This window comes from Zootoca vivipara, chromosome 3, assembly GCF_963506605.1.
Source record: "Zootoca vivipara chromosome 3, rZooViv1.1, whole genome shotgun sequence".
Taxonomy (NCBI): Eukaryota; Metazoa; Chordata; class Lepidosauria; order Squamata; family Lacertidae; genus Zootoca; species Zootoca vivipara.
The window spans coordinates 73,822,425-74,110,782 of record NC_083278.1 but is presented as its reverse complement, the minus strand read 5'-3'; the positions used below and the strand labels follow the sequence as shown (position 1 = coordinate 74,110,782).

At 42.9% G+C, this 288,358-nt stretch overlaps 4 protein-coding genes across 6 annotated transcripts; 1 reads left to right on the top strand and 3 right to left on the bottom strand.

The window, feature by feature from the left end:
• Positions 1-35,336: 35,336 nt before the first annotated feature.
• KCNK1 (potassium two pore domain channel subfamily K member 1) lies at positions 35,337-56,055 on the bottom strand. Its single transcript, XM_035108429.2, has 3 exons — positions 55,114-56,055; positions 38,898-39,293; positions 35,337-37,440 (listed from the first exon to the last, which is right to left on the bottom strand). The coding sequence occupies exons 1-3, from the start codon at positions 55,466-55,468 to the stop codon at positions 37,181-37,183; spliced, it is 1,011 nt and encodes a 336-aa protein (XP_034964320.1). The 5' UTR covers positions 55,469-56,055; the 3' UTR covers positions 35,337-37,180.
• A 58,449-nt stretch (positions 56,056-114,504) lies between these two features.
• MAP3K21 (mitogen-activated protein kinase kinase kinase 21) lies at positions 114,505-151,468 on the bottom strand. 2 transcript variants are annotated; one of them, XM_035108442.2, is made up of 11 exons: positions 149,965-151,468; positions 134,056-134,236; positions 132,501-132,649; positions 130,575-130,750; positions 128,656-128,896; positions 127,683-127,805; positions 124,076-124,192; positions 123,418-123,568; positions 121,910-122,004; positions 119,351-120,109; positions 114,505-118,239 (listed from the first exon to the last, which is right to left on the bottom strand). In XM_035108442.2, exons 1-11 carry the CDS (start codon positions 150,770-150,772, stop codon positions 117,854-117,856), a joined length of 3,186 nt encoding a protein of 1,061 aa, XP_034964333.2. In that variant the 5' UTR covers positions 150,773-151,468; the 3' UTR covers positions 114,505-117,853. The 2 variants fall into 2 exon arrangements, with proteins under 2 accessions (XP_034964333.2, XP_034964334.2); XM_035108443.2 differs by lacking the exon at positions 124,076-124,192.
• PCNX2 (pecanex 2) lies at positions 151,102-270,883 on the top strand. Of its 2 annotated transcripts, XM_060272854.1 has the most exons (35): positions 151,149-151,284; positions 157,127-158,021; positions 159,166-159,365; positions 159,704-159,821; positions 161,389-161,425; positions 161,854-163,146; positions 164,216-164,366; positions 164,472-164,617; positions 165,929-166,022; positions 175,971-176,103; positions 179,968-180,110; positions 181,033-181,186; positions 181,282-181,314; positions 188,229-188,400; positions 194,879-194,989; positions 195,876-195,967; positions 200,385-200,494; positions 203,120-203,216; positions 208,371-208,463; positions 209,735-209,885; positions 213,286-213,427; positions 217,576-217,753; positions 223,342-223,462; positions 225,869-225,998; positions 237,668-237,726; positions 242,312-242,527; positions 244,476-244,729; positions 250,071-250,304; positions 251,276-251,379; positions 260,773-260,917; positions 261,739-261,969; positions 262,821-263,095; positions 263,996-264,174; positions 267,485-267,945; positions 269,724-270,883. In XM_060272854.1, the coding sequence occupies exons 2-35, from the start codon at positions 157,869-157,871 to the stop codon at positions 269,895-269,897; spliced, it is 6,384 nt and encodes a 2,127-aa protein (XP_060128837.1). In that variant the 5' UTR covers positions 151,149-151,284; positions 157,127-157,868; the 3' UTR covers positions 269,898-270,883. The 2 variants fall into 2 exon arrangements, with proteins under 2 accessions (XP_060128836.1, XP_060128837.1); XM_060272853.1 differs by lacking the exons at positions 223,342-223,462; positions 225,869-225,998; positions 237,668-237,726; ... (8 more) ...; positions 267,485-267,945; positions 269,724-270,883 and having other exon boundaries at positions 151,102-151,206; positions 217,576-219,764.
• Positions 270,884-278,818: 7,935 nt separating this feature from the next.
• NTPCR (nucleoside-triphosphatase, cancer-related) lies at positions 278,819-287,818 on the bottom strand. The gene is made up of 5 exons (XM_035110639.2): positions 287,463-287,818; positions 284,146-284,308; positions 283,347-283,443; positions 281,405-281,614; positions 278,819-278,982 (listed from the first exon to the last, which is right to left on the bottom strand). Exons 1-5 carry the CDS (start codon positions 287,494-287,496, stop codon positions 278,914-278,916), a joined length of 573 nt encoding a protein of 190 aa, XP_034966530.1. The 5' UTR covers positions 287,497-287,818; the 3' UTR covers positions 278,819-278,913.
• Between the last annotated feature and the right edge of the window lie 540 nt (positions 287,819-288,358).

The following is a 288,358-nucleotide window of genomic DNA, read 5'->3' as shown; positions in this document are numbered from 1 at the left end:
ATATATATATATATATTGTGAACCTTCCCAACCGTTTGTTCAAAAGAACCCTCCTTACTGTCCCCTAGCACTTTAATAGGAATAGCATGCTCCTCTCTGCCATTCTTTTCTCCTGCCACAAGACTGTACACCAGTGTTTCCCAACCTTGGGTCTCCAGCTGTTTTCTGACTAGTTCCATCATCCTTGACCACTGGTCTTGCTAGCTAGGGATGATGGAGGTTGTAGTCCAAAAACAGCTGGAGACCCAAGGTTGGGAAACACTGCTCTATACCGAGGACCATCCTGCTTCTCCTGTATAATGTACCTTTTCACTTGCTTGAGGTTATGGGAAAGATGTTTCTCAAGATCTCAAATAAAAAGTGATAATACTTCAGCCAATTATGAACCTTTAGAACAAAAGGGAGAACCTGCATCCCTCCAGAAGATTTGGATTCCCAACTCCCATCAGCCCCAGTCAGTATGGCCAATAGGAACAATGGGAGTTGTAGTCCCAACAACATTTGGAGGGCCACAGATGCCACACTGTTCTCAGAAGAAGGATAAATACGGTAGATATATGCTAGAGGTGTGCAAAGGATGTGAATGAATCCTAAACCTAGAACAGGAGCACAGCCAGTTCAAACAGACATGGGGCATATCAATGCCAGAACAGGATATCTCCTATGCTGCCTGTACCAAAGTTCACTTCATGGTGCTTCAGATATCCAGATTAAAACACACACACACACAGAGACCCCTAAAGACAGTGTGTCCTCAAAAACTGCAGCATTTCTTCCCAAGCTTGCCATATAAAGAAAGTGCCAGGGTGGATATAGAGGGAAGATTTCTGCAAGACAGGTCTAGCTGTGAATAAGAGGACATTCTTGTGCCAAGGCTCTCCAGTCACAGAGTGCTGGGGTATCACCTTTCCCTTGTCTATCCTGGGCTCTTTGCTAGTTCTGCTAGTGATGCTTGCTTGGGATGCTGGATCTTCAAGTCCTTTTTTTGTCTGTGCTGCATGTCAAAACACTCCTGTCAAATCAGCTTTCCACTTATTAGTTGCTACGACCTTTGGCACCAATTGAATGGAACACAAGCTTAAAGTGGTTTTCCTCCCCCATCCATCATAATTCCCTAGCTCCCACGCCTAACCTTCTGAAACTGTGCAGGTTACGTTTTTCAGGGCACCTCTGTGATATATGTCATTTCATAATAAAATAGTTGTGCCAAAAACACAGGGAGGGAAGGAAACCCCTTTTAGTTTTTCACACACACGCACACACACACACACACTCCAATTAAAGGTGTGTAGCACACAGACACACACACCACACCAACCCCTGAACCTAATTGTAATTTGGCAACCTTGGGTGAGAATCTTGCTCTTAATGCTTCAGAAATGCATCAAAGTGGGATCTGAACTTGCTTGTCATGATGGAATTATTATTATTATTACTATTATTATTATTATTTATACCCCACCCATCTGGATGGCTTACAGCATATCTAAAGACATAATAAAAAACATTCAGTATTAAAAAACCTCCTGATACACAGCTGCCTTCAGATGTCTTCTAAAAGTTGTCTTATTCTTAATCTCCTTGACATCTGAATGGAGGGCACCACTACTGAGAAGGTCCTCTGCCTGGTTCCCTGTAACATTGCTTCTTGCAGTGAGGGAAATACCAGAAGACCCTCGGAGGAGAACCTCAGTGGCTGAGCAATGTTGGGTGGAATTATTGCCTTAGTGTGATGCTGAATTCCTCCCTGTATCTTGAGGATGGTGTACACTCCTGGGAGTGGCATTGCTGCCATTTTCCTAGATGGGCAGTGTCAGGGGATTGTTGCAGCTACTCTCGAGTAAAGACGCTCCAGTCCGCTCTGTCTTTCAGAGTTTTATTGTGCATATTATTTATAGTGCAGAGGTATCAGAAAACATGACTGCCTAGTCTGATTCAGAACACGGCAATGGCTGCTTCCGGCTCTTCGGCCAGCATAAAAGCCTGAGCACCCCAAAGCGCCTCCCCCTAGCTCTGCGTGTGGGCGCATGCCTCAATTCGGGCGCCGGAAGTGGCTGCGTTCCTTTTCCCGTCCTTCGGCTGGAGCGTTGCAGAGGCTCCAGCACCTCGCTGCGCTGTCCTTCCCCCTGTGTCCAGCTGGGTTAGTGCGTAGGCTCTGACACGTCTGAGAGACCTCTCTCTACCCAGCTCCATTCCTCATTCCCTCCTCCTGTCCCTCTGCTAGTGCTGTCACTGGGCAAAGTGCTGGTCAGGATGTCTGGGGGAGGGTCACTGTAAAGAGTCCCCATGACAGGCAGGGTGGGGGCAAGGTCAAAGATGCATGAGCACACCCAGAATTTGGCATTGTTGTTGTTTAGTCGTTTAGTCGTGTCCGACTCTTCGTGACCCCATGGACCATAGCACGCCAGGCACTCCTGTCTTGCACTGCCTCCCGCAGTTTGGTCAAACTCATGTTTGTAGCTTCAAGAACACTGTCCAACCGTCTTGTCCTCTGTCGTCCCCTTCTCCTAATGCCCTCAATCTTTCCCAACATCAGGGTCTTTTCCAAGGATTCTTCTCTTCTCATGAGGTGGCCAAAGTATTGGAGCCTCAGCTTCACGATCTGTCCTTCCAGGGAGCACTCAGGGCTGATTTCCTTAAGAATGGATAGGTTTGATCTTCTTGCAGTCCATGGGACTCTCAAGAGTCTCCTCCAGCACCATAATTCAAAAGCATCAATTCTTTGGCTTTTTTCTTCAAAAGCATCAATTCTTTGGCGATCAGCCTTCTTTCTCACTTCGATACATTATGGTCCAGCTTTATGTGGCATCTGTGGCCCTTTATGGTCCAGCTTTATGGTCCATACTTTATGGTCCAGCTCTCACTTCCATACATCACTACTGGGAAAACCATAGCTTTAACTATACGGACCTTTGTAGGCAAGGTGATGTCTCTGCTTTTTAAGATGCTTTTTAAGAATTTGGCATAAATCTGATATTTATGAAGTGTGAAAACTCTCAGAAACAAGCTTTTTTTAACACTAGGAAGAGGTCTCTCTGTTTCTGACATTTTTCTACAGTGGACAAGTTTACTATCTTCCAATGTGTCCACATTAAAGAGATCATAGGAAATTAATTAAGTGTAAATATTTGTTGACTGAGAGATGTTTGCTGTATAAGAAGGCAGGCTTATGCAATGTAAACTTGTGAAGATGTTCCAGAAGGCCTGTAAACTCCACCTTGGTTGTCAAAATTACCCCGTGACCAATTGGTAGTTGTGGCAAGAATGAGCTCATATATGTTTATTCACTTGCTTTGATATATGCTAATTGGCCTGCTTTGATGCTGTGCATATCTGTGGCCCTGGGATGCTGGGCTCTGACCATAAAAATTGGATGTTTGCCACCTATGCAAACTAAGTTGCTAAATTACAACTTATTACTAAACTGAAAACTATGGAGAGACCTGGTCTTGGATTCTTGTCTCATTACATATACTAAAGCTATTTTTGGTCATCTGCATACCATCCCTTGCTTTTTCCTGTAGGACTAATGGCAGTCGTTAACAGTCGTCAACAGGTTTACCATACCCATTTGGTCAATCACCCATCTCCTACTACTCTTCTGAGTAAAACCCCACCCCACCCCCACCCCACTATATATAAGGGTCTGGTGACTTCTGCTTCAGTGTATCTGAAGAAGTGTGCATGCAAGTGTGTCCGAAGGGGGGCTGCTCTCTGGGGGTGGGGGAACTGCGTGGCTTTGCCGGCGGCCTCCCCTTTCCCCTTGTAGTTGTGAGCGGGCTGCATGGCACGCACTGTTGTGTGCATGCACACGAAAGATTACACCCAGAACAAACTTAGTCGGTCTCTAAGGTGCTACTGGACCTTTTTATTTTTTGTTTATTTTGACTGCATCAGACCAACACGGCTACCTACCTGAATCTGCCACCTATGCAGGTGGACTAATAGGAGGTTCTGACCCAACTGACACATGCTTTTTTTTTAAAAAAAGTAATGTATAAACATTTGCTCAGGCACAGACAAGTCATGACGGTGGCTTGCTGTTTCAGTGTCTGACCCGAATCTGTAATGGCAGCACAGGTTATGATAAAGCACTAGAATTGATCACTCTGGCATTTTTGACATCCTTCTTTGGTAACTCTGCACCAAACCACTCCCAGGGGCCCTCCGTCAGCAAAATGTAATTATATTGCAACTATATTGAAGCAAGTTCTTGGTTCTCTGAGAAAATCTTTCCAGGAACATTGTGCTGGAGTCCAAAGAAGTTATGCTTTAGGTGCATTGAATCTGTTGCTTGACAATTCTTGTGGATTCTGAGCAGAGACACCAATGAGTGAGATACACATGCTGCAGCCCCCTTTTCTGCACAGCTAGCAAGGGAACAGGAAGCAGGACCTCTTTCCCACCATAATCTCCGTTTGTGGGGTCCACTTCCACCATTTAGTTTTGGAAAACAGCTTTCCACTGATTTGATCTTTTTGCCTGTCGAACAAAAAAATAAAATAAAATGCCAAGATGCTTCATTAACATGCTTGGCACTGAGCTGCTTTGGCGGCAGCCTGCTCTTGTTCTGCCAAAGGGCACAGGCTGTGGAAATTCAGGAAGCTTGGAATCATGTTTGTTAAAGTTAAGTCAGGAGCAGGTCACCTTCTGAGAGGACCTTGATTCTAAGGTATCCTGATGTATTTTCCCTCCCCTACCACTTCAGAAGATGCTTAACAGGCAGAACAAAAACAGCAAATAGCAGCCAAGTTTATTATTTTGGTTACCAAAAGCATCTTACTGAAATTCACGTCTGGTGTATTTTCTTTGCCCATTAAGATCAAAATGCAAATTCCAAATCTCCCACCAGTAATCCTCTCATGATTAGTAATATGTTTAGCATGCATTGAAGCCATTAATATTATAATCTTAACATCCCAACTCTTAACTGCTACACTTAAACGTATAAAAATAAAAGTTAATCTGATCCTCCAGTTCGATGCCCATATTCCTAAAGGATATTTCCTTCTTAAAGACCATTAAGCCTGATTCACATATCCATGTTCATCACTTGATTTAAGAAGGATATCAGGAAACTGGAACAGGTCCAGAGGAGAGTGACAAGTGTGGTGAGGGACCTGGAGACCAACTACTCCTATGAGGGAAGGTTGGAGGGACTTATTTAGCTTGGAGAAGAGGCAACTAAGAAGAACAGGCAGCCTCAGTTTCTCCTTCGTTAGTGAACTTTAAGCAGAGGATAGATGGTCATGGAAGCTGTATAAGTGAGTTTCCTGCATTGTCAGGAAACATTGGCGTAGATTAAATCTGAGGTCCTTTCGGCTTCCGGGTTCAGCGCCAGCGCCGATCGGCGGGGTTTCGTCTCGTCTCCGAGACGGCCCGTCCCTGCTAGGAGTGGGGAGGGCAGCGAGAGCGACGCTGCGCCCCTTAGAACCTCGGGAAGGGCGTCCCGGGGGCTAATTTGCTCGGCACAGCCCCAATCCGGACTCCCCAACCCTTCGGCTAGCTCTAATAAGAGCTCCGGAGCGAGGGGCCATTTTGAGCGGCAACGTTATTCTAGCAGGGAGAAGCTTCAAGCCGAAGGCGGAGAGCGCTGGATTCTTCCGAAAATAAAACGATTGGAAACAAGACTGTAAGTAACCTCACGATTTGGACTATAAAACAATTTGGATCTGGGAGAGAGGGGAGAAAAGAGGAAGCCACCCCCCCCCCACGGCAATAAAAGAGACAGTAAATAGAAACCCGAAGCCGTAAACAGAAGATTTGCAATTCAAAAGGATCCCTCAAAGGCATCAAAGAGAATCTCCCCTTTGATGCAGGGTGAAAGGGGAGAGAGACTGTGGTTGTGAGTGCCCTGCAGCAAGAGGTAATGATTAAGAAAAACCTTTCTTTTCCTCGGGAGCCGGCAGCCCAGACAACCCAGTGAGTTGATCAGGATTTATAAGTCAATTTTTATTTCACTTTGTACTTCTGGACTTTGTGGAATTTCTTTTTGGGTTTAAATGTCTGTGAAATGTGAGTTCGAACTTTATTGTTAATAAGACTTGAAGAATGCAGCCAGTTTGTTAAAATGGAGTCGAGAAAATAAACTGTGATCATACTCCACCCCACGTGACAAGTTTTGACCTTGGCAGGATTGAACTATGTCAACAAAAAAGTGTTCCCCTGAGTTCCAGCGGTCTGTTTTGACCTTAATGTGGGAAACAAGAATAGAACTATGTCAAGAGGAGATACGACGGCAAGAGTTACAGCAACAATTTCAGATGGTGATGGCAGAATATGATTTTTTAGCAGATGAAGCTTTTGACACTGAAAAAGATGAATGTGAGAATGACAATGATGGTGACTGTGATTTGGAAGGAAAAGATGAAGATGAGGACTGTGATGATTCAACACAAAATGAAACACACCACGGAAAAAATGATGACTTTACCCTACAAAAAGTTGGATGGAGTGCCCTGCCTTTGAGGAGGGCACGATTGGTATTACTGGAACTCCAGAACGCCCACAGGGAAGAAGGAAAAAATATGCAGAGAAGAAAAGAAATTCAGGGGTCTTGTATGGTGGCCTGGATGGCAAAAGACTGTAAACAGGGGGTGGGGTGAAGGGAAAGTGATGTTGTGATTATAAGGATGGATTAACAGGTTTATAACTGGTCTGCTGATTAGGGAATTTGCTGGATTGGGAGGGTGGAGCCGGTAATCGGGGATGTAAGGTTAAATTGAGAATAGTTTTAGTTTTAAAAGTGAATGGATTTTGGAAAAATGTGAAAATATGGAGGCTTACAGAGGGAGTAAAAATTAGGCACGGGAAGATAAAATGGGAGTTTGATTTTTCGGTGATTTGAATATTAGATGAAAATGTTAACAATTGATTTATAAGTTGTATAAGATACAAAGGTGTATTTTTATAAAGTAAGAAACTGTTGCAGATGATAAAAAAGGGATGAAAACCGGGGAAGGGGGGGGAGGGGAAGCCCACAAAATATGGTTTTACAATTATGAATGTAAGGAAAATTTTTCTGTTTTGTATTGTTTTTTTCTCTCTTTTTTTGCCCTTTCTTTTTTCTCTTTTTTCCTATTTCTATTTTTTTCTTTTTTTTTGGCATGACAATAGATGGTTGGATGGATGGCCTCCTGCGTACTGCCCTGGTTTGCTGGAGCTCCCTGGTGGCAGGGGGGGGGGCTTTGGGGTCAGGGGAGGGGGAGGAGGACAGAAATCCAAGCATAAAATGGACCATCTCGGACTGTTCACATACATGGGATACTTCTGTGGCAGGGGAGGACCCATGTGGGTGGGTAGGAAGGAGGTGGAAAAGGTGTTTATGTATGTACCGTTTTTTGTATTCTGTAAAATTAATAAAAAGTATGTTGAAAAAAAATAAATAAATCTGAGGTCCTTTCTAACACTATGATTCTACACTCAACATTTAGACCAGGTTCAGATACAAACATTCTCAAACCCTTCGTGCAAGCTCAGGTGATTAGAATGTTTCCTACCTGCTGTATGCCATGTTTTGAAATCTTTAAAAATAATAATGAAAAGTCAGTTTCCAGGGAGAAAGTGTTGGTTTTTACCTATAAAGCCTTAAATGGCTCAGAACCACAATACCTCAAGCACCAACTCTCCCCATATGAACTGGCCCGGACCTTGCAAACATTATTCTGGAACGTGTCCAGAAGAGGGCAAACAAAATGGTCAAAGGCCTGGAAACGATGCCTTATGAGGAACGGCTTAGGGAGCTGGGTATGTTTAGCCTGGAGAAGAGAAGGTTAAGGGGTGATATGATAGCCATGTTCAAATATATAAAAGGATGTCATATAGAGGAGGGAGAAAGGTTGTTTTCTGCTGCTCCAGAGAAGCGGACACGGAGCAATGGATTCAAACTACAAGAAAGAAGATTCCACCTAAACATTAGGAAGAACTTCTTGACAGTAAGAGCTGTTCGGCAGTGGAATTTGCTACCAAGGAGTGTGGTGGAGTCTCCTTTTTTGGAGGTCTTTAAGCGGAGGCTTGACAGGCATATGTCAGGAATGCTTTGATGGTGTTTCCTGCTTGGCAGGGGGTTGGACTGGATGGCCCTTGTGGTCTCTTCCAACTCTATGATTCTATTCTATGATTCTATTTGAGGCACCTGGGATCTCATGCGCTCTTGCCACGACTTGGCAGAGACAGGGATAGGCTTTTGTAACAATTTATTTAGGCACCAGGCAAAAACGTTCCTCTTCAACCAGGCCTTTGGCTAATTAAGCATTCCAGGCCTTTTAAACTGGGGTGTGTGAGTATTGTTTTGGTTTGTTATTATGGTATGTATTTTTTCTGTTTTTATGTTGTAAACTGCCCTGTGATCTTCGGATGAAGGGCAGAATAGAAATTTAATTAATAATAAATAGAAGTACTGTATAAATGGTATTCAGCTTACCTTTTACAGCTTATGGCTTCACTTTTTATCATCATTATTTTATCATCATTTCGATAGTGTTTATGTTATCTGAAGTGCTATGTTCTTGGTAACATTGCCTCAAAGTAAAGCTTCATTCCACTGATTTTTACCTAGAACAGAAGACATCGAAATTGAAATTTAGAGCTACTTGAAGGAAGGTCATTTTAGTAGCTAGTACCCCAACAACTTTAAAAACCTTTTAAAAAATGTTGCAGATGCTTTTTACTATTCTAGCTCACTGCAGACAGTACATTAACCCAGGCGAGTAATCAGTTCAACCACCCCTGGCTGCAGTTATGAAGAATGAACATACATAACAAAGGCAGAACTGCTGCGGGGATATCCTAGGGTTGTGCCATATTTCACTGAGGGATTGGACCTTTGCTGTGTGCGCTCCTCTGTGTGGAATTCATTTCTTCCCGACATGCACTTCTCTTCCTCTCCCATAATGAGAAAGAAAGTGGCTTCTTAGATGATATGCAGATTCCTTTCCAACTCTGTGATCCTGTGTTTCCTCTAGAAAACTATGGTGGTTTACAAATGCATGACAGTAAAGTATTTTGCCTAACTCACACCTTTTCACTGATCTCAGCAATTCTGCTCCAGCCAAAAATTGTGCCTCTTGATGAGATTGTGGGATCAGAGTCTTCAATCAACACAGCACTCATAATAAATCATACATAACAGGCCCTGCCAGACACTCTCTACTATCAACACTGAATTCGTAAATTATGTAGGAAGAGCAGAGGAAGAATAAAGCTCTGGATCCCAGCAGGCCAAAAAGAGAAGAATGACCTGTGGCTAGAATGAGAATGTCTTGCCTGATTCTGTCACTGGTTTGTAAACACAGCTGGCTCTGCATTCCAGCAACAGCTCTTTATCACTGATTCACAGTTCATGGAGCAAATGCATCTGCTTCCTTTTCATCACATAATGCCGAGGCTAAACACCCTCATCTCCTTTAATATATAACTGGGAGTGGCATCTCTGTAACCATATAGTGGAATTTACATGCAAGCAATGGCCAATTGTATGATCCCACTATTGTATGATCCCACTATTATTGTATGATCCCACTATTTGTACCCATATGTTTGCCATATTTTGATATTTTGATGAGCAAAAAGGAGGACACACCTGACAGTTTCTGGTTTTAACTATAGATCGCTATGACAACTCTCATTTTACACACCCATGAAAAAGAGGACATGTCCTGGAAAAACAGGACATATGGCAACCCTACTTTGCAACTGCAAAAAAGTATCATTTATACAGCAAATGTGTTTTCTGTGTAAAGCATGAATCAGCTGTGATAATTATGAGCTTGGGAAGCCCAAGTTTAGACTCCTGCTTATCTATGCAACACACAGGGTGAGCAAATCACCTTCTCACAGCGTAGTCTCATAGCAATCCTATGATGTCAACTAATGGCCAGACGAATAGCAGCTGCCAACAACATTCAATGCCAACTTACACTTACAGTCATGTTCAGTTTGGCCTTAACTTGATCCAGTCTGAGGTGGAGTGCAGATATAGTCTCTGTTTTAAAAACTTTTTATCCATGTAGTTTTATAATCACTTCTTGGAAGTAAAAAGGTTTCTTGGGATTTTTAAAAAATCCCCAGTGTTGCTTTCTCTTTCAAGTTCAGTGCTTCAGATCTTGAGGGCTGATAAAGCTCAGACTTGTGTTGCTGTTTGTTGATGGTATGCCATTGCTAGGTGTTCTCAAGTCAGGAGTGTTTGATGGCTCCTTTCATCTGCAGGGTGTTTTTCACAAACGCTGAGCTCCTACAGATCCCAACCAATTCTGAAAACAGCTTTAAATATTTGGCACCTATGAAAACCAATTTGGTGGAGGCACTAAGTGGCAATCATGAGATGTCTTTTAAACAGGGCAAAATAAAGATTAATTAATTGATCAAACCTTCAGAAATCTGTATGCAAATTAAATAATAGTTATTTCAAAAAAACAACAACACAGTGATTATTGTGCTTTTTTGTGCTATGCTATTATTTCCTTATGGGACCCAGGTGGCGCTGTGGGTTAAACCACTGAGCCTAGGGCTTGCTGATCAGAAGGTCGGCGGTTCAAATCCCTGTGACGGGGTGAGCTCCCGTTGCTCGGTCCCAGCTCCTGCCAACCTAGCAGTTTGAAAGCACCTCAAAGTGCAAGTAGATAGATAGGTACCACTACAGCGGGAAGGTAAACGGCATTTCCGTGTGCTGCTCTGGTTCGCCAGATTGGCCATTTTTGGTGCCCATAGATGGGTGGAGCGACACCGGAAGTTACGTCGACGCAACGTCCGGTGTCACACGGCTGCCAGTCCCGGATTCTGCAGTCCGGGACTTGGAAGGTAAGGTGATAACCAGTGACAAAGTATGTACTTCCACAGGACGTTTTCCAGGGATACAGTGTTAAGTTCCATGCGTAACGCTGTATTACTTACACAGCTGGGCAGTTTCAATATCCTTCTTAGAAACTGATTTTGAATAACCTCTAGGTAAGATAGGTTGGCAAAAGTCCCCCAAGTTGAGATGGCATAAGCAATTGTCGGGATCACCTTGGCCTTGAACGCTTTCAATGCCGATGGGATGTGAAGGGCCGCATCGGTGAAGAAGAATCGCAAGATCGCCAAGGAGATAGCTTTGGCTCTGTTTGTAACATAAGCTACATGGGCCTTCCATCTAAGGTTATGTTGTAACCAAACTCCCAAGTATTGAAATCTATAGACTTGTTCAATGACCCTCCCATCAATTCTCCAGTCATGGAGTTTCCGGCTCTTAGAGAAAATTAGGATCTTAGATTTTACATAGTTAATTGTAAGGGAATTTGTGTTACAGTATGATCCAATTTTTTTAATGCCCTCCTGAGACCTACTCTAGAAAAGGAAAGGATGACTGTGTCATCCGCATATAGTAATAAAGGGCAGCGATAAAGTGCTAGGCGGGGTGCATGAATCCTTTCTTGAGCCTCTATTAGGGGAGTCCTCATATCGCTTATGAACAAATTGAACAGGAAAGGAGCCAATATACAACCCTGTCAGACTCCTCTGTTAATGGGAATTGAATTGGTGAGGTCACCCTCCAGGGTGAGTCTCACTCTGGCCGCTGAGTTCTCATGGAGTTTGATTATTAGCCAGAGGAGCCTTCTGTCGATGCCCCAGCGGGCAAGTTTTTCCCAGAGGATGCTCCTGGGGATACTATCGAATGCTGCCTTTAGGTCAATGAAGGCCACACAGAGTTGGCCACCCTTTGGGGTGGAATATTTCCAGGCAAGATGTTGTAAAATTAGAATATGATTAGTTGTTGACTGTTTTGGACGGAATCCAGCTTGTTCAGGCCCAATTAATTTTTTCTCTTCGGCCCATTGGGTAAGTCTGTTCAACAGGAAGAATAATAAGAAGGAGAAGAATAATCATATTTTTGTGAATCATAACTTTGAGCTTTTATTGAGTTGTGCTGAAGTTTCAGAAAGTGAACCAACAAGGATTTCATTGATTCTCACAGTGGCTATTAATGTGGTCTGAGACATACTGTAGTTGTCTCAGTGTCATTATATTGCATAGAAGTCAGTGGAGGTAAACAGCACTTTGGGCAACAAATCCTTGGTGGCTGCATTTGAGAAACCACAGATTAGCCTGTTAGCTGTGACATTTTTCACTTGCCAAACATTGTACCTCAACAGCTTGCTTCATGCAAATTTCATAATCCTTCAAAAAGAAGTATGTTGCTAGGTGAATGGTAAGGCATTTGCCAATTAAATAAAGTGCACAGAATTGTGCTTTCCTGTTAACAACTGTGGCTCTGCAGCCAATTTAAACAATACACATTGAAAGAAACAATTTCCCCTCCTCCTAGTTAGAGAACTGCAGAGCCTGTACCTACCGTGTTTCTCCTAAAATAAGACGGTCCTCAAAAATAAGCCATGTCAGGCTTTTCGTTAGTAGAATAAATATAAGACATCCCCCGAAAATAAGCCGGGGGTGGGAGCCGCTTGGCTGCAGGTGAAGCCCGGGATCTGCGTGGGCGACTGGGGGCGAACACCCTGAGCACTGCGGCGGTGGCGAAGAGGCGCCCGATCAGCCCGCTTCTCAGCTGATCGGGCGCCTCTTCGCTACCGCCGCAGCGCTCAGGGCGCTCGTCCCCAGTCGCCCACGCAGACCCCGGGCTTCTCCTGCAGCCGCAGCTGCCTCTCACCAGGCTCTTCGCGCTGCCGCTTCGGGGAGCACAGCGCAGCGCGAAGAGCCTGGTGAGAGGCAGCTGCGGCTGCAGGTGAAGCCCGGGATCTGCGTGGGCGACTGGGGACGAGCGCCCTGAGCGCTGCGGCGGTAGTGAAGAGGCGCCCAATCAGCCCGCTTCTCAGCTGATCGGGCGCCTCTTCGCCAGCGCCGCAGCGTTCAGGGCGTTCGCCCCCAGTCGCCCACGCAGATCCCGGGCTTCACCTGCAGCCGCAGCTGCCTCTCACCAGGCTCTTCGCGCTGCGCTGTGCTCCCCGAAGCGGCTCCCGTGCAGCCGCCTCTTGCCGCGGGGACCGTGCAGCCGCTTGGACTTGGATCGGATTTCACAGCGTGAGTAGGCACCGGGCGGGGCGTGAGTGTAGCTTTCGCGCATTTTCCAGCCCAAGTGCCGGCGGAGAACATTAGCTGCGAATGGACAATCGCTGCCTGCCTCCTGGCGCCCTATCAGTCAGCCCTGTGTGCTGCGCGCGAGAGCTGAGGGCTGTTGCCTGCCGGCGGCGTGAGACCTTAGGGGAAAAGAACAGACAGCTCGGCTCGCTGTGCACAAAGCGAGGGCGGCGGGTGGGAAGGGGAGAGATGTGTGGGGAGAACCCTTTCGCTGTTTGGAGCAAGAGGGGATGTATGGAGGTGTACTGCGGAAGAGGCAGCTGCTGTCGCCGCCTTTCCATACTCCTTTCTGTGCAAAGGGAGAGCGGGTTTCTTACAGCCGCCGCGTTTCTTTGGACATTGCTTACGAGCGCCGAGAAAGAGCCCTGTGTCATCCTCAGCAGAGCAGAACAGACAGTGCTGGCTAAGAGAAAAATGACTCGCGGTGCCCTTGTTGCGCCCAAAGGTATTGCTCTTGTGAGTCTCCCCCCCCCCTCCGCAAAGACAGCAAAAAAAAAAAATAGACATCCCCTGAAAATAAGCCGTGCTGTGTTTTTTGGGAGGAAAAATAAATATAAGACGTGTCTTATTTTAGGAGAAACACGGTACATGTCAAAGTGAGTTTCCTTTATATTCCTGTTAGTTACAAACCAGTTTTTCAGCAGCCAATAATCAACCAGTGGAAACATCCAACTGTTACTTTTTGCTGCAATTCATTAGGCAACAAAGCAGTGATTTAACAAACTCCTACAACATTTAGGAGAATAGGCTCCATATTTCTTAGTCTTTTAAGATATGTTGATGATGCTTAGATTTCTCTCTCCCATCTCTCTTGGCTTTGGTCTTCTGTATGAGTTTTAAAATCATGTAGGATTGTGTACGATGGTGGAGGAGTGTGGGCAGGCAGGTATACTGACAGCCAAGAAACAGTTTGTGAGTTGCATGGAGTCCATGAAATGCTCTTAGGCAGTCAGCAGTCAGAATCCCGATCAGCATCAGCCAGAAGGATGAACAACAATAAATGATAAGAGGAGACTTGAGTGACACCACTGAGCCTTGCTGTCCTTGAAACTGGCCTTGCTATTTTGCATATGGTACCTTTACCCACATAGTCACTGAGGGGACACCAATTGGCTGATTTATCATTGTAGCGCTCAGCCAGGACAATGGGAAATGGTCCAGGGACACAAAGGGACATCCTTGCACAACTTCCCTGAACTGTAAGCCAGGCTGCTGAGGCTCCTTAGAGTGCAATAAGACCAGTGTCAGCAGATGAAACCTTCAGGAGGATGAAGAAGAAGGAGAAGGAGAAGGAGAAGGAGAAGGAGAAGGAGAAGGAGAAGGAGAAGGAGAAGGAGAAGGAGAAGACAACACCACTGCAGCCCTCTCTAGCCTTTTCCTTTTGCTGCTATCAGCCTCCTCTAGAGAGGAGATGAAGAAGACAGCTGAAAGGCACCTAGCCTGGTGAGAAGACCCCTCCCCTATGAACTGTATTTAGACCAGGGTCATGGGTGTACCCAGCGAGGGGTGGGGGAGCAGCTGCCCCCCCCCCGAAGCAAAAAAATTACCATATTTTACAGACCATAACCCACACCTTTTCACTCCGAAAACTGAAGGGGGAAAGTCACTGCGGGTTATGGAAATCGGGTTGTTTTTGCCCCCTCCGTGGACAGGAACGTGGGGAGGGTGAGAAGCAGCCTGAGATTGGACTGTTTTCGCCCCCTCCGCGGCTGCAGCCATCAACAGGAATGTGGGAGGGGGGGAGGAGCAGCCTGAGCTGGGGGGGCGGTGGATGGGAGCTCCATCCTTCCTCCCCCCCCTCTTTCTTTCTTTCCTTCCTCCCTTCCTTTTTTCCTTCCTTCCTTCCTTCCTTCCTTCCTTCCTTCCTTCCTTCCTTCCTTCCTTCCTTCCTCCCTCCCTCCCTCCCTCCCTCCCTCCCTCCCTCCCTTCCTTCTCTCTTCTCTCCCTCCCTCCTTCCTTCCCTCTCTCTTCCCCTCTCTTGCCCCCCCCCCTAGTTTTCATCCTGGGTACGCTCCTGACCAGGGTGCTGAGGTTTCTTGGAGTGCAGCAAGACCAGCATCAGCCACTGGAGGCTTATTGGCTGTTAACTCTTTTCTTTTCACTCAGTACTTTTATATTTATTGTTTCTTTTGAAATATTGAAGTTATCCTATGTTGGTTTTTCTCCTCTTTGAATTTATTGATGTGTTTCTCCCCCCCCCCTCCCGCTTAATATTTTGTTAAGTGAATGCTTGTTGTAATCCCCTTTGGGCACATTTCAATGTGTGAAGGTGGCATATAAATCAATCAGATCAATGAGTGGGGAACTGACTGTGCAGACTGTACATTCCATTTCAGTTTTGCAATCAACTGCAGCCAAGATGGGCTGAGAAGGGAGGAGGGGAATTTAAATGTGTGAAATATGGAAATCATGTGAATTCCTCTGTTCCTTGAAATAAACAACATGAGGATGTGGCTCAGGAGAAGAACTTTTCTTTGACACCCAATTCTTCTTCTGTGGCGATCACTCGTAACCGAGTAAGATTGTATTACATGAACAGTAAGTGTAGGCCAATTCTGGATCCACACGTCCTTCCACAGTGCAGACATAGGTTTCCAGGTGAGAGTTTATCATGGTGTAGGTTTGCCAAACATGCCTTTCTCTTAGCACATTTCTCCCTTTCAGCCTGAGTTCGAGCATCTTCAAAGTCCATGACACCTTTGGTAAATGCTGTTCTCCAATTGGAGCGCTCACAGGCCAGTGGTTCCCAGTTGTCAGTGTTTATAGTTTTCTTTGAGACCTGTTGTCCATTTACTGCCTGATTGCTTGTTTTATGCAGCAACATTTGCTACCATGAAATTCCCTGCCTCGCCTCACAACATCTGCTTAGGGACCCCCATTTATTCCTCGAGGTTTGTGTCTTTCCAGACTTTCTAGACTTTCCACTCTGTAATTGACCAACCAGCCAATATTCCTTTGAGAAATACCAGCGCATTTCTTCGAAAACAACTTCCTTTGAAGCTTCTTTTTGGTAGATGGCAAGAGCTGTGGCTTGATTCTTGATTCTTTATTTTAAACACATTTATTGCATATAATACACATTTCCTCTGCAAATATATAGCCTTCATTGAGGGAAATGAGCAAGGCATCAAACTGACCATTGCCCTTAATATCAGGGCAAAGAAATACAGACATTTACACCCAAATGTTTCCTCTGGACATTGTATAACACAGGGTTTGGTATGCCTGTTCTGGTGTCACAGAACTGGAAGTAATATAGGTGAGTTCCAATTGCTTAAGAATTTGTGTGTAAAGGAAAAGATGCCAGGTTTTAAAGTAGACTGACCTTGAACTTAAAAAGGAAAAGGTAAAGGGACCCCTGACCATTAGGTCCAGTCGTGACCGACTCTGGGGTTGCGCGCTCATCTTGTATTATTGGCTGAGGGAGCCAGCGTACAGCTTCCAGGTCATGTGGCCAGCATGACAAAGCCACTTCTGGCAAACCAGAGCAGCACATGGAAACGCCGTTTACCTTCCCGCTGTAGCGGTTCCTATTTATCTACTTGCAGTTTGACGTGCTTTCGAACTGCTAGGTTGGCAGGAACCTTGAACTTACCTCCATGTAATTGTCCTGTTGTGGTGGTTCTTTATATACAGGTTAGCTCCAGCGGGCCAAAGCACACTCTCTGTATGAACACCTGTCCTCTCCATGGAAGAGGATGTAGAAGCTTGCAAGAGAAGCAAAAGGGATAGTTTGTCAGTAGAGCAGTAGACTCTTAATCTCAGGGTCATGGGTTTGAGCCCCACATTGGGCAAAAGGTTCCTGCATTGCAAGGGGTTGGACTAGAAGACTCTCGCAGTCCCTTCCAACTCTACAATTCTAGGATTCTATCATTCTGCATTCACACTGCAACATTGTGGACCTCTTTGCACGGCAATGTATTGCAGCCTTCCCCAAACTGGTGTCTTCCAGATATTTTGAACTATAACTTCCTCCAATTTTTAACAGTTCTGAAAAACTGCAAAATTCAAATGGCAGAATTGCTTGTAAGAACGTGAGTCATTTTGCTACTATTATTAAATTGCATTGACTTGAAATTGTCATACATATGTAACAGATATTTCTCCCCTTTCTTAGACATAGAGAAACTCAGTCCCTGTGGGATACGATGTAAAAGTTTAATTAATTGAGGGAAAGAAAACTAGAAAGAATATTCATTGACTATCATTGGGGTGGCTCAATGTAACTGTGGTGGAAATGAGGCAAAAATGAACGGTGAAATCGGCAGCTTCTCTGCATACCCTACTAGTATCATCATTGCCTGCTTTCCAAATGCTAATTGGTTCTCTTCAGAGAAAAGAAATTATCCCATCGATATAGCCATCTCCTAGGGAATAGCCACCCAGACCACAAAAGCACTTGCATATTTCACTCAGATGGGATATGAGCTGGGCCGGATTTAAGTTTGATGAGGCCCTAAGCTACTGAAGGTAATGGGGCCCTTCATAGCTGTCTTTTGTCACCAACAAATTGTCGCTGTTTTTTGTGTTGAATATGTGCTATATTGTAATTTATGTTGTTGTTTAGTCATTTAGTCGTGTCCGACTCTTCATGACCCCATGGACCAGAGCACGCCAGGCACTCCTGTCTTCCACTGCCCCCCGCAGTTTGGTCAGACTCATGTTGATAGCTTTGAGAACACTGTCCAACCATCTCGTCCTCTGTCATCCCCTTCTCCTAGTGCCCTCCATCTTTCCCAACATCAGGATCTTTTCCAGGGAGTCTTCTCTTCTCATGAGGTGGCCAAAGTCTTGGAGCCTCAGCTTCAGGATCTGTCCTTCCAGTGAGCACTCAGGGCTGATTTCCTTCAGAATGGATAGGTTTGATCTTCCTGCAGTCCATGGGACTCTCAAGAGTCTCCTCCAGCACCACAATTCAAAAGCATCAATTTATGGACCTAATAGGTATCTAAAGCCATTTGCACATAACAAAATATGTATTTTATCAAAGTAACTGTTGAACTGAAATACAATTAGGAAGAAGCATATTAATATTAATATTTTTAAAAAATCATTTAATTTTTTTGCCCCCACCCCAGAGAGTGGGGCCCTAAGCTATAGCTTGTTTAGCTTATATGTGAACCCGTTATTGGATATGAGCGGCTCAGGAACCACAAAGCCCCCCAACAGCCAAGGACTTTAGTAGGCTGCCACCTACTGCCCATGGTTATTACTACAAGTGTTGTAACTTATACTTTTAAGGAGCCGTTTCAAGTATTGGTCTTTGGGACCTACAGATACAGATAAATCTTCCTCATTCCTTGCTATTCTCCTCTTGCTGCCTTGTCCACAGAGATTCTTAAGCAAATCCCAGCATCACAGTATACAAAAGGACGGATGCTCTAGTAGCAAATGGAGAGCGTGAGGAAATAACATGTTGTACTTCCAAACCTTATGGACTATTTCAGCCAGTATGAGCATCTATCAAACAAGACAATGGGCCTTAGGATAGCTGATAGCATCACTTCTCTCAAAGAGACTGTAGCAGATGCCTCCCATTTTCAGATTAGGGGTGCTTGAAGATAACCACAATATAAATCTGCATGGTTCTAACAACTGCACCATTCATACGATTAGGGGCCATTTTCATTGAGATGATGGTAGTTTGGCAGATGATTACTGTGCAAGTTAGGAATACAAATGACTTGACAGAATAGGACAGAAGGCTCTATTCTTATTGAACGCATACATGTGCAAGATGTATGAGAACTGTAATTAACAGCAGAGCCATAATTAACATTTGAATCAGGTATGCACCAGATTGAAAATGAATTCTATAGTTATCACATACAGATAAGAAAAAAACACCCTCATTATTTTAATGGGTTTTTTTGTTTTGTTTTTAGAGATTTCAGTGGATTAGGAACCATGTTTAGCTTAAAAGGGAAGGATTTGAGGTGGGAAAACAAGAAGGGTATTAAGAATTTAAGCCTGATTTCTAAGATATAGACCTGGCTCTCAAACTCAAACCAAGTATTTCTACTTTGCCACAGCAGGTATCGGGGTGGGGTGGGGTGGGGAGATGTTTGCACAAGACGACAGAACTGCAAAGGGAATGGGTTGAAGGAGCCACAACTATATCTTCTCCCACTCTATCATGGTATTTTAAAGGCGAGGTATGATATTATTGTTGTTATTAAAATTTATATACCACCCCTCATCCAAATATCTTGGGGTAGTTCACAAGATAAAAATACTGGATAAAAGCACAAAATAAATAGTTAAAACAGAACCAAAACAAAACAATAACCCCTGTCCCACAAAAACATTTAGAACTATGTAGAATATTTATCAGTATGAGGCCTGGGTGAAGAGAAACATTTTTGCCTGGTGCGTAAAGATGTATAATGAAGGTTCCAGACAAACCTCCCTGGGGAGAGCATTCCACAAATAGAGAGCCACTGCAGAAAGGGCCCATTCTTGTGTTGCCACCCTCCGGACCTCTCATGGAAGAGGCACACGAAGAAGAGCCTCAGTTTAAGATTGCAGAGTCCAGGTCAGTTTACATGGGGAGAGGTGGTTCTTGAGGTATTGCGGTCCTAGCACTAAGAGATGGCAACAGAAGGCCATACATGTATATCTAACTCTGCCGTCATGAATATTCAGGAGGAAGTCCAATGTGGCTACCAGAGACATTATTACAGATTTTTAATAAGTCCCAGCCAAGAAACCACCAGCTATTTAGAAACATAGCCACGCTGATTTTATTAAGATTCAGCTCGATAATGAAAGTTGCTGTTCTCTTTATTCCATCTGCATAACAATGGAACTTGTTAATGAGGGCCTGCTTTAACTTCAGCCTACAAGAGCCGTTAGCCACATAATTAATGAACCTGTCTTCTAAGCTACAAAGTGTCATGTATGGCTCTGAAAAACTTTTGAACCCGAGGCTAATCCTTCTTATTGAAAGCACTTTTTAAAAAATAATAATAATAATGAACTGTATGTGGTACAGTTTATAATGAGTTATCTACTCGTGCTGCATGACATCAACAGATCTTCTTCCCACGATTCCTATTAAAAAACTAATTAGATATATCAAAGGGGGAGGGAAGCCTCCCACATAAACTCTTATGAACTCATGTTCAAAGGACACCCACTTATGTACGGATTTATTGCTAAAAATATTTCAAAACTGGAGCTGGTTGTGAAATATTTTATTTATTACATTGATGTCTTGCCTTTCATCTGTGCAATGCAAGAACCTACCAGCCAAGCACAGCTCAGAAGTGGACCTGCTTAGCTTGCTGTGAAGTGGTTTGGGGCAAAAGCCCCTGTTCCTGGGGTGACCTAAAAGCCTGTGTCTCTTCCTACCTAGGCTCCGATTCCTGTCCTGTGCTGCTCAGCTGCTCGTACACATCAAATGCAGCAGGCAAACAAGGATTCAGGTATATTCTCCTGTCCATTCCCGTCCATTTCTCTTACTCTGATTCCGTTCATTAAGTGGCAGCCATGGGAAGAGAGTGATCCCCTTATGTTGTAATGTGGGGGGGTTGGTCGAGTCTGACCTTACTTGATAATGGGTTTCCAGGTTCAGAATATGCTCCCAAATTGGGCTGAGAGTAGCTTTTTCACATGTGTCCAAGAGGTTGTCTCTAAAAGCATGTCTTCATGCAGCTGCCAGAGGCATCTCATCTCATCTCCGGCTCTACAGGGCAAATATTGCAGAATAATGTTCACGACACGTAGCGTTGAGCTTCAATCAAAAGAGCAGGCTCAGCTGAAACACATTTAATATAATGCATTTAGTAATATGTTGTTATAAAAATGGCTCCAAAATGTGAATTGTGTTGCAGTGTAAGATCTCTTCACAGGTGTGAAAAGTGAACATAGCCAATTCCTATTTTCACCCATCTGAATGCCACACAGAGTCACAGTGTGTAGCCCACTACAGAAAAAAGGGGCGTTCTTACCACATCAAGGTACGATCTACTAGCTTTATGTTTGCGTCCTGAGGCTAATGTAAAATTGTACAAAAAGATCCATACTTCTCTTTCTTAATCTTGTCTTTTTCGTAGCACTATGTCCCCAATTTCCAGTGAGTAAGATAGCAGAGAGCGAGAAGGAAAGATAAATTGTGACACCAACAAATGGAGAGGAAGGTCTAGATACAGACTTGCGAAGAGAGTTCTAACTGCTTGTAGAGGGAACAGAGCATATTGTCCAAAGCAGAGCTGGGAAGAAAGAAGGGCAGACAAACTATCAAATATAGCTAAACTGTGAATCAAACACTGAACACTCAGTTATGTCTTGTTTAATATGTCACACCAGCCATGTAGCTCCTGCTGAGAATGTGAACCATATGGGTGACACTTATTGTGGTGAGCTATATATAATCTTTTTTTAAAAAAAACCACACACCCACAACTATGCTTTAAAAAAAATCCAAAGAAAATGAGCATCCAATTATTTGCCCTTACACCATGTCCTTAATAGGTCTGTACAATATATCAATATATCATCCAAAGACGGTTTGAAGTCCATATTGTGATATCGGTTTCATAATTTTTGACCTGGCAATGTATTGCGAATCATGGGGTGTGTGCGCACACACACACACATGCTATGCAAAAATCACAATGCAGGAAAAACCGTAAAGCCAGCCAATGCCTCTACATAGTTCCATCCTTATTCCCCATCCTTATTCCAGACATCGTGATATATCAGTATACAGTAACATGATGCTTAGATGGTGATATAGCACAATGTGGAAAACCAGATATTGCTCAGCCCTAGTCCTCAGTTCAAATCACATGCACATTTATAGCTTAAGCCCCAAAAGATTCCCATTTAAAAATTCTTATTTTATTTCATGTATACACCAACCCACACTGTTTTGTCTTGTTATTAAATTGTTCATTTAAAAAGTAAATAAGGGAAGTGGGATGTGGTAGAAGGGGGAGAATCAGGATTCCAGAAAGGAAGGGGGAGGTAACTTCAGAGAACATAATGCTTCTGCAGTTTCTCTTTTCTGTAGTTCATGCAAACGTTTTTCAAAATCTGTTGACAATGTTAATAAGATAAAAACATGTGCAGACCACACATGCTCATGTCATCACCAGGCTCCCATCAGACCCCTCATACACATGCAAGGCAGAAAAACTGGGAAAAGCTAAACAAAAACGGTACCGTAATTATGTTGAACAACTAGGGTTGGGCACAAGTCTTTTGCCCAGCAACAGTAGTCTGAAAGGGTTGGGATATTTATTTTCCCCTCCCTTTGGTTTAGAATCTTCCGTCTATGCCTGTTTATATTTATTTCATGCCTGTAATTAAAAAAAACATTAGATTTTATGCTTCTTCTTTTTTGTAATACTCCTAAATGCTATGAACCCTAGAATTAAGGACCCCTGGGGACTGTAATAGTTGTCAAAGGTCAGAAGCTACATTATATGGTTTGCATAATAATCTGCAATCCCACCCCCTCAACTCATGACATATTAGATCATCCTTTGTCAGAGAATCGCATCCTTGGATACCACAGACAGGGATTCTGAGATGAAAGGCACTCAAACTCATACAGCTATTAGGAGGATGAGCCTGCCCCAGGTAATAGTTCAGATCCCAGCCTGTCCCAGAAGACTGGGCAAACCCCAAACAAAGGGGGAGCACTTCTGGGAAAGGCAGCTCAGAGTTGACTCAGCCCTATGAAGAAGGAGCTTGAAATCACCACCCAGTCAAACCACCAGCTGCTCCAAGGCTCTCAATTCCTAGCTCTCTGCATGTGTTACATGATAAGATTTTGAGGTATTAACAATATTAATACATCAATGAATGACAACATTCAAATTGCAAATGGCAAAGCCATAAGAGTGTTTGGAGCAGGCTCAGGAATTCTAAGCAGCTAGCTAAGTAACAAAGTGAAACAGAAACCCTTGCAGCAATTATGTATGTTCCAGAATTGAACTGCAACATACTAAATGTATCTACTTTGGACAGAAACGGTTTCAGTGTGTTGTTTTAAAATGGCAAGTGTCACATATTCAGAGATGGGGAAATATTTCCTGAAGCACATCTTATCAATGGTGTATATGAGACTAATCTTTAAGAACCCCAGTCTGCATGTGTCTCAAAACCCGCCAGAAGGATGAGATGGACCCAGACTTATGGCACAGAAGACTTGACCACAGAGACACCAAAGCCATCAAAGAACTGCGATGCAAAGACCTTGCAAGAGGAATAAAGGTAACCCAAGATGCCTCAACCACAGCAAAGTGCGTAAGTTGCGTTTCAGAGAAAAACATTAAACCTTATTTTCCTTCATGCACTGAGCAAAGAAGCATTAGAGTGCTTGATATGGTCTATAGTGATGTATGTGGTCCACTGAATATTCTCTCAATAGGGAAAAACAAGTGCATTTTAATATATTTAATGGTTCATACAAAAATGCAAACCATTCAAAGGACCTATGAACTAGGGGGTGTATCTAACAAAGTCATTGTGTGGGTGGAAGAAATTCTGCTTATGCAATGGAACTTCCCTTCCCTCTGCTCCCCTCTCCTGGAATCCATCCATTTAAAAAACCATCAAGTTTTGCCATTATAGGAAGAGGGAGATGCTACATGGAAATACCAGCTTGTGTTCTATGAAAGTGAATGCTATGGAAGTGAAGAAAGAAAATCTTATTGTGTGAGCTGCGTGTAACGAGAAGGCAAAAAAGACTGAGTTGTGGTGTGTAGCATGTGACACAAAGTCCTAAGTGAAGAGCAAAAAGAATAGAATCATTAACTGGAATCAGAGCAGAGATGAAATGCAAACTGACAGTGGAATTAAGGCTGATTTGCAAACCACAGGCTAATTATATAGCACTTAAAATGATTTTTTTATTTTTATTTTTTGCGACAAACTTAACAGCAGGCAGCAGAACAGAGCAGGCAAGCAGTAGCATTCAGGGAAGAGTCGAAGACAGAAAGACAAATATTTTAATAAGGAATATGAAATTCATGCTAGGAAATACAGGCACCATATTGAGTGTATGACTATGGCAAAATGAAAATACTTGAAAAAGAGCTTCCTGTTAATCAGCATATAGTTAACCTTTCATTGAAAGGTAACATGGAACTTGGCAGTAACTGGAAGGATGTCAAGTTTTCCTGAGCCCTTACCTGTCAAGTAGAAATATAACATCAGCAACCACTGAAACAGATTTAAGAGTGATAATGCTAAGGGCTATGTTGTGCTTTCATATTTCAGAAAACTGGGAGCGGGGGAACGTTTTCCTCAGCTTTTGGATAAAGAACAATAGGCTGTAATTTATTGCTGGACATGTTGCCTCTATCTTCTCTTCCATGATGTTACCAGTGTTTGTGGGACAAACAAGGCATTTGGGGATAGCTGATATTGGAGAACAGTTTGCTAGCCTTATTTCCATAATTCTAGATTCAGGTAGGTAGCCGTGTTGGTCTGACACAGTTGAAATAAATAAATAAAATTGTCCAGTAACACCTTAGAGACAAAAAAAGTTTGTTCTGGCTATAAGCTGGGTATCTGAAGAAGTGTGCATGCACATGAAAGCTTAGCCTATACCCAGAACAAACGTAGTTGGTCTCTAAGGTGCTACTGGACAATTTTTTTAAAAAACTTATTTCCATGGTCACTAAATTAGGATTGGTCCAGGTTTCACTGAAGTCAGTGGCATCCAGCATGCTGCCCTCCAGATGCTGTGAGCTACAATTACCACAATCTCTGGCCATTGCTCATGCTGTTGGCTACCCCGACTTGAGTAGAGCAGTTGCATTGCCAAACTCAAGCAATGTGGAGGTTCCACAACTGGACAAGACTTGGGGGTCATTTCAAACATGGTTTGCTCTCACATAGGTATGATGTCAATGAAAAGCTCTTTCCTGCAGAAAAACTCACTGCAGAAGTGGCAATCTGTAAGCAGTATATGCCTGTGGCAACATATATAGCCTTTGTATGCCAGTGGCAAAGTGCTGCCTGGATGTGTCTGCCTGGATGTGTGAGCTGAGAATGGTTGTGCTCATGTGGGGCACTATCTTGAGCAAGAGTCTGGCATAGAAACTTGTATGGTACTCTCGCCTTATCATTTCTGTAATAAGAATAATCATTTCGTGCAAATGACTCCTGATCACCTTCCTCATTAACCCAGACTCTAGGTATCCCTTGTATTGCTGGTGTACGTGCTGTAGAGGATAATGAAAACCATGCCTGAGGGCCTATATGATGGGGAATGAATGGGAGTTGGATCAAATCAGAAATTGGGAGGGCGTCTGTAAATTTGAGGCTGTTCCTGGAAAATAGGGACACTTGGAGGGTCTGCAATCAGAAGAATATGTGGATCCTAATATCTATATCTAGCTATTTCTTAAGTGTTGAATGTCAGGGTGAAGAAGTGGTAAATTTATAGCAGTGTACATTTATGTATTTTTTTAGAGAGAGCAGAGCAGTGCACATTTATCTGAGAGCCTTAAAAGTTCTGATTTTAATTACAGTCAGTCAGTGGACAATTTTAAATTTGCTGCATTTAATGTGCACGCAGAGAGCTGTGACTGTTTTAACACTGGAAAGGTGGGAACTAGCTGTGGTACAAATGGTAAAAACATTCACGTGAATGTGGAGTGGCAGCTGGAAAGGTACAGCATGCTTGTTTTCAAACGATTGAAATAATATTTGTCCTGAACATATAATAAAATATGTCAGAACTGAACAATAGAAAGATGGAGCAGCATCACTGGGCAGCAGATAGTGAGCTGTGTGTCTGTTGTTCGCCAAGAGTTATTTTCTCCACTGCTTTAGTTTTAATGCTTTCAGGTGGCGTATCAATCAAGGCAACAGCAGTGATTACTCAAGAGTTACAGCAGTATCAGTTCAAATCAATCTTTAAAGAGGTTTGTGGAATATGGGTTTGATAGAGTACGAATGACAGTGGGACTACATTAGTATTTCTTTCCTACAATTTTCCCTCATAGCAAGTGCCTGGGGGAAAGAATTGCAGTTCTTGCCCCTAGCAGGGTTTCATCACTCTCCTGGTTTCTGCTGCTAAACACAGAGAGACCATGGCAAGAATTCTTCATGAAATAACAGCGCAACACTCTGTTTTTGCCTCTTCCTTCCCAAATCAATGAGGAGAGCAATGTGTTGCTGTCTGGGTGACAGGTAAAAAGGCCAGTCACCTGAGGCCCCCTGAGCCTTGCTTCTTTCAACCATCCATCTTCCTTGAAGTGTCAAGTCCACTACTGTGAAAGAATTCTTAACTTTCTTAAACCCCAAGGAGTTACTTCTTTTTTTTACTTCCTCAACTTTTATGAGAGAAGAATGGGAAGACCTGATGCACACAGCTGGGCTCAGCCATCATATTTGCTTTTGGCGGGGAATATCTCCTGAGAACAAGGACAGCCTCCTGTTTTAATTCTGAGAGAAACTGACAGGCCTTGAGTTACCTGACAAGGGCAATGTGCTGGGGTGTTTTTGAGGCAGGCCTTGGGCCTTTACAGCAGGCTCATTTTTATCACCTTGTCACTCCTGGTGGCTCCCTCCATTTGTTACCCATTGAGCTGTTGTGACCCCCACCCCATCCCAGGTTGGCCTTTGGCTTCATATTTTGCAGAAAATACCACTTGCTCCTCATTCACAGCTGGTATTTAGGGCCAAATCAGATGAGACATTATAAGATGTGATACACACACACTTCATGTAAAGGGGTGGGGATTTTTGTCAGGAGCATGGTAAAGAGGGCAAATGGGTTAAATTCTCCCTTCCCAGCCCCTACAGTTCTGATGCTGCTTATTTTCCCTCACACCCACCACAGCTGCTATTTACATCTTTTAAATGTGCAAATTAATTACATTCATGATAGCAAGTCTAGTTTGAGCCAGCCTGAGGCATCTTGCTGGTAGATAAACTGGATTAAAAGGCTCCAGGCTATTATTGCTTCACATTTTATATGAAAGCAGAATAGGAAATTCCAGTGGCTCATACATATTCTGTTTCATGCTTCCTGTGAACTATTCAGGATGGGAATTTGTATTTCACAGTGTGATGTGAGAGGATATCAGAGGAACAACAAGATGTGACTTGAATTGTGCTAATGCAATTAAACACACCTGTTTTTAAAAATCTGTAAATAGGAACTACTAGGAAGCCTGGGAAGAGGGAAGTTCAACTCTTTTCCTTCTTGCCATAGCCCCTCCCCCCCAAAAAATTACTTCTCTAAAGATGATATTTGCATTTCAACAGAAGCTCTGGTTAATACCAAAGGGGTGACTTGCACTTTCTTTCAATTTTTCTGTTAGGTAATGAGCAAAATTGCCCAAGTGGATGATTACTTAGACAGCTAATGGGTGACTTTGATTTGAGGATTTATATTATCTGCAAATTAAATATAGCATCAGATGGCAAGCTTAGTTTTAGGATCCAGCGCCACATTTCTTAGATGAGCTAAAGGAAAATGAAAACCCAATCCTGTGTTAGAGTTGTTCAGCAGAATCCTTGTTCTGGACCTTGTGAAGAAATCAATTCTCTCCACCACAAGAATGCATGTCAAGGCTTTACTGCAGAACAGTCTGAAATAGTGCTATTTTTCTAGAAATAGGATGCCGGAACTCATCATGAACGCCTCCCTCATTCTCTTACAATGGCAATCGCACCCACCTGAGAGGTGCCAGAACTGAGTTTTGGCAAGATCTGGCTAAAAAAATAAGTCCTGGTCTTAAATACTAATTGCAATAAGATAAATGTTAAAAAAAATTATGGGAAACAGCCTTACTAGGAAAGCTAACAATCAGACTGAAACTGACCCCAGTATGGCTCCCCTTCGTTACATACCCAGCCCAACAAGACAACAACAAGAACCCACTGAAAGCACACAAATTGATATGGCTAACCTCTCCCAACAATCCCCCCCCCAAACAACTCTCACTGCAGTCAATTAAAAACCAGCAGTCATTCCCTGTCCCCCCACTGCCAAGAAAAAAAAATGAATAGAAAGAGCACCTACCCAAGTGACGCTGACACAAAAGCCCCCCCCACATACACTAAATAAAAGAATACAGTGGATGCTCGGGTTGCGAACGTGATCCGTGCGGGAGGCACGTTCGCAACCTGCAGCATTTGCAACCCGCATCTGCACACATGCGGGTTGTGCTTCAGTGCTTCTGCACATGTGCAAAGCGCGATTTAGCGTTTCTGCGCAGGCATTTGCCGAAACCCGGAAGTAACCCATTCTGGTACTTTCGGGTTCGGTGCAGAGCGCAACCCGAAAATATACAACCTGAAGTGGCTGTAACCTGAGGTAAGACTGTATAAGCTTTATCACCCCACCCTTCTCCCCCTCTCTTCTTCCCCAACCTTATACTGTATGCAACTCTAATGTCTCACATTCAATGTAATGAATCTGTAGAAAAGATTCTACAACCTGAAGAAAGAGACAATGCATGCACTTTTGTAAACCAAGAAAATCTTTAATAGTTTTTTCTTTAATTTTTTAATAGTTTTTTCTTTAGTCCACACAATACAAGCAAACAATGGGGTTCATTCCTTTCTGAAGTTCAGTAAACTTTCCTCTCTCCGGTCCCAGAGGGAGATCCCAAAAGTTTGTGCAGCATCACAGAACTTTTCTATCTGCCAAACTTTGTTGAAGCAATTACAGTGCAGCCATTACATACTGTATGATTGTAGACTTCTGCCATAAAAAATTTCCCTAATTTGTCAACCAGCAGTCTCTAAGGCTGTGTAAAAAGTTAACCTGTTTTAAACACACACAGCTGCAAAAGCCTAATTAAAGACCCCATCCTTCTACCTGTTATTCTTGTTATCCTGATTAGGTGGCAGCCTTAAAACTTGTCCCAAATACTTTTTGTGCAATTCCCTTGACAAGGATTTTACAGGCCTGTGCATACTGTGTTAAGGACTGAATACAAATTAGACCAAGTTTTATGTGTACGCTGCCGAATACACACAGGACTGGAAAGCACGCCAACTGTGCATCTGGCCTGCAAAATTAACCACATCTAAACGAGGGAGGAATTTAAAGGAGGGACCTTATAAAATTGTTTGCTTAAAGTGCAACACATATGAAATACATTGGAAATTTGCCCCATCCCTTGATTACGTTGGAGATCACACCATATATTGCCTCATTTTATTCACCCTCATTCCTCTTTGCCCCCCACTTTCTTCTTGCTCAGAAAGGGCTATAGAAGAAACAATCCCTTTTCAGATGCCCAACCCATTTCCAGTATGCATCTGAATACCAGTTGCTGGAAACCACAGGAGGGGAGAGCAGCTGTTGCACCTGAGGCCTGCTTTTGGGCTTCCACAGGCATCTGGCCATTGAGAGAACAGGATGCTCAATTAGATGGGCCACTGGCCTGATGCAGTAGGTTTTTCTTACATTCTCATTCTTTTCCCCTTGGTTCCTTGGTTCACAGTGGTACCTTGGTTCTCGAACTTAATCCGTTCTGGAAGTGCGTTCCAAAACCAAGACGTGCTTTCCCATAGAAAGTAATGCAAAATGGATTAATCTTTTAAAAACAACCCCTAAAACAGAAATTTAATGTGAATTTTACAAATGAGACCATTGATCCATAAAATGAAAGCAATAATCAAAGTAGTGTACTATAAAATAAAGAAGACAGTATTGTAGATGATAAAAATTAAAATTACATTTTTTCTTACCTGCGCTGATGATAGTCATTGTTTGGATGGGGGGGGGCTTTTTATCCATTTCCACGGTCACACAATCAATCAATCAATCAATCAGTAGCTGACCTGGGTTCCATGGAGTCACAAAAACAAATTAACCGAAAAAGCCTCAAAAACAAAAACGCAAAATAAATAGCAAAAACAAAAGCACCAAAATGTTCGAAAACCAAGGCACAGCTTCTGATTGGTTCAGGCGCCCCAGAAACAATAGCTGACAGCCACATTGAATGTTCAAAAACTGGAACACTTCCAGGTTTTCAGCATTTGGGAACCAAGGTGTTTGAGTACCAAGGTGTTTGAGAACCAAGGTACCACTTGCATAAGAAACAAGCAAGCAAAGGAAGGAAGGAAGGAAGGAAGGAAGGAAGGAAGGAAGGAAGGAAGGAAGGAAGGTATTGGTATTAAGTACAAATTCCACAGCATATTTTGGAACTGGGTGTATCTGATTATTCCAGCTCAACTTTCTTACCCTCCTAGACTGTTTCCCCAAAATTTTATAAATGGTGCCCCGGACCTTTACTTGGAGTTGAGTATCTGATATATTGTCCTGGTGTGGACCAAAGACAAGGTGTCTCCTCTAGGCTCTGAGCAGACCCACCTCACCATTTCCCATGTTCTCTCTCCCCATCAAGTTGGGCACAAAGAACTCTTGCTAAAGGGCAGGGGGTTGGATATACCCATATTGTTAATATGGACCTGTTACATTGTTAATGGACCTGTTACATATTGGGGGACTCATAGGGCTATAGCCAACCACCTTCTATGCAGTCAGTGACATTAATGGACCTGTTAGTCATGTTCATTAATTTCAATGGATCACTCTTAGCAGAACTAATGTTGGATGTAACCCGTAGTATTTTCCCATTCTGACATCATTCTCCTAAGCAGCACCTTTGAGTTCACTGGTTCTTTCATCTTGGCTTTCTAAAGTGTGCCATAGATAGTGTTTCACTGGCAATGCATCTGCCACCAGCATGTTTACTCTCTGATGTGAAGCAAACATCTTGTTCCTGCCTCAGGCACACACTAGGTCTAGGGAGGATAGAGCAGATAAAAGGTGCCTTATCGCTGCCATCAGAAGTTACTGCCTTTTGGTATCAGCACCAAGAATTTTGAAAATGTTAATACAAATATATTCTTCTAAGCAGATCTGTCACCCAAAGAACTTATGACTTGCCACCACAAACTTCCTTTCCCTTCTCACTTCAGCAGAATAGTCTTGCAGCCATGGCTCAGATAGCTTGCAACTCTTAAATGAAATGTCAGCAAGTCTTCGCCAAGACATTCATTATCATCCTGACTTACAATCTCATCCCAGGAAGCCTTCACATCGTGCCACTCAACTGGATTGACTGTCAGCTTTCCCCTATGTTTTCATCCATATTTGCCGCCTTCATTATCGAATCTGTCACTTCACCAACATCCATACAGTGCAAGGTAGTTTAATTTTGTCACGCATGCAATGGCTCTAGTGCACCTGTCTGGTAAGCTGAAAAATGATATTATACAACAATGTGGCATTTCTCTGCGGACACAAACACTGGTAAATCAGTGTTTTGCTGTGCCTACATGAGCTTTCTATGCTATGTACAGTGCAGTAGCCATATGAAGTCAGTGATGAAACCCAAGCAGCTGGGTAACCAAAGGGAGAACGGAAACTATGCATAGCTGTATGTGTGTTAAGGGAGATGCAAGTTGTGTGGTTAATGTGCAAAACAAGCAGCCATGAGTCACATTCACCCAGCCTTCTTGGGGTGCAGACTGTACATTTCTGAACAAAAGACAGAAAAAAGGCATGTTTCTTGGAGACTCTGCATACTGACCAGAGAATATGCACATTGCCTAGAGAATGCACAAACTGCAGTCAAGATCTGCACAATCTATCTGTTGGGGATTATGCACAATGACTGGAAAATGGATAAAATTCCCCAAAGTCTATTGGGGATTGTACATCCCCCAAAGTTTATTGGGGATTGTACATAATGGCTGCAGAAAGTACAAAATTCAGTTGATATAGGCACATTTCCAAGGTCTGTTGGAGATTATATATATATATATATATATATATATATATATATATATATATATATATATATATATGAGAGAAAATGTGCACAATTCCCTTTTCATTTATGGTTTATATGCACATTCTCCTAGAGGCCTGCTGAACATGTCCAAGGCTGGTTGTTACACACATTAACTGCTCACCTTACATATCACCTTAACATATACATTACATAGTATAGGAACAGAGGAAGCTGCATTACACTAAGCCCTTTCAAACCATGTCCATCATAGCTTATAAAAACTAGCTATAGTGATAATCAAGGTACTCAAAAGAATGGAGGTGATCCAATTACAGATACTGTGACCCATTTTAATTTGGCTTTAGCCCTGCCTTAAACTGCCTTGGTCAACCATGTTGATTGCCTTTCTTCAGAGAGGAATGGGGGAAACAATCAGTAATCACTAGGGGCATTGGGCTTAGCTGTAAGTCAGAAGTTTCCTTTATATTTTCTGTTCTTTGAGAGAGAGAGAAAATAAGTTTTGTGCAGTTTCTTGGCTGGTGTGTCCACAAATTCTTCCAAGTCATCAGGACGTATGTTATGTTCTGCAAGCAAATAGATTCCAAATTTTTGTTTGTATATGACTGAAAACCATAATAACCTATTAACAATAATATTAAAAATGGGATGCATTAAAATTGGGATGCATTGTGTATACTCTCAGAAGCTGTTCAGTGTCATGTTGCTTCAGAATGTATCCTCATCAACTCAATTTGTAACCTCCCTCTGCCCCAAGGGATTCTGTGGGTTTATTCTGGCGCTGTCTCAACAATTTTTTATTTTGTAAAAGACTTTTACATTTTGGATGCCTAGGCACTGATTGGACCAAAAAAATTATTCCATGCACAAACACCCATGTACAATATATAAATCAAATTAAGAATAACTCTCAGAATAACTGTTGAGAAGTATAAAGGATACAAAATTCTAAAACATGGATAATAAAGCAAAATGAAGCCATTGCAGATGACAGTTTAGGAATACATGACTTCAAAAATAATCCAAGGTAAATGTAATGCAGATAAAGTCTAGGACAATAGATTGCAAATGAAAGCAAAGATATGGCATTTCTTTTTGGTTGTCAAAGTGACTGGAAAGAAGACTATGTCAAATTAAAATATTTCCATTGGGAAGTAGCACTCATTAAAGTAGGTGGTCAAAAACACTGGGATCTGCAAGCAAATTTGCTCCTATTATAAACTGATGAATAAAATATTTTACAGAAATTTCAAAAAAATGCCCTAAATAATTCATTTTATTACACTACCAGTGAACAAATCACACCTAGCTTATAATGTTCCAAACAAATACATGATCTGCTCATTGCATGGATTATTTCATCCTAGGGTCAGACACTTAAGTTGGAGAACAGCCTTTACCAAAGGTGTCATGGGCTTTGAAGAAACTCGATCTCAGGACACAAGGGAGAAACGTGCTAAGAGGAAGGCACCCTTGGCAAATCCACACCGTGATCAACTCCCGCCTGGAAACCAATGTCCCCTCTGTGGAAGGATGTGCGGATCCAGAATTGGCCTCCACAGTCACTTACGGACCCATTGTTAAAACCGTGTTTATGGAAGACAATCTTACTCGGCTATGAGTGATCGCCAAAGAAGAAGAAGAAGATTAACCACATCCCCACTTGCATCTCACATGTGACCATCTGGTCTCCAGAGCTTCAGCATTTTGACAGAGCATTTGACTTAAGAGTTTAGAAATCTTCTCATATGAATGTTCCTAGAAAAAGGGGGTTAATAAGTCAAAGTACTACTACTACTACTACTACTACTACTACTACTACTGTTAACACTGTTAATTTACTAATCCAGTAAGGTTCAGATGCACTTAAGCCATTGCCATTACACTCTCTGGGCAGGACAAAAAACATTTTGTGATCTCTATATAATATTGACCATTTCAAGAAAAACAAGGTTACAAAGAATATGGCATCTATTCCTGAAAGGACTGCCACACTGTCTACAGCAGATAAGGTTAAACATTAAAATAAGCTCCCTAACTTTTAAAGTAGCTTTGCCAAGTAAAAAAATTGTTTTGGAATACCAGGACCCCCCCCCCTTCTTTGGAAGTTCAAAAGGACGCATGAGACAGCCATCAGACAAACATGCAATATTCTTTAAGGACAGATTGGATATTGTGAAGGTGATGAAGCTGGGTAAAGATCTAACTTGCAGTTCTCTGTCATATGCCTGAACTGACAGAGCTCAATTTTGTCCACCTGCCTTTGCCCTCCATTTCAATTTACACTTGTCAGCTTGGCTTCTGATTAGTTTCAGCAACACAATACAATTCCCATTTATACGGGCAATTTTTCCACAGAGTAATCTCCTCTCTTTCCTTTAATCTTGAGACTAGCATCAACATGTTGATCCCTTATGTTATTACACTTTTGGCTTCAAAGGTGGATTTTTTACACTGGCAGGAGCTAGAACTTATTACCATAAGCTGCAATGATGCTTGAAAATAAGAATTTCAGCATTACACTCCCTAACTCTGTCCTGATGAAACAAACTCCATGTTATTTCACTGCCTTGAAGTTATTACTAGCATCTCAAACATTGGTTTTTGCCAGAACTTAGACAAGATAAACTAATAAGGGTTTGGACTGAACAATCTTGTCTAAACTGGAGCGCCAATACCACTGCTCTGGTAAAGAGGGCCCAGCAGAGACTTTATTTCCTCAGACTTTTAAAAAAGAACAAGCTGAGTGAGTGAGAGACAGTTTTTATCCAAGAGCTCCTGTATAACCATCCTAAATGCTGTAACTAAATAATATGATATTGGGGAGTTGCGATCTGTGCGTATGTATGTGTATATGTGGCTGTAATTGTGTTTTTGTTTTCATGGGACGACATTCAATTTGGTTGTACTATGTACAATGACAATAAAGTTCTATCTATCTATCTCTATCTAAGTAACTTGCACCATAAGTCCTAAGCCATGGCCAGGAGCAGGGAAGCAGAGCAGAAGTCCCACTGGCTTGCACTGGTCAGGGTGGATGGTAGGGATGGTGGGGGCTTTGTGCCATTCTCTCCCCCCCCCCGCATCAGCTGGACTGGGTTCCTTTTCCAGATGTGAAGGAGTTTAGCAGCCAGCACATCCAAGGCTAACTCTGCTCCACCTCCATAATCCGACATTTTGGGGCTCTACATTGCCTACTGCTTAGCATCATGGGGTACAGCTGCCAATAGTACCGTACTAAGCATATTAGAAGTGTGCATTGACTTGTGATCTTTGGATAGCTATTTTTTCTTAAATATATTTTTTCTTTTTTCCAAAATCCAGTGAGGATGTATTGTGAACAGAAACCTTGTCCTGCACGATCAAATAAGGTGGTCAACACTGCCAGTTCTGGTGATCTATTGGCAGGAAATGGGTGAGGGATTATTGAGCACAGCAGTGAGTGTGCAGTCGTCCGAAGACTTTAGATACGTCTGGTCAATTATGAAAAGAAGCAGTTAAGACATCACACGAAAAGACAACTGGAGCCACACTTTTATTTATTCAACTTTGAAATGCCGATTAGCTAATATATAACATGGTATGGTATTCAGCTTGTCCATTATCAAGTTCTGTGCTTTAGTATTAATAATCATTGCTAATGAGCATACTCTTGAAAAAAGAGAAAGTCTGAAATTAATGCAACTTGTCCCTGTTTCCCAGAATCGACTGTCATTAGAATTTCACTGAACAACAGGATTCCATGATACAGTATACTATGAAGGCCACAGCAGACAAGCTACTTACCAGCAGCCTCAGCGAGATGGGTGGGCTGGGCCTATTAAAAAAAATAAGAATTTTAAAATTGCAGCCCTACAGACTTACCCTTCCACATTCATTTGGTCAGGAGTTAAGTCATTTTTTTTCAGCGCCACAGTTCTGAGTTTTACTTCTCTATAGAGAGAAATCTGTGGATGAAGATACTTTTTAAAATTTCAAAGCCAAGTCAGTTAAATTCTGGTGATCTACAACATATGTACAGTTTATAAATATATGCATTTATGTACACAAACAAAGGTTAAAACATTATAAACAGAACCAACTTAGGCTGTACAAAAATAGCCGCTTGGATGAGAACATGCAAATACACTATGCTTCAAATCAAATTTAAAAAGCATCTCTGAGTTGTGTTTTCTCAAATATAAACTTCAGCTCACATAGATTTTAAAGCAGATTTATCAAGAGAGTCAACTTTCCTAGTAAAGGTATAAAATCTATTAATAAACACTAGGTATTAACTAAACTCATATACAGTGCTTTTAGGTGATCAAGTTTCAAGTATTTTTCTTTTCTCACAGAAGTCTAGATACGCCAGTGCTCGGCTTGACTACTACTTTGAACAGATAGGACCATATCTCTGAAACCACTTGACAATAAATGGTTTGAGACTCACAGCCTATGGGGTAAAATGGTGTCTGAGAGTGCTAAGGAAGATTGCTTTCCCCTAAGCTGTGCCTACAAGTGCTGTATTTGCTGGTGCTCATGGGTCCCTGATCCTATATATCCACTGAAATCAGTTGCAAAAACACCCCTTTAGCTATTTTATTTTATTTTTAAGGCCAGGAAGAAAGCACCCAGTTTGATTTCTGACAGGAAGCAGGATATAGAATTCTTGCTCAGTAATGATGACTGTAGTACACTTGAGAGTGAAATCAGATACATTCGAAGTGTGATTGGCATACAACAAATAATGAGTTCAAACCACTTCCCACCACACTTTATCTGTCTGCCTTTATCCTTTCTGAGCCAGGCTTCAAAGGTAAGCAGCTGAGCTTTAAAATAGCTGCAGAACTGATACAATGCACTTGCTCTGGATCTTTCCACTTTGGGGGTGTATGTGTGTTTAAGTACAAAGATAGCGCAGTGTGCACGAACCCGGTCATTTGGGAATCTCATTGAAGGAGACATGGCAAGAGACTATTCCTGTTTTCTGGGCTACAACAACAAACCCTTCCAACTCAATGCTTCGGTCCCCCATTCATGTTTCAAAACCAGAAGTTGCAAATAGCACCAGAAAACTCCTATTTCGTCAATGAGCCACAACATGATTTTCAGGGTGGCGGGAGGGGACTTAGGGGAGCAGGCTGGGGAAATGAGAACTGAATTGTTGATCAAATCTAGAGTCCCCAATGTATGCTCTGTGTATGCACCATTAATCCAGGGGTTCCCAAAGAGAGCTTTATTTGGCTCATACACTTTAAAAATATTCCCAGCAATGAGTACTTGATAAAATAGCATAGCCTTCTGCCTCTATGGTTTCATTAATGGTACTAGTTCTAACTGAAGGGATGTAAGTGCACGCTTGATATTGAAACGGAAGCCCTTGGTTAATTGTTTATGCAGCCGTCACAGTTAACTGCAGACTGTGGGGTCACAAAAGGTTCATTTATTTTCTGATCTTCCTTCAAAGAAGCCGCCTGGTCTGAAATTGAAGAGAAGGAGAGCTGGTCGTGTTCTACTATGTGCACTCGGTCCTCTTCCTTGTCCTTCTTCACATAGAACATTTTCCTAAACTTTTTGAGCTCATGAAGTTCACAGAAAGTCTCTAAAACCACCAGCATTGCAATGAGGCCCAGCAGCAGGTAACCTAGGAAGAAATTGAAACAGAGTTTAAAATGTGAACTGGTAATATGTTTGCTACAATGTTCCAAGTCAGAGAAGTCCCCAAAATGGAAGGGGCTCTATCTCTCCAATTAGAACTATATTTCCACACAGGCTTTCGAGTATAAGAAGTATCAATGCAATTTACAAATAAAACTGTAAAACAAACAAAGTATAAAATACAGTTAACAAAACAGCAGTATAAAAAAAATTGTCACCCACAATTAAAACCGCAGCTTATAAAATATGAACCAGAAACGTTATTCAGTTATGAGCAGACTGGAATTTTAGGTCTTTAAAACTCTTTTGAAAACAATGTGTGGCATTCCTGTAAATAGTTGCACATGCGCAAAGATTACTACCAATGCAACAGGACTTTCCTCCCTCAGTGCACCCCATGCCACTCCCAAATCTGCTCAGATTTAGGGGGAGTGCAGGGGGGAAGGAGAATGTTTCATTGCACATGGAAAAATCTTTCTGCTTGTGGAACCAGCAACTTAGCACTATGTTGAATACAGCCCAGTAAGTCATTCTGCACCAGCTGAAGCTTCCAAAAACTCTTTATCCACAGTGTCATATGAATGTTACCAGGTAGCTTGTGCTTGAGTCACAAGCTATTACTAATTCCACATAGAGAGGTGCATTTTTAAATATCTGTATGGTAGACACTTTGTAGCCCACTACATAGCTACCAAGTCTCCCGTTTTTCGCGGGAAACCCCCAGATTTCAATCCGTTTCCCGCTGTTATCACGAATAGAAAAAAATCCCAGAAATCCCCCGGATTTCCTACCTGCCAGGGAGGCTCCATTTCGGGTGCCACTCTGCCCATGCCTGGGCACCGGAAATCGGGCAGAGCAGCAATGGAAGTTGCTTCTACGCATGTCCAGACATGCGTAGAAGCAACTTCCATTGCTGCTCTGCCCATGTCTGGGCACGAGAAATCGGGCAGCGCCGGCACCAGAAGTTGCTTCTACGCATGTCCAGACATGCGTAGAAGCAACTTCCGGTGCCGCGCCACTGCTGATCCCGCATTTTTCAGTGGGAGACTTGGCAGCTATGGCCCACTATGTCCTTACATACACATTGATTTTTGTTTATAATGTAGTATATTTGCATCTTTGCATATTTGCATACAACATTGATTTTTGTTTATAATGTAGTATATTTGCATCTTATTCTTTCTCCAAATCATTCAGAATGGTGTTTTGGATGAGAGTTCCATAGCAACTAGGAATTGGGAGCACCTCTGAAACATGTGATTCCACACCTTAAAAAAGCAAACATACTTAACAGGGTTTTGATGCACATTTCAAAAAACCAATCTGGATTTTCCATTTACTTCTGCTATATGAATGGCTGGACTCAATGGGACTGCTTTGCAAAAGTCACAAAAGAAACACAGCTCTAAAAACTATTACTTGTACCAGTAATTTGCTACTCACATGTAATTCCTATTTTATACAGCTCTCTGAATTTTTGGTTGTAACCTTCTCCTGGAACATAGTCACCAAGGCCAATGGTGCTCAGCGAAATGAAGCAAAAGTAAAAAGATTCCAAGAAGTTCCAGTCATCTTCAAGGACAGAAAATATTGCTGCTGGGATGAAGAAAAAGCACGAGACAGTAACGAAGCCCAGAATCACCGCATGGATGATGGCAACTATCTGCTTAGAGAAACCCCAGCGGACATGGAAATACAGCACAGGCCGCCTTGTTACATAGACTATAATGCGCTGCACCACTGCTGTCAGGAAAAGCAGTGTAAAGGGGATTCCAATGACCGAATAGATGATGCAGAAGGCTTTCCCTCCATCTGACAAAGGCACGGTGTGTCCATAACCTGTTAACATAAAAAGAAAGACAGGAGTAAGATTTGGGGGAAAAAACAGTCTGACCTGTGAATTGCTCGTTTTTCAGGAGTGGACTGATCAGAGTGGAAGGAAGAGAATGATTTGCACCTGGATCTCCTGACTGAGTGTGCTTGTGGGTGTTTCTTCTTTTCATTCATTCACTAACCCCACCTCCCGCTCAGTATAAATTAGCAATAAGAATGTCGACGACTTTTTGCCTAATTCCAAGGTGGAATCTAGACACATTAAAAATGCTGTGAAAATGCTTTTTAAAAAATGTTTTGAAAAATATATTGAATTTTCCATAAGCTCACCATGTACTGTCACATTTGTATAATGTACTTAATATGCACTTAAAACATTATATTTGCAGCAGTATAGCTGAGTCCGTAGACATACTGCTGCCTGAGGTGAGGGGCGAGATTTCACTTAGAGGCACTAACCAGACAGACAGCAGGCTACAGGGCATAGCTGTTAAGTTCTCCCTTTTTTAAAGGGAAATTCCCTTATGCTGAATAGGCTTCCTCATGAGAAAAGGGAAAACTTGACAGCTATGCTACAGGGCTGAAGGGCAGGTGTCATGAAACCCAGATTTGCACCCTGCACCTGTCACCTCAGGCAAATACCTCACTTTGCCCAATGACAGAGCTGCCAAACACAATTTCCTCTTCCTTTCTCTTTCATTATTCACCCTACCCCCCCTTTCCTGACACTATTTTTCTGCAGGTCAGGCGTGAAGCTGTATAAAAAGCAACTTCTTATACACCAGCATCAGATTATTCCTGTGTGTTTTGGGTCTCAGGTTGAGATTTTAACCCAATATATATTTGCCAAGGCAGAAATAATTGGAGTATTAGCTTGCAAGACCTCTTAAGACATATACTGTACAGAAACACACAAAAAGCCCCAACACAATTTCTTGACTATGGGAAGGATGCAAGTTCCCACACTATGTTCTGAGTGCTAAGGCCAAAACATTTGCTATCCTTATAGACTCAGCAGGCTAGTACTGTAGATTGCAATTCGTGTTCCTTTTAAGTGCCCTGCAATTTCCATGTGAGTTGTAAGAAGTTATTACAATGCTTGGTGATATCTGGCTTTGAAGTTCAACACGAATCAAAGCTATCATTCTCTTTGTAAACAATGAATTTTCAAGGATTATTCTCCTTTGAAGTTGAATTAATTTGCAAAGAAAGAAAGAAAAACGTTTCGCCTGTATTGTTATAGGTCCCTCAGGTATCACAAGCCCTGGAGAGCACAGGCAAGATCATGCTTGCTCTCACCTGGGTGGCAAGACTCTGACCCAGGAGCAAGTTACTTCAGGCGTTAGTCTGTTCTTCTGTCTTGTTACATTAGATCAATCTAACAAAATCCCCTCTCAAATGTGACTCATTTCAACACGCATTTGAAGATTGCCTTTCAGCCCAGTTTCTAGCTCACCAATAAGCATGCTAAACCTAATTTATGGCATTATTCCTTGGAGAGCCCATTAAATCAACGTTCAGGATAACTTTATATAGGCCTGCTTTTTGTTGGCATTTAGATAATCCATTAGCCAGATAATTTAACACCCCCTAGGACTGATGAGTTTCTTTTCAGCCTCTTTGATTGTTTGGGCTCATTTTGCAAAGATTACAAATAGAAGGTTTTTTTTAAAAAGCAACACTGTAATAATTCATGAAGCCTAGAGAGGACTTAAGTTACTTGTTGTCCCTCACTCTAGGCCTGTTTCTCAGCAGATAAAATATTCCATGGATGAAATAAATTGTCAAAATGCCATCCATCCATATTGACACAACTGCTGTTTTGATGAACAGTTTGCTATGTAACAGTAAGAACTCCTCTAAATTGGATGCACATGAGATTGTATGAGTGTAATTTGTGAATAACACAAGACGAAACCTGTTGCATCAGATCAAGGATCCTCCTAGTTCATCTGTTTTGAATACTGGCCAGACAGATACTCCAGGGAAAATTACATACAGGGCTTTAAGGCAGCAGTTCTCACCCATTCTGTGACCCTGGCATATCATATTCAGAGCAGAGATGGACTGATCAATCTGTTTCTGATTTGTGTTATTTCTGCATCTGTTAATTCAGTGATTGAACTCCACTGAAGTTGTCATCTGTGCATGCTTAACTGCACCTTCCATTATCCAACAGCTGATTTGAGGGAAAGTGCATAAAACAGGGGTATTTATCAAGAACCTACAGGATACAGATGGATTGTGACCAATATTGTGTATACACAACTTTGATTGCCAGCTGTGGGAGCACACTGGAACTGGAGTAAATGGCAATGTGTGCACCTGGGAAGTGTATGGAGTTTGCAGGATTGCTATCCCATTTCTGTCTCTCTTTGTGCTTCTATTGCTTCATCCCTCTGTGCATATTGCAGATTGTCTGCCCCCAGTTCTAACTCCTCCATAGAAAGATGGATTAGAAGGTACCAAGATTATGAGCAACATGAAATTATTCGGGATGGTGAAACCAAAACTTTCCAGCAACAAAAACTGCACCAGGATTAGTTAATATAACAATGGCAAACATACCTCTCCCCAACCCCCTTGTCAGCGTCAACTTGACCACCTACCAAATCTAGTGGAAAGTAATGCATTTCTACTTAATAAAACCTAATAGCTAGAAAGTTAAACTTTGGGAAGTTTCTTTGAGTATTCTAACTAGAAAACTATCAATTTACTCAGCTGTCTGGTTTACCCACTTGCTAGGCAATGAACAATCAAGAGCAGTTATTAGGGTGAGGCTCCAGCTAGCAATCTCTGGATATGTCAGGCACAGCTAAATTGATAAACAGCTGCAAACTATCACCATATCTACAAAGAGTGGTATCCAATGGCATCTGTCCACCGATGGCGAGAATCCACCAGAGGGAGGCATTCTGGGGCATACATGCACCCCCTGCACTCTGGTGCAGATATAAAGGGATGGGGGTGGTTTGCGGGGGGAGGAGTAATTGCTAGAGGTTGCCTCTTTCCCTTCTTATGCTAACAAATATATTCCAGCAGCAGATGGACACTGCTGGATACCATCCAAGGAGCATAAATGTGCTCTTGCAAGGGCTGGATTGGTAGTGCTTCCAGTTTTCAGATGAACTGCTTATTTCAACTTGCAGTGTGCTTACCTGAAGGGCTCTGGGTGTGCAGCAATATTTTATCCTCAAAATATTACATGGAATCTTAATAAAAGTTACTAAACTGTATTCCAAAACAGGATTTAAAAAGAAAACTGCAAATGATTGTGGACTATGTTCTTGCGCTATGACTATTACATCTTAGTTGTGCCTCCTACAAAAATGTGAATGTGTTAATATTAAGCTATTAATTAGCAGCATTTATCTTGTCTGCAGAGCAGAACATAAAAAGGAATATGGTAAGTCAAGTGTCTCTCTGAGGCAGAAAGATGCGTTTAACGCTGTGCTTTTTCATTTTCTGTAGCAGCATTTAAAAATGGGCATCAATTTTTAATACTCATCCTAATTAATCCAAGCTCTTGAAAAACACTGTTTATTCCTAGTGCACTGTGGCGACTGGCAGGTGTGGAGATAGCTACTGCTGAGTAAAGCACCTGTGCAGGATGGTGACTCAGCCTGAGAACAAATGTCATTCGCAATTAATCCAGAACAGGCTTCTAAACACTGGTGGACTGCATCTGTCACTATAATGCCAGCAGTATGATTTGGTCAACAGCAATTCATTGCCATCTACTAATCTCTCTCTCTCTCTCTCTCTCTCTCTCTCTCTCTCTCTCTCTCTCTCACACACACACACACACACACACACACACACACACACACACCTAACCCACCAAGTAAGGAATAGGTTATGTATCTTGGGAAATTTATTTCTTCCTGTTAGATAAGCAGCCAAAATCCTGGAACACAGGAATATAGGAAGCTGCTTTATATCAGATCAGACCATTAGTTCATCTAGCTCAGGCATCCCCAAACGTCGGCCCTCCAGATGTTTTGGACTACAATTCCCATCTTCCCTGACCACTGGTCCTGTTAGCTAGGGATCATGGGAGTTGTAGGCCAAAATATCTGGAGGGCCGCAGTTTGGGGGTGCCTGATCTAGCTCAATAATATGACCATCAGCACAACACCCTGCCTGGAGATACCAGGAATTGAACTTGGGAACCTTTTGCATGCAAAGCATGTGTTTGGCCACTGAGCTATGCCTCTTCCCTATGATCTGCAGAAAATAAGCCTCATAAAAGTAAGGAGCAGGAAGAGGAACACAATTTTCTATTCTTCCTTTAATAAACCAGGAATACTTTGACTTTGGTGTCACAGAGAGGAAACATGCAAAACAAAAGCTGCTGCATTGACCAATATTGGCAAACAACTTCCAACCAGGAATGGCAAATGAAAGAAGATAAAGGTCAGAATCCTGCTCCATCTTTATACTCCTTTTGGACCAGGCCTTGGTAGGTTTCTCTGCTTGGGCCAACTAGGTCTCATGTACTAAGGCTGCAGATATATGCAGGGGTTGGGTTTTCAATAAATAATGGGTAGGAATGGATGCCCAGGAGCAGGATGAAAGGTGGATACAAATGTGGGTACCTAACACATGAAGATTTAAGAAGTAGTGAATTGGCACCCTACAGTTCATGGGAGATAAACTCAGTGAAGTATCCATGCTGAAAAAATTCCAAATGTTAAGAATGCACCATAGCAGAGAAAGGAAGATGCAGAAACTCTAGCACTTAGGTTTCAGAATAGACAGACTGGCTCAGCATTTTGCAGATGTCAAGTAGTACATCTTTTCAAAGATACTGCTTCATTTGAGAAGTATTAACTCCAAAACCTGGTTGCAAAAATCCTTGTGCAACGACTGCAGTTTTTGGAATCTGACACCTAGCCAGCTAGGAAGTAGCAAAATCTATCTGCATTAATAGGAGGTTATACTACCACCAAAGGATCATGGAATGTTGCTCCATGCTTAAAATACAGTGGTACCTCGGTTTAAGTACACAATTGGTTCTGGAAGTCTGTACTTAACCAGAAGCATACTTAACCTGAAGCGAATTTCCCATTGAAAGTAATGGAAAGTGGATTAATCCGTTCTAGACTGCTCCACGGAGTACTCACCGTGAAGCGTACTTAACCCGAGGTATGACTAATTGGTTCTGGAAGTCCGTACTTAACCTGAAGCATACTTAACCTGAAATGAACTTCCCCACTGAAAGTAATGGAAAGTGGATTAATCCGTTCCAGGCGGGTCCGCGGAGTACTTATACTGAAAGTACTCAAACCGAAGCGTACTTAAACCGAGGTATGACTGTAATTCTACTATTAGACATTACCTCATCTTTTGTCCTCTTGGGGTGTTTCCAGATGAGGTGTATACAGTGGTGCCTCGCTAGACGAATTTAATTCGTTCCGTCCCCTGGAGCCGAAGCCCGGCGGTGTGAACGCGAAAAGCCCCCGCACCACTGCACTTCGGCTCTGGGGAACGGAGCCGAAGTGCGGCAGTGCGGGGGCTGCTTTCCCCCAGCCGCCTGGCACACAGCTGCTTGCCTTCGCAGCCCCCGCACCACCGCACTTCGGCTCTGAACCCAAGACGAAGCAAGACGAAGCAGCAACAAGACGAAGCAAGACGAAGCAGCGGCCATAGAAAACCTTGTCGTCTTGCGAGGCAACCTCCGATCGCAAAATCCATTCGTCTAGCGAAAAATCCATTTTACAGGGCATTTGTTAAGCGAGGCACCACTGTACTCTGTAATTATTACTCTTTGTTCACTCACCTTTGTTCACTCACCTTTGTTCACTCACCTGTAATTATTACTCTTTGTTCACTCACCTTTACACATGGCACCACCACCAGCAATTTTTTGCCCTTCTATGTTTTCCTCATGTCCCCCCACCATTTCTTAAGATCATGGGAAATTCATTCACTTCTTTTTATGGAAACATAGTGGAATTTCTTTGATGTAGGGTTGAGAAATAGTATAAATGAGGGACAAGAAGTGAGCTAATGATTACATGGTTGACGATATTCTACTGTTCCTGTTTGCATTGTCACTTTGCAATGATCCTCCCTCCTTTATTTTTCAGTAAGGAATGGAGAAATTTGAGGTGATTCTGAGGGAAAGAGCAGCTAGGAATCCCACACCACCAACTCTCCCTTATTCCTCAGAATGCACCTTTGAATGAAAAGCTGACATACCTTTTTATGTACAGAAATATTACAATATGCACATTAATCAGAACTTACTGCTGGGCAAGGGTTGTAGAAACAGAACAGAAAAATGCTCTAAACTGCACCCAAGATGTAATGCAGGCAGTGTTTCTGTGTATGTGTGCATATGTTTGAGTTAACTATCAGAGGTCATGATATCAGGTCATGATACTTGCTAATTTGAATATTTTAACCAATGTTTAGTCATAGTTTTAATTTCAAGAAAAAGAGTCAGTATTGCATGTGACGTTGGCTTCCTAGCTGCAGTTTTAGCTACTTTGCTAACAGTCTGGACCTCTCCAGGTCTTAGAGGGGGCCTGGTTTCATTTGAACTGGGAATCATGGTTTACATTAACTGTAGTCAATTTAAATAAGCCAGCTTCTGGATAGATAGCCAAGCGCTGGGATAAATATTTAATAGGAAGAAAAGAAAACACACACCTACCACTCATGGCCACCTTGCAATGAAAAACCCTATGTATACTAAAATTCCCAAAGAAATTTGAAAGCTCCTTGGAAATGAAGGAGAAAAACAGAAGCATCTTTCACCACTTGTCTTATTATGCAACCCTGTGCATATTTACTGAATCCCAAGTGTGTTGTTTATTTATTTAAACAGTTTATATACCACTTAACAACAATTGTCTCCAAGTATAGTGGTGCCTCGCAAGGCGAATTTAATTCATTCCGCGAGTTGCTTCGTATAGCGAAAAATTCGTTTTGCGAAGCGGCTCCCATAGGAACGCATTGAAGTGCGGTTTCCCATAGGGTGCCTCGCAAGACGAATAAAAAAAAATTGTCTTGCGAGGCACCCTATGGGACAAAAAAATTCGTCTTGCGAAGCACGCCATAGGGAACGTCGTCTTGCGAGTCTCCCTTGAAATCACAAAACGCATTCGTCTTGCGAAAAATTCGTCTTGTGAGGCATTCGTCTAGCGAGGTACCACTGTAATATACTGAAAATACAATATAGAAAAAGGTAAACATTGGTTAAAATGATAGAACTAGATTTTAACTAAAATGCCTGCTGAAAGAAAAAAAGTATTCAGTAGATGCCGGAAGAATAACAGGGAAGGGTCCTGTCTGACTTCTACTGGAAGGAAGTTCTCTAAAATGAAGCTCACAATACTGAGCCTACAGCTCATGACGGATATGAACCGTGCACTGAAGCCATGGGGTATCACTGACAGTGACTCCTTCGAAGCTCTCAGTGACCCAACAGGAATATAAGGGATTAAGCCAGACATCCCCAAACTTCGGCCCTCCAGATGTTTTGGACTACAATTCCCATCTTCCCCGACCACTGGTCCTGTTAGCAAGGGATCATGGGAGTTGTAGGCCAAAACATCTGGAGGGCCGCAGCTTGGGGATGCCTGGATTAAGCAGTCCTTAAGGTATTCTGGACCAAAATTGTTAAAGGCATAGTAAATACATACAAGAATATAGAGCATTGTAGCCTAGGGCCAATTGAACCCAGTGGGGCTTACTTCTAAGTAGACATGCATAGAATTATACTGTAAAATACAGTGGTGCCTATAATTAACATTTTTCAGAAATAAACAAAGTGCTTACATGTGAAATAGTTTGCTGTTAATTCTCTATTAATAGGCATCATCTATAAATGCATCTGCAATGAATATTTCATGTTGTTGTATAAAAATGCAAGCAGTGAAGAGAAGAAGCCCACAGATCTAGGGCTGTGAAAGTCTGGGTTATAGAAACTTTGTTAGTCATAACAAAAATGGAAGCTTTCATTGTTTTCAACCAGGAGAAGTTGTTAAGTTAAATGTTTTTACAAGAGACATATTCATTATTGTCTATTGGCAAACACAGCACAACCTGTATGATGATGCCACATACTTTTTTATTTGTATTAAGCAACATGATTTATCAGTCTTACAGAATATATTAGTAAAGCTACCTAAGAAGTGTCCCCAAGAAACCGTGTAGGGAAGCTTATGAGAACTGATTTCTTTATGACACAAATTCCTGCCATTGGTACATTTAGGCAGGTGAACTAGAATAGGAACTTTGGTGAACTTATCTGCAAGACTGTATCAGTCAACCTCAAGGGAGAAGATTATTGCAAAGGGTTGGATTATATGTCCCTTGTGGTCCCTTCCAAATGTACAATTCTATGTGTCTATGGCGTGTTTCAGCTTCTCTTTCAAGGAGATAGAAAGGAACAAAACCCACAGATTTTAATACAGCAGGTTTCCACTTCCATGTTCTAAAACATATCACTGCTTTTATTCAGATGTGGTGCAATGGAAATGTGAAATGCTTTCTAAGAAGTTGTCCCTTCATCGTCACAGACGCTTGCCAAATACCACTCTGAAAGTCAACAGTTTCACTTGGGGCACTGTGATATGTGAGTCAGTTTTTTAAAAGCACCTCATGTTTATGAAAAGAAACCTTGTTAAAATGTTTCAATGACTCACTTTCCTGCACATTTAATTAGCACTCGAATTCCACCCATACCTAAGCTGTGTCCCCCCCCCCGGTCTTTCTTTTAAAGCATTAGTGTCAATACTGCCGTGTTTCTCCGAAAATAAGCCATACCCCCCAAAATAAGCCATACCCTGAAAATATGCCACACTCCGAAAATAAGCCATAGTGATAGGCAGTTTAACCTTGTAGGTTATTATTATATAATAATAATAATTTATTATTTATACCTCGTCCATCTGGCTGGGTTTCCCCAGCCACTCTGGGCGGCTTCCAACAGAAAAATAAAACACAATAATCTATTAAACATTAAAAGCCTCCCTGAACAGGGCTGCCTTCAGATGTCTTCTAAAAGTCTGGTAGTTGTTTTCCTCTTTGACATCTGTTGGGAGGGCGTTCCACAGGGAGGGCCCCACTACCTAGAAGGCCCTCGCCCTGGTTCCCTGTACCATACTTAATAATAAAAAAAATAAGACATCCCCTGAAAATAAGCCACCGTGGGGTTTTTTTGAGGAAAAATAAATATAAGACAGTGTCTTATTTTTGGAGAAACACGGTACTAGTCTGCACAAAGGGAGATTATTTTTTAAAATAACAAATAACTGAAGTCAGTGATATTTTTACCACCCTTATGACAATTATTCTATTCAGTGGCCAATGCATTAGTCTGACAAACTGAAAAGGAAAAGGAAAAAAAAAGATGAGAAATTACCCGCCCATAATCCATACAAGCTATAACTATATCAGCATCTCTTGTGAAACAAAATGAGGTAGAGCCATCATTCTTTCCATAGCTTGCTGATAGAAAACACCTTCAATTCCTCTTGCTACACTAATTTGATTCTATGCTTTGTTGTTGCCATACAAAAGAGCACAAAACTGATCTTCTATACCCTGATCCATTCTTCCCCTCCCCAATTTAAATAGTTATGGGCTTCCCAGCCTGAAAACACTTCCTTGACACTTTTATTCTGCTTAAAAGCTGTTTCCTACATCCAAAGAGGCCACGGTAAGGCTATTGCTCCTGTGCAAGATTGTTTTGCCAGCATCAGATAAAAGAGTCTTTTGCACTACCAGCATAGAGTCTCAGAACCCGAGTTTTTCGAGCTCAGTTTCTAGTTCACAGTTTTTGGAGTACACTGTCACTGAGTCCAAAATATTATAGCATTGTCACCATGTATTAATTGTGACAGACCTGGGACCAGGGCCGGCTCTAGGTAGAGTCCCGGTGGTGCGGGGCGCCAGGGTAGGCTGGGCGCTGCGCGGCAAAGCCATGCTGTGCCCTGCGAGGGCGGGACCCCCGGAGCGATCTCCGCCCCTCAGCGCCAGGGCACGCGACCTGCTTGAGACTGCCCTGCCTGGGACATTCCTTAGGCATATATAAACATATTTGCAGGGCTTCCCTACCCATGAAATGGGGAGAAACAGAAGGTCTCACAAGGTTCCACACTCATGCCAGCTGCCTTTCCACCTCCATCGCTGGCAGAGCATTGATACTAATTTCTAGTGAGATCTCATGGAGCATGAGAGATTGCTTGAATTTCTCTCGCTAGAAATCAGTGCTGATCAATGGCAGTAGCAGAGACAGTGCTGGTGGAGCCAGGCTGTGCGGAGACAGTGCTGAAGGAGGTGGGTGACCCAGCTGGGGGTTGGGGGCGGGGAGTGGGCAGCATGGCAGAGCAGCACTTCCTGTTTTGCCTCAAGTGGCAAAACAGCACTGCCCTTGCAACATTTGTAAATTTTAAACCCTTTACAAAACCCTAAGAAGGACATATGAGCTTCCAGGGCAAAGGTGTCAGTTGAGGGATGGAGGATACTGATCATGATCATTAGTGTGTTTGGAAAGAAAATTGGTCAGTTCAAGCCCCTAAGAGTTTATACTGTAGAAAGTGTCCTGTATAAGCACTGCAAAGGGATGTTTTCGTTCCTTACTGTCAAACCTCAAAGAGCCTCAAACATGTGCCCTCCAGTGTCATATAGCACAACAGAGGAAGGCTTCAGGAGGGCAGACAAAAAAATGTCTCCTTTCCTTTCTCCGTTCCTGAAACTCCCTCCCCTCTAGAGGTCTTAAAAACAAGGTTCTTGTTTAAGATTGGTTGGAATCTTGAAAATGAGCACTCCTCTTCTTAGGGGTTGTTGGACATATACTGCCACATGTTATTACAGGTTCTACTTGTTCCATATGGTTGGGACCACATTTCCTGTTTTTCACAACATGTCAAGATATACACCTGTCATTGTAACTTAACCCCTTAACGGCATTCCCGCATTGCATTATGATGTGGTGCTTGAACAACAACAAACTACAAACAAACAACAATTGAAGCTGCCTAAATTGTGAAGTGGTAACAAGCTTTGATGTTCACTCAGAAAGAAATGGTAAAGTTTAAAAAGTTTCAAGCAATGAATAGTGCCATTTGATGACAGCTACGTTGTGTGCAACCAAAAAGCCATCTTCTGAAACTGCAACTGCTTAAGCTTTACATACAGCAGGTGCAACTGATTCTTAAACTTGACCCGTGCCATTCATTTTGCTCAGGTTACAGGATGTGATATGAGTCATGATGGGCAGAGCTGCAGTGACCTTATGTCACATTAAGCAGTTTTACCTCAGTGACTTCAACAGACCTGATAAGTGATTAACAAAGAATATTTGATCTCTGGAAAGAATCTGTATTCAGAACTTTAACAAAACCTAATTAGGCTGCTTAGGACACAGGAGAAAACCATAACAACATATATTTAGAGCACTGAAAACAGTTCACAGTAAAGTAGCTACAGAGACAACAAGCTACCCAGATTGGGAGTGCATTGTGAATTAGTTATGGGTGTGCTTTTATCTCTCGACCGCACATGATGAGCAATCGGTTTTTCCATTGTAAGAGGAAATGTAATACCCACTTCTCCCCACCAGGTCACCTTATTCAGAAAGCAAGAGACACACAGTAGCAGACTTGCATTCTCTCAGCTATCTCAAAAGCACTGTGATCTTTGAGGAGACTTGCAAAAACTTGTGTCCTCAATCTGCAGAAACAAAGCTTCTGAATTTTCCAGTTCTACCAGTTAATAAGACTGAAAACATATAAACTAAGCATACTAGACCCCCTTCTCTGATGCTGGGAAACTTTAACTTTTACCTTTACCTTAGGGACCCAGGTGGTGCTGTGGTTAAACCACTGAGCCTAGGGCTTGCTGATCAGAAGGTCGGCGGTTCGAATCCCTGTGACAGGGTGAGCTCCCGTTGCTCGGTCCCAGCTCCTGCCAACCTAGCAGTTCGAAAGCACATCAAAATGCAAGTAGATAAATAGGAACCGCTACAGCGGGAAGGTAAACGGCGTTCCATGTGCTGCTCTGGTTTGCCAGAAGCGGCTTTGTCATGCTGGCCACATGACCTGGAAGCTATACGCCGGCTCCCTCGGCCAATAATGCGAGATGAGCGCGCAACCCCAGAGTCGGTCACGACTGGACCTAATGGTCAGGGGTCCCTTTACCTTTACCTTTAGGCTTCTCTTAGGCAGAAGGTAATGAATGGCAAACTTGATACCAAGACCATAATCTGATTTCAGAGAACCTTGAGGTTTAAATGGAAATTAGGAACCAAAGGTAAGGGGGGGAAGGTCCATCCTCATTTTGAAAACTCAGGTTTATGAACTAAAAAGAGAACTGTTGGTCCGTGCTTTTTAAGTCATTCAAGTGGGACCTCAGAAACAGGCACACCAACTCTAGAGGGCTAACATATCTACAGCCCCCTCAATCTTTGTTGGAAAGGCACTGGGTCCCCTCAATGTTGAGAGGCCTGGCACACATCACACTCACACACGACATCACACACTTTGCAGATTCAGCAGCCGGTTCCTCCAGAGCACTCAGCCTCCTCTAGACAATGCATGACATCACACACACACACAACGTGCACCGGGCCCCCTCAATCTTGGGGGCAACCTGGTCCCTCGGCTCAGAAAACTGATCCAGAGCCTATTGACTGCCCTGAAATAAGAGAAAATCATTTTATTGTGCATGTATAACCACAGTTCTCAACTTTTTGAAAACTGTGCCCTTATTGCTACTTTTCTGCAAAGATAATAATAATAATAATAATAATAATAATAATAATAATAAATTTATTTATACCCTGCCCATCTGGTTGGGTTTCCCCAGCCACTCTGGGCGGCTTCCAACAGAAAAATGAAATAAAATAATATATTAAACATTAACTATTAAACATAAAAAACTAAACAGGGCTGCCTTCAGATGACTTCTAAAAATCTGGTAGCTGTTCCACAGGGCGGGCGCCACCACCAAGAAGGCCCTCTGCCTGGTTCCCTGCAACTTGGCTTCTCGCAACAAGGGAACCGCCAGAAGGCCCTCGGTACTGGACCTCAGTGTCCAGGCAGAATGATGGGGGTGGAGACGCTCCTTCAGGTATACTGGACCGAGGCCATTTAGGGCTTTAAAGGTCAGCACCAACACTTTGAACTGTGCTCGGAAACGTACTGGGAGCCAATGTAGATCTTTCAAGACCAGTGTTATGTGGTCTCGGCAGCCGCTCCCAGTCACCACTCTAGCTGCCGCATTCTGGATTAGTTGTAGTTTCCGGGTCACCTTCAAAGGTAGCCCCATGCAGAGTGCATTGCAGTAGTCCAAGCGGGAGATAACCAGAGCATGCACCACTCTGGCGAGACAGTCTGCAGGCAGGTAGGGTCTCAGCCTGTGTACCAGATGGAGCTGATAGACAGCTGCCCTGGACACAGAATTGACCTGCGCCTCCATGGACAGCTGTGAGTCCAGAATGACTCCCAGGCTGTTCACCTGGTCCTTCAGGGGCACAGTTACCTCATGCAGGACCAGGGACTCCTCCACACCTGCCCGCCTCCTGTCCCCCACAAACAGTACTTCTGTCTTGTCGGGATTCAACCTCAATCTGTTAGCCACCATCCATCCTCCAACCGCCTCCAGGCACTCACACAGGACCTTCACTGCCCTCACTGGTTCTGATTTGAAAGAGAGGTAGAGCTGGGTATCATCCACCTACTGATGAACACCCCCTGGTGATACCCCTGATGATCTCTCCCAGCGGCTGCATCTAGATGTTAAAAAGCATGGGGGAGAGGACAGAACCCTGAGGCACCCCACAAGTGAGAGCCCAGGGGTCCGAACATGCCATGCCATGGTTATACATATGAGGGTAAAGCATCCATCAAGTTGTCCTGACAGAATGGAACCTGTTCTACAACTCTTTCTAGCATGTCTTCGCAATTATTCCTAAATTCAGTTCAACATACAACTTTCACCCAACCATTGTTAAAATAAATACTTTAGAGTTGCAATTTGATGCACACTTATCTGTGAGTAAACCACAATGAACACAGCAGGACTTGATTAAATGTGCACAGGACAGCACTGAATTCTTTCCTAATACTACACCCCCCTAAACTGTTTATGTCAGTGGGAATAAGTTTCATTAAATCAGATTATGCCATACATCTTTTATAGCATTTCAAGGTTGCAACTGGTAGCTCTAGTTTATATTTGTTTATATTACATCACAGAAGCAGATAGAGAAGGTCTAGTAACATGGTTGCCAAGTTTCATCAAGGGGGGTCCTATGTTCAAAGTCCAGCTCCACCTGTGTAACAGACCCTTGAGAACACACACATGCTACAAGATACAAGACTCAAATATTCACCCATCAATTAGCCCTTGCTTTTCCTAACTTCCTAACTTCTGAAAGCTGTGTTGACATGACACTGCAACATGCTTTTCTTTTTCTGACTGAACATGCAGCTCAAAGGCTTGCTTCAAAAACGTTAAACACTGGTTAATTAGAAACCTATAACCTACGTCTTGGCCCTGTTCTCCATGGGAACCAAAGCAGTTCCATAAAGTTACTTTCACAAATAATGCTCTTTTTTTTTCCTGGAATGCATCATTTGTTAATGTGGCCCAGAAAGCTGAAGAGATTACTGTATAAAGTTTCAAACTGGTGTACATTCTCACCAATGCATTTTTTTTAATTCTTGAATTACAGATGCAGGAAGTGTACCATCTTCACACCATCTGAGAACTTACTGCAAGCATGTCTGCTTTGAAGTAAGCTCTCGGTGGTCACTTTCTGGTGTGTTTAGGACTGCAGCCAAAAAGCACCTTTGAGTGTTTTCAATGTACATTTTAGAAAACATAAGCATCACATCCATATTACTGCTGAGCTTTTTTCTTTTAAGGTCATGAAAACAGCATGTGCGAAAAGGCCCTCTGAGTGCTTCTTACACAATCTTCGCATTTGTGTACACTGTCAGGGTTGGGTAAAACAACCATTTTAAAATTGAACAACCAGTCCAGCCACGGTTGGTTCTACTCACCTATTTAAGTAAATATCAAATATAAACACCATAAAAGAATGCACCCTAGGACTCTGCCCTGTGCGCTCTCTCTCTCTCTCTCTGTGTGTGTGTGTGTGTGTATGTGTATGAATGAGAGAGAGGTTCTGCAGCCATAGGCATGACCAATAGCCACATAAAGTGCCAGGGAGTGGACGCTTGAACTTTTAAACCACGGGAGGGGCAGAGTGGACAGCCTGTGGTTCCTTGGTGATGCTGGATGAGCACTTTTCAGTTTCTATTATTATTCTTATAGCTTCGACGACTTCGCCCAGGCTTGGTCCAGAGATCTGCTTCAGGAGCTCTCGGGAGCCCTTGGCGCAGACGAAGCCCCGCTCTCTTCTGCAGCGCCCTGGACCCGGCGGGAGTCCCGCACGCAGAACGCGAATGCAATGCGGCGGGATGGAAAGGGCGGCAAGCGGGGCTTCCAAGAGCCCCTGGAGGAGGACGCGCGCAGAGGGAGAGGAGGGGGGAGGTGTGTGGAGAGAAGGGGCTGCTCGTCGAGCGAGCGGCGCCTGGAAATCGGCCTCGGCCCTGGGGGGAAGTCATTGGCCCTTCAGGGTGGCCTCTCGGAGGGCGAGGGAGAGGCACTCGCTCCTCGGTTCCGGGGCTTCATTGACTCCCTGTGAGGCCCCCCGACTGGAGCTGTGAGGGAGAAAGAGGAGCGGGGTCGGGGGTGGGGGCGAGACAGGAACGGACTGGGGGGGGGGGCGGCGGGGAAGGGAGACGCGCGGCGAGGCCTGGTCCCGCCGTGCCCGCGTGGCGCCCGGCGCCCTCCTCCTTACCGGTGGTGGAGAGAACGGTGCTGGCGAAGAAGAGGGCCGAGGTGAAGTCCCAGTTCCAGTTGCCGGAAGCGTTGCTCAGCACCGACACGCCGTAGTTGCTGGCCTCCAGGACTCGCGCCAGGAAGCTCTCGAGCTGCTGCTCGGAGAGGCACTCGTGCTCCTCCACGAAGCGCCGCTTCAGCTTGCGCAGCTCCTGGCGCAGCAGGTCCTCGTAGGGCAGCTCCACCGACGAGAAGACCACGGCGCCGAAGACCAAGTAGAGCGCGTAGCCCAGCACCAGCAAGCCGAAGCACCAGGCCGAGCGGTGCCTCTCCACCAGCCGCACGCACGAGCTGCCGGCCAGCGACTGCAGCATCTTCCCCCGCCAGCGCCTCGCGCTCGCACCCGGCGCCAGCCCGCCGCCGCCGCCTGCCCTCAGCGCTCGCGAGGCTCCGGTCCCTGGGGGAGGGAAGGAAGGCGCGGGAACCTCGGCGCCCTTTTGACGCGCGCGGAGGAGAGGAAGCGGGACGCGGGCGGCGCTCGGTCGAGTTTCAGCCCGAGGCGGGCGACGGGGTGGGGTGGGAAATGAGCACCGGCTCGGCCCCGGAGCACCGGCTCGGCCCCGACGCGCGTCCCCTGCCTGGAGGCTCAAGCTCCGCCACTCATTCAAACGAGCCCTTCTCCGGGCGTCCGGCAGCCGGGTTTCGCTTCGTTCTTTTCCTGTTTCCTCCTTTCGGTGACTTTCCGTATCAAAAGCCCAGATGATGTGGCGCTCACGTGGTTTCCCGGCTCAGGTAACCGGGAACGGGTCGCGCGTCAGCTGCTGAACTGGTTCCAGCTGGGCAGCTCACTAAAGTGAGCGGGGGGGAGAAAAAAAAGGAAGCACGCATACCTATAGATTCTTTCTCTCTCTCAAAATAAAGGACACATCTGGATATCTGGAATGGCCCACACTCTCACGCACCTACCCGTATTCAATCTCTTTCTCTTTCTGCACGCAAAGGGCACATCAGGAATGACCATGGGGAGGGGGGAGAGATGGAAAAGTTCGTTTTCATTGTAATTCCACCGTAAGTGTTAATTTGTTCTGCCATTTCATCCTGTGGTTTTGCTGTTCTGAATGTGGACCTCACCGCTGGTCTCTGCTCAGTGCCATTCCTTTTCAGGACTGGGACTGGCAGTAGCTTCTCCATCTCTTTGCAGCATGAAGACAGGACTGGCAGTGGTGGCGGCACAGTCCCTCACATAGAACTGTTGAGTTGGAAGGGGCCATGAGGGTCATCTAGTCCAACCTCCTGCAAGGTCATGGAGAAGACCTCTCTGGAACCAGAAGCTTGTGGCAGTCGGCTTCAGGAATGCTTAGAAGTTGGTTATTCAGACCCATTTCAATCTGGCACCAGGCCTGTGTTTGGCCTTGAAACAGTTTCTTTGATCACCCTGCTTTATTATACCTGCATTGAGATAAAGGCAAGGGGAGTGCAATTGACGCTTGATGCCATCTGGCTCCATGGGTTGGAAGTTGGAAGTATTTGTTTTGCAGTTGTCCTTCTATATCTCTCCTTTCCTTCAGAATCAGGTGAAGCTGTGCAGGTCTTTGGCCAATGCCTAGTTGGCCGCAATAAGCAGAAGTCATATGCTGACAAGGTGGAGGCTGGGGGGTTCCTATGTCCAAAAACTGGGCTCATGGCTTGTTGCATTCCTCCTAAAAGATCCAAGAATGTAGCCTGGGTCTACTGCTTGATTCCACCTTGTCACTGGAGACTCTGAATTTGAGGTTCGCACTGAAAACCTCTACTTAAACGGACAAAAGAGTGCCTTTACCTTCTCTATACAACTGTGCAGGACTTCTGAAAACCACAAAGCCAAATCTTTGTCCATGTTTAATAAAACCAAGGCATTCCTGGTATTGTCCATCACAGGGGTAGCCAACATGGTGCCATCCTGATTTTGCTAAACTACAGCTTACAGCTCTCACTGTTCCTGACCATTAGCCATGCTGGGTGGAGCTGATGGGAGTTGGAATCCAACAACATTTGGAGGAGACCATGTCGGCTACCCTTGATATTGTGAGTGTGCTTCCCAAGAAGTAGTGCAAAAGCCCACCACTTTTGTTTTGTTAACCTGCACATCGTCATTCTAGAACCACCCAACACTTTTGTGAATGTTAGTAATCAAGGCTGTAGCTGACTCAGAACCCCTGAGCTACAGAAAACTCTCTAAGAATCCTGTTCCTCAAGGCTGCCCAGTCTTTCAAGTGTGTCATTTGTTAGTTTTGCTGACAGACCTTCTGCCTAATTAAATTGTTGGGAACTTCCAGCAGGGTCCTTGTTCTTGCACTGCCAAACCCCATTCCCTCTTCTTCTGGAGAGAGCATAAAAAAGGAAAGATATTATAACTCCCTTTCTCCCTCTCCCTCTTTCTGCTTCTCTGCCCCACCTGCCAGTTTTCCAATTATCACTGCAACTCACCCATCCTCTCACCTCAGAAGTTGAAGCAATTCATTGCAAGCTCCACTGCAACAACACTCCTCGTGGCTCTTTCTTTCTCCTCCTCCCTCCTTTGGAAAGAGCCTTTACAGTTAACTTGCTCTTTCACTATGGTTCCTTAATAAAACTCCATTTCCAGAAAACCTCTGATCTTGTCAGGAGTGCCTTACGTGGACACTCCGCTACCAAGATTAAAATGAGACAACTGCATCATGTATGCTTGGCAAAGCATGCTAGTTTGGGTGCCAGCTCTCCACACCGACAGCATCCTGTCCTCTGGCAGATCAGAGCCAGGGTTGCAGTAGGAAAGTTTTCACAGCTAAATTCTCCCCATGATTCGTTTCCTGGAATGCCTTATTTCCTGAACATGGAGAAATAATATGCAGATATGTGTTCTGAGCAATCCTCATAACAGAAGGGAGGAAAGGATGACATCCTTTTTGTTTCATAAACAAGGTTTAACAGCATGAGAGTGCCCAGATGTCTTCATCGGGCAGGTTTCTTATACTGTAAAAAGGTAAAGGGACCCCTGACCATTAGGTCCAGTCGTGACCGACTCTGGGGTTGCGGTGCTCATCTCGCATTATTGGCCGAGGGAGCTGGCGTACAGCTTCCAGGTCATGTGGCCAGCATGACAAAGCCGCTTCTGGCCAACCAGAGCAGCGCACAGAAACGCCGTTTACCTTCCCGTTTGGAGTGGTACCTATTTATCTACTTGCACTTTGAGGTGCTTTCGAACTGCTACGTTGGCAGGAGCTGGGACTGAGCAATGGGAGCTCACCCCGTCACAGGGATTCGAACCGCCGACCTTCTGATCAGCAAGCCCTAGGTTCTGTGTTTTAACCCACAGCGCCACCCTTATACTCTTATACTGTAATGATCCCTAAAACAGTGTGTTCAGAATGGTTTTTCTTTATCAAGTTATATCACTCCACTCTATAAAATATTCAGAGTATTTTTACTCAAGGTTATTTAGTAATGGTTTTTGGAACTTCAAAGTATATTTCCCACAGCATTATTTCTTTATGCCAGATATGAAGAACACTTCACCCCACACCCTATATTGTTGAAATGCAACTCTCATCATTCCTGACCATTAGCCTGGTGAGAGTCAAGAGTCCAATAATATTTTGTATTGGAAGCATACCCTCCAACTCCCGGTAAGAAAAATCTGGGATCAGCAGCGGCGGGGCACTGGAAGTCGCTTCTATGCATGTCTGGACATGCCTAGAAGCAACGTCTGGTGCCTGCGCTGCCCGATTTCCTGTGCCCAGACATGGGCAGAGCGGCACCCGAAATCGGTTCTGTGCATGTCAAGACATGCTCAGAAGGAGCCTCCCTGGCAGGTAGGAAATCTGAGGGATTTATGGGATTTTTCTCTATTCGGGATAACAGCGGGAAACGGGTTTAAATACGGGGGTTTCCCGCGAAAAACGGGAGACTTGGTAGATATGATTTGGGGGGGAGGTATCACAGGTTTCCCCTTCCTGGTTTAAACTCATTTAGCAATTAAAATAGACTTGGGCGCATATCAAAATACAGAAGACAGCATTTGAACAGCTGGTATTAATGCAGGTGCACCTTTGCCTCATTATTTTTGTCCAGGATATATGTGGACAGGCTGGATCTGGCCATGGTTCTTAACATATATTGTTTGCACCTGTCTGTCTCGAAAGACAGTGGAGTGTACCTCTAAGAGTGAAGTCAAACAGCTGCATTAGCAGCACCGAAGTTACCTTCCACGGTGTGCAAGTCTGGACATTATGTATAGAGGTCCTGGGCTGCTCAGACAACCATACCTCACTCTCAGCCTCGCTGATGTGGTTCCAAAGGAAAGCAGAGCATTTGGCACCAACTTGGCTGCAGAAGTTCCCAGAAGGAGGCATACAAGGGCATCATCTAACCATCTTAAGGACTCCATTCCAGATTTGTGTTTACTCCTTAGCCTTTTCTTTTCCCGAAGTACTTGATTGAATGTTCAGTTCTGTCCAATATGCATATTAATAACTAAATAGTCTTTTACAAAGAGTACAAGAAGAAGATGAACTGGTGCACATTAGAAATCTTTATTGGGAATGATGTTCTGGGGGGTTAAATGTTGTCATGACATCATATAGAAGCACGGATCTTTATGGGGAATATCATGCCTTGCTGTGTTAGTATTTATATAATGGATTTATTGACAATGATTCTTGTGTCAACATAAAATACAACTTGCTTTCATTGTTGGTTTTACAAGGTTTCTGGAATAAAGGTGCCTTGCGGCTTTTCAAAGTCAGCAAGTGTGACTTGGAAAACAAACCTGCAACAAACCATTTTAGCTTAATGAGGCGTTTCTGTAGAAATAGTTGAGAAAAAATGCTGTACGCAAGTTATTAATGTGTCATTCATTTTTGACCTATTGCATTATAACATCACCACTTTCCTTTCTTTGGCTTACCACAATGACGCATGCTGAGTGTGCTTCCAAATGGAAGGTAGACCGTTTCAAGTAGGAAGCTAATGCTCACCTTACTGAAGAAATTAAAGGACTGTTCCAAAGACTCCTATATTTAGATGTTCATAAATAGACAGGCTTGTGCTATATCCTTCATCCAAACAAAGGGAATCCTTAGTTCCTTGCAAAGGGCACAAGTTGATTTTCCTAGGCAAATGAATGTCATGGAGGATTGCATTGGGTTCTCGGTAGCTCTTTGACCTTTTAAAAATTATGAGCTATGAAGTGAGGATGGCCTAGTAAATTCAAGAGCTTATACTACAGAACATTATTAAATTGAATGAATGCTAAACCCATGAAACAAGACTGTCAACCAGTCCAAAAACTTAAGTTGATTAAGGTCAAGGTTCAGCAACTGAGGAGCTGTAGGATTTGGAAGAAACGCCACTACCCTGGAGAAATGTCAGATACACTGGTGAAACAGCTGGAGTGGGATGGAGTCATGGGTGGGAAATGAGTGGCATAGAAAAGGAGTACAATCAACAATGATGAGTATGTGGGGATAAATCTGTCCATGGATTTGGAGTATCAATTATGTGAAAGTTTGTGCAACAGAGTAAGCTTCTGATCTACTTGGTAGCCCACATTTTTATGCTATCTGATATGTGTATTCACTATTTTCAGAAGAAGGAAAACTGTTAAGCACCACAATAGGATTGTTGACATCCTGTCCTTCTGCAAGGAGATTCAGTAGAATGTACTTTCTTAAATACATCTAATAATTTATAAACCACGTCAGCTTAAATTTTAAAGTGTGCAGCACATTGACTCATATTAATGCCTTCTATTTCAATATTGCACTTATTTATGTTATCAGCAAATGAAACATGCCAGTGTAGAAAATGAACTTCCAAAGATTCAATACTGGAGGAGCATTTATTTATCTGATGTGGCAGCAGAATTTAATTTTGACCTTTATTGAAATTGCCTCTATTTAATAATGTGAAAAAGATAAGCAGGGAGGTTTTGAAGCACATTCAGGATTTACTATGGAGATTAACTCATTACAACAGGATCATAGTTTACAACACAAGTTCATACATGTCTGCACAAAACTAGCTCCCAGTGAGCTTGTTCCCAGGAAAGTGGATATAGAATGGCAGCTGTAATCCACTGTTTCAAGAGTCTGTGCCCACAATGTCATACATGAACCTTTTTGACTACAACACTCTGTTATGACAGGAGTGAAGACCCTCTGTCCCACAGGTCAAATATGGCATGTGCAGTTCTTTGAGCACCTGGAAGTGTTAGCAATTGCTAGGTGCTTAATTGCTCAATTGCTAGAGTGTAAAACTCAGGGTCATGGGTTCAAGACCCACATTGGGTACATTGCAGGGGGTTGGACTAAATGATCCTTGTGGTCCCTTCCAGCTCTACAATTCTATGATTCTAAGAACTCCATGTTTGGCTCCCAACATGGTATCAGGTGTGGGGCAGGTAGAAACATATCTAGATCAGAGATAGGGAACTTGTGGTCCTCTGTAGCCTACTTTTCCATCACCTCGGAAGAAGAAGGAGAAGAAGAAGAGTTTGAATTTGATATCCCACTTTATCCCTACCCGCAGGAGTCTCAAAGCGGCTAACATTCTCCTTTCCCTTCCTCTCCCACAACAAACACTCTGTGAGGTGAGTGGGGCTGAGAGACTTCAAAGAAGTGTGACTAGCCCAAGGTCACCCAGCAGCTGCATGTGGTGGAGCGGAGATGCGAACCTGGTTCACCAGAATCTGAGTCTACTGCTCTTAACCACTACACCACACTGGCTCTCAGGCCATTAGCTTTGCTGGTTGATGCTGATGGGGGGGGAGGTAGAATCCAACAACATCTGGTCCCCCCCATCAGGGTAGAGCAAGCTGGTACCCTTTGTTTACCATTTTCTGTCTGGCAGCAGATGGCACTAGCCTTTGGTCAAATGGGCTGGTGTTCTATGGGAGAAGAGTCTCCTGCTCCAGCAAAATCCCTAGATGAGATGACAAATTTGCATTCCAGTTCTCTGTGTGTTTAATCAGAACTCTCTCATTTGTTGAGCTGACCTTACTTCCTAGTTGTAAATGTGCATTAGATTGCAGTTGGGCAGGGCAGTAGTCCTATAGTCCAGCTATGATGACTCCATTAGTTCTGGGATGCCTTTCATTTTGCCCAGCCACCCATCTTGCCATGTCTTCTCCATTTTCACAGGCAATTAGGCCATTGCATTATCCATTTCCCCCCTGCTCGAACAAAAGGGTGCCCCCCCCATAGGAACAACTGTCTTGCTAGATGTTAGCTTCAAATGTTAGTACCGGTACTTGTCTCAGCGCATTAGCTGAAACTGCCCCTTTCATATTCTAAATTGACTTTAGTTGAAAAAAAAAAATACTGACATGTATTAAAAGTCTACTTGTTCTGAAGCCAGAAGTACAATTTGTATCCTCAGCCTCTGTTCAATACACTGTTATAGATAATAAATTATACAAAGAAATGGTCTCCTGTGTTTTTGGGTAGAACAAAGTTGCATTATAAATGCTTCTGTGTCATAGTCTGAAACAAGTAAAATCTATATTCATGATTTGTTTGTGCCTTTTAAATAGCAGTTATGGGATTGTGGTAAATATATTCAGTGCTGGGTGGGTGGAAGAGGAGGATAATGAAATTCTTTCCAGCGGAGAAAAAGAGAACAACATTATTTAGAAAAGATCCACACAGGACATAAATATTCAGATTTGAAATGCTGCAATTCCAGTTAAAATTATTAGCTAGACTCTATGGCATAACCTTAATTGTATCAATTATAAATATTTGCAACTTCTCTTTTGATGAGACTTGGTTTTCAATAAGCTAATATAATAACCCTTTTCTTCACAGATTTGTATATTGCCAGTTGTACTCATGAAAAGATATTAGAAACAAAAGCCCTGTTAAAGATGCAGTCCTATTCTCTTGAGTTCCACTTCTAAAATATTTGAGACCCACTGCCTATGGGGCTGTAGCAGGAATGGGAAACTGAACCTGACCACCAGGCCAGATCTTTTATTTGTCACACCCACCTGTTGGGTGCCCAACTTTGTGCCCACCTGCCAAACTCAAAGGGGCTTGTTGATCAGCAGTTATAGTGAGCCCCTTTGAAGTCAGCTATCAGCTGATCAGTGCCGACAGCAAGCTCAGTTTCCAGTCAAGTCTTTACTGCATCTGAATCCAGTGGAGTCACTGGAGAATCAGAGGAAGTCCTGTTACAGCAGCATAAATCAATATATAACTTCTGGAGCAGCTTTATGCCAACCGGAAGAGGGTAGCAGAGAAAGTGATCACTTCCTTGCCAGTGCAATGCTGCTATCATTTTGCCCACCAGTGTGGTTTCTGCTTACACACTACCAAGACGTCCTGCCCCTGCAGGAAGCCAAGATAGTGTTTGGCTTCCTTGACTGGGCAGATATGGAGAAAATACCTTTCAGAATGGGAATGATTTCTGCAACAGACAGAAGCCGGTCCAGTTCTTCAAAGAGGCTAACATTGCCAAGTGTTTTGTTTGTGTGGAATGGCGCAATGATTAAAGAGCGATGGTTCAAATATTCTGAGTTATACATAAACATTATTGCCATGATTCCTCTGTAATGAAGTTGATGCTTTAATCATCCATGGGCAAGTTGAGGGGGGGGGGGACCATGCCGAAAATCTCCAAAAAATTAAAGAAGTGGTGCCACAATTATGATGTAATGAACTTGGCAATTAACAGATTTAACATGGAAGAGGATATGAGCAGACTGAAGTTCTAAACATTGTCTGTTGGAAAGCAAGAACCTTTTTGCCTTGGCAAAATGCATGAGAAATGCAATAGAAGTTTAGCAAGGTAGACCCAACAGAATTTTTATGTGAGCTAGTTTAAATTAGCAGAAGCCCCCAAGGCCTGCTCCTGTTTTAGCTAGACTGTCCTCTTAACCCACAGAGCAAGATGCCCTGTGAGAAGGACCTTGATTATTTCTTATATATTGATTGGTGATTGATGTGGTTTTAAAATGTATTTTAATGTTAGCTGTAAGCTGTTTTGGAAGGATAGGTATCCTGAAAGGTGGACTATCATGATCATACATTGTTGTAATCCATTGCAAAGTGTGAAAATGACTATACCAGTATCAGAGTCACGGACTATTATTTTGCAATTGGTAAGAGTCATATGACTGTAGCACTCAAACCTCCAAAGTGTGTTGCCGCGGCAACCAAGGGACTGCTCTTCCTCAGACATAAAGAGTAAGGTACCTTTTTGTGTTCTTCTGTTTCAGTCAGGAATAATGTTAGACCAAACACACCACAGTTTCCTACTCTACAACTTCATTGTGGGAGAAGTGCAACTTAGGCCTCAGATACCTTTGGCCATTGTCTGTGCAGAATACAAGGCCTGCAGCAACCAGTCTCCTAATGGGGGGGGTGTTACTGGCTCAAATAATGGCGTGCGGAGATAATTTTGGGGTCATCCAACTGAGGGATTTGGAAATATTTATATCAGCCAATGGGGTAGGGGACTAAAGGGGTCCACTGGTGTTGCCTGGCTCAAACATACCCATGCACTCTGGGCACAGCTCCCAGTACTCCCACATTAAGGAAATAAGAAGTGTCCTATTGAATCAGGCCAAAGACACATCTAGTCCAGTGGCCTATCAAGAACCCACAACCAGGACCTGAGTGCCAAAGCAGTTCTCAGAGGCTGGCATTCAGAAGCTGGACACGGGTAGAAGTCTCCTCATGATTGGGCTTTTATGGGCATTCGGCCAGATGAACTTGAGACCTTTCTACCCAGTGCAAGAAGGTACAAAGGGGTGGAGTGAGAGAATCTGGTGCAGGTACCCCTTCACCCCCTAGGTTGAGTCCTCTTTGAATGCCTGAAGTGGACTATGGAGTTTCTTGAATGAAGCCATGGCTGGCTGGCTGGCTGAAGAGGCAGCAGTGGAGGAAGCCGCTCGGGCGTCTGGGGCTGCACGCCCAGGGGAGGAGCAAGCTGAGGGGTGCACCACAGGGCCTCCAGAGTCTGCCTGCCTCCTCCCACTCAGCTGCCCTCCAGCTGGTTGGGAGGCAGTGGGCAGTCCGTTTGGGCAGCGCAGAGCCTGTGCACACACAAGCCACTGTGTCTCCCAGGAGAGATGTGTGACTCAGGCACGCTGCAGGCCCCACGGTGAGTGCCACTCGGCATTTTGTCACCCCCCTCAGTGGTGACACCCGGGGCAGCCTGCACCCACCACACCCCTTCCTCCGCCCCCGTGAATAGGAGCATCGCACACTGCAAGATTTTGTTGCAGCTCCTACAAATTAGAAGAAGCTTATTTTAACCACAAACCAGCCAGCCTGCCCAATTTATATATATATTCCAAGTTATTATACTTCGTGCTGAGGCTTCTTTGTACAACCGAAGCCAAGGTGTACAGGAATTTAAACATGAATTTATCAACATCATGTCTGAAGCTGTGGGGTGGAGATGAAACCCCTGTCCTGCCTCTGGCTTCTCCCTGCAGTTCATTCCCTGAGATCATTTCATTTCCATGCAAGTTTTGATACGAAAGCCTGGTTGAAAGCAAAGTGTAAGGGGAAAGTGAGGGTCAGAGAGAGGTTCAGTACTCTGTGGACACCTTTGCTTCTGGACTTCCCAGAAGCATTTGGTTGGCCATTGGAGGAGGAGCCACCCCTCCTCCACCCTACATGTGATTGGGGCAGCCCCATCTCAATGACAGAGGTCTGGTATACAGCTGTTTCTCCCTCAAAAACTTCCCTCGGTGATATTTCTGTGAGTACAACATGTTTCAAAAAGTAAATTAAATTAGCCATGTCCATTCATTTCCATGGGTCTGCTCTGAGCTAGCACCGGGTGCAACCCAGAGAAAGCAACTTCGCAAGCTTAAAAAAGCAGGTGTTTGCTTTCACCAGCTCACTAAATAAATAATTCCCAACCAAGCATCACAAATCAGCAGCACTTACACTGCCAAGCTCAATAAATAAAGCAATGCTTTCCACTGCTATTCCTTTTTGGTTCCTGGAAAGCCAGCAAATAGCTAACCACAACAAGGTCTGCATGTGAAAACAGTTGAAATGTATGGGCCTATGGGTCAGTTATTGCAAATACAGTATTTTAAAAGACAGCAAAAAAAAAAGGGGGGGAGAGCAATTTCCAGAAAAAGTTGCTAAAGTAACAAAAGACTCCCCAGATTCGAAAAGAAAATCCATTTACTATGTGGCCTATCTCAGAGGTAAGCCATCAAAACATTCATGATAAAAGCACCAACTAGAACATGGAAGAAGAGCATGAAAGTAAATGTTCTTCAGTAGTGAGATGTACGGTAACAGAAACAGAGCAGTGGAACCTCAGGGACCAGCAATGGCAGAAAGATGTTGCATAGTGTGGACTTGCAGTCCTGCAATAATTTCTCCTGGGTGACTTGCTAGGTAAGTTTAGCTAATGCCCACAGTCTAACTGATCATTGTATTATGTGGAAGAAATTACAGAGCATTTAAAGCAATGGCTCCAGTCTAGCTCTATCAGGCATAGGCAAACTCTGGCCCTCCAGATGTTTGGGACTACAATTCCCACCATCCCTGACCACTGGTCCTGTTAGTTAGGGATGGTGGGAATTGTAGTCCCAAACATCTGGAGGGCTGGAGTTTGCCTATGCCTGAGCTATATAGTCTTTTTGCTTTCCGAAATAATGTTTAAAAAGAAAGGGGGGGAACGGACCAAGTTATACAATGCATATATCTGGACTGAGTTTGAGAGAAATGCAGATTCCAAAGGATTTCTACAGAATCAGTGCCTGACATCAGCTTTCAATTTGATCTTCCCTCAGCACCCTTAACAAACTAAAGCTCCTAGAATTATTTTGGGGGGAGCCAGAACCTTTTCAAGTGGCATCATAATGTGAATGTGGCCATTAGCTGGAATCTTGGGTTTGATCCTACGGGTGGAAGCAATGTGCTAATGGCGTTACAAAATAAAGGAAAGGGTTAAGACAATAATAATGCCTTTTATGGGTTTTGCTATTACAGTAGATATCACACTTTAGAAATTCAAAGGCTGTCCTTTCATGTAGAGACTGGCAGGCAGCCCACATGCAAACCATCGCATCTGATGAATCCACATTACGTTTAAGCAGTAAACATAATTATACATGTCACTACAAATGTAAATGTAATTACAAACACAGTGTGTACATGGACTGGGAGGCCACAGACAATTTCGGCTTCCCGGTGAGAAAGCACAAGAAAACACATGTCTGATTGATGAATGTGATGCCTTATTTACAAGAAATACCTAAGTGGGAGTATGGAAGTTTGTAATATAGAATCCCCCGGAGCCATGGGGCATATGTAGCAACACTACATATCAGTCAAGACTTCCTGGAAAGCAGTGTGTCACTTGTTGCACTGGGACAACCATTTTGGTTTGCCATAAAGAACAACCTCCCTTCTCCCTCTGTGCACTGTTCCAGGAGTTCTCCACCTCACCAAGCCAAATTCAGGAGGCATGGCGGGCTCCCAAACCTATGAGCTGATATCAGGGGGCACCGGGGGGGGGGGAGGAGACTCATTGTACAAGCAGAGGTCCTTGCCTGGGCTTCCTCTGATGGAACTCATTAGTTGAATCCCATTCTTTTCTTTTTCAAGGAAACTGTGAAGGATTGCTAGGGACTGCTGGAGTAGAGGAAATGCTGTGAAAATGCCACTGAGCCCTGTATAAAAGGAGCCCAGGAGGAAGGGAGAGGGATAGTATCAGAAGGGCAATCTTGAAAGGGCAAGTCCCTTTCAAGTCTGAGAGAACTTGGATGCCCAGAGAGCTGTGGTCTTTGTGTGAAGAAAGGAGCCGACTAGAGTTTCTGAAAGGGGAACGTGCAAACAGGGAAGCAGGTCTCATTCATTGGACTTGCTTACTTGGAAATGTAGGAAGGTCCTAGAAGGGAACTTCATTCCTGCTCCAGAAAAAAGTTGTAGTCAGAGCTGCCAGGAAAGCCATGGCCATGCTTGAACAAGTAAAGTAAGTCTGCAGAAGGGCTCTTGAGTGGGATCACTGGCATGAAGTGGGATGTTTAGAGTGTGCTGTAACACCTAATGCCTAATACAAAGTGTTGGGTTGAGCATTAAGTTGAGTCAGGTCATGTATCCACAGCAGTGACCAGAGGAGGAATGACTACTGGGAGGAGCACAGAGAGGATAAAAGCTGAGGTGCATCTGCGGCAGCACAACTGGACACCTTCATCCCTTCATCTGCCCCAGCTGCAACAAAACATATCTCCCAAAGCGGTCTCTACAGCCACAGCAGGCACTGTAACCTTCCAGCAATTTGACTTCACTCCAAAGGGCACATTCCTCCATTGTCTCCCAAGACAGACTGTATCCGTTTGTATAAAGGTAAAGGAGGATGGTGAGAATGGACGTTGGTCCATTAGATGTGCCAAACAGAAACTTGGATATGTAGATTAACTTTAAAACAATTTCAGCATGTAATATAGTGTAAGTCCATACCTCTACTCGTGTTTGTTGTGAAGAGCAAACTGTATGTGTGGGGACCAAATATGAGTGGGCTGCTGGATTATGAAATCCTATGAAAAGTATGAGATAAAGTACCGGTCATTGGCAGCCACAGAGGAAGAGGATGCATTGTCAGAGGAGCCAGCACCCACCCCATCAAGGCTAGAGGATGTGGCCTTGCCTGACTCCTCTGGCTCAAAGGACACTCCTCCAATTCCACCCTTACTACCTCTTCACAGCCAGAAGCTACAGAATAGGGCAATCACCCTTTAAATGAACAAGACAGCTTCTTAAAGGTCATACTGAATAGGATGTATTTGGCCTGCCAGCCTTCATAAAGCCTTAGATGGTTTAATACACTGTTGAGATAACAGCTCTAGCTGAGAGTGTTTCAGCCAATACTGGCTACAGGGAGCTCTCCAGGGTGCTGGCTAGGATGTTGTAGCACTTAACCTGGACCAGACCAGACCAGACCACTGGACTTGCCTTACCATGTCACTGCTCTTTGTGACCTGGCAACGAGTGCCCTGGCTTAAACCTGGCCTCCCCTGGCGTTCTAAAACGGGAGAAGGCAGTAGAGTATCCCGTTGTAGTGCTAGCCCAAGACATTTTGCTGCCTGAAGCAGAGCCCAAAGCCCCCGCGTCATCTGCTTGGGCTGACATGGTGGAAACTGGTGCCACTTGCAAACAGTAAGGTAGGAAGGAAGGAAGCAGAGAGGCCAACAGTGGGTGGAGCCAGAGAAAATGGCTGCTGGAGCCAGGGCCAATGATAGGTGAAACTAACTAATTATGGTTTTCACCCTTTCCTCCTCCCCGGACTGGCTGTAAGTAAGGAGGTAGGTGGGTGGAAGGCAGTCTGAGCTTGAGAACATTATAAGAGCCCTGCTGGATGAGGCTAAAGCCCCATCTTGTTTGGTCATAAGTGGTTCTTTGGGTTGCCCTAAGCAAGATTAAGTGACAAACAAATTCAATACTGAATAATAATAATAATAATGGCCCGGCATTCTGGTTCAAGAATGCCTCTTCGAAGCCCACAAGAGGGGACTGATGGCAATAGCACTTTCCTACTCATATTTTCCAGAAATTGGTATTCAGAAGCATACTGCCACTGATACAAAATGGAATATTATATCTAACCAGTGCTATTTTTCTAGAAAAAAGAGGTGCTGGAACTCACCACGAACACCTCCCTTGTTCTCTTATAATGACAATGGCATCCACCTGAGTGGAGCCAGAACTAAGTTCTGGTGAGTTGTGGCTGGGGGGGGGGAAGCCCTGTATCTAACAGTGGTGACTGGTAACTGTTGATGGCCTTACCCTTCATGAATTTGTCTAATCTCCCTTTCAAGAAATCCTAGATGGTGGCCATCACAACATCTTGTGGTAGTAAATCTCATAGTTTAGCAATGCGCCACCTATGAAGAAATACTTCATTGGATGTTAACTGCCTTCATCCATTGCACCCTCTTGGTTCTGCCTGTTACATGATGGGGTTGGTCTTTTCGAATGCCTAAGATGGAGCACCGCAGCTCCTTCCCCCCTTGCCAATGCAGCAGTGGTAAAGAGAGGGAGGGAAGGTTTTGATTGGCTGCTGTGAGAGGCTTGCCTTCCACATGTACAGAAATGGAGTCGAAGCAGCCAGATTGCATACTTACAATTCTCAAGAAACAAAGGCAATGAGACAACATGCACGTTTTAAAATATACACTTTTTTTTTGTATGTCCCACAGACTGGATTCTAGGAGGTATTGTTAAAAGAGTAAACATCACTTAAATAGCCTCAGAAGGATTTTATAGATAAGAAAATGCTATGAAGACAGTTGACGTGCGCATCTGATTTGCATCTTTGTCTCAAAGGGATGTTGTGAGGATAAACACACTAAGGAATGTAAATCAGTTTGCACAGTGTTAGGCCAAATGAAATGCATCTCCTTGGAACCACACCTGATTGATTTTAGATCCCAGCTGGAAATGAGTATGCACTTTACTGCATCCCCCAGTGGTATAAAAATAAAGGGATATTTTGAGCAATTATTTTGGCTGCTCTCCAATGTTAGTCATACTTGGAGCAGAGCCATTTATCGTAATGGGTTTACTCAGAGTATGACGTCATAGGATATCACTGTTCAAGCATTTTGTTATAAGTTATAATCAGGAATTTAAAAAAGGAAAATTATGGAGACTTCGGATTTGAATACTTGCCAGCCTTTGGCATGCAGTAGGGTATCACTAGATGCTAGGATTTAATGTGGACCGTTTGGATGGCTGTTTACATATGTAAACATGTTTACAGTTTACATATATGTTAGTAAGTGCATTGCATACTGAAAGCTCAAAAGCAATAGTTCCAGAGTAATGTGCTTCATAGAAAATTTCCCCTTTTTGCTTCAGTGTAGTCCTATGAAGTCTACAAAATTGCTATGGAGAAAGTGTTTCATAGACTGGAAACTAGGCATCGCTTTTATAGCAGTGTAATAACATAGATTGCAACTAAAATAGCCTCTGTTGCAGAAGCCATTTCTGATGTAATGGAAGAAAAGATACAGCATCAACAATGCAGAAAAAATAATGCTAAAATATATTTCCATTCTCCAAATCCAATTTATTGAATAAGTAATAATAATTAACTCAAGATATTGAGACTATATTTTTAGTGCACCATCAGCACTCCCTGCTTCCTGGCACTCTATCTCTATCTCTATCTATCTATCATCTATCTATCTATCTAGCTATCTATCACCTACCTACCTACCTACCTACCTACCTATCATCTGTCTGTCTGTCTGTCTGTCTGTCTGTCTGTCTGTCTGTCTGTCTGTCTGTCTTTTTATCTGTCTGTGTATCTGTTTATTTATCTGTTTATCTGTCTGTGTATCTGAAGAAGTGTGCATGCACACAAAAGCTCATACCAATGACAAACTTACTTGGTCTCTAAGGTGCTGCTGGATGAATTTTTTTTTTAGTTTCGACTGTCAGACCAACACGGCTGTCTGTCTGTCTATCAGTTTCCATTAGTCCTGCCCTCTGGATCTTTGCACACAACTGCTTTAGAGGATGTTTACTTACTTTTCTGCCAAAATATGGAGAAGGATGCAACAGTGAGGACATGATAAAAATGCAAGCCAAAGATTTTACTGTATGGTGAAAACCACATGCAAAGCTTCAGCAGCAGTTGTTTTTTTTTAAATTATTTATTATTATTATTTATTTATTCAGTTTTTGAAATATACAAAGAAATGCATAAATAACAAATACATACATTGATAACTTCTATATAAATCAAATAATATCAGACTTGGAAACCTTACATCTCAATATATATAAAAAGAAAAGAAAAAAAGAAAGAAAAAAGAAAAAAAGACAAAACAAAGACAATAACAAAAAAAACCAATAAGTATATTCTGTTAGATACAATTTAATACAATTCGGTCCTATTATAATATTTCTCATACACACACACACACACACACACACACACACACACACATTTTAAAATGTCCAGTAGCACCTTAGAGACCAAATAAGTTTGTTAAGATACCTTCCCATATGGATTGAATTGCTTTACCTATTTTAATTATTGTGATGTGGTGGACTTCCACCTATCTCATAACGGTTCATTTCATCTTAATGTTTTCTCCTCATCTTGGTATGATGGAGCAATGTATTTACGGAGTTATTCCAAACACAACCAAATCTTAGAGGTGGAACCTTGTTTCCTTAAGTAATTCCCACTCTTTTTAAACATTGCCTACTGGCTTATTTCTTATTGATTCTGTCATTTTTGAGAGTTCCAAGTACTCGCAAAGTTTTAGTTACCATTCCTCTCTTGAAGGGATATTCTCGCTCTTCCAGTACTTTGCCACTACCGTAACACTCTAGGCTTCAGCAGTGGTTTTTAATTTCAGTGACAGTTTGCAAGAATGGCTATTGAATTAGAATGACCTAGTTCATCCCTGGCTAACTTTTCATGGCCTGAGGGCTAGGGTTGCCAGACTCAATAGAGGACAGGACTTCTGTGCCTTTAATTTCCCTGCTCTCTTTTGAGTCTGGAAACCTTAGAGAGAAACCAGCAGACCCTTTGTTTAATTTCCAAGCACAGGGTCTGCTGGTTTCTCTTTAAGGTTTCCAGACTCAAAAGAGAGCAGGGCAATTAAAGGCACAGAAGTCCTGTCCTCTATTGAGTCTGGCAACCCTACTGAGGGCTTCACTCGTGATTGGCTGACCCTCCAAGTGCCACATAGCAGTGACTGGAGCAGCCAAGACAAATGGTGCAGTTGCCACTGTGGGCAGAAACATGCAGACACACTGCATACAACATGCGTATACAGACACACGAACACAGAGGTGTACAGCTCCCTCCTCTGCCAATCCATGCCACCATAGCTGCCAAGTTTTCCCTTTTCTCGCGAGGAAGCCTATTCAGCATAAGGGAAAATCCCTGTAAAAAAGGGATAACTTGGCAGCTATGCATGCCACTCAGGAGATGAATGGGGAACAATTCCCTCCCCAGCCTAGCACTGTGATGCAGCTGCCTCTTGCTAGTGGCAGGCATAGCTGCCAAGTTTTCCCTTTTCTCTCGAGGAAGCCTATTCAGCATAAGGGAATTTCCCTTAAAAAAAGGGAGAACTTGGCAGCTATGCAGTGGCAGGTGGGGGCGGTGTGTCCTTCAACCTGCTAGCAATTACAGCATGCAAGAGGAGGAGAAAGCAGCACTGTTGAAAGGTTCAGAAGAGGTGCCTGCAAGGGATCACTTTTGCCAGGAGGTTGGCAGGACCAGGCCAGGCCCATTGGCTGCAGATTCAACATTCCTGATCATAGACTCATAGAACTCCTGTGCGCTCTTACCTGGGAGTATGTCGTATTTAACTTTCTAAATAGACACCTTTGGATGCATTGCATGTCTTGGGACTACACGACTCCTCCTTGTTTTTGCTGCCAAACCCACTAACATGGCTACACCTCTGGAACTGAATAATAAAGGATGCTTTGATCTCAAAAGTAGTCAGGGACTGAGTATTCATGCATCTGCTTCTCATAAAAATTAGCAGTAGGAGAGAGAGAGAGAGAGAGAGAGAGAGAGAGAGAGAGAGAGAGAGAGAGAGAGAGAGAGAGAGAGGGAAGCACCCCTCAGGAGATTGGTCTAAGAATATTCATAGAAAATCCCATTGGCTCTACTCTACTTTCTGCTTTGCAGCATGCCGTTTAGATTTAAGTAGCACTGGGATCAACTTGAGCCAAGTTCATGGTATTTCTCTGCATTTGCCTTTCTTTCTTTCTTTCTTGCAATTTCTTTTGTAATGGTGGAACTTAGCACTTTTTCCCAGAGTGCCCTGATGTATGGCTGCTGGTTGTGAAAAGTCATTATCCTATTCCCTCAGAAGAGTTCTGTGAACGCGGCTGTCATAGACAGAAGAGACAAAAAAGTGATTGCCTTTTAAAATAAAGGGAAGTAAAGGGAGGGAAAAGGCAGTTTTGAAACAACAGCACTTTTCTCAAGGATGGCAGTAAATTATGCTTACTGCGTAGCAATAGGATGCAGAGATGGAACTCCAGGATAAGCAAACAGATAAAAAAAGCAATGAGCAAACAAATCTGCAACAGATAAAAAACTATTTTCAGTGAGGTACTTTCCCTTCCTACTTGAGTAACTGCCTTTCAGTGTTTTGAATCTGGTTTGCTTGGAACAACTGTGAAACTATATTTAAGTGTTTTTGTATTCTGATGAGGAAAAGAGAATGCAGTAACACAAATTATGAAAAGCTCTATTTAAATTTGTGATAATTGGAAGCTATTTTCCTCTCTCATTTGTGGCACTGTGCAGTTTTTGTCTAATTAGCATGCTTATATTGTTGTTGTTGTTAAATTTCTATACTGCCCTTCATCTGAAGATCATAGGGTGGTTTACAACATAAAAGTGCAAAAATACATACCATAATAACAAACAAAAACAATATCCCCAACAGTATTATTTTTTATTACAGTGGTACCTCGGGTTACAGACGCTTCAGGTTACAGACTCCAGTAACCCAGAAATAGTACCTTGGGTTAAGAACTTTGCCTTAGGATGAGAACAGAAATTGTGCAGCGGTGGTGTGGCAGCAGTGGGAGGTACCTCAGGTTAAGAACAGTTTCAGGTTAAGAACGGACCTCCAGAACGAATTAAGTTCTTAACACGAGGTACCACTGTACTTGGTCTCTCTGAGGCCTATTCCTCACATAACTTTATTATATGGTAAGTTCAACATGAGATTTTTTGACACATCAGCTGTTGGGAAATGAGCAGGGGGGGGGGAATGATCCCCCAGGCATAACGTAGGAATGTTTCCAGCACTTCTCCCCAATGTCTTCATGACCTGTGCCTTGCAGACACCAGGCACATATTCAGATACCTTGCAGAGTAAAACACAGACGGAAGAAAAACAACGGAAACAGAATACAGCAAACATCCGCTCCCGTGATCCCAACAATCTTTGCTGGAATGCATAGACACAGTCTTGTGACTGCACACTTAGAGGAATAGAAACCAAATCCTCCCCCTTTCTATATACACCACTGGGCAGTGTGTTAGTACAATCCCAGTTTCTGTACATAGGTACTGTGTTGTTCACTTCATCCCAACAGCCAGATCCTATCCATGCTCATTCAGAAGTGTCCCAACACCTTGATCCTAAATAAGCATGAAAAAGATTTGAGCCAATTCTTAAAGCGTGGCAAGAGAGCTCTATGTGCATAAACAGCCTTCCACATGCAGAGTATGCAGATGCAGATTCACATCAGGATGAACATCTTCATCCCAATTGCCATGCTCATCTGGAATGACTGAAGCACTGGTTGGTTCTTTCAGTGCAAGTTTGCATTACCACCCAAGTCTGTCAGTTGTTAGATATGGCTGGTTGCCTACAGCTACAGCTGAATTGTGGCTCAAGGTATAGTCAATCTGGTTGGCCACTGGGAGCACAGGGTGCTGGATGAGATGGGCCTTTGGCCTGATCTAAGGAGCCTGAACCAGAATGATCTGAGGTGGTCTTGACCCAACCTGGTCAAATTCCAGATCCACCCCAACCAGTTTGGTTTGGACTTTGGCCAAATCTGGTGCACAGACCTATTAGCTTCATTCCAAATTTGGTTAAATTCTTTACAGTTTTGAAAGTTCTGCCCGCCATCTTGATTCAAAATGGTGTCCAATGGCATCTATATATAGACCCAAACCCCACTCCTTGATCTTGAAATGGTGATATCTTCAGAGGCATCCAAATCAGCACAGTTTGGAACAGTCACACAAAATGGGGTAATATAAAAAAATTCCTTCAGTAGCACCTTAAAGACCAACTAAGTTTATATTTTAGTATGAGCTTTCGTGTGCATGCACACTTCTTCAGATACACCTGTATCTGAAGAAGTGTGCATGCACACGAAAGCTCATACTAAAATATAAACTTAGTTGGTCTTTAAGGTGCTACTGAAGGAATTTTTTTATTTTGCTTCGACTCAGACCAACACGGCTACCTACCTGTAAAATTGGGTAATGTTATGCCAAGTTAGGTTAAGATATCTTCAGAGGCAGCCATCTACATTGGTAGATCCAATACAATACAATACAATCCATGGCTCACAAGTTTTTGTGTTTGGAGCAGCTGGGGAGGGAGATGGTGGTAATAATAATGATAACAACAACCACAACAATCCTATGCTGAATAAATGGAATATAAATGTGCTTTAACTGGCCTGAATCACAGTAATGGTTAAAAATGACAAAGCCTGAGAATGCAAAGCAATTCATCAAGACACAGAGACATTTGGAAATGAAAGATTGCAATAAACACCGGAGAGGCGATAAATTCTGCAGCAAGTGTTTATGAGGTTGCTAGGTGAAAGAATAATGTTAAATAAGTTTAGAAGTGAAATTATATGCAGCACAGTGCTAAGTAACCAGAGGAAGAATAAACGAACCGAGAGTGGCCATCTGTGGTTGAGGGACTTCAATAAATGTACGAGTTTATCATTAAATCTCATTTATTGCTATCAGAGGAGAATGCACATAGGAGAACTTTCAATGAACTATGATAATTGACCACCCAGGGAAATGCTTAAATGCACTTCAATAAAAAAGGCAAGTAATTGTAAATGCTCATGGGAACAAAAATTGCTGTGGTGTGTTTGGGAAATACTACGAGTTACTAAAGGAAACTGATAAATCATGCAGGCAAGAAATGTGGTCTGCTGTTTACAGATTATGATACCTTCATTCAAATAAAAATAGACAGGTAAAACTAATGCGTTGAGGGCCAATTACCCTGCTGACCATCTAAAGGTTTGCATGCCAAGACCAAAGATCATTTGCACTGTTCTACATTGCAACATGTTGTATAGCAATTCTAATAACTTATAATCCTGATAATGGTGTGTGTGAGAATATTTAGCTATGCTAGACTGTATAATAAAATCCACCTGGCAGTCAGAGGGAGAGGTGAGACAGGAGGGTCAATAGCATGGACCCATCTGGCTGTGAGCACCTGCCATTGGACTCCTCCTCTTGAGGAACTGCCTCCATCAGCATTCCAACATTCCATCCGGCTGCATCAGATGGAGGAGAAAGGACAAAGGACAAAGCCATGCCCTCCGCCATTGCTTATGGCATATAATACAACATTGATATCTCTGATTGAGCAGCAGCTCCAATTATAGGAGCACCTACACATCCACACACTCTCATGGCTGCACGATGTGACATGCAGGAGGCATGTCTAGCCAGTATGATTCCACCTCCTTTCCACAATAGCTAACCAGAATTTCTTCGAAATGTCAGATGTTATGGAACAAATGGCAATGGAAAGCCAGGATGCTAACATGCTGTGCTTTTTTCCAGAGGCTTCCGTCAGCCTCAGTTGGCAACATGATGCTAGACTAAAGAGATCCAGCAGGACTCTTCTTACAAATACCGGTATGTTGGGCAACTTTTGCTCTGAGTCACAAGAAGATACAAGAAGTACAAATGCCTATACACGCAGGTGCAGTTTTATTGTATACAGTCCGGTCCAACTGAACAAGCAATCCCAGCAGTTGTTGGGGCAGCAATCATCTCAGGGATAACCATGAAGCAGCATGTGCCATTTTGAAGACGGGCAGCCCAGGATCCTCGCACAGTTCTTGGATTCTGCAGCACAGCTCTATAGATTGCTGACAGATGTTTCCTACCTACAACGTTGCAGTCATTGTAAACACTGGATACACTATTGTGCAGGAAGCTAGCAGGGTATCAAGAAGGCCTTATGAGAAGAGAATGTATCGCCCAAGCCAAACATAGCCAAAGCAGCACACTGAGTAGTTGCTAGGGCTGTGCCCCAGCTTCTAACAAATCCCATATCCCAAACTGAATCAGGTCAATCTGGGATTTGCCTGGGGTGGGTCAAGACAGTCCAACACCCCCCCCCCCAGGCTGAGTCCACCTGGGGCTGTCAATAGGGTGGTGGTCAGGCAATTAGGGTTTTCCTCCTTGTGGGTGAGGAAAGGAGTGTTGAAGAAAGAGACACAGGTCTGTCATTTCCCCCCCCCCCACCTTCACTTATCGCCAATTACCTGTTTTATTAAACCCTGATTAAAGATGCAGTGGGGAGGAGGAGATGCATCTCTGTCTTCCTTCCCCTTCTCCTCACACTGACTGCATGTTTAATTAAGGTTTAAATCACTAATTAAGTCTCCCAATTCCGTTTAGGGCCCAAATCAAGTCTGGATAACATCAGGTTGGCTTTGGGCCTTCTTGGGTTGGAACAGTCCTGATCTGAGGTCCTGAATCAGGCCCCAAACCAAATCAGTGTGTGTGTGTGTGTGTGTGCGCGCGCACACACACACACACGCCTATTAATTGCTCTGAAGCAAGCCCAGAGTCTGTGACTACTAGGCCTTTGTTTGCTCAAAGGACACTTGATCAATTATCCAATTCGGGTCAAATATTTTCAAGCCCATTTAAGATCCATTGAGTTCAGCTGGAAGATAGTTGAGAGCATATGCTAATCTAGCCTACTGAAATCAGTGGGATGCAAAAGTCTTTAACTTTGGCTGGATTGTTACCTAACATTGCTGCTTGCTGTTATAAAGTAATAGCTTGCCAAACTGACGTGCATTCCAAACCTGGTTGTCTCCTCTCTCCCATGTTTATGTACCTGCTAAGACTTTTACATTCAACACCCTTCATTATTTCTGTGCATTTCAATATTGGGGAAGCATGTGGGAATATTAAACTTAACAACATGGAAGGCTTCATAAATGAATTCCATTTCACAACCCCTGCTAATTAAACTATTAACTGATGTGAGATAATTTTAAATGAGACCTAAATGATACTGGGAATTACATCTACATTTGGCACTGATTTTCACCGGAGCAGTGTATATTCAATGTGTGCCAGCTAGAATCCGATAGGCAGAATTTGACAAATGAACAGGGTACACCTCTTGAAATAAAATAATGTGTTACTCATCAAGAAAGGGAGCAGGGTGTTTGGAATTAATACACTCATTTATTAAGGAGATTTATGGATGATGGCAGGCTTCATGTCTTACAAAATCAGGCTCGCCCTGGCTGGAAACCAACTGGGTTGAAGTTGACAAAAAATTACTGCCATTAGAACACCAATAAATAACAATAATGAGGTGGAAAGTCAGCTAAAACTCCCTTGAATTAGATTGCAGGCTTGGACAATGAAGTTTCAAATCACATGCTGCTCTAGACATCATTCTTTCCTGATGACATTCAATCAACATCCAACCACACAAAGCTGGAGCGCCTTCAAGGTAACTAGAGGCAAACACGCCTTCACCAAAGAGATTCAGCCACTAGCATCCTTAGGCAGCAATCCAGATCTTCTCATCTACGTACCCAGAAGCTCTCACTTCTTTCTGGGACAGAACAAACTAGATGGAATGACAGAGATGTGTGAATAGCTACCTAGTTGCTTTCAACTTTTGCAAATAGTTGTGGTAGATTGGGACAATGGTGGCAGGTGGAGCAGGTTTTTCAACCTGGTCTGAAAACAACAACAACTTATTATTTGTACCCCACCCATCTGGCTGGGTTTCCCCAGCCACTCTGGGTGCCTTCCAACATTTTTTTAAAATACATTAAAATGTATTTAAAACTAACTATTTTTCCTGTTAGGAGGGATTTATGTGCCAAAACAAAAACTGTGGTGATAGATCATGCACACATATATGATGCCACCTTAGAAGAGGCATTCTCTCCCATCTCTCTTCTAAGAACAGACATCTGCACTTTTCAAATTAACTAACTTGTTGCCTGATTATTTGGGGTTGCACTTTTAGGTGATTTTTTAAAAAGTTGATTAATCTAAAAATGGATTAAGATTGCAGCCATGATGCAGAATCACGTCAACATTCAGCCCTCTATCTTAGCCACGTGGTTGTCACCCTCATTTCTGGAATGCTCTTTTTCCCCTGGCAAAACCTTCCGACTTGCACACTGACTAGCACCCATAAGATTTATAACCTCTGTGACAGAAGTGGGGGTGAAATGCAGTCTTCTAGCCCTCACTGTCAAGCCCTTGGGAATCTTCCTAGGCCCCACACCCTCTGGAGGTCAGGCCTCTCACTGGAAAATGTCTTTGAAAACTGGGTTAAAGCCTTTTGCTGGTGTGGAGGATGGAGGGTGTGTGTGTGTGTGTGTGTGTGTGTGTGTGTGTGTGTGTGTGTGTGTGTGTAGAGAAGCCTTTGGGTGGCTGAAATGTAGTCTACTGTACAGAAAGCAAAAGCCATATTCTTTGCTCTAACCACTTCTACCTTTGCTGCTCCACTCTCTACTGCAAAGTTGCCCGTGAGGGAATGTGGCCCTCTGTCTCAAAATGGTTTATTCACAACTCCTCTATTTGATCAGGTCTCAGGCTCTCGTAAAGGCAGAAATAAGGATGAGAAGGAAATGCTTCTATCCACTGCAAAGCCGGTACAGTTAATATAACCTTTGAAGAACAAGACATTATCAGGCAGTGAGAAAAAGACAGGAAATCAGGTAGCAGGGGTAACTCCTAAAGAAGGCTCCCCCGAACACCTATTTGCAGCAGGGAAGGGGGGATGCAGGCAGGATGTGGGCCCCCACATCTGACCTAGGGCGCCTGCTGTCAATTAATCCTCTGCAAGGAGAGCTCCTAGAAAATAAGCTCTTATCACTTGGCAGCAAAAGGAATAAAATAATATATCAGCATGTGCAATTTATATTGCTCCAAAAGACTTCTTTCCAGTATGTATTGATTCGACAAGCTCCTGAAAGATATTGATTCTGTCCCTTATGTAGAATGCAGTGGCTTTTGTTTTCCGATCATTTAAAGAGGTGTCACTTTGAAGCAAGAGGTCTACTGCAGTAAGTCTGAGAAAACGCTCTGTGATTCCAAGCCTTACATTCTGAGGATCTGCATAAACATCTTGGTGACCAAGGCAGATGCTGACATCCTCAGACAAACTGCACAGTTATGTTCATACCGTGTTTTGAGAATGTGCTTAGGGCTGCCCATGCTTCTTCCTTAACATAAGCAGAGCCCCTGACCCTGATAAGGACCAAGGTGTGGCTTAACCCTTTTCCCTGTGCTGTTTTTCTACTGACAATTTCCCTCCTACCAAAGCTGGCATTTGACCCCAAGGTACTAGTGTTAGGCAGAAGGGTTTGGGGATGGAAAAACAGCAGAGTTGGGGGAGAAGGGTCAACCCCCTCCCACACAACATTAGCCCAGTCTTGATAAGTGACCCAGTAAGTACACATGATCTTCTAAAGGCTTTAGGATCCTCTGTCTTTGAAAATACCTCCTTCTGCCACCCCACCCCACCCCTGGATGATTCAGTGCATGGTTTAGCATGCAAATATGAACCAAGGCTACCTGGTCCCATGGGTATTTCGAGGGCATGGAGGGGTATCGAATGCTAATCCTACTCAGAGTCAACCAACTGAAGTTAATATACATAAGCTAACTTAACCATTCTTGAATTTCAGTGGGTCTACTCTCAGAAGGGTTTAGTTGGATACAACCTGGAGTCTCGCATGTCACTGAAGCCAAATACTGAATCCCACCAGAAACATAGAACAATGGTCAAACTGTAAGATTCCTCAAAGACCTTAATAAGACCTTGGTATTTCACGAGTCCCTTGTCACCCCCCCCCCCCTCTCCCCTGTTTCTATATGGCTCCACAGTGGCTGTTTTCTGTCAGCTTTCACTTGGTTTTTATTTGGATTGTTTCTCTCAACCATTTATTTGTTATATTTCTATCTTTCTTTAAAAATTAACCTTGGGGCACATACTCACATTAAGTTGGTATTTTAAAGTTGAGAGCCATGCTTTCCCAGAAATATAAGACACAGTTAAGGCACTGGACTTTTATTGTTATTGAGCCAGTCTAATGAAGCAAGCCTCATTTAATTTAAACAAACAAACAAACAACAAAGAAAGAAACAGCAATGGTAATGGATAGCTTCCATTTAATGGCATATTCCTTTAACCTTGCTCTGTAACCAACAGCCCGTCTAATAATTGCCTCATGGTAAACATGGGGAAATATGAGTGTCAAAGACCATTCGGAAAGATCAGTTTGCAAATGACCTTTAATTACATTATGAATGTACATAAATAAATAAAAACCCTCATCTTTCCCTCCAAAATCTGTGTGCTACCCCTCTCAAAACCCTCCCCATGGTAAAGAACTGAAATGAAGCAATAAATACAGAAGCATCCTTGCACTTCTCCTTTAATAGGTTGAGCAGGGATTTCTCTTGAATGGGGTAGGGGAGATCTGTGTTCATCTTCCATGCTGTCCTAATAGATTTGAAGCAGATATTATTTTGAAAATTAAAGTGGGCCTCTCTGTTGAAATTATTTGGAAAGATGAAGCAGGCAGAGTGATGCCAATTTTCTAAGATGTTAATTTACAGGAAGTGCTAAATAAGGTGATGAGTTAACTTGGGCAGATGGTGGTTTGAGAATTAATGGCTAAAACACTGGCTCAAGGTTTCATTTGAGAAACATGAAGGGCTGTGTTATCATGATGCCATGAAGGATGACACAATATCACTAGCTGCCAGATCTCTTCTCTTTTTAGATTTCTTCATATTTTCTTCAGATGCGTCCACAGCATGAATGAAGCTTTGACAGGATGAAAGCAAATGGAAAATGGCAACAGTCCATGTTTCCTGATGAGAGAGAATGTAGCATAGAGTGGAACCTGTGAACCAAAAGTGCCCAGTTAAATCTTACTTACCCTTGTCATAAACAGCCCCTCAAACTTTAGTGTGAGCTTGGAGGGGATATGATAAGATTGGCCTTTTGGGTTTTAACTTAGAATCATAGAATCATAGAGTTGGAAGGGACCACAAGGGCCATCCAGTCCAACCCCCTGCCGAGCAGGAAACACCATCAAAGCATTCTTGACATATGCCTGTCAAGCCTCTGCTTAAAGACCTCCAAAGAAGGAGACTCCACCACACTCCTTGGTAGCAAATTCCACTGCCGAACAGCTCTTACTGTCAGGAAGTTCTTCCTAATGTTTAGGTGGAATCTTATTTCTTCTAGCCTGAATCCATTGCTCCGTGTCCACTTCTCTGGAGCAGCAGAGAACAACCTTTCTCCCTCCTCTATATGACATCCTTTTATATATTTGAACATGGCTATCATATCACCCCTTAACCTTCTCTTCTCCAGGCTAAACATACCCAGCTCCCTAAGCCGTTCCTCATAAGGCATCGTTTCCAGGCCTTTGACCATTTTCGTTGCCCTCTTCTTGTGGCTGGCAGAAAAACAGTCAGGATTTGTGCCACAAACAGCATGGGATTAGCAATGGATTTAGACTGGGAATGGGAACAAACACAGATGTATGTGTGTGTAAAATTCAGTCAGATAAGGAATTGTCCTGATTGGTCCAGAATATCTCTCTCTCTCTCTCTCTCTCTCTCTCTCTCTCTCTCTCTCTCTCTCTCTCTCTCTCTCTCTCTCTCCTCACCAATGTATGGTGAGCAGAGGACATGGTGACTACCAGTGGTGGTTGATGGCCGCCATTGTGGCTGGTAGGACAGAAGGCAAGGAGCCCAAACAGTAGGTGGAGCCAGAGCCAAGGACAGGCAGAGCCAAATAATGCTAGTTTGGTCCCACCCTCTTCCCTGCTGAGTTCTACAAGGGTAACACTGAGAATGAAAAAGAGGAAGAAGCAGACAAACAGTGCTATCCCTTGGACTAGTTGCAAGTAGAAGGGCAAGCAAGGGCAGGCTGGTTGAGGGCAAACTGAGACTGGTGGGGCAGTGTCTCATTTGCCCTGATGGACCAGCCTGCAATGGTTACTGCATGTTAGCTATGAGGCCAGTAGGCAACATGTCCCTCCAGGTGTGAACCCCATTCCCCCACGACTCAGTTCTAAAGGCGTGTGTGCAGAATTTTACATAGGCACCGGCCCTTTCCTATCCACCCACCCCCACTGCAACCTGTTGTGCACACACTGAGGTCACTCCTAAACACTGAGGGGCACTCTGGAGCAGAAGCACAGCTTCTGAAGGAGAATGGGGTTGGGGGCAATGTCACATGTGTGACATCAGGACGCTGGGAGGAGCCAGGGAGCAGAGCTAAATGCAGTGGCACCACTTTTCTGCCACCTCCTTTCCCTCTGTGGCAAGAGGAGGAGGAGGAGGAGCCAGCCACTGAAGCTGCATTGCACGTGGCTCTGCGCTTGGCCTCCTCCACCACTTTTGAATGTTTGGGGGTTCCCTCTGCCCAAAAATATTAGGGGCCCAAAAGGACTTGGCCCCTAGGAATAGGCTCCCCTGTTCCAGAGCAGTGTGTGGTTTAGCACAGGGGCTACAGCTGTGGGGCAGAAATCTGTGGCCTCCAATACTTGAAAATGGAAGAAGAGAGTAATACCGCTGAAGTAGCTGAAGGATAATGCTCACAGTTTGAGAGGATGACATTGTTGTGCAAAGTCATAGGATTGGTTTTGTAACAGATTACATTGGAGGTCAATTTTCTCAGGGGATGGCATTGATTACTGCAGTTAATAGCATGCAATATAATTAGCAAATCTATAGCAGGCTCTGGATGTGAGCGAAAGGGGTTTGTGATCTCCAAAAGGTTCCCCAGTCCACTTTTTCAAATTGCCTATAATAAAGACTGTGGAGGGGGAAACTTCAAAAATGAAGAAAGATTTGATAACTGGAAATGAAACTGCAGCATTATTAGATAGAATCCAGTTTTATTACCTGAGCCCTCTTCAAAGTGAAAGTACTCTTGACTCCAAAAGACTTTGAAGAAACTTGCCACTCCCCACATTTATCGTAAAGTGCTTTGGGGTGTTTTTCCTTTCCTTCTTCTCTAACCATCACAACAAATGTGTTTGCTGAGGGGAGGGGCAGAATCACATCTGAGCACTGAGAAAGGACAATATTCCCAGCACCAGAGCTGTTGCTTTGGGGAGAGGCATTTGAATCCCCCTCACAAAGGTAACTCCTGCACATTAATTGAATCTGTCTGGAGAGGGGAGAGCTATGCTGCAGATGTTCACAAAGGCATCAAGAATGGGTAATCAATCTGACAGGATAAACAGGGAATTTTGTACATTGCACGATCAATAGACATTGTTTCCAGCATATTGACCATTGTTTCTATGCTTAATGACCAGGTCTGAATTTTAATTCTCCTTTATTCGGAGAAAATAATAATCTCTCTTCCCACAACACTAAACATGTTCCCTGCAGGTGGGCAACCCAATACTTACCTATACAGCTGCAAATAAAATGTTTTGAATCTGTTGTAAAGTGCAATGTACAATTGTGACACCAGATAGCGACTGTGAGCTATAGCAAATTCAATGAATTTTTAAAAACTATTTTTTTAAAAAGGCATTTTTCACAAAGTTTTTAACATGTGTGTAGTTTTCACCCTGACTTCAGTTTATTTAGCCTCTGACTCCTTCAGAAGCTGCCCCATTCTTCCACCCTATCAGAGTTTTTACACTTCCCTGTATACCATTTTTCATTTTTCCTGTCTTTCCAAAGTGCTCCCCCCATCTCTTTAGTTTCTGAACTTAAAGAGGCAATGTTTTATCTGATTAAATACTAATTGATGGCTATAGATATGGTTATATATTTTTCAAAAAACAATTTTTCCTGATTGTATGGCATGAGAAAAGGGTGCTTTTCCCTTAGTGAGTACAAATGCTAGGCTTCTGCCCACATATATGTGTGGTAAAGGGGAATGTAAGTTGAGTGGTTAATGTGCATAACAGCCGGTCATTGTGCACATTCACCAGGCCACATGTAGAATTCAGCTCACCATCTTCCCATAATGAGGGAATTGTGCACATTTCCTAGTTAGTATACATAATCCCCAACAGGCATGATGGAATGTGTGTGTCTTGAATGTGATATGCACAATCTCCAGTCACTATGCATAGTCTCCAAAAAACATGCATTTTTCTATTTCTTGTTCAGAAGTATGCAATGTGGGGGCCCTAGGCTGTTTCTGGCCCCCTGTGTAATCTTACATGTATTTACCCCTTAATAATATCTGTACAGGCCCATAAAACCCCTACCCAGGGGATTGTGCAAAAGCTTCTGTTACAAGTTTAAATATTAAATTTCCACTTAATCAGGATAACAAGAAGAACAAATAAGATGTCTGGAGTTTTAAGGGTGCTGAAAGTGTTTAATAGAGCTTTTGTAGCTGTGTGTGTTAGAAAAGGGTGGCATTTTTTACACAGATATTGGTCTTCAGAGACAGCTTGTTGACAAATTAGGCAGATTTTATGGGAGAATTCTATAGTCACACAGTGTTTAATTGCTGCTCTTGTAAAAGCTTTTTCCTTGAAGGTGTAAAAGCAACGGAGGGAGGATGATTTTGAGTGGTAAATGGGGTTTAAGCAACCTTTCTGTCTCTTCCCAGCCCACATTTCTCTATGGGAAAACCTGGCTTCCTGAAGGTACCTTTGGTGTTTTTATTTTTGTTTTATTTTTGTGTGTCTTAAATCTTCGGAGGAAAGCGTTACTAGGGGACTCAGCTTTTTCAGGGCTGGCGTGATTGTGGGCAATGATATGAGACAGGCTTGTGCAAATCAGGAACACAGAAACATGAGCTGAGGGTCGAGGTAGATGTGGCATTCATTATTCACTTCTTCCGCCTTAGTGTGAAAGATTTAAGACACCAAATAAAACAAGGAGCAAGCTAGATCAGGACTGTGGCATAATAAGGTAAAGGTAAAGGGACCCCTGACCATTAGGTCCAGTCGCGGACAACTCTGGGGTTGTGGCGCTCATCTCGCGTTATTGGCCGAGGGAGCCGGCATACAGCTTCCAGGTCATGTGGCCAGCATGACAAAGCCACTTCTGGCAAACCAGAGCAGCACACAGAAACGCCGTTTACCTTCCTGCTGGAGCAGTACCTATTTATCTACTTGCACTTTGACATGCTTTCGAACTGCTTGGTTGGCAGGAGCTGGGACCGAGCAACGGGAGCTCACCCCGTCGCGGGGATTCGAACCGCCGACCTTCTGATCAGCAAGCCCTAGGCTCAGCAAGCCCTAGCCCGCGTCGCTGTGAAAGATTTAAGACACCAAATAAAACAAGGAGCAAGCTAGATCAGGACTGTGGCATAATAAGAGGAAAGCTTAAAATCATAGCCCCCAGGGTGGCCTAGTTCAGAATCCCCCTTCTGCACCAAAATGCTGGCTATTTGCAATGGGGTATCCCATTCAATCACATCCAGTTTGGTTTTCAGAATCCTGGGAGTGACAGGCTACTGAGCAGAGGCAGACCGCCTATACCAGGCATCCCCAAACTTCGGCCCTCCAGATGTTTTGGACTACAGTCCCCATAATCCCTGACCACTGGTCCTGTTAGCTAGGGATCATGGGAGTTGTAGGCCAAAACATCTGGAGGGCCGCAGTTTGGGGTTGCTTGGCCTATCCCTTGACCACAAGAAGCTCTCCCTGAATCCCTCCATGATTTCCAGGCACCCAGAACTTTTCTATTTTAGGACTTTTTATTTTTAAGTTATCCCTTCCTTCTTCTGAACTTCCTGGCCCTGACATGGCTACAAGTCACCAGTGGGGTCTTATTTCCCCACTAAGCCTTGAAGGTGGATTCTGAGGTGGGATAGAGAGGGGGAAGGCTGTGCCTCTCCTCCTTGCACCCTGAAATCCTGAGAGCAATTGGTATGCTCTGCAGGTGTAATTTGTTCAAGAAAGGCAAGAGGTGTAGCTGCACACCATACATGAAGCACAAGGTGTATTTGGACCTAAGAATAGTATTGCAAAGAACCAGTGTAGGGGAAAATGCAGCCCTCTAGTCTGCTGTATGTACGGTGCCAATGTCAGGGAAGATCAAGGGGAATGGGATCAAATACAATTCACATGATTGTACAGAGACAGCAATGGGTTGCTGTTAAGAGATGGCAGATAACAGGATTCCCCCCCCCTTGCACTGTTAGGTTTTATATTTGTTCTGCTACACTGATATGTGAGTGAATTATTTAATGGTGCCACAAGACAGCACCTTACAGCATTATTATTGGAAAAACTGTACCTACTTGAGGCTTACATTTATCAACAAAACAGTACACGACGGCTTCTTCTTTTCTTCTCCAACTCTGCTTCTTCATGATGAGTTCCAAGGCAAATGGATCAAATTCATTAGATCCTCTCTCAGCACAGCACATAGTCATCTCCATCTAACAGTTCTTTGTATGCATGGTGTGTTTCAAGGAACTGGGACAAAGCAACAGGAGCTCACCCCATTGCTGGGATTCGAACCACTGACCTTCTGAACGGCAAGCCCAAGAGAGGCTCAGTGGGTTAGACCACAGCGCCACCCATGTCCCTTATGCATGGTGTGTAAACATGAAGGGGGCAACAGGGTCATGCTGGATCTGGCACATGGGATATGGCAACATCCCTCACAATTGTTGCATCTACACCTCCACCATTACTTGTCCCTATGCTCTTAAACTTAAAGCGTTCCCAGTTTGTAATACTGATGTACACAACTGCCACATTATTAAAGGTAAAAGAAAATAAGGAGCCACGAGGAGTCATCTGTGATCAGCTCACGCCTCTGTATTTGCAGAAACCCTACCCCCCTGTTCCCCTCACAGAACCACAATTCTAAAACTTCCCTGGGAAGATGGATTGACAGTTAAACAATTCTCCTAACAATTCTCAACATCCTTAACAAACCACAGCTCCCAGAATTCTTTGGGGGAAGCCATGACTGTTTAAAGTGGGGTCATAGTTCTTTAAATGTATGGTGTGAATGGGGTCTGGGTGAACAAAAATGTCTTTGCCCAGCTCTGAAAAGATACCAGTGTAGGCATCAGAAGAACATACTGGTGGAGCATTCTGTAATTTTTTTGCAGGTTGGGGGGACAGCAGAGAAAGCCCTCTCCCTCACAGCCACTTTTGAATATCAGAGTGAGGGGACACTTGAACAAAGTCTCTCTTAATGGTGTTAAGAATCTGCTTGGCTACTATGGGAACCGAATGTTGGACCATAGGTCTCTTCTTATTCTATTATCAGATGGCGTTGGTGGGTACTTATGGGAAGATGTGGTCCTTTAGGTGCTAAGATTCCAAGGCACACATAGGGCTTTTTTAGGTCACAACCAGCACTTTGAATTGGCTATTAGCGAAACCCTCTTCTGTTGGATAACATTGTGCCTTGCTTGGCTGCAAGCCAGCAGATGATACCAGGGAAGAGGAGCACCAGAGTGCAGAACGTTTTCACACTGAAGCTCCTTTCCTGCTCATGCAAAATGCAAATCATCAGTTTATATACAGCTCGCTGTTCTCAATTCAAAAACATTTCCCCTTCAAAACAATTTAGGCTGCTAGCCGAGAGTGAATCCATTTGCAAACATATGAAAATACATAATACAATCTCCCTCTTTTTTGGAAGCACCTTTCATTACAGCAGTTGGAATGTGTTAAGATATCCTGACTAGCGGTATTTTGACTGCCAGCACTAAAATATGCTTAGCAAAAAGAAAGAAAGGATTTTCATCCCACCATCTGCTCCACCTGGAAGAGACCTCTACTTCAGAAGGCAATGCAACCTGCTAGCTACTGAACCCAGTTAACTGGGTAGATCTTGCTTTTCCTCTTCTTTTTTAAATTCCCAGCAACTCCTAACTAGCTACACTGGGCAGAACACTTTAAGGAGGAAAAATGTGCTTTAAATTTCCTTTAAATGTACAGTGTGCACACAGCCTAAATTGCCAAGCATACAACAACCAGAAAGTTCTCAAGGGTATCTAGCCACCTGAAGCAAAACAACAAATGCAGTTTTTCTATCCTACCCCCTCAAGACTGGCCTAGTTGCTCGGCAGCTGAGGCAGAAATGCCCACAAGCACCTCTTCCTGGGCAGGAAAATACAAGAATGATGCGTTCAGCATTTCCATGACAACCCAAATCAGCTGCCTGAGGTGGACCCCTCACTTCACCTGTCGGTAGGACCACCTCTGGTTGTGCTTAACTTAAGGATGCTTGTAAATCTTATGTTTAAAGCACCCACCCACACTCATACCAAGAACCCTGGGAACTGTATTGCACTCGTAACAGAGCTTCAATTCCCAGTACCCTTATCAAAATACGGTTCCCAGGATTCTTGTGGGATTGCTATAAAAGTATGGTGTGTGCACCCACTAAGAAATGCATCGGAGTAAATAGTGTAATAGAAATAAATAGGAACTCCATCTGGCTGTTGTTTTTAAAGCACCCATTTCTTTCCAAATTTCAATGAGCCAAGGCTCAAATGTTACAAATACAATGTTGCTCCTTTCCATCATATCCAGGAACCTGTCATGCAGACCCTCAGGGGAAAGCTGCTGCCCTTTCCGCTCCCCACCACCACCACCATGAGCTGATGGAGAACGAAGATTTAATTGTTTTCTCCAGCAGGTCGGTCGGCAAGAGATGCCAGGAGGTTCCAAGGCAGAAGCCCCTGGGCAAAACCTCTTTTGTCCTCTGTTTGACTGCTTAGCAAAATCGGAGAAAATAGATGCAGCATGCCTGATCTGGAAAAACATTCAGCCCGATCCTGTGCTTGTTTACTTGAAAGTAAACTGCATTGGTTCCGATGGGTCTTACCCCCTATTAGAATTTCACTAAATATTTTCCAAGCAAGAGACAGCACCCAAATTCTCCCAGAGTTTTCTCCAAAACGAAAATTTTCAAAAGTTTGTTGGAACTTGGGGGGGGGGTTGGCTCAGCCCTAACTGAGATTTAACTGAAAAAGGATGCCACCTACAGCTGGAATGGCACATTCGTGCCAAAACACATGGTTTGTCCTAGGCATATTACCCTCCACAAGTGACTTGGAGCTACACATGCAAGGTGCCTCTCTTGAAAGACTTGAGGTGATACAAACTTTGCCCCAGAGTTTGCTATGTGATGGTTGTTTCACATGTGCAAGGCCTACACGGTCATCATTATGAGCATGCCGTAAATCAAGTCAGGCCATTGGTCCATCTAGCTCAATATTGTCTACACTGATTGGAGCAGCTCTCAGGGTTTCAGTCAGGAGTCTCTCTCACACCTACTTGGAGATATCAGGAACCACACCTTTGGTGTGCAAAGCAGGTGCTCTACCCCTCAGCTACAACCTTTCCCCGCGTGTGTGAGTTTACCTGTACTTGCGCCACTAATATTGCACCACAGCTGCTTTTCAGAAGCGTATCTCTATGCATCTTCCGAACACGATCAAAGAATCGTATAATTGTAGGGTGGGAAGGGACCCCAAGGGTCCTCTTACATGCGTGTAATAGGGACCATTTGAGTGGGGAGAAATAGCACCAAACCCCAAAGATTCTGGCACATTCCATACAGTAGCAATTGGCAGGCCAGCAGCACTTCTGGGACCTCGTACCATTGATGTCACTGCAGCCAACAAAGAGGAGTGAGGCTGGTGCGGTGCAAATGCACAAGTGGAGCCAAGTTGCCAGTTCATTTGCTACCTTGTTGCTCCTGCTCACCCTCCCAGTAAACCACAGCCCTGCCCCACTGACTGATACTGATCGCAGATGCACCCAAATCCACTCCAAATAAAGCCTTTCATGAAAGTATTGTTTTGGAAAATATGTTTTTGTACCAAATGCTTCTAGTGGCTACATCCTCCCCCCCCCTTCAGAGAATTGCCTCTAGAGACTGTGCCAACTCTATGGCCTTATCAGATTTTATTATTTACAGCCTCCTAAAATGCCAAATGCCTAACCTTTCCTGGCTGTTCTCAAACACCCGCAGCTCTTCCTGCACAGGCAGCTCCTCCAGAAACCGATTAGAAATGGCAGTGCCATAAATGCGGCTGTAAATTGTGCCTATAACTGCACAGGGGAAGGTATTGTTTGAAGCAGCCACAGAAGCCTTTCATTGTGTGGCCTTCACTGCTGCTGGTGACTGAGATTTTACCAAATAAAAGCTCTGTTCCTTGGTGGCAGATGCTGTCCTCACATCCTGTGTCATCCATGATGCATGTCACTTTAGCAATACTGTCCTTTCCTCTTCAGACATTGCCCTGGAAGTACAAATGCAGGTGTGTGAGTCACCCCACGCAACATGCTTCTTCTGTGGAGCCTCCTAACATTTAAGGTCACTCCGAAATGGTGCAGGTCATAGTGGCTTTGGAATCAGACCACAATGCCATAATTAACATTTTCTATCCTGAGTCTCCTTTGTGCTGAAGTCATTTCAAATCCCATCCATTTGGGATTATGCATCGTAATGAAGCTGCAATGGCAGCAGCAGAGGCACAGCTACTGAAGCACACAAATTTCCTATTGAAATCAACCTCATATATGCATTTTCTTCCCAGTGAAAGTAATTCCTCCTGTGTGCCAGGTACACTTTAATAGCCACATTGTACAGAATGATCAATTAAGGTTAATTGTGTTGTTGTTGTTGCTTGTTTACAAAGCTATTGTACTACCAACCTTACTATATGCTTGTGAAACATGGACCACTTATAAACGCCATCTCCAACTGCTCGAAAGATTCCATCAACGGTGTCTCCGAAAAATTTTACACATCACTTGGGAAGACAGGAAAACTAATATCAGTGTACTGGAAGAAGCAAAGATCACCAGTGTTGAAGCAACGATTCTTCAACATCAACTTTGTTGGACTGGTCATGTTGTGCGGGTGCCTGATGATCGTCTTTCAAAGCAACTACTCTATTCCAAACTTAAAAATGGAAAGCGTAATGCTGGTGGTCAACAAAAGAGGTTTAAAGACTGTCTCAAGGCAAATCTTTAAAAATGTAGTATAAACACCGACAACTGGGAAACACTGGCGTGCAAGTGCTCCAGTTGGAGAACAGCCTTTACCAAAGGTGTCATGGGCTTTGAAGATACTCAATCTCTATTCCTGAAGAATCAGGTGAAGATATTAAATCAAGGATTATTGCTGAATTGGCAAAATGGATGGGAAAAACAGATGAAGAAGTGAGTCAGACAATTGTAAATGTTTTTAGAATCAAGGTAAAATCAGCGAAGGCCAAAGCGAGGAAAGCACCTGGTGATTGTGTGGTGATCTTCAATGCAATGGAGATGAAAAATGAGATTTTAAGACTGAGTTTCACCAACAAGTTAATCATCAGTGGCAAGCCTATAATCGTGTTCAAAGAAATACCTGGAAGATTTTTGAAAAAACGCGATAATTATAAAGCAATGGTGGCCCTGCTTAAGAAAAATGGAATTCAACATAGATGGGAATACCCCGAGGGAATGATGTTTCACTATAAGGAGAAGAGACATGTGCTGACAAGTATACAGGATATTGGAAATTTTTTGAGAAAGTATGAAATTTTTTTGGGAGAGTTGGATCCAGAACTTGCTGTTCTAGCAGAAGTGACAGCGGAAGAGGAAGAAGACCCAAGACCACAAAGAAGAAGAAGAAGAAAGAAAAGAGAAGAGGAAGAAGAAAAATCAGAGGAAGAAAACCAAGAGAAAGAAGAAGAGGAGGATAAAGAATCAGAGAGGGAGGAAGAAGAAGTAGATAAGGATTTAAATAAGAAACCCGACCAAGACTAGAAAAAACTTCTCTTCCTGATAGTAGGAAGTAAAATGGCATTGAAGATACATTTCTGGAACGTGAATAGCTTGAACAACAAAGCTAAAAGGAACAAAATTGACCATGTTTTGAAGAAGAAAAATTTAGATATAATTTGTCTCCAGGAAACGCATGTGGCGAAAAAACATAGTTATATACTTAAAAATAAAAGGTTGGGTAAAGAATTCATAAATTCGATGGAAAAGAAGAAGAGAGGAGTGGTCTTGTACATAAAGGAGAAATTAGATCCGAAATTGATTTTCAAAGACGAAGAAGGAAGAGTGATTGCGGCCCAAATATCGACTCAGGGAGAAAAAATGTTGGTGGTGGGAATCTATGCACCGAATGAAAACAAAGCTGAATTTTACAAGAATCTGGAGGAAAGACTGACTGAATATATGGATCAAAAGATAATGCTTATGGGCGATTTCAATGGAGTGACAGTGCCAGAATTGGATAGGACAAAGAAAAGGAAGAACGAAGGTAAATTACCAAAATCCTTTTTTGAATTAGTAGAAAACCTGGGCCTAGTGGATATTTGGAGACTGAAGCACCCTACAACTAAACAATTCACGTTCTTCTCAGAACCAAATCAAAGTTCGGGAAGGATAGATAACATATGGATCTCCAAGGAACTAGTGCCCAGGGTGAATAAAACAGAGATAATACCACGTACACTGTCAGACCACAATTCTATATTTATGGAATTGAAAAGCAAGGATCAAAATTCTTTCAGGTGGAGAATGAATGAAGACCTATTTGATGATAAAGAGGTGGTGTTGAAAGCTAAGAAGGTCCTGAAAGACTATTTTCACTGGAATTTACATAAAGACACTGGACTTGACATGGTATGGGATGCAAGTAAAGCAGTGATGAGAGGCTTTCTAATACAGCAAAACAGTTTCCTGAAACGAAAGAAAGAAAAGAAGAAGGAAGAAATTTTGAAATGTCTCATGGAAAATGAGAAAAACCTGATTGATAAACCAGATAATCAACAAATAAAGAACAATATAAAGATGCTACAGACGCAATTCTCTATGTTGATCAATCAGGAGATTGAGTGGAAAATAAAACAACTGAGACAAAGAAATTTCGAATCGGCGAATAAAACAGGAAAACTGTTGGCTTGGCAGCTAAGGAAACGTCAAAATCAAAACATAATAACTAAGATAAAAACAGAGGGAGGAGTGACGGAAGAAACAAAGGAGATTAAGAAAGCCTTTCAAAAATTTTATAAGGATTTGTATTGCAAAAAGAAAGAAGAAGAGAAGAAGATCAGTGAGTATATAGGGAAATATGGCTTGAAACCAATTCCGGAAGAGGGGAGGAAGAAACTTAATAACAGGATAACGACACAAGAAGTACAACAAGCAATAATGAGAATGAAACAAGGTAAAGCCCCAGGACCAGATGGATTGTCAGCGAAATATTACAAAGTATTAAATGGACAGTTGATTCCAATTTTAGAAGAAGTGATGAATGATATTCTTGCGGGAGGAAAGATCCCAAACACATGGAAGGAGGCGTATATAACATTGATTCCAAAGCCAGATACAGATGGCTTAGAAGTTAGAAATTATAGACCAATTTCATTACTGAATAACGATTATAAGCTTTTTGCAGATATAATGTCTAAGAGGTTGAAAGAAGCCTTAAATCAAATAATACATAAAGATCAAGCTGGTTTCCTTCCTGGTAGACAGTTAAAGGACAATGTTAGACACATAATAGATGTAATAGAGTATCTGGAAACCAACATAGACAAACCAGCTGTTTTAATGTTTGTAGACGCTGAGAAAGCATTTGACAATATATCTTGGCAATTTATGAAGAGGAATTTGGAATCAATGGTTGGGAAGGATGCATTTTTGAATGGGATCGAGGCGATTTATTCAGAACAAAAAGCAAGATTGATAATTAACAATACATTAACAGAATATTTTGATATCACAAAAGGAACTAGACAGGGATGTCCCCTATCACCGTTATTATTCATCATGGTCCTGGAAATACTATTGAATAGATTAAGAGATCTCTCTGCAATTAGAGTAATTAAAGTCGGTGCAAAACAATTTAAAGTGAAAGCCTTCGCAGATGATTTAGTTCTAACATTGGAAAATCCAAAGGAAAGTGTTGCAGAAGCAATAGAAGAAATGGAGAAATTTGGCCAACTTGCAGGATTTAAATTAAATAGACAAAAAACAAAGGTTATGGCAATGAATATGGCGAAAGAAGAAAAACAGGAATTACAGTTAAAATATGGATTCGGCGTGGCAAAAAAAGTAAAATATTTGGGAATATGGATGACAGCAAAGAATATTAATCTTTATAGTGATAATTATGAACAAGTATGGAGGGAAACAAAGAAAGACCTGGAAAGATGGACTAATATGAAAATGTCATTTCTAGGAAGAATTGCAGCAATAAAGATGAATATATTACCTAAGATGTTATTCCTATTTCAAACTATACCTGTTGTGAAGGGTACAAGACAATTTCAAGAATGGCAGAAGACTCTGTCAAGATTTGTCTGGCAGGGGAAAAAGCCTAGAATAAAGTATAAAATTTTGGTAGATAAGAAAGAAAGAGGCGGATTCGCCCTCCCAGACTTGAGACTTTATTATGAAGCGTCTTGTATATGTTGGATAAAAGATTGGATAACGCTAAAGAATACGGACCTGCTTGATTTGGAGGGTTTTAACAATAGATTTGGATGGCATGCATATCTATGGTATGATAAAAAGAAATCACATACAGGGTTTACAAATCATGTGATAAGAAGATCTCTGTACGAGGTGTGGGAAAGAAATAAAATGCTGTTAGAGACTAAAACACCATGGTGGGTTTCATCAGTGGAGGTATTAACAGTTAAGAAGGTAAATATGGAGGAGAGGCGGGTCACGTACGAGGAAATTTTGACAAAAACTGAAAAAGAATGGAGATTAAAACCTTTTGAAGAAATTAAGGGAGTATTAACAGGATGGATAGAATACCATCAAATAAATGATGTGCTTAGAGAGGACAGAAAAATAGGTTTCAAGGACAAAAGGTCCAAATTCCAAATAGAAGTGCTAGAAGGCAAAACAAAGCTCTTGGCAAAAATGTATGATTTGTTGTTAGAGTGGTATACAAAAGATGAGTTAACAAAAGAGGTGATGATCAAATGGGCAAAGGATTTTGGGCATAATATTGAATATGACGCGTGGTTGAAATTATGGAATCAAACTTTAAGATTTACAGCATGTACTGCCTTGAAAGAAAATGTATATAAGATGATGTATAGATGGTATTTAACTCCAGTTAAACTAGCTAAAATGTACAGAATGAGTGACAAAGCATGCTGGAAATGTAAGGAAAGAGATGGTGAATTTTATCATATGTGGTGGACATGCGAAAAAGTTAAAAGATTTTGGGAAATGTTATATAATGAATTGAAAAAGATGTTTAGATATACTTTTCCAAAAAAACCGGAAGCATTTTTGTTAGGAATAATAGGAGGAGAGATTAGAAAAGAAGATCAAGTATTGTTTATGTATGCGACAACCGCGGCTAGGACGTTGTTAGCCCAAAAATGGAAATTACAGGAATTACCTACAATTGAGGAGTGGCAGACAAAAATGATGGACTATGCTGAACTTGCTAGATTGACTTGCAAGATCCGTGACCAAGGGGAGACAAGGTTTCAAAAGGACTGGAGTAAATATGTGGACTACATGGAGAAAAATTGTAGATTGTTAAAAACTCTTGCAGGATTGAAATAAATCCTACGAATTGACTAAAAAGTTAAAAAGGAACTGCAAAAAAGGGATTTAATAAGAAACCCGCATGAAGGGAGGGGGGGAAGTCACAGCTTGGCAGAGCAAGGTATAAGATGAAAACACAAGATGTTTTGCATAAAAGATTGTTTTTTTATTTTAATTTGTTAAGTTTGGAAAATGGAATAAAATTTTTTTTTAAAAAAAGAGAAGATACTCAATCTCAGGATGCAAGGGAGAAGCGTGCTAAGAGGAAGACACGCATGGCAAATCCACACCGTGATCAACTCCCGCCCGGAAACCAATGTCCCCACTGTGGAAGGACGTGCAGATCCAGAATTGGCCTCCACAGTCACTTACGGACTCATTGTTAAAACTGTGTTTAGGGAAGACAATCTTACTCGGCTACAAGTGATCACCAAAGAAGAAGAAAATATTGCCAGGGGGGCAGGTAAGCCCCACCTTGAATAATCAATCACATGATGCAGCACACACACACCATTTGATGGGCATCGATCCATCAACCTTGGGGGGTCCCAGTCACCTCAAATATTTTATGGGGCGGGGCGAAGGGACCTCAGCCCCTAGGAGTTGGCTCCTATAGCAGAGACAGTTTGGAGAAGTAAGGAACTGAAACTGTGGCCTGCTGAAAAAAAATAAGCCATTTGGAATTTAAGAAAGGAACCAGAATCAAAGGCAAATCCCACTTCTCACTGTTTGTATGGAGCCAGGTTTCGAAACAGGAGCCAGCAGCCTGTACATGGGTAGGTTCTTCTGCACATTATTCTGAACATATACAGGAGGGTAGGGCCAGTGACAACAAGTGAACCCTGTTCTTGTCCTATTCGTGAGTATTACAACTGCTTAAGAATGCCTCGGCCAGAGACAAGATGGTGGCCAAAAACTACTTCAATGCTGGCTGGTACCCCTTAAGCCTGGAAGCCAGGGATCTCAACAGCAGGTAGAGCCAGAGTCAAGGATAGAGGTGGATCCAGCTAATTCGGGTTTTGTCCTCTTCCTTCTCACTGCTGAGTTATATAAGGGCAACATTGAGACTGAGGAGGAGGAAACTGACAGGCAATGCCACTTTCTGGACAGAGTGTAAGTTAGAGGGCAGGCAGGTGGGGGCAGGCTGAGTTTGGTGGGGCAGCACCCCTTCTGCCCCAATAGACAAGCCTCCACTGCACTTGCTAATATATTGGCTCCTGTCTTGGAAGCAGCGAATGTAGCCAAAGGCTGTAACTCAGGTTGCCAAAGCAGAGAAGCCACGTCTACCTTTGATTTTCTTTGAGGTGGATGTGCCTCATTCCGCTCTTTCTCAGAACACTCTTCAAAATTCTAAAGGATGGAGTGGGGGAGAGATTTCCTTGATATCAGAACATGGACCAATTAAAACCCAGACATTTGTGAGTAGCATGTGGGAGAGACCGATAATAAATAAGAATTTTTTTAGCAAACACATGCAGGTTGGAAAAACATATAAGAATGAAAATATGATCTGTAAATATAAAACTGTAGCCTCGCTTCTCACAGTGACGGAACCGCCAGAAGGTGGACCTCAGTGTCCAGCATAGCTGCCAAGTTATCCATTTTTTAAAGGGATTTTCCCTTATGCTGAATAGGCTTCCTCGCGAGAAAAGGGAAAACTTGGCAGCTATGGTGTCCAGGCTGAGCGTTGGGGGTGGAGATGCTCCTTCAGCTATACGATGGTACTTCTGGTTAAGAACATAATTCATTTCGGAGGTCTGTTCTTAACCTGAAACTGTTCTTAACCTGAAGCACCACTTTAGCTAATGGGGGCTCCTGCTGCCGCCGCGCCGCCAGAGCACGATTTCTGTTCTCATCCTGAAGCAAAGTTCTTAACCTGAGGTACTATTTCTGGGTTAGCGGAATTTGTAACGTGAAGCATTTGTAACCCAAGGTACCACTGTAGATTATCCATATGATCAATGTCTTAGATCTTTCATGGCAAGAGGCTAAAATGGTTTGAATAAATGAAACCAACAAAATAATTAAAAGGCTTCCTTAAAGGCAAAGACAGCAGCCATCTTAGGTTTATTTTGCCTCAAGCTGGCTTGCTGTGCAGCAGGGGTTTGTTTTGCTTAGACAATGCACCCTAAGCGTGGCTCACCTCTACTGCAAAGAAAACATTACAACTCAGTAGCACAATGGATCATCTAGTTGCAAGGCTGAACTTACCATCTGTTACAGCAAGAGGAAGTGGAACTTTGCAGGAAGGCCAAAGCACCCCGAGTACTGTTAGATGGCTACATTCCAGACGAAAGATACATCTGGTACACTGAATAATCACAAGTGCCTGTTTCATCATGTTGAAAGTACAGTCTGTCTGTGCCAGTGGCAAACGTATACAAACATGCCCTGCAGATAATGCTGTCATTGTGCTTGGGGAACAGGAAACAGTTTACCTACATCGAATCTGGCGAAGTGATCTCAAGCGCTTATTGACTTAAGTTCTTATTGATTTTTTTCATAGTAAAGAAATTTCATGGTAAAGAAATTCTATGTTCAAACAAAACTGACAACTGATTAACAGAGGCAACAAATAAGTCAGTTTGAGATAGCATCTCCTCTGCTCAGTTTCCTGCGTTGGAAGCCCAGGAGGGTAAAGTTCTGGATAGACAAACAAAGTGGAACTTCATGCATACCCAATTTTATGTGAATGCTTTCCTGCGCAAGCATGGAAAATACCTGAGGTGGATAAGCAGGTTTGGGACCATAGCTGTCTGATGAGGACCAATGGAAAAACTATTGGTGACTCAGCTGGCCCAGGGATGAAAGCTAAGCAGGGAACAACCAATACAGTCATACCTCGGTTTAAATACGCCTCGTTTGAGTATTTTCAGTTTAAGTACTCCGCGGACCCGTCTGGAACAGATTAATCCACTTCTATTACTTTCAATGGGAAAGTTAGCTTCAGGTTAAGTACACTTCAGTTTAAGTACAGACTTCCGGAACCAATTGTGTTTGTAAACCGAGGTACCACTGTAATTTGTAACCCAATGACCCTGTCTAACGATGGCAAGCTCTGACATTTTCCTCTTTTTTTGAATGGGTGTTGTGTTCATTTATAGTCTGCATTACTTGGTCTTTTCACCTCACTTTGTAAAAAATGTCCTTGCCCAGTCCTTTCCCTTCTCTGATCTCCGGGTGTGCAAATATACATGCATCTACACTGAGCTTGCCACATCATGTATCTCACAATGATCCAGCACACACACAAATGCCCTGCAATAGTATTGTCTGCATAGTTGCATGGCTGACACCATTCTATGTTCCAAAGCACAAGGCACTCTCTGAAGGGTTGCTCTGCCATTTTAAAAATGGGTTGACTCCCTGCTTTAGTTGTCATTCCTGCAATTGGCTTCATAAATACCTTGCTCCATCATTATTATTATTATTTCGAAAATGCAATCTGGTAATTCAAGCTACAAAGCCCAAGGCCAAATCTGTGTCTCCATAACCAAAGAGAAACAGCAGGAAGATGATCTGTGGCAAACTGTTTCTCAGACTTTGTGAAAAATAAAAACAGTTCACTCTGAAAACATAATTTTAATAACGTTAGTATAGCTGTGATGCTTTCTGCCAGTTTGTAGCAAAACAGAGAGACCATGTGGTTATAAATGCCATCCTGGGCTCTTTTTTGGAGCCCAGGTTGGATTGCAGAATCTGTTTTAGCAGTCAAAATTCACTATGAAGTTTGGATGGGCCAGAATTAATGTATCTGCCAACATGTTTCAAAGGGAAAACCCTCCAGAGGGTGATGAAACACAAGTATGAAAATATAAAGTCCTTGACCTCAAACATTCCTAACATTTTGAAGCAATTTGTAGTTTGATGCAGAACCTTTCCATCATTGCTCAGTACATAACAATTAGCAAAGCATAGTATACTGAATTAATGCTAGAAACTGGGCAAACACACTTCCCAGTAGACAATTATATTAACAAGCACAGCACAGGGGAACGTGGCTGACGTTGGTATTTAACAGGCATTCAAAACAAGAGCAAGAAAAAAAACTGGAGTACACCACAGTTACCAGTGCTGTGTTCAAATTAAAGTTTATTTGACTTTTATGACATTTATATTTCTTTAATGTTATTGAAGCCCAATCTCCAGGGTGTCAGCGAAACTGCTTTGGCTTCCAAATGACTCTTAATGTTTTCATAGAGACACTAATGACATTTTGAAAACCTTGGCTTGGAAGCAAAAACATTTCCTTTGGTTTCACAATAGTCTCAAGAACTGGCAAGAGTTAGATGTGGCGTGGAGAGGCAACACCAAGGGAGCTTTTGAAGCAAGATTTTCTATAATTTCATTATTCAATTGTTGTCCTTGTGTTGGTGTGAGCTGAGTACTACTGCTACTAATAATATAAATGGAGCTGGTATCTTTTTCACAATATTTAAACCATTTAGAATCGTGAAAGTATGGATCAATCACCTCACACCTGATCATTCTTGCAGGGGTGCCCTGTATATTATTGGTAATTGCGTGATTGATGGCTATCTATTGATTTATTATTTCATAAAATGTATGTACCACTTGATAGCTTTTTTTAAATTTTTAGAAAAGCTCAAAGTGGTTTACAAAAGGATAAAGCAATAAAATCAAGAAAAATTGATAGCCATACTTCAAAACATACAAAGTTAAAATGCTAAACCAGGTTAAAATTACCTCAACTTTCTAAACATCTGGGTAGACTTGTCTAAACACCTGCTTGATCTTAGTAGGCAGGGAGTCTCAAAGTACAGGTGCTGCCATGCAAGAAAATCGAGTTCTTGTAAATGTGGAATGCTTATTATGTGGCACCTGCAATAGTGCTGATTCTGTAGACAGAAGTGGCCAAGTGGGGTAAATGTGAGGTGAAGTGACAATGTAAGTAAACTGGTCCCAAGTTGTTTAGAGAAAGCAACTCTTAAAGCCCCTGCTGTGGTCCAAACAAGAGAAGCCTTAATTATACCTCTATGAGGGATATACCCCCTCCTGCAATTGTTCCTTATTATGCAGCGAACTATTTTGGTAAATTCAGTTGCATTGTCCCCCAGTATTTTGGGTTGGTAGAGTTCAGTTAAAGAGAAAATCAAAACAACTTCTAGATTTGGAACTGTTATGAGGTAAAATGTCCAGAGGACTTGTTAAGATTTCAGTTAGCAACATGCTGGTTACCTATTTCCTTGCATGGACTTTTATCTATCATCTATCTATCTATCTATCTATCTATCTATCTATCTATTATATACAGTTTTAGTCTTCAGTTAATTGGATTCCAGGACATACATTTCTCCAAAAGCTCCAGAGAAATTTGTTGACATGGGGTCACAGCTGCCCTGTGGCAAGGTAAGTCCTGCTACCACTGAGATTGAGCTGCTGTGCTTGGAGGAAATAACTGAGCATTTCTACAAGACAGAGAGATATAAAGGGGAGCATTAGGAAACAACAGCACCACTCATCTGGAGAAAAGAATATCTGGAGAGAAATTGCATTCTTGAGAAACCAGGTGAATGGCATTAAAATGTACCAAGACAAAGAAGGAGGGAAATAAACTGTCTTACGGAACCAGGAAAAAGTCCTTGTGTAACATTAAACTGTACCTTGTATGAACCAATTGAGTCCAATTAGGGAGCTGGGAGGGAGTCTGAAGGCCATTCCAGGCACCATCTTTCCCTTGTGCAGCTCTTGCTAATCAGCCAAAGAAGGTTACTCAGTGAGCTTTCCCATTATTGGTCAGTTTTTCAGTGTTCACAAAGTGAGTCCATCAATTTCCCGTTTAGCTGCTACCTGCTCAATATCTATAAACCCCGTGGTGAGATACTGATGTGCACTACATGGAAGACACTCTCAAATATATAACATAACTATCACAAAACTACCTTGTAAGATGAATCCCCCCCTTCCAAGAAAGGTGGCCACATAATTTTCACATGTGATTATATATAAATGACTGTATGCTGAAGTGAAGTTCTGGTTTGAACTTTTTCTAACCAGGAGATACTTCCTGCATCGGGAGGCATTTTCATTTGGCATGTAGGAAGAAGGGCTGGGTTTCTGAGTTTCGGAATTGAAAGAATCATAGAATTGTAGCATTGTAAAGCCATCTAGTCCAAAACCCTGCAATGCAGGAATCACAGGTAATCAATCCGTGAGATGGCCATCCAACCTCCATGTCCACCACATTCCAAGGTAGTCAAGTTCCATTGTCGAACAGCACTTACCACCAGAAAGTTATTCCTCATATTAGTTGGAATCTCTTTTCTTATAATTTAAATACATTGGTTCAAGTCCAACCCTCTGGAGCAAAATAAAACAAGCTTGCTACATTTTTCATGTGACAGCCCCTTTAGCTATCATATCACCTCTCAATCGTATCCTCTCCAGGCTAAACATACCCAACTCCCTCAACATAAGGCTTGGTTTCCAGATCCTCTATCATCTTGGTCACTCCCCTCTGCACATGTTCCAGCTTGTATCCTCCTTTAATTGAGGTGCCCAGAACTGGACATAATACTCTAGGCAGCGGCAGACTTTGGTCTTTCAAATTTCAGTGGCACCCTTTGCAAGGCCAAAATCCCCTTCGCTACTCGCCTTCTGTTCTGCTCAATTCACTACATCATAGTTGCAACAGTCTAGGCTCAGCACCAAGTGTGACGGAACCAGTCACACTGCCCTAAATCTGGCTCTGCTCCAGGTGATATCATCTGATGGACAGGTGAGTGCAATTCAGGAGAAATGACCTACTTGGACTGCCTGGTGCGCCAAGATAGACTTGTGAGATGGAGGTTCCCCCCTCCCCCGATGTTAATAAAACTGCATCTCACGACGGCACCACAGTTTGCAGTGACTTCTATTCCACGGAAACCCAATCTGATTCTGACGTGTGCACCGGCACCCCTGAAATCTCTCACAGCTCAGAGGCTGGGGGAGCATATAACAATACAGAAGATATTCTTACGAGTTGCAGTGAAACAAAACCAAAAAACAATCTCTTGGGGGGTGATTTTATGCAAGAGGAAAATTATGGGGGAAGACAAGCTCTTGCCCTGAAAATGAGATGGCAACCTAGCCAAGCAGGATGTTCTCTGTCCTGCTTAGGAATCTATAGACTGTGGATGGTTAATAGTTAAGCTCATAACAAATTGATTTGGGCTTCCTGAACCTTAGCATATTGAATGACTACTTGAAACAGAGTCATGCTGGTTTCCTGGAAAGAAATGCTACCATGGTGACAAATAACCTGCTCAGTCTTAGCTACAAATACCGTATATCTGTTTTCTGCTTAGCAGTAACTGGAGCTACGTGGGCTCTGAGCAGCAGGAAGTTTTAGAGGAGTGATGGGCCAGGCCTCCCACTCTCTGGCCGATGCTGCTGTTCAGAGCAGATGGGGAACATGTGGGCCTCCATAAGCTGTTGGACTACAACTCCCATCATCTTTTGTGGGAGTTCAACAGCACCTGTGTCTTTCAAAGGGGGAGGGCCTGGTAGTGGTTACGTGAAGGTGCATTTAGTGGGATTGGATGTGTATTTATGAACCAGGCAGAGGGCCTTCTCAGTAGTGGCTCATGCCCTGTGGAATGCCCTCCCAACAGATATCAAGGAAATAAACAACCATCTGACTTTTACAAGGCATCTGAAGGCAGCCGTATTTAGGGAAGTTTTTAATGTTTGATGTTTTATTGTGTTTTTAATATTCTGTTGGGAGCCACCCAGAGTGGCTGGGAAAACCCAGCCAGATGGGTGGGGGAAGAAGAAGAAGAACTGGCTTTTTGATTATCCCGCCACCCTTGGAAGCTATATACAGTAGTACCTCGGGTTACGAACACGATCCGTTTTTTGCAATTTTCGCGCTTTGCGCATGCGCGGGACGCGCGCGTCCCGAAAACACTTCCGGGTTTGCGGAGTTCGTAACCCGAACTGTTCGCAACCTGAGCGGGTCGTAAACCGAGGTACGACTGTACTGAGAACATTGTCTACTGTCACTGGCAAGTGGCCCTTTGAGGCCTGAACAGAGAAAGCTATTTCTTTGCTCTGCAACTTGAGATCCTTGCCAGGGATTAGATTTCAGCATACCAAACTCTACCACTGAACTTTGGCCCCCATTATAAGACCTGTTAAAATATTAACAATATTAACAATAGCCTCTCACTGGCATCTTTTTTTTAATAGATGAGGTCATGATTTGGCAGTGAGTATTTCTAAATATTCCAGATTTATTACTATTTTTAATTTGAGGAGGCACGACAGAGATTCTGGAAATGATTTTTGGTCTTCCCGGGACAGGTTTCTCATATTTTCTCTTCAATCTCTCTTGCAGTCACACATCACAACCAAAATGCTGTCAGAAAAATAAATGAAATAGTTTATTGTTTGTTTTCCCTGTGTGGTCCCGCTAAGGATCCCAGTTAGGCCAGAACTCCAGGGACAGTCGGGGAAGGGGATCCCCCCTGCAAATGGCTGGGTGCGCTTGGGCTCCCCAACCACGGCGCCCCAAGAGTACGGCTAAACGGAGTCTCCTGCCCTGGCTCGCCATATTTTGTTATGAAAAATGTACCCCAAAATGCGTTGCCTTTTAAGAAGGACAGACGCGGGTCGGAAGCTCCAAAATTTGCACTAAGTTCAGCTCCGCCGGGAAAATGACAGAGACCACACGATGCTGTCAGGAAAAACAAACTGATCCCTTTATTGCAGAATGCAAAGCTACAGCTGTAGGGTCCCTGCCTCTGGAAAGAAGGAAGGAACCCCGGGAAATGGTGAAGTCCCCCTATATACCCTCCTGTTCATGCATGGAAATCTCTGGACTAGGAGGGAGGGGGAGACAAGGGCGACGGGGTGCGGAGATGACTCTTCCTTTCAGATGGAGAGATGTCAATCTCTCTTCTCCTGTCGTTGATGGTGCTCCCTGTTGTTTGGCAGGAAGGGCAATCAGTCAAGATGGGTGCAGAGGTGGGGCAGTTCCTGGCGATTTCCATGGGGTGGAAGTCCGCCCGGCAGTGTTTTCCTCCAGGCCATGGAAGGGTGGGCTACGTTGAGGATGGCAATTTATTTGAATAAAGTTGTCAAGCTAATCTTTCTATTGTCCGTGTCTTCCTTCGTTGGGTATGGGACGGTGATGGGGAGGTTTCAGGGGGGCTTGGGGTCAGAGAAGGGTTGCACAGAAAATAAGTATGGAAAACATTTCTAATACATCCTGACGTATACAGTTCTAAAATATAAAACAGTGGTTTTCTAATACAAAGAGATACTAACAAACCTATTTTCTAATACAGAGGAACACTAGTCTAATTAATCAAGAGTAATACTGAGGTTGTGGTTAGGTTCTTAGGCATATAGGGAGGGACGCCTTTCAAGGGATATAAGGGGTTTCTCACATTTAAGGCACATAAGGCCAGCAGACATATAATCACAAGAAGCAAGCATATAATCACGAGAAGGTAAAAGTTCATAGCAAGTTTGTATAAGGTTTGTATAAAATGGTAAGGCTGTATAAAAATGGGCTGCGTTACTTGGTGGAGTTTATGATAATTGTCTGTGATAATTGTCTAGGCGAGGGTTGCATATGCTTGTCCTTAGGCGAAGGGGAAATGCAGATGTCTAGGCAAGGGTTGCATATGCTTGTCCTTAGGCGAAGGGGAAATGCAGAGTTTATGTTGGATTTTAGGAGGTGTTTGAATATGTTAATCCCTGCGGAGGGGGTGCGGGTCTGTGGAGGGAAGGAGAGCCAAGCTGTGGCGGCGAAATGGTGGTGCGAAGGACTCTGGGTAGCCGTAGCTGTCAAGCTGTGGTTACCCCTCTCTGTTCATTAATAATGGTGTCCTGCAACCCCCCCAATATGATTTTATAACACATGCACATCCCAAAGCAAAAATAAGCATTAAACACAGAATGCGTTATCATGAAAAACTGTTTATGAATCTTCCCTCACAAAAGCAGGGCAATGAATTTATTTTAACCCATATATCTTCCAATACAGTCAATAGCTTTCACTGTTCCAGTGCCTATTTAACAAATCTGTCGATTCTTTATGATTCTATATTCAACAATAGAAGTAGAGTTTTACTGGAGTACTGTTTTAGGGGCTCCAGATAATGCATCTTCAAATAGCATATTGTAGCATGTTGTCCTCCTTAGGAAAGCTGGCCGGGCAATATCTACCCAGTCAGTTCAGACCCTTATAATACCCCTTCACTTTCAGCAGCTGCAGAGAAGTTAACCTACATTTCGTCAAAAGCTATATCAATTCATGTAAATGGATAAGGGACAAAGAAGGGTGGGAAACAATTCCCCACCCCATGATTAATTTTGCTTCTTAGTTTAAAATTGGCTCTCTGTGAATAATCAACTAAAGTGCTAGCAAATTATTTTGCCAATTAAAGCCTGCAACCCCAGTTAAAGGAGCTGGAGAGGCCTTTCAACTTTTGCTCATTGTCTTACCCTAGAGAAGAGGATGCAGTCGGAAAGCAGGTGTAGATAACAGGGTTTGGGCACTTTTTAATTTTTACTTTAAATCAGAGTCGTTTTAATGAGGCAGCTGCTGTCAACAGGCAAAATACAGAGAAGCAAGCCAAGGCACGAAGGCCCTGTCCCAACAGCAGAAGCGAAGCAGATTTGCTTGTTTACACTCAGATTAGTTCTGTTTCTGTAATTTCCCTTCCTTCTCTAAAATGAGAAAATGGCACAGCTCTCAACCAAGGCAATAGTCTACTGCCAATCACTGTGATTGCAAAGACACGATGTGCAATTTGAAAAGAGCCTCTTTGCCACTTGGTAGGATGAGGGAGATGACCAAAGTCCCCTGGAGTAGGCTCTCTGACCCATGGGGAGTGGACACTGGACTTAGTCCCTTTGCTCTCCCTTTCCCACTGAACAGGTGCAGGACAGGTGAGAGGGGGAGGAAAGCTGGTACTTCCAGGGCCCAGTGGTGCAAAAGTGGCTGACTATCTTGCATATGGTCACTCCTCCTCTGGTCACTGCCGTTGATACACAATTTGACTGTCTGTCTCTAGGCATTGAGATCATCTGCAAGGGCTTCCCTCAGGGCAAGATTGAGGTTGCCAGCGTTCATGTCACATTTGTAGACATCTTTGTTGTTCTGCCAATGGGCCTGGTGCCTGAAACCAGCTCCCCACAGAGCACGTCCTTGGAGATCTTGCCATCATCCATTCTGTTGACGTGACCAAGCTAGCCTAGATATCGCTGAGACAGGAGTGCGAACACACTGGGAATGTGGGCTTGGGAGAGCACATCTTTGCTTGCAACTCTATACTGCCTTTTGATGCCCCAAATCTTCCTGACTCAGCACATGTGGAAGGAGTTGAGGTGTCATTCCTGGTGGTTAATGCTGGATTAAATAATAGCAGTCAAATATGGGGAAGTGTTGGGAAAGCGGGTGGCGCTCTGGGTTAAACCACAGAGCCTAGGGGTTGCCGATCAGAAGGTGGGCAGTTCGAATCCCCGCGACGGGTTGAGCTCCCATTGCTCGGTTCCAGCTCCTGCCAACCTAGCAGTTCGAAAGCACGTCAAAGTGCAAGTAGATAAATAGGTCCTGCTACAGCGGGAAGGTAAACGGCGTTTCCATGTGCTGTTCTGGTTTGCCAGAAGCAGCTTTGTCATGCTGGCCACATGACCTGGAAGCTGTACACTGGCTCCCTCGGCCAATAATGCGAGGTGAGCACTGCAACCCCAGAGTCAGTCATGACTGGACCTAATGGTCAGGGGTCCCTTTACCTTTACCTATGGGGAGGTGCTGTCTCAGCATACTGAAACAGCAATATGTATGAAATGTCTCATTCACTCTCCTGCCAGCTATACCTCACCATTCTCAAACCCATTATAATCTGAATTGGATGTCCTCTCCTTCACCCCCCTGGCACAATTCCTGTCCAGCATCTGCTATTTTATCCATGGTGGGGGAAGGCAAATGGGAAACTGGAGAAGAATATCTGAAATTCTGGTAAGAGATTGCAGGAGGAGGGCAAATCATGAGCTGCGAAGAGGTTGGATCCTCCTGCCTCTCTTTGGGGAGTTCTCTGCTCCTCCCAGCTTTTAGCCCTCCTATTCACAAATGGTTTACTGCTGTCCCTTAACCTTAGGCCCAAGACATTTGCCTCCCAAGCCCTTTCTGTTCTGCATTGTTTTGCACTTCACCATTGAGCAGTGAGTTGGGCATTTCCCCCACTTGGTTGCAATTTAGATCCTGCCAATAACTTTTACAAAAATCTTTACAATTGAAAACTCTGTCAAAAAAAAAAATAAGGGCTCTTGAAAGAAGCAGAATGATGGAGCTCCTGTTCCCCTGTGTTAAAATTACCCCTAACTACTGCATTATATTGCTCACCAAAAGCAATTTTCTTGGACAGAAGTGCTCCATTTACCGTACTCCCCTTTAGCTGAAAAAGAAGGCATTACCAGACTGCAGCAGTGGAAGAATTCTGACAACCATTAAAAGCAACTAAGAAGGAACCAAGATCAGAGTATGTTAGTCTTGCACAGAAATCGTGGTCTGAAGATAAGAATCTAGCAAAACTTAATGCACACAACTAAAAATTGACACAGGAGCAATTTAGCCCTAACAACATGCATGAGCTTTTACTCCTCCCTTTCTATTAGTCACGATTAAACCATGTCACATCCACACCATGACTTTAAAGCACATTTAAATCACATGATTTACCCCAACGAATCCTGGGAACAGTGGTTTATTAAGGGTGCTGGGAATTGTAGCAATGTGGGGGGGGGTTAAAAATGTGTTCATTTTAGTAGTAAAACACTAACTTATGAATCCTCGAAATGAATTTTAGACAAAAGGATACAATGGCTTCATGGGTCAAATAATCAAACAAGATTATTTTGACTTCAATAGCATAAAGGGTGTGGTTTTGTGTGTGTGTGTGTGTGTGTGAATGTCAGCTCCACAAGAGGTGCATGACTCCAAGGGTCCCATGTGAATACAAAATGATTAGAACACCAAAGAAGATGTGGAGTAAAATGTTCCAAAAATAAGGGTCGAGATAAGCTTCCTGTCTAAAATCCAGATACTCTATGCTAAAACATAATCAGGCAATAATTTGCTAGCTTCCAATTTAAACAGGAGTGAAGCTTTCTGATGGCATGGCAAATTTTGACATTCAAAATTTAGATCCATAACATGGATGACATAATTCATCTTAAATTCCTGAGTGCACACTTTATCCAAAATAACCACAAGTATGTGATAAGAGCAAATCAAACAATATAGCCCACCAGTGCCCCCTGGTGGTATGAAGAGAGGATGAAAAGATGCTACAGCAACAGATCTACTTCCATGAAAAGCTATTTCATAGAATCATAGAGTTGGAAGAGACCACCAGGGCCATCCAGTCCAACCCCCTGCCAAGCTGGAAACACCATCAAAGCACTCCTGACAGATGGCTGTCAAGCCTCCACTTAAAGACCTCCAAAGAAGGACTGAAATAGAAGAAACAGAAGAAAATAGAAGAAAACTAGAGCTTACTCTGAGAAAGTCCCCCAATTTCTCCTGGGCATCTGTTAGTGTATAATGATCTGTAAGTAAAAGTAAAAGATTTAACTTATCTACTATGTATTTTGGAAAATGGTTTGTCTGTCCATTTTTTTCTTCTGTGGGTATGGCCACCTCTCGAGATACCTTTGTCAAACTCGTCATGAGTGTTCTTGAGGCGTGTTTGTATGTGGGGGGGGGCAGTCTACAGTGATGCTTGAGAGCAATGTGCCATTTTGATTAAAATGGTGGACCAAAGCATGACTTTGGTGTGACACTGCCCATTTTGGGGTGGTTTCCAATGACAGGCTGTGTAGATTTGGACTCACACAATGGGACCTGCTCTCCTCCTCCTCCTCCCCATTGCAGCTGCTTGTACCCCACTCGCCCTTCAATCTGGATGGTCCATTCTGCTGATGGGATAACCACTGTTGCATGGCAGACCCCATTGATCAACATGCTATGAACACCTTTGGAGTGTTATTATGATACTGGCTCGTCCTGCTTTTAGTAGCAAATCGGGATCTTGATTTTCAATGAAGCTGGCCCAAGATGCCATCATGCAGCCAGAGAAGGGAAAGCACAAACCACACACAGAGCTGCTGATCGCAAATCTCTTCATCAATTACCGGTAGTCTTTCTGTTTGGATTTCATGCCAATTGCCAGCAAAGGAGGTTACAAAGACTTAAGTATAAGTCTAGCTTAAAATAGTATCTGAGCTTAGAGCTCAGATTAGGTAGAAGTAAAGAGATTGCTGGGAAAAGATGAGTGTGCCCTGGCAAGGTAGGAGAATATATAGCTGTGCCCTCCCTGTCAGTGCACAGTGGGAGTGTCTCTCAGAGAGTTCTCTCTAGCGAGTTTACAGGAAAACTCTGTGAGCGTCAGCCCCTATCATGTGCCTATCTAGCAAAACATGAATTGTTGGTTTGGCTGCATTTTAAATACCCCACACTTACGACTGTCCCACAGAACCTACGTGGACCACGTAGCCTTTCATAAGATTAAAACAAAGTCTTTAATCTATGACAACACTCATCCCATCAAGAACCAGTTTCCAAATCATTGACTTTCCTACCTCCTTTTAAATACGTGTGTGAAGGGGGCTCGGGATGTCCCAGCTCGGAAAACAGCTCCAGAATGGCAAACTGCACTGACATTTTCCTTAAATCTTTCCTTGCCAGCCAAAGTGTTCTGCTGAGCAGCAGTAGTGGGAGTTGTGACAGGGCTATTACTACCACCTAGTGAACATGGATAGATGCTGGAGGCAATTATGCCCAAAGCACCATATTTTCCTTCCCAGTCACTGCACTTGTCACAGTTTGTAAAATTGCCAAATATCAGTAGGCCTGGTGAAGAAAAAGATTAATCTTCACTTCATCTTTAATACTGTTGGAGAACAATCAGCAGCACAAAGGGCCATCAATTATTTTCTTTCACTTGCAAAGTTATATATAATTTTAACATCAAATTTTAAAAATAATAATAATGATGATTGTATGAAGTTGAAAGTATGGCTAATAGTCAGAGATAAAGATTGAAGTTGGATTCAAGCAATATGTGGAATGGCACAGAACCACCCCCCATCCCAGACCCAAATGCTTCTTAGAAAAAATGATATTTTATAAATAGATTAATAAAACAGAGGCAAAGTGGTGCATGGCCTGAGTACAGCTGTAAGTTAAAGCAGAGATGGGGAACCAGTTTCCCCTCCAGATGTCCATTGATTATGGGGCTGATGGGAGTTGGAGCCCAACCACAGCTGAAGGGCCTAAGTGAACAGGTTTGTGAGCCCCTCTGGAAGCATACAAAATTCACATTTTACAGATGACTGTATCATAAAGCCTTCGTCCAGGTCCTTAGCTGCACAGGGCTTTAAATGGTGAAAAATTAACAAAAATTGAATCTTGTGGAACTGTGTAGGACAAAGGCCAATCTCTGTACAAATGATGAAAGTTGCCTAAACTGTGCTTCTCAAACCCATCCCTGCAAGGTGAGCCTGGAAGGTTACTGTAACTGGTCTCAAATACCCCTGAGCAGTCCAGAAGAATGGCCATGGGAACATGTCTATGCCAATGGATATGCCTACGGAATATGACCTGCTAGTATTATTAAATGCATAGACCACTTCAAAGCATAAAGTGGTGTGCAAGATAAAAACAGAATAAAACACAAAAATGCAAGCTCTGAAAATAATAAAATCAATTCGACGTTTCTAAAAGCAATTCAATAAACAACAAAGTTATTCCCATGGAATCAGAAACAACAGAACGTTTTCTTTAGCTAGAAAATTTCTATTCTGTAAATGATCAGGTCACACTTCAGGGAAAGTCTTCTCAAACATCCCAGCATGAGGTGGCTGTCTTGATTTTGGCTTGTAATTCATTCCAGAGAGCTGGATCTGCAACACTAAAAGCCTGTTTCAACAACAGTCTAAGTGCACCCCTGGGGCATTGCAGTGGACAAGCAGTTGCCTATTTCAGGAGCACGGTTACCAGGGATATATTGAGTGAGGTGGCTCCTGAGATACCCTTAGACCACCCTGTGGTCTTCAGAAATCAATCAATCAATCAATCAATCAATCAATCATGTCCTTTAGATATTGATAGGGATAAAGGAAGAATATTTGGAATGCTTTGGGGTGCAGACCAATTGGATTTGATGCTCCCAATATTGCTTGCAAATTGGAATGAAATTGGAATGCAACTCCCAGATTATTCACTAGGCCCAGATTGCACTACACCAAAAACATGAATATTACGTTTAAAAATGCAGATTTTAGAGACTATTTTATGTATGTATTAAAAATGCAGATTTTATGCAAAAGTTTTTTAAAATGTGCAATTTAAACAGGGTATTTTTGTGCACCCTTTCATCCTTTGAAAAAATCTACAAAAAAAAAGATTGATCGAAACTGAAATGGGATGGAATTAAGCTACTGGGTCTAACCCTATTAACTCAATTAAATTTACTGGTAATATTTGCCTTTTATATTAAGAGGAACTGGTTCCAATGCAGTTCAAAGGGACAGGAGACAATTGGATAGGAAAACATAATGAAATTGACAGGAGGATTTAAACTTCTCAAACAAAAGAAATCTTAGTTACAGGTAGGTAGCCGTGTTGGTCTGAGTCGAAGCAAGATAAAAATATTCCTTCAGTAGCACCTTAAAGACCAACCAAGTTTTTATTTTGGTATGAGCTTTCGTGTGCATGCACACTTCTTCAGATACACTGGATATCTTTTTATTGTGGGCAGTTCATTTTGGGGGCAGTTTATTCAATGCAAAACACTGCCTAACATTTACCTGAAAGTATTGCTGTACATTTTAGCACTGTTGTTTAGCATAACTTCTAGACAAGGTATTTGGGCAGGCAGGCACACATCTTTTTGGCAATGCTGTTTTATGAAGAAATCAGAACCCACTACACAATCCAGCCAAAATAGAATGCACCTAAAACACTGCGGCTCTGGCAGATGATTTGTATGAGTGGGTGAAAAACAACAACACTCCTGCAATCAGAAGGCAGCTCCTTCCAATTCCTCCACATACTTCATCCTGCTCTAGACTTCCAGGACCCGTCCCAGGAGTGGGGGGGGGGGGTTGCCGGGGGGGGGAGAGATGTGCAGGCTTTTTGTGGAGGCTGTACTGGGTGTGTATGTATCATTGTTGTATGAGCAGAGGTCGGAATGATCTTCTCTGGATGCAATGCAGTGATTTTAAATGAGTGTGCTAAGCAGGCACTTATCTTCCTCTCACCGAAATAAATGGGACTTCACAGAGCATCCATTTAACTTTAATTGAGAAAACAGAATTTTTTAAAAAATGGATTTAACAAACATTTACAAGGCATTTGATTGTGAAACCTGAGATAGTCATGATGAAGGCAAATAGAAACAAACTCCATAGCGTATTACTGCACAATCCAAAACTAGTCTCTCATTCTAGAAAAAGGACCAAACAAAGGGTCTCCGGATCTCTAGGGGTTTATCTTAAACTTCAAATATACACACCAGCTACATGCAAGACTTTCCCAGACTTTCTTATGCACCCAAGTTCTTTTATATAAAAGAACTAAATCAGTGTAAGTTTTAAAACGATAAAGCGCAAAATCTCAATTGAGCTGTACACCAGATGTGGTGAACCTCCAGCCCTTGGGCCTAATTAGGTACACCAGGCCTTCCCATTTGGCTTTCCAGGCCATTTGGCTAAGCCATGACCACCTGCTAATCACATGACACTGGGTAATTCAGTTTGTTAGAAAGTAGTGCTGAGAAAACCAGCACCACTATCCCTGTATGGGACATCTGCATACAGCAGGCATCCCCAAACTTCGGCCCTCCAGATGTTTTGGACTACAATTCCCATCATCCCTGACCACTGGTCCTGTTAGCTAGGGATCATGGGAGTTGTAGGCCAAAACATCTGGAGGGCCGCAGTTTGGGGATGCCTGGCATACAGTATTTCTGCATCACAGGGGGTCAAACCAGAGGACCCTCAAGGTCCCTTCCAACTCTACAATTCCATGATTCTATGATAAAGGTTCATATATGATGTCAGGTGTGGACAGGTAAAAGGTGCCACCAGTCAGCTGATTGTCAGAAGCCCCAAGCACAGCGCTTCAGAACTGTACTGAGGTTGTGAAGTGGTGATGATCAACAGTACTTCAAAGCATAGCGCAGGGCTCTTTGCAAGCACTTTGAAGCCTGACAAGCAGTGGATTGTTGAGATTTCAAAGTGCCCCCCCCAACTCTTTGCAAGTGGCTCTCAAAGAGCCCTGCTCTATGCTTTGAAGTACCACTGATCAGCTGATTGTCAGGCTTCAAAATGTAGCACAGGGCTCCGAGTGTCAGCAGATTGTCGGGACTTCAAACCACGATCTCACTGACATCACTGTGACACCAGGTGTTTGGCAGGTGAGTGGTCCTGCCCGCCTGTCAAATTTGGCTTGCAGGGTGGGATGATAAGAATCTGGCCCACTGACCAGACTGTTCTCTTCCCCTGCTCTACCCAATACAAAGGGGTAACATTTTAAAAGTACTATGCAGCACCTAAGGTTTTTTCAAAAGTAGAAACTGACAGAAATAGAAAACGTTTTGAAGAGAAACAATAATCAATAAACAAATAAAATAACTTAATTACTATCTAGTAGACAAAGACCACACAATTTACAACTAGCAGGCAATGTGTCTTAAAATTTTCGAGCAGACATAATACTTTAAGTCCAAAGAAACATTTGTCATTTCTTCTCTTTAGTCTCTCCCTGCCCCAAGGAGATTGTTCACCACTCTGAACAAATAAAAACGGAAAACCTTTAACATGTCAGCAAAATACAACGTACAATTGCAGCTCATGTCCTTCAGAACTAACATGTCCTTTTGCTATGGAACCTTAGCTGAATATGGAATGCCGTCTATGGCTTTGGATTAGAGGACTGTAGTTTCAGTGGTTGATTCCATTGTCTCATAATTCACAATGCACAGTCAAACCTTACGCTTAATGATCGAAATAAAGGGTAGAATCCAAAAGGTTGTGTATTGTGTTCCCCATGCACACTGGGGGCTCTTTGCACTCCCCTCCCCACGATGCTCTTGAATGTCAGAAGACCTTCTGGAGTGGGACTCAAAGTGGTGCAAAAGCTACAGAAAGAAAGGAAAGACTAGCACACGTGCACACATGTGAGAACAAGGGCTTCCTACTCACGCACTGGGGTCCTTGGCATTGCAGACAAAGTCCTTAAGACAGGGAGACACACAGGTAAAAATACGAACGATGCTCCATTAAAAAGCAATTTCATTTCTGCTTCATATTCAAATCTACCAAAAGGGCACCACTTCTGAACAACTTCTAATTTAGAAGAATCAATTTCAGAAAACCTATCCATTTTACATTTTAGCAATGCCTCAGTATCTTAAAATACCTTCAAGAATTTATTTAACATGAATACTATAATGTTATAACTGGCCAAAACAGGATTTCAATAAAATCGCTCACACAGTTTGAAATGCATCTTTCTTAATAGGTAATTGTTACTGTAAAATTCTTACTGTATTCTGTTTCACATACTGTAGTATATGCTGAATAAGAATCCAGATCTATAAGACATTAGACTTTAAAAGACCATAAAGGAATTTCAGAAAATTATGATTGGCACAGTAAAGCAAAACGTGTTTCACTGGAACCTTTTCAGTAATTATGATTCTCTAACAGCATTTTCAGTTCTACAAGAGATTAAGCACAGTGAGCAACCGGGGGGGGGGGGGGGGGTCAGTTTGAAAGTGCCTGTCTTTTCCATTTGTTCCCCATAACCTTACTCAGAAGTACGACTGATTTTGGAAATTGTGATCAAGTTAATATTAATATTTATTTATTTAAAAAAAGGAAACCACACACATGTATATCTACACTGCAGTGTATCATTACCATTATATGATGGGTCTCCTTGCGAAAGTTCTTAAAAGTTCTTATTTTTAACAGTTACTGCCTTGGGGGGATTGCCCAATTAAACTATGTTTCAACTGGGAATTGAAAAGATGCATACTTCTGAACAATTCCATGTCTGATTAGAAGTAATTCCTTGGGTAAAATCCTACTTTTCTTTTGCCCGCAGACAAAACTTCCATTGGCTGCAACGGGACTTTAGGATATAGCAGATCAAGTTGTTAATGAGAAAAGGCCAAAGGTAAAAAGGGCCTGCTGTTTTGCAACTAGGTAAAGGTAAATTAAAATTGTGAGGAATTAAATGAATTCCACACGCATATTCATTCAGAATACTGTTATGAAACACTCACACCACATATGGGTGTTGCAGAGCAACCCTTCCACTGTATATTCTTTCTATGTTTAATGTTTTTTCTGCCTGGTGTAATACCAGCACTATTGGTCAAAAAGATTAGGGAGAAAGTAGCATAAAGTTATCATGCACAGAAAACGTTTCTTTAGAAAGGGCACAGGGGAAAAAAATCAAGGCACTTAAGACAAGAATTCTCTCTCCAGTTCATATATTGATGGCCGGCACGCTTTACTCTTCAACCTACACAGAGGCACTGTCGAGTCCCTGTTTTGACCTTCTACATCAATATCCAGCAAAGATGGCATATGGGATTTAGTTCTCTCATCAGTGTCTGTCAGTAAGTGAACCGTTGAACCTCTATCACCCTCTGAGCCATCAGATTCAAAAAGGCTTGACTTCCGACTTTGTGGAATAGCCTGCCAAGGATCTAGCCGACTTCTTAGAGAAGAGGGTCGAGGTCTTGGTATTATGTTGACAATTCCTTGCTTTACAGGTGAAGGATTGCTTCTTTGCTGGAGAGATGGGCAAGGCACACTCTCCGGAGCCCCATTAGCAATTCCATTACCTAGAGCGGATGGAAAAGGCAACAAAGACAAATTTAACACAACCCTAGGAAAGTGCAACATAGTATCAATGTGTACAGTGTATATGCTAATGGAAACTTAAGATGAGCAGTTAATGTGCACAATAACCGGCCATTGTACACATCCACCAGGCCCAACGGAGAATGGATAATCCTTCCATGATGGCATCAACATGTATTTTGATCAGGCAACATTCAAAGACAGGGAATGTGCCCATCTCTGCGGAATTTTGCACATTCTCCAGCCACCATGCACTGGGGAATTTTTTGTACATTCACTCAGCCATATGCACACTCTCTAGTCACTATGAATAATCTCCCAAAAAACAAGTGTTGTTGTTGTTGTTGTTGTTGTTGTTGTTGTTGTTGTTGTTGTTGTTTCTTGCTCAGAAGTGTGCAATCTGTGCTCTCTGTGCTGCTTTTGGCCCGCTGCCTCAAAACATATACATTCCCCAAAGCCTGGTGGAAATTATGCATAATGGCCGGAGAACGTATAAAAGTCAGTCACAGCATATACATCTTCCAAGGCCTGTTGCGGATTATATATATTAACTGGGAAATATGCACAATTCCTTCTTCGTGGAAGGATTATATGCACATTCTCCATGAAGCCTAGTGAATGCACATAACAGCCGGTTATTATGCGCATCAACAGTTCAACTTAGCTTCTTCTTAATATATATATTAGCAATTAGCTAACGTTTTAGCAAATTGAAAAGTAAGGCAGCTGTATAATAGTAGATTACATCAAATCTACTGGTATTTAATGTTCTACCCAGGGAGGCTAACCAGGTGCCTGTGTTACATATCTTTAGATGCCAAGCAAAAACATCCCTCTTCTCCCAGGCTTTTTGCTAATTAAACAATCTATGGCCTTTTAAATTGTGTGGGGTAAGGTTATTTGCTTTTGTTTGTTACTATGGCATGCATTTTTGTGTTTTTATATTGCACAAGTGTCTTGTGATCCTTGGATGAAGGGCAATATAGAAATTTTTAAATAATGATAAAAACAGTCACCATCATGTCAGAGTACTTTCTTCGTCCCAGTAAAGAAAAGAAAACAGATTACAGATTGATTGATTTTGCTACTCACTTATGGAATGGCATGGGTTTCCATCTGACACGGTTCGTCTGTGACCCAAAGCTCTTGCCTTTGAGGAAGAGGCATTGGATATGAATTGAGATTCTTCCCTCAAAGGAAGATGGGGAGATGGCACATTAGAATCAGCTGCAGGATCAGCTTTGGCCACTTGTTCTCTTTTACTCGCAGGACTTTCTGCCAAGAAGCATCTAATGGGAGCATCTCTGTTAAAGGGCAGCGTGCTCGTAATTGTATCTTCACTGTCAGACTGAAGGAGGCATTTAGTGGAAGCAGAAGAAAGAGAGAAAAGATTCACAGTACTTGTGGGTGGACATAGTGATGGGACGTGCGTTTCCTCCTTCTTGGGCTGCAACCTTACAGGACTTGCACTTCTGTGAAACTTGGAAGCTCGCTGAAATATTCCATCACGCCTTTTCTTTTCCTCCTTGGGCTGTACTTCTTCAGGAGCCTGAAACCTGTTCAGCTCCCGAATATCCACGCCCAGTGCTACCGATGCAAGGAGGACCCCGCACCCATAAAGCACTGTGTCCGTTTTCTTTTTCTGAAATGTTCTGCTGAGGCTGTTTGTAGGGGTCATTTGTGGAGTGCTATTTGCAGAACTTGCTGAATTTCTTTCTTCGGAGCTCTCCTGTTCTGCAGAATTAAATCCTTGGTCATCTTTCCAAAGAGGTAGATCGATGTAGGCTTGATTTGGCAATTTTAATTGCTTTGGTCGCTTAGTATCCAGACCTTCAGAGGAAAGCCTCTGCTCTGTATAGAGACATTAAGTTGTTTACATTCAAGTATAACATTCTTTTCTTCACTACCAGTATGTACTTAAAAAAAAGCTTAGCAACTGTAATATCTCTGCAGAGTTGTGAAGTGCATTCAAACATCAAAAAGAATAAGAGGAGAAGCTATCATGTATCACATGGCTTGCTTTAGTAGAAACCTTAATCACACACAAGTAAACAATAAAGCAATTGCTTTTTAACTTGACCACCCAGATAAACTGCCCTTATGAAGAGCTAGATGGCAAATTTCTTTGGTTTTAGTGGTTTTTTAAGAATGTAGTTGCTGGCTGTATGGTCATTACCATCTATTTTGCTATTTCTCCTGTGTTCATGTATGTCTCTGGTCTGGCAAATAAGACAAATAAAGTTGAAATTCTGCTCAGTGGTGGAGCTCATGTTCTGCATGTGAAACCCCATGTTCAATCCAAGCATTTCCATTCCAAGCATTTCCAGGACTCCCCTGCTCAGCGCCTGAAGGCCCCAGTCCTGCCACTCACCACCTGGCCCAGGGCGGGGCCTGATGGGCTCTATAAAGGACTGTAGCCGCCGCTGCTGCTGGGCAGAGAGGGCTCCATTATGTTTTGTTTTTTGTTTAAATTCCTGTTATTTTTTACCCATGTTATTTTAAACTGTATTAAGGTTGTATTCTTAGTTTTAGATTTTGATTTATGTGGAAATTGTTTTCCATTTGGTTGTGTATTTTTTGATGTGGTTTATGTATTGTTTGTGACTTTTGTAATTGTGCTATTGCTGTATTGTTTTGATATTCGATTGGGAGCCGCCCAGAGTGGCTGGGGAGACTCAGCCAGATGGGCGGGGTACAAATAAAATATTATTATTATTATTATTATTATTATTATTATTATTATTATTATTTAAATACTTTCAGGTTCGTGACAAGACTACCTAGATCATGATTTGCTGTTGGCTACATCACATGGCCAACAGCAAATCATGAATTATGAATTAATGTGCTGGAGGAGACTCTTGAGAGTCCCATGGACTGCAAGAAGATCAAACCTATCCATTCTGAAGGAAATCAGCCCTGAGTGCTCACTGGAAGGACAGATCGTGAAGCTGAGGCTCCAATACTTTGGCCACCTCATGAGAAGAGAAGACTCCCTGGAAAAGACCCTGATGTTGGGAAAGATTGAGGGCAGTAGGAGAAGGGGACGACAGAGGACGAGATGGTTGGACAGTGTTCTTGAAGCTATGAACATGAGTTTGACCAAACTGCGGGAAGCAGTGGAAGACAGGAGTGCCTGGCGTGCTATGGTCCATGGGGTCACGAAGAGTCGGACACGACTAAACAACAACATCACATGGCAATGACTGGACACTGGTCACATTTGTGCATCATGGCAAGCTAGGCTTTCTGACTTAGTATGGCTTACTGAAAATGAGCAGATTATCGGTGCACACTGTCCAATTGCTCCATCATTACTTCTCCCCTATGCTTCAAGTCCAAATCAGAAGCTGTGGGTTGCTTCTCTCTAACAAGCCACAGTTGCAAGCCACCTTAAAGCCGTGGTTTGTTGTCTGTTCTCAGCAAGCCACAAGAAGCCAGAAAGTCTGGCTTATCATGATGTGTGAACATGGTTTTGTTCTGAACATGGTTCCACCTTAAATCTCATTTAGAATATTTCTATTTTAGGTTTTTAAACTACTCTTATGAACTCCATGTTTAATTCTTGTGTGCTGATGCCCACAAGATCCTGAAAAACAAAAGCAGTATTTCCATATATAGCTATAATATATCACTATATGGCACACTCACCTTGGTCTATGAACAAAGACGCTAAAGGAACACTTTTCTGATTCTTTATCAAAAGTGTTGGCCAAGGACTACTGCCATCTGAGAGGGGTCTTATTCTGGAACAAGAGAAAATCTTTAGTATGAAGAAAACTACTCTTGATAAACAGATAGCCAAGAAAACAAAAAGCCTTAACGGGACAGGTTTTCTGCTAAACAATAGAATATGATCTGGCTATTGTTGCAGCTCCTGTGCAGCAGTTAAAAGTTGGCTTGCTTGAAACAAATGATTTGGACTTTATTTAATCCCACCCACCCTTTTCCTGCAGTGAAACATTTCAGTTCAACTACTTTTGGCGATTGAAAACAAAATTTCAGGACAGTGGAAAATCTTCCAATTCAAGGTTTTCTGGAAAACCCAAATCTCTGACACAAATGTTACAATGTTAATCAGGAGTTCGAAACTATTCATTTTCTTGCACTGCATTAAGAGATAAAACCTATTCATTTTCGAGATCCAGAGTCAGTAGTTTGTAGCTAAGCCACAGGACTTTTGTATAATTGATGGTTCTCAATTGATGGGTGCACTTTTTTCAGAATAAATCTGAACAAGACATCTCTAAATGTTTAACCCCTGGCATGCCTCAAACTGTGTGCCTTAAAACTCCAGTAATTCATGTTTGCATTAAGTAAAAACCTAGGATGTTTTCAAGTAAGATGTTGTCTCTACCCTCTGCCCTCCTCACAGTGTTTGAATTTTGCTGCCAGAATTTCTGACTCTTATTCATTACATAAAAAAAAATTTTTTAGGGGTACTTTCATTTTCCTACTCATATTGAAATACTGCCCATCAATGAGGCCAAACATAGATTCACAAAATGTTTAGGGGTATGTGTACCCCTGCGTCCCTGGTTTTGTGTGCTGTGCACAAGAAGGAATGAGCCGGGACAAGCTTCAGGCCTAAGTGCTTCCTCTGCCCTCTCATTTGTTCAGAATATTTCACTCCTGTTTTAATTAACCACAGCTTCCTGTGTTGTCCAATCTAGAACCTGTGTTGTCCAATCTAGAACTAGAGTCAGCATTAAGTATGGATGATTTAAACAAACCAGCTTCGGTACTCCCAGATTACTCTGTGTACAGTACACAGTACACAGGAGGAGTGTGTGTGTGTGTGTGTGTGTGTGTGTGTGTGTGTGTGTTGAACACTTCAGTGTCCAGAGTGGGCTTCTTCAAGAATGATTACACCACCACTTCCTTCAAGGCACCTAATACAGATCCCTCCCAGTCAATCCTCAACTAGCCATGATGGGCAAAAGTCAAGGCTACAGATCAAACAGATTCAAATATACTATAAAATGTATATATAATTTTACATATGTATACTGGTTTTTATTAAGGTGCTGTTGCGTTCATTTTCTTCTAAACAGCCTTGAGACTTCTCGGTAAAGGACAGGATAGAAGCTTCTCAAAACAAAAACAAACAAAAAACACCACCTTTGTATTGCATTCCTCATGCCACATAGCAGCCATACCTCTCTTTACAATCTGTACGCTCTTTTGTTTGAATTGAGCTTGGCCCCCATGTGCACCCTTTCTTTTTGAAGCCTCGCTTGACATCTTCAAATTCTTCCTGATGACAAACTGTGCTTCTTCCCCACGTTTTGTTGCTCTCATCCGAGGTCACTGCAGAAAGATGAAAGATCTCAAGAGCAATTCCAAGCAGTACGGCTTTATGGCAGTGCATATCCGAAAATACCCAATACTTTAGCATTCACATTATGCTACTGTAAAAGAGATTACCTCCCCCCCCCCCCGAATTAAAGGACAGCTAAGATAGAATCAAATTCAAGCAGGCAAAGAGTTATTTCATCTACGAAGGTAGGAGGTAAGAAAATTAACTAAGCCAATCAACAGAAAATATCAGATTTCTTTTCATGCTTTTGATTTTTCTTTATACATCTTGGCAAGCTATAGCTACTGAGCACTTGTATCAGATATGCATGTAGAATAATGCCTTTTGTGATATAACTTAATAGGACAAAGTCATAATATACAGTTAATGCATTTGCATTCATTTGAAACACAATCTCTGGAATGGATATCCAAGTAAGTGCTCAGGCTATCAGTGCATACAAATTTAGCTTAGAAATTAATTTAACCAACACCTTTTATGATTTAATGCGGTCTTGCCTTTTTTCTTAACCCCACTGGGAAGTTCATATTCGCTTGTGATATCTACATCTTGATGGTACACATATATACTGTTTCTTTGCCCATTAGCTGTATTTGGGTCAGTTTTGGAAATCACTGAAGAAACAATTAAGAGAATAGAGATGAAAATACCAAGTTGCACTTCAGCTTGGTATTAAGCAAATATCATATTCTTAACCAGGCATCCCAAAGTACAGAGGCCTTCCATTCATCCTAGGAATAGTTTCTCCAGCTCATGGAGATGAGAGGCAATTACTTTGTGATCCATTTTTAAGCAGTCAAATTCTATGGTTGAGGGCACCATCACCACCAACAACAAATCTTTAGGACTGGATGTAACAGCTGCTGAAATAGTGCAATATGTATTGTGTTGTGGCAGCCTTCCAGTTCAGACACGACACCACGCTATAGTCATCATGTTCCATCTAATCCAGTGTAACAACCTGGCCACAATGTTGCACTGATACAGCAAAGAGGATTGGGCAGCCACACTGACAAGAGCTGTTTTGTACATTGCCCAGAGAACTAACAATAGGGAAAATAATAATGATTTACAAAGTGAAGTGTTGCTGTGCCGCACAATACTATTATAAAACACAGAAACAGGAATAAATGTGAGTGAAGCATGTTTAGATGGAATGTAGTTCGTAGCTTGACCATATAGGGTTGAGAGAATTGTACTTTTTAAAAAATCCCTATACGTATTCTCATTATACCTTACCTAATTTTTCCTAAACATATTGGACTGGACTCTGAGCGGAAGAAACCTTGCAGAATGATACTTCTGCACCCTTTCTATCCACAGTCAGCCCTCTGCCTGACCAAAAGTCACTCTGAGGTGAGAGATCTTCTGGAATGGGCTGTCACCCCAAATTGGATAATAGTACCTATCCGATCCTATACCCCCCATGCATGCCCCATCACACACTATTCTGAATTTCAAGAAGTTGCAGTATAGAGGAAGGACATGACAAATCCCCTTCTGCAAGCTTTCTCTTACTCATGATTCGAAAATCCAGGCCATTGGATGATGTACAATACATTTAGGTGGCATACATGTATGAGGAAAACAAAATTGGTAAAGTTACACTGTAACTTTTTGTGGGTTTTGCTCTCTGTTCAGATTACAATCACAGGGATACAATTACTGGGATACAAAGATCCATTTCTACAAGAGGTGACTGCATTAGAATTTTTTTTAAAAAAAATCTCAATACTGTATTCTCTCCTCTGTCAAGGTCGCTTTTGGCTACTCTTGAGAAATGATTTCCAAAGTCATTCTGTCTTTAAGACTTATATTGTGCCTGATATATACAGTGCAATACGGTTTCAAGAAAACATGTCTGCTCAGTCTGACGAAGATTCCCCTTATGCCCCTTGTCTGCTTTTGGCCCAGCATAACAACCGTGGGACTCTGAACCTTACGTTTCATGTGCTCTGGAATGTCTCAATTCAGGCGCGAACTTTAAAGGGCGGGCCATCTCCCCGCTGGACACTTCTCCCTCCCCCTCCCCCTGAGTGTCTGTCTCAGATTGCAGTAATGGTTCTAGGATGCTGTCTGAGCCTTGGTGCCTCTCCAGTTCGATAGTCAGGGAATGTTCACTGCTAGAATATCCCTGACAATATCCCAAGAGTCCTTGGAACAACCTCTATGCAGGATTTGGCCTAATGTGCATGTGGCCCCTTCGAGGGCTTGCACACCACAGACTTCATAGCTGTACAGCCAGCATATGTTCTTTTCTTCTCAGTTCCGTAGAGCCCAGGCAATTCTAATATTCTAACTCTAACATTTTATGTTCTTGAGAAGGATTATGGTGGTGGTAGGAAGCTTGCAGACTTACTTGTTCAGTGAAACTCGTTTACAAAATCTGCCCAATTCAAGGAGTCTCTCAAAAATATTCAAGACTGGGTTCACAGTCTAATGAATATTCAACATATAGTTCCAATGTATAATTGTCTAAAGAAACCAAATTTAGAGATATAACCTGTCCTACCTCAGAAAACTGACAAGTTGGTAATGACCTTTACAAAATCAAATCAATAAAGCCTGGTTACAAGCATTACCAACAGTTCAAAATAAATCCTGCATGAGGAAGAATTTCCATTTCATAGCCCTTTTGATTATTTTCATTAAAAACCTGATGTGATAGGCCTTGGAATTTCATTTCCAGACAAAGGTGACTAGATCTCTGTTTCTAAACTGTATTGGAGGGGCTCCCATTCTTTCCATTATGCCACTGCAGTGCAGCCCAAAATTAGGTGAAGGGAGAAAATGTACCACAGAGTAAGAAAACAGTTTCAGCTTCAGCCAAATAAGTACACAAGTTAAATGTCTGTAAGAACTCCCCTTCAGCTTTATTTATCAAGTCTGAAAGAACAGAAGATAATGGGAACAAAGGATTAAGAAAATGCTGTTCAAAGAGAAGAAAATAATCTTTTGTTTACAAGACATCCAGGTTGAACGACAGACAGACAATAGTCCCTTTCATTTCTGGGAAACAGGAGTGATAATTTATTACCCTCAAACAGAAGACACTGAATAATTAACCAGTGTTAGGCTGTGTGAAAGGGGAAAACACTTGGAACTAAGCTGAATGTAAAAGTCCCTTCATGCGTGCACAGACGCAGGCAGACACAAACAACATATAGTAACTCTACTGAAAATCTCAAGGTTCATTCCAGCAAACTGCCCACCTATTTTTCAATTATTCTTAATCCTTATTTAGGAATTCATATATATTTATATATGACATATGACATATGACATATGACATATGACATAAATACATACATACATACATACATACATACATATGAGAGAGAATAAAATTATTTCAAATTCTATAAGTCCAGTCTCGGGCACAATTCATACACCAATACATACACCAAGCAATAACAGAGGCTATTTGTGTTTAATTGCACAGCCCAAATTGACAAACCATGGTTTGTAAGATGCTAGGAAACCAGAATCAGAAGTTGATGGCTAGTTTGCAATCCAAGGTGCTGAGGTCTTCAGGATTTCTGAACTGACCAGCCATAATTGTAGGCATCACACTACCTCCAAATGTCACAGCACCTTGAGATAGGAATGCTGAGCAGGTGGGAAAGGGAAGCAAAAAAAGCAGCTCTAAACCAGTTTGGATCAGAAGCTCAAATCATGGTTTGGGGTTGTAAACTATAGTTACCAGAAACCATGGTCTGGTGGAATGCCTAAATTAAGCCTCCGACATAGTTAAAGTTTAAGTCACTATCTCATTACCATTGTTAATGCTAAACACAGTGTGCAATAACTCTGAAATTAATAACAAAATCTTTCTCTAATTTGAGAATTTTCTGCCCATTATTTTAAACTATCATATCTTCACCTTCACCTCGTACTGGCTAACAATACTTTACAGTAGGCTATACTCTGTACATGTTTCATTGGAAGTAAGTCCCACTGAATTCAATAGGGCTTACCGCCCGCTAAGTGGGTATAGGATTTCAGACTGTATTAAAATGTACTGCAAGATCAGGATAGTTCAATCATTCCAGATTAAGAAAACCAAGATCAGGGGGAAAGGGGAAATACCTGATTTAGACTTACATTGTATAGCTCGAAGACGGGGAATTATTGGGGGGCTACTTGGTGGACTAGAGCTGTTACTGTTTAAACTTCTTCGTTTATCCAGGTTCGGGGAGGCTTGCACTGTTATCTTGTGTTGGAAATCTATTATAAATAGGAGAAGAATATATTTGTATAATAAAATAAAAACCCAAATTCAGACTAACATGCTACTTTACATATAACAATAGTCACATGCTGATATTATATATATAGAGAGAGAGATGATAGATGATAGATAGATAGATAGATAGATAGATAGATATATAACTTTGTATAAACACAAAATTGATTATTCATTGCACCTGCAATTTTGCCTACCTCTAAAGAACTTGGTGCAGTGTTTTTACAGCAAAGTCACAACCTAGCTTCAACACAGCAGTGGCGCACTGCTTTTCATGTGGGCTCATATTTAATTGTCACAAAGTGCCAGAGAGACAACTCTGAAGATAACATGCAACACGATCCTAGTAAGACCCTTTGAATCCAGTGGGTCTTACTCCCTGGTAAATGGGTACAGGAAGAACAGCAGCCACAGCTACTGAGCAAAGGAAGGAATCCATGTTTGCTGCTCTTTCACAAACCCTTGACACACCAGTAATAAATACTTTGGAGTGAACAAAGATATAATATGTTATCAACAGGGGAATTCCCTACCACAATTCTACTTCAAAGCAACATTCCCCAGTATATTTGGTTTCCCAATTCAGGAAGTTTGATTGGCTGGTAGAACAAAATTCTAAATCAAACACAAGGGAGGTCTGTGCTAACCCCTCAATATCTTCAAAATGTTGCTCATTTGTCACACTGAAAAAGATCCTTTTTATGCATAATATGATATCCGTATTGTATCTAACCTTTCAATCGCAACCTCTGAAACTTTCAGCCCAGTATTTGAAATCTGCAAATGCAGTAGCCATCCTAAATAAATCTGCGTAGATGAGGAAAATCAAACCTGAAGGCAGACTGATTCTGTGACCATCTTTAAGCTTTAATCTGCTTTTTTTGAACTTTCCCTTTCTCTTCTTCACATTGGGCTTGTCTTGGTTTAACTGGAATATCAAAATATTGAGTTCTCGCTCCAGTACATCGATCTCCCGTTCTGCTAACTGCTGCTCACGCCGCTTCAACAACTCTTCTTGTGACTTCTGATGGAGAGCAGCTCTTGTTAATTCTTCTTCTCGTGACCTCAGCTCCTAACAATAGTTATAGAAATACTAGTTAGGACACAAGTCTTCTGCCATGTGATGAAAAAAAAATCCATAAGTATTTCTGGAGAGCATATCTGACAACTTTCCAAACAAGAGGGAGATAGGGTGAAATCTCCCTCTTTCCACACCAAGGGTATTTTTAAAAGAGGTGGTCAACCAGACTCTAGCCAGGCTTTGTTGGATTAAGGACAAACGGGAATTTGGGACATTGTTTCCCTCATCAATTTGGTTTGTTTGTTGTTAACCTCCACAATGTGTTCTGAAATGTGACTCTAAATTATTATTTTAGCAAGTAGACTGCAGAAGAAGAAAAGAAAAATGGACCTCGGCCCAGAATACCTAAAGGAGCGTCTCCACCTCCATCATTCAGCCTGGACACTGAAGTCCAGATCTGAGGGCCTTCTGGCAGTTCCCTCAATGCGAGAAGTGAGGTTACAGGAAACCAGTCAGAGGGCCTTCTTGGTAGTGGTACCCTCCCTGTGGAACACCCTCCCCTCAGATGTCAAGGAAATAAACAACTACTGTATTTGACTTTTAGAAAACATCTGAAGGCAGCCCTGTATAGAAAGGTTTTTAATGGTTGATGTTTTACAATTTTTATATATGCTGTAAGCCAGTGGTCCTCAACCTTGGGCCTCCAGATGTTTTTGGCCTACAACTCCCATGATCCCTAGCTAGCGGGACCAGTGGTCAGGGATGATGGGAATTGTAGTCCAAAACATCTGGAGGCCCAAGGTTGAGGACCACTGCTGTAAGCCGTCCAGAGTGGCTGGGGAAACCCTGTCACTCTGGGTGGGGTATAAATAATAAAATTGTTGTTATTATTCTTATTGTTGTTATTATTGTTGTTATTATTATTATTCAATACAATGCCAGATAACTAAGACCTAGAAAAAAAATTCCTTCCAGTAGCATCTTAGAGACCAACTAAGTTTGTCACTGGTATGAGCTTTTGTGTGCATGCACACTTCTTCAGATACCTTCTTCTTCAGCATGCACACGAAAGCTCATACCAATGACAAACTTAGTTGGTCTCTAAGGTGCTACTGGAAGGAATTTTTTTATTTTGTTTCGACTATGTCAGACCAACACGGCTACCTATCTGTAATAAGATCTAGTAGGCATGCCAGTACCCCAAGGGCTCCCCTACTTTTTCTGCATGAAAGCTTTTAATGTAGACTATGAAAGTCAACTTGGATGGTAGCTTATGAAGTTTCCCATTAATATTTGTAACAAAAGAATAGTTAGCCCAGTGTAGTGTGTGTGTGTGTGCATATAGGAAAAGGCAAGATTTCAAATTACAGTATACAGAAGCTTCTTTTCTTCACAATTAGTTGCTCACCCAACAAAGGCTTTGTTTTTTTATATAGTCATCCAACTTTTAAACAATTACATATACATTTGTATATAGTAAGCCCAAAACTTGGGTGTGTTCAGCTTTACACACAAGGCAAAAAAATAAAAATAAAAAGTGGAGTGACTTTGGCAATCCCACCTGCCATTAAGCCCAATGTGTTCTGACTATACACCACCACATAAGGATAAAAGAGCAATTTAAAAGAGTTAAAGAGTACCAAGAATTAAGAGAAAAAAAGATCCAATCATTATCCTACTGGACACACAATACCATCATCTCAGTGTCTGTTCTTTAACGTTCACTCACTTTTTCCTTGGTCCTCAGTTCATCAAATATCTGTTGAATTTCCAGTTTCCAGTCATCTTGCATGGAATGGAAAGATTCCTGAGGCATCTCAGTCAAAACAGCCCCCTCAATGGCAGTAAGCTGCTCAAGAATCAAGGTAAATGGTGGTCGGATATGGGGATCCTGAGCCCAGCACACTAAAATTCATCAATTGCATCAATTAGAAGAACAGGGAGCAAAATCTGACACTGTAACAGCTTTTAAGAATTTTTTTTTGCATTTCTTTTGAAACATTTATATTCTGTTCCTAAACAAAACTCAAAACAATAGAGCCCTTTCTTGGTAGAGTAGGGTTAGCTTGAGTTTGCATTAAATGAGGCAATTTCCTCAGACTGTCCAGAGCTATGTATAAAAAGGAGCATGTGACTTGGATGCATGCACAGATTATTTTATGCATGACCTGTTAAATAACTTATGGTCCTGTCACTTTCAAAAAGTGAGACCACAAATATATTCACCATGTGCATTTTCGCCTGGGTCTCACACAATCTTCTTTTTGCAATGGTGAGCCGAAGGCACAGACCCATGTCCTATAGATTAATCCAGGCTCAAAATATGAATATGGAAGGATGGCACACAGGAGCTTTTTTAAAAAAGGATTCCTTCATTTACCCCATATTAATTATTCAATTTATAGATCCGCAAACATCCTGCATCAAGAAAGTCATGCTACACCAACAAAATAAACTGCTTCCAATGTAACTTTTCATTAACTTTGAGCATTAACTGCACTGACTTGCAGACTTTAAGCAAGTAGTTCAGTTGGTTGCAGCTCAGTGCACCAAAGTTGCAGGTTTCATCTCTGTATGGGACAGCTGCATATTCCTGCATTGCAGGGGGTTGGACTACTAGATCAGGGGTAGGCAACCTAAGGCCCGGGGGCCGGATGCGACCCAATCGCCTTCTCAATACAGCCTGCAGACGGTCCGGGAATCAGCATGTCTTTACATGAGTAGAATGTGTCCTTTTATTTAAAATGCATCTCTGGGTTATTTCTGGGGCATAGGAATTCGTTCCATTTCCCCCCAAAAAATATAGTCCGGCCCACCACATGGTCTGAGGGACGGTGGACCAGCCCACGGTTGAAAAAGGTTGCTGACCCCTGTACTAGATGATCCTCGTGGCTCCTTCCAACTCTACAATTCTATGATTCTAAGCCACACTCAGGCAGGCATGTCAAACCTGCGGCCCTCCAGATGTTTTGGCCTACAACTCCCATGATCCCTAGCTAGCAGGACCAGTGGTCGGGGAAGATGGGAATTGTAGTCCAAAGCATCTGGAGGGCCGCAGGTTTGACATGCCTGCCACACTGTCTCAACCTGAGCTACGTCACAGACTGTGGTGAGGCTACGCTGCTGTTCTGAGCTTCTTTGGAGGAAGGGCAGGATATAAATGAGCAAGAAAGCACTTTCAAAGATGAATGCAGCTTTTAAAATGAAATTATGTTCCACTGCTGAACGCGTTAAAAAAACGTTTTTAGTACCAGACTAAAATGAAATGGGAAGCTGGTGTTTTCTATACAGTGGTATCTCGCAAGACGAATGCCTCGCGCAACGAAAAACTCGCAAGACGAAAGCGTCTTGTGATGTTTTTGGCGCTTCGCAAGACGAAGTTTTCTATGGCCACGCATCGCAAGATGAAGGTTTTCGTCGTTTTGGGTTTTTTTTTGCTGCGGCAAACCACGCTTCGAAAGACAAAAATCTCGCTAGATGAAGCGACTTGCGGAACGAATTACTTTCATCTTGCGAGGCACCACTGTACTTTAATGTAAGTTATGACATTTCTAAATGAAATGCTAAAGCTAAAAAATGTACACATATTATAGACAACATGCAAGTTATCTCATAGCAACTCCCCGCCCCCCTTTTTAATAAGCAGCACAAGTACCTTTCATTAGTTTAGCAAATGGTTCAGGACATGTGGATGGAATGGGCAAAGTAAGCTTATTGACAGCAACACCGTAAGCCACAGCAAGACCATCAATGCCTCGGTATGGAACCTCTCCCGTAAGGAGTTCCCACAGCAATACGCCATAACTATAAATAAATGTTTATTTGACAGTTAAATACACGGCTTAATGAAGGGCAAAACAAAAATTAAAAAGGTCATCAACCCATCTAGAAAGAAGGAAAGCATCCAAACACACCGCAACAAGGGCTATTCCATCGCCATGCTCTATATCCTTCCAACACATGGTTGCAGCTAAATGAAATTCTTTACAGCCATAGGGATGTTAAGTAAAGGTAAAGGTAAAGGGGCCCCTGGCCATTAGGTCCAGTTGTCACCGACTCTGGGGTTGCGGCGCTCATCTTGTATTATTGGCTGAGGGAGCCAGCGTACAGCTTCCAGGTCATGTGGCCAGAATGACAAAGCCGCTTCTGGCGAACCAGAGCAGCACACGGAAATGCTGTTTACCTTCCCGCTGTAGCGGTCCCTATTTATCTACTTGCACTTTGGCGTGCTTTCGAACTGCTACGTGGGCAGGAGCTGGGACCAAACAACGGGAGCTCACCCCATCGCAGGGATTCAAACCGCCAACCTTCTGATCAGCAAGCCCTAGGCTCAGTGGTTTAACCCACAGCGCCACCTGCGTCCCTTCATAGGCATGTTACTTGGAAGCAAATGATAATCCAGCTACATAAATAAGTATTCTGCATATCTGGAAGTGGTTTCATTATATTTGTTTCCATAAAGCCTTCACCTTGCAGTCCACAAAAAAAGGAAGAATGAACTGAATAAGTCCTTGAATTGTTTAAGATGGATGCTTGATCTCGGTGCTGCTGCTGTTTTATTGTTGCTCTGGAGGTTGTGGGTTTTCACCTGCTTTGTTTTAATTGTACTGTAAATGAAACCTGGATAGCTCAGTTGATTAGAGTGTGGTGCTGATAACATCAGGGTTGCAGGTTCGATCCAAGCTGCAAATATATTCCTGCATTGCAGGGGGTTGGAGTAGATGATCCTACAATTCTATGATTCTATGAAACTGTTTTACGCATGAAGGGATGATCGGGGTGGTGGTTCTGCCTGGCAAGCAAAAATGCTTTACCAGACAAAACAATGGCCTTAGTGCAAAGTTGAAGTCCTCTCCTTATATATCTCACCTCATCTTTCAGGTGTTAAAAAATGCACCTGGGCGTATAGAGAGATATTCCTCCTGCTCTCTAGAATGCAATATAGTGAGAACCAATATAGTGAGAAGTATAGTGGGAACCATTAAGGGAAGTCTAGAATCAGCAGAGTGCCAGGATGAGGTTTAGGAGCCAGGACTTGTAAGTTGTGTCTACACTCGGTGGTGCTCCTCACTTGCAGCATGTACCCAGGCACCACACCAGGAAAAACCACACAACTTTAGGTTGCTTCAAATTTCATTCAGCTGTACAAAAGTTACTGGTTTTTTTTAAATAAAATAAATAAATAACGAGAATACTGAAAACATAATTACCTCCAGATATCACTCCCTTTAGAAAACATGGATGATTTGATAACTTCAGGTGCCATCCATGCGTAGGTTCCCGCAGCACTCATTTTAGTTGTTCTATGCCACTCTCTAGCCAAGCCAAAGTCTGTAATCTTCAGTGTTTTGTTATGAATATCATCATTCTCTATCTTCTCAAGCAACAGAACTGAAAAAAGGGGGGGGGGGAACGTATCATTAATATTAACTTGATCCATCTTAAAATGCAAGAATAATCTGTCTATAGTCAATATGAAGCTAAGTGTTTCCCTTTTTACGAATTAATGTTAACAAATTATTCAATAAAGAAAATTAGGACAACTTGGATTTAGCTCATAGTAGGGACGCCAGGTGGCACTGTGGGTTAAACCACAGAGTCTAGGGCAGGCTTCCCCAAACTTCGGCCCTCCAGATGTTTTGGACTACAATTCCCATCTTTCCCGACCACTGGTCCTGTTAGATAGGGATCATGGGAGTTGTAGGCCAAAACATCTGGAGGGCCGCAGTTTGGGGATGCCTGGTCTAGGGCTTGCTGATCAGAAGGTCGGCGGTTCGAATCCCTGCAACAGGGTGAGCTCCTGTTGCTCGGTCCCAGCTCCTGCCAACCTAGCAGTTCGAAAGCACATCAAAGTGCAAGTAGATAAATAGGGACCGGTCCGTCGGGAAGGTAAACGGCATTTCCGTGCGCTGCTTTGGTTCGTCAGGAGCAGCTTTGTCATGCTGGCCACATGACCTGGAAGCTGTCTGTGGACAAACGCCGGCTCCCTAGGCCTATAGAGCGAGATGAGCGTCGCAACCCCAGAGTCGGACACGACTGGACCTGATGGTCAGGGGCCCCTTTACCTTTACTAAGATGTTCAGAGTGCAATTCATCAAGAATTAAAGTTGTGCCTGTCCCCCCCCCCCCGATGGTTTCAGTAGATGCATATGCTTTGAAGGATGATTTACTAACATAAGGTGTGGAAAGTTGAAGGAGTAAAAGTTAGAGGGGCCCCTGACCATCAGGTCCAGTCGTGTCCGAATCTGGGGTTGCAGTGCTCATCTCACTCTGTTGGCCGAGGGAGCCGGCGTTGTCCGGGTCATGTGGCAGCATGACAAAGCTGCTTCTGGCGAACCAGAGCAGCACACAGAAACACCGTTTACCATTCCGCCAGGGCGGTCCCTATTTATCTAGTTGCACTTTGATGTGCTTTCGAACTGCTAGGTGGGCAGGAGCTGGGACCGAGCAATGGGAGCTCACCCTGTTGCAGGGATTCGAACCGCCGACCTTCTGATCAGCAAGCCCTAGACTCTGTGGTTTAACCCACAGCGCCACCTGGGTCCCTTGTTGAAGGAGTAAACACCTACAATTGAGAGAGTTAAGATGTCACACTAAACCATAGTTTAGCATAATGTGAATAAGCTGCCCTGAACCTTAGACTTGCGTGCTTCTCCCCTTCTCCTGAGTAACTAGTTTCAATGGCTAATTAGCAGTAACTACAGTTTGTCAGTTCAGATGATATGGCAAGCTGAGGTTAATGGAAGCCAGAAGCAAAAGCTGGCAAACTCATCCTGCAGCATGCTGGAGGACTGGGAAGGAGACAGAGGGTCACATGAGTCAGAAGCTCACTATATCCTACTAAACTGCAGTTTAGTGTGGTGTCCAAATACACTAAATAGTGCAGATTCAATTTCCAATTTTGGAGCCAATTCTCCTCATAGTTTAGCCTAGTGATTGATGGATTGCAGCAGGAGAAGATTTATGTCAGAATCCTCACGCATACAAAACTAGTGAATCACAGAGGCAGCTAAAGTAGAACTACGACGCTGAAATTTCTCATATCCAGTTCACACTATCGTTGCCAACAGCAGGAACTATGTTCAAGCACACTTGAGACAGACATGGTTCAAAGTCCAGTGTACAGATAATGAATTGTGATTAAGTTCTTTTCCTGGGCGTATAAATTGCAAAGCACCATTAACAGGTAACCAGTTAAAACTATCTAGGGCTGTGGAATGCGTTCAAGCAAAAGGCGAGGTGACCTCTAACCCTTGGAACTGCAGAGAATGTTTAATATTTTACTATTCATGTACATGTATGCATTTATTTAAAAGAAGAAGACTCTGTCACTGATCCATAACAGTGTGCCTTGAGGCACAAGTGAAGTACTGAATACAATTATATTGAAACTCGGTGCCCATGATAGAAATAATTAGAACCAGGAAAATGTGGTGAACATAGTGATATGAACTTGCTGCCCTTTGTACTTTAGTGAAAGGCCTATTGTTTTGCATTCTACACAGGCAAAGCAAAATTCCACAAATTCCATGTCAGTCAATCTGACCGAAACCAAACACAAACTGACTTGGAAAGGTAATAACTGGCATATGGCCAGGTTTCATTTTAATGGGAAAGAGGGGACAGCAGGGAAGAACTTTTACCCATAAGCAGGATGAAGAATTGCAATCACTACATATACTCTGTATAATTTCCCCCCTCCCTCCCGTTTGTCAAATTGGGCAGCAGAGCACTTGACATAAACAAACTACATAGGCGCCAGTGCCTCGTGACTGAACAAATTCTTGTGGTCTGTTGCTTAGCAACCTGCGCTAGGCCACCCCTTTTGGACTTCTACAGATATTTGCCCCTCATTAGCTTCATATCAAAACAAGTGACCTTTACAACCTTGGGCTTATTCTGTGCACTCAACCATACGTGACTGAAGTTCACAAATAGCAGCTGCAGAATCTGGAAGTTACTTTAACACACATGCTATATGATTCAGGTGAGGGACTCTGCATGCAAAATGCTCCACCAAAACGAAAACAATTTGTAGAACTTGATCACTAAAATCACAATGTCAATATTTGCCATTCTGACTTCAGACTGCATCCAATCCTAAAGGCTACACTTTGCAAACATTTACTTTGACGCTAAGAGAACTCAGGAGGAAAGTGTGCTTTCAGAACTACCGTAGCACTATATGGCCATAACATTAACATATTTTAGAACGCACCTCTATAGCATCAAGCCCAATTACTAAAGTGGATTTTGTGTATGCATGCCACTTATTTACCAATTCCTATTTAAAATGTGGGTGCACAGAGCCATTTAAAAACCTACTCCTTTGGATTAATAGCCATAACATTTTAAAACAAGACCAATTCAATATACACACAGTAAGTTATAAGATTACCCAAGGTAACAAACCAAGGATGATTGTAGTAGAGGCAGCTACATGTAAGTCGCTCTTTTCCATTTAAATCTCTCCCATTCCTTGGTGGAGCATGCTACCACTCCATGGGTCCTTTGAGTGCAAACATCACTTCCCTTAGGGAAGACACCACAGTAGAGACTATAAAACTACATGAATTTGGGGAAGAAACAAGACACCACTCAGCAAGCACATCAATCCATCTACAGGCAATAAACCGGAGCAAAACAGTTTTGTTCTTATGTAACACTTTATAAGCATATAAAGCTACTATGATATCGAGTGAGTCGCAGGGAGGAAAAAATGAACCCAAAGCCCTTTGAAATCTGGCTGTAATGTTGGGTTGAAAGTGTGACAATAAACTGGGGGGAAAGGCATTCAAATTTCTCCTAGTCGCACATGATTGGCAAGTCAGCAAAGTTTTTCATGGTAATTATGCAATAGCACAATTACTGAATAGCAAAAGAAAGCTGATGCTGTAAATGCAGTATGCAAGTACAAAATGCAAGATTACATACTACCCTGAAGCAACATATGCCTTGATTATCTGCACTAATTTGGCTCTAGGTGGTCCATTTATTGTGCTGGGAGCAAGGAACAAAATGATACTATTGATAAATTTAGGGCATTGCTTTATCAAATCACAAATATCTGCCCTCCCAAGTTTCCTTCAGCTTGGCAGACAATATACAATGGGCCATGCAAATCCACAGACATGTCAGATTGCACTACGCTTTGCAGGATAACCCACCATCAAGTTTGATAGCTGCTTGTGGCCTATTAACATGGCCGTACCCGTATCTATCAAGCCTATTGGATCTCGATGCAGCTACAAACCAACAAATCATAATCAGCAATGGAGGTACAGCTGTTGAACTTGGTGGATGATCACAAGATTTCATGGGCACCAACTAAGTTTGTCATTGGTATGAGCTTTCGTGTGCATGCACACTTCTTCAGATACACACATGAAAGCTCATACCAATGACAAACTTAGTTGGTCTCTAAGGTGCAGCTGGAAGGATTTTTTTTATTTTGTTTCGACTACGTCAGACCAACACGGCTACCTACCTGTAACTAGGATTTCATGGCATAGCTGCCAAGTTTTCGCTTTTCTCACGAGGAAGCCTATTCAGCATAAGGGAAAATCCCTGTAAAAAAGGGATAACTTGGCAGCTATGTTTCATGGGTCACACTGTTCCTGGACTCTCTATCTCTCTCTGCCTTACTTATGTTCATTTCAGTCTGCTAAGTGCCAACACTCACAGATTAAAGATAACCCCATCTCAATATCCATTTATTATTGCTTGGGGGGGTTGGGGGGGGGTAATGCAATTTCCCCTCCATCTCCCTTCCCCCTCCAATCTCCCCCTTGCCCATAACATACAATGGAAAAACTGGTGGTGGAATGTTCTGGGATGGGGAAGGGAGAGAGAGGCGTTGGTGAGTGTGGACATTCACCATATCACAAAGATGTATTCCAGCCCATGTCTCTTTTTGTAGATTTTATTACGGCAGCCCTCACAACCAACAAGACACGCTATTGCTTAATAAATAACAATAATAATAATCTTATTTTTTTCTAGCCCACCCATCTGGGAGGCTTACAGCACATACAAAAACATAGTAAAATGTTAAACATTTAAAACTTCTTGACACAGGGTTGCCTTCAGATGTCTTCTAAAAGTTGTGTAGTTCTTTATTTCTTTGACACCTGATGTGAGGGTTTTCCACAGGTGTTCCTATCATTTTAAGAAGCTACTTGCTCAGTATTAATGACATTTCATACCGGTATCTTATCTAGAAGAACTGACCATGAATAAACTTTGTGCTCTATAGGAAATCCATGGATCCAGACCAAGTTAGTGATGCTTAGAACACACTGAAATCTACATGGAAAGCTCAAGTCCCATTAAGTTCCACAAAACCCTATTGAGATTTAATTTGCTCTGAATCCAACCCCCAGATTCTGTGTTTTCAATAGCTTTAGATGAAACACATCATTGCTTTGTATCTAAAGATAATAATTGTTGAAAATATCACAGCAAAAAACAGCATTGTGCAGCTAGGAGCATTAGCATTTTGACAATAACTTTGCACAAAATACAAGTTTCAAAATTGTTTCATTTCTTGAGTAACAACCTAAAGGACACAAGACATTGCTGCTGCTGCAGTGCTTTGGAGGAAGCAGGGAGAAGGCTGGCTGGCTTATCAGGCTTGAGTTAAAAGCACACCTGCAAAAGCAAACATTTCATTAGCACTGAAAAGAACAAAGCAGAGTTGTTCTGCCAACACTGGCATGTCTGGGTCTGAAGCTGCAGCATTAGGTAGAGAAAGAGCCCCTTGGCAATAAACTTTGAAGTGAGTAACTGATTTGGGGTTTTCATTTTAGAATTCTCAAGCAAAGTTTCTCAATGGGACATCTGAGTCATTTATAAAACAGGGGGAGGAAAAGCTCCTTGCTAAAATGAAGTACATATTTTATTTCAAAGATCAGCAAGTGAAGTCGTGCCCCTGTGAAAAACTTGAGCCTCACAATGGTGGGAGAAACTTTCTCAACTTGCAGAATAATTTCACACTACCAGTCTCCTTTTTAATGGTTTCAAGGCTTTTCTCTATTCAGCCACCTTCCACACCATCCCTTCAAATAGGCATCTTTGGCAGAAATATGTGAGATGGTACAGTATGAACGCGGGTGGCACTGTGGGTTACACCACTGAGCCTAGGGCTTGCCAATCAGAAGGTCGGCGGTTTGAATCCCCACGACAGGGTGAGCTCCCGTTGCTCGGTCCCAGCTCCTGCCAACCTAGCAGTTCAAAAGCACGTCAAAGTGCAAGTAGATAAATAGGTACCGCTACAGCAGGAAGGTAAATGGCGTTTACGTGCGCTGCTCTGGTTCTCCAGAAGTGGCTTAGTCATGCTGGCCACATGACCTGGAAGCTGTACGCCGGCTCCCTCGGCCAATAACGTGAGATGAGCGCTGCAACCCCAGAGTCGGTCACGACTGGACCTAATGGTCAGGGGTCCCTTTACCTTTACAGTATGAATTAAAATTCAGATATAGCACAACGCACCACCCTGCCACCCATCAGGAAGTAGTTGTATAGGTTATTGCAGGAGTAACCACGGTGGTGCCTCCAGATATTGTTGGAATACAATTCTCATTATCTGACCATTAGCCATGGTCAGGGAGACTGATGGGAGTTGGAGTTCAACATCTGGAAAGCACCATATTGGCTGCCCCTGGGTTACAAGTTTACAACTGTTTTAAAAGCTATGTTTTTGTTTTTCAAATGGTCTTGGGAAACATTTTAGCTTAACTTTTCTTAAATATTAGTTTTTTAAAAACTGCACAGGGCCTTTGATATAGCTCCAAATATAGTCCCCAGACTTTTATTCACCAGACCAGGTATAATCAGCAGAGGTCTGGCATCTTATATTAGAACTTTGTTACCTTACAAGGGTACCCAGGTGGGACCCAGGTGGTGCTGTGGGTTAAGCCACAGATTCTAGGGCTTGATGATCAGAAGGTCAGTGGTTCGAATCCCTGCAACAGGGTGAGCTCCTGTTGCTCGGTCCCAGCTCCTGCCCACCTAGCAGTTCGAAAGCACATCAAAGTGCAAGTAGATAAATAGGGACCGCTCCGGCGGGAAGGTAAACGGCGTTTCCGTGCGCTGCTCTGGTTTGCCAGATGCGGCTTAGTCATGCTGGCCACATGACCCAGAAGCTGTCTGCAGACAAACAACAGCTCCCTCGGCCTATAGAGCGAGATGAGCGCCGCAACCCCAGAGTCGGACACGACTGGACCTCATGGTTAGGGGGGCCCTTTACCTTTACCTTACAAGGGACTCTGAATTCAAGATTAGTTTCAGAAGTACTTTAATTTTCTACAGAAAGATTAAGTGGACAGATGATAAACAAAGAAGTTATTGGTTGAGCCATATTAAAATAATTAACTGATTGGCACAAAAATGCCCTCCATTAGTGGGGGAAACAGAATTCTGTATATATGCTCATTTCCTTAAATCATGTGTCATAGATAACATCTCCACAAAAGGGCCAAAAAAAGTATTGCATTATGTTAAAAAGGTGTATTTTCTTACTCTCGAAGCTGAGAGCAACAGTTCTTTCCATGCGTGTTTCAAACAGTAAAATTACACTCATTCAAAAGCTGACAAACTTATTAAGATACTAATAACGTGAAACAGAACTGTAACATCAGCTCTATGCACCTCCTGCAAACAAAAAATTCTACATGCCAGAAATAATTCATAGGGCCTTTTATACTGCTCCAAGAGACACACTCGACAGCAAAATATGTTTTGGCAAGTTGAATCTTTTCTACCCTCCGGGCCACTGCCTCCGTGGCCCCATATTATCACTGCAGCACCATTCTGCATTTGCATATGCATATTTGTTTTATGTGCATAAACAAAGTAACAAAGAGTCTTGTGACACTTTAAAGACTAACAAATTTGTTATGGCATAAGCTTTTGTAGACAAGACCTAGTCCACAAAAGCTTATGTCATAATAGATTTGTTACTCTTTCAAGGTTCCACAAGGCTCACAGTAGTTTTTGCCACAAAAGACAAATATGGCTACGTCTCTTGAAAAATCAAGAGTTCTGGACCCTGAAAGGCAAAAGTTTAAGGGCCTGGTTAAAATGTTACTTGTGCACAAATAAGCAGTAAAAAGAGCCAGTCCCTATGGCAACACTCCATCGAAGGTGGTACCATCTAAAAGCCCTTCACTGCTTGCAATCATACTCACATATCATCCACATGACAGCAACAATGCACAGAAAGCAAAATGCTACATAGGGATGTTAATGTTGTTGAGGCAGAAGTATATGACAAAGAAGATTTTAGACATGGAAGTTTCCATGCAGAGCACAAATGGAGAAGCTGTAGTCCTCCAGAGGTTGTTGGGACATTAAAATTCCACCAGATTCAGTCAAATTAAGACTGCATGCTGATTCAGAAGTTCAAAATCTCCATAACGCTACTACAAAGTGACACACTACCAACTCTGTGTCCAGTTCCAGCGGTCATACTTTAAGGAGCTGGTAAACAAATTTGAACATGTTCTGAGCTGAAAAACATATGAGAATACTGCAAGACTACCAACACAGAATTGCCTAAAGGTTTGTATTGATACAGGTATGTATACCATACACAAAAGTTTCCTAACTTCCATATCTTATAAGCAACCTACCTATCTGATCATAATGTTAACACCCCCAATAACTTCAATTTAGAACTCAAAAAAAAATTAGAACTCAAAAAAAAATTAGAACTAAAAAAAACGGGGGTCAGGTGATCATACAACAGATTTTATTTAGCTTTAGTTTTTCAAGTTTAATTTCCCATTAGAATGCAAGTTATTTTCCTCTGTTTACTTCTGATGTGTTAATAATTATCACAAGCAACAGGTTTTTGGACACAGAGAATCGCAAAATATTATTTAGGTGAAACTCTATGGAAGGGTATTATTCCCCAATCCTTGTTTTAATGTTACAAATCTGTATGTGTGGGGTTTTTGTTTTTAAAAACTTATTTCTAATTTTGGCATTTATTGACAGTTTATATGTATATTTTATAGTCACTCTAAATTATTTACAATAAAATTGTATATAATTTGTATAAAGTTTAGTATACAAATTCTGTTAAATAAATAAAAACAAATGTATTTGTACAGACACGTATAGTTTTGTACAGGATGCTGTGATGAACCTAGAACCAATTGCATTTAAAACACACACATATGTCAATTATATCATCAGTGACTGCTAAAACTGAATTTCCATGCCTCTGATGTCCAGATGTTGGGACAAAAAAAATGGAATAGTAATCTCCATCATATTTTGAGTTTCCTGAGACATCTGGCAGGCAGCAGCTGAAGATATAATGATAGACCAGGTAATCCTTTAATCTGATCCAGGACAACACTTCTAATGTGCTTATACATGTGCAGAACAGCTATGGAAAGTTTATAAACTAAACCAAATACAACTGCTGGTTATTCAGCAAGGAAAGCGAAAATAATCCATTTCAAGGATCTGTAGGTCAGGGAGCTAGACAAATATTGTTTAGAGGAACAAAGGTATTATATGATGGAAACCTTTACTATGGTTTCTGTTCTAGTTTGTCAGAAATAAGGTCACCCCCAAAAATCAAAACAAAGAAATGCTTGACTTTGCTTGTCATTAATGCATAGCAGAAAAGGATGTGATTAACCTTTGACATCAGTATAATTCCCAAGGGATTGCTTCCTTATTATTTTCTCATGCATCCTCTATTGCATCACCGACTATCCCCAAGCAGAGCAAAAGTAGCACCAGTATAATGTCTAGCAATCAAGAAGCTTTTGGGTGCATAAGGCAGGGTGTGGATGGAGAGAAAATATTACAAGGGAAAGTCTATCTAATCGCAGCATACGTGCTTGGCTTTAATATGAGACAATAATGGAATGCTCAGTTTCACGAGTCATAAAGGAAGCTGACTAAAAGGAAGTTCAGGATAGCCTGGGCATTTCCTGTGCTTTGGTGGCTCAAACTGAAGCAGCTTGTTCCTATAAATGACCCACACCTTACCTTCATTACTACAGGCAGAACAACTCTGCTGCAGAACCTCATGACTCAACATATGTAGCCACCTCTAACCATTATTACACAATTTTATGATTTCCCCCCCCCGCAAAAAAACCCCACCATATAGTACAATATTATTTAATGCAAAACAGCTAATAATTAAAGTAGTAGCAGGGATGGCTAATGGGTTTGCTCTGCTAAGCAACTGCAGGTGGGCAAAATATGCATGGCAAGTCTCTGGCAACCTCCTAAATATGCCACTAGCCTTCTTATTTAGTTGCTTTCTCTTCCTGCCATAGTCACTATATCTTTCTTCTCATCTATGCTGCATAACACTGTGCTATATCATGGGCTCACTCGCTCATTTCCTTACACACTTTGCTTCCTTGAAAGGTCACCCAAAGTTGTGGCCACCAGCCTGCTTGTTAGGCTGGGGAGAGAAATTGGGAAGGAGAATGACGATGACTCCTGGCAGCTATTCCTTATGCATCCCCATTCCTTCTGCACACCAAGTGGAAACACTCCTGACACGGACCCTGTGTTCCTATCTTTTTGGTAACTTCAATGCTGGCTGTATTTAAATCTAATGAACTTGTCTCTGTTGTTGTCCAGCTTCTTTTATGACATTTTGTTACTTTGTTTTAAATTATGTAGGCCTCCTGACAGCGGCGGAGCTTCATGCTCTGCCACTGGGGCCGGAGAGCAGGCGCGCTGCCCCCAGTGACATGGCATGCATTCTGGAGGCGGGGTGGGACGGGGCGCGACATGTGTTTTGGGGGTGGGGCACGCCATGCACAGTGATGTAGTGTGCGTTTTGGGGCGGGGCGTGCCATGTGCAGGGTGCGCGTTTTGGGGGCGGGGCGGGTTAGGGAATCGTGTCACTCGGGGCGCACCGCCCCCACTGCCCCTATCTTCCTACGCCCCTGCCTCCTGATCATAGCTGTTTTTGTGGAAGCTGGAATATAAATTCCTTAAAATATATAAAAGAATTAAAATAAGATTTTTGAAATTCAGGTTAGTGGTAAAGAAGGTGAAAGCACCCATTTCTCCATATGTCAATTCTTTTCAGTTTGGCATTTGTGCTTTACCATAGGAGTTTGCTGGTTGGATGATATCCAAATGTGGCCTCCAACATCTGCAAATGGGATATATCCTTCTTCTCCACCCTGCAGCTTCCCTCCCACTCAGGTATGCTCCAAGTCTGGAGGATTCTTTGGAGGAATCCATGGCTGTTTAAAGCCGCATGATACTGAAATGTATGGCACAGATGGGGCCACTGGTTCAAAATCCACATAAGGGCAATACAGGATATGTATTATTAGGCCAAAGAATATGCCACAAAATTGTATTCAACCTTTCAGGTTCCCCAAAACTTTTCATCAGGCTGAACAAAGTGAGGCAGACAGGAGAGAGAGGGAGAGAATTTTTTAAAAGTTAGCGGGTGAAAAGCTATGAGTCTGCATCCTGTATTCTTCTTAAGATGGAACGTGGGAGGAGGTAGCAGACATGCAAATAAGGCTCCTTAGGTGCCTTGCAGGTTTCAGGTTGCATTCAGCAGGGCCTTTGAGGAGGGAGAAACTCAGGATGGCCAATTCCCCATTTCTAGAAGTATAAAAACCAGCACTTCTCCTACCCTGAAGGGAACTAGCCAGATTTTGTTTACATCTCTAAAGAATCGAACTGCATCACAACCAAGCTGCCTTGCCTTGTAGCAAGGCTATTCTACCCCATTTGTGTGTGGATCATGCTATTGTTGCTGAAAAGTAATTGGAAGGGTGTTTATGACTCAGGAGTTAAGCATGTAGCTTGGGAGCAACCCTGCACTCTAGAGATAACTACAGAATGTAGCACATCAGCATCTGCACTATCTAATAATCCAACCCCTAAGCATGTTTATCCAGAACTTAAGTCCCACTAGGATCTACAGGACATTTTCACGGTAATATATTTAAAACTGCAACTTTGGAGAGTTTTCATTTCTTACCCAGAAATAAGGCAGTATTTAAGGATAAAACCAGTTTTGCAAGAGAATAAATACGTAGCTTTTTCCTTGGGTGCTGAAGGAAGTGTCAATTACTTGAAGGAATCAAATGAGGCCTTTCCACCTCTCCTGCTACCTTCTTGGAACTTTCCCATAATCTCATTACATTTAGTCATATTTCACATTTGAATGATTTTCAGCCTCATATTTATGGACCATGGCAGAGGGATGTCCATTCATGCTTAAGCTGCACACATAGAATTTGGTTTAAGAGGACTTCTTTCCATTCCATTTCTGGTAGCAATTTCCAGACAGCAGCTACGGTAGTGCAGAGATCCCAAACAAGGGACAGAACACTTATATGCAGTGTGTGTGCATGCATAAGCTTCTGACCTGCACACATAATATCAAATAAGAAATAAACAACCCTTATATGCTACACAGAAGGATGCGGGTGGCGCTGTGGTCTAAACCACTAAGCCTAGGGATTGCTGATCGGAAGGTTAGTGGTTCGAATCCCCGCGATGGGGTGAGCTCCTGTTGCTCGGTCCCAGCTCCTGCCAACCTAGCAGTTCAAAAGCCCACCCAAAAGTGCAAGCAGATAAATAGGTACCGTTCCGGCGGGAAGGTAAACGGCGTTTCCGTGTGCTGCTCTGGTTTCGCCAGAAGCAGCTTAGTCATGCTGGCCACATGCTGGCCGGAAAAACTGTCTGCGGACAAATTTCAGCTCCCTCGGCCAGTAAAGCGAGATGAGCGCTGCAACCCCAGAGTCGTTCATGAATGGACTTAACTATCAGGCGTCCTTTACATACATACACACACACACACACACACACACACACACATATATATATATATATATATATATATATATATATATATATATATGCTACACAAATAAAACAGAGGTTGTGTTCACATGTCACAGTAAACCATAGTTAACCATGATGTGCAGATAGTTCTCCCCCAGAATATGTGGGAACATCAAGCCATGATGTCTAGCTTCATTTTACATCAATAATGGAAAATGTGGCTTCTTTCACTCCAGACAAACCACATTGTTATGCCAAGGTTATCAATCATGGCTTGTTTGAGCAACAAACAATGAACCCCAGAGTCTGGATGTAATGGCAAAGTTTCTTGCTTTCATTTGTACCAGGGGAGCAGCAGATCAAGAGAGTGATCTCTATGTTCATAGTAAACATTAACTATGGGTTATGGTGATGCGGAAACTGGGCTGATATAAATAGAAAAGGTCTGTTTCTAATCTAACCCCTCCCCTTACTTCTCAAAAACTTCATTATTCACTTCTATTCTATGTCCCTGACTTCTCTCACTCTTCTCTTTACCACCATCTTAAAGGTAAAGGGACCCCTGACCATTAGGTCCAGTCGTGACCGACTCTGGGGTTGCGCGCTCATCTCGCATTATTGGCCGAGGGAGCCGGCGTATAGCTTCCAGGTCATGTGGCCAGCATGACAAAGCCACTTCTGGCAAACCAGAGCAGCACATGGAAACGCCGTTTACCTTCCCGCTGTAGCGGTTCCTATTTATCTACTTGCATTTTGACGTGCTTTCGAACTGCTAGGTTGGCAGGAGCTGGGACCAAGCAACGGGAGCTCACCCCGTCACAGGGATTCGAACCGCTGACCTTCTGATCAGCAAGCCCTAGGCTCAGTGATTTAACCACAGCGCCACCTGGGTCCCTTTACCACCATCTTAACAAGAATTAATTTCCAGATAGAGGACTTATTATGGCTGTGACTATCCCAGTGCTGAGACCTGCAGTCTGCTACTCCAACCAGCATGGATAGCAGAGGTCTACTGACTGATTGTGGAGCGACTGTTATGCAAAATCCATGAAAGTCTGCAATTCTTCCCCCACCCTGCTTCATCCCATGAGTGCACCAAACTCTAAACACAGGCATGTGGGAAAGCTGCTATGCAGTTTGTCTGTAGAACAGCAGATTCCTCAGGCTACAATTCCCCAACACAAAAGCTTCCTTTGGGTAGTTAAGGTGTGGGCTTCATGGATAGAACTCAGATCTTCAACTACTATTGATGTTCAGCTGTGGACTGGCAGCAATAAATCAGTTTATATGCCATGTACATACACATGTGAAACAGCCAGGAGGATTGTACAAAGAGTCCACTAACTGTGAAAACAGAAAAACAACAACCCCCGGCGGATCTCATGGATCCCTGTGAAAAATAAACATTCCATTTATTACTGCTATTATCTGCTAAAGGAGAAGAAATACTCAATGTGTGAGAGGCAGACAGCAGTGTTAGAAATTAGCCAGGCACCAGTTGCACTTTGCTACTGGCACATGTCCATGTAGAGAACTCTGGGTGCCAGGTTGGTGGCTGACATCTCCATCTGGCTAGCCCCTCCACCTTTCTTAAGCAGGTAAACAGAAGAGCTTATTTGCCTCACCTTTTTCTCCACAGAGTACATGGTTTACCCTCCCCCCACCAGTTGATTCCTACAATGACCCTGTGAGGTAGGTTAAGAGGCTATCAATGGCCCAAGGTCACCCAGTGAGCTTCACGACTGAGTGAGGATTTGAACCCTGATCTCCCATGTCCTAGTCTGATGCTCTAACCACTACACCACACTGACTTCCTAGAGTACTTCTGCTATGAGGCATCTATTTAAATTAAGTAGGTAAATAAATATGGGGGAAATGTCACTTAGAGAAGGATCTGAAATATTTTATTTGAAGCTTGAATTTGTTTTATTCTGGATTTTTAATATCTTGTAAACCACTCTGAGATTTTTTTTCCTTTAAAATATAAGGTGGCATAGGAATGAAAATAATAACAAATTTATTCTATTGTGGCAACTATAACATAGGTTTAAGGTGCCATTTGGAGATTAGCTTATATATCCAACATGGGTGGTTGCCTTGAGAAGCAGCAGCCTTATACTGTATTAAGTCAATAGGGTGCCATTGCAGAAGCTTAAGGGGACTAACGTAACTACAGTACTGTAGTGTGTGTACAGGGGGAAAATCCTCCTTTAATATCAATGACTAGAAAATACTGGTCTAACAAAGTAAACTGGCCATGCAGTAGCAAGAAAATGTGGAAGCGTTCTTCACTCATTTTGAATTTTCAGACTATTCCAACATTGCTTACTCTACGTGTTGCAACAGGATATTTTGAGAATAAGAATTTCCCCCTCTTTTCCACTTGAAAAGCAATGGGATCCTTCATTATGAGCTTACAGGATGTGGCACGAACCCCACACCCCAAGCAACACTGATCCTCACAATCCACATTAATAATAATAATCAGTAGTAGCAGTAGTTTATTATTTCTACCCCACCCATCTGACATGGTACACAAGGACAGGTAAAGACAATGAGACACTTTTGGGGGGGCAGTTCTGCACACTTACCGCCCTTCAAATTATGACATTAAACACCTCAGGCACCTGGAAGCAATAATAAGCTATTGGTGAAGTAAGATTGCTTCCTCCCAGATTTAACAACATGGCACCAAACAACAACGACAGTCCACAGATTTGAGCAGCATTACTATTTTAAATTTTCAATGTTTACAAGCCAGGTAGTGTATACGTGTATAAGCAATAGCCCTAGTCTAAATATAACTCCTAAAACAAACAAACAAACAAACAAATGTTTTTGTTGTTTTTATAATCAACAATGCTGAAACCAAAATTTCAGGGGAAAAATGTCACCCAGACCCTTTTTCTTGTAAGAGGTTTTCTAAGAATGCAAACACAGCTAAAAATTGAACAGCTTGTGCATCTACAGTGGTGTTGCGACAATAGAAAAGAAACTTCATGCAACAGAACTGGAATATCTCGTAATATAGAAAAAATGAAAGGCAGATTCTGAATAGGAAAAGAAACAGTACTGATTTCAAATCCCAATACAAACTTTTGCTTTTTGAGACTTGACTCTTTTATCCAACTTGACTCGAGAGGTTAGAGCTTCATTGTGGCATTGCCAAATCCAGGTTTTACAGAAAAAATATATTTCATTGCCTTCATTTAGAACACAATGTTTCTCACAGTGCTGTTCAGGATTGCAACATTTAAAAATGGAAAGGGAAATGTAACTTGTCTCACTCAGTTTTTAAACTATTTGAACACTGTACTTACTGTTGCTTGACTTGAGGTCTCTGTGAAGGATGGATACTAAGGCTTCTTCATGCAAGTAAAGCATCCCACGAGCTATCTGCACGGCCCAGTTAACCAGTATATGAGGTGGTATTCGACGGCCCCAGTGATTCCCACTGGTGGAGGGAGAGGCTCCTGACAGAGCTCTGTTGAGGGGTCCTCCCCTAGCATATTCCATGACCAGGCAGAGGTTGGGCTCCTGCAAACTTACACCATGAAGCTCAATAATGTTGGGATGTTTCAGCATGGAGAACAACTTTGCCTCCTGCCTCACACTCTCTGCCGTGGCCTTGATGTCCTCATCTGGGTCCTGCCGTGCTGCTTTCACGGCCACTTCTTGGCCCTTCCATGTTGCTTTATAAACTTTGCCAAAGCCCCCAACTCCAATGATCTCCTGCAGTTCCAGATGCTGGAAGTTAATCTCTTCTAGAGAACCCAAATGGTCTTCACCACTGACAGGACGCCCATCGCCCATAGCTTGGGCTTGGGCTTCATGCCCAGACTTTTCCAGCAATCCCAGTGGGGGATGTTGGTAGCGTCCTGGCTGGTAGGTCACATAGTTGGCTGGGAAGATACCGAGGCGGTGGCGGATTTTGCCAGCCCACCAGCCGTCATCTCCGGAGACCGCTGCATCTTTGGAGAGAACCTCCACCACTTCTCCTCGCCGCAGGCTCAGCTCATCTTCCCCAGAGGCCTCGTAGTCATAGAGCACGGTCCAGAGCGGGCAGGAGGTACGGCCGGTGGTCCCCGCGGTCCCTTCAGCCGCTCCCTCGGAGCTCACCAAGGCCATGGTCAAGGCGGGGGCACAGATCTCATCCACTTTGGCCTCAGCATTGGGAACAGTCAGGGAAGCCTCTGAAAGAAGACCATTCCCCTCAATGCTTCAACTGGGCAGGAAATTGATGGCAGAAGAAGTGGAGCAAGCTAGAAGGAAGCAGCAGAGGCATTGGAAGACCAAGGGCAGGAAGTTGGGGTGTGGAAGGGGGCAGAGGATTGGCGGGGGGGGGGAGATCAGGGCAAGGGTCACGAGGAAGAAGAAAATGAATGAAAGAACTAGGTGGAGAGTGGGAGGGTCTCACAGTCCAGGAAGCCTAAGCTGGGAGGCTGTAGGGGCTCAGCGGAAGGCGCCCAAGCAAGAGAGGAAGTGGAAAGGTCTCTGGTCTACAGACTGGGGACGGGAAGCAGAAAGGTTCGGGGACAACGCAGGCCGGAAGAAGGGAAGAGGTATGTCAAAGAGGCTTGACCGGAAGGGCAAAAGGCGAGCGCGCTCCGGAGTCTCCAAGGGAAGGCAGGAGGGGCCAGGTGAGGAGAAGGAAGGGAAAGGGGCGCGCGGAGGGAAGCGGGCGGGGCGGCGGCTGAAGCAACAGGTAAAGCGGCCCGCCTCCGGCAGCGAAGGCGGGAAACGGAGGTCCGGGGGGCGAGCGGCGTGCTCCCCTCTGCGCAAAACAGCAACGCCGAGAGAGGCGGGCGAGGGCGCGCGACACGGAGCGACGAAAGAGCAACTTTCCCAGCCAACCTCCTCCTCCGACAGCGGCTGCTCCCGAAAAAAAGAAAAACCCTCCTGGCTGGCCCCCGATTGGCTGGCACCAGCCACGTGACGCAGGGGCCAGGTTCTGGGCGCAGGTCGGAGAGCGAAGCCGGGCAGGTGCCTGGGGCTGCTCTTGCCCTTGGCCCGGTGCAGGAGGCAGGAGCGGCGGGAGCGAGCGGCGCGCGACAGAGACCAAGCAGCCTCTTCGGGAGAGGAAGGGGCGCCAGGAGGGCCGGGGGGCGGGCGGTGTAACCGGAGCGCCGGCATCAAGGCTCGCTCTTCGCTTGAAACCCGGAAGGCTAGGGCTATTGGGGGCTGTTGAGCAGGGGCAGGGGCTCCCCTCGGGTGCGCGCGCGGAGACGGAGAAATGGGATGTGATGGGGGGGGGGGGACGGGACGCAGCAGCAGGAAACTCCTGTAAACCTCTTTCATAGACCAGGGGTAGGCAACCTAAGGCCCGGGGGCCGGATCAAAGCTGTCAAGTTCTCCATTTTTTTAAAGGGAAATTCCCTCGTGCTGAACAGGCTTCCTCGCGAGAAAAGGGAAAACTTGACAGCTATGGGCCGGATGCGGGCCAATCGCCTTCTCAATCCGGCCGGTGGACGGTCTGGGAATCAGCGTGTTTTTACATGAGTAGAATGTGTGCTTTTATTTAAAATGCATTCTCCTATTTGTGGGGCATAGGAATTCGTTCATTTTCCTCCCTCCCCCAAATATAGTCTGGCCCAGGGCTGAAAAAGGTTGCTGACTCCTGTCATAGACTCGTAGAATTACAGAGTTGGAAGGGACCTTGAGGGTCATCTAGTCCAACCCCGTGTAATGCAGGAATCTTTTGCCCAGCGTGGGGCTTGAACCCACCCAGGACACTGAGATAAAGGAGTTGCATGCTCTACCGACTAAGCTATCGTGTTCTGAGGTACTTTGGGGTGAAATGGATGCTCACTTTCACCCGCAAAGCCCCACTTTGCCTCCTGCCTCTGTTGGAATCCTGTACTTCCTGCCTCTCCAGACTAGGGCGAGGGATCATAATGTGGTAGCTTGTTTTCAACAGCCTTGCACATGGCAGGGGTCAGGATCTCCTATGTTGTTCAGAGAGAGATGGGGTTGTATATACTTCTAAAGCACGTTCAAAGCACATTCCTTCCCTCAAATGAATTCTGGGCACTGTAGTTTACCTCTCACTAAGTTACAATCCCCAGCAATCCTGAACAAACTACAGTTCCCAGAAAGATAAAGAATATGCTAGAGCACTTCATAAGTGATAGTATCCCTGGGGCACTTGAATTGCTTTGGCCCAATTCCTGTAAGCTGCCCATGTTTTGAGACCACTTTATACCGAGACACAATTCTAGGCAGAGCATGTTAGACTGCACAGTCTTTGGTGGCATGAATGCCTGATTTGAAACAGAGCAAAGCTTATTTACTAGCAAACCTAGTAAAATCACTGCCCTATATTTAGGTTGTGCCTACACCTCTGACCCAAGTACACAGGAATCTGCCTTATATTGAGTTAGAAACAAACCCCTGTGTTGCAATAAGAACTAATCACAACAATACAAACACAACACGTAGGCTAATATATATTTTCTACAAACTAATAGAATAATGATATTATTCAAATTATAGGAGTAAGCCAATCAAAGTTCTTATATACAATATAACAGAGCGGTAGCGAGGACCGTCAAGCCATGTGTTCAAAACAGATGTCTAAGGACAGTCTCACAATAGTCTTTCAAAAGTATCAACAGAAGATGTCTCAAAAGTTTCAACGGAAGACGTCTCAGAAGCCTCAAAAGGACAGTGTCCGAAATGATGCTACTGTTTCATAATAGTATTCATCAGCTGGAAGTAAGATACAAGACATACATCCGACGATGTTTCTGTTTTGCTTAATATATGTAGGGCTTGACGTCAGCTTTATTCGCTTATGTTCTTTTGATGGTGAGAGAGATTTGGGTTGGCCAAGGGTGTATGAGTGACTGCACAGACCTTTGTAATTCAAGAAATCTTTAATAAAAAATATTTTAAAAAACAAGACATACATTCAATGAATGATAACAAAACTGAGCTACCTGCATACACACTGTAAAATAAACCAGAATATACAAAACAGAATGAATAAAGGTACAGTACATACCCAATATTTTTCAACAGAATATATAAGTAAGATTCATGCTAAGGATCAGTGCTCACTAGATAGTGTAGCTGCTGATACTTGCAACACAATTGCATAGGACTTATGAAGTAAGCCTGGAGATGCTGGGAACTGAGCCACTGAACTTTTTCATGCAAAGCAGATGCTCTAACACTGGGCTACAGCTTCCCCACTAATGAACCTGGAATGAAGATCAGGAAGTAAAACCACTGTCTATCTCAGGCATCCCCAAACTGCCGCCCTCCAGATGTTTTGGCCTACAACTCCCATGATCCTTAGCTAACAGGACCAGTGGTTGGGGAAGATGGGAATTGTAGTCCAAAACATCTGGAGAGCTGAAGTTTGGGGATGCCTGGTCTATCTCATCTGATACTTTACCTCCTTCCCAACAATCCCTGTTTATAGCCTGAGAAAATATTTGGAATTGTTGCATTCAGTGGGGTTTGTTGGCATCAGTCTGTCTTGAGAGACAATGGAGTATGCCTCTGGGGGTGAAGTCAAACTGCTGTGATAGCAGCACCAAAGTGACCCTCTGGGACGCAAGCCTGCAGGAGTTGCCGGAAGGAGGCATACAAGGTGCCACTGAATCGTCTTAGGGACTCCAATCTGGATCTGTGTATGGTTTACTCCTAGGAAAATGTGTGCAAGACACTTATTAGGTCACTTATTGAGGTTACATTCTTCCTTGCCCAGGCCTTCATCCATTAAACAATCTATGGCCTTTTTATTTTATGGCCTTATTTTATTATGTTTTTTCTGTGGTTGTTTTATTCCTTTTTATTATTATGCTATGTAAATTAATGTTTTTAATGTTGTACATCTCCCTGGGATCTTGGGTTAAAGGGTAGTGTATAAATTGATTAAAGAATAGTAGTAGTAGTAGTAATAATAATAATATCAGATATTTCCAATATATGTCTAGTCTTATTGACTTTTTATTGCCAAGTAAGTGAGCATAAGATTGCAACCTTGTTGACTCTTTCAGGCCACTGTTGTATGTGTGGGATTTGGGAGTGCTTTGGAAAAAAAATTGAATAGTAATGCCACTTTTAGGGGTGATATCTGGAAGGAACTATAGAACCATAGCATTGTTTTCAAGAAAAAAAGGAAGGTGTTAGGAACCTCCAGGAAAACTTCCTCGGCTTGGCAGCATTTATTTATTATTTGCATTTACCAGTCGCAGGTGGCTCTGTGGTCTAAACCACTGAGCCTAGGGCTTGCTGATCAGAAGGTTGGCAGTTCGAATCCCCGCGACGGGGTGAGCTCCCATTGCTTGGTCCTAGCTCCTGCCCACCTAGCAGTTCGAAAGCACCCCAAAAGTGCAAGTAGATAAATAGGTACTGCTCCGGCAGGAAGGTAAACAGCATTTCCATGCGCTGCTCTGGTTCACCAGAAGCGGCTTAGTCATGCAGGCCACACAACCCGGAATCTGTCTGCAGACAAATGCCGGCTCCCTCAGTCTATAGAGTGAGATGAGCGCGCAACCCCACAGTTGTCCGTGACTGGACCTAAAGGTCAGGGGTACCTTTACCTTTACCAGTCACATAATAATAAAAAGATTCACTAAGTAACATACAATGATAGTGTAAAACAAGTATTAAAACACAACAAATATAACAATAAAGCCAACCCAGCAACCATTCAGCAATAAAACCCAAGTCAGCATAAAATAAACATATGTCAGCCACTGACAGCCAGTTCAATTAACCAATCAAGAGAGCAAACGCTAAAAAATGAACCACTTGCCATCAGTCTGCAGAGACTAAAAGAAATTATGTATTCCCTGGAGACCAATTCATGTAGGAGGAGCATGTTGGCAGGAAATTCTGCCAGCCACAGAGAAAATGTTAAATGCTGCCAGGTACAATTATCTTTTGAGTTCATTGAGACATTATTATCTTGAGGTTTCTTGTTAAGCTGCTTAGTACAGAGGAGCCTTGTCTTGGCCTCCAGAGTAATGCTAATAGGGAGCTGGTTGAAACTGAATGGATGCTTGAGGAGGGTGAATTAAAGCCAAAGACACTGCAATTCTGCTTGAAGAGCAGTTCAAAATGGACCATCTAGAATTATGACGTTCCTGCCGTCATGAATGTGGGCTTATATATATTGTATGTGTAGAGCTGTGTTCAAAACTGTCCAATAACAGCCCACTTGCAAGCAAAATGTGCAGGGCTCATTGTCCCTCAGCCCCCAAATTATCTAGCATATTTGACTCCTCCACTCCTTCAATTGTCAGGTTGCAACAGGGAAGGAGAGAGGTGCCATTCCATCTGCTGGGCTGGGAGATAAACTCCATTTGTCCAATTTCTTGAACTGTTTTTTTCTTCTTCTTTTTTTAAGGATTGTAAGAGGTGGGTTTTAGCACCTCTTGAGAATTTATCCAATGTGAATTTGATTTGTGTGCATGGTCGTTTGGTCAGAAGTGGCTGTGTGAAATTTCAGACTTGCTGTTACACAGTGATGGGCTGGGAGTTTACATGGGCTGCAATTCCTCCCCTCTTTTTATTTCTTTTCTGTGATATAGTGAAATACAAAACTATTCTATTTGTGATCTTTGGTAATGTAATAAATCCATCCATGTCAGCCCATACAATGTGCAGATCCTTTTTATTTCACCAGATGAAGATAAGCTAAAGTGATGAAAAGTTATCGACTGTTCACTATGGTATTAAATAATATTTTAGATGAATTGCTTGAAAATGTCCAGGCTGAATCTTGCAAAGTCTATGGACATTGAAAGACTGTATTTTCATATATACTCTCATGTAATCATTGTAGTATATTATATTATAGTATATTATAGTATATTATAGTACACATTGTAACAGGCATTCACTACATCTGGGGCTAAGTAAACCAGAGGAGCAGAGGGCTTGGGCAGGGGAGAGGAGGGCATAAGTGTGTGCCTGTGGGGCTGGGGGATGGCAAGGGGCATAGATAGGCAATTCCAAGACCTAGAAGAGAGGTAGGATAAGACACCATGGAGAAAGTGGGAAGGTGAAGCAGTCACACTGATGATGGGACAAAGGGAAATAATTCTTGTGAAGATGAAAAGCTAACAAGGGGAAATGTCTTGACAATAAAACTGAGAGTTCCCAAAAGTCAACACAGCAGTAAAGAAAACAGTTAAATGACTTACATATTCCGAGTTATTTTGAAAGCAGTGGTGGTAAAACTTGTGTGTCAAAATACATAAGCGAGAGAAGCAATAAAATAGAATTTCTATCTTCCTTTCAATACTGTTTCTGGAGGTGCTGTATATAGAAAAGTTCTCCTATCGCACCCCCTAGTGGATATATTGTGAAGCACATAAAGCTTTCTCTCGCTGGAATGCTCACGTCTGCTTTGCATTGCGTCCACAGTACTGTACAGTACACATGTAGTGCAACCTTTAGGTGCTTAATAGTAAGCATCAAACAGGCAAGCTTGCATTCTAAATAATATTTATTTATTTATGATAGATTCGGAAACGTATTAAGCAGAAAGAGGCCACCCTTCTCCTACTCCTTCTGGGTCCCTAGATTCCATTGGACTTATAATCACCCACCATTCCCGGCCAGCAAGATCAGGGGCAGCGGCGGTTGCAATTCAGCCACATCTGAAGTTACGGCAAAGCTAACGATCCTCATTGGGAAGAGGCAGGGGGAAAGAATGCGCTGGGAATGGAGGGGTGAACGACATCGGCTGCACCCTGGAAACTAAACTGGGGAGGAACTGAAGGAGAGAAGGGCAGCGTGACGCCAAAGAATCCTGGGAGCTGTAGTTCGCCCGCACGGAGCTTCTCTTCCCAGACCCCTTAGCAAACCACAGTTCTCGGGATTCTTCAGGGGTCGTGAAATCTTCCAAAGCGGAGAGATCGGGAGTCCAGCCATGGAGAACCGATGAGCGGCAGGAGGGTATGACGCAGAGGAGCAAGGCGCAGCTCGCAGGCAAAGGAGAAAACGGGCAGAAAGGAGCTACGCGCCCAGCGTGGGAATCCCTCGCGCGTCCGGGCGGCCGCGTACTGCGAAAGGCGTGGTGGGCGGAGCTTCCCATCCCAGGGACCGCTGGCATAGAGGGCGCCGCGGAGCATGATGGGAAAATCCTAGCATCCGGCATGGAGGTCCTGGCGGCCGGCTCCAGGCAGCATCTCGGCGGCGGTGGCGGCCGGGACCAGCAACAACCGGGAGTGTGAGGCGGCGGCGGCGGCTGCCGGGGTCGGCCATGGTGTCCCAAGCCGTGCAGCTGCTCCGGCAGGGAGTGTGGGCGGCGCTCACTGGAGGCTGGTACCACGATCCGGAGCAGAGCAAGTTCACCAACAGCTGCCACCTCTATCTGTGGCTTTTCCTGCTCCTGCTGCCGATGGCGATGCACCTGGTGAGGAGGGAGCCGGCGGAGAGGGAGAGGCCCAGAACCCCGGGGACAACGACCCGAGCCACCTTCTGTGCGGGCAGGCGGCCCCGCAGCTCCCTTCCTGCGCCCGGGATGTGGGCAGAGAGAGGGGGCCCGAGGAAAGCAGGGCTTCCGCTCAACCCCGGGTGGGCAGCTGGAGGCGGCACCGCATGGGGAAGAGAGAGAAGGATTATGTGGATTCAGAGGGTGTCCTATGATAAAACTCTAGTGACGATCCTTCTCCCACCTGGTGCTATAATAAACCCAATATGTGCATTTTAACAATATGCCAGTAATATATTCATCCACCAACGCTCCTCTATTTCCCAAGGCTTATTTTCACTTTTGATTTTGTTCTGATATCGAGTATGTTGGGCGTGGGAACCTTTGGGTTGCTGAACTGCAACTCTCATAATCCCTGGACATCAGTTTTGCTTGCTGGGGTTGATAGGAGTTATAGTTCAGCAAGGTTTTGTGGGCCAAAGCTTCCCCAGCCCTGGACTAAGTGCTGAGTGGCTCTTTGGATCCTGACCAAAGTATCTGCAATTGTTGTATCTCTTGCCAGTCTGAAGAAATTACAGTGTTTGTGTGTGTGTGTGTGTGTGTGTGTGAATGGAACACTCTAACACCCATCCCTGCAAGTAAGCTGATTTAGGTAGTGGTTAAGAAAATGAGCCAAGAAGTTCCTGCTCCATCAGCCACTGAATGGTCTTAGGCAAAGTAAAATCTCGTCAGCCTCATTGCTCCTCCTACATCTGTAACATGAAAATGATTAGCAATATTGTACCTTACAACAGGGGTATCCTATGCCATAACTTCTCCAGATGTTATTGGGACTCCAAGTCCCATCAGCCCCAGCCAAAATGGCCAATGGAGTCCAATATCATCTGGAAGGCCACAGGTTAGCCAGCACTGCCTTACAGGGTTGTTGTAAAATTACATTTCAAGCACTTAGGGAAAGCACCATGTAAATGCCAATAGTATTGTATAGCTGTTAGGAGAACTTTACCAGGGTTAGCAATACTAATCAGTCTTGTTACAAATTAAAATTGTCACACTGCAATTAAATGAAATCTACTGGCAAACCAATGGATCAGTTGCATTAAGTCTTCATTATTCTTATGTTTAGGCATTCCCTCCCAATACCGTCACAGCCTTTGTCTACTGTAGTTCTGTGACTGGGCTTTTCACGATAATCAAAGTGATCAGTTATCGCCTGCATCTTATGTTTGACAAAGGAGAAGTGATTCAACAGAAAGTCTCATGGAAGGAAGGAAAGCAAAATAAAGACGGTAGAAGAGATAATGCAGTCCGGCATATAAATCTCAGGCAAGTTTTCTTCCTTACTGTCTAAGGTTATTCTCGGTGCCATCTGAAATAATGAGGAGACGTACATGTAGGGAAACAAGCTTCTGCATGCAAATCATTTACTGTGAGCAAAAAGGTTTCTACACATGGTTTGTCCTGCGTTTGTCAGAAAATGATGGATGGTGCCAAGCAGCTGTTTAGGAGAAGGAGGGGAGGTAGATTTAATCCCAGCAGAATCGCTGATTGACTGCCAATTTTCTGACAGGCTGATGTGCACATATATTTGGATCAGGACTGGTGATGGTCGCTGTGAGAAAAAGTCACCCCTGACTTCTTTGTTCTTTATTATTTTTGAATAGCAATAACATAGGGGACAGTTGTGCATTTGAAGAGCTCAAGCGTAATGGTTCGACACCAACCATCCACAGCAGCGTAAAAGTGCAGGCTATACTCTCTCATCACTCTTCAGGAGTCCTGGTTAGTAAACCTTTTTCTGCAATGCTGTTCACTCTACCTATGCCACTGGGTTTCTCTGACAATAAAAAATTTACTGTGGGTTTTACTGTAAAAATAGTAGCATACCATCATCGCCTTTGCCTAGCAAAGCAAAATGCATGATGGGATGTCATTGTGCTCCAAGGTTTGCCATCCCTGCAAGCAGCAGCTAGTGAAGTCAGGCAGGAAAATTCAGAGTGTTGTGGTGGCGTGCCATCCGTTTTGTTTTACTGCTGTACACATGACAGGGAAAGAGGAACGGTGGGGCCAGGGTATTTGGTTGTATCCATATAGCTCCAATAAGAACTTGTTCTGGTCATCGTTATCAATGCAAATTTGAAAAGATCCTGTTTTAATTACTGTGTATTAATTGGATTGCTTATTTTATTAGTGGATGTCTATATTTTAATGTTTTGATGGGTTTGTTTTATTCCGTTATTTTAATTCTGGATGTCTATATTAATGCTGATGTAGTAGCCTTCCAAGTGGTTTACAAGTACAGAATCCTATGTTGGCATTAAGCAGTATATGAAATCATCATCATCATTCAGTGGCCAAAAATGCTAAAGGAGAAGGAAATTTAAAGATTCAGAATTCTTTTGTTCTCTCCCCTTGTCCCAAGATGTGATCAATGCTGAGTACTGTAATAGTGATAATAACTGTTAGTTCAGGTTTCCCCAAACTGCGGCCCTCCAGATGTTTTGGCCTACAACTCCCATGATCCCTAGCTAACAGGACCAGTGGTCAGGGATGATGGGAATTGTAGTCCAAAACATCTGGAGAGCTGAAGTTTGGGGATGCCTATGTTAGTGAATGAGATGAGAGGATGGGGTCATTTGGGGTGAGTCTAGCACCTGCTTCCCTCTTCTGGGGCTCTAACAGGTCCACTTACTTAGTTGCAGAAGACAATAGGGAAGCTTTTCTTAGTGTGCACAACTCTGTGTGAAGCAGACCCACTAGAATGTGGCAATGAAAAACACCCACTGATGTGAGGTTTTACCCATTAAACCAGTGTGGGGGCATCCCTGGCCACATTTTCCTGTTCTGTACATGTAGATGACACCAATGTTGGCCTCAGTGGGAAGCTGACTCGCGTGGGTAGCAATTGTGTAGAGCTTTGAGACGGAGTCATGATTCAGATACATTTCAAATAACACCAGCAACAATATTCTCCAATTTACAGATTTCAAGTATTCAGTTAGAGTTATTAGTATGTGTTTTTTATGTATTGCTTGCTGACTCTTGATATCTGGAAGGGGGGGGGGGAAACTTTCTTAAGTTGTGAAATGTTCTATGAACAAAATAATTAGTTGCAATACCACCACCACCACATCCTTCATTGAATGTAGAGTAATCACATGGCTTACCCTGAGACATCTATGAGATATTGGGTGCAATCCTTGTATTCTGTCTTTATGATTTTTGCCATTGATTTTAAGTGGGATATAGCTTATATGGTACTTACTATGATTTGCTAAAGTACTCTGTTTTAAATTATGCACATTTTAAATATAACATGGATCACATAATCCATTTGCTTCATTTTTAGGAGCTGCCAGCACAAGAAACAATTGAAGATCTGAAAGGTACCTTATAGATAAGGTTTCTTACTATTGTTAAAAGTGTTTTGCCCCCAAAACTGTACCCCTCAGAGTTTAGAGCAGGCATCCCCAAACTGTGGCCCTCCAGATGTTTTGGCCTACAACTCCCATCATCCCTAGCTAACAGGACCAGTGGTCAGGGATGATGGGAATAGTAGTCCAAAACATCTGGAGGGCCGAAGTTTGGGGATGCCTAGTTTAGAGCATGTTCCTAAAATAAATGGTGACAGTGAACTTTGTATAACTTGTAAATGCTTACCATTTATACTTTGTTTAGAGAGCATGTTCATGCCCCACTGAAAACAATAGGACTTAAAGGCTTAGTTGTGTACTGCCCCATTGATTCTAGTGGGGATTTTCTGGACTGCCTAGCGTGACAGATTTTCACATATGTTTGTGTCCCTTCTTATTAGGAGTAATGCTTCTGGAAGACCAGCCTGCCCTACCGGTTTCATCTACCTCACCCTGTGTCAAAGCAGATATTCTGTCTGCTTCTATGGCACTTATGTCAAGTTCTACCACATCAGCAATAGTGGCTAAGCCAAATGCCATGGAGACATTTATCAGCGCTGCAACCAGTGAAAAGGACGAGAAGGTGCAGCTTTCTAGTTATAGTGCAGTGGAGGATACACCTCTTGATAAAGGTGTGGTTAAGAAATTGCCCAATCTTTCCTTGTCTCAGTATGACATTATAAAAGCTGGCATTTCCTTTGAGTCTTGGAGCACTGATAATTCAGTCATCTTTTCTGAGCATCTAAGCAACCCAAAGTGTTTCCGGAGAGAAAAAGTGCTGGGTGCGTCTGCTCAAGACATCACTACCACTAGTTGCCCACAGTGTAATACGGTGGCAGCCAAGGGAATGGATGGACCTCTGGAAAGTTCCTACCTTGATGACATGAAGGTCCACCTTGATGATTCCGAGAGCGAGGTAGCTGTTGCTCTCATTGACAACTCTCTCTCTGGAGATCCACTTACACTACATGAGCCAATTAAAATTGTGATCACCATGAGTAGCACCCAGAACTCAACCACCGACCTAGATGGCTCGCGCCATTTGCAAGTTTTGGGAGCTGAAGTCGGATCCAGCTCGGATCCAGAGTCTGGTGTTGTCATGGCAGACCAACACAGTAAGCAAAGCAGTGAAAGGATGAGAATCCCTGCCATCACTTTTGAACTATCTGATGATAGTGGAGGCCAGGCTTATCAAGAAGCAAGCGAAAGTTTGAGAACGCCAGACAATTTAAACGTAGATGCCTCATCCAACCAGTGTTCGGGCTATGAATCTGGCGAACAGGACAATAATGCAAAAGAGAACGGTGACAATCCAATGGATAATCACGAAAAAGTAAGCACTTGCCCGGAGAATGCTTCTGAGAACGTAGAAGTCCTGGCTTTACATTCCAAAGAAGGGCAGCAGAATTTGGGCGTACCCTCTTACAAAACAGCTCATGAGAAAAGGCATGCTCGTGTGCTCAGTGTGGACAGCGGGACTGATGTATTTTTAAGTAAGAATTCCTCAGAGACAGTCAGTGATAAAGAGAAGCTTTTGCCAACCTCTAAGTCTGACCTGGAAGCTAAAGAAGGACAGGTGCCAAACGAATCTAATTTCTTGGAATTCGTCTCGCTGCTGGAATCCATTAACACCTCAAAGGCAACCGCGTCTGATGGCAAACCAGAGACTGCGAAAGATAAGCGGATAACTGGAGGTATGCTGCACGCTTTCAAAATTATGAACCATCTCTGCACTTAAGGCATTTCTGAGCACTTGCATTAAGAGCAACTTGCCAGTCAAGGGATGGTAGCAGATAGCAATATACAATCCAGTCCAGAATATAAAGCATGGTATTTTTTAAAGCTGAAAATGGAGTACCAAATGCTGTTGTGTGCCATACAGAAGATTCTTAAACCACAAACAAATGAGTTACACACAAAAACCCCCGTTTGTGTAATTGATGTTTTCATTGTACGTTATGATTTGTGCTGGATAAACCGCTTTGAGGTCCTCTGTGGCGGAAATAGATGTACAAAATCTCTGAAACACTACATGAAATTGTGCAATCCTGTGCTGCTTTGTCCAGCCACAGCCAGAGAGGTGTGTTAGCTAGTACCTTGGATTAGCTCCTATACGACAGTGTCTCCTTGTACTGGAACTTGTGCTGTGATTGCTCTGAAGTCAGCCCCACTAAGCCCTGTTCTGAATAAATATGCTTACACTTGCAGTGTAAGTGAAATTCAAAAAGCAAAATAATGAGGGGGGTGTTTATTTATGTTAGCGTTGCCTGCAGGTTCTAGTCATGGGTCATTTTGCCACTGACACAAATTCATGGAATCATAAAGAAAAAGATGGCAAGGAAAAGATTTAAACCACTTATATTATTATTTTTTTATTACTTTTCCATCACTAGCTATGTACATGGTGCTATATAGAAGTTTATAAGCCAGGATTGGGGGACTTTTCCCCCCCATTCAAAAGCCATGTTACTTTTCTCTTTCTCTCTGCCACCCGGTTTCTCAACTGTTTTTCTCCCTCCTTCCCATTCACATGAAACTAATCTGAGCTTCACAGGTAACCCACCTGACATAAACAGATCCTCGACCCAACCTGTTCTGAATACTATATGACTTTGAAAAATTGTCTGCCAGACTGTACAGTAGTTGTTTTCGTAGTTTGGGTGTCTCATTCCTTATCAAAAATTCTCTTGCTCTCCCAAAAAGAGAGAGCATGAAAACAACACGTTTCCAGCCTCTTGTATAAGCAGCCTTTCTGTTTTTTAGATGGCTGCACAACAGATAAAAAGGAAGAAACTCCAGAAATGGATAAAAACAGTGCACATGGATCTCCAAAGCAGGATAAGCCAGAGATGCAAACTCAAGACTCTGGGAGTATTAATCCAACTGCCCCAGAGCCTGTCAAGTTCACTGCTCAGTAAGAAGTTTCTTCTCCTCATTTACTGTGCCTGAAATGATTCATATTGGTTGCTTACAGTGAGAATAATTAATTTCAGTGTCTCTATTTTGCTTTTGTGCCTAGTTACCAGAGCACCAGGCAAAGGCAGATCATTTACCGGGTTACTTCGCAGCAAGATAGTTCCCTGTTGCAAGTCATAAGTGGGCCTGAGGCTTCTATGCAAGAAGAGATGTCTGTGGATGCAATGCATGTCTTCATAGATGAAAATGGTAAGCTCCATAGAGAACTTAGGAGAAAAGGAGAGGTTTCCATGAATAAGGTTGCTTAATTGTTTTGCAAAATGCATTCAACATTTATTGGATTGTAGAATGATTATATAAGTACCTGGGCATGAGATCCCAAGCCTTGTATGCAGAAGGGGTTCATACTCTGGGTGGATCGCTTAGGTCGCTGTATTCATATGCCCCAAACATACACACAGACTCACTAAGCAAAGTGGATTCTAGAACTTGGGTCTTGTCCACACTGGAGTTTCCCAGAAGGGAACACCTACTGGTATGAATGGGAAAGACGCTTCTCATTTGCTAATTAAATGCAGGCAGGTGTGGGCTAAAACATTCTAATTCAAATTGGGGTAAGGGAATGAATTAACAGCTGAATAATGCTGAAATGTTGACAAACGGTCGCTGCAAGTGGATTCCAGAGCTTCGTTGACTTTGGTGGTTACCCTGCCAAAGTCTAGATGATTTGTGGAGTAGCAGATTGAATAGAGCATCACCCCTGCTTCTTCACCACAGCAGACTCCCCCTTCCTTTTTTCTCAGAACCTACAGTGTCTATTGGAGTGGACAGAAGGTAGATCAGGATCTTCTGGTAGATCTCTGGTTTTGAAGTAGACAAGCAAAGTTTTCTGTTTAATAATAACAACCACAAAATTACTTTCCTCCATCCTCCTCACTAATACTGCTAAAATGGGGAAAGTGAAGCGGGGAAGGATTGGGACCTCCATTTTGTTCTGGTCCTCAAAACAAATTCTGGGAATAATTGATTGGATGTGTATATCTTTTTCACCTGGTTCTGGTTACTGGGTCTTAGTAACAAGGTAGATTCCACAAGCCTGAAATCTGCCCACCCCTCATATAAATAAAACGGGAGGAAGCTGAGTAGTGGGCAGCTGTGGTATGACTTGCATCAAAGCATGCATGCAGTCCAGAGTGTTTACAAGACTGCTGCAGCCATGGGTTGTCGTAATGAAATTCCACCTTAAAGGAGTGTGCTGGTCAAGGGCAAGGATACCTTAGGGCAGTGATGGCCAAACTTGGTGCTCCAGCTGTTTTGGGACTACAGTTCCCATCATCCCTGACCACTGGTCCTGTTAGCTAGGGATGATGGGAGTTGTGGTCCCAAAACAACTGGAGGGCCACATTTGGCCATCACTGCCTTAGGGCAAGATCAGTGCTTCCATCACAAGGTTTGATCCACATGTTCCCTTCCAATTCTGTTATTTTACAGTCTTAAAATTCAGTGTGTGAACAAATAATTGCACCACTGAACTGACGGTGGCTTTTTTTTCCCTAAAAGGAGAAATTAGATCCTGTTACTTAAAGGCTGGCAGTCAAAAAGAAGGAAATATGCAAAATCCAGCACCCAACTATGATTGTATTTCTCATGCTCAGTAAGTAAACTCTTCTATTAGAATGTATTAAGCTGTTCCTTTTTGCATTCCCATTGGTTGTGAAAGAATTAGGCAGTGAACAAAAATGCAAAATGAGTACTTGAATCTGCTTTTTAAAACTATAGCATTTTACCACGTATTTTTATGGTACAGTATTTTATGATTAATTGTGCTTGCATATAATGCTGTGCAGGTCCTTGACATTTTATATAAGTGGGAGGTTTATACAATTTATTATAAATAAATATAAAAAGGCCTTCAGAGCAATTTATGAAGATCTAAATAAAAGGATTATAATCTAAAAGACACTGAACAGAAGGGAAAGGGTTTGGGAGAAAGAAGGAGAAAAGCAAGCCCAGGCACTTGTTATTTTTTATTTGTGGGATTGTGTATACAGTATAGGAGCAGTAAAAAAGAAGAAAGAACTGCATTTCATGATAAATGTATACAGTTTTCTACTAGCTGTTCTCAGTTTTGCAGAACTGTATATTGGGAATATCATTTTTAGGAAATGAATGTAGAATATGGGGAGCTACTTTACACCCAAGCAGGCAATTGGTCTGTCACTCTCAGTACTGTCTATATTGTGGCCTGTGTTTCTTGGGAAAATGGATGAATTTTAACAAAGTAGACTTAAAACATGACTGTTTAAAGTGATATGTTTGGATTTTTGAAACTTCCCCTCCAAAAAGCTCAACAACTTTCTTTGCCTGATTCCCACCCCCCACCCAAATAGCCCAACAACTTTCCCAAAAGAAGCCCAGCAACTTTTTTGGGTGATTCCACTCTCCCCCCCCCCAAAGAAAATATGGCAACCCTACAGTGTATTTGGATCCTCAATCATAATAATGTCTCCTCATCAGCACACAGTTACATATGTTAAATGCTTTTTCTATTCATATTGACTGAGAGCATTCAGCATATGGAGGAATAGCAGGGCAAAAGAACCTGTTTCATAAGAACGTGAGAAGAGTCTTGCTGGATCAAACTGAAGGCCATATTCCCCGGCAATTGGTATTCAGAGGCGTATTGCCTCTGACTGTGATGTGGTTATATAGGAAAATATTCTAGCAGCCTTTTCTCTGATACTTGGCTGGAGAAAATAATGCAAATTAGGTAAATGAATTGAGCAGCACCATCTTGCGTTTCCACAAATAATTATGCTCCTGCCAGTTTCTCACTCTCTTATTTGTTACGCCCTCTTGATTTTCAGCTGTCATTTACAGTATGAAAATGACATATTTCAGGGCTATTTCTAGTTCCCTCAGTCTAGACAGAAGACATGTGGCCTCCTTGCTTACTTCCATGCAGGGCTGGCCTTAGACACATTTGTACCAGGTCACACATAGACTGGGGTTTTGGCCACGCAAGCCAGAGGGAGGAAAAACTACTTTTATGATGGGACTGTTTAACTTCACACACATCACACACACACACACACACACACACACACACAAGCTGCTGGCTTTATGAGTATGTCTGCCAGAAGTGAGAAAACTGAGGTTGCTTTTCTGTCATGTTTGCATTCTGCCTTTCCTTGAAACCAACTCAGGGTTGTGTAACTGTTGGAAGGTAAAGGTAAAGGTATCCCTGACTGTTAGGTCCAGTCGCGGACGACTCTGGGGTTGCGCGCTCATCTCGCTCTATAGGCCGAGGGAGCTAGTGTTTGTCCGCAAACAGCTTCCAGGTCATGTGGCCAGCATGACTAAGCTGCTTCTGGCGCACCAGAGCAGCACACGGAAACGCCGTTTACCTTCCCGCCAGAGCAGTACCTATTTAACTACTTGCACTTTGACGTGCTTTCAAACTGCTAGGTGGGCAGGAGCTAGGACCAAACAACGGGAGCTCACCCCGTTGCAGGGATTTGAACTGCCGACCTTCTTATCGGAAAGCCCTAGGCTCTGTGGTTTAGACCACAGTGCCACCTGCGTCCTGTAACTGTTGTAGGGTAACTATTAAGATGCTGCTGTTATTGTAATTACTACTACATAAGGTAAAGGTAAAGGGACCCCTGACCATTAGGTCCAGTCGTGACCGACTCTGGGGTTGTGTGCTCATCTCGCATTAATGGCCGAGGGAGCCGGCGTACAGCTTCCAGGTCATGTGGCCAACCAGAGCAGCACAGGGAAACGCCGTTTACCTTCCCGCTGTAGTGGTCCCTATTTATCTACTTGCACTTTGACATGCTTTCAAACTGCTAGGTTGGCAAGAGCTAGGCTGGGACCGAGCAACAGGAGCTCACTCCGTCACAGGGATTCGAACCGCCGACCTTCTGATCAGCAAGCCCTAGGCTCTGTGGTTTAACCCACAGTGCCACCTGCGTCCCACTACATAATGATTTACTATATAATGATTGCCCTTCCTCCCTGGGAGCCTGGAGCAGCCAACAAAATGGAAAAATGCCTTGCATGCAGTAATAAACAGCATCCTAAAATACATAGATATATGAAATATTTAAAATCAGAAAAACATACAAAAATGATACCAAACTGTTGAAATCCCCACCAACGTTCATGTCTCCATAGGCCAGACAAACAAAACATTAATTGTTAATTTGTGCAAACATTTTCATTGGGTGAATCAGATGAAAAACCATTATTTAAATTGCAGGGGCAGCACATCCTGTTTTGCCATTTGAAGTGAAACTGCCCTGTCCTGCTGCTGATGCTACACCCCCCCCCCAAACCTACCTGCTCCTGCTGCCTCCTACTCTGCCGCTGCTGCACACCCTGCCACATCTACCACTAGTGGATTGGTGCCAAGTCGAGGCAAGATCTTGCCAATTTTGGGTGAGATCTCATGGGGCAGGCAGAGCACCCACAGGCATGCAGCCCAGGGGACTTCTGCCTCACCTTGCCTAATGGCTGGGCTGGCTCTGGTGAAATGCTTCCAGGGCAAATTTGGATCAAGGGGTGTTCTGATAGAAAAGGCTTGTCGAAGGTCAAGAAAAGTCAGTGTGATTATAACAGAAGAGGATAGGATGTTGTGCCATTACTTTCAGTGCTTTTCAGTCGAACCTACCTCATTTTGTTGTTGTGAGGACAAAATGAGATAATCTTATGCATGCCATCCTGTCTCCTTGGAAAGAAGGTGGGATACAAATGGGAGGTAGCTGCAGCCATCTAGTCATTCTGTCTCCTGCTACCACAGCAGCCACATAGATGCACCTGATAATTCACAAGCAGGTCACGATGGACGCAGCCATTCTATGTTGTCGATCGGTGATATCTGATAATCTGCTTGTGCTGCCTCTGACAGTGACAGCAATTTTACTTGAGCTTTCTTTACCAGGCAGGCCTCCCAGTCTCTTCTTTTTTGCACACTTGCAGCCCTTATTTGTGACAACTTTATAATGTAAATTTCCCCATCACGCAGAGAGAATTCATTTGAAAGCCTCGTGATTAATTTGTCGTGTTTGTTTTGAGGGCACGTTATCCTTTCCAGTAGAAGTCAAAAGCCTACAGGCTACAGAGAATTAATTGCTGCAAAGAGAGGTTCTCTGCAAGTGGCTAGGAGGAAGGTTAATTTTGAAACACTCTGCTGAAGCAAGTTCTTAAATACTGCAAAATACAAGTGTGTCTGGCCTCAGGCATGTGGAAGACTTTCAGTCTAGTTGCTCTGTGCACTTGATTTGGATTCATTCCCCAAAGTAACTAGCTGCAGAATGCTCTGTACTGTACAAAGGCATCTGTCTGAATACCTTAACGGTATCAGAGATCTCCTGGGCAATTACATTAATATCTGACAGTTTTCAACATCACAATGCTCTCCAAACTCTCTGCAAATGTACTCTGCACTCCAGGCTTTTTTGCTGGAACAGAAGCAGACATTATTGTAAAGTTCTTTAGCACTGAATGGCATCAAAAAAGCAGGCTTCGTCTCTCCCCAGCTACCAAGGTGATTTTAAATGACAGGGACATCCTTCAATTCTAGCAGTAAGCCGCCGATCCTTATTGCTGATGCAGAGCGGATGCTGGCATTTGACAGGTTTCCGCTGCTACGCAGCAGCCACACACATTTTCACCAATACACAATGAAACTCTGTGGGATCTATGGGACATGGAGGTTTAATTATTAACAGCTAGCTAGGTGCCTCCAGGAGACGTTCACTCATAGCATTTTTATTCTTAAAATACACTTCTACACTGCAATCCTATGCAGATACGTTTCACTAATTTCATCAGGGTTTATTCCCAAAAAAGCATATACAGAATTATAGTTTAAATATCTTTGGCTGTTGCTTAAAATGTCTGTCCCTATGATGTAAATAAAGGTAAAGGACCCCTAAGTGGTTAGGTCCAGTCAAAGGCGACCTGGCGTTTGTCCATAGACAGCTTTCTGGGTCGTGGCCAATATGACTGAACTGCTTCTGGTGCAACAGAACACTGAGACAGAAGCCAGAGCACATGGAAATGCCATTTACCTTCCCACCGCAGTGGTACCTATTTATCTACTTGCACTGGCATGCTTTCAAACTGATAGGTTGGCAGGAGCTGAGACAGAGCAACGGGCGCTAACCCCATCGCGAGGATTTGAACCACTGACCTTCTGATCAGCAAGCCCAAGAAGCTGTGGTCTAAACCATCTTTTCCTATGATGTATCTGATCCAAAACTAGAGAGGAAGTAGGTGGAGCACCTACAGCTCTGGGAGAGCAGGGACCACCCATCTATCTCCAGTGTTGAGAAACGTTCCATGCACACAAAGGAGACGTTTGCTCAGTATGTTTCCTGCATTTGAAGCAAACGTGGAAGGTACTGTGTCATTCTTTGTGCCCACTGGAACTGGAATTGCAAATGGGCCAGGAGGAAACCCAGCCTAGCCTTCTCCTGCGCCTTTAGCATCCATTCATAGCTGCCAAGTTTTCGCTTTTCTCGCGAGGAAGCCTATTCAGCATAAGGGAAAATCCCTGTAAAAAAGGGATAACTTGGCAGCTATGCATCCACTTGATTTGTGGAAATGATCAGCCAACACTTTAGCCCTGCTCAGATCTGTAGATCTAGCTGCTTTTAAAGACACAGCAAATGTTGCTGGGCTTTTTTCTTTTTTTTTTAAAAAAAAAACAACAACAACAAGTTAGCAACCCTAACTATAACTGCTGTTTTTTTTAATGGATACCCTGTAGACCAGGCATAAGCAAACTTGGCCCTCTAGATGTTTTGGGACTACAACTCCCATCATCCCTAGCTAACAGGACCAGTGGTTAGGGATGATAGGAGTGGTAGTCCCAAAACATCTGGAGGGCGGAGTTTGCCTATGCCTGCTCTAGACACATGAAACTCATGTCATTGGTTGTGCTACAAATGAGCCCTCAGTGAAAGTTCAGCCTAGAAAACTGGCTTATACCAAGTGACAGCAGTGTTTCATCTTGCCCAGCAGCTCTCCAGGTTTCCAAACAGGATTTTTTTTTCATCCTTACCTGGAGAATCCAGGGATTGAACCTGGGACCTTCTGCATCCAAGCACGTGTACCAGCAGAGAGCTACATCATGATGAAATCTAAGCTGTGACATAAGACTATTTCATGTTGGATATCTCCTTATGTTGTAGGAAAGCTCCTTTTAGGCTTAGCATTTCAAGCTTTAGAGCTCTTCTAAAAACTCTATTTCATTATTACTATGATAAACAGCCAGTTTTTCTTCCTCATTTATGACCAGCCAGTTTTCCTTTCTGGCTTGGTACTTTCATGTGTCTCTTAGTATGGAAGAAAAAAAATTCAGACAGCATCTATTCAAAAGTAATTGCTTAGAAATGATAAAGTAAAAAAAGAATCTCCTTTCTGTAGTTAGTCTATCATGCCAAGATAATTTGAACTGTATCCATTCTCTTCTCTCCCCCCCCCCACACACAAATAAAACAACATATAATATATCCTATGTGGGATGTTCAGAGAAGGAGAAAAATGTTGCAGTTAGGTTTTATTGGCACTTGTTAATGCACTCAACAGCTGGCAATTTAGATCATGCCATAGAAGTCTACAGAAAAAGAAGAAAAGGAATGGGGGAAGCATTGCCACATGGTGGCAGCAAATGTCTTTCAACGAGCGACTATCTCTGCAGTGATCTAAACTCTGGTGCATCATTTAGATTAGAAGGTCATAAGGGAGGGACATCAATCTTCTGAAGAAACAGGAGGGGGTCTATGGAGAAAATAGAATAGGAAGAATTGTTATCATCTTCCTAATCTTGATTTATCTTTTGAAGTATTTTCCAGGGAGTGCTAGTAAAGGTGACTGTAATTATTTGGGGTACAATTGCAGTTAACAAAGATATGATTTAACAGCACTTGGAGATGTAGCCCCTGATAGAGACTCAGATAAAGATAAGAACTGCTAAAAACAATCATTAAATTAAAACTGCACACAATTCTCGCTATCCAAACTCTCGTCGTATGAAAATTCACTTATTCAAACACAACAAATTAATCCCCAAACCTTGCTGTACACACTGAAGATGCAGATATCCAAGCAGCTAGCAGCTTTAACCAAGCCTTACTTTTTTGTTTTTTGCTGCTTCACAGCAGCCATTTCACCAGAAACCGGGGGGGGGGGGGAGAGAGAGAGATAAGATAAATAAGAGAGCATTTTTTCCTTCCTTGTTTGCCCTTTGCAGAGTCTCACAGGTTTTCCCTGAGTTTTCCCAGGTTTTTTCATCATTTTATGGTCAAAATTCAATGACCAGAAGTGCATTAGAAATTAGAATAAGTGACCTATTATGGGGATGTTCGCCTTACAAACGATTTGCTGAGAACACATTGTGTTTAGATAGTGAGATCTGTGTTTATATACATTTTTTTTAAAAAAAATCTATAAAAATCATACCAGGCATATGCAGGTCCCATCTTAAAAGAGGCATCTCCCCACATGATAGAATACCTCATTTCAGATGATGGTTGCCACCCTCAGCTTTTATACATTTCTATTTAAAATAATTGTTGTTGTTGTTGTTGTTGTTATGTCTGCTGTCCACTTAATCTGGGATCAGCACCTTTTAAAATCAATCAAAACACTTTAAAAAATCAATTAAGCAAATGGACTAGTTTGCTAAAGATTGGGTTCATGGTTTTGTGCAACAAGTGTCAACAGCACATTGTTTGTACATTACTAACTGAATAATTAACTAGGCAGGTTTTTCACTGGCAGGGCAGTCCAGTGCCTGTCTGCTCAGAAGGAAGTCGCATTGAATTCATTGGGGCTTAACTTTCCGCTAAGTTTGCAGCTGGAATGCTGAAAATTCCATGTTCCTGTTCCATTCAGGCCCGGCTCTAGGGGTAGTCTCGGTGGTGCGGGACGCCAGGGCGCCAGGCCGGCAGGAGGGCGCTGCACGCTGCGCCCGCTCACCAGGGCAGGGGCGCTGGAGTGATCTCCGTGCCACGGCGCCAGGGCTTGAGACGGCCCTGGTTCCATTTGCAGCCTAATTAAGAGTTGGTAGTGATTCCCAGTACCCTCCTGCATATGGTTTCTTGGACATAAGCTGCATTGGTGCTTTAGTCCCTAGCAAGTGTGTTTTGAATCGTAGCCTTAAAAATTTGTTTCTCCATTTCAGTAGAGTGCCTTGTGCAAGCTGCTTTTTTCTGTATCTGAGGCCCTCAGTACTTGGATTAAAAAACCAGTTTACACAGGTTTAGTCATTTTGGTTCAAGCTATGTTCCCTGAAGCAACAGGATTTCCTGTGTATGGATTATGGTTATAGATACTCATGATGTACCTATAATGCAACAGTTCTGCTAGATTGCTTCCCTTACCAAATTAAGCTATGTACAAAATCGCACCGTAAATGAATTAATTTCTAGAATGTCAGTAGAGGGCACTGTATACCTTTTGCATAGGTCATGCATATATAACATGCCTGTCAAGTAGATTGGTAGTTGCTAATTTACCTTCCAAAATGCATTCATTATTCCATTGCAGATATTAATTGTCTGTGGTAGCTATTTACATAACACAGCAGATTTTTAGAAATACCAACCCTCTTTTTCAAGATCCTACATTTATGATGTTACTTTTTGGGTGCATCTTTTACTTACTATTTTATTATATATTTTAAATACTTATAAAACACTAACACAGCGTCTAGACTTCTTACTTTTTATGCACTGCCATCTGAGATGGTACTTTAAAAAATAAAGTCAAGTGTGTGAATATTATAGCATTCAGGGTGAAGAGGCTTTAAACAACACAGGAGTGGGGGGCGGGAGGAACATGCGAAAACTAAGTAGAGCAAGAAAAGAAGCAGAGGGAATGTGGCACACTTCCGTGATAGAGAATGTGCCTGGTGGATTGGGCAACCAGTGATTAGCAAAAACACATTCACCAAGTGGAGTTTTAGTGCAAGTTAAAGATTAATGTCATGGACTGGTTGGATGCAGAGGAGCGGGTGGAGGCACCAGCCAAGGAACCCCCTAGGGAATCGCCAGAGGAAGACGGCTCTGTGCCAGGGTGGGGCGACAATGAGTGGTCAGAGGTGGAAGGAGCAGACTGAGAGGTGTCAGTGGTGGAAGCTGAAGAGGTAGCAGAGTTTAGTGAACAGGAAGAGACTATGGCAGAGCACCGTTCAGATGCCAATACAGAAGCGGGGGCTAGAGAGGAGTGAGGCCAGGAGGCAGAGAGGCTGGCTGTGGAAGATGCAATCTCCCTCTCCTGCTGTGACCGGCTCCCCTCCCCCTGGCCTCCTAGAACATGCAGAAAAATGAAATGGGCAGAGCAGAGGAGGGTGAGTGCGCACAGGGCTGGCTCTAGGTATAGTCCCGGTGGTGCGGGGCGCCGGGCCGGCAGGTGGGGCGCTGCATGGCGAAGCCGCGCAGAAGCCATGCTGCGCGCTGCGAGGGCGGGGGCACCGGAGCGATCTCAGCACCTCAGCACCAGGGCGCCCGACCTGCTCGAGACTGCCCTGAGTGCGCAGGCACAGCCTGAGACTGCATGGGAAATGCTATGTATTCAGTGGTCTGTGTTTGCCTGAACTTGAGTCTGGACTAAGGATTCTGAGCTCCTGTGTTCTGATTTGATACATGATATCCAATCACAGAACATTTCAGGATTTGGGCCTCTGCCATTGGCCCTTAAATTCTGAGTCATGATTTGCAGCTTGGAAGTTTAGACAGCCAGTCACGTTGGGAGTGGGAGTGGCCCAGGCCTTCAGAAATGTATATAAGCAGTTGCTTTGTTCCTGTTGTCCAGTTCTGTTAGTTCAATAAAGGTTCTTGCTGTTATCACTGTGTCTGTCTTGCCTCGTAGAAACCCACCTACACTTCAGGAAAGACCCTGGAGAGAAGGAGTGGGCACTGGGAAGGTGGGAACCTTCTGTCCTCACAATTGCTTCATCAAGGCAAAACTTCCTCAAAAGAGTTGCTGATGCCACTAGGCTGCGTCTTAAATCCCTCCTCAATTGCTCCCTTATGGATCAGGTGCATGGCTTGTATCCACCAGAAGCCATACATTCAGTGTTGTGGGCCTAATTCTGTAGAACTCTGCCCCAGCTGAGATCATACAGGCCCCAGTTGAACTTCAGACCTTTCTGTGATTAATTTAATTGATTTAATCCACTGTGTGCTGTTTGTAATCTCACTGTACAATGCTTAGAAGCTCTGGTGATTAAGCGGTCTATATATAGCTGGAATAAAATAAGCAAAATATTTTCACCTCTACATAGAAAGCATTCCCCATGATTTATGACCACTGCATTGCCACCATCCTTGTATGCAAAGCCTCGCTAAACTGTCTTTCTAACTGAGGTTCCCTATCCTTGCAAAATGCTACATCCAGACAGTGACCTCTCAGGTACTGAGTGGCCTAGGTTTTAATCACTCTGCAGAAACTGGGTTGAGGTTTCATGAACTCATTTGGGGAGCTTCAGGATGTACAAACACTCTCTCAAGCTCCATAGTCTTTTCAGTGCCTTAATGAGGCACTCACTAAAAATTAATTCTAGTCCTTTATCTCCTTTTGTGCGCAGTGAAACCCATTTCAGCTCCTCTAGTACAACTACCTCAGAGAGCCAAGAAGCATCTTCTGATCATGGGCCAAGTGCGTTGCAACAGCAGCTGCTACTGATGGTGGCACGAAGAACCCTTTCCGAAACCCAACGGGTACCGTGTAATACCTCACTTCCTAACACTTTGTATAAATATGTCCCAGGGAAGGAGATTTCTTTTAAATGGGCCTCTTTTGTTATTGCTGGGATTAGGGTGACATGTTTAATAATCCTGTGAATATTGATGTACATACTTGACAGTTATTTCAGGATATTTGACTACTTCTGCATGCTTGTTTGGAAAAGATCCCATAAATGCTCCCAGCAGGGAAGGAAGGCATTCCTTACTGATGGGGCCAGAGCGAACCTTTTCTGAACCCACCCCCCTCTTGCTGATTGTCTGAATCAAGCTGATTATGTATTCATTATATTAATATATTCATTTATTGTTCGTTATCTCTTCAGTTAATCTCCCGATGAAGAGCTGTTTTGTCTCGAAATGTGTAAGGAGAGTTTGCCTTTGTGTAGGATACAACTGAAGTGTGTATATATAGGTGAAGCTTTTGTGGGTTTTTGGTTCAAGGTTTGTGAATTGGCAAATCTGATATAACTATTGTAGGTTAGCTTTTGGGATGACTGCTGTGTGGGTATAGGTGGGAAAATCTTACACAGTTGTACCTTGGATGGGTTCCAGAAGTCCATTTGACTTCTGAAACGATTGGAAACTAAGGCGCAGCTTCCAATTGGCTTCCGGTTTTGCAGGAGCACCAAAAAGAATAGCAGAAGCCGCATTGGATGTTTGGCTTCCCAAAAAAGTTCGAAAACCGGAACACTCACTTCTGGGTTTCGATTGTTCGGCAGCCGAAACATACGAGTACCAAGGCGTTTGACAACTAAGGTACGACTGTGCTTCCTGGGGGTGGTGTGCATCAGTTAGGGGCTCTTGCACTTGGATCAGGAGTTTCATGGCTTGGTGAGCTACAGTGGAGGCTGGGATATTGGGGCAAATGGAGGGAGCACTTCTTCACCAGCTTCAGTCTGCCCTCGGCCAGACCCCACCTTCCTGATTTCTTACTTGCAACAAGCCCAGGGGGTGGCCCTACCTGACAGATTCCTCTTCCCTAGTCTCAGCAAGGAGGAGGATGGGGACAAAAGTAGAATTAGTTGGCTCTACCGGCCATTGGCTCCAGTTCCACTTCCTGTGCCATTGTTTATGCAGCCAAAATGCCACATACTTGCACATGAAGCAGGTATCAGCAGACTTGTGGGAACTTCAAGGTCTGCAAAACCTTTGAAGGTGGGGAAACTCCTAAGGGGAGCTATGACAGGGAGAATCCACACTGCAGCATTTTCTTGCAGTTCCCACTAGTAAATAGTAAAGATTTGCCTTTCTGCCCTTGCCCATGTTGCCTCATGGTAGCAAGTATGCACATGCAGAAAGTTTCCATTTAATTACTTCATGTGTTTTAATTCAGTTCAGCTTTTTTTGGTTATAACTATAGGTCATCAAAAATATAAAACGGGAGATCTCCATTAATGAATGAATGAGATGAGAAGTAAAACAACAAAAAAGACTCCATTTTACTTCAATGCATACATTTCTATTCTTCTTCTTTGGCAATCACTCATAGCCGAGTAACATTGTCTTCCATGAACACAGTCTTAAAAGTGAGTCCATAAGTGACTGTTGAGGCCAATTCTGGATTCACGCGTCCTTCTACTTGGGGACATAGGTTTCCGTGTAGGAGTTGATCATGGTGTGGGTTTGCCAAACGTGCCTTTCTCTTAGCACGTTTCTCCCTTTCAGCCTGAGTTTGAGCATCTTCAAAGTCTTTAACACCTTTGGTAAATGCTATTCTCCAATTGGAGCACTCGCAAGCCAGTGTTTCCCAGTTGTCAGTGTTTATACTATGTACATTTTTAAGATTTGCCTTGAGAGAGTCTTTGAACCTCTTTTGTTGACCACCAGCATTACGCTTTCCATTTTAAGTTCAGAGTAGAGTCAAGGTAAACAAACATGACTCCACATTTTGTTGCAGTTCCCATAAGTAAATAGTAAAAATTTCACCCTAACGTGGGGTTTCTATGCATAAGACATTATTACTTGTTGATTTTTAAAATCTAGACCAGGCATCCCCAAACTTCGGCCCTCCAGATGTTTTGGACTACAATTCCCATCTTCCCTGACCACTGGTCCTGCTAGCTAGGGATCATGGGAGTTGTAGGCCAAAGCATCTGGAGGGCCGAAGTTTGGGGATGCCTGGTCTATACCATATGCTTCAGATTGGCCAGAAACTTTCCAGAATCTGGCCAGAATAATCCTCATATAGGAGAGGGGAGTTTTTCTTCCACTAATAGATTTCCTTTCAGGGAGGTGTTAGAACAAAGCATCTAGAAAATAATCAGAAGGCATTGGTCAATATTGGTGCTGGATAGCTTGAGCCACAACAGTGGTTTCAAAAGCAGCTTTCAAATTCACAGATACTGCAGATAATCCTTTCATGAGTCTTGAATGTATATGTATTAGATGTCTCAGCATGAAGCAGTTTTGCAGAATGAAGAATCTGCTCCTAAATTTTTATTGTTCTTCCATGAAGATGCTATTTTCTATTGTCCAGGCTTCAAGTTTAACTAACAGATTCCTCACATTAAGTTTAGCAACAGTATCAAACTGATTGATTAGTCTGTAATTCAATGGTAAAGTTTTATCTTCTGCTTTGTATATGGGAGTGGGTTTAATTTGTTTCATTTATTCATCAATTTGCTTTTCATTTGTTTTCACAGCCGATACATAATTAGTTCATTCATTTTCATTATTCCCATTTGCTGTCATTTTCTACTGCCTTAAGTGAAACTTAGCTACATACTCTTCAGCTGCCTGTAACTTTAGTGTTTTACATTTTGAAAAATGGCATGGTATTTTTTAGCTTCTTTCTAACTCTCCAAAGGATCAGACTTACCACATTCTAGAAAGATAGGACAAAGTGTACCCATATTACAGGCAGTTTAAAAATACACACCTTGTCACTAATGAGCTATGAATGAAATGAATGGGAAATGAATAGGGTTTTTTTTAAAAATCAAAACTTATTCATTAAAAAGTCTACTCACTTTTTAAATAGAAACAAATGAAATAAAATGGGGCTTTCTGCCTGTTCCGTTCCAGACTCTGGCTTTTGAACTCGAGGATTCTAGAGTGGAGAACATCCTCTCTAGGGTTTGTTTTAGGTCACCTTCTGGACTTGTTAATATGTATTATTCCATCTGAATGCCTTATTCTGATGTAATATAATACATGACTATAGCATTGTAGGAACCATGCCATTGATGCAAGTATTACTTTGGAAGTTGGCTGCTGTTAGATTTGGGGCAGGGGCAGGATAGCAGTCAACCTCTAACTTTAAAACAGGATCTGACTGCCCAATGAAAACACAGCTTATTTTCTACTGTGGTAATTTTTCATTAGAAAGTATGTTAAACTTTTTAGATGGTGGTTTCGATTCCGAAAGGTTAACCAATGATTAAACTGAACAATGTTTTTTAAGGAGCAGAGAGTAGTTAGAAAACAGTTTTAGTACTTCAGAGAAATAAAGGTCAAAGGAACTTATTCCAGCATCTTACTATAATTGAGTTTGTGGTTTGATAGATTCAAATCACATACAAAACCTAAAGGTCAAAGAGCAATCTTGGCTGAAGTGGGCTCAATAAGTATTTTGTGCCTGTATATTGTAAATGGTCTGTGGCACAACCTTATGACTACAATGAAAGATAGACTAGCTTCTTCTATGCACACGAAATTGGGTTTTATTCATGGTGGCAAGCAAAATGAAATCTATTTTTAAGAAGTTCAATATAGAGGCTCGTTCAAAAGTATCCACCGGAAAAAGAAACCGGTATGAAATTGCATAGCTTTCTCTTAGGCTATATTCATCTTTTATATTCATCTTTTATTATATTCATCTTTTATTTTATTTTAAAGCACCTCAGTGAAGACCTTGAGGATTCATCATGTTCATCGGCACAAAAGAAAATTAACAGGCAATTTTACAAATTTATCGTATTTCCTGGCAAATGGATAAAAATCTGGTATGATCGACTTACCTTGCTGGCCCTGCTAGACAGGTAAACTTTTCTTTTTTTAAAAAAAATTACTATTTTACAATGACATATATTTGTTCCTTAGAATAGGGCTGGCATTTCAGATTCTGGGAGGTGGACCAAAGGGACTTAAAAGAAGGCGAAGATTCAATGTGAAAGGTCTACTCACAGATATGGTAGAGATTAAATTGTGAAACGCTAGCATATTTTTGAAGAAAATTCATTAGGATATTTTCTTGTTTCATTGTCAGCTAGCAGCCTTGTGCTGGGCTTTGCTCGGGAATGCCAAGAAACCAAAATGTTTTTGACACAAATAAACTAATTTTGAAAACGCACAAAGGGTTTTTAATATCGTTGGCAATGCTAACATTTATATAGACCCATTTATTGTAGCAATCATTATACAGAACCTGTGGGTTGCCAGAAATGCACGTGCTCCTAAGGAATAATCACATGTAATTTGAAACATGGGGAACATTAATGGTCTTCCTACCTTTTAAAAAATAATACCCTTGCCTGTCACTCTGACTCAGCAATATTTTGCAGGTACTGTGACTTCAGTACACACATTTGCTTTCTCACTGATAAGGACATTTCTGTTTCCTTTGGTTGTGGGGGCGGGGGACAACTCTGCACGAAGAAGCCATCTAAGGGTGGAGTTCATCAGGGCATAATACAGTTTTGTTTTCGGGCGTCCAGAGAAGGTTAAGCCTGATGCAAATAACTGAGATGGATAGTTATATAATAATAATAATAATAATAATAATAATAATAATAATAATAATAATAGTACACAGTTATGGAGTTAAATCCCTTTCGTTTTCCTTAATTTCTCTAGACAGCACATTGCACCTGCCCCCCCTCTCCCTAATGTTGCTATAAAGATATGTTATACATATGGTTGTATTTCTTCTTTGAGTAAAATACTTGTGTTTTATTTCTATAGGACAGAAGATATCAAGGAGAACGTTTTGGCAATTCTACTAGTAATCCTTGTTTCTTTTCTTGGCTTTGTAATTATGAACCAAGGTTTTTGTAAAGACATTTGGATCCTCCTGTTCTGTCTAATCATGGCAAGCTGTCAATACTCCCTTCTAAAGGTAAAAGTAAAAAAAAAAAAGACAAGTTCAACAAATACATATGGGGTCCTGTAATTCACTCATAGCTAATGCGGTGAATCTTGTTTTGTTTTCAGAGCATTCAGCCTGATCCTGCCTCACCAATACATGTAAGTTTCATCCAACAGATAAAGGCTTTTACCGGTGACATATCTATTCTGTCAGTTGGTTCAGCTGATTTTCTGGAAATAGTTGAAATAAGCCATCTCTTTAGAATCCTAACTCCATTTTTTTCAACTAAAAAGTTAAAACTCAATAAAATGACTTTTTAAATCTGATGACTGCTACAAAGTAATTAGAAGAAGCCTCAGGTTGACTGACTTGCATGTGACACATGTTTCCTCCTTGTTAAATTAACCTGCGCTTTGTCATTCTGCATGTCTGAGTCACCCTTTTCGCATGAGCACCAAAGTACTGTAGTCCTTTGGGAGAAGCGTAATTAAAGAATCAATCCTGGAGAGTTATGATATATACTACGAATGTTTTTATCAAGTGGCGTCAAGCTGAGATGCATGGGATCTGCTAATTGCAGGAACGGAATTCACTTATTTCCAGCTGACAAAGTGTGGCTTCTGATGTTACTCAGAAGCACTGAAAGAAAATGTGCAAATGTCTTGCACATCCCCTTTCCATGCTTGCAGACACTGACTGAAGCAGTGACTCACATCCTTCTCTCCATGGGGAGATGTGTGCTAGATGTGCATCTTGAAATCACACATCTCCCCCAGTTTTGCTGCATGAGTCATTTGTTTTGGATGTTAAATGGGTTTCTGGTAAGATGAGTTGTGCAATTACTTGCTCATCTACTTATTTGGGCTGACGCAGGTGATATCAAAAGCTGCCCACAGGCCATTATAGAGGGTTCTAAAAATCTAGGTAGCCTTTATCATAGTGAGCAGAGAATAAGGATTTCCCTTTTTAAATTGGCCTTGGTGTACAGAATTCTTGCAGAATTATTAGCTATGGTGACTATGAATTAAAGCCAGAAGTCCTTTGTAATGACACATACCACCATGAGAATTTCATTGTTTGCCAGTTTTAACTTGTCCTCACTTAGGGCTCCAGGTAGAATTTAATGTGCTGTTTGATTCTCAAAAGTAAAAGTAAAAAAATAAGGATTGTGGCATGTGACCGGTTAGATACTTATTTTGTAGGTTATCAGCTGGCTAGTCTTAATGCTGATTAGAAGACCGATGGAACCCCCCCCCCCCGCAAATAATTGATTTGCTACACACAATATAATATGTAAAATAAAACTCGACATGTACCAGTGGACAGTATTGTTAGATATAGCACTATGTGTGTAACCTTGAACTCACATACTCTAGCATTATGTGTGTATGTATGTCTTTCAGAAATGGCTGGAAGCCTGATTATTATTATTTTTATCTTTTGGAAATAGTTGACACTGCTGGTTGAATTAGTTAATTGTGTCTGCCTTGTTGAGCATAGGCAGAATAGCATTTCTGTGGCTATTAAAAATATTTATTTTATATGCTCATATGCCACAAAATAAACAAAGTATCTAGGCAGTTAACATACCCATAAAACGGCAAAAAAGTGCTTAACATCTGGACTGTGATACACAATAGAAACTGGGTTGAGCCATATATCAAAAAGAGTTTGTGTAAACAGATGAGTCTTGAGCAAACATTTGAAACAAAGTCCTGATGGTGTCTGCTTAATATGAGTAAGGCAGGGGCTTCACAACTAACTAAATGGCCTGTTTCTTGTAGAAGGAAAGCAAGCATCATGTGGCACTCTTAACAGTGCTTCTCCACCTGAGCAAAAAGACCAGGCAGGTATAGGGCAAGTTAGTCCAAAGCTTTATATACTATCAGCATGATCTTGGATTTGAAGTGATAGCTAGTTATATGCACATGAGTATATGCTGGCGATGGGAAGCTGCCATCAACAACTAGTCGGCTCCATTCTGGTCTAGTCGCAGCTTCCAGATCAAACACGACAGGCCCATCTAGAATGAGTTAACATAGTAGTCTGATTTTGAGGTTGCCAATACAGTCATACTTCTGGTTACGTTCGCTATGGGTTGCGTACATCACGGGTTAGGAACGCGCCGAACCCGAAAGTGCCAGAACGGGTTACTTCCGGGTTTGACGATTCGCACATGTGCAGACGCGCCGAATGACGTCACACGCATGCACAGAAGCGCCGAATCACGCGGCAAGCATGCGCAGATTCGGTGCTTCAGGTTGTGTACTGCTCTGGTTGCGAGCGGGGCTCCAGAACGGATCCCATTCACATCCAGAGGTACCACTGTACCTGAATCACAGTGACCAGGAATCAAGGAGTGGGTGTAGTTGTCTCACCAGATGAAGCTTATAGAAAGGTATTCTAGCCACCTAGACTATTTGGGCCTCCAGTGATATAGATGGATCCAGGAGTACCCCTTGGCTGTAAACCTGGTCTCTCAGAGGAAGTGTGATCCTATTCAGAATAGGTAATTCCCTGGACACAGAAACCACCCACCCACAGCTCCCCCATTTTACCAGGAATTAAGCTTGGTTTATTGGTCCCTATCCAGCCCACTACTGCATCCAGGCACCAATCCAGTCCTCACACAGTGCCACCTGATTCAGATGTAATAGGGAAGTAAGAGTTGAGGGTCATCTGTGTACTGATGACACCTCGTCCTAATGACTGCTTCTAGAGGTTTCATCGAGATGCTGAAAAGCACTGGTGAGAAAATAGTACCCTGTGATACTAGATACCATAAAGACCAATGACTTCTCTCTGTGCTACCCTCTGGGCTTGGCCCTAGATTCTATAATCGCAACCAATAGCCCAATATTATCAACTTTTGAGCGGCACCCACACCTAACTGGGAATGAATCTGGGATCACTCTCACTCATTTGGAGCTCTTCCCAAATTTGTATAAGCCCTCCCTTGCATCAGCCAGAAAGACTGTAAAACTCGAATGCAGAACTCCATGCGTTCAAACTTAAAGACTCTCATTGATCCCAAATCACCAAGTCATTTTGCTGTCAAAATTCACTGCAATTCATGTCACAGCTAACATGCAAATTAATTAATCCTGAACTTCATTCTGTGTCTTTTCCCTGCAAGCATAAATAAATCACAAAGCATGTGGAATTGCTAGATACATCAGAGCTGAAAGGCATTTCATGCTTAGATGCAAACTGGGCATTGCTATTAGAGAGCACATTAGTTTCTAGTTCCAATCATTACTACATATGATTTCTAGTGATTTATAAGAAATAAATATTCAGACCTCGCTAAAGAGGTAATTTTCTCTGTGCTAAATGTAAGTTCTGTTTGTCAGTTAAACCATATAAAGTAGCATGAGCGGTAATCAAATCAGTTGCATGGGCAGACATTAATAATGTGCACATTTGTTTTAAAATGAAAAGAAATTGGCTTAATCAAAATTGCATTATAATAACATCAAAGCCTGATTTGAAAGTACTGGCAGAGACAAAGCATCTAATGATTTTTAATGAAAGCATTTTTCTAATGCAATATTGGGGACCTAAGTTCAGCAGTGGTAGTCAAATTTTATTGAAATACTAAATTTATGATTTATTTTATGAAATGCTATTATATAGGGAAACCTGCCCTGTTTTTGATTTCACTTATTCTGATGTCTTTTTAGTATGGCCCTTAATTTCAAATCACCGTGCTGTGCAATTATAGGTTCTCCATATCCCCTGTTTTGCAAAAGCTTTGGGAAGAAAGATCTGTTATGCCCATCATGACTGTAATATGAGCACTCTTTCCACCCCTATCACCAGCTATATTATCCAAACAAATAACTCAGTCCTATGAACATCTGGATGGAATCTGTGGATGGAACTCCACCCACAAGATGCTCCTATGGAAGAATGGGAGAAGCACTTTTAGCTGATTCTGTCTGTAGCCTCCTATGCATCCCTGAAAATCTGTTTGGAGTGTTAGGAGACCCTCTGGAACTGTGTGGGAAGAAACTCAACAGGCAAGGGCCGAAGGCAGAATCAACAAACGTCTCCTCACATACAGTCATACCTCGGGTTGCGAACGTGATCCGTGCGGGAGGCGTGTTCGCAACCTGCAGCGCTGCGTCTGCGCACGCGCGTGACGCAATTAGGTGCTTCTGCGCATGCACATGATGTCATTTTGTATTTCTGCACGAGTGCCAAAACCTGGAAGTAACCCGTTCCGGTACTTCCGGGTTCGGTGCAGAGTGCAATCTGAAAACACATAACCCACAGCGTTCACATAACCTGAGGTATGACTGTACAACTTTCCTCCAGCAGGGAGCTTCCACTGGATCTCTGTTCCTTCATTGAACAGAAGGAAGGAGCCTTTCTGTTTGCAGAGGGGCAAATCTCACCAAACCTTGGGATTGCATGGACATGCAGGGGACTGGAAGAGAGGGTGCAGCTACTTTGCTCATCCATGCTGCTTTAAGCTCAGTGGTGGAGCTTCATGCTCTGGCACTGGGGGGCGGAGAGCAAGCGGGGGCGGGGCTGGTACGCATCCTGGGGGTGTGGCACACCGTCTGTGGGGGCATAGCACCCAGCGCAGGCGGGGGGCAGGCGCAATGGCACCCCACTGGGATCATGCTGCCAGGGGCGGTGCGCTCCCCCCGCACCCCTCTTCCTCCGCCAGTGGTTAAGCTAAGACAAGGTTTAATTGATGTCACACAATCCATAGGTGTTTAGACCAAAGTTCCTTCCATTCCATCCAACATCCTGTGATTCAGGCCCTCAACATGCCTCATAACAACAAAAGCACAAGTCTTCTAAAACTGGATCAGTACCACACTAAACAGCATCATCATAAAACAGAAGGACGTCCTGTGAAAGGAGATCATTTTGGCCAGTCTCCTGAAAATCTGAATGGATTTTGGAAGAAGTCTCCATAAAGTTTTTGCGCTTCTGCTTTCCCTTCTCTTCCGCGCCCAAGTCTTGCTGCTGCTGCTGCTGTTGTTTTCAAAACCTCTTTTATATTTTTCAGATAGCTTTACAGCAGCTTTTTCCATGACGAAATGGAAAAGCAAGGCACATATATAAGAGATCTGAAATAGAGCAGTGCTGCATAATGTGTTACAAGCACCAACATTTTTTCACATTTTATAATACATGCAAATGGAAGCACAGGCATCCTTATGAACGGCTCTGCAAGTTGGCATGACAGGCTGCCATATTGTACTTCTTCATAATTCACAGAATTGCATTAAAGTGAAAGCACACAAGGCAGGTTGATGCTAATGCCAGGACACACAACAGCAGGGAAATTAAAGAATGATTAGAGTCCCCACATGTTTGCCCTTCAGTATTAAAACAGCTGGGGGAGACTTGGCATAACTGTCCCCGAGTGTTCCCCCAGGATTTTTATGTGAGAGCTAGAAGTGCTCTTCATCTCAGGCTGTTTCAATGGGTTTTACAGTTTTGAAAATTTGCACAGACTTCTTAGTTGGGAATGGAGTGCCCCTTCCAATGTTATGTTAGCTGGGAGCTGCTGTGTGGGTCCTTTCTGTGTCCTTCCATACCAGTGGGTATCTGACAGCACGCAGGAAAAGTGAAGATCACAGCTTCTTCCTCTGCTGCCACTTTTGAGGTTTCCAGTATGAATCAATGCTGATCTTCCTATGTATCCAAGATCTTCCAGCATTGCTGGGCAGCATGGGAAGAACACACAATACAGCAGCTCCCAGGGTGCTTAACATAATGTTACACTGTACCATGGCATCAGTGGTACAATACAGTGTATACCTGTATTTGTTGTGTACATATGATTGCATTTCATCTGACCCATCTACTGCAATTATTAAGTTTGCTGATGACACCACCATAATGGGTTTAATTACGGGCAGAAACGAATCTGCCTACAGGGGGGAGGTTCAAAATGTATCCACATGGTGCTCAGAGAACAATCTGCACCTAAACATTGGCAAGACAAAGGAGATGGTGTTGGACTTTCAGAGGAAGAGAGGGGATCTAGCCCCATTGTATATCGGGGGGGGGGGGCTGTGTGGAGACAGTCTCTTCCTTTAAATACCTGGGAGTCCATCTTAGTGAAGACCTAACTTGGAAGGTCAATACAGCCCAGGTGGTTAGGAAGGCCCAACGGAGACTTCATTTCCTTAGGGTCTTGCGAAAGAACAAGGTTGGACAGCAACTGATGATTTGCTTCTATCGGTCCACGAAAGAAAGTGTTCTCTCATACTGCATTACAGTGTGGTATGCTGGTTTGACAGCCATGGACAGAGAGTGGTGAAGACAGCACACGATATCGTGGGCTGTCCCCTGAGTCTGCTAGATGTTATTGCGGGAGACTGTTGCCTCAGAAGAGCGAGGAACATTCTCACACAGGGATGACTCACACCCTGGCCAGCACCTTTTTAATCTCCTGCCCCTCGGGCAGGAGATATACAAGCATGATAAGCCACACCAACAGGTTAAAGAACAGTTTCTACCCATGGGCCGTGAGGCTGCTGAATGGAACATTGCAGCTGACGTTCAAGGTTGGTCATATGACAGCACAGAGTGTAACAAGGACCGAGAGATTGGGGGCAAGAAGGGGGCTCGTTTAATCTCACTGTTAACAAGTGGTACAGTGACAATAAAGTGTTCCTATTTCTATTTCTATTTCTACAAGACTTGTGGCTCCATATAATTGCTATTAAGCTGGTTCGTATGTAGCATTAAACCGTGTTAAAATAAACTCTGGCTTAACGTGGATGAGTAGCAAGCTTTTGCACACAGTGAATACCAGTGCATTGCTTCTTCACTTTAAACCATTTATTTTAACTATGGTTTAGGTTTATGTACAAACCAGGCTGTTGTAGTGTAATGGCATATACATTTGGATTTTGGAATAAAAAAAGAAAATCATAATATATTGCTGCTCTCTGATATTTGAGATATCCTAAATTTTGTACTTCTCATGCTTTGCGATATGAAAGTATTTTTGTGATGTACGATATGAAAATTTGCACTTTGCGTATGAAAGGGTATAATGGCAGCATTAAATATGTTTATGTTTTGTCTGCTTTTCTAGGGGCACAACCAGCTGATAACATATAGCCGGCCTGTGTATTTTTGTATATTGTGTGGCCTTATTTTATTGCTAGATGCAGGATCTCAAAACAAAAGCCCCCCTATTTATACGGTATATGGCTTGAAGATCTTCTCACCAGGATCATTTCAGGCAGCCAGAGACCATGCGATTGGTGAGTTAAAAATTAATAATTAACAGTCTGAAGCTCTTTTTTGTCACTTCTTTTGCCTCTTTGCTCTTTATCTCTAGGGTTCAGAATGTGGTAGAGAATAGACCTTTAAACATGGATGTATGTCTTGTGTGTTGTACATGGTCAGGCAGTAGTAACCTCTGATCTGTGTAGCGCGGGGACAGGGAAATTCAGGCCTCTGTATCTGACCCACCAAAACTTCCCCAAGCCATACCCCTCACTGGCCCTGTGTGTAGAAACATCCTGCTATGCAATGGTAAAAATTACATTTGTTGCCCCACCCACTTTTGCCCCTGGTCTTGCCAATCACCATGTTCTTCTTGGAAGGTTGCCCAGTAGCGAAAGCTTCCTTGGGTTGAAAAAGGTCCCCCACCCTGATGCAATGGAATATGCTGCTGAAGTTATAATACAGGTAAAACTCATCAAATGAAAATTTCGTCAAAAAGTGCATTAATTTCAGTAATGCAACTTAAAAGGTGAAACCAATATATGAGATATGCATGACATGCAAAGCAAGGTATGTCAAGCCTTTATTTGTTGTAATTGTAATTATTTGTCGTTAGGCGGGTCAATTATAAGTGAAATGTAATAGCGATGTTTATTTTTGTTTATTTTTGTATTATTGTAACTATTTGTTTTATTACTGTGGAATTTCCAAAAGAAAGCATTTGTAAAAAAATTTTTTTTTTAAAAAAAGTTGCATTACTGAAATAAATGCTCTTTTTGAAGATATTCTAATTTTCCAAGTTTCACCTGTAATTGCGGGGTTTTTTTTAGAATGTTAGAAATGTTGCGGTGTTGTTTAATGTCTTTATTATGCAGTGCCATGTTTTGTTTTGCTTTTTGAAAAAGAGCCTGTAAATAGGTGGGGCGTCTCTCTAAGTTATGTTGCTGCTGCTTACCCTCCCTAAGTTGCTCCATGTCTCCTCTCCCCACCTCACCCTGCTGACCTCCTCCAGCTGCTCCAAAGGCATGTTTGTGGAGGAGAACATGCAGCTGGAGTCCAGAGAGATGGGGAGAAGCGTGGTGAGAAAATTCCAATAGGAAAGTGGTGAAAGGGTTAAATACCCCTGTGAGATTACTTCTCTGCTCCAAATTGCCCCCTCTGGAAGATGCATTGAAGTAGTTTTTAGGGTTGTAACTTGAAACTTCTCAATCATTGGGGACAACACTGGAGACCATTCTGTGTTGTCTTCTGCCATTGGAAGTAACATAGGGTAGGTAGCACAAGGGACTGGGCATTCTCTGTCATTGTGCCAAGGTAAGGATGTTGCCACAGAGGTCCACCCAGTTGTATTTCTGCCTACCTTTCAGGGTGCTGTGAAAACACCCAGTGTGCTTTTGGGATGCATATTTACCAAATTTAACAATACCATGTTTCAGATGCTTTAAACTCCTTGGAGGAAAACTGAGATATAAATGTGAATAAATAAACATTTACTCTATGTATTTTATAAATTCTAATTTTGTTTTTATTCTTGGGGGTGGGTGGGGATTGTTAGCTGCTTCGAGATCAAGCATGTTATTATGAAGTAAGCGTTTTGCATGTTTTTAAAGCTGATACTGTGTTTTCCTGAAAATAAGACACTGTCTTATATTTATTTTTCCTCAAGAAGACACACTATGGCTTATTTTCAGGGGTTTCTAATTTTTTATTACGCGTTCAGCCTCGCCTCTTCCTTGGCGCCCTCCAGAACTGCGCCTATCACCATGTCTTATTTTCGGGGTATGGCTTATATTGCGCAAATGCTTAGAAATCCTGCTATGGCTTATTTTATGGGTATGTCTTATTTTCGGGGAAATAGTCTTTTCTTTTTTGTTTCTTTCTTTTAGTTCATATGTTAAAAATGCTTGATATTTGATGTTGATTTCTGTTGGTTTTCTATTTGTTTTTCAAGCTTTAATAAAAATAGCTTTAAAAATAGAAAACCTAGGACCAACAGGAGAAGTACTTCCTATGAGGGGTGTGGAGTCTTTTGTTCCAGTCATCAAATAAGGAATTAGACCCCGTGTTTCAGAACCAGGCCTGGGTGTGCATGACTCATTACGTGGCTATGGTCTTGCATAGTGTAACTGTATCATGAGTTCTGGATGGTGCTGAAACTGAACCACATTGGTGAACAGATAGCTTTTGTGCTGGATTCCACCCCTGGCTGACATAACAAAAACATTGGCCTTAGTCCCTAGACCTGCCAAAGCTTGCTTGGCTCCACCACCTGACCCAGAGGGTTCTGGCAGCCCTAGCCCTAAAAAGGAAGAACATTGAGGTTTGGTAACTCCCTGGGTATATCTTGTAAGGTCACCTCCTTGACTTAATACTAACAACAACAACAACAACAACAACAACAACAACAACAACAACAACTTTATTATTTATACCCCGCCCATCTGTCTGGGTTTCCCCAACCACTCTGGGTGGCTCCCAGCAGAATAATAATAATAATAAAGTGATAAAACTTCAAACATTAAAAACTTCAGATGTCTTCTAAAAGTCAGATAATTGTTTATTTCCTTGAGCTCTAATGGGAGGGCGGGTGCTACTGCCGAGAAGGCCCTCTGCCTGGTTCCCTGTAGCTTCACTTCTCACAGTGAGGGAACCACCAGAAGGCCCTCGGCGCTGGACTTCAGTGTCTGGACTGAACAATGGGGTTGGAGACGCTCCTTCAGGTATACTGGAGGTATACTGACTTCCTGCAGACATACTGACTTCCTGCAGCCACTCATGAGATTCCTACAGCAGCAGAGGAAATCCACCAGTGAACGGTCAGGCCTTTCTGTGATAAGCACTGGCACATATATCTTACAGTTCTGACATGCCAGTTTTACAGTTCTCTTGTTCTATTCTCTCACAATGATATGGCTTGTCTGCCAAACAATCTCTCTCTCTCTTAACATTTGGCCTTTTCCTTTTTAAGGGTCACTTCTTTGCTTTTGGGGCATAATAGAATTTTATTCTCTCCTCCCACCTTATTTTAATGATGGATTTAATTTACCGTCTTAATGAGTGTGTAATTGGGCAAATGGTTCCCTTATTACTGAAGAATGGGCCTTTTGACTCCAGCAGATGTGTTTTCATTATTCCCTATAGTTGCTTGGTAACCTGTTGATTCAGTCTGCTCATCAGTTAGCACTTAGGGTTGGAAGAATTTAATAAATAAGAGACAAGGAGTTTGGCTGATGCATTGGCTGATGGCGTCAAAAAGCCCGTGAAGCCATAGTACCAAGCTAGTCGTCTTGTGCCATTCTTCAAAAGGACCTTTCCAAACTCAGTGAATGGACAGTAAAATGGCAAATACAATTAAATGTAGGCAAGTGTAAGGTGATGCCTGTTGGGTCAAATAATAATAATCTTTATTTCACATATACGCTAATGGGATCTAAACTGGAGGTGACAGACCAGGAATGAGACATTGGGATCATAGTTACCTAGCTTGACGAAGTTGTCGACCCAGTTTGCAGTAGCTGTGTCAAAGGCAAATTCCATGCCCTAGCATTCGGAAAGGAATTGAAAACATATTATTATGCCATTATACAAATCTTTGATGCAGCCAGATTTGGAATGTTGTGGTCAGTTCTGGTCACCTCCCCTCAAAAAGGATACAGTGGTACCTCGGGTTACAGACACTTCAGGTTACAGCATAGCTGCCAAGTTATCCCTTTTTTAAAGGGATTTTCCCTTATGCTGAATAGGCTTTCTCGCGAGAAAAGGGAAAACTTGGCAGCTATGGGTTACAGACTCCACTAACGCAGAAATAGTACCTCGGGTTAAGAACTTTGCTTCAGGAGGAGAACAGAAATTGCGCGGAGGCAGTAGGAGGCCCCATTAGCTAAAGTGGTACCTTAGGTTAAGAACAGTTTCCGGTTAAGAATGAACCTCCAGAACGAATTAAGTTCTTAACCCATGGTACCACTGTATTGTAGAGTTGGAACAGGTTCAGAAAAGGGCAACCAAAATGATGAAAGGGATGGAGCGGCTCCCCTATGAGGAAAGGTTGCAACGTTTGAGACTTTTTGGTTTAAAGAAAAGGTGACTAAGAGGCAACATGATGGAAGTTTTTAAAATTATGCATAACCTGGAGAAAGTGGATTGTGATCCCCCCACCTCCCTCTCTCATAACACTAGAACTTGTGGACATCAAATGAAACTGAACATTGGAAAGTTCAGGACAGATAAAAGAAAGTGTTTCTTCACACAGCACATAGTCAAACTATGGAACTCGCTCCCACGAGAAGTGGTGATGGCCACCAACTTGGATAGCTTTTGAAAGAGGATTAGAAAAAATTATGGAGGGAGAGGGCTGTTGAGGGTCACTAGCCACGATGGCTGTGCTCTCCCTCTACAGTTGGAGACAGCAGTTCTTCTGAATACCAGTTGCTGGAAGCTCTTGTGCTTGAATCCTGATTACTGATTCCCCACAGGCATCTGGCCACTGTGAGAACAGGTTGCTGGACTAGATGGATCAATGGCCTGATCCAGCAGGCTCTTCTTATGTTCATACATGCAAATATGTACTCATAATAGAGCTCATATACCTGTCCAATAGCTGCTCAAGAGATGTGTGCAAATGAATGCCAGCATAAACACACGATTCATCCAGCAGATTTTTCTCACCACCACATGTTTATTTTAATTTTATGCTAGACACCGTGTTATCTTCTTTTGTTTTCTGTTGGAAAGGTGCATGTCATCAGAATCCCTTAGGGACATAATATCACAAATCGTTGTTAACTGCCTAGAATAAGAAAAACTTCTATTATTATTATTATTATTATTATTATTATTATTATTATTATTATTATTATTTATACCCCGCTTCCAACAAACACCAAAATGTATTAAAATATCACAGATTAAAAACTTCCCTAAACAGGGCTGCCTTTAGGTGTTTTCTAAATGTCAGGTAGTTGTTCATCTCTCTGACCTCCGATGGAAGGGCGTTCCACAGGGCGGGCGCCACTACCGAAAAGGCCCTCTGCCTGGTTCCCTGTAGCTTTGCTTTTTGCAGAAGGCCCTCGGTGCTGGACCTCAATGTCCGGGCTGAACGATGGGGGTGGAGACGCTCCTTCAAGTATACAGGACCGAGGCCGTATACCTTTCCCCCACTCCGCCTTAATTCTCTCAATGTGAAGGCCAAGTGGGCTTTCCTGGGTCAATGTTTACAAAGCTGGATGCCTTCACTGTGTTTGCCCAGTACTGAGCCATGCAAGAACTGGCACCTTGTAAGAAAGGAGCCAAGTAACAGTGTGCCAGGTGCTGTATAGTAGAATGCAAAAATTCGCACAAGCAGACTTTTGCTCCCCTGGCCCATTTATTTTCATTTTCAAGGCAGATTAGAATAAAAAATGTAGCCTGTCCAGTCTGCTTAAGTAACACATGGTTTATTCACAGGGGAAATTGCCAGAAATAACAAAGTGTCCCCCCGCCCCGCCATAAGAAGCAGAACAAACAATCTGTGTGCAATTTGAGACCCAATTTTCTACAGCCTCCCTACGGCCCTGTTAACATAGCTGTCTGATTGCTTTTTTCTTGAACTGGAACTATGACCCGACAGGAGGCACCTCCTCCTTTTTCCCATGGATTTCAGATCAGATTTTTGTTGGATTTCTCATGATACGGCTTCAGCATAACTGACTTTGCGGCAGTTTACATGCTGTCCTGACACAATATACTCACTTCTGCCAGCTACATATTTTAAATTGGAAACGAGATAAGTGATTTCCCTCTGGCTTGTGTCAGATTGGCTCATAAATAAACCAAGATGCTTCCCCAAATATCTGAACCCTCAACCCCCTCCCTCTTTCCTTCAACTGGTGTTCTGGGAGCAGCAAGGAGAGGAGATGGAGGGAGGTCTTCCCACTTCTGGTGTCCTCTACCCCATAAGGCCTTGCAATAGCTCATGGGAAGGATAGTTTTCTCAATGTATTCTCAATGCATTGCAGTCACATATGCATCTCACATTTGCACTAATTGGTCATCAGCTCTGTATCTAGTCTTATATCCATAGGCTAACCACTCCTGAACAAGTTGTCCCTCTTATATGTCTACCTGAACATCCAATAATTTTGTTAGATCTTGACACTAATAAGCTTCTACTCTTCGTGCTCTATACTAGTTCACTAGGGTGTTGACCCCATAGTGTAGGGAATAAGATCAAGACAGTCTCCAGAGTTCATGAGGGTGTAATCGTTTCTTAACCAATTTCTATTTTTATTTAGACCATAGATCAAGCAATTGTCACAGTTTCACGTAACAACATTCAATACATTTATATTATAGCCTTTTCATGTGGCAACTCCTCAATAAGATAATAACGACAGCAACAAAGGAGGAATGTGTAGGTAACAGCTTCAGTGGAGTCCCAACAGTTTTCCCAAATCCCCTTCTTGATTTTGTACAATTTTTTTTTCCCAAGTGCAGGCAATAATCTAATTTTCTGCCCCTCTGCATGTTTAATTTCAGGATTTTTGTTTTGCTTTCCTGCCATTTCCCTTCTTGGCCTTTTCCCACAAATCAACACTTTCTGCATATATCTCCTGGAACAAATTGACATGCTGCTGTTTGGAGGTTCTGGTAAGTAACTTATATTGCGTAGATCAGGCATCCCCAAACTGCGGCCCTCCAAATGTTTTGGCCTACAACTCCCATAATCCCTAGCTAACAGGACCAGTAGTCAGGGATGATGGGAATTGTAGTCCAAAACATCTGGAGGGCCGAAGTTTGGGGATGCCTGGTGTAGATAATGCCTGCATCCAACACCTCCCTCTCCATCATCATCAACAACACTGATAAATATGGCAACCAGAAAACCTTTGGTGTTGCCGTTTTGGTAGCAATTCTGGCTGCATCCGTCCATCCATGAAAGGGCTTGGGACACCAGGGTCTGATAGCACTTTCTTGCATCTGTGTCCCATTGAGCAACCAATCAGGTGCACTAAACGCACCTAGTTCCAGGCTAGAGAAGCCTTAGTGAGTTTCTGGGAGAAGAGATGTTAAATAGGGCCCTCCTCCTCAATCACAGTTCTTCCTCTGACCTCCCCATGCCTCTCCTTTTCAGCTTTACTATCCTTTACTATCCCAGCACAGGTCTCGCTTTTGTGGGCAAGCACTGTGGTCTGGCAGAGCTGTATTGAATTAGTAATGCTTCAGGTTGTCATTTTGGTCTCTCCAGGTCCAATAACTTGTTCGATTTTTTGACTTGGGCAAAACCCTTGTCATAAACTGGCAGGAATCTGTCAAAGAATGATGGAATTGTAGAGTTGGAAGGGACCCTGAGGATCATCTGGTCCGACCCTGCAATGCAAAAATATGCAGCTGTTCAATATGGGAATTGAACTTGCAACCTTGGCATTATCAGTGCCACGCTCTAACCAACCGAGCTATCCATGACATATTTTAATTTGCGCCATAACAGCTCTATCCAGAGAGGAAGCAGTGCATTTTGATTTTTGTATTTCAGCTGCTGCTGGGATGATCTCTTCGCTATACAGTATTTCTCGGAGCTTCATAGTTGTGATTGTCCTGTACGCATTCTGTTTCAATGCAGTAAAGGTAAGAAGGGGAGTGATTCTGGTAGCAAAGCAGGGCAGCTGCTACTGTGGTTCTAGCCTCAGTTTCTCTGCCCCCCCCCCATCCACAGACCTGTATAGATAATGCTCAGATTTGCAAAATATTCCCTTGCAAAAAAGGTGGAAAGTTTGTGGAACTTGGTGTATTGTGCATATATTCTTCAATGAGGAGACCCTGCATCATCACTTATGTTTGTGGAACATAAATGTGGAAGGAAAGCCACTGTGCAAGTGGAGCATCTCTTGTGAAAACCGAAAAAGAAGGATTTAAAGTGGAAGGAGCTGGGAAATATTGTATGCAATTATGGAGGAGAGAACGCAAATCAATTGCTTTGTATAGTTTTGTGCTATCCAAGGGTTAACTGAACATCCAAATCGCCATTGGTAATTAGCGTTAAGGAAAATCCATTTAAACATATTCTGCCATTTGCACATCTTTTCACAGCACAATCAACTAAATTACAGCAGGCAGGTGGCTTTGTAGATAAGCAATCTTGCCCATAGGCTCGACTTCATACTGCTTTGAAATGTGCTTATAATGCTACCCTGAAGTTGGAGTGCGCTGCAAAAGATTTACAAGATATCTCCTTCAAATTACACATATTAACTGCAGACTTTCTGTTCACACAGGAAAATTATGCCTCATTTGAATTTTTATGACTCTGTTCTTTTTGAAGATACTCCTAAAGCAGAAAAATTAGGCATGCAAAACTGATACTACTTATTTCACCTTCTAACCTTAGTCCACTCTGGATTTGGAATTTTCATACCTCTTTATGGTGTGTGAAGTGAAGGCCTACGTGAGCCTGATTTCCTTTTAAAAAATGACTTTCATTTCCATTTCAGGGCATTCTTGTAGTGGAGCGGTGCACGCTCCAAATTCAGTGGGAAAGGCACTCAGATTGCACAGTGCTTTACCTCCTGCTTTGCTTGTGGTCTGCATAGATAGAATATAATAAGAAATACACACACACACACACACACACACACACACACACACACACTTCCTCCACGCAGAGACCGCTTGTCCTATTGATCAGTGCAAGTGGTCATAGAGAACTGAAAAATGATAGATAAGAAGGAAACAATTTGGATGTGTTTTAATTGTTGTAACTCACCTTGGGAATTAAAAATAAATAAATTGTCCAGTAACACCTTAGAGTTACATGCACACCTTAGAGACAAACTTGGTTTGTTCGGCGTATAAGCTTTCATGTGCATGCACACTTCTTCAGATACACTGAAACAGAAGTCACCAGACCCTTATATATAGTGGGAGGGTGGGGTGGGGTATTTCTCAGGAGGGTAGTAGGGGATTGACTGAATGGGTATGGTAAACCTGTTGACGACTGTTAGTGACTGATTAGTCCTACAGGAAAAGGCAAGGGATACTGTGCAGATGATTAGCATATGTAATGAGACAGGAATCCAATATCTCTATTAAGACCAGGTCTCTCCATAGTTTGCAGTTTAATGATAAGTTGTAATTCAGCAACTTCTCTTTCAAGTCTGTTTCTGAAATTCTTTTGTAATAAGACAGCTGCTCTGAGATCCTGTATTGAATGTCCTGGGAGATTGAAGTGTTCTCCTACTGGCTTCTCTGTCTTGCGATTCCCTTGTCATATAGCATTTTGCTGCTTGTTTAATGTAAAACTCAATGTGTTTAAAGCACACAAAACACAATTTCATGCAGTTCCCAGGATTATTGGGGAGGGGGATGTGCTTTAAATGTGTGGCATGTATGCCACTTTGGTGACTGCAATCGGTGACCAACCTCAATACAATTCAACATCACATCCTCTCTTGTAAATTATCCTTTTTGAAGCGCCATCTTTCAAATGGCCACCTCTTTCAGTGGATGTATTGAAATGGGATTGGATCGAAGCTGAAACCTTCCTCATGCAGCGTGTCTTCTCTGTCACTGTGTTGTGGCCCAGCCCCTGAGTTTGCATTTCCCTCAGAAGCACTGAAAGACTTTTTGGGCAACTGCCTGGCTTCAGAAGGCAGTGACTTGCATCAAAGTTGTCAGAATTACAATGGGAGTTGTGCTGTCTGTGAAGGAATAAGTAGTAATGTGGAGACTCAAACCCGCCTACCCCCTGAATCCAAAGGGAGACCTTGCTAGCATCTTCATTGCAGCATCTACCAGTAGATGATCAGCACTGTCCACCAACAGCCTAATAGGACCCCATTCCAGTTTTAAGTTGGGTTGTTCCTTAGGGCTTTAACTCTCTTGAAATTAGCCCCCAAATCAATGGGAAGTAGGCTTATTTGTGGCATGTTCCAACATGGGGTTATGATGATACCCCATGAAGTCACTGATACCACTCAAATAATTCCCCTGTATCCTCCTGGTTATGGTTTTTCCTAATTTACAAATGTTTATTATTCATGTGCAGCCACTTATTTTACAGTAAGTCTAGGCTGGAAACTGATTTGTTATCCCTGCTTTTAGGCACGCTTAGTGGCAGTGCATGTGCCAGTGTGCATTCTTTGCATATGTGCTCAGGCACATTGAAGTACAAAATAGATTTACAGGCTCCTGTAGCTAATTACTGTTCAAGGCTTTCTTAACAGGTGGAATTGCCATATTTAAATTCTCTCACACCCATTGATTATATGAATGAGGCATGAAGTGCTTTGTGAAGCCCACTTTTTAGTACCAGTAACTTAATCCACACACCCATAACTTTGACTAATTTGTCTTAATTAACATTGCTGAGCGGCAGACTCTGCAACGTAAAGGTAATCTTCAAACAGCTAGAATTCTCAGTAGATTTTTAAAACACGACTTGATATCCACAGAAGCACATTTAAAAGAAATCCATGATTCCATTACATTCTGTTCATAGAGTAGAGAGAAAAACCTGGTCTGTATTTACAAATACTTAAAAATATGTGAGGCAGTTTTGGAGACAGGCTGCAAATTGATAAAAGTTCTTTAAACTTTGGAGTCTTTCCTACAGCTATTAGAAACAAAGATGAAATAGCTTTCAAGTTTTCCTATCTATAGTGAGTGATGTGATGCTCACAAATGTCAAAATGAATACGATTGTGATATTTCTTCATGGTTTTCCTTAGCAACTTGGTTTTGAATATCTACCGAGTCTTATTATATATTAAACTTATATAACCCCCCCCTTCCTCCCAAAGGAGCCTGGTTGTCATTCACACAAGTGATAAAACAATAAAATAACTTCTAAAAGCACCTTGAATTTATGAAACTACTGTATTGTTAGAGTGGCAACAGAGAAATGTCTGGAACTCAAAGCAGAAGGAGAAAGAATGGCATGGCTTGCCTATACCAGTGTTTCTCAACCAGTGTGCCTCCAGATGTTTTGGGACTACAACTCCCATCATCCCTAGCTAGCAAGACCAGTGGTCAGGAATGATGGGAGTTGTAGTCCCAAAACATCTGGAGGCACACTGGTTGAGAAACACTGGCCTATACAACGACAGACCACGGAATGCTGGCATAATTAGGCCCAATTTTACTAGATGTGCAAGCAATGGCCATACAGTGGTACCTCTACTTATGAATTTAATGCGTTCTGAATGCACATTTGTAAGTTGAAAAAAATTGTAAGTCGAATCCCATAGGAATGCATTGGGAGAAAAAATTCGTAAGTAGAAGCAACCCTATCTAAAAATTCGTAAGTAGAAAAAATCCTATCTAAACCGCATCTAAGATGGCGGACGGAGCTCTATTCGTAAGTAGAAGTTAGAGTTATTAGTAGAAGTAGAGTTATTAGTAAGTAGAGGTACCACTGTAGTGTGAAATGCCACCAAGTGAGGCCGCTCCCTTTAGCTTTCAGTGGGTGTGAGGCAGTTCCCTATACAGTTCCTGCCAATTTCTTTCATTTCTAGCTTTACAATGGAGACATCAAAATTGTCCGCAATATGGTGGGAGCTATATAACACCTGAGTTTTGCCACACGAAGCTGCTTCTGTGTGGTTTGCATTATTGTTTTACAGAATCAATAAGGCAACAGTTGTCTATATTAAGCAAGTGATGGAAGGCACTGCTGTTTTATTGACAATTTTGCACTTTTAAGACTACTCCATGTCATTGTGCTGGAGGGGAAATGAGATGGATTCATTATAAAGTATTCATTGTTCCTCTGGGTCCACAGGAAGGAGATCGGTGGTCGGTCAGCAGGGTGGGTGGGTAGAATCCGACTTCATGTGGTTTTCCTTGTTCCTTTTGCTGCTAACTGCTGATTTGAAAAGCTGTTGTGGTTTATATAAGGATGCTATTGTGGTTTATATAATTATGCAGTGTGTCGGAAACATCACAACTTCTCCCAGATTAGAATTAACTGTGTAATTCTTCTACTATGTGGTGTTACAGTTGAATCTAAGGACATTTTCCCACTCCCACCCCCCATTTACTTCTGCAGGAGCCGTGGGATGCCCAACACATTCCTGCATTGTTCTCTGCTTTCTGTGGCCTTTTGGTTGCCCTTTCATATCATCTCAGTAGGCAAAGTAGCGACCCCTCTGTTTTAATGTAAGTCATCAGCAAATCCTTTTATAGATCTTTGTCACTGTGGCTTATATTGATGCTCCTGTAAAATTAACAGAAATGGAATGATGTGGCTTTGATCTGTGTGGTGAGAATACCTGTGGGAGGAAAATCATCAGGAAAACCTGAAGCGAGAGGGTTCCTTAAGGTTAGAAACCATTGTGCTCGATTGATTTTTGGTTAGATCCAGAAAGTCAATTCTTACATTTTTATGAGGGGGGAAATAGCAGGCTTCTTTCTTTAGGAGGTCTTTAGGAATCTTTTTAGATGTGCATATCCTGGGTGGGGACATTAAGAGGGCATCTATATGACATGTGACTTGACAAGTGGTGTCTTCACTCGCTGATCACAGTGGTGCTCTGGGAAGCCCAAATCTGCACAGATTTTTCACAAGGTGACACAAGAATGGAATTAGCACCCATTATAGCTCTTTTAAATTTCCCCAAAAGTGCAAGCATGTTTCGCCTTATTGAAAATGTACCCACTTTTCATTCATTCTTATTTACAAAAAAGGAAGCTCCTGTGTTTTACTTTAAGTGAGGAGTTTTGTGTCCTTGAAATCTTTGCTTGGTTGCCTTGTAGAGTATCTAATCTCCTCTAATACCTTTAATCACATCTCTGTAGTTTGAACTGCTCTTAAATATCTTGTTTGGGATTAAAACACTTATTTCTGATATTTAAAAAGCATCAAATATTCATGGACTAACCACGATTAAAGTGCATAATCCTCTTCCCTCCCCCAAATTACTTTGAACTAAATTAAAGGGTATTCAAGGGATTGCAAATGTTCAGATGAGATGCAGTGCCATGAAGATGAAAAAGAAGTTTGAACACAGAACTAAATTTGAAATTAGCATTCCCCCCCCCAATTGATACAGCAGTTCTTAACCTCTTAATTATGACTGGTTGAAAGAAAAGAAACACTAACAATAAGCGTAATTTTGCAAAACCCTTAAATCAATTCTCAAATTGTTTTCAGGTTATTTTCTCTAGTGCATTTAGCATACGTGCAAAAAAATCTTCTTTTAAAAAATGTAGGTGGTAAGGATGTGGGGGCAAACTCACACTTTGAAAATGATACCAATTTGCCTCTTATGTTGTGTTTATTTAACTCCTTTTTGCTCAGTCTCCACACACCCAATTAACTATTGCACAGGGAAAGAGTGGGGGTGAAACCATTGGTCCTGATTGCACAGACTCCATCTCTGCATCCTACCATGTCTCATGGCCTGGATGCTTGCATGGAGAGTCTGCTGTAGCTTAAAAGGCTCCAAAGACAATGCAGAACCCTGATATTCCAGGTTTCTTATTGCATGGGGACCCTCATAGTGGAAGGTCCGCATCTCCCCATATAAACCATCCCAGACTCTGTGTTCATCATCTGAGACCCTTCTTTGTGGGCCTCCTCCATGTGAGATCGGGAGGGTGGCAACATGAGAATGGGCCTTTTCTGTAGTGGCTCCTCATTTGTGGAAGGTTCTCCCCAGGGAGATTCTCCTGGCACCTTCATTATATATTTTTAGGCAACAGCTGAAAGAGTTCCTCTTCAACCAGGCCTTTGGCTGATTAATACCTTTTAAATGTATCTGTGGGAAAGGCGGGTATTGCTTTGTTGTTGTTGTTGTTTTAATTATTTATCTGTTTTTACCTTGTATTTTATTTTATTTATTGTATTGTATTTTAAGGGATCCAGGTGGCGCTGTGGGTTAAACCACAGAGTCTAGGGCTTGCTGATCAGAAGGTCGGCGGTTCGAATCCCTGCAATGGGGTGAGCTCCCGTTGCTCGGTCCCAGCTCCTCCCAACCTAGCAGTTCAAAAGCACATCAAAGTGCAAGTAGATAAATAGGGACCGCTCCGGCGGGAAGGTAAACGGCATTTCCGTGCGTTGCTCTGGTTCGCCAGAAGCAGCTTTGTCATGCTGGCCACATGACCCAGAAGCTGTCTGCGGACAAACGCTGGCTCCCTCGGCCTATAGAGCGAGATGAGCGCCGCAACCCCAGAGTCGGACATGACTGGACCTGATGGTCAGGGGCACCTTTACCTTGTATTTTGTTCTGTGATCTGCCCTGAGATCTTATGATGAGGGGTGGCATCCAAATTTAATAAATATAAAGAAATACAACCTACTTGCGGGTACCATTGTTGACATTCTGTCCCTGACACACAGAGGGCTGTAGGAACAGTGACACAAGGTACATGGTAAGCCAATGGTGGCATCCCTGCTCTCCCCCTTATATGATGGTATCACAGTTGGGGGTGGGGCAGGGAGAAAATAGCTATACTTGTACCCAGACCAGTCCTGTAGTGTTGGCCTGTTAGTAATGAGCAGTCACTTTCAGCCAGATCCTGAAATACCTCGATATGATGGTCTGCTGAGTGGTGATGATGATCTTCTGTCATGGGTCACCATTGCGCATCACAGAGTGGGTGGGGCTCACATATCAGTGTAGTGGCTTCCCCTTGCTTTACCCAGGTGAGTTAGAAAACATAGCCACTAATGCCTAGTTTGTTTTCCTCTTAAGAGCCCTATAAATAGCTCATTTACAAGCTGTTATATAAAAATGTCCTAAATGACGGTGGTTTTTTTTTTGTATTTTTCTTTAAAACCAGGTCTCTTATTCAATGTAAATATTTCCCTCACTTTCTGCATCAATATTTGGAAGATTCACAAACGGATCCGCTACCCGAGAAGATGAGAGAGTCGGTGGTAGGTTTTGTTTCTTTGTTTTTACATGCAAAGGCGTCATCTGAAATCCCACAACCATGCTGTGATATTATTTCACACACAAAGTGTCAAGATGTCTGGTCAAATTATTTAAATCTCTAGCAGAGAAGCAAGTCTGAAGTAGAGCTGCGAATTGCTTCAGATGAATGACAGTGGAAGAAAGAAAGGCTTTAGGGACGACAAGGCTGCTTTCCTCGCTCTTAACTTTTCCTCCTTTGGCACGTAGAAGGAAGTCACTGGGACTTTTCAGCGCTGAGGGTGTTGCAAAATTGCATCTTGTGTGAAATCATTATGTCTTCCATGAGAAAATTAACAGGAGTTGCATATGGCGCTCGTGGTTAAAACAGGCATTATCTGGGATGTTTATTAAAAACAGAACCTTAAAGCAGTCGTATCGGGTCTCTGATTTTGCTCAGAACAGCAATGAAGGCTGAAAGGGGTTTAGCTTTCCCTTCCTGTGCCACTTCTGCAATCTAAATTGCTCCTCCAGAACTGTTGTTAGCTCACTATGGAAAAAGCACATGCACAATGTTGGTACCTGTATGTTGGAGAAATACCATAGATAGCTAGTGATAGAGAGGCTTGCATGCAGAAGGTCCCAGGCAGCACTGGGGAATACCCCTATCTGAAACCCTGAAAAGCCTATAGCATTAATTGCAGATCAGGGGGTAGAGATAGTGCAAGGCCCAAAATCACATGAGAATCCTTCACGAATAGAGAAAGCCCCCATACCTTTGCTCTCAAACACCTTTGCTATTAAGGCACCAGGTGATGCATTGGAGGGGATGGGGTTTGGCAGCATGCCACTGCCCTCCTTGTGTGCATGACATGTGAAGAGGACAAATTCCTGTGTGCTATGTATGTGTGCATGGAAAGTCATGTCCACCACTGGCGTTCGGACCCTGGAAAGTTGGCCAGGAGGGTTTAGCACCCTCTGGCCCCAAAATAAATAGGTTCCCCACTCCTACAGCAGTTAGTTCTAGGCTAGAGGGACCAGTTTGCTAGTCTGGCACAGTGTCCTATATTCTTACCCAGGCATCCCCAAACTTTGGCCCTCCAGATGTTTTGGACTACAATTCCCATCATCCCTGACCACTGGTCCTGTTAGCTAGGGATCATGGGAGTTGTAGGCCAAAACATCTGGAGGGCCGCAGTCTGGGGGTGCCTGTTCTTACCTATATTTTTCGACACTCCATTTTAAATGGAGAAAACAGGTGTGTCAACAGGTTAAACAGTCGCTTCTCACCACTGCTGTATTAATAAAAAAAATTGCAGGCCCCTGAGGATACTTTGCACCCCCTGATTTGTTTCTTTTTAACTTCAATCATAGACACACACCCCACTTCACATCCTCCTTTTGTCAACTTACGACAAGCTGCTTTAAACTTGGTGAATGCTGCTACACGGCAACCCAATCTCCACAAGCGCTGCGAGATTCCAGGGGTTGTACGTGTGCCTTATCCCAGCTAGGGCTTGTTTTCCTTTTCGACAAATGAGGCATAGCCAAGACTCTGGCGTCTTTAGGCTATATGGCTTATTTACACATATATACAACCTGAACCTAGAGGGCCTCACAGCACCAGCACCCAAAAAGGTCCCTGCTTCTTCCATAGCTTTAGCCTTTCACTCAAATGGACAGCATGCATCATCATGCCCTGCCCCTCTCCAGTTTACATTTCTGCTACTGGCCTGAACCCTCGGCTTTGATCCCCTGAGGGGAAAAAATGTGTTGTCTAGATATATTGATTTGGGGGTTATAGGTAGTGTTGTGTGTGTTTTAAATACTACTATTGTTAATGTTTTTATATGCTGGTACTTGCCCTGGATTTCTTCTCTCTGGTGAAGGGCTAATTAAAAAGTAATGATTAATATAATATAATATAATAATATGTAATTAATAAATGATGCAGCCCTACCACGAAGCAGCATGAGACAGCTATTTCAGGTAGCTGGCATTGTTAGTTAAAGTAATTAAGAAAGTAAAGTAATAAATTGAAATATTTATTCCCAGAGGTAGGGAGAAAGCCTTGTGGGATTTTCTGCCTCAGGTACCAAAGTAGCTTGACATATCAACTTTCAGCAGCGGAGGTGGTTGCTACATTGCCTGAGGTAGCAACAACTCTTGAACCAGCCCTGGATTCCTCCGAAATTAATTAAAGGCCATTTCTTGACGACTCTAACAGCTACAGACATGATTCCTGCTCCTCTACTTAAGTTTGTAATAGATACCGTTAATGGGACTGACACTAGCTCCCAAGAGTTAGCAGAAATCCCCGTGTCACACCACTTGCCTCATTTTGTGTTCATGAAATGATTTCCCTATTTATTCCAAAGTCCTGTCCATGTGGCAACTTCCTGCACTTCTGATTGGGTACTGTGGACCACACCGGGATTGCAGAAAAGAACTTGGATAAGGCATATTCCTTCCCCTGGCATCTTTAGACCCAGATTCAACCTTCAAGATATTTGTAAATCTAGCATCCCCTTAAGTGTTGACTATGGTGAATTGAACAATATTTTGCAGTGCCCAACCACACTTGCATATAACTTGGTTTACAAGTTAGAGCTTCCCTTAAGTGGGATTTATGTCCCTTATGGCTTGCAGAGTCAAGCTGCATCAAGTAATAATGTTAAATGTTAAATTGAAGTTGGCATGTAAACAAGTAACATAACATATGTGTGTTCCTGCCTATCTAGCCTGATGATTTCAGTTTGGTAATAAGGAATGTAATATCTAACGTGTGTTACACATGTTCGTGTGTGCACACACAGAGACAGTATAGAATTATGTGGATGATGTTTATTTTTAAGTTGGGTGCCTTGAAATCAATGCCATTTAAGCTGAAGATAATTAGTCCACTCTTCAGGATGAATCCAGAGGGATTTACTATTTAAAATAAGCCTCTCTGATTCCCCTCCAACTTAGCAATAACTTAGCACTGCATTTTCCAGTGACCTTTGCTACATTTTTGTTGCTTGAATGGCACTGTAACAATTGTCAGCCTTGGTGACTGGAATCAACAAGGCAGCTGCGTTGGATAATTAACCACTCTGCTTGGAGAATGGAACTTTATAATTAATTTCATAGGCATCCACATGGTTGATTACTGCATTAACCAGCAGCCTAAGGGTATTCATGTGTTACATTCAAACTCTAACTTCCTTCCTGGACTCTACCAGTAGTGGGGAATCACAGCTCCAAAAAACCAAAAAACTACCAACTAAATTAAATGCAAAAAGAAGAATTGCATAGTTTTCTCAGATTTGAGACAGGGTGGTATGAAATTGGCATTTTCTTTGTAGAAGGTTAGAAAAAAGTCTAAACTATCAAAAATCGCAATCCAAATCCTATCAGGCTTGTTTTTACTGGTTTTTTCTTCTTCTTCCTGTTATACACATAGCTGTCAAGTCTCCCGTATTCCCCGGGAAACCCCCGTTTTTCCAGCCATTTCCCGCTGGCAGCCCAGATTAAAAAAAACCCGTAAATCCCCCGGATTCCTACCGGCCTGGGGAGGCTCCTTCTGTGCATGTCTGGAGTCTCTGGACATACGCAGAAGCGATTTCTGGCACTGCGGCCATTTTGGAAGTGGGCAGAGCATGCGTAGAAGCGACTTCCGGTGCTGCTCTGCCCAGTTCGAAAATGGCCGCAGCGTGACTTCCGGTGCTACGGCCATTTTGGAAATGGGCAGAGCATGCGTAGAAGCAACTTCCGGTGCTGCTCTGCCCAGTTCGAAAATGGCCACAGTGTGACTTCAGTGCTGATCCCGGATTTTTCAATCTGGGAGTTGGCACCTATGGTTATACATATTCCAAACACAGAGGGCTGAATCTATAGTCACCCTGCTGCAACTACACTGCTGGATTCTGTTTTGCATTGTTATAGCACCATGGATGAGAATGTGCATTTCTATCTGATTTGTAAAGCAAATGAGAATATGCCTCTCTCCAACAATATGCAATGCAGTAACGCATTGCAGTTATATAGTGTATCCAGATCACAGTGGATACAAATTTTGGTGCAAATGTGCATCGCACCATCTCCAATAAATCTTGACTCCAGTGGGAAAGAAAACAATCTTGTAGGTGCAAACCCTGATTGGTGGGCTTTGGCGGTGTTTCCAAGGGTGTTGGTGGGATGCCTACTATTTTTATGCCTTTGGATGATTATTTTTTTGGTTGTGTGTTTTTCTGCTTCTTGGCTTAGCATATGTACAGTATAGAAGCCATTCATTCCGCTGCCAGAGTATACCGAATTATTGAGACTATGCAGTTGCTCTGCCCTTTTGTTTCCATTTTCTGTTGCTCTTCCCAACTGGCATCAAGATTACTAGATGTGGCTATACTTCTCTATGCTCATTAGAGGGTTGATATAAATAGTATTATTATTATATTACATAACATTATGCTTTAGGATAGATAAAGCAGCAAAGCTTCATCCAAGGAGGCAATAGGTGGTTCATTCATGCTGTGTAGCTTTATCCTAACAGTAACCCTGTCCCTTAGGCTAAGTTGAGAGAAAGTGATTAGCCAAGGTGAACTTTATGGCTGATTGGGGGATTCACACCCAGGTCTGCCCAACTCCTAGTTTGACTCCGCTCAACCCACTAAGCACTGCTACTGTATAATCCACATGCATTTCAGGGGGGGGGGGTGAGAGGGAGAGGGAGAGAGAGAGGGAGCGAGAGAGAGAGAGAGATTCCTGTGTTAGAGGTAACTAGTGTTACACTTTGCCAATTTTTTTACCTGAACAGCAACTGGGGAATGCTTTAATTCAGGGCTTGCCAACATTTTCATCTGGGCATATTTTTGGGGTCCCAAGACGCATTTGCAAACTGGGGAAACTGATGTGGGTGCCTCACACCCAAACAAACAAACACTGCAGTCTATTATGTTGGCTACAGCAGAATGCCTTTTTTCAAGCCCCATTTCAGCCTGAGGGGTGGCAGAGGGGAGGGGACCCTGCGGGTGCCAGGGAAGGCCTCTGCCTACGTGGATGCCATGCTGGCAACCCCTTCTTTAAGCAGTGGCTGGTGTGAATTTCATTGCGACTGTCAACTTCTGAAGATGGAGTAGCTTAATTTAGCAAGTCAAATTGGTCTTAACTTGAGTGTGATCATTTTAAAATTATATTCACAGAGGGAAACCTTGAAATCAGATCTCATTGTGTGCTCCGTGGCGGCTGTGCTGTCATTTGCAGTCAGTGCCAGTACTGTTTTCTTGTCATTAGGGGTAGGTATTATAATTCCTTTCTTCTACGTCATTTCCTAAGATATTGTCTCTGTTATTCAAAGCAAGGAGATCTCATTATAGGCCATTATAGAAGACACATCAGCAGACGAAGGAATATTTGCTTGTGAGTGGTACTGGGAGTTTCACATCAGTTCACACATATGAAAATCTAGTTTTTAAATATGAGGTGCGATGCACTAAGATGTTTTTTGGCCATGCTGACAAAACCTCTGGTACAAATTGGCTGAGCTACTGTAATGCCTTGGAAAGTTTATGAACATTCAGAATACTGTACTGAGAAAACCTGCCAGCTATAGGATATTTGTAATAGTCAGGCCTTTGTGAGTTGAAATGAAAGGTTTTTGCCAAGAAAAGCCTGCCACAATGTAAGGACAGGAGGTTCCCTAGAACCCTCTGGGCACTAGGGAAGAGATGGGGGAAGTCCTGTTGTGCTATTGTAACTTGTTGCACTAGGTGCAGCTAACTTATCTTCTAGCCAAATCTGCCCCTGAGTGTAGTATTATGTCCAAATAAAGCAATTGTATGGAGTTTTTATGTGCCACTATTAGCAGTGGCCAGGTGACCGTGTCCTGCACTCCACACCGTGAGGAAGATCATAACCATTTCAGGTGATTTTTACATCTTGGCCATAGTGTGTCAACCAATTGTTGTAGCCCTTATTTTCTGACTTCCATTCATATTTATCATGGAAGCAATTTCTATATACTGCCTGAAGCATTCCTTGCGCTCCAGCCTTGCATCTGGCTTATTCTGACTTTCTGTTGGCATTCTGTTAAAAAAGACACTTTCTGTGTTTTATGACCCAGCACAGCAGACTCCTTAGGCTGTGAATGTGCAAAAAAACCAAAAACAAACCTGAACAAAAAGCGCACACACGCGCACAAACAGAGAGAGAGAACAAGTTTAACAAAGGTGGGTGAAACACTACAGCAACCTTTCTCTTCTCTTGAACTAAAATATAAGCAGATACTGTGAAATAAAGCATATGGTAAAGAGTAATTGAGAGAGAGAGGAGAGTTTGCTTTCGTTTCCTCAGTCCCACATCTGCTTGTACAAGCATATGTTTTGCAAAATAAAAAATGGGCAAATGTTGAATGGAAACAGCTTTACAAAAAATCATGTGGTTCTTTTTATATATATATATATATATATATATATATATATATATATATATATATATATTATAGTACTTAATATATTCTTTTTAAATGAGATTTGGTGTCCCCCCTTTTCTTCTCCTTTCAACTCAGCCATTTCTCAGCATTGTGCTTTATGCTTTAGCGTGGACTGTGGGATTCATAACGCACTACCTAATTCCTCAGCTTCGCAAGCACCATCCGTGGCTGTGGATCTCCCACCCGATCCTTAAAAATAAAGAATACCAGCAGAGAGAATTGAGAGGTGTGTAAAAGCTTCTTCTTTATAAGAAAAAGAAAAGTTTTAAGTGACACTGTCTATGTGCTTTACATTATAATGATTTTTTTGTACATCAGTGAGAGTAATCGTTCATAGAATAAAAAGGGAAATGAAAACAGGCAAATTGTGGGAAAATCCATTGGTGGGAGCAAGAATAATAGCATATCAGGCAGAAGCCTCTCTGTATGTGCTGTTGAGACACCAAGAGGAGGGAGAGACAGAGTCTATCTGATCCTGAATTCTCTTTGCCCATTTCAGTGATATTACTCCTGCAGATAAATTTGTGTATATATGTAAGGACCCCTGACCTTTAGGTCCAGTCATGACCGACTCTGGGGTTGCACGCTCATCTCGCATTATTGGCCAAGGGAGCCAACGTATAGCTTCCAGGTCATGTGGCCAGCATGACAAAGCCACTTCTGGCGAACCAGAGCAGCACACAGAAACGCCGTTGTAGCAGTTCCTATTTATCTACTTGCACTTTGAGGTGCTTTCAAACTGCTAGGTTGGCAGGAGCTGGGACCGAGCAACAGGAGCTCACCCCGTCACAGGGATTCGAACCGCCGACCTTCTGATCAGCAAGCCCTAGGCTCAGTGGTTTAACCCACAACGCCACCTGGGTCATCTCACCAAAAAAAATCACCCACAACTATATCAAAGGCATTTAAAACATTAAAATGATATAAAAACCATACAATAAAAGCATTAAAAAGTTCAAAACAATATAAAATCAAAAACATTAAAAACTTTTAAAAAGTCAATTAATTCCCCTGTGGACTCCATTCTGAATAGAACTCCCATGGATCTTGTAAACACGCACCCCATTTTTCATTACTAAGTCTTGTTAGATTGTTTCCCATTGCATTCAACTCGATTGTTGCTATGTATCTTTGAAAATCTCAAAATAAATATTGCAAGAAAGCAATGTTGCAAAATTGGATGCATTTTGTCCTACCAAGCTCTTCCTTAGGGTACTCCTGTAAGCACATCCAGCAATCGCATTTGTGTGCAGAGCTGCTCCTGATTCAGGTGCCAGTAGTCAGATGGTTGCATGCACTTGTGAGAAGGAAGCATAAGGAAACAGGTCAGGGAGGAGAGGAAGCAAGACAGGTGAGCCATCCCTCTTCCTGCTGGATTCATCTGCCCTCCCTCTGTGTGTGATGATCCTGGATCACGGCTTGTTTTTACCTTTGCCTGGAGATAAGTAAAACACACACAACAATTTATGAAAGTATATTTTAACAAATAAAGTTTGACAATAGAAAGTAGCATTGCTGAATTGCTGGAACTGGTTTATTGTGTGGTTGCTTTCCTTCTTTTCTTTTTGTATATCCGTTTAGCATTTCGACTGCTGTCAGGGATGGTAATTTGCTGTTCTCTCAGTGACCTCAACCCACTAAGCCCTGCTGCTATGCAATTTCCTGGAGGTCTGGCAGAGATTCAGTAAAGAACTACTGCAATTGGCATAAATGAATATTGTGTTGTAGTAGTGTATGGCAAGTTTCTCCCTTTGTTTAGAACAACCTTTACAACCTGCATCCTCTATTTATGTCAGCCAACTAACCTGAGCACTTGTAGTTGTTCTGCCCTTTGACTTAATTTTGTCCATTTTATCAGGAAGCTACTTATATGAAATCAGACCATTGGTCCATCTGGCTCAGTATTGCATGCTCTGATTGGCAGCAACTCTCCAAGGTTTCAGGCAGGGAGTCTAGTTGGATATGGCAGAGATTGAACCTGGAACCTTTTGCATGCAAAGCAGATGCTTTGCTGGGGAAGCTGTAGTCCTTCCCCAAGCTTCTTACAATCTTAAAAAGAAACAAAAACAAAAAAGACCCACTGCATGTTGATTAATTAGTTTAATGCAGTATGTGCAACCCATAAAGTTAAAATGTATTTCAGTGTTTATATTTCTTTTTCAGATATTTGGATGCAAAATAAAGTTTGGGTGGCATGAATATACGAGACTGTGATTTAAATGTCCTGCCCTGTAGTCTCATGAGAAACATTAAATTTGAGTTATTAAAAAAGTCACATTACGGGTATTTTGGTATTGCTATCTTCAGCAGGTGGTGTCTGGAGACTTCTTTCCACTTCTCCTGGAAATTTGTTGGCTAGGACCCAGCTTGTCTTTGGATAACCCTCACTTTTTCTTTGCTCCAATTAAGACACTTGCTGTCAACTTTTGATGGGTCTGTGCTTTAATCACTCTCAATGTGTGTTTTTGACGTGTTTGAAGATAAGAACGTCAAGACAGTAGGGCTCGTCTGTGACCTCAGTCTCTTCTTGAAACCAATCCAACAACTAGATACTCTGCAGAGAAACCTATTTATAAGATGCATTATGTAAATAAATAAAAAAGATGTATTATAATGTTGAATGTCTTTGGCAGGAGGGTGTTGCATGGAAATATATTCGCAGAACAATCAATCTCGAAACAGCGTCTTTGATACCAAAATGTACTGAAGAATTTCTAGTTTATTACAGAATGACAAAGAGAGAGTAAATGAAGTGCAGGTCTCCTTCGGTGGTTTAATTCCAGATGAAAATAAAATGCTGACAGCCAGTGGGTGTTAGAAATGGCTTTGCATTCTGGCATTGCTTACATTTATGATCCAGCCTTCTGATACAATCCTCTGGACTTTTTTTCATACACCAAATACTTTATTCTTGTATGGCACAAGATTCAGCTTTGTTTTTTCCTCCAAAGAATTCTTCCAAAGCCAACAATATTATCTAAGCTATGATTTGTGCCCAGGTTGGAAACCAAGTGTGATTCAAACTAAGGGTTAACTGACTCGGTTCAGAAGGTGAAATGTTAAGTATTAGAAGAAGAAGAAGAAGACAACCACCTGCAGCCAATGTATCTCTGAACAAGAATTTGACTCTCTGATTTGAAATAGTCACGCCAGCTTAAGATGTGTTGGATTTCCTGCCTGCTTAATAACTTCCAAGCTGCTATGGCTATTGACCTGCCTTCTCTGATGTTCTTGCTGTTGCACTGCTACTCACATATAGTGCTATGCTTTGTGCACCCCCTTAGTTAAGACTAATTTTCTTCACTGCAATTTTCTGTTGCTTCTAGAACTGCTGTTGCTCTGATCTAGTTATATATGCAATACTGGCCAGGGATCCAACGCTTAATCAACTTCTAGTTGCTCATACGAATGCAATGCACCTTTGGAGTTTCACTTTGGTATCCTAGCATGCTTCAGATTTTGATGAGAGATCAGCGCCCCCCCCCAAATCAGAGCCAATTTTGGCATTCACATTCCATGTGATAAATGAATAAATCAGCTAATGCCATGCGTGAGACAGATGAGCTATATCCTATTATGCCCGGCAAGGGTTTTGACAGAACATCACTTTGTTTTGAAATTTTCAGGTGCTGCCCATTTAATGTGGTTTGAAAGACTCTATGTGTGGCTTCAGTGTTTTGAAAAGTACATCTTGTATCCGGCAATAATACTGAATGCCCTCACCAATGACGCCTTCTCAATCAGCAAATACAAGAGACTGACTCCACAGTAAGTTACTTAAATGTTGTGATACATTATTTGTAGAATTAAGAGCTGGACAATATCATTTATGCATCTGGTCTACCATTCAGGCTTCCACAACTTGTGACCTGCCTCTCCTAAACTGCTGTCACCTACAGCAGCCATGATTTGTAACTGGAGAGGAGCTTGATCTCTCTCCTGCCTCTCCCTCCAGGTTGGCCTACCCATTGGGCGCATTGAGACCTTTGCATCAGATGGTGCGACAGGAAAGGCGATGGATTTATGTGCCCTCACCCTCCTAACCCACCACTGTTTAGAGTTGTAGGAGTGCACCTTTGCTGAAAGTGGGACTGTCCAGTGGGGCCTCCTCCTGTCAGGAATAATGAGCGGGGGAGGAACGATCTCCAGACATAACGCAGGAATGTCTCCAGCAATTCTCCCCAATGTTTTTTCATGACCCGTACCTTGTTGTTGACACCGGGCACATCTTCCATAAGTCTTGCAGAGTAAACACAAGCAGAATGAGGCAGGGTTGTGAGCTACAAACTACTTTATTGCTAAGAATAAGGCAGAACAAAAAAAAAGCATGTCTCCTCTCGCTGAGGGAAGTCCGAAGAAAAAGAACAAACTACAGATACAGAATACAGCAAACATCCGCTCCCGTGATTCCAACAATCTCTGCTGGAATGTATAAACACAGTCTTGTGACTGCTGTGACTGCGCAGTGAGAGGAATATAAACCCAACAGAATGAGGTATGCTGAGCAAGGTGGCCTCAGAGATTTGTCTATCCCTACACACATGGGGCCATAGGAGCTCTACTTCAGGCGGAAAATGTCTTGCACTAACCCTGGCTCTGCAGGCAGCTGCCATATGTCGCTGGAGGATAGCATTTGCTCTTCCCCCTGCCCTTCCTTCTTGGACTTCATTCTTCTCCAGGGATGGCAAACCCAGCAAGTGCTCCCATCACATTGGAGCATGCCTGCCAGTGAGTTCAGAACTCGCCTTATCTGTGTTGCTTTCAAAACTGAAAGTACGGATGAGAGAAGAAGCTCTGACAGCCTCCGAAAGAGTTTCTGACATTTCACTCACATGGCAACATTTAGCTGATTGTTTGGAGTAGCCTTATCTCTAGTGAACCTAAAGATCTGCTTGAAGGGACATGGAGCAAAGAATAAGTGCCTTTTAGATTCATATCCACCGGAATCCATCCAGGCTGAAAATCCCGACTGAACGACCAGAGCACAACATGCATCAAGGTCTTGAAAAAACTGGCACATGTCGCTCATTGGAGAAGGCATTCTGAAACCTTGTGGCTTGTTTTCATTTAATTTGAAGATAGTGGCAGCATCGCAGTTCCGTTATGAAACAACGTGTGCAGGATTTGCATCAATAACTTTATCTCAGGCATGGGGAAACCTGTGGCCCTCTAGATGCTGCTGGACTCCAACTCCTGTCCTCCCTCACCATTAGCAATGTGGCTTGTGCTTATGGGAGTTGCAGCCCAATATCTTCTGGGGGACCTCAAGTTCCCCATCACTGCTTTACCATCCCTTCTCTGAGGTGACATAATTCCCACTTGGCTGATTTCAGTAGTCAACCCAGACAGTAGTTTGTTTCCATGGATGAAAGGTGCCCTGAAGCTTCTGGTAGCTCCCTTTGGGAATGGGTCAGACAGGCTTCTAGTACAAAAGGAAATTGCTTGGTTCACTGAGGTAAAAAATAACTAAAACTGAACAGTGAGAAGGTTCACATTTGCAATCTTATATGAAAGTCAAGGAAGGGCAACAGCAAAGCTCCCTTCACAATGAACCCCTGTTTTTCTGCTACCCCAACTGGTAGTTCCCTGCCCCATTTGTGCAAGAGGATTGTGACCTCCTTCCATTCTTTTCAGTGCCACAGCCTGCTTTTTCTACTGTGTGCTGTTGACTTTATTAACATAAGGAAGATTTCAAAGAGGTTATGCAATGCCCGTATGTGTATAGCATTATGCCTATTAACCTAGGAGCAATTATTATGTAATCTTTATTGGAAAACCGCATTAAAAAAATAAAATTATTTTCCACAGCAAAAATGGATCAGCGTACAAATAAAGGTGTAAAACAAAGAGCACAATGCCTACTAAAAGATAGAAGCAAGAATTCTGGGAAGTTTGCCAACTATCTTTCTTTATGTTATAATTTTCTAGTACTTAACAGTATGTTGACACCAAAACTGTTATAATGATTAATGATCTCTGGAAACATATAACGCTGTGCTTTCGGCAGGGAAATCAGTTTAATTCATGGGTACATCTTTCAAATATGTTATACATATACTAGATAAGGACACCAGCCTTTTAAATCGTTATTTATTTGAAATTTGTTCCAAAGGATTCAGGGGAAGTTGTGTTATATACCATTTCATCTTAATTCTTTCAATAGACTTGTGTGGTTGAGCTGGGAAATAGTGACTGGCCCAAAATCATCCAGTGGGCTAAAAGGCAGAGCAGAAGTTTGAATCTTGAAATGTTGCCCATTGTGCGGCACTCCCCTCCTTTCCCTTATAGTCTTTTCATGTGCCCCCAAATTCTGCTTTAGGACATTCCCCAACCCTCAAGCAGATTTGGGGGGGGGCACCCAGGGAGGGAGAAGAAGAATGGGAAGTCACATCATGCAAGTGAAAGTCTGGTCACATGATGAAATCTGGTCAAGGAAATTGCAGATGTTATCTCGGCACCTCTGTCTATTATCTGTGAGAATCCTTGGAGAACAGAGGAGGTTCCTGCAGACTGGAAGTGGGCAGATGTTGTCCCGATCTTCAAAGGGGGGGGGGGGAAGACCCAGGTAACTACCAGCCAATAACCTTGATGTTGATACCAGGAAAGATCCTAGAACAGATAATTAAACATTTGGTCTGTGGTTACTAAGAACCAGCATGGGTTTCTCAAAGACAAGTCATGCCAGACAAACCCAAAGAGTACTCACTAATGGTTCCTCATCATACTGGGGAAAAAGTGACAAGTGAGGTGCTGCAGGGTTCTGTCCTGGGTCCGTTGTTGTTCAATATCCTTATAAATGACTTGGATGAGGGATTGAGGGGATGCTCATCACCTTTGCAGATGACACCAAACTGGGATGGATAGCAAATGCTACTGAAGATTACCTTAACAGATTGGAGAACTGAGCCCAAACTAAGAAAATAAATTTCAATAGGGGCAAATGTAGGATTTTACTTTTAGGTACGAAGAACTAGCTGCACAAATATAAGATGGGGACAGTAGTACACATGAAAAGGATCTAGGGGTCTTAGTAGACCACAAGCTGCACATGAATCAACAGTGTGATGCAGCAGCAGCAGCAGCAGCAGCAAAATAAATAAAGGCTGCATCAACAGAAGTATAGTGTCCAGATCAAGGGAAGTAATAGTACCACTCTATTCTGCTTAGTCAGACCACACCTGGAGTGTATTGTGACCAGTTCTGGGCACTACAATTTAAGAAGGATGTTGACAAGCTGGAACGTGTGCAGAGGAAGGCAACCAAGATGATCAGGGTTCTGGAAACCAAGCCTTATGAGGAATGGTTGAGGGAATTGGGTATGTTTAGCCAAGAGAAGGCTAAGAGAAGATAGCCATCTTCAGATATCTCATGGAAGATAGAACAAGCTTATTTTCTCCTGCTCCTGATGGTAGGACCCAAACCAATGGTTTCAAGATACAAGAAAGGAGATTATGACTGAACATCAGACAGAACTATCTCTCAGTAACAGCTAGAATGGACTTCCTATGAAGGTGGTGGAATCTTCTTCATTGGAGGTTTTAAAGCAGAAGTTCAGTGTCTATCCAATATGGATTCTTTAGTTGAGATTCCTGCATTGCAGGGGGTTGGATTAGATGACCCTCATGTTCCTTCCAATTCTGCAGTTCTATGACTCTATTATGTTGAATGTCACCTCTTGTCTTTAATACAGGACCAGTCCAGATTAAAGTTGTACCAGAACTTTGGAGTAACAGCTTTGGAGAGCCATGTCATTGTGTTTTGATTCAATAAAGTCAGTTAAAAAATGGTACTACTGCCAGAAATAAATAGTCACCTTTGTACTGTATAGTGATTAGTTAATCGAAACAGAAGCCATCCTGATAAGTTGTTCTATTGAAGTTTTACTTTCCTGATTTTCTTTCTTTTCTCTCTTGCAGCTGTGATATCTTTCTGATTACAATTGCGGGAATGAAGCTATTGCGGTCTTCATTTTGTAATCCCATTCACCAGTTTGTTACATTAAGCTTTACTGTCATCTTCTTCCGGTTTGACTACTATGGTAGCTCCGATAACTTCTTGTTGAATTTCTTCATGATGTCCATTGTGTTTAATAAGGCAAGTGATTTGTTACTTAAAACTCTGTCACAATTTTGAGTGTTTAGGAAAATGAAACAAAAATCCATAACTAAACATGTGTCTTAACTGTATCCTACAATAACACCTGAAAAGCATGGTTAACATGTCACATTAAAGCATAGACTAAAAGAAACGAAATGGAAGTTCCAGCTTATGCTGCTGCTGCTGCTGCTACACCACCAGGAAACAAACCAGGCTCTGATTGGTTGGAATATCTGAACCTGTGTTTCCTTGTTTGCTATTCTCCAAACAAACCACAAGCGGTAACCAAGGCTGTTTCTTGTCTTACTGATGGTTTGTTTGGAAAGAAACAAACCATGACTTGTGCCAAACCCGGAAATAACCCCCAAAGTCACAAAAACATCACAAAAAGGGACAGGGTGAGGGAGGAGTGTTTGTAGGGTTTTTCAGTGGTGTTTAAAATATACAGAATTTCACTTAAGCACTTGGTACCTTGGAACATAACTCTCACATAATTTAGGAGTTGCCTGTAATAAACTCACAAGTAGATATATTACATGTTTCTTGAAGAAATATTTTTGAGATGCAGATCTTGATTAGTCTTAGAGGTTTAGAACTTTAGAATAAAAGTTTATTTGGGGCAAAAGCTTTACAGCCCCACAGATCTCAAACTATTGAGAAATTGACCATGGTATCAATATCTTGGGAAACAAGTGAATAAAATGGAAATAGCATGTGCAGAGTAGTGGTGCTGAAATTGAGCTGGTAATTAGAGATTTGCAGTGAGTCTGTAAATGAAATACCTACAGGATTGCTGGGTTTTGAAGATTAATTATTACATTTTGCAGGTTATTATTTCATCACATGGATCTAAATCCCCAAGAATCTCTAAAATGTTGTGGGCTGGCCTTTAAAAAATTAATTTGGGGTAATTTTATTTCTATGAAAAGTCTATCTGTCAAATCCCTGCTCAGATTCACAGCTGTCAAGTTCTCCCTTTTTTTAAAGGGAAATTCCCTTATGCTGAATAGGCTTCCTCGCGAGAAAAGGGAAAACTTGTCAGCTATGCTCAGATGCATAGCTGCCAAGTTATCCCTTTTTTAAAGGGATTTTCCCTTATGCTGAATAGGCTTCCTCGCGTGAAAAGGGAAAACTTGTCGGCTATGCTCAGATGGCGTCAGGCCCTGTATCTGTATCTTTCCCAACTCTCTGTGGTCCATTCTGCTTCAGCAAGAAAAGGAACTGACAGCTTCAATCAATGCCCTGTTCAATCACCATAATGTTGACAACTATTTTTGAAAGATAGAAAGCACATTTTTGCTGCCACCACCTTTGGCTATGTAGAAATAACTCTGGAAGTGACAGCCAGGAACTTATTATTCTCTGAAGGTGTGATTTTTCCCCATGCCTGAGCAGCAAGGCTTTTTCCTAAGTGTTATAAGTCTGTATAATCATTTCAGTAGGAAAAACAAGCCGTGTGAAGCCACGGTGGAAGGAACATATCAATTTTTCCACTAAAGGAAATGAAATAAAACCGCAGTAGACAACATCTAAAGCTTTGTTATTCCCAGTTAGGTGGCACATTCTTCATCTGTCCTCAGTAACGTGCTTTGCAATGGTGGCGGGGGTCACAGCTGGCAAGGGAAGGGGTAACCCTTCCTCCTCATCTGTGACTGCCCCGCACGCCCCAAATTGTGCCTCTGCTGTAATTAGGCTTGAAATAAAGCTTTCTGTTGTAGCCAATGGAAGGAAGCCTAATTGCAGTGTATGGGGCATTTGCTGTGTGGGCGGGTCACAGCTGGGGAGGGGAGAGGCCCCCCAGGCCCCCCAGGCCCCCCTTGCAATTAGGCTTAAATAGCCTTCTATTGACTACAAAATAAAGCTTCTTTCAAGCCTAATTTCAGCAGGAGAAGGCAATGGGACCCTGTGGCCCCAAGGAAGGGCCTGTGCAGGTGTCTGAACACCTGCAAGCACCACATTGGTGACCCATGTACGCAATTAATGCAGTCCAATGAGGATGCAAATAAACCTTTCTGCTCACAGGGCACTACTTTCCACAGCCACTTTCCTCCCCCTATGAGCTTCTTGTAGCTGCTTTTGTATGTGTTGCCACATACTGGAACACCCAGTTCAGTAAAGTGGTTGGGAGCCCTGCCCTCAGAACCAAAATTAAAATGGTGCATAAAGGTATTGGGAATGCTGCCCCTTGTCCAGTATTTCAGTACCAATTTTTAATTTTTAATTTTTTGTTTGTTTAGATGTGGCGTGCCAGTCTGACTGTAGTCTCTTGAATACACATTGAGAGTCTGTTAAGTTCCACTTGGATTATTTTATCATCCACCACCCAGTGTTGTAAACATATGTTCAGTGATAGGACAGAAATGTGCTGGGCTTTTTATTCTGATAAGCAACATAATCCAAAACATTTGTTGAAGAGGTCTTTGATATCTCAGTCTGAAATGTTTTATATGTTCAGTTGAACCCTTGTCCTTTGGCAATATGTGTGCTTGGCTCTGATTAAGGTCAAAACCTGTCAAAATTTCTTATGAAAAATGTTACAAAATGAATCTGTCAACTTAACCTGCTCAGCACAAGACCACCTGCTGGGCTTCTCCTTGAGGTTGTAATGAAACTTCCTCATCTGCAAGAAAAATGGACTGTTCTGCATTTATGGGAAGCTCTTTGATACAGCAGCCTTTTATGAATGGTATGGGGAGGAAGGCCGTTTTTGAACATTGCCCCCTTTTTTCTGCAGTTCCTTGTACCACCTCCCATACTGTTCTGGAAGATCCTCCAGGCCTCTGGATCAAATGGGGGCGGGGCATAGGGGGCTAAGAAGAGGAGGGAAAATGGGTGGAAATCACTTTCCCCCTTTCCTTCATGGAAGTCTCCAGAAAATTAAAGCGCTTTCCATTAATGGAAGGTTACCATTGGATACAACTATTTACTGATAGCAGAACTAAAACAAATTAAGGGGAAGAGTTATAAAGCTTTTAAGTTCAGAGACAAGATTCACTTGAATGACATTCTGTATAGAAAAATAGGTGAAAGCATAAACAGAAGCTAAGATGTACACAAGTAATAAGTTACTTTCAGTGTTAATGGGAAGTTAGATTTATAGAAAAGAAATTTCACTTCAATGAGGAAATCTTTATCATCGGCAACATGTAAGTCCCCCAGCTCTGCCAATTTTCTCCAAAGATGCAAAAAGATTGCTCAAAACATTCATGAGCAATGCACATTAAGGGAGATAAACACAAATTAGTCTGCAAATGGGCAAAATATTATCTCTAATTGGATGCACATAAAAGAAAAGCATTATAATTCCAATTCAACAGTGGAAGCAGTAAGATGCTTCAAAATAGGTAACCGACAGTTATGTGGTTATAAAAGAGCTATGAATCTGGGGGTCTCAAATGCGGCATTAAAGCGCCCCAAGCTCTGTGATTACAAAGCTCAAATACTGCAGCAGATAACAAGTTTTGCAAATTGGGCAGATTCACATAATGCTTCTGAATTTTCATGATTCACACACTTTGCATAGTTGCACAGTTTGCTCAAAGAGCCTAGCTGACTTGGTGATTTTTTTTGCTCTGCTCCGGATGTAGAGTTTTCTGAAAAAGCAAGGGATAGGAATAGAAAGGGACAGAACGGGATTGTGCGCAAAATTGCTTTCAGTGTTTGGTGACTTTTTCATTGGTTAGTCTGGATGGGCAGGCACAGTGAAGCAGTCGTCAGTATTCAGCCAGACTTCCAGATTTATCAGACCATTTTGAAAAAGGGAAAAAAACTAATAAAAAATGAGTCAAGGCAACGTGCAACTGTGGGAGTGAGGTGCATGGTAGATCTCCATCTTCATTTCCTCTGAGTGAAGGGTCACAATCCTTTTTTTGGGGGGGGGTCTTTGCAAACTAGAGGAGGTCAGGGACACCATACACACGGCAGCCAGTCATTCACCACAACCTCGTCTATTGACTACCATATCATGCTTCTTTTAAGCTGAACTTTGGAGAGGGGGCCATGTGGCTGCCAGGGAAGGCCTCTGTAGGCACATATGTGCCCACAAGTGCCATGTTGGGGACCCTTGGTCTTGGCTGTCAAAGCAGGAACCACCATGACTGAAAGTTATCTTCAAAAATGGCTGCATGAATCACCCCGCTGAAAAAAGACAAACGACTGGAGGTGTTTCTCCCTTTGCCTCTGTGAGATGTACTTCATCTGGCACCATGCCCTGATGTCATAACTCACAGCATTATAAGGTCTGGTTACGGAGCAAGTTGCCCTGCATGTTACAGAGGGGCAGAGGAAGGATGCAACCTGGAGCTGCTCCCTTAGGCAGTAGATCCTTTACCTGTTGTGACCTCACCTTCCTCCCTAAGAGCAGGGGAGTATGGAACGCAAAGAAGTCTCTGACACATTTAGCCATTCTATTTATAGATCTTCGATTTATTTTAGGAAAGTTCTCTTCTTCTTCTTCTTCTTCTTCTTCTTCTTCTTCTTCTTCTTCTTCTTCTTCTTCTTCTTCTTCTTCTTCTTCTTCCCACTTTTGTGATAGGGAACCAAATCTGGGCTAGAAAGCTCATTTTTCTACAGAGAAAAATATGGTGGATTGATCTGGTAGATGTGTTCTGTGTGCCATATGGCTACCCTGACCCACTCAGGTCCCCAATGCCTGAAAGATCACCTACAGACTCTCTTGAGTGCTGAGATCAGCAGAGGGGTCCCTCTTGGTAGTTCCTCCACCCTCAGGGGCTTGGAGGGCAGGGGGCAGCCCTGGGGAGGGCATTCTCTGTGCTGGCCCCAAATGTGAAACTCCCAACAGAGGTGCACCAGGCACCTTCATTATACACTCAAACCTCGGTTTATGAACACCTCGGTTTAGGAATTTTCGGTTTACGAACGCCGCGGGCCCATCTGGAACGGATTAATTCACTTTCCATTACTTTCAATGGGAAAGTTCGCTTGAGTTTATGAACGCTGCAGTTTATGAACAGACTTCCGGAACCAATTACACCCATGCTTCGGGTTAAGTGCGCTTCAGGTTGAGTACTCCGTGGACCCGTCTGGAATGGATTAATCCACTTTCCATTACTTTCAGTGGGAAAGTTCGCTGCAGTTTATGAACGCTTCAGTTTATGAACAGACTTCCGGAACAAATTGTGTTCATAAACCGAGGTACCACTGTATAGCTTATGGATAATGCTGAAGATGTTCCACTTCACGTTGGCTTTTGACACCAGGGCTGTATGTTTTCAGGACCCAACTTTTTATGATTGCAAGTTGTTTTTAATTGTTTTTAATATTGTGTTTAATGCTGTAACCTGCTGTCAGACCTTGGGGTGAAGGGCAAGTAATTAAGAATAATATTGATTGATTGATTGAGTAATTAAATAAATAGTGTGTTAAAATAAAAATTCCACTTCACTTTCTATATTAACTGAATACCTACAATCCAAGAGGTAGTATAATTGCAATATAGGTACATGGACATTGCGTGTTGTATAGGATACATACGGTAAAATGCTCTTTCTTTCTTTCTTTCTTTCTTTCTTAAAAAATGCTTTTCACATATGCTGTCATAACTTTTCTGTCTCTTTTGCTTTCAGCTGTGGGACCTCCTGCAAAAGTTGCAGTTCATTCTGACCTATATTGCTCCTTGGCAGATTGCCTGGGGCTCTTCGTTCCATGTATTTGCTCAGCTCTTTGCAATACCTCATATCCTTTTCAGTCTACCTGCTATTTTGTTCTGCATTCAGAGGGTTAAGGGAAGCAGGATGTTCTTGGGCAATTTAGATTAAGAAAAGTATTTTTTTCTTAATGTTAAAGTTTTGAAACAAAGTATGGATATTCCCAGAGGGAGAAAATGCAATATTAAAAAAGATCCTTTGAACAATACTTTGAAAAGTGGGATATAAATTATTAAACAGATAAAAATAAGAAAAAGCAATGAGCTGAGAAATGTATTTCATTATTGCTTGTGACATTATTACTTCTTCGGTGGGGTGTGTAACCTAAAAGTCTGCTTTGCTTCAGAAGCCACTCTAGTATGTAGGTAAGAATGGCTAAAATGTTTTGTTGGCTCTCGGACAGATAAGGAAATTGGACAGTGACTCTTCGCCTTTCCCAGACTTTCTGGGAATCTCTGCTAATCTGATCACTCTGATGCAACATTTTCAGAAATGGAAGCTACTGGTGGGGCTGCCTCTATGTCATTAATTGGGAACAGAGAAAGTGACTGAACTACAGAGATCAGATTAGCAATAATTATTGTTGTTATTATTATTATGAATGTTACATTTTTATAGTGAAGTCGTGAAAGTCTGTTCGCTGGATTATTGCTGGGATCCTGCTGGTCTTAAAGATGGCATAGGCAAACTCGGCCCTCCAGATGTTTTGGGACTACAACTGCCATCATCCCCAGCTAACAAGACCAGTGGTGAGGGATGATGGGAATTGTAGTCTCAAAACATCTGGAGGGCCGAGTTTGCCTTTGCCTGGTGTAGGCCTTCTTTTGCCCAAGGTCCTCCATTTGCTTATTGGCATGAGAGCTCTTATGTTTTTCCTCCCTGTTTATTATAGAGGAATATATGCATAGATATTTTTGTAATGCTTCTGAATTTGAAATAGTATTTAGGAGGCTTCCTCCACCCCCCTTCTTTGGTTTCTCTACCTTTCTTGCTCCTTGCACGTACCCCACAGTGGTGACTTTCTGTCCTTCCAAGCCAGTATGAATCACGAGTCCACAATATTATGCCAATTGAACTTTGTTGACACTTCCTTCATCCCTATGAAGGTTTGAGAGGCTCTGAGGGCAACTCATCTCACATAATCACTAATAGGCACAGACATCATTCTATAACATCCTCTCAATAAATTTAAGGAGTTGCAGATACAGTATATGCTTGATAAGTATTTTCTAAAACGGCAGATAACATCAAACATTTGATTAATTAGGCCTTAGGAGAAAAGCTGAAATTTGATTATTACTTCAATTACCAACAAAGCATGTCTCTCCCATATCAGTCTCTGCAGGCACTGTATGTAACCTTCCAACAGTTTGGCTTCACCCCCAAAGGCACACTCCTCCATTGTCTCCTGAGACAGACGGATGGAAAAAAAATCATTAGCATATTAGTTATTTATGACAGTTGCTCATATATGACAGATTAAGAAGAAATGTTAGACACATTTCAATACAGGACCCTGAATTAATTCAAGTGACAAATAGCCCAGTCTATTTATTATTTACTGCATTTATAATTCCATCTTTTAATCCAAAGAGTTCAAGGTTCTTCCTCTCCTCATTTAATTCCCACAACTTTGAGGTAGGTTAGGCTGAGAGTCAGCAATTGGACCAAGGCACAAGGGAGCTTCATGGCCAAGTGAGTATTTGAACCCGGGTCACTCAGGACCTCGCCAACACAGCACCACACTGACTCTGTAAGCCAAAGTCAAACACTTCAAAGTACTGTTGATTTCAATGAGGCAGTTATGCATATATTTAGAGCTCTATCATTGAACTCAGTCAGACATAAAGGGGCTTAAAAGTAAAGGTACCCCTGACCATTAGGTCCAGTCGTGGATGAGTCTAGGGTTGTGGTGCTCATCTCACTCTATAGGCCGGGGGAGCTGGCGTTTGTCCGCAGACAGCTTCTGGGTCATGTGGCCAGCATGACTAAGCCGCTTCTGGCGAACCAGAGCAGTGCACGTTTACCTTCCCGCCAGACGTGCTTTCGAATTGCTAGGTGGGCAGGAGCTGGGACAGAACAACAGGAGCTCATCCCGTCATGGGGATTCGAACCGCTGACCTTCTGATCGGCAAACTCTAGGCTCAGTGGTTTAGACCACAGCGTCACCCGCTTAGCTTTGGCTAAATCGTACTTTCGATTGGCATTTGAAGCCCAGGGACACTGAAAGTTTGGATAAATGTATAACATTCACTGGGGACAAATGATAGACACACAACTAAGTCAGGTAAGTTTGAACGATGGTGGCTCTCATCTTTTGCCTGTCATTTCCTTGCTTCTGCCTCTTTGTGGAGAAAGTGAGTAAGATAAATAGGTCAGAAAGTGCCCGAAGGACAGCATAAAAGGCAGCGACTTCATCTGTGTTACCTTAACTTGAAATTTTCAGATTCGGCAATGCTCTTCTTTCAGACTCTGGCCACTGCAATCTTTTCTACTCCACTGAGTCCATTTCTCGGGAGTGTCATTTTTCTCACATCCTACGCCAGACCAGTCAAGTTCTGGGAAAGGAATTACAAGTAAGGCAAAGTGTTATACATCTGTTTACTTTATTGTTAAATGTTTTCGGAGCTTTCAAAAGCTTTCCTTCTATGCTTAACAGTTCCCAGAGCTTTTCTGTGGACCTTGAAGATTGCTCTGCTTATTTTGCTACTGTTCCCGGGTATGTTGCACCAGTGGCTGTTTGGTAGAATGTTAGTCATTTTGGATAACAAATGTATTTAAACAATCATCAGAGTGGAGTTGTCACATCCCATTTACTGGGCATAGAGGGCAACAAAAAAAACCAAAAAACTACGGGAGTAAATCATAACTGCCTCAAATGTCAACAGCTATTGATTCAGCAGCTACAGTTAAAAACTAAATCATTTCGGCCTTTGGGCAGCAGAAGTCAAAACAGATTAATACAATTTATGTTAGCCAGTTAATGTTCTGTCAGATAAGTGGTGCTGGGTGGGCAGCAAAGCTCTCACCTTGCTAAGGCTGAATCTGTTAGAGCCAAACTACACATTACATGCAGTCATGTGTAAGGAAACCCTGACAGTTTACTTCTTTGCTGAAAAGCAATGTCAGCATTGGGGGGGTAGGGTGGGGGGTGATTTTCCAATAATTTTCTCGTTTGGGGGTCGGGGGCGGTAGGGGGAGCAGGTTGCAACAGCTTTCCTCCTCCCCACTGCTATTCTCCCCAGCCCCAGGGTTCCAAGTACATATTTGCAACACCCTTCTGAAGCCCATCCAGGGTGGTAGGGAGTCACAGAACTGAAGTCAGATAGGCAGGGTACAATTATTATTATTATTATTATTATTATTAAGCAGCAAGGACCGGATTTAGGTTTGATGAGGCCCTAATGGGGCCCTTTATATGTCCAGCTGTCCTTTGTCAACAACAAATTGTCGCTGTTTTTTGTGTTGAATATATGCTATATGGTAATTTATGGATCTAATAGGCATCTAAAGCCATTTGCACATAACAAAATATGTATTTTATCAGAGTAATTGTTGAAAAGTCCATGCAGAATGTAAAGTCCATGCAAAATGTAGGCACCCTACCATGTTTCTCCTAAAATAAGACACGTCTTATATTTATTTTTCTTTTAAAAAAATACATCACGGCTTATTTTCGGGGGATGTCTTATTGTTACGTATGGTACAGGGCTTTCTTGCACCGCCCGCTGAGCCTGCTGCTGGGTCCCAGGGCTTCATGCGGCACGGCTGTGGCTGCTGCCGGCTCCTGCCGGCTCCTGCAGCATCGCGCGCCGCCCGCTGCTGGGTCCTGGGGCTTCACGCAGCGCGGCGCGGCTGAGGCTGCTGCCGGCTCCTGCCGGCTCCTGCCGGCTCCTGTGGCTTCGCGCGCCGCCCGTTGAGCCCGCTGCCTGGTCCTGGGGCTTCGTGCGGCGCGGCTGAGGCTGCTGCTGGCTCCTGCGGCTTCGCGCGCCGCCCGCTGCCGGGTCCCTGGGCTTCACGCGGCACGGCTGGGACTGCTGCCGGCTCCTGCCGGGTGCTGCGGCTTCATGCGCCGCCCGCTGAGCCCGCTGCCGGGTCCCTGGGCTTCACGCGGCGCGGCTGGGACTGCTGCCAGCTCCTGCCGAGTCCTGCGGCTTCACGTGCCGCACCGCGCCGCATAAAGCCCGGGGACCTGGCAGCGGGCGGCGCGCGAAGCCGCAGGACCCAGCAGGACCCGGCAGCAGCCCCAGCCGCGCCGCGCCGCACCGCGTGAAGCCCAGGGACCCGGCAGCGGGCGGCGCGCGAAGCCGCAGGACCCGGCAGGAGCCAGCAGCCTCCCGCGCGAAGCCCCAGGACCCGCTGCTGGGTCCCTGGGCTTCACGCAGTGCAGCGCGGCGCGGCTGGGGCTGCTGCCGGGTCCTGCGGCTTCACGCGCCACCCGCTGCCGGGTCCTAGGGCCCGTTCAGCCGGAGCTCCGCGCGTCGCTGTGCTGGGGCTCCCGCTGTGCTGGGGCTCGGCGCAGCGCGCGCTGCTGCGTTTGCCGGCTCGCTCTGGGTTGTCCCGCTGGCTCCCCCAACACGTCTTATTTGGGGGGGATGTCTTACTTTTTTGGCCTTCAAAAGATCGTGCCATGGCTTATTTTAGAGGCACGTCTTATTTTAGGAGAAACACGGTATATATAGAAATGAGCAAACCAGTGATATTTTAGGGAGCAGGCTAGCAGGCAGGGTCTATTACATACATCAAAAGAGCCTACACAACACAAAACACTGTTGCTGTATGTAGGTTTTATTTTATTTGTTTTTTTATCTTATACAGTATTTTGGAAATGTACATCCAGTGGGTTTTTCCCTTTAATTTTTTTTGGGGGGACCAAGAGAGTAGTTTTTCTTTTTTGATAAGAAAAACAGCTTCAGAATTTTGTTGCACACACTTGAGGGGAACATGCTACTTGATCTATGTCTTAATTTGTGTTGAAATGCCTGTTTCATGTTTTTTTTCCCCAAAGTATGTTGATGCAACGCAAGCCTCTGTGGGAGGAGCTCAATGTCCCTCTATAATGATCGTTCCATCAGGCCAGGAATTTCAGCTTGTCAGACAAATTGATCTCCCCTCCCCTCTTCTCCTCATGCTCACTAGTCTGTGACACATGCCTTTGTGCCTGTTGGATCACTGTAACACACTCTTTGTGGAGCTGCCTTTGAAAGGTGCTCAGAAACTTCAACTGGCTCAAGATAATAATAATAATTTATAATAATAATTTATTATTTATACCCCGCCCATCTGGCCGGGTTCCCCCAGCCACTCTGGGCGGCTTCCAACAAAATATTAAAATACAGAAATCCAGAGCTGCAGCCACATTGTTGACCAGGGCTAGTTATAGGGAGCGCAAGACTCCTTGATTAGAACAGCTGCACTGGCTACCAGTGCACAATTCAAAGTGATGCTTTTGACCTATAAAGACCTATATGGTTTAGGTCCAAGCTACCTGAAAGACCATATTCCCTCATGCAAACCTGTCCAGGCTTTGAGATCTTCAGGAGAGCTACTTCTCTCAGTCCTGCCACCCTGAGAGGCACCCTTGGTGGGACACAGGAGAGGGCCTTCTCAGTGGCTGCTCCCAGACTTGGGAACTCCCTTCTTGGAGAAGTTAGACTAGCTCCCTCCTTGCTGTCCATCCATCAGCAGTTGAAGACTTTCGTATGTACATAGTTTTAGCTGTTTTTATTTTTATCCGGAAGCTGTCTTGAGCCCCTGAAAGAGAAAAAGTTGGGGCATAAATAAATATATCATCATCATCATCTCCTGACCTTCCAGAGCCAATTTGGGGGATCACTGAGGAAGGAGGGGAAAATCTCTGTTTTCCTAATGGAACTTGTTGCATTGGCTCTCACCAGGGAAACTGAGTAGTTGCATCTGGGCCAGTTAGTCTGGGGAAGTAGCAGTAGAATGGTGAAATGCTGCTGGTGCCAGTTGTCTGTTCCTGCTGCAACAATTTCTTGGTATTATATCTGTACTCCAATACAGCCTAATGGCAAGTTCAAAACATTATGTAGCTTGTGTTGGGTACACAGATGACCATCAACATTGCCAGATGTAGCAAAGAGAGATTGAATATTGTAGTGTGGCAAGGATTGAGGACTGGGGAAAGAGGGGGAGGGTGATGGGAGCCAGTGTGGTATAGTGGTTAGAGTGCCAGGCTAGGACCTGGGAGAGCAGGGTTCAAATCCCCACTTGGCCATGAAGCTCACTGGGTGACCTTGAGCCAGTCACTGCCTCTCAGCCTATCCTACCTCACAGGGTTGTTGGGGGGAATAAAATGGGGGGATAGACCTTGAATTGCTTGAAGGAAAAGGTGGAATATAAATGCCATAAATACATAAATTCAAAGACAGCTTGCAACCACACTCCTGCGTATATTCCAAGTGCATTTCACATGCCACAAAGCCATCAACATAAACTTAGTTCTATGCCCCTAATATGTGCTGGTGGCCTTTCTAATGGTATTATAGCTGGAATGCATAGCAGAATAGATGTGGCCCACCTGCTAAGCATGCCATGTCACTATAGGTACACTGGCAAATGCCACTGTGTGCCTTCAGAAAAATCCTAGCAATAGGATCAAAGTGGCAATAAACAGAAGCGCTTTTATTTTTCTTGCTTTCCTTCCTTCCTTGTGAAAGGTATACTATATACATATGCTTGCTACACATATGCATGCCATATGGAAACATCTTGTGTGTAATGAATGGGAGTTGCACAAGAAGAGGGCTGTCGTTTTCTGCAAACTCCCATTTTAAGCAGGGTTGCAGGGTTTAGTTGATTGATTGGCCAGATTTATTAATTTTGAATAAACCTTTTAGGTTATTTTTAATTTACGTACCTATATAATCCCCAATGGTGGGTGCCATCTAAGGAAAGACATTTGTACAGATCTTTCATACTCCGACATATTCACGCATCACCTTAATCCAAAGAGAATACTTTCATCTTCAGAATCCATGTGCAGATTTATGCAAGTTCAATAAATTAATTCATCAAAACTTATTCAATTAATTAAGATATAGTTAATTGGAGGGCAGCCCTCATGTCAAGGGATTTATTCAAGAGACATTCCTGATGGCTTGCATTCTGTGCCTGCAATGATTTCAGTTGATCACATATACACGCACATGTGGACGTGATGTCAATCACAACCTACAAGAACAAGTAATTCATTTTGAATCACTTCCTGCTCCAGCGTAAAGAATCATTGCCCCACATATTCATTCATGGCAGCTTGAGACAGAAAGAAAGAATCAAGACTCTAGTTACATAACCAGGATAAGTCAGGTCAGATCTCCAGAGACTTCTCTCTCCTCCTCTCTTCCCAGTGAGCTGCAAGCGCTGTGATATGCCCAAACTCCGAAGACAGAAATACCAACTGTTTTTCTCTATCTCCTATTCCTCAGATATCCACCTAATAAGAGCAATGACAAGTGTTTGGTTTTTGCGGTTTTAGGGAATAGAAGCAACTTTACGTGTGTGACTATGAATGGATAGGGGAAAGGCTAAAATGAGTGCACAAATTGTGCATTTACTTGAGACAATTCTTGGTTTTTTCAAGAAAGAGTTTCAGAACCTATTGTTCGGTGCCAATAATTTTTAACACAACAGGGAGCAACCATTCAACCCTATAGAGTGAGATCGCATCTTAGGCAAGGGTTAGGTTCTGGGCAGAGTGCATGCACACAAAATCGTGTGCTGTATAGGCCAGAACCTCAGAGAGCCAGTGTGGTGTAGTGGTTAAGAGCGGTAGACTTGTAATCTGGTGAACCGGGTTCGCGTCTCTGCTCCTCCACGTGCAGCTGCTGGGTGACCTTGGGCTAGTCACACTTCTCTGAAGTCTCTCAGCTCCACCCACCTCACAGGGTGTCTGTTGTGGGGGGGAGGGGAAAGGAGAATGTTAGCCGCTTTGAGACTCCTTCGGGTAGTGATAAAGCGGGATATTAACTCCAAACTCCAAACTACTCTTCTTCTTCTTCTTCTTCTTCTTCTTCTTCTTCTTCTTCTTCTTCTTCTTCTTCTTCTTCTTCTTCTTCTTCTTCTTCTTCTTCTTCTCAGACTCCCTGGGATTGCCGCCCTCCAGTCCAGCCACACTCTCTTCCCCCTTTGGTACCTCTAAAAGCTCACTGCAGGGCACTGCTTCTCTCCCACCTTCCAAACACAGGTCAGGAGATCTCCACTCCACTCAGATATTCCTTGAGAGCCTTTCTCCCTGGTTCCCCACTTGAGAGGTCTGTCCCCCTAGAACCCCAGAAGCTGCAGCCAAAAGCATAAAACTGCATCTGTGTTAAGCAAGATGCATGTAAGATGTGATCGCACTGTATACAAAGAACAAATGCATCCTCTGGGTACCAGCTCAGGATATGGAGGCCATAGATGTGAAGCAGCCATGTTCTGCAAGCTACTAGAAAAGAGATGTGTGGTGATGAGTGAAGCTTGTCTATTCCTCCTCTTTTCTACCACCTTCAGTTCCTGCTCAGCACTGTCAATCACAAGCTCAGCCAAAGCTTCTTTCCATGTGGCACAGAAGAACACATTGCCCATTCTTAGATTGGACTCTTGCTCTTGGAATAAGTATCCTGAGATGGGTACCTAGGTTAGTAGATGACCCCAATGTGGTAAATGTAATGCTCATGAGGCAAGACACAATTTAATTTGAACAAGAGGACACTGCTGAATGAACCGATGTAGATGATCAGTGAGTCTTCTCCCAGGGGTGAGGGGTGTGGGGTTTTTTTGTGGGAGCAGGAGGTGGACACTGAGCTGTTTGTCCTACATAGAAAGCTAAAGGGAATTACATTTATATCCGGTTGGAGACTGTGCAAGTGAATGAGCCTTTGATGTTTGGGCAAGGAATGGCATATCATTGTCCAGAATAGGCTGTAGATCTATGATGATATGTTGGAGATGCAGGAGACAGCCAGTAGTGTGGTGTTTTTCCCCTCTTTGTTTTATGTTTCTGTCCCATGGTAGGTTATTCCTAGGTTCCAGCCTGACCTTATTGAGCTATTTTGTCACTTTATTGTGTGAGTAGTACTATAGTTTAATAAAAGCCCAATGTCAGTCTTCAGTCCAATGAAATAAAAAAAATTCCTTCAGTAGCACCTTAAAGACCAACTAAGTTTTTATTTTGGTATGAGCTTTCGTGTGCATGCACACGAAAGCTCATACCAAAATAAAAACTTAGTTGGTCTTTAAGGTGCTACTGAAGGAATTTTTTTTATTTTACTTCGATCCAGACCAACACGGCTACCTACCTGTATTCAGTCCAATGAGTTGGCTTTCCCAGGCAACACTGTTATAGGATCGTGCTTAATCCAGTAAGTGTTTTCCTCAGAATTGAAACTGGGAGCAGAGGAGATGTTGGCTTTTCAAGGCGGTGAGACCCTCCACCCTTAGTGAATGTGGACTCAGGGTATGGGGCACCATAGTACGAAATGTTTCACAGTCGTGGCCGTTTTGTTACATTTAACATACTTCTGTCTTCTTCCCATTGATGGCTACATCTTGGCTCAGATTCCTGTTTCAGTTCTCTGGGAGTGAAAAACCCAGAGGGTTACATTTGCAGGATTACATCTGGGAACCTATGTTCCTAGTGTTTTCTCGAAGATGAACATATTGCTTCCTCATAGTTCTTCAGACGTTGCTTTGGGACACGATCATCACTTACTATCACTTCAACACTGGCAAAATTACATTATATTAAGGTGTCAAATTCAATTTTGGTTCAACATTTTCAAGAGAAAGCTAAATGTCACTGTTTTCAGCTATAAAAGACTGCATCTAACTAGTTGAACTTGGGTAGGCGGAGGTTGTGCAGAAAAATTTGGGGGAGGGGAGGGGAAGCAATCTTGCTACGGAGATAGTATCTTCAGCAGGACAATGTGACAAGGGTAACATATAGACTAGGGCTCAGTCCTGGGGATTAATTCACATGAGGAGTAATTATCTCTTCACAAACATTCATGTTTTCTGCCTGTATTGCCAGAGTGAAGTGGGAAGCTGCCACACAGAAGCAGCTTATCTCATCACCTTATATGATGAGAATGGGAAGCTCTATGGGTGTTCCCCATTTACCTAGCTAGCACAGTGTTACTTCGGCTGTTGGTACCATTGAAGATCAAGCCAACTTAAACAGGTTTGGGCTGCTGATCTTCACTGTGATACTGTGACTTTTGCCTGCTATAAGCACTGCCGTCATGTTTTATTTACAAAGCTCCTTAGATGACTAAGTACCATACGATATAAAAAAATAAAAGATAAATCCACGCCCACAGGCTCACAATCTAAAACCGACTGATAAAATAGGGAAAGTAAGGGAATGACTGCAAAAAAAGAGGCAAGAGAAGGCAGGTGTCTTCTGTAAACATACATTGCACATCGAAAGGAAACAAAGTCTTATTGCGGTACCTACTGAATTGTTCCATCTGTCTTGCCTCTTAATAAGTGGCCACTATATAAACCAAACTCTGAACACTTCTTTGTTCCCTTAAAAAACAGCATCAGCCTTGAATCCAAGGGTCCCACGTTACCATGTGTTCCTTCCCCAGTATGGAGGCTGCTCTTTCCCCCTTATTTTTACAGCTGCTCAAATTATTACATCCTATAGGTAGGAGGAGTGAAAAGGAAATGGCAGTAAATCTCATTTAATGTGTGGACACTTGAAAGCTTCGGCTGTATGTTCAAAACCTGACCTTTCCCCAGCTTGCAAAGAAACCCAGAACAGAACAGTAGCACTAAAATTATGCCTTTTGTTGTTTCATCTCTTCTAAAAGTAACAGATGCAACAGTGCAATAAGGTGATTTTTTTTTCTTACGGGTTTGCTGAACCGCACGGAACAGTAGGCTGTTGCACAAGCTCTGCATCATGAGTGTAATGTGTCTCAGCTGTGGAGCTGCCACCAGGAATCTTGCCCTCTTCCTTTTCAAGCCTCTTTCTTGGTTTTCTCCTTCCTTCCTGTTTCTATTCTGTCCTTTCAAAAAGCATCTGTCAGTTTCTATTTTGGGGAATGGCACAGCTTGTGTTTGCTCTGGGGGTCTCCAGTGAATTGCTGCATAGTGTAACTAAATCAGTTAAGTGTCTCTAAAGAGGTTAGGATAGAACTGCCAGTTTTCCGTGCGTCGCAGTCCCAGCTTTCTCGCTATATTGAGGAGAAAACTGTAACAGGCCTCCAGCTGTTCAGGCATGCCCCAGACATTCCCCCAGTAATTATGATCTCGAAACCAGCCACTCAGAATGGTACACTGTTAGGCAAAAGCGGACATGAAGCCTTTGACTTCTCCTTTTTCCACAAAGTTGACATTTGTTTTGTTCCGTTTTCCTGCTTTCCTCCCTGTGTTAGCAAAGTGGAGCAAAATTGCTGTGGCCAAGGTGGGCGCAGTTAGGATCGCTCCGTCCAGATGCACAAATTCAATATAGGAAGCTGCCTTAAACTGAGTCAGGCCAATGGACCATTGAGCCTGGCATTGTCTACTCTAACTGGCAGCAATGGCTGTCCAGGGTTTCTGGCAGGGGAACTTCCCAGCCTTACCTGGGCCTTCCAAGCTCCATGCTTGACTCTTGTATACTTAGCACTGAAACCACATGGGGAGCCAGGTATCTGTACTTTCTGTACCATCTAGCCATGGGAATATGAAAACCTTTACCATGCTTCTTTGTGGTTAACATCTTACCATGTGATGGCCAAATGACCACAATGACTCAGAAATCCAGGAAAGTAGAGGGCAATGGCAATCCTCCCTGAGCAGCTACAACAGGGAAACCTTTTTCAGTTCAGGGGTCTGGAAGGGTACGCCAGGGCTGCATGCAAGTGGTGGGCAAGGCAAGAGGCAAAAATTGGGACAGCAATGGATACAACTCTTACCTTTGTACATCAGGCATGCAAGTCGGACGTTTCTACAGACATTGAGCCCACACAATTAGATGTCGCCCAGGTACTATAATTTAAACATGAAGCTTTAATATATGAGACATACAGCTTCTGACAGGCCAAATGGCATGGCTCCACACTGATAATGCCACCACTGTTATGTGAACCAAAGGTACTGCATTTGAAGGCCTGGGCAAACTCTCTATGGCAGTGGTCCTCAACCTTGGGCCTCCATATGTTTTTGGCCTACAACTCCCATGATCCCTAGCTAGCAGGACCAGTGGTCAGGGATGATGGGAATTGTAGTCTCAAAACATCTGGAGGCCCAAGGTTGAGGACCACTGCTCTATGGCATCTGGTTCTTGCCTGGGCCCCCATGTAAGGCACTGCTTCTCTCCCTGCTACACTCTGGCCTCTGCAGGTCACGTGAATTACCCCAGCCATCAATAAGAAGTGCTAGTGACCAACTCCTAGCTGCTGGTGGGCACTTTCAGGGTCCCTGGACTCTCTTCCTTGGGTTATCTTTAAACTGGAGTGGGGCCGGACAGCATTTCAAATAGAGGGCTGCCCTCTGCAAAGTGAGGCATGCAGCTGCCCTTTTCCTCCCCAGATAACCACAACTGTCTCCCATATTCTGTTGACTTAAAGATCTGAGTTTTGATCTGACCTAGGACTAGATTTTTCTTTCTTCTCATCTATTTGGAGCAGCCTAAATGAGTCTTGGGGAACAAGAATTACGTTTTGGCACGTGAAATAAAAACGGGATGCGCGGTATTGCCACAAGAAAACAAACATACTGATAAAATGATGTGATTGGTACATACATGCTGAACCTTTTCCGATCGGCCTTCACGGGCATTTAAAGAGGAAGCAGTGAAGTCATTTTAACAATTTAGCGGAGTCTTTCAGAATTAGTTAGCTCCCTGCTGAAGAGACTCTCACAATTTTCGCATGCTCCTCTGGGCAAGCTCCAGAGGACCTGCACTCGGTTTGTGTGGAATAAGGCCACTCAGGAAGAAATTCAATTACTGAGCTAATTATCACCCTGGCTGAGTGGTAAGAACAAAATTTAAAGTAAGAAGCCACTGGAGAAAAGCTCCCATTGCCCAGTAGTCTCAAAAGTTCGTTTTTAAAAGAGATCCTAGCTGACAGCTGAAAGCCCAAGGGTGAATGTGCAGCTGAGTCTGGGATACAGGATATTAGAATTTTAATACTGTACAGATTCTTGGAGCTTTTATCAAGTTGCAGCAATTCAGCTGCCATAATTGTGTGGAGATTTTAAAGTCCAAAATAGACTTTGCGGATGTCCCTTGGCTAAATTACTTCTGATTTCCACAACTTTAGGAGTGAAATAGTTTCTCTGTACTTTTGTTTTGCAACAGCTGTGTCATTTTAAGCAGCTTTGAGAAGGTTGGGGTTGTGGTGCTTAGTTAAAGAGGCAGATAAGAGCAACGTTTTAGGGTTACCTCATGTGTTATTCTAAAACTTTACAAAACATTTGTGTGAAACTCTTTGGGCCAACACAGATGAATCTGTCAGGAGGAAAAACATGATGTTTCTAATGGGTTTATGGTGGTATCTCTTTTGTTTCAGGAAAGCTACCCTATATTTCCAATGATGTGGGAAACAAGACTCTCAAATCTTTATAGACAGAAACTTCTGATTGGCCATACCAACATTTTAACCATCTGCTCTATATATAAGTGTAAAAGTTTATAAAGTAGTACAGATCTCTAGATAATCCAGCACTTTTTATTTGGCAGCACATTCAAACATAGCTGCCAAGTTATCCCTTTTTTACAGGGATTTTCCCTTATGCTGAATAGGCTTCCTCGCGAGAAAAGGGAAAACTTGGCAGCTATGCATTCAAAATACCCATGTCTTTTTCCTTCATGAATTGATGTGTCTTTATACAGAGGGTGTTTTAAAATATGATTTATTTGGAGCAGATAGATATTTATTGTTTGAATGTGAAAAGGTGGGAATACATTTATTTCAAACTAACCCACATTAAGTTATGAGGAATATTTTGAAGATGCAGGTGTCAACAGCATAATTGTGGTCAGTTTGAGATCTAGTGTTTTAGATGGTTCATTGCATGAAATGGCTCACTTTCTGGAACTGCCATCTGAAAGAACAAGGAATTCATTCAGCACAGAAAGCCAGCACTGTTGGTTGATATTAGAAGAATTTGGGTTGTGTGCAAATGAAACACTGCACAGTAATATTTTGTGTGGCCAAATGAAGCCAGATCAGGAATCAAACTATCTCACTTGTACAGAATAGAAATAGAAGACAGGGATAATCTGTAGGTATCTGTTTATTTCCAGCACAAAACGAGTGGACCATTCCAACACGAGACTGGCACTTCAGATTGAAAAGGGTGCAGGTAGGGGACAGAATTTATTTTGCTCAAATTTATAATGACTGATTATTCAAAATACTGGATGTGATTGGGTTGGATCCAGGGAGACAACAGTAAATGAAATTCTGACAGTGGTGCAAACTGTTGTAGAAGAGCTGTCAGAACACTTTGCACAACATGGACTGAACACAAGCACCTTTAAATAATTGTGCAAAACCTTGTGCACTAAGGGAAGCATTCACTCCTGTTTTGTCACATTAGAAACTTGTTCTAAGTTGGGGGAAGCCTTTCTTCCTCTGAAGGAGACTGTCCACTTGCAGAAGGGAACCTCTGGATCCAACCCATTGTGTTTGTAGTTCAAAGCATAATAATATTCTAATGGAAAGGGCTATTTCAGATTTTGAAATATTCGTGCTTTAAATAAGATTTTTAATGAGATTTGTTTTCATTATGTAAGATTTGTTTTTTTAAAGGGTTATCAAGCTGCAAATATTCAAAGAAAACATTTTGGATGAGTATGTATAGTATCATAGCCATCTATCAATTTTGCTGATGCAGGGAAATCCTATACTGAAGTTATCTCTGTGCATCACCCCCTCAAACCAAAATCCACCTTGTGCCTAATCTTGATGTCTAAGAGTACATCCTTATGAAGCTCCAGGTGCTCTGTGGACTGCAGTTAACTCTAGAGCAGGGTTTCCCAAACTTGGGTCTCCAGCTGTTATTGGACTACAACTCCCATCATCCCTAGCTAGCAGGACCAGTGGTCAGAGATTATAGGAATTGTAGTCCAAAATCAGCTGGAGACCCAAGATTGGGAAATCCTGCTCTAGAGCAACCAGCAGCTAGATAGGCAAATGTCAAGCTATGGCTTGAACAGGAGGGCAAATGCAAGAAGACAAGTCCCCCCAAAGAGGTGTTTTGGGTGGATTAAACTTGCTGAAGCCAGTGAAGAAGCTGTAACAACCCCCACATCTGCATGACTATTAAAGAGACAGGTGCCTTGTTGTATTGTGTTTCAGGTTATTATGGGCTTAATGAGAATCTGGCATAGATGATCCCTTCATGCCTGCTTCATCACTGCTGTTCCACCCACCCACCCACCCCGGTAGTCTAATTTCAAGTGTGCCAATACAAAGAGAGGTGTTTTAAGAATCTGCACGGTTTTTGTGTTTGCCTCCTGCAGATTTTGTGCATGGTTCCTGTGTAGTCAGTTGTGGCTTTATAATTCTTTATTTCTTTTTCTTTTCTTTTTACTGTGGCTAAGTCAGCCCAGCAGCCCTATAACCAGCCTTTAGTCAAATTGTGCTGTGAGGATGTGCTGGGAGAGCAGCGAATCCAGATACCTAACATTGCCCTGAACTCTTAATTCATGTTTGATCTTCATCAGCATATTCAAAAGGGAACTTTGCTGAAAGTTTTTGACATCTACATTTCCAAGGACTTCAAGGACCTTGGGTAGCCTTTAAATAGAATATATTGGTGAGCACTGATGCATGGGAGAAAATGGAAGCCCTGCCCGAGCCAAACCATGTTAATTAGGCCAGAGAATTCAAGCTCACTGGCACTGTCAGTTAGACTGTGTGACACTGTTTTGGCACACATGGAAGATTTTGCTTCATTTCATTAATCATATTTAGTTCCTTGTTTTAATTTGCGTTTTAGCGCTCTGCATGCCACGAGTGCTTAGGTTTGCAAATTAGACTTCGAAATTCTCAAAGGACTGATCAGTCCAAAGTGTGGAGAAGCAGATGAGGAGTTGGACTCGGACCAGGGAAACGTAGGTTCAAAAATTCCTGCTTGGCCAAGGAACAAACTGGGTTGTTAAAAGAATAACATGTCATAACTTGCGGGTCATATGCAAATAACTAAACCAGCAATGCATTATTTGCCACCTATTTCATCCACTTCCCTACTCGGGATGAGCCTCACACCTGTTGCTTTCATACCCCAAAGTCGCTTCTGCATTAACTCCCCGGTCCAACCAGTCATGATCAAAACAGGCCTACACGATCCCTTTAAGGTGCTTCCTTCTGTCTGAGGGACATATGCCAAGGAATAGAAAAATATTGGCAAACTTAGTGTGGCGTGTGAACACAGGTGTGGACATCAGACCAGATTTCATAGTTGGTATTGAGTGCCGCAACCCCAGAGTCATTTACGACTGGACCTAACTGTCAGGAGTCCCTTTACCTTTAAAATGGAAATAGGACCCACCAAAAATCACATAGTAGTCAACTAGTATTTGGGTTTCACAAAATGCTTCCTCGGCCTTGTCTACAATTTTCTGCAGGTGAGGTTTCAACAGTGCCCTCTAACAGTGACAACTTTTTCTTCTCTCCTTCTGGCTCCCGTATCCCCACCACCACCACCTATTTTTAATGTTGAGCCTGAGGAAGATTTCTTTGATACTCATAACCTAGCTCACTGTTGTGAGATTTGTGGTTGGTCCCAATAAAACTGCACAATACTGTTCCCATTTGAATTCAAGGTCTGTAATTTGACTTAGGGTTTTCTTCCAACTTATTAAGGCAGTGGTGCCTCTGGTTGGTTATCTGTGACTAACGAAACTGAAATAGTAGAATCTGAAAGCCCAGAATATCTATTGCTTTATTCATTGTCTTTTAACTGAAGCATTTATAGTCTGGTGGGTGCGTGAAGTGCATTACATTTACTTATTAACTTTATTTTTCACAAGGTTAAATCAGGGTCAAGCATTCTCAGCTAATGTTACTTAAAGCAGGCAATTCATGAGAGAATCTGGAAGCTACAGTTGTTATAATGAATCATAATGGCTGAGGTTCAAGACGCCAATGTGTCCATTGGCTTTGTTGTAGATCACTCCGCACAACACACTCTAGCAAGGGGATAATGAAATAAATGTAGACAGTCAGTACATAAGTAAGACTGGGAGTCTTATTCCCTGTTCTGTAATGCAGTGCTCCTCATACAAACTGTAAAGCACAATTATGAATAGGGCACTTTCTACAAACTCCAGTGAAGCTGACTTTTTCTCATCAGAGACACAACATTCAAAACTGAGCAACTGGGCTAAAATTATGGAGGGAAAGGCTCCTCATATTTACTTATCTTCTGCTCTTCCTTGAAAGAGCCCAGAGTGCCATACATGTGGTTCCCAGTCAGCTTATGGGAAAGACCTGCTTAGTTTCAGCAAACAAAGCAATCTCCTAGGCCTTCAGACCATTTATTTATTTTATTTATATCCCACTTCTCTTTCTCCAAGGAGCTCCAGGTGGTGTACATGGTTTTTGCCTCTCCAGTTTATCCTCACAACAACCCTGTCAGGAAGGTTAGGCTGAGAGGCAGGGACTGTCCATATGTCACCCAGCGAGCCACTTGGTTGAGTGGGCATTTGAACCCTGGTCTCCCAGGGCCTAGTATTCCGGAACCTAAGAAATATCTGGCGGTAGAAGCACATGTCGGGTGACAATGATGGAGCTTTTTTAAAGTTTTACCATATACAAACTGCAAATGCATTTCGGCATTATTTCACTCTAATAATACAAACTAAAACATAAACAATAAAAATGAGACATCAAAAGCAATTACACATACATTCATAGACACAGTATACTACATATGCAATAAGAAATATTGTGTATATCACCTCTATAAAACCCTGTCATACAGGAAGAGGTTTCATATCTAAATATCTGGCAATTAAGCTTCTCTTTTCTGTTTCATGGCACTCAAACCTCTGTTGAACTTGAAGACCTCACTGTACGATGAATATAAATCATTACATATTGCAATCTTAGATGTTATTATGATCTATAATTTTGTGGCTCATATAACAGCCATGCATCCAAGCATTTCAAGTGAGGGCAGCTGTGATCACGATTGCTTGCATATTCAGTAAAACTAAACCAAATGTCTGTAAGTGTATCTCTCATGCCCTGACTTCTCACTATTTTCATCCCCCCCCCCAACAAGACTCTTTGCCAAAGTTTCTGACATTGTTGTTGTCATTGTTGTTTAGTCGTTTAGTCATGTCCGACTCTTCGTGACCCCATGGACCATAGCACGCCAGGCACTCCTGTCTTGCACTGCCTCCCGCAGTTTGGTCAAACTCATGTTCGTAGCTTCGAGAACACTGTCCAACCATCTCGTCCTCTGTCGTCCCCTTCTCCTCGTGCCCTCAATCTTTCCCAACATCAGGGTCTTTTCCAAGGATTCTTCTCTTCTCATGAGGTGGCCAAAGTATTGGAGCCTCAGCTTCATGATCTGTCCTTCCAGTGAGCATTGTTGTTATTATAATTATTCAAATTTCTATCTGGCCCTTCCTTCTAAAGGAGCTTAGAACAGCAAACAACCAAGCAATAAAACAATACAAAATGAAATAACAGTATATTTGAAACATTTAAAAAATTACAACCCAAAACAAACTTTAAAAGGTGTTCAGTGATACATGTGGTAAAGTGGGCCCACATTTAATGATGCCATGTTCTTCCAAGATGATCATCCTCATCTCCAAGGATGAGCTTCTAGTTGAGTAAGCAGTCAGAAAAACAGGACTCCTCTCCGAGTCTTCTGCTGGGTTATTTGTTCCTCGTCCCTTTTACATTCTTTTGTGTTGTTGTGATTTTAGGAAATGACGATAACAACCTCAACGCCATCTTTTATGAGCACCTGACAAGATCTCTGCAGGAGTCTCTCTGTGGAGATTTGATACTTGGGCGCTGGGGAAACTACAGCTCTGGGGACTGTTTTATTTTGACATCAGATTACTTGAATGCCTTTGTTCACTTGATTGAAATCGGAAATGGTCTCGTCACTTTCCAACTCAGGGGGCTAGAATTTCGAGGTAAGCACCTATGTAGCTCAAAGAATAAAGAGCTAGAAAGAGGAGAAAATTCATTTGCTATGTGCCCTTCTCATTAGTAAGCCATATGTGCATTGCAAATCTGAGTAGTGGCATAAAATTCTCTACCTGGGTTGTTGCTACATCATCCAAAATTATTTGGGCACTGTTTTTAGGAAGAAAAGATGGTGCCCCCCCCCACCATTGGTTTAGTACCACCTGGTTTCTGTTCTGGCCATGCCTACTGCCAACATGTGACACACACACCCAGGCAACAGATTATCCCTATTTCATCTCCAGCCCTTAACTGCTTTCTTTATAAGTTTATCTGCTGCGCTGCTTAGTTATAGAAAAGCTACTCGTGACAAGAGATCTTAGCTAGATATTCCCAGTTCTCTGCTTGTTGGAAGAGTAATTTGTGGTATAGCAGTCAATCTTAATTGGTTAGAAAGAAAACAGTGTGAAGCTTAATGCTTTTTTGGTTCATGGAGGTCTGGGAAATTATATTTTGGTCTTGATGCACATGATACCTGCTGCTTTAGCCCCAAAAGCATAATTTGGAATTTAAATAAAAAAGCCAAACAGCAGACTTTTGCTCAGTCAGTTAGCTTGCTACCCTAAGTGCAATTATGCATTGCTATCATAGAAGAATTAGAGACAGAATGTGAAACTATTTGTTAGTAAGTTGAATAAAACAAGGTGGACTTTCCCCCCACCAAGTGCACAATAGACCAGTGTGTGTTAGTTAGTTAGTTAGTTAGTTAGTTAGTTAGTTAGTTAGTTAGTTTTGATTTAAAGGCCATAGGGTTGTATCCAATGCCACTTGTGCATCAGTGGAACAGACCTCAACTTCTGCACTGGGGATTTGGGGACTCTCCAGAGAAGATTTTAATGGTGCAGGGGGAAGATTCAGGGAAGAGGAGTCACTGCTGGAGTTCCATTGTGTGTGTCAAAGCCAGCTCATGCAAAATTGGATTCCACTTCTATTTGGCCCACTAGTACATAAGACTTCAGCAAAGCTCATGTTCCAGGCAGCTATTTCTGGGCCCTAGGAGAGCGAGCATCAGCCCCAGCAGACCAGAAGCAGGTACATGGCCAGGGACAAGGTCTTACGTTCCTTCTCCCTTTTCCAAACTCATTCATAGGCTCTTCAGCCCTGTCTAGCACACCTGCCTCTTGGCATTTCTTATTTCATTCCAGGCAGGCAAAAGCACTCTCAGAGCAGAGCAGGTGAGAAGTGTGGCATGAAGAAAGTGGGCATGGCCCAGAGATGTGCCAAAGGGTCACATTCAGCCCCTAAGCCTGAGGTTCCTGTTCTAAACACTGTGCTGTACTGACTCTCATATGTGACCGAAACAGCTACAGTACCCTGTGGCTTGCTGCTCATTGAATTCCATCAATTGCTTAGGTAGAGGGAAGTCTACAGTTAGCATGTTATTTATAACAAACCTTGACTTTTATGGGCAAAGCACTCTTACATTTTTTGGGGGGGGGGGTCCTGTTGCTGAACATGTCCCACCTGGGTATAACAGGTCTGTAAAAGCACAAAGAGCGTTTTGGGTTTACCGTTTAGATATTCCCTCCGAAAGCAAAGACTCTGGCATGCACTTCTAAATCTCTATCATTCTACATTTAAGGTAAAGCATTTAGATATAATTAGGCTCCATAAAATTTATGCCAGGCTGCCTAAAGCATAGAATTCAGCATATTTTACTTTATAAGGTGAAATCAACAGTCTGCACCTCACCGCTCTCTCTCTCGAGCACAGATTAATTGGCACATTTTATTCCATGCTGGAGCTCTCCCCTCCACCCCACTCCCCTTTCCACTTGCCATTTATTAAGTATTTGAAGGAGCACCAAGTATTAGCCACAAACAGTTTCATTCGCATTGATCTCACCAGTAACTGCCATTGTGTCCTTCTGCTTTTCAATTATTACTACACTCCAAGGGACATATTGCCAACAAAGGGAGGTGGAGGCTATAACAGAAGGAGATGAGGACAATGAAGGTTGCTGCTGCTGCAAACCTGGGCGCCTGCCTCACTTGCTGTCGTGCAACGCAGCTTTTAACCTTCGGTGGCTGACCTGGGAAATAACGCGGACTCAGTACATCCTGGAAGGCTATAGCATTATTGACAACAACGCTGCCACGATGCTCCAAGTGTTTGATCTGCGAAGAATACTCATCAGATATTACATCAAGGTAAAAGCGGTGTATGTCAGTACCTCTGGGAGGAATGACCTGTAATCTGGCAGCCCAAACCCTTGTGTGAACCAGAAGCAAATAAGTTTTGGGTGCACTGGCCACTGCATAACTGCAGCATCATGAATCACAACACTGTGCTCAGGGCCGGCCCACCCATGAGGCAAAGTAAGGCCATTTCCTCAGGTGGCAGGATCCACAGGGGCAGCAGGTCCCAGTGTAGAACTTTATCCACCCCACCCCCCTTGTTCCTGATGTAGATCTTCATGGGGAGATGGCGTAGGAGGGGAGTGCCATTTTGTGGTTTGCCTCAGGTGGCAAAAATGTCTTGGGCCGGCCCTGACTGTGCTACAACCTGTATAATCAAAAAACAGACCAACACAACAACCTCAGAATATAGAAAACGTAAGTACAGCCCTTCTGGATCAGACCAAAAGCCCATCTAGTCCAGAATTCTGTTCTGACGGGGCCAACCAGATGTCTGGGGGAAGTACACAAGCAGTCCTGAAGGCAAAATCACTCTCCCTGCATGTGATTCTAGCAAACAAGTATTCACAGGTGCACTGCCTCTGATGTGGAGGAAGAACATAGCCATTGATAGCTGTACCCGCCATGAATTGGTCTAATCACTCCCCTACAGGTGCAACACTCTGATGAGAACAAAACATGGGTATTTTTTTTCAAAACTGTGTCTAGTGAATGCAAAGGGCTTTCATTAAAACAGCACCCACACAGCGATGACCAGGCATTGTCACTGACCTGCCTTGCAAACACTTGCATCAAGGTCAAATGTCAGGCAATGGGCAGCAAACACAGCAAATGCCAGGCTATCACATTAAGCCAGGCATCCCCAAACTTCGGCCCTCCACACTTCCTAGGGAGTAAGCCCCAATAGACAAAGTGGAATTTACTTTGGAGTAAATACCGTACATATAAGCTTGCTCTGCATGTGCCACAAAACTGTCAGATGCCTGCATTGTTCCAACATCTGCCTCTGGACTCTCACAGCCAGATCTGATCCTCCAAATGAGTTAGAGCAGGCATCCCCAAACTTCGGCCCTCCAGATGTTTTGGTCTACAATTCCCATCTTCCCCGACCACTGGTCCTGTTAGCTAGGGATCATGGGAGTTGTAGGCCAAAACATCTGGAGGGCCGCAGTTTGGGGATGCCTGCATTAAGCTATTGATGAACGGGATGCGGGCAGGCTTCTACAACAGCCAGCAGCCGTTTCCAATAGGATCAGGCAATTAGTCACAGATTTAGCAAAAGTAATAATTGCAGATTAAGTCATCCCATTTTAGCTTTCAGTCATCATCTTTAAGAAAAATGCTTGTGTTCCCTTCCTCTTAACCATGGAGAGAGTGGATGGAATTTATTGACTACTTTGATCAGTTGGTGATATTGACTAACAAAGATGGACATCCAGCTGTGTTGGAGATGTGTTTCTTTATTTCATAAAATAAACCCTTGAGATAAATCACCCTTGTTGCAATGACTGCCAGAGAATGCATCACTTCTTTCTCTGTGCCTGATGAATATTGAATTTAGTAAATGGGAGGCCGAGACTAAAACGAGGGATGTTTACAGTAATATTCTATGCACACTGGGGCATTGGCTAATGTTGGGAACAGGATGCTGGACTAGGTATTTGATCTGATCTAGCAGAGCAGTTCTTACGATCTTAAGGACGGAGGTCTGAGAATAGCAGGTACCAGACACTAAATGTAAGTAATAGCATGTGGCCGGAATATAATATGCACGATTCACTCAATAACAGACATTAGGCAGCTGCCATCGCCGTACCCTTTAAAGATGCCTACTGAAAACTTCTTTTTCAGCTGGCCTATTCAAGCACATGATTTGGTTGCATCTGTTTTTAAATGTGCTTTTAAAAAGTTTTGTGGTGTTTAATTGTTTTTAAATATTTGAACAGTTTTTAAATGTTTTGAATTTTATTTTATTTTAATTGTATTTTTATTACCGATATGTGTACTGGGTTCCTTTGGGAGGAAGGGTGGGATATAAATTAAATAAATAAATAAATAATGGGAAATAGCCATTTCTGCACCACCACTCCTCCCCAAATCATATTAAATGCCTTTACACGTGCATTCCTGAGTAATACTCCAGTTTTTACATGCAAGGCACTGTTGCATACAAACCCAAGACCAGGTCCTGTGCTCTACCTTATGTAAGAGTTTTTCTTGGCCATCAACCTCTGAACCGGCCCTAAATTAGACTCTTACTTCATTCATTCTTCAAAAATGAGCCCATGAAGAAACCAAACATTCGGATCAACATCTGTAAATGCACAGATTAGCCAGTGGCGGAGCTTCATGCTCTGGCACCAGGAGGCAGAGAGCAGGTAGGGTGAGGCTGCCGCGTGTCCTGGGGGTGGGGCACACCATCTGCAGGGGCGTGGCACCCAGCACGGGCGGGGGGACAGCCACGATAGCACCCCACTGGGATCGCCCTGCCAGGGGCTACACGCTCCCCCCCCACTCCTCTTCCTCCATCAATGAGATTAGCTATTTTAGCTTTAACCTAATCCAGAGATCAACAAAGATTATAACATGTCTCATTCTGGTCTTAATAAGCCACACAGAGTAATTGTTGTTATGGGTGGGGAGTACAAATGGGGTCCTTGCCACGAGAGCACTTTCATCCGGTGCTATACCAGCTGCACTGGCTCCCGATGGAGTACAGGATCAGGTTTAAGGTGCTGGTTTTAATTTTTAAAGCCCTATACACCCTAGGACCCTCATACCTATGGGACGGCCCCTCCTGGTAGGGTAGGCCCCATGGAGGACCTTACGGTCTGCAAATAATAACACCCTGAAGGTTCCACGCCCCAGGGAGATTAGACTGGCCTCAACCAGAGCCAGGGCCTTTTCGGCCATGGCCCCGGCTCTCACAGGAGACCAGGGCCCTGCGGGATTTGACATCTTTCTGCAGGGCGTGCAAGACGGAGCTGTTCCGCTAGGCCTTTGGTCAGGGTTCAGTCTCAGTCTTTACTTTCTGTATAAGAACAACCATTAAAGAGACCTCCTAGCCCACTCACAGGTCCTTTATAAGACCAGTGGTAACAGTTGGCCCTGGAGAATATTAACCACTCTCAATTTTACCCATGGACTGCCATCAGTCCAAATTTTAATTTGCTCTGAACTAATTTTAAGATGTATTTAATTAATTGATTGCCTGTTTATGTTCTTATGTTCTTTGTATACTGTCTTAGTTTTATGATGTTATCTGCCCTGAGCCCGGGGTGGGGTACAAACAAAAATTATTATTATTATTATTATTATTATTATTATTATTATTATTATTATATTTTAATAAATAACACTGGTGCTGGCTGAGCTTTGCAAGGTGTTGTCTCAGCAAAGGACCAGAGTCATCCAAAGGCTGCCAAGGCGTTATCTTCCAGTGGCTCTAGCGCCACCTATTGAGAGAGCTATCTAAAATTGTTAAAGGGACCATAGCTTATGCTACAGTGCAGGAATCATCCTCAGACTCTGAGGATGCAGGGAGAGCCAGGTCTTCAGGTGCATCATCTGAATCTGAGCCCTCCACAGGATGACACTGGGAACCTGATGTAGGGTACATGATGGATACTGGAGTTAAGGATTAGACATCAGTACAATCTAAGAAGCTCAGCATAAAAAACCTAAGATCTCAACATCAAAAAATCTAAGATCATGGCCACTGGTCGAATCACCTCCTGGCAAATAGAAGGAGAAGAAATGGAGGCAGTGAGAGATTTTACTTTCTTGGGTCCCATGATCACTGCAGGTGGTGACAGCAGTCACGAAATTAAAAGACACCTGCTTCTTGGGAGAAAAGCAGTGACAAACCTAGACAGCATCTTAAAAAGCAGAGACATCACCTTGCCGACAAAGGTCCGTATAGTTAAAGCTATGGTTTTTCCAGTAGTGATATATGGAAGTGAGAGCTGGACCATAAAGAAGGCTGATCGCCGAAGAATTGATGCTTTTGAATTATGGTGCTGGAGGAGACTCTTGAGAGTCCCATGGACTGCAAGAAGATCAAACCTATCCATTCTTAAGGAAATCAGCCCTGAGTGCTCACTGGAAGGACAGATCGTGAAGCTGAGGCTCCAATACTTTGGCCACCTCATGAAAAGAGAAGACTCCCTTGAAAAGACCCTGATGTTGGGAAAGATGGAGGGCACTAGGAGAAGGGAACGACAGAGGATGAGATGGTTGGACAGTGTTCTCGAAGCCACCAACATGAGTCTGACCAAACTGCGGGAGGCAATGCAAGACAGGAGTGCCTGGCATGCTCTGGTCCATGGGGTCACGAAGAGTCGGACACGACTAAACAACAACAACAATATAAGACAAGTGGAAAGTTTTCACTATTCTGCTTTTATCATTCTGAAGTGTAGGAACATGTTTATGCACAACCTGTATTTAAAATTAATCAAGGAGGCTGGAATACATTGAAGCAAAAGAGAATTAGCATCTAACTTCAAAATATTTAATTTTACATTATCATATGCTTGAAGATTTCACATTTATCTTTTAAACAATGCCAGCAGTTGGCTTTTTAAATTGATTCTCTCCCTTTGTCCAACTTGCCATTCAATTGACAGCCGGGGGAGGTGGAGGAGACTATTTCTCCACATAAAAAGAATTTTTGCTCTCCTCTAATAAAGTGGGTCAGTTCCTATAGCCTTTCTGCATATATTTGAAATAATTTCCTGCCTGGTTACTGCCGGTTATTTATTCCCCCAGTGCCTACACATTCGCTTTTCAATTTATTCCTTTAAAAAAAATCTTTAAAGAATAAGTCTGCTGCTGTCTTTGAGTGTGTGTGTGTGTTTTTTTGAGTCCATTTTTATGGCTCTTCTTAAAAGGCTCTGTGCTTATCAGGCTCTGCACCAAAAAAAAACCCCTGTCCTTGGTTTGTATCCATCACTCTGTCTTGTTTCTGTGCGCTAAGTAGTGCCTATTTTCCACATTTACTTGCTAATTTGAATATGCAACTGAGAGTGTGGCACCCATGAATTTTAAATAGGTAGAGTAATTGTGCTTGTTCTATTGTGGCCTCTTTACCTCCTAATTTTACTGTTGCTCTTGCCATTCATTTATTGTGCACACTTGAAATACAGTCTCATCATCCCCATTGTTTGCGATCCATCAAAGTCCCAGGGGCATGTAAGACTGAAGGGGTCACATAACTGCAATAAGATATTAGAGAATATCATTTTGTTCTCCTTAGATGGCTTGTCTCTCACCTTTGTAGTATTTAAATAACTTCTGGCTTCTCGTGTTATTAAAACAAGCAACAGCTTCTTTTCTTTTTCTTTTTCTACAGAGCATTATATACTTTACTGCAAGCTCCCCCAAAATCCTACATTGGTTAAGAGATGAGTCGTTCCAAAAAACACTGCAACCTTTCTCCAAGTGGCATTACATAGAGCGGGACCTCGCAATGTTCAATATTAACATTGATGATGACTATATCCCTTGCCTCCAGGGAATCACCAGGGCAAGTTTCTGCAGTGTTTACTTGGACTGGATTCAGTTCTGTGCTGCAAAAAGAATGGAGGTACATGTCGGTCTAATGCTGCTGATTTAATGGGGGTGGGACGGGTTCTCTCCTTTACTTGAATTCTTCTTAGGGACAGTTGTTGCAAATCAAAACAAGGAAGTTTGTTGGAGTGCAAGCCATCAACAATACCTTGTGGTAAACATGGTACAGTGGTACCTCGACTTACGAACGGCTCAACAACCGAATTTTTCGACTTATGAATGGGGGTAGTGGCCACGCACTTACGAATGTCTAGACATCTGGGAAAAAACCGCGGCGGTTTTAGATAGGGATTTTTCAACTTATGAATTTTTAGATAGGGTTCCTTCGACTTACGAATTTTTCCGTTTCCAATGGTTTTTTCGACTTACGAATTTTTCGACTTACGAAGGTGCCTTCAGAACAGATTAAATTCGTAAGTCGAGGCACCACTGTACTCATTTTCCAGTGAGATAAGAGGCACTGGCGGAGAAAGAGGGGTGCGGGGAGCGCACTGCCCCTGGTAATGCGATCCTGGCAGAGTGCTATTGTGGCTGTTCTCCCCGCCTGCACTGGGCACCCCCCAAGCAGACGGCACACCCCACCCCCAGGACATGCACCAGCCCCGCCACCGCCTACTCTCCACCCCCCAGTGCCGGAGCATGAAGCTCTGCCACTGATAAGAGGCTCTTGGGCTGGCTCCGAAGAGCCCCTTCACTGAATTGGTTGTAAGAACTGGGGAGCAAAGGGGAGGAGAAACACTTGAGAAAGCAGAAAGTGTTGGGAATGGAGAGGGGATATGTATCTTGTTAGCTGCTGGGTATGACCTGCTGTGGAACTGATCTAGTGCACCTTACACTGGTATGTTATGAAATTAAAGGACTTTAGCCACAAAGACAACAGTGATACTTTTTCTGCATATTTGCGTCAAAGCACAATGGGTTGTTGCACTGTCAATGTTTCTCCCCCCCCCCCTTAGGATTAACTGAAAACTTGTAACTATTTTTCAGCCAATCGAGTGTGATGAAGATTCTCCTCTGGTAACTCTTTCCTTTGCCCTGTGCATTTTGGGTAGGAGAGCCCTAGGAACAGCATCGCACAATATGGGTATCAGGTAATTTTATACCAATACCATGGAAATTATGGATGTAATAGTTTGCTGGTTTTTTCATTTATCATTAAATTCTGTAGGGGTAGTGGAAGAAAGGAAAAACATGAGAGATAGGTGTAAAATCATTTGTAAAAGAAATGGTTACAGTTACAAATGGCAGCATTTGTTACTTAGTTGTACCTAATGAAATACAGTGGTACGTCAAGTTACAAACGCCTCAGGATACAAACGCCTCAGGTTACAAACTCCGCTAACCTGGAAGAGTTACCTCGAGTTGAGAACTTTGCCCCAGGATGAGAACGGAAATCGTGTGCTAGCGGCGCAGCGGCAGCAAGACGCTCCATTAGCGAAAGCACACCTCTAGTTAAGAACAGTTTCAGGTTAAGAACGGACCTCTGGAACGAATTAAGTTCCTAACTAGAGGTACCACTGTACAAAACTTAATGATTATCTTGAGTTAATTTCACCAATGAAACTAAAATAGCCAGATGAATTGGCAGAATTGGAAAGAGATTATGTCCTTTTTGCTTTGCAGCGTAAATATTCCATGTTTACCTGAAAAGTACATCCCACAGTGCCCTAATAATAAGTGTGTATAAGAGTGTAGCACTAAAAGATTTCCCCCTGTTGTGCAGCTGAGACCACCCCTCACTTTTGTTGTTCCAAGAAGATATGGTTCACAATATGGTGGTGGTGTTTTTAATGAAAAATAGATAACTGGTTAAGTCATACTTTGGACTCACCCACTGATCTAGTGTGCATTTGAAACACCCATGTTTCCATCCACTATAAAAGAGAGAGAAGTGGAGGGCATTTTATACACCTCCCTTTTAATGTTTCTGCACAGGGGGGACAGAATCCTTTAATTTAAACCTCCGTTCAACAAACATGTTGAAGTAGCAGAACCTCTTGGCTGCCATGGGTTAGTTCACACATTACCTTGACATGATCTGGGGTGCAATGGAACATGACGTGCACAGAGCAATGATATTCAGAACCATCACACCTTCCCTGAAGCTGAATTCTTCAGGAGAAGTCATGTGCTTTAAATTTGGGGTAACTGTGGATGTGACATGACAAGAAATGCCGTTGAATTTTCCCTCTTGGCTGTTGGGGAAGAGGGGGGGGGGTACACATGAGTCAAAGGTTGACTAGGGCTTATTTGTGCTCATGCACATTAATTAAAGCCCAATCTAAGCTGCCAGTTATTCCTTTGTAGCCCTAGTGCCCGACATGCATGGCACTAGGTGGCCGTGGCTTCCCCACATGGCCTTCTGAGCCAAATAGGGAGGCTTGGCAGGCCAAATTTAGCCTATGGACCAGAGGTTCCCCACCCCTGCAATAAACCATGGTTTCTCAGGAGATGTGGATGCAGCCAATACAATAATGCCATTTTGATGCCTCTGCCATGCCTATGCTTCACATGTGTGTGGATGGGAGCTGAGAACTGCACAAGGTGGAGGGTCTCATCTCCACCTTATCACATTGGCATCAGGGCTGTGTATAAACCCATGACTCACTGCTAGGCCGTATGCCAAGAAGAGAATGGTGTTATTATGTGAAGTAAAGTTATGTAGGATTTAGCAGACAACTAATAAGACCGAGCCTTTTATGTAGCTTGTTTCATGTTGATATTACATTCATTTAAAAGCCATTACCGTTTACAAGGCAAAATGCATATTTAGAGAGCAACGCTGAGCTGTATGCTACTACATACAAAGTGAAGTTTACATTATATATGTACGCTGGCAATTTGCATTCATTTACACATGAATTACTTTTAATCAATTAATGGGAAGATTTTAATGGTAAACCATGGAGGTAAATATTCTCATGCAATGTATGTAAATAACATTTCTGTTGCCTGTCACTGTGAATGTCAGTAGAAGCCAAACATTATCTTTCAAATTATGCTGTACAGTTGCTAATTAAGAAGCACAGCATAGCTATAGAAACATGCATATCCTTCTAGCTAGACAACCTCTTATATGACCCAGTTGTACAATCTAGATCCTTAATTTTTATGGCTCAATTAATGGAGGCAGTTGTGATCAATGAAAAGCCACATGTTTTCAAGAGGATCTGTTTTACTGGATCCAATTTCTGTGTCCTATTCTCTCTTATTTTTGACTCATGTGTCACCCCTTTTTCTTCCCATTGTCCACTTCATTTTCCTTCTCCCACTGTCTCTCCTCTTTCTATTCAGTTGCTCAGATGCCAATCTGAGGAACCCCAAAAAGGAATTGGGAAGGAGTTCTGCTCTTCCTACTTCAGCTCTATGTAGCTCTTAAAAGGGGGGAAGGTAGCCACCCTCACTACTTTATGATAAAGGAGGCAGTCAGCGGGGGGTGGGCTAAGCTCAGAGTCTTTCTGGGCACCGTTGCCCCATGGGCATCACATTGGAGACCCCAGCTTAAATTGGTGCAAAATGCAGTGTCTAGAATATATAATAATAATAATAATTTATTATTTATACCCCGCCCATCTGGCCGGGTTCCCCCAGCCACTCTGGGCGGCTTCCAACAAAACAGAAATTCTAAAATACAGAAATCCATCAAACATTAAAATACAGAAATCCATCAAACATTAAAAGCTTCCCTAAACAGGGCTGCCTTGAGATGCCTTCTAAAGGTCTGGTAATTGTTGTTCTCTTTGACCTCTAGTGGGAGGGCATTCCACAGGGTGGGTGCCACTACCGAGAAGGCCCTCTGCCTGGTTCCCTGTAACTTGGCTTCTCGTAGTGAGGGAACCGCCAGAAGGCCCTCGCAGCTGGACCTCAGTGTCCGGGCAGAACGATGGGGGTGGAGACGCTCCTTCAGGTATACCGGACCGAGGCCGTTTAGGGCTTTAAAGGTCAGTACCAACACTTTGAATTGTGCTCGGAAACGTACTGGGAGCCAATGCAGGTCTTTCAAGACCGGTGTTATATGGTCTCGGCGGCCGCTCCCAGTCACCAGTCTAGCTGCCGCATTCTGGATTAGTTGTAGTTTCCGGGTCACCTTCAAAGGTAGCCCCACGTAGAGCGCATTGCAGTAGTCCAAGCGAGAGATAACTAGAGCATGCACCACTCTGGAGAGACAGTCAGTGGGCAGGTAGGGACTCAGCCTGCGTACCAGATGGAGCTGATAAACAGCTGCCTTGGACACAGAATTGACCTGTGCCTCCATGGACAGCTGTGAGTCTAAGACTCCCAGGCTGCGCACCTGGTCTTTCAGGGGCACAGTTACTCCATTCAGGACCAGGGAGTCCTCCACACCCGCCCGCCTCCTGTCCCCCACAAACAGTACTTCTGTCTTGTCAGGATTCAATCTCAATCTGTTAGCCGCCATCCATCCTCCAACCGCCTCTAAGCACTCACACAGGACCTTCACCGCCTTCACTGGTTCTGATTTAAAAGAGAGGTAGAGCTGGGTATCATCAGCATACTGATGAACACCCAGCCCAAACCCCCTGATGATCTCTCCCAGCGGCTGCATATAGATGTTAAAAAGCATGGGGGAGAGGACAGAACCCTGAGGCACCCCACAAGTGAGAGCCCAGGGGTCTGAACACTCATCCCCCACCACCACTTTCTGAACACGGCCCAGGAGGAAGGAGCGGAACCACTGCATGACAGTGCCCCCAGCTCCCAAGCCCTCTAGACGGTCCAGAAGGATGTTATGGTCGATGGTGTCAAAAGCCGCTGAGAGATCCAGCAGAACAAGGAAACAGCTCTTACCTTTGTCCCTAGCCCGCCGGAGATCATCGACCAGTGCGACCAAGGCAGTTTCAGTCCCATGATGAGGCCTGAATCCTGACTGGAAGGGATCCAAATGGTCCGCTTCTTCCAGGCGTGCCTGAAGTTGTTCAGCAACCACTCGCTCAAACACCTTGTCCAAGAATGGAAGATTTGAGACTGGGCGATAGTTGGCCATATTGGCCGGATCTAAAGATGGTTTTTTAAGAAGCGGTTTAATAACCGCCTCTTTCAGCAGGTCTGGGAAGGCTCCTTCATTGAGAGAAGCATTTACCAACCCGCGAAGCCCATCGCCCAGCCCTTCCCGGCTAGCTTTTATAAGCCAGGATGGGCAAGGATCAAGGAGACAGGTGGTTTAGAACACTTGTGGAGCTCGGTGGTTGGCTCATATTATATCTAAAGGTAAAGGTAAAGGGACCCCTGACCATTAGGTCCAGTCGTGACCGACTCTGGGGTTGCGGCGCTCATCTCGCATTATTGGCCGAGGGAGCTGGCATACAGCTTCCAGGTCATGTGCCAGCATAACAAAGCTGCTTCTGGCAAACCAGAGCAGCACACGGAAACGCTGTTTACCTTCCCACCAGAGTGGTACCTATTTATCTACTTGCACTTTGACGTGCTTTCGAACTGCTAGGTTGGCAGGAGCTGGGACCGAACAACAGGAGCTCACCCCGTTACAGGGATTCGAACCGCCGACCTTCTGATCGGCAAGCCCTAGGCTCTGTGGTTTAACCCACAGTGCCACCTGTGTCCCACCATATTACACCTACTCTTCGCCAATTACATTGGCTGCCTGTTTTCCCCAGGCCCAATTTAAGGCTTTACACTTAAATGGTTTGGGACCAGGCTATCTGAAGCAGCACCTGAAGGTGAGAGGTTTCAGGTTAGGTGAGAGGTTTCAGGTTAGTTAGTTAGTTTAAGGGACAGGCCCTTTCCTGTTGCAGCAGCTCCATATCTGTGAAATAGCCCTCTGCAGGGTAATGTATATGGCCTCTTTTTTGTTCACCTTTTATTTTATTCCAGTCTGTATTTAGTTAATTTTAGTGCTGATATTTTATAATTGTTTTCTTTGCTACTGCTGTTTTTAATGTTGTTTTTATTTTATTGTACTTTAATCATTTGGATTTTAGTGTATTGTGAAAGTTACATGATTATGTTGTAAAGCACCTTGTGAGGATAAATATCCTGAGAAGATTAAAAACCCATTAAATAAAATAAAATAAATTGGCCAACAGGCCAGAAGAAGAAGAAGGGCCCCGAGGGAGGTTGTGAGATTAAGAAAGCTAGGAAAATTTCAATATAACCTTATTAAAGTCTTCCCAAGAATGCATGTTAAACTGAGGAAATGCAATAGATTTGAACTAATAGATCTGCCATACATCGAAAAGCAAAAATTTAGACAGTTTCGAGTAACAGTCATAAAATTTGCATATTTTATTTCATCTCTGTTTTCATAACCTGATCTCATCATATGGCACTGAAAGACATATAAAATATTTAAAATAATGGAGCTGTGTAATTGTCTCCTACTATTTTGCTCCTAATGTGAATCTACTTTGCCATTAAGAAGTTCAAGTTGGTGAACTGGCTGTTTGCATTTAGGCAGACTGAGCCCTCAATGCATTACTGTAATAAGCTGAATTATTCCCGGTAATTGTGAATGTGGGTCCAATAAAAGCTCTCACCCAGAGCTCTTTTGTTGCAGCCGATGTCTTGTGCCACTGTTACCATAGCTCTTAATGTTATTAGTGAGATGATATTAAAATGCACGTTCCTTAGTAATAAATCCAAATCCCACTTTATAAAAACCTAGCAAATAAGCTGTTGCCTTCTCTGCAATCAGTAGTACATTTTCTTTTGGTCCTAGGACATCTGCAGATGGGCATAATATTTTAAGGGACTTTGGATGCCCATGTTTCCCCCACCACTCGCAACAAATTCCCGGCACATCCTCCTCCCCAAGCTCAGTGGTGGCAGCACTGGCGGTGAAAATAGAAACATTCCGGGTTCAAATCAGAATCCAGGATGGCTTTCATAATTCTGGGACTGCTCCTGGAAAATTGGGGCGCATAGAGGGTATGCACTGTGCTGTCACGTGACTTCCATAGGAAAACAGGAAGCAGGTTTATACTGAGTCAGACTGATTGGTCCCTCTAGCTTAGTATGTCTGCTCTGAGTGGCTGATTTCTGCCAGGAGCTTTTTCAGCCCTTCCTGGAGACACATGGGACCTGCAGGCAAAGCAAATGCTTTGCCCCTGAACTATGGCCCTTCCTGACTTCCACAAACATTAAAGTTGTGTGAACACTTTCTTTGTTACTATGTGCTTATGACGTCCGTTTGACACTCAAAAAGCTTCGCCTGTGCCCAATACAGTATATGTGAGCTTTTCCATTCATGGTCAATAGAGTAGTCTTTCAAGAAGCTTTCCTCCTGCTGCTGTTTGTCAGTTTTAATAGTATGCTAACAGAAACCAAAAATAGCAGCGTTGTATTGAAGCTCTGTAAGAAGAACAGAGAGTTTAAGAAAGTGCCCAGTCAAACCTCGGTTTCAATACAGCACCATAGCTGCCAAGTTATCCCTTTTTTTAAGGGATTTTCCCTTATGCTGAATAGGCTTCCTCGCGAGAAAAGGGAAAACTTGGCAGCTATGTACAGCACTGCTACATTTGGTCTATACACATTTTTTTTCTACTCCTGAAAATAATTAAAAATGCTCTGCTATGTGGGCAGTTCACATTTTATTTAAAAAAAATTAAAAAAGGAAAGAGGAATGGTAATATATATATATAAAAAGAACTTCTAACATCCTCTCCAAGGACGCAATCAAAAATACGCTCTTGTAAAAATGTTAAAACCATGTCAGGTAGATGAAGCAACATCCTGTGGGGTTGAAACCAATGCTCCAAGGTCTAGTTCTGGTTTCCTGAAAAGCATAACCTAGTTTCATGGAAAACATGCTTCAAGGCAAGTGCATAAGTAGTTTTTACTTTTTTTAAGAATAATAAACTCATGCAAACATCTGTTCTTTGAGTCTGAGGGGGAATTATAGCTCAGCGGAAGAGCTCGCACTTTGCATAGGAAAGGTCCCAGGTTCAGTCTCTGGCATTTGCAATTATACAGATCAGGTAGTGAGGAATGGGACAGAAACTTGGGAGAATGGCGAGCCAGAGCAGGCAATGTTGGGGGTAGATTGGCAAGGGGTCGGGCACTAAGGCCAGAGATGTAGCTCAGCTGGTCGAGCGTGAGACTCTTAATCTCAGGGTTGGGAGTTCAAGCCCCACATTGGGCAAACAGTTCCTGCATTTCAGGGGGTTGGACTCAGTGACAATTGTCTCCCCTTCGAGCTCTACAGTTCTATGGTTTGAACACAAGGCAGCCATTAGTGAAGGGAAGGGGGGGTCTCCTCTGCTGATATAAGGTCCTTAGAAGGTTGGCATTTTCTCAGATATATAGGTCCCAGGCACTCAGGACTTTTTATGTCAACATAAGAACCTGAGATTGAGCCTGGTAACACCAGTGCAAATCCTGAAAAATGGGTGCCAGTGGAGGCTGGTCCACTTGGACGAAAGGAGCACAGCACCGCCCCACCAATCTCATTCTGCCCTCAGCCAGCCACCACTTGCCTTCCTGCCTTCTTATATCCAGTCCCAGGGGGTGGTACTACTTGGGGGTGGTACTAGCTGTCAGCTTCCACTTCCTTAGTCTACATGCTGCTATTATAGAACTCAGCAGGGAAGAGGAAGAATGGGACAAGATGAGAATTAGCAGTGGTTCTGACTTCACTTAATATTGGTCTCCTTGCCCTACACTCTACCAGTTCCAGTGGGCACCAGCCACCGCTACCAGTCAGCAATCCAGTGACAGTATATTGCACTAGCTGCAGTTTTCTGGACCACCTTCTAGGGCAGCCCTACAGAGAGGACATTGCAGTAGTAGAATTAGGAGGTTACCACAGCATGCAAAACTGTGGCCTGGCTATCCTCATGCAGGAAATGCCCTAGGTGGTGAACCAGCTGGGCCAGGAAAAAGATAAGCCCTGGCCACAGAAGCTGGTCCTCTAATGACACTGTTGGGTGAAAGAGGGGAAATGCAGCTCTATCCAGAGTACGTAGCAGACTTGGTACCCAGACACAAGAACCAACCAGCAGCAGAGCCTCCATCTTACAAGGATTCAGTCGCAGCTTATTGGCCCTCATCCAGCCCAAGAAAACCTCCAGGCACCATTTCAGCACCAACACAGCTGCTTCTAATGGAGTAGAGTTTACAGAGTTGGGCATCAACATACTGCTGCCTCAGAAGCTCTTGGAAGATGATCGTGCAAAGGTTTTCTGCGTGTTCCTTGATCTGCCAGCATTCATAGCGATATTGCTTTGAGCATCAAAATTGTGTCGGAACCAGATTTGTAGCGTGGGAGTACTCCTGGGGGCAGTTTTGCACCTGGAAGCCCAGTTGGTATTTGTAGCCAGGACTGTTCCACACTGTTGATGTTTTTATGATCGTGGTGCTATAAAGTTCATTAGTGGGTCATAAAACACTCGTGGACCCACGCTGCCAAGTTGCAATGGCGCCCAGCCACGTTCCCGCTGTGCTAGTTTAAAATCCTCTTCTTGTATCTAGCAGAGTTACTGCGCAACTGGAACCAGATAGCAGTTTGCCGGTGTCTTCAAGAAAACAAGCACACTGTAGCTTCAAAGACTAACTTAAACTTTATTTACTGAAGCTTAACATAATACATCTAAACCAACTGAACTAAGCTGCATTTTAGCAGCACTCTTATCTCTTAACACTCCTCTCACCTAATTCTCTGCTCTCATGCTCCGACTCAAACTTCACAGACACAGAGAGAGCATTCTCTTTAGAGCATGATTTATGACTACACGGCAATTAGCAATCAGCGCACAGCTGTGGGCTAGCACCCAGAGAAATAAGAACGCCTGAGAGGGTTTTTTTAACTTCTTGCTGTCCAGAATCCCAACACACACACACACACACACACACACCGGTTGCACAACCAGGGGTGTGTGAGCATCAGGGATAGTTGCAGATGAAAGTGCATCCCCAATCAAATGCTTGTAAGCAGGATCAAGGTGAATACAAACCTGATTGAAACTGACCTTGGCGGCAGGTGGAAGACAGAGCTCCCAGGAACTAATGGAAGTATCTTTTCCCACTGGTCTGCAATTAGGTCCCTGATGGGAATATTATGCTGTATGCCCACTTCCTGATGAGGGGAAGGTCCCCAGGATGGGATGAAGATGTAATGAAGAAGTATTTAACTTTTATTGGCTTGTGCCCTGGGCAGCGATTATGGTTTCCCCCACTCTTTCATGTACTGCAGTGATGGCCAAACTTGGCCCTCCAGCTGTTTTGGGACTACAATTCCCATCATCCCTGACCACTGGTCCTGTTAGCTAGGGATGATGGGAGTTGTAGTCCCAAAACAGCTGGAGGGCCAAGTTTGGCCACCACTGATGTACTGTAACTACATTGTTTCTAAGAGTCTCAATCAAGGCTACAGGTGAACACACCTGCACTTACATCAGCAGAGCAGAATCCCTTCTAGCTATGCTTAGCATTGCAGATGCTATGAATATGGAGACAGAAGAAAAACTTACTTCGAACTGCTTTAATTGGGATTAACTAACGGCATTATTCCACAGTTTAGAGTCCTTCCTCCATGGACTCCATGCCTTGTTCAAAGGAGACTTTCGGATCACATCAAGAGATGAATGGGTGTTTGCAGATATGGATCTGTTACACAAGGTTGTTGCTCCTGCAATCAGAATGTCATTGAAGCTTCATCAGGCAAGTTTTCCTCGCTTTATGCTTTTCTCTAGCGCTACTACCAATAATGCTGTTTATATTTCTAAATATTGTTTTTATAATGCTTACAATATGGTAGCTGTAAAAAGGAGGCACACAGTTCTCTCAAATAATCAATAAAACACAACAGTGCAGTAGTGGTTTTCTTAAACATTTTTTTTCTGTAGAACTAAAATAATTTCTCCTGTACTTCTTGAGCCTTCTGCCTACATGCAAACTCACCAGTTACTTATTCAGCCATCACTTTACTTGTATAGTGAAATGATGAGAATGTGTTATTAAAGCCAGTTCATTTTAGAGCAGGCACCCCCAAACTTTGGCCCTCCAGATGTTTTGGACTACAATTCCCGTCTTCCCCGACCACTGGTCCTGTTAGCTAGGGATCATGAGAGTTGTAGGCCAAAACATCTGGAGGGCCGCAGTTTGCCTGTTTTAGAGTGTGACTTGAATTCAAGGTAGACTTGGATTACTGCCTATTTGTTTGCCACAGTTTGAGTCTCTGACTCAGAGTAGATGTTCAGCCCATAAACTAATCAGATTTCCTTCCAAAGCTTTCAAGCGAAACCTTTCAGATCCATTTAAATCCTAAGGAGACTTCAGTGGGTGTGGTTTCTGCTTTTTTCTGTGTGGTGGAGGTGATTGTAACTGCTCTGAACCCCCTTCCCTCTAATCATGTTAATCTCCAATGAAGTCTTTTCTGAGCTGAAGTAAACAGTTTTCTGCCATACGCTGCTGCTGCCAACAACCTCCATCTTCTTCGCGGAACTTTTTGATCATAGCCGTGCCTTTTAATTTAATATAAGGACCAGTTTACCTGTCCGGATGAATATGAGGATCCTGCCATCCTTTATGAGGCAATTCAGTCGTTTGAAGAAAAAGTGGTAATCTGCCATGAAGGTGACCCTGCCTGGCGTAGTGCTGTTCTCTCAAACAAAGAGGAGCTTCTCACTTTGAGGCACGTGGTGGAAGAAGGGACAGATGAATACAAAATTATTATGCTCCACAAAAGCTACTTAAGCTTCAAAGTGATCAAGGTACCACAGCTCCATAATTTTCATTGTTTTGCTCTTATGCTCATAATATGTCTTACACACACACACAAATAAATAAATTATGATTGCCTAAAATGATGCCCCCTGTCATGGACACACCAATTAGGAAGGTCGACAAGAATCATATTCTCTCTTTAAAAAAGGAAAAAGAAAAGAAAATACACAGGAAATTCCTGACTGCTCAGATACAACGAAGTGCAGGGCCACCTGGAAACTTAACCATATAGCAATACAAACCCACATTATCTGCACCTCCCTGTGCTTCAATATAAAGCTTAGTATCTTGTGTTTCTTTCTTTCTTTCTTTTATTATTATGGTAAGAAACAACGCAGGAAAAAAAGATAAAAACACAGCTTTAAAAAAGAAAATTAACAACATATCATCACACAAATAACAATATATGATTAACATACTGTTGAAAGTCTACCTGTGATCATTTCATTTTTCCTGAATATTTTATTTATCACGTTCCTGATAGTGCATGTGGTTGAAGTTTTTCTTGCATCCTGTTGCACCAATGCTTTACAGACATCAAGAAACAATCTGTTGATTTGTCTGCCTTTCCTTGCCCATTACTATATGTGTCAATGTTACCATATACAAAGAGTTTATTACTTTTCCCCAGTGAAGACGGACGAGTATATGTACTGCAGTTAAGAAATGGATTACCATATTATTACCGACACATGTTATTTGTTCCTGTATATATCCTGTTGAGCCTTGAAGTTGTTAAATACCATCAAAAAACAAATGCATAAAGCTTTCCTTTAAGATTTGCGCTTAAGGTGTTTGGGGGAGCATATTGCCAATATCCATATGTTTGCTTTTTTAGGTTAACAAGGAATGTGTCCGAGGGCTCTGGGCTGGACAGCAACAGGAACTGATATTTTTACGCAACCGCAACCCGGAGCGAGGCAGCATCCAGAACAACAAGCAGGTTTTGAGAAACCTGATTAACTCCTCGTGTGACCAGCCTCTGGGGTACCCTATGTATGTTTCCCCTTTAACCACATCCTATATAGGGACCCACAGACAACTGAAGAATGTTTGGGGTGGACCGATCAGCCTGGACAACATCAAAAGCTGGTTCAGAAACAAGTGGCTTAGGTAAGCTGGTGGCACCGCAGCAGATGTTCAGTCACATCTGGAAATGAGTTTGTGTGTGTGTTCTTTTGTAGGGGGAGCAGGGCTCTCAAAATATATAAATTGCTTGGGGACGTACAGCTTTTTCCCTTTAATCCCCTCCACTCCAGCCCAAGGTTTGTGTACACCTGAGTTGGGTCAGAAGAGAAAGTGTGTTGAGTGGCCTGCCTGCCCTCCCCTTAAACAAGTGTATAGGTTCTGTGTGCTGAACTTCTTGTTCTGTTAAAACAAAATAGAGCATCTCTTTGTTGCTGCATTTGCTGCTTTACTGGAGCTCTTCCTTTCAGGAATTAAAGCACAGTGCAATCCACAGGGCCTTGTGTTTACTCTGCTTATAGTATTTATTTGCCGCAAAGTAAAGTTAACAGAAAAAGTTAAAAACAGTTGTACACACATATAAATGTTTGAATGCTAATGAAACCGTAAAATCTTACACAGCATAAAACTCACAAACTGAAAGTGACAACCTGAAAACAGAGGTTGACAGCGGTACAGTGCCAAACTACAGAAGTTACAAAAAGATGTGGGTGGGGGAATAAAAAGTGCCTTCAGCTGGTGCCCAAAAGGCCAACGTCATAGGTGGAAGGCATTCCGTTGCTGGGCTGCCACCACGGAAAAGGCCCTTTTTACACCTGTTCCTCTGCTTCAGTGATTCTGGTCTTGAGTCATTGTTGCCTGCTGAAATCCTTGCATTTGTTATATTTAGGTAGCTGCTAACTGAGGGAGGCTCACTGTGACAAAGTGTCCTTCGTGAACAATGGAAGACTTTCCCCCTCCTCACTGCTGTGAGTCCTTTTTCATAGCCAGCTGTGGGTGCGCCTGACAATTTTGGGGTCCCCCTTTGTTCCCTTGTATTTTAAACAGGATGCGGAAAGACTGCCATCCAAGCCACAACAGTGGAGGAAACCTTGAGGAAGGAGCGAGTAGAAATGGATCTTCCAGCAGCAATCCAGTTAATAATTCAAGTCAGAGCAGCAGCGCCCAGCATACGAGGAACAGCACACCCCAGCTGCAGCCTTCTTTAAAAGTTGCTCAGTTTTCAGGTATTTACACTATTCATTTATTTTACTTACTGCTTTACAATATCTATTAGGAGGATTGCACCAAAGGTAAGATTCGGTTCAGGACACTCTTGGGTGCTTCAGAAAATGGGCCAGTTCAACTTGGACTGCTTTCGGGAATGACCTGCTTCTCCTTGGGTCCGAATCTGAACCTCACTTTGGAAAATCCACAGTCTTTTATATCTCCTTATTGACCTACACAGGCAAATGAACAAATGGCTATAACTTTTTGACCAAACTGGGTGGCATTGGCAGGGGAAGATGGCTAAAGATCAGACAAATAGATGCAGAAGTTTCTATGTTGTTTTCTATGAATATCTCTTTATGTGCCCTTGCAAGGATGAAATGGTCCAGCAGGAGATATTGGATTTGTTGAGCCTTCAAGTTAGCTGCATCTGCTATATTTAGGCATAGATTCTACAGTTACTTGCTGAAACTTTAAGTCCTTGCCATTAATAGGCAAGGCTGGAAATGATCTTCCCATAAACGAAAACTGCAAGATTAAAATTGCTGCTGCGTCTTCTAACTTGGCCTAACTGAACACATATGACTGTTTATTCTTGTAAACTGGTGCTGGAATAATTGGTAAGGCAGGCTTAATTGCAATATAATAATCATGAGATGCCCAAGTTGGTTTAAATGTCTCTTAATATTTAATTGTATTGGCATCTGCAAAATTCGGTTATAGTTGTTTTTTATGACCTGAGTAGAACCAGGCGCAATGCGAGTGGGTTAGATGCCTTGAAAAAGTGTCTGAAGTGTATAGGGGAGCCTTTGTTTCCTAAATGTTTGCAGGGATTTGGTTATTTATGTGCAAATATGGGTGGTCTACTGTACACTACTTCAACCATTTAATTAAAAGACAAATATGCAATATTTCTGGACAGTGGTCAGCTTAGCTGTTGAAATCATGAACAGATGTTTGGCCACACTTGACTGTGAACATCAGGGTATGTTTCACTTCCTAGCTGTAATTTTTTATATAAAGTTATTAACATTAAAATAATCAACAGACCCAGAAACAGAATTTAATCCAGACTCTGAGCTTCAAAAAGCGAATGTTCAAAAAATGGGCATTGTTGCAGCAAAAGTTTGCTGTGAAGGCCTGCATCCAATTACAGTTTAAAGCGGAAGATTCCCTCCAGTTCTCTTCCAAACTGCAGCGCTATCTGAGAATGCATGTTCAAAGGTGTGCCAGATGATTAATAGCGTTGCACCTCTTTAATAGGAACCACAGGGCTTAGACTCAGGGGCCCCCACAACCTGTCATGCCAGCTCTGAAAATAGGCTGTTTGTTATTTTAAGCAGTAAAAGTAGAAATGCTTACTGCTGCATTGCTAATAGGTGAGCAAGATGCACACCCAGTTCTGTATTGCTGATTTTAATGATTTTTAAAAAATTGTTTTAAATAGTTTGTCTTTACTGATAATTTTGTTGTTGTTGTTATTAAATTATTTTTATTTTCAATGCAAAATTACAACAAAAATTACAAACATAAAATCCAAAAGAGAAACAAAAAAAGACAAAACTAAGCAAAACAAACAAACAAACAAAAAACCCTACAAAGAAAACCATGCCATCATAATAATCTTTACTTACATACACACATATTGACTTCCTCTGTTTTGAGACCTCGATTTTTTAAAAAAATCTTTCTGAATTGTTGTGTCTACTGTAAATTACCTATATCTTTATACCTTTTGCACCGTTTTTCAATTTCTTTAACCCTGCAAAGCCTCTTTCGTTACATACCGATATACTTACTCCAGAACAATGTTTTTTCATATATTCTTTAACACAGTCCCATTCTTTTGCTAATTTTTGGTCCAATTGTCAATTACGTACATAAGGAAATGTTGCACTCTGGATGCTGTTAGACTCCAGTTCCCATCAGCCCCAGTCAGCACAGCTAACAGTGGGGGCAGAGGCAATTTTAGGGTGGTGCGACTGGTGCAGCAGCACTGGGTGGCAGAGGGTGCCACAGTAGTGCTGTAGAACAGAGCACAAGGGAATTTTAGCGTTACACAGGGCACCACTGAAATTGGAGGGCCCAAAGCCTGCCACTGGTGGGGGATAATCAGAATTGTAGTTCAGCAACATGTTGCTTCCCTGTCCGTGTCTTGCAAATCTGCTAGTCCACAGTGATGGCTGTGACATCAAAAGATCTGGGTGGTGAACATTTTAATTTATTTGAATAACAGAGCCAATGTTCAGTGTTGCTTTCAAAACACAGGAAGCCACAAATGGCACGTGTAAAATCCCTGCTGTTAATGTTACAGAGACATTTGCTCAAGCAGATGTTCTGGGCATTTGTTTATTGTCTAAACAACTCATATGGAAGGGGCGAAAAGAAACCTAGATATTACTTCCATGGTTAAATTACTCCTGTTGCTCAGTTAACCCAACTACAGCCAAGGCACTCCAAGGGGAAATCTTGGCTTCTCCACAGTCGTAAGGACAATTAATTTGAAGAGCGGGGGGGGGGTTCAAATAGGTCAACTCAGTACTGCTTTCTGATACCAACAATAAAGATTCACCACATTCTCAGGCCTCTCTGTTCAGAGGTCCAGTGTCATTCTGCTCAACTTTCTCTTGTTTCATGGTCTTATGCATATAGTCATTGCATTGGTAATATTTGCACTGGTGCTTTCTGTCCGCTTTTGGTGACCCTTCGCTGCTTCCACTCTGTTCCCAATACTTTCCCCTTGCTCTCATCTCATTTCATGCTTGACACTGAGCAAGCCAGCAGATGGGCAATCACATCTAAAATCTGTAAGGTAGAGTTATGATTGCCCAAGCCCAATTCCGAAGTAAGTCCCAACCCATTCAAAACAGTGATAAATCAATTAGGGCTTAAGAGTGAGTAAACTTTCTCTGAAGTTTGTGTGTTGGATTGTGACTGTTGCTTATAAGACTGTTCCTGTGCCAAAGCTGGAATCCTAAAGATATTTGGAGATTTGGAAGCAAGTCTCATTGCAATCCGTGGGATTTGCTTTCAATAAAGCACAGTTAAGGACTGCTGTGAAAGTCTTGGATGTTTTGCCATGGAATTGCACTGGAATGGATGCATAGTTTGGATGATGTCACCTACTAGTTGGCCAGATTGCCAGTAGCACTATAATTTTCTGTATCCCTAAAGCTCTTTTGGATTTTCAGGATTAAAAAATGTTTAATTGTTATCCTTGGTACTTCCTACTGTGCGCTAATTGGATCGAGGCGATACATTTTGAAGGCTATTGCTGGAGCTGTCATTTCCCCAAATAACCCTTTCTTCTCTCCCTCTCTCTCACAGGCAGAAGAAAATTCAGGAGCCAGTCTGTTCAGACACATGCTGCTTTAAACCAAAGGCCCCCTCGTTCGAGTCATTCTGGTCCCATCGTAGACAGCCACCAGCCATTCATCCAGACTTCTACTTCTGCTCATGAAATTGCCCACGGGCTTTCTGGCAGCCAGCTCTCTTTCCACAATTCAGCAACTTCCGTCTTCTCCCAGACTCCTGCCATCCCTACCCTGGGCCAGCTCACTGTGCAGGAGAGAGCTGGCGCGATGCTCCGCTCTAGCCTGGCTTCTTCCACCAGTTCAACGCTCAGCCTTTTATTTGGCAAGAGAAGCTTTTCGAGCGCTTTGGTTATTTCCGGGCTCTCGGCTGCCGACGGAGGAAACACCACAGACACCCAGTCGTCCAGCAGCGTTAACATCGCAATGGGACCGTCTGCTAGAGCAGCAAGCCGTACTATGCAAGAGACCACGCGGGTAAGAAGAGGCTTCCCAAAATGCCACTGGCTGATATTTTTCTATTGACTCGTTCACCCCAGTGCCCCACTTAGTCCACGCAAGCCGCTTCCTCGCTATGTGAAGTGTGAAAGCAATAAAGATTTTGATAAAGAGCAGTGGAGCAACTCCCTCTGTTGGGAACAGAACACTACTTGTATTAATATCACATCATCTGAGATTACCAGATGGGGAAAAGTAGTGGAGTATTATAAAAGGATAATGGAGGTCTCAGAGCTGTCATGTCAAATAAGGCACGGGATGTTTTCCTAAGGAATAGATTGGCATCCTAATACTACAAGTCTGCTGTAAATTTGGCAAGCTGGGTAGCGCTGTGGCATCATCGCTCCCCTTTTCCAGTCAGAAGCAACCCAAAACCCATTTGCTAAATACAGTATTAGGACTTAATAAGCTAGTGATTTAAGGGATCCTTGCCAACACTGCCTCTTTCCCTGCTTTGTCTCTGCTAAAGCTGTATCAAATACTGCAATGCAACAGGCCTTCCATCAATGATTGCTCTGCTGGGGCCGGGGCAAAATCCCAGCCCAGAATTTACATCTTGGCCAGGATGTAAACATGAACATACCTAAGATGCTTCCAGGGGTGCACACGGATGCAGCTGATTTTCCATTCTTCCTCCCATCCTCTGTGTGGTCCTGGGGGTGGACTCTGACATTTCCAAGAGCAGCTTTTTTTTATTCAATTATTTATTTATTCCAATTATTTATATCCCACTCTTTAGCTGGGAAAGCTCCCAGAGTGGCTTACAATGCAATGCAACACAGAGACATTTTTTTGGGGGGGGGGGAGCCAAGGTGGGAACACAGACCTAGACATCCTTGGTGCCCATTACTTACCTACCTACCTACCTACCTACCTACCACCCTATACCCGGAGGTCTCAGGGCAGTTCACAAAAAAATCACAATATACAGTGGTGCCTCGCTTAATGAATGCCCTGCTTAACAAAATTTCCGCTTAACGAAAGGATTTTTCGAGCGGAGGTTGCCTCACTAGACGAATTCGTTTTACGAAAAATTCGTCTAGCGAATCACGGTTTCCCATAGGAATGCATTGGAATTCAATTAATGCGTTCCTATGGGCAAAAAAAAAAATCAAAAAAATTCAATGCATTCCTATGGGATTCGCTAGACGGATTTTTCGTTATAAGAAAAGACCCATGGAACGAATTAAATTCATCTAGCGAGGCACCACTGTATAAAATAAAAATAAAACAATAACCCAATAATACCTCCCAAAAGATCCACATTTTAAAAGGGTATTGATCAAGTCAACCAAAGGCGTGGTTAAAAAGGAACATTTTTACCTGGCGCCTAAAGCTGTATAATGAAGGCGCCAGGCAAACTTCCATGGGGAGAGCATTGCACAGACGGGGAGCCACTGTAGAGAAGGCCCCGTTCTTGTGTTGCCACCCTCCAGACCCCTGGAGGAGAAGGCACATGAAGGAGGGCCTCAGGAGTTGATCTCAGGGTCCAGGTAGGTCCATATGGAAAGACGTGGTCCTTGAGGTATTGCGGTCCTGAGCCGTTTAAGGCTTTAGAGGTCAAAACCAGAACTTTGAATTGGACCCGGAAAGTAATTGGTAGCCAGTGCAGTCGGACCAGGGCTGGTGTAATATGCTCAAACTGCCCATGCAGAAGAGTACATGCAGTCTTTTGGATCATGGCCAATTGTTCTGAAATACCATTTCAAAGGTTACTTAAGACACTGCTGACGCAATCTCCTTTTCTTTTTTAAAAGCAATTGTCTGAGGATTACGAAGCAACTGACACGAGTGAATCCAGACAGCGAAGAGATCGGGGTGCTGCACATGCTCTTCTGATGAGCCACATGCTGGAATGTAGGAGAGCCAGCCAAGAGGACATGGCGTTGGAAGACACAGGTTCCCAACACAGCCTTTCAGAAGAGCAGTAAAGAATCCACTTGTACCAAGGGCTAATGCTCTGTACACATGACATCAAAACACATCTAGCTTCACGTCCCAAATGAAATGTTAAGGTTATTCCAAGTATAACAAAAAGCAAACAAACACAACACAAAATGCAAAGTATCTATTTTTTTTTTTGAATTCTCCAGTGAAAAATATTACAATATAGAAGCAGGATGTTCTACGATTGGCATTTAGTGCTATTCCAAAAGCGCTGGGCGACGTCATCTCAAGTTCATGAAAATTCAGATGCGATCTGGGGGGAAACGTCAACAACTTGTCTTGACTTTCCTTCCCCTGAAGTGCTAATATTTTTCAGATGGAACTTGGAAAAGATTTGAGGAGGGGGCGAGAACACACATACCGTGGAACTAAGACTGAAAGCAACAGAAACTCTGAATGCATCTCCGTGAAAAAGCACATCAACATCTGTCTCTTGTTGTAACCAAACAGATGATTGCATGCTAAATAACTGGCATTTTATACATAATGCATCAGAAACAATTGTTTTTTTAATTGAAGCAATGAATATGTAATAGGAGAGAAAACTGCATACCCCAACATTAGTATGCGGAATCTTTTTATTTATTTTTTAAGGAAAGTCAAAAGGAAAGCCTCATTCCCCTGTTTGTTTGAAGTGTTATGCAGCTGACAATTATGTGCCGCAACATATTAATCCAGAAGGTGGCCCACTGCATGCAGTCATAATGAAATAGTATATGAAAGTGCCAGGCTGCACATTGCCGTAAACCAAATATAGCCAATGCATGAAAAGCCTTCACAAAGCCAATGGTGCTCCTTATTTGCAAACAAAGCTGCTTTTTCTAAAAGGACTGCATAGCCTTGCAGTCCTGATTGGGTTGGCAGAAATTCATGCCTATTTCTGAAACCAAGAGACTCAAAAGCACTACGATGCTCTTTCACATACACAAACACTGACAAACGTTTAAAACGTTTTTTGTTTTGTTTTTTGTAATTAAAGACTTTACAACTACCAGTGTCTGGTTCTGCTATTGTTATTAGACTATCTCCAGAAGGACGCACAGCATTTCTGCTCTTAATTTCACTAATAGCCCACAACCATTATCAGGAACTAAGACAAGTAGTTGATTCACAGCCAGGCAGGGGCAAAACTAGGTTTTATTTCACCCGGGTGAAACACCCAGTTTGACATGCATACACAGGCTGAGTGCTAGGGGCGTAGGAAAGGAGGGGCGATGGGGGCGCTCCGCCCCGGGCAGCGTGATCCTGAGGGCGCCTCTGGGCAGCATGCCTCGCCCCCAGAACGGGCGCCAGCCCTGCCCCCGGTGCTGGAGCATGAAGCTCCGCCAGTGCTGAGTGCCTCAATGGCAGCCCTGTGGGGGCTTCAACAAGGGCAAAAACAAAAACACCTCAACTTGTGCCCCCATAGCTACAGCTCTGTAGCCAGGGATGATTGGAAATGTTTTGTGAGTAGGGGACAAGTATTCACATTGCTTGAAAGCAAAAATGTATGTTGTGGGATACATGAACAAAGCCTGGGTGTGCAAGTAAGGCAGTCATATAAGCATGTTTATTGGGCTTCTGCTGCATCACAGTGGCTTGCAACATTTGGTCAGCTGCTGAGCAGGAAAGTGAGCGTCATTGGACAGCAAGAATGTTGCATCACCAGGATTCCTACAATACGCACCTAAAATTAAACCCCTTACAATTTTTGTAGAATTGTGAGGGCCATGTTTATCACCTCTTTTACTATCCTATAACTCTGTGCCCCAAACAATACAAACTATGCTTCGAATCCTACAGGAAACTGTGTGTGGAGGTCGAGGTTGGGCCTCTTTAAGTATTCAAGGCACAGACCCAAGTGGAGCCTGCAGGCCCAGTTGGCTCCGCCCCTTGAGCAGTGCCTGCTCCTGAGGCTGCCTGACATTGGCTGAATATGCAGGCGGCCAGGATTCCCTTCCCTAGTGGGCAAGGAGGCCCATTTGGGTGCCCTGACTGTGAGTAGCTTCCAAGCACCTTCCCCTGTCAGGGAAGACGGGCAGAGGCGGCTGGCCCACAATGCCATCATTACCCAAGAAAGGTAGGCAAACTTATGCATAAAATTCCAAGTAGTCATTTGGGACACAGGGACCTAGTCTCTTGCATGCTGTGAACCGCCCTGAAATATTCAGATGAAGGGTGGTATATAAATTTAATAAATAATATTTTCCAATAATAATATTCCAATATGAAGACTAGGGTGGAAATGTGCTGTTTCTCGGGGGGGGGGGGAGAAGAAGAAGAAGAAGAAGAAGAAGAAGAAGAAGAAGAAGAAGAAGAAGAAGAAGAAGAAGAAGAAGAAGAAGAAGAAGAAGAAGAAGAAGAAGAGGAGGAGGAGGAAGAAACAACTTTAAAATCTTAAAGATTTGTATTGAATTTACTTGGGGTGGAGGAGAAAGTGCTGCCAAGGATTGTGTGGATGCAGAGAGATGGCCAAAGAGGTGGCAGGCTGCTGCTCTCTTTTTTTGGCAGAAAGACAGCAGAAGTTTTCATGGTTTTGACCCCCAGCAGCAGAATTAGCTTCCTCTTACCTCCCTTCTTGGTGGCTGTCAGTGAAGCACATAGGCAGTGCCGGATTTGCGTATAAGCTAAACAAGCTATAGCTTAGGGCCCCACTCTCTTGGGGACCCCCCAAAAAATTAAAGAAAAAAAACCTGGATGTAATATAAGATAAAAAACAAATAGAATAAAACCTACATACAGCAACAGTGTTTTGTGTTGTGTAGGCTTTTTTTCTTATGTGCAAATGGCTTTAGAGTTTAGATACCTATTAGGTCCATAAATTACCATATATACTACCATATATACTATATATTCAACACAAAAAACAGTGACCATTTGTTGACAAAGGACAACTGGACATATAAAGGGCCCCATTACCTTCAGTAGCTTAGGGCCTCATCAAACCTAAATCCAGCCCTGCACGCAGCTATAAGAAATAAACCGCAACAGCTCCCAATACCCATTCAGCTGCAAGCTGCTCTCCCCTTGCACCGGACTGTGTTTTGCAGAAGGCCACTGTGCAGAAGGCACAGGGCACTTCTGCATGGTGCCTTCTGGCAGTTCCAGCTGCTTTTTTCCTCCACATCAGAAGAGCCCCACTGGATCACACTAAGGCCAAGCTAGTGCAACATCCCATTTGCCACAGTGGCAAACTAGGTGCCTCTGGGAAGCGCCCACTGTTTGTTCCCCAGCAAAGATATTCAAAGATATATTGGCATTGCACTGGAAAATCCTGTTAGTGGTGATAGATGGAGCTGCACTCTGCATCAAGAGGGAGATGCAAAGACTTTTTGTGGTTTTTTTCATCATGCCATGCCTAGCGCAAAACTTTAGTTCAGTTCTGCAGAATTCCTGCAATTAGGTGACTGGAGCCTGGCCTCTGCCAATCCTCACATGCCTACAGTGCAATCTCTAGCCCTGTTTGTTGTACTAATTCAGGCATCCCCAAACTGCGGCCCTCCAGATGTTTTGGCCTACAACTCCATGATCCCTAGCTAACAGGACCAGTGGTCAGGGATGATGGGGACTGTAGTCCAAAACATCTGGAGGGCCGAAGTCTGGGGATGCCTGTACTAATCCCTCAAGAATTGCTTTTACCACACCTGTGTATATGTTTTAGTTCTTATTTCTCTAGAAGCGAAAGAGCTTGGTGGAGTTAGGAAATGTTGCATAATCTCATTTAAGCCTTTGTTTGAAATCTATTCATCACATCCTTGCATGGCAGAAATTTCCGTGTGAATACAAAAAATCTTACTCTGCATTGGATCAAATGCAGTCCGGGCTAATGTACAGCTTCTGTAAACAAATGCTCCGTGATTAATCACAGGGCAGCTGCATTATGAGATGAGCACAAATATTCATGGGCAAAAGCTTTGATGCCTTTCATATGATAATTGCAGCTAACACATGAGCCGGTTCTTTTTACGGTGTTACAAGAATCACTTTCTTCTGCCAGGCAATTCTGTAGTAGTTGGGAGGCAAACCGGAAAATGATACACCTGTCACATATTCTCTGTGATTCTAAACTATTTTCCTGGAATGAATTCAAGTCGTCTTTCACTCCCAGATGCACAGCTGTCCCATGTTGATTTTGAGGGCATTGTTTACAGAAGTCACAAGCTGAAAAGCACATGGCAGGCGGGGGGGGGGAGTTGGTGCTGGAAAGGATTTTAAGGTGAAGGCTGTACCAAACCCATTTTATCAAAATCTGCATTGTTTTGCTCTGCACTGCCCCAGTACTAATCTTTACACATTGCCTATGTGCTTTGCACCCCCATAATTGCAAACATGGGTTTCCTCCTTATATATATATATATCACCTTTCAGCCAATTCACTTAAGGCAGTTATTGGTAGAGTGGCTTCCAATATAATAGACATCATAACTGGCTGCCCATATGTTAGGCTCTTATATTTACAAGGCTATTGACAACTTGGGTCCAGGATACCTCAAGCACCACCTGATACCTTATACCCCTGCTAAATCACTAAGGTCTGGGGTGGGGGGTCACTGTTAATGGTCCTCCCATGACTCAGGTGCATAGCTCATCCACCAGAAGCCATGCATTCAGTAACATGGGCCCGATTTAATGGAACTCCTAGGTGAGGTCAAACATGCCCCCCACTCCTGTTGAACTTCCAGCACTTACTGGAGACTCCCCCCCCCAATATGATATGGGGGAGGCTTAGGAGGCATGACTTTTTAAAAGAAACCCTCTCATCACTGGTCCTGTTAGCTAGGGATCATGGGAGTTGTAGGCCAAAACATCTGGAGGGCCACAGTTTGGGGATGCCTGGCCTAGACTTTGTTAAACCCCCTTGTTTTCCATGGAATTTACTTACTGTATATTCCTGCGTATAAGACTACTTTTTAACCCTGGAAAATCTTCTCAAAAGTCGGGGGCTTCATGGCTGAGTGAGGTTTTGAACCTTGGTCTCCAAGGTACTAGTCCAACACCCTAACTCCTTCACCACATTGGCTCTCATGTTCCAAGCAGGATTACTTCAAGCATCAGTTGTGGGTCAGGCTATGAATTTAATTTAAAGAGGAGAAATCATGGCAGGGAGCCCATGGCACAGGCATTTTGGCTTCATTTCTTTAAAATTGTTTTTTATTGCTTGGTGTTAATTTTAATTTTTATTTTCCCTTTCTTTGGTTGCTCTGCTTAGGAGGCATGACTTTTTAAAAGAAACCCTCTCATTACTGGATTTCCTTTAAAAACCTCTGCTTTTAAAATTTGTTATTGACAGTTCTCCAGACTGTATTCCATCAGATACTCTTTTAAATGTGTTGTGGGAGGGGGGACTATTGGTTTGCCTTTGTTCTTATTTGTATTCCCTATTCTATCTTTTTTATATAGAACATTTTTGTTGTGAACCAGCCTGAGATCTACAGATGAAGGATGGTATACAAATATAATAAATTTATTATTATTTATTATTATTATTATTATTATTATTATTATTATTATTCCACAGGCAGAACTAGCTTGAGGGAGAATAGTATTCACAACAGAAACCACTCAGAAGTCAGTCTCACGATATTGAACACCAAGCCATAGCACAGCCAGATCAATTTTCAATTTATTGTGTTAGTGCAAGATGTTTTCACTCTGCCTGTGCTGGTGAAATAACTTGAGACTCCATTGCACCCAGCAGGTGTTCCTTTCACTTGGTGAACAGCTGCTGTAATGGCTCCCGTCACCCCTCATTCCACACACAGATGTGCTGCTTCTAAGGGAACAGAAGACGGTGAAGAAAAAACCCAGAGAGAACTTCATCCATTCTTGGTTCTTTATAGATGCTCCGAGAAAACTATAAGTGAACTGTGAAGGTTAGTCTTCCCATTGTTTATATGGAGAACTAAGGCAGACAGGAAACGTTTTATGTAAAACCACTGAGTGGCCATTGTTGATATGCAGCCATTCCTGGCCAATTTCTGCTTCTCTTTTCTTTCTGAAACAGGTAAAATGCAACATCCAGGCACAAAAGTAGAGGAGCTGAAGAAAGCTGTGTTCATTGGGCTTCTGCTTCAACAGTCAGAATTCTTAAAAGATGGAATTGTTCTTTTCCCTCCTCCTAGGTCCTTAATGAAATAGCTCTGCTTGCATTTCCACCATTGAATCTCCCTAAAAAATCTCATGTTGCCGTCTTTGAACTTCTGCAAACATTACAAAATTCTTTCTTCGGAAATCCTGAGTGCAAAATAAATACATAATAGACCCAAGACAAGTTGAACAAAACAGCCTTTGTTACTCCATCTGGGTACTTTTTCTTGGCTCGAATTGCTACAAATATACGCGTTGAATGGCCTTGATGCATAGGCCCGTGGAGAAGATCAAGCACAAATTATGCTCTTCCTGTTATACCAATTAAAATCCACAGGTGCAACACGACTTTAATCAGAGCTCTGCAGATACATCATGTGCCGTGGAGACCAGACACACGAATTATTTGCTGTAGGGCTGCTTCTTGTATCATAGTGCTCTTGGACCTTCCAAAAACAATAACGTACTATTGTCAACATAAGGTCTCATGAAACAAAAACAGAGTGGGAAACTTGCTCATTACGGCTACCCGCAAACCACTGGGTTCATTCTCCTAATCCAGTTTCTTCCTTTATTGATACGTGTTTGAAATAGTCACGCTGCATTAGTGGGATACTGGTGTCTTAAAATGATATTGGTACGATGCATAGAACACCTGCATTGCATCGAAGGAGCTAATAGCAAGAAATGACTCTCAGGGGAACCGGGACACACATTGCAAGGAAAGGAGAAAAAACCTTGTCAGTTCTACTTGGGGAAAGTTCTTTCGTTATGCCAAATATAATGATCAGAGATATCATCTATGAAACAGGGCTGCCAGTTCCCCACTTCCAGCTCACTCTCAATATTAAGTGGTGAGAAAATTGAGTGAGGTCATAATATTGCAGGAGTCTAGTAGCAGACTGCAGTTATAATAAGCCTTTACCACAAGTATACGGGGCAGGAAAGAGTCGTTCATTACTGTCAAGTCCATGGGCAGACTTCTAAGCACCTTCAATAAGGTAGAGCTGGTAACAGGATAGTCCTATGGGGAAAACGTGCAGACTTTTTGCTATTGTAGACAGATTATAACCTGGTATCCATATAAATGGCTTTGAAGACACTGCAAGTTTCTATATTGCATTCACCAAGGGATGTCTTGATTCAATATTTGTTACACTTCAAACACGCAGGACAGAGGAAGAAGAACTAAATTCCTTTACAAATTTTGCTACAGCCAAGGAACACCACACAATGCATGAAAACAAATGTGCACCTGGCTGGGAATTTAACTTTCATGACATGCAGAATGGATTAAGTGGTAAACACTTTTTCTGAACACCATTCATAGGTCTTGTGGGATACAAGCTGTGCCACAGTAATTTACACAGGTAGTTCCATTATTAACGAAATGGTGCTAAACAAAACAAAAATGGTTAGGCATTAGTGGACACTAATTGTTTAACTGGCACCACCAGAAGTCAAGCTGAGTTATAGAAAAAGGTTGGCTTACAAGAGAAATATTACACAGTTTAATGAATGAAATACCTACCAGAGATTTGGAAACTGAAGAGCTAGCAAGCAAACAAATTAGACTGAAAAACTTGGCAGAATCCTGATCAAATATCACATCAGCAGAATACAGTTAGGCTTGTTCTTTGAACCCCCCCAAAAACACTAGAAAGATGAATAGGAGTGTCCCTTGGATCCCAGATCATATTTTCCTTCTTCACTTACACTGAGAGATAAGTCAAGCTGATATATCTGTGTTTCTTAACTGATTTGCCTAAAGAGCATTCCATGTACAATTCAGGTATGTGCCTACTGTACATTTGTGTACAGGGCATGGGTAGAAACAGGATACAAACTGTTTGCAAGGATTTATATCAAGAGAATTTTCTCCAATTCCAACACGATACTACAGCTGAAAACATCTGAACCTATTTCTACTAATTTTGTGTCAAATTGGTTCAATTTGCTTGATCTTATTATAACTGAAAATCAATGGCAGGCAACAAATGTGAAACATCACAATTCACACCTGCATATTCAAAGACAATAAAGTTTCAAAGATAGAGGTTGCCCCACCTACTCTCAGCAGCCAGAAACATCATAACCAGACACTGGAGGGACCTGTCAAGAATAAACATGGAACACTGGTATCAAGTAGTATGGGAAACAGCCTTGCTAGAAAAGCTAACCAATAGACTGAAACTGACATGGGGTACAAATACCATAGAAGAGGACCCCTTCACTCTGGTATGGCTGCCTTTTATCACATACACAGCCCAACAAGACAACAGCACGAACCCACCGACAGCATATAATTCAAAATGGCTAACTTAACCAAGTTACAGGTAGGTAGCCGTGTTGGTTTGCCGTAGTCGAAACAAAAAAAAAAATTCCTTCCAGTACTAAGTTTGTCATTGTCATGCACAGGTATCTTAAGAAGTGTGCATGCACACGAAAGCTCATACCAATGACAAACTTGGTTGGTCCCTAAGGTGCTACTGGAAGGAATTTTTTTATTTTGTTTTAACTTAACCAAACAACTCCTCCCCCCCCCCCCGGCACAAACAAATCCCACTGCAGTCAACCAAAGACAATCAACCACACCCTAGGCCACCCCAACCTTTCTCACCACCAAGGAAACATAACAAGGAAATAGAAAGAGAAGCTACCCAAGGGACGCCCACAAAAACCCCACACATACACTAAGGAAATGAACATAAGCTTTATCCTCTCTCCCATTCTCCCCCCTTTTCTTCCCAACCCTAAACTGCATATAACAATAATGTCTCAGGACAAATGCAACTGATCTGTAGAAAACACAACCTGAAGAAAGAGACAATGCATGTGCTTTTGTAAATGAAGAAAATCTTTAATAAAAATTATTTAAAAAATAAAAAGATGGAGGTTGCACTGGGATGGAAAGAACGCATAAAGTGGTGTGCATCATTTTAGGCAGCTCTGCACAGCTGCCACAATTTCTTGCAAAATGCTGTCTCTATTCTCCTTTGTAATCTAGAATCAGAAAAAAAGATGGATTAGTTAACGTTGCTGGCTATTTATTGTGACCAGTGTTAGAAACTGAGATATGAAAGCTAGGAGCTAAATGGCACGTTAAACCTAGGTTATGGGCGCAGCAACAGAATGTCTAGGTGCACTTTTTTATAGCAAGAATACAAAGCTGAAAATGAATGAACTGCAGCTAAAATATTAGGTTCATTTTTCACATTGTCTAGTCCTTTCCCTGCCCACCCCCCTAATATTCTTAAGAGGGTCTCTTCTCCAGTCTTGAGAGAGTAGCTGGAAGTGGAGAGGCAGAAAAAGGTTCTCCTTTCCTTCCACTCTGCAGTTTTAATCTGAAATCTTAGGTGCAGTACTGTGCCCAGAGTTCAGAAACTGCTCACACTAATGAAATTCCCTGTCGCAAAAGGCGCATAGAACAGGCATAGGCAAACTCGGCCCTCCAGATATTTTGGGACTACAACTCCCATCATCCCTAGCTAACAGGACCAGTGGTCAGGGATGATGGGAATTGAAGTCCCAAAACAACTGGAGGGCCAAGTTTGCATATGCCTGGCATAGAACAATGGGAGTTTCGAACACTGATTGTGATAGTTGTCAATATGGAAGGCTGAGGAAGTGGATAATAATTTGTTCACTGTAATTCCACCATCAGAGAAATTTTCTTTCTGGCCCCAAGGTATCCACCTCCAAATTACCTGATTTGTATGTTAACTGCTTCACAGCAATCAGGTTCAATAGACTGCATGTGCTGCTGCAGATGTGAAAATATGCAACCAGATGCAGTGGGTGTCGGTGGCATATTACCAAACTAGCAAAGAGATCCAAGAGGGGTAAATTATGAATGAGTGAACTATATATGCCATGTTTGCAGAGAGAAAGAGGGCCCTGGAAAGGATAGGAGGCACAACGATCCTCCTTCCAGAGGGCTGAAAGCTATTACAGGCAAAACACTATGAACATCCCAAGCATGCATGACCTAAATTAGCATGAGCTATATTGGACAATTTCAAGTGAGGGGAAACCAAAGATGTTTGGGCAAAGATCAACTTGCAGAATCAATCTGGGGAACGGAGCTGCTGATGAGATAGGGGAAAAAGTGGAACTATAAATCCATATTCTTAGAAGATTCTATCAAACTAAATTGACACAAATGAATCAAGAACATCTTGGGCATTTGCCTGCATTGATTTTGTGTCTGGTACTTCTGGTTTCGTGAGGTTCAATCTAAAGAGGCCTTGACATGCTGTTACCAGGTGCCAGAAACAAACAGGAGGAAGAGCTATTATGCAGGCAGACGAATTAAAAGGTCTTCCAACACAAACAAGCAACAAGAGAACAATGTGGTGGAAAGCGGTAGGCAGAGCTTCTTGGACACCTCTCATGCTGTTGCTGGTCCCAAGGAATCTGAAATATTTTCCTGCCTCTAAAGGTAAAGGGACCCCTGACCATTAGGTCCAGTCGTGACCGACTCTGGGGTTGTGCGCTCATCTTGCATTATTGGCCGAGGGAGCCGGCGTATAGCTTCCAGGTCATGTGGCCAGCATGACAAAGCCGCTTCTGGCAAACCAGAGCAGCACATGGAAACGCCATTTACCTTCCCGCTGTAGCGGTTCCTATTTATCTACTTGCATTTTGACGTGCTTTCGAACTGCTAGGTTGGCAGGAGCTGGGACCAAGCAACGGGAGCTCACCCCGTCACAGGGATTCGAACCACCGATCTTCTGATCAGCAAGCCCTAGGCTCAGTGGTCTAACCACAGCGCCACCTGGTGGCAAGCAAAAAAGAAAGTTTGTTGCATTTGTTTTAAGCTCTTGCCTTAAAATATCTAATGGACTGGGAGGGTGGCTTTTAAATGGGCCAGCACTCAAGTTAATTGACCAGGCTGTAGGCTGGGCCCCTGATGCACTCATGAACAGAGGTCTCTATAGCCAGCTGCTTTCATTAGCTGAACACCATAGCTAAGGTTTACATATGACTACAGTCATACCACGAGTTACAGATGCTTTGGGTTGCGTGTTTTCGGGTTCTGAACCCGGAAGTACCGGAACGAGTTACTTCCGGGTTTCGGCGCGTGTGCATGCGCAGAAACACTAAATCACGCTTTGCACATGCGCAGAAGCGTCAAATCGCAATCCGAGCGTCTACCATATAACTGAGTGCATGAGGACACACCATCCTGTTGGTAGACGACATGCTTAGCCCAAAGAAGATCCCAAGATCAATCCCCATAGTCTCTAGTGACAAGGATGAAACTATGAGCCCCTCACAAGCAGGAAACCCATTCCACCAAAGGACATGCAATCCTGTCCAGAGCACAAACCAAACGGTGGTAAGAGGTGATTGCTAAAACTGGGCCAGACTCCACAATGGGCAAAAGATGAAAACTTGCTCAGTGGATCTTTAGCCTACTTACATTGAAGACCTTCACCTCCTTCCTACTTCTGATCTCCTCCACAAGCCCCAAGGGCTTTCCTTTAGGCACTGGGATCGTTCCAAGAATCACAGTTCCTGATCCAATCAGAATTTGACGAGCAGCTTGAATAAAGGACTGGCTGAAGAGCTCCATTTTGCCGATCTCGTCAATTATGCAGACCTTTTTCACTGTGCTACTGCCAAGATCAGCCTATAAGGAAAATATAGGTATCTGATTGAAGCCACCAGTAAGAAAATTTAGTAGATTAAGTCAATATGTCAACCATTCATTCAATTTATTACTGTCAATAGACCAGAAATAAAATTAAAACATACAAAGTAGATCAGAATCTTAGAGCAAAACAGATTCAGAAATGTGACATAATAACCTCTGCTTGGCCCCTTGAGATATCCTTCCAGATTCAGAAGGTGAGTTGTTCTCTTATTTTCACTGCTACTGATAGAAATTTAGTCACTATCAGGGATATCCTCAGGATTTTATCTTCCATTAAATATTAAACATAAAACTGATCTGACCTCCCTGGTAATTTGGTCAGTAAAGGCTGCTTCCAAATTCCAGCATTTAAAATTACAGAACAAAAGGATTCTACCTCCTGTGTGTTACTTTTGAGAAAAAAAAGTTGTGTATCTGCAATGCATCATTATAACAGGGCAATTCTACGAGTGCTTCCTCAGAAGTAAATAATACTAAGTTCAAAGGGCGTTACTCCCAGGTTAAATGTGTACTGGATTTCAGCTTAAGATACAAGTCATATAATAGGCATCCCCAAGCTTTGGCCCTCCAGATGTTTTGGACTACAATTCCCATCTTCCCCAACCACTGGTCCTGTTAGCTAGGGATCATGGGAGTTGCAGGCCAAAACATCTGGAGGGCCGCAGTTTGGGGATGCCTGTCATATAACAAAGATCCCAGAAGCTTCGCTTCTACATCTCAGATCACCTATTTCTTTAACAAACAATAGTTTTACATTACGGTACTTCACCATGCCTTTTTGTTCCTATGTGTCCAACTTTATCTGCTGGTGCTCCCCATCCTCCCCCCCCCACTCAAAATCATTTTTAAAATTATTGTTATGTTGGTCTGACTACATATATGGTCCTACATCTACTGAAAGAACAGTTGACAGAAGCTAGCTGAAGTGGTGTTATTTCACCCTCTGGGGTTCGTCGTACTGTCCAAGCCACTTATTACCCTGCTGCTAAATACTCTATGATGCTTTTTAAAAGGAAAGAAAAAAATTACAGGAAATGCCTTTGTACTTTCCTAAAAGGAGGCATATCTGTATTAAATGAGCTCCGCAGGATGAGCTCCGCAGGATAAACGAGTTATGGTAGAGCATCTAGTTTGTCAGTATCATTCCTGGAGAATTTTCAGGACGCTAAGTGTTTTCTAATTTGTTTAGTGATCCCATCACTGATTAATCTTGGAATTGCATTTACCCCCAAACCTAAATGGTGCTGAATAACGGCAGTTATACAGTCACCCACACAGTTGCAAATTTCTCCAGTGGCATTTTAGCTTCCCAATAGTCCTGTAAGCCATGTGTTGAGAATCGTTTGTACCTTTTTGCAACTGAACAGGAATCTGAACCTGTAAACCAAATGCGAGAACTGGGAGGGAGGGGGCTCCAAATGCTGTGGGTCCACTCTGGGTAACCCACCATCTTCCATGGAGTGCAAGAGGATGGGCTGGGGAGAGACAGACAGACGGACAGACGGACAAACAGGGAGCTGTGGGTGCAGAGGGACAGAAGGATGGTGGGAGCTGCGAAAACTCATAAATGGAGCTGACAATGAAAAGGGGTGCTCGATCTAAGCTCTACCAAGATAGAAGAGTACAAGACATTTCACTATAAACTCCTCATCATGTCTTATTCACCCTAAGTCATATTGTTCTCCAGAAATTCCAAAATATTACTCACATTTCTCAACAAAGGAAGAGTCAACTGTTCAAATGACATTAGATCCACTACATACTGGCCAACGCGGTATTCACGCCTTGCCGTGGAGGGACCAGAGCTGAAGGAAGGGAGAAAACACCCAACACAGTGAACATTAAAGCATTCTAGAACCCTGTTCCTTAGCAGATAACCCTCAGACTATGTGAAGCATGTCAAAATTCTCACATGCCCTTGCAGTGCCCCTCCTTAATCCCATTAGAATGTCCTCGCATCTTTCTTAGATGCCCCAGAGGGTTGCTAATAAGGTTGCTAATAATACTGTATTGCAATCCTGGTGGGATATATGCACAAGATCACAATGGAACCAGAAAGCGGCAGCTACTACCATAAGAGCAGAATTCTACAAAAACGGGTAACTGCCCTGGGGTGATAGAAAAAAAAAGTGTGGGATTGGCTCAACACCCATATAATTGTTCCAGAAAGTTGCCGTAAATTTTAACTGGGAGTACAGCTGCTTGTCATTTGCGCTGCACATCATTATGATGGACCCTGGCTATCCCTGCCCCTGTTGCCTCTTTTATTGCATGCCCTGATACTTTGCTTGGTTTCTGCAACAAGAGGTTTTTTTTTGCTGTTTGGCAGCAACAAGTTAACACTATAGATCACCACAGCGACTTCACAATCTTATTCACCACTTCCAACGGTTCATCTGATTCCAGCTACCCTTGAATGAGCAGCACAGGAGCTTCAAAGGCCAGTTGTGCATTCTACAAAGGCGTTCCCAGATTAGGTGCCAGGATGTGAATTTTAAACGTCATACCCAACTCTAGACAAAATTCCTCTTCTTCCATTCAGAGTGACAACATCAAATCCTATTCTCCTGCCACCTTCTCTCACTTCTTCTGTATAAAATCCATCAATAGGGATACCGGATGATTTTAAAACTTCAGTGGCTTTCTGAATCAGTGTTGTTTTTCCAATTCCTATAACAAGAAGAGTGCTTTTTATGCCTTTTTTCAGTATCACGGATGTCCAATAAAACAAATACACATATGTATTTCTGGACTCTTTTGGCTCCTTCCTCCTAATTGAAGCACACATTGCCCTCGCAATGGATGCATCATCCAAACTGGCCTCCAGTTGTGGCAGCCTGCACTGCAAGTTATGCTGAGAAGAATTCACCATGCACACCAGAGTCATCATTATTGTACGTCTTTGTGCCCCTTATCATGGCAGAAATATGAGATGGAAACATGAAGACATGACAAAATGGGTCTGGTCTACCGGGCAAATGCTCCTACACACTGTGATCAGATTGTTCCCCATTTGCTTCAGAGGGAGAATGGTCAAGGCTGTGCCATTTGCATTTTGGAGCTCCCAGGCAAGTAACATATTAGGTAAAGGTAAAGGCAGGGCCGGCTCTACGGCCAGGTTGGGTGGCGCAGGGCGCCACAGCGCCGGGGGGGCCACGCAGCTGCACCTGCCCGCCGGCCGGCCACTCCGCCGCACAGCAGTGCCCTCGGCGACCGCGGCTGCGCGCTAAGCCCGCCCGCCCATCGCGCTGGAAAACGGGCACCACGGCGCCAGGGCACCAAAGGTGCTTAAGACGGCCCTGGGTAAAGGGACCCCTGACCATTAGGTCCAGGCGTGACCAACTCTGGGGTTGCGGCGCTCATCTCGCGTTATTGGCCGAGGGAGCTGGTGTACAGCTTCCAGGTCATGTGGCCAGCATGACAAAGCCGCTTCTGGTGAACCAGAGCAGCACACGGAAACGCCGTTTACCTTCCCGCTGGAGCGATACCTATTTATCTACTTGCACTTTGATGTGCTTTCGAACTGCTAGGTTGGCAGGAGCTGAGACCGAGCAACGGGAGCTCACCCCGTTGCGGGGATTCAAACCACCGACCTTCTGATCGGCAAGCCCTAGGCTTTATGGTTTAACCCACAGCGCCACCCGCATCCTGTAACATATTAGGTCATTGCATATACATCCATTGTCTTTTTCTTTCTTTTTTTTGATACATTCCCAAGTGTCAGTTTTTAAGAGAGAGGGACAGTCTAAAAAAATGCAAGAGCATCTGCTTAGCTATTTTGTAGCCCTCTCTATTACAAATATCCCCAGTGACAAATATCCCCAGAAGTGATAAATGAGGGCCATCATCTCAGTTTCTGCATCTTCTAGAATACTACACGATAAAAGAGTTTTGCTTATTAATGTAACCTCCACCCACCCCTAGCTCTATTGCCATCATCTTGTATAATCATATTAGCATCCACTGATAAATGACTGTTTCCTTGGCTCATAATTTAAATTTTCAGGAATCCAATTTACTCCAATAAAAAAGGAGGACAGTGATAATTGTACATTATTTAGATCTTATGTACTAAATCATTTTTTAATAATTAAGTCACACAAACTAAATGTTAATGAGAAGAACGGGTGTTTGCACTTTAACTGATGGGCAGATAGGGTTTCGAAAACCTGCAAGGATTAAAAAATGTGGCATGAGTTATATAAGGAAAGAAAAAGAAATTAACCTTAATAATGATAGCAATATGCAAGATCTGTAAAAAAGTTAAATGTGTTTTGTCCGATAAATCCAGTTCCATATTTCTTCCGTAAATAACAAAAAACTGTGTGTTTTCATGGTGTAACAGAATAGATATTGCAGCACAATACTATGCATCCTTATTCAGAAGTAGACTACACTCATACTATGTGCTGCAGTCTTGAGTGGAAAACGTTTAAATGCTAAGGTTTGATATTATCATTATTGTATTATTTACAGAGAACAGGACATACCTATTTGCAACCTACAATACTAAGACAACAGAAGCCTGGTTTAATTTAAACACTATGCTATTGGGGGGGTGTCTTTCTGGAATACTTTTCAGTAGACATATTTGGATCTGGGGAAAAAAGAGATAATGGGGCTCAGAAGCAATGTGGAAAGCGGAGGCGGAATTCCTAATATCTGAAGTAATCAGGCCATTTTCTTAGCCGCAGGTGTCTAGTAAAGATGATAAAATGAGTTATGTGCTGTTATATAGATAAATATTACCAGTGAGAAGCGTCTCTCACAAACAGTGCAAATGACTTCCTTTATTTAGTACTGGCATTTAAAGCAGAACAGGCTTACAGCCAATCCTAACCATGCTTTCTACACTGGGGCTAAATTAAGTCAGGATGCAATCCTGCACCTGCTTCCCTGGGAGTAAACTTTGCTGAATGCAGTAGCACTTGCTTCTGAATAAGCATGCATAGTATTGCACTACAAGGCTGTAATTCTATCTGTAGTTACTTCAGAATAACCCCACTGAACTCAACAAGGTTCATTTCAGAGTGTAAATAATTGTAGGTTTATACGGTAGTCCAAGCAGGGCAGAGAACCTCAAGCCTGGGGACCAAGCATTTTGGAAATTCCTCCTTGAGTGTGCAACATTGATATCTCTCATAATGCCTCTGGCTTCCAGGACAGAGAGGGATGCACAAGCGCCAGTGTAGACTTTAGCCTGGTGTGCAAAACTGAAATCTGCATTCATTGCTCTGTCCACTTTTGCCCCTGGCATGTACCCACCCACCCCACCCCAAAAAGAAAGGTCGTCCAGAAGGGAGTGAAGCCTTCTGGCTGAAAAGGGTTCCCCGCCCCAGCTACACACTATTACCACTCAGATTATTTTATTGTTAGTTATTTTATTGTAAATTTCACCGGGTTCCATGGGCTTCTTGTCAAGTTAAGTGGGTGCACCTAGGACTGCAGCCTGCGCACTTAAAAGCCAACCTTTCCAGTTTAAAAAGGTTTCGGGATAGAAACCACACAGTGCAGACGACTCAAAACACGCCAGGGGAGGGCGAGGGCCGAGGGGGATCGTGAGAATGGGCGGGGGAGCGTGAGGCCCTAAGCACGTTTACTCGGAAGTAAGTTACTCGGAAGTAAGTTCGCCCGAGGAACCGCTCCGCTTTCTGCCCGGGAGGAGGCGGCGGAAGAGGAGGCCTGGTTTCTGCCGAGCTCTGCCTCCGCCTTCCCTTCCAGGAGCCTCGCAGCACCGCGGCTGCTGCACAGACAGGGCCTCCCTCCCGCCCTCCTTCCTTCCTTCCTTCCTTCCTTCGTCTCCGCTCCCGCCGGGTTGGGTTACCTGGCGGTCCCGTCAGGAAAACGTGCTTGGCCATGGCGGGGGCCTCCGTCCGGGCTACGGCGGGAAAGCGGCCTGCCGTAGCGGAGCCCTCGCGCTCCCTTCCTGCAGCCGCGCGCTCTCGGCAGCGGGGGAAAGAGCCCGCGCTGCTTCGGCTGCCACTGGCCTGCCAGCCTCTCCCCTTTCTCGCGTCTCTGCTGCTTCCTTCCAAGTCCGGCAGCTCCGTTGCCCGCTTTGCGGTGGACAGTTGCTCTTTCTTTTTCGTAGGCTTATGCTGCTGCGACCCCACGTTCACTTACTCGGGAGTAAGTTCCACCGAACACAGTGGAACCTGCTTCTGAGGAAGCATGCACCGCTTAAAGCAAGTCCCCCTCCTGGCCTCTTAAAGACTATCAAAAATGTTATGGCTTAATTGTATTCACTTATTTATGGCACTTATTTCTCGCTTATCATGAACCCCCCCTATCAAAGTTGTCATGGGCGCTGTTTGACTTTACACCAGGCATGGCCAAACTTGGCCCTCCAGCTGTTTTGGGACTACAATTCCCATCATCCCTGACCACTGGTCCTGTTAGCTAGGGATGATGGGAGTTGTAGTCCCAAAACAGCTGAAGGGCCAGGTTTGGCCATGCCTGCTTTACACAGAAGGTGCTAGCTTCCATTGTCTCCCGAGACAGGTGGATGCCAACCAGTATTCGGTTTTTCTCCAAGAAGCTCAAGGCAGCCTACATGGCTCTTCCCCTCCTTGGTCAATCCGCACAACAACCCTATGAGGTACGTTAGGCTGAGAGGCAATGACCCAGTGAGCATTGTGTCCAAATTGGGATTTGAGCCCAGGTTTCCTATTCCGACACAAACCACTATATAACACTGGGTCTCTTTCATGGACTACAATCCAC

Coding starts and splice junctions, on each gene's coding strand:
- KCNK1 (XM_035108429.2), bottom strand. CDS start 55,468: ATGCTGCAGTCGCTGGCCGGCAGCTCGTGCGTGCGGCTGGTGGAGAGG. Junction 39,294..55,113: donor CACCGTTCTCTCCACCACCG/GTAAGGAGGAGG, acceptor TTATGTTAACAG/GTTATGGACACACCGTGCCT. Junction 37,441..38,897: donor GTATAAAATAGGAATTACAT/GTGAGTAGCAAA, acceptor ATTTCTTCCTAG/GTTACCTGCTGCTGGGCCTC.
- MAP3K21 (XM_035108442.2), bottom strand. CDS start 150,772: ATGGCCTTGGTGAGCTCCGAGGGAGCGGCTGAAGGGACCGCGGGGACC. Junction 130,751..132,500: donor ATTTGCTAAACTAATGAAAG/GTACTTGTGCTG, acceptor GATGAATTTTAG/TGTGCTGGGCTCAGGATCCC. Junction 120,110..121,909: donor GTCTTTGTTCATAGACCAAG/GTGAGTGTGCCA, acceptor GTCTCTATACAG/AGCAGAGGCTTTCCTCTGAA.
- PCNX2 (XM_060272854.1), top strand. CDS start 157,869: ATGGTGTCCCAAGCCGTGCAGCTGCTCCGGCAGGGAGTGTGGGCGGCG. Junction 163,147..164,215: donor AGATAAGCGGATAACTGGAG/GTATGCTGCACG, acceptor TCTGTTTTTTAG/ATGGCTGCACAACAGATAAA. Junction 267,946..269,723: donor CTATGCAAGAGACCACGCGG/GTAAGAAGAGGC, acceptor CTTTTTTAAAAG/CAATTGTCTGAGGATTACGA.
- NTPCR (XM_035110639.2), bottom strand. CDS start 287,496: ATGGCCAAGCACGTTTTCCTGACGGGACCGCCAG. Junction 284,309..287,462: donor TTTCCTGACGGGACCGCCAG/GTAACCCAACCC, acceptor TTCTTGTTATAG/GAATTGGAAAAACAACACTG. Junction 283,444..284,145: donor GGAATTTTGTCTAGAGTTGG/GTATGACGTTTA, acceptor CCCTTCCTTCAG/CTCTGGTCCCTCCACGGCAA.